General features: G+C 39.1%; 15 protein-coding genes and 1 long non-coding RNA gene across 16 annotated transcripts; 9 read left to right on the top strand and 7 right to left on the bottom strand.

The window, feature by feature from the left end:
- The first annotated feature begins 11,120 nt into the window (after positions 1–11,120).
- On the top strand, positions 11,121–40,022 carry gabrb1 (gamma-aminobutyric acid type A receptor subunit beta1). Its single transcript, XM_036573898.1, has 9 exons — positions 11,121–11,218; positions 11,317–11,408; positions 11,558–11,625; positions 20,710–20,930; positions 29,080–29,162; positions 36,527–36,661; positions 38,004–38,156; positions 38,467–38,720; positions 39,570–40,022. Exons 1-9 carry the CDS (start codon positions 11,127–11,129, stop codon positions 39,915–39,917), a joined length of 1,446 nt encoding a protein of 481 aa, XP_036429791.1. The 5' UTR covers positions 11,121–11,126; the 3' UTR covers positions 39,918–40,022.
- A 7,019-nt stretch (positions 40,023–47,041) lies between these two features.
- On the bottom strand, positions 47,042–51,376 carry commd8 (COMM domain containing 8). The gene is made up of 5 exons (XM_036573901.1): positions 51,281–51,376; positions 49,946–50,101; positions 49,570–49,722; positions 47,657–47,812; positions 47,042–47,553 (listed from the first exon to the last, which is right to left on the bottom strand). The coding sequence occupies exons 1-5, from the start codon at positions 51,374–51,376 to the stop codon at positions 47,533–47,535; spliced, it is 582 nt and encodes a 193-aa protein (XP_036429794.1). The 3' UTR covers positions 47,042–47,532.
- Positions 51,377–62,997: 11,621 nt separating this feature from the next.
- On the top strand, positions 62,998–91,146 carry atp10d (ATPase phospholipid transporting 10D). The gene is given in 22 exon segments (XM_036573902.1): positions 62,998–63,921; positions 67,412–67,616; positions 68,863–68,948; positions 69,092–69,198; positions 70,606–70,737; positions 71,226–71,338; positions 72,463–72,715; positions 74,397–74,596; positions 75,683–75,739; positions 75,741–75,860; positions 77,717–78,392; positions 79,713–79,810; positions 80,039–80,165; positions 80,332–80,516; positions 80,696–80,990; positions 82,188–82,264; positions 84,151–84,276; positions 84,970–85,170; positions 85,387–85,467; positions 85,625–85,729; positions 88,088–88,275; positions 89,328–91,146. Coding segments are annotated over 22 exon segments (4,038 nt in total). The 5' UTR covers positions 62,998–63,544; the 3' UTR covers positions 89,557–91,146.
- Positions 91,147–93,065: 1,919 nt separating this feature from the next.
- Positions 93,066–102,523, top strand: dapp1 (dual adaptor of phosphotyrosine and 3-phosphoinositides). Its single transcript, XM_036573419.1, has 9 exons — positions 93,066–93,195; positions 96,508–96,630; positions 98,516–98,649; positions 98,770–98,900; positions 99,209–99,256; positions 100,299–100,361; positions 100,438–100,523; positions 101,455–101,542; positions 101,866–102,523. Exons 1-9 carry the CDS (start codon positions 93,134–93,136, stop codon positions 101,887–101,889), a joined length of 759 nt encoding a protein of 252 aa, XP_036429312.1. The 5' UTR covers positions 93,066–93,133; the 3' UTR covers positions 101,890–102,523.
- Positions 102,524–103,956: 1,433 nt separating this feature from the next.
- Positions 103,957–107,263, bottom strand: lamtor3 (late endosomal/lysosomal adaptor, MAPK and MTOR activator 3). Its single transcript, XM_036573903.1, has 7 exons — positions 107,159–107,263; positions 106,854–106,909; positions 106,693–106,727; positions 105,291–105,349; positions 105,030–105,163; positions 104,864–104,927; positions 103,957–104,295 (listed from the first exon to the last, which is right to left on the bottom strand). Exons 2-7 carry the CDS (start codon positions 106,860–106,862, stop codon positions 104,222–104,224), a joined length of 375 nt encoding a protein of 124 aa, XP_036429796.1. The 5' UTR covers positions 106,863–106,909; positions 107,159–107,263; the 3' UTR covers positions 103,957–104,221.
- Positions 107,264–109,575: 2,312 nt separating this feature from the next.
- On the top strand, positions 109,576–116,038 carry rrh (retinal pigment epithelium-derived rhodopsin homolog). Its single transcript, XM_036573905.1, has 7 exons — positions 109,576–109,772; positions 110,957–111,147; positions 111,585–111,684; positions 111,803–111,956; positions 114,126–114,294; positions 114,401–114,579; positions 114,700–116,038. Exons 1-7 carry the CDS (start codon positions 109,649–109,651, stop codon positions 114,803–114,805), a joined length of 1,023 nt encoding a protein of 340 aa, XP_036429798.1. The 5' UTR covers positions 109,576–109,648; the 3' UTR covers positions 114,806–116,038.
- A 43-nt stretch (positions 116,039–116,081) lies between these two features.
- Positions 116,082–131,962, bottom strand: LOC118810270 (glutamyl aminopeptidase). Its single transcript, XM_036573904.1, has 20 exons — positions 131,040–131,962; positions 129,061–129,202; positions 128,198–128,329; positions 127,970–128,090; positions 127,595–127,749; positions 125,843–125,956; positions 125,496–125,630; positions 125,230–125,295; positions 125,078–125,143; positions 124,796–124,956; positions 123,697–123,779; positions 123,438–123,574; positions 123,298–123,353; positions 122,151–122,301; positions 119,890–119,963; positions 119,599–119,703; positions 118,094–118,267; positions 117,677–117,817; positions 116,961–117,042; positions 116,082–116,659 (listed from the first exon to the last, which is right to left on the bottom strand). The coding sequence occupies exons 1-20, from the start codon at positions 131,684–131,686 to the stop codon at positions 116,513–116,515; spliced, it is 2,889 nt and encodes a 962-aa protein (XP_036429797.1). The 5' UTR covers positions 131,687–131,962; the 3' UTR covers positions 116,082–116,512.
- Positions 131,963–134,295: 2,333 nt separating this feature from the next.
- On the bottom strand, positions 134,296–140,929 carry lrit3b (leucine-rich repeat, immunoglobulin-like and transmembrane domains 3b). Its single transcript, XM_036573906.1, has 4 exons — positions 140,805–140,929; positions 139,929–140,383; positions 136,091–136,396; positions 134,296–134,741 (listed from the first exon to the last, which is right to left on the bottom strand). The coding sequence occupies exons 1-4, from the start codon at positions 140,927–140,929 to the stop codon at positions 134,365–134,367; spliced, it is 1,263 nt and encodes a 420-aa protein (XP_036429799.1). The 3' UTR covers positions 134,296–134,364.
- Positions 140,930–142,579: 1,650 nt separating this feature from the next.
- Positions 142,580–154,865, top strand: metap1 (methionyl aminopeptidase 1). Its single transcript, XM_036573907.1, has 11 exons — positions 142,580–142,761; positions 143,851–143,902; positions 143,997–144,106; positions 144,205–144,265; positions 149,638–149,729; positions 150,167–150,250; positions 151,139–151,277; positions 151,605–151,736; positions 151,903–152,046; positions 152,230–152,295; positions 153,754–154,865. The coding sequence occupies exons 1-11, from the start codon at positions 142,648–142,650 to the stop codon at positions 153,918–153,920; spliced, it is 1,161 nt and encodes a 386-aa protein (XP_036429800.1). The 5' UTR covers positions 142,580–142,647; the 3' UTR covers positions 153,921–154,865.
- Positions 154,866–155,364: 499 nt separating this feature from the next.
- Positions 155,365–161,418, bottom strand: LOC118810276 (alcohol dehydrogenase 1-like). Its single transcript, XM_036573908.1, has 9 exons — positions 161,216–161,418; positions 160,287–160,388; positions 158,783–158,924; positions 158,578–158,665; positions 157,428–157,647; positions 156,557–156,817; positions 156,338–156,470; positions 156,098–156,236; positions 155,365–156,007 (listed from the first exon to the last, which is right to left on the bottom strand). The coding sequence occupies exons 1-9, from the start codon at positions 161,231–161,233 to the stop codon at positions 155,977–155,979; spliced, it is 1,134 nt and encodes a 377-aa protein (XP_036429801.1). The 5' UTR covers positions 161,234–161,418; the 3' UTR covers positions 155,365–155,976.
- A 6,064-nt stretch (positions 161,419–167,482) lies between these two features.
- LOC118810277 lies at positions 167,483–169,168 on the bottom strand. Its single transcript, XR_005007409.1, has 3 exons — positions 168,975–169,168; positions 168,669–168,822; positions 167,483–167,945 (listed from the first exon to the last, which is right to left on the bottom strand). It is a non-coding gene; the product is annotated as an uncharacterized LOC118810277 (long non-coding RNA).
- A 4,025-nt stretch (positions 169,169–173,193) lies between these two features.
- Positions 173,194–181,271, bottom strand: fam241a (family with sequence similarity 241 member A). Its single transcript, XM_036573911.1, has 2 exons — positions 181,002–181,271; positions 173,194–173,950 (listed from the first exon to the last, which is right to left on the bottom strand). The coding sequence occupies exons 1-2, from the start codon at positions 181,107–181,109 to the stop codon at positions 173,651–173,653; spliced, it is 408 nt and encodes a 135-aa protein (XP_036429804.1). The 5' UTR covers positions 181,110–181,271; the 3' UTR covers positions 173,194–173,650.
- Positions 181,272–181,428: 157 nt separating this feature from the next.
- On the top strand, positions 181,429–185,691 carry eif4eb (eukaryotic translation initiation factor 4eb). Its single transcript, XM_036573909.1, has 7 exons — positions 181,429–181,721; positions 182,752–182,855; positions 183,393–183,488; positions 183,747–183,810; positions 184,005–184,118; positions 184,217–184,356; positions 184,530–185,691. The coding sequence occupies exons 1-7, from the start codon at positions 181,704–181,706 to the stop codon at positions 184,642–184,644; spliced, it is 651 nt and encodes a 216-aa protein (XP_036429802.1). The 5' UTR covers positions 181,429–181,703; the 3' UTR covers positions 184,645–185,691.
- A 15,929-nt stretch (positions 185,692–201,620) lies between these two features.
- On the top strand, positions 201,621–242,507 carry lingo2b (leucine rich repeat and Ig domain containing 2b). Its single transcript, XM_036573912.1, has 2 exons — positions 201,621–201,736; positions 239,843–242,507. Exon 2 carries the CDS (start codon positions 239,849–239,851, stop codon positions 241,670–241,672), a length of 1,824 nt encoding a protein of 607 aa, XP_036429805.1. The 5' UTR covers positions 201,621–201,736; positions 239,843–239,848; the 3' UTR covers positions 241,673–242,507.
- A 9,528-nt stretch (positions 242,508–252,035) lies between these two features.
- Positions 252,036–263,020, top strand: c9orf72 (C9orf72-SMCR8 complex subunit). The gene is made up of 10 exons (XM_036573913.1): positions 252,036–252,143; positions 253,312–253,835; positions 255,196–255,291; positions 255,382–255,446; positions 256,935–257,007; positions 257,124–257,240; positions 258,520–258,755; positions 260,459–260,516; positions 260,738–260,847; positions 261,425–263,020. Exons 2-10 carry the CDS (start codon positions 253,389–253,391, stop codon positions 261,609–261,611), a joined length of 1,389 nt encoding a protein of 462 aa, XP_036429806.1. The 5' UTR covers positions 252,036–252,143; positions 253,312–253,388; the 3' UTR covers positions 261,612–263,020.
- A 2,129-nt stretch (positions 263,021–265,149) lies between these two features.
- Positions 265,150–268,220, top strand: LOC118810282 (phospholipase A and acyltransferase 3-like). Its single transcript, XM_036573914.1, has 4 exons — positions 265,150–265,226; positions 266,262–266,361; positions 267,392–267,660; positions 268,010–268,220. Exons 1-4 carry the CDS (start codon positions 265,212–265,214, stop codon positions 268,130–268,132), a joined length of 507 nt encoding a protein of 168 aa, XP_036429807.1. The 5' UTR covers positions 265,150–265,211; the 3' UTR covers positions 268,133–268,220.
- The last annotated feature ends 2,703 nt before the right edge of the window (positions 268,221–270,923 follow it).

A 270,923-nucleotide genomic window follows, 5' to 3' on the forward strand; every position in this document is an offset into this window, starting at 1 on the left:
TCCTGTGTCTGACTCAAGAGGGAGGCTGTGTATCAGCCTGTTATTCACCAGAACAGACAACATCTAAAAAGAACTTCTAGCAACAGATTTACTAAAAGAGGCACTAATTAACTACAGTCTACAGTTACCAACACTTGGCCAATATGAAATATACTTAAGTAACTTGAGTATAGTACTAATATGTGCTTTTACCAATTCTTTGGTAAAGAAAACTGTCAAATCATTATTTAGACAAAACTTACACTGTAAAGAACTTCTGTAATTTCTGCAATAATGTAATATGTCCAATCATGATACTGAGCAAACAGTACAGACAGTTTATACTGTATCAAACACACACTCACACACACACAATCTAAGCTGCTTATCCTCCTGGGTCGCGGCAGGTGCTGGAGCCTATCTGAGTGGTCATTGGGTGGAAGGGAGGAAACACCCTGGGCAGGTCGCCAGTTCATCACAGCACAGACACACAGACATATACATTCACATCTACGGGCAATTCAGCATCTCCAATTCGCCTGACAGCATGGCTTTGGACTGGAAACCAGAGCACCCTGAGGAAACCCATGCAGACACGGAGAGAACATGCAAAATCCACACCGAAAGGTCTTTGGTCGCCCAGCTGGGGACTCGAACCCAGGCCCTTCTTGCTGTGAGGGGATAAAGTGTATCAAACACCTTAATAATATTAATCTAACAAAATTGTTTTAATGCATTAAAACATACAGTATCATCAGCTTTACTGTAAAAGTATGTGGCTTCTCTCGCAGCAAATGAGCGTCTTCACTGAAATTTTGTTTTTCAGTTTTCATTTATTTAAAAGTTAATACTGCATTAAATGGGTTGCATTAATATCTGTGAACAAGAGTAAATCAGATTTATACCCAACTAGTGGTTAAGTTACTTAATATTATCATAGCTAGCTAATGCTATCTATCTATCTGATAGCATGCTAGCTTAATTAGCCCAACCTATACCAGCATAAAATAATACAAGAGATATTTAGGTGAGTTAATGGATTTTTTGTCATATTTGTCACTGCTGTGTCTGATCCACATGTACTAGCGCAACCACCACGTCAGTGTCACTGCAGTGCGGAGAATGATCCACCGCACAAATAATGCCTTTGGTGGTCCAGTGGGGGTCCTGACCAGTAAAGAACAAGGTGAAAGGGGGCTAACAAAATATGCAGAGAAACAGAAGGACTACATTCTGTAATTGTAGAACTACAAAGTGCACCTACACAGTAAGTGGAGCTGATAAAATGTGGAGCTGACAATGAGCAAAAATACAAAGAGCTTGTTTTGATGTAATGGCTGATCAATGTAAATATAATAATCAGAAGCGATTATTGTTGGTTACAGTAATGTACTGCTATCATCATGCAGTCTTGCACAGATTTCACAAAAATTAACAATGTAAACAATTACAAATAAAAAGCAAAAAATATTTACACTGTAAGGATATTTTACCCAAATTGCACATGAATATTGCATATGGAGTATTGATTAGATTACACATAGGAATGGTGATGAATTAACAATACAACCATTATAAATAGCAAAGCAAAAATGTCTTTACACTATAGAGATATTAGAGGAGCTGTGCAGCTAGTAAGTTACTGTTATACTGTTACTCCTATTTACAACACAAAACTTTAGTGAATCTTCTCTCTAAAGTTCTTCTATAATCAGTCTGAACTTTCTCCAACCAGAAAAAGTGCTGACAGTAACATTCTTATATGGAAAGTTTTCTTCTTAACAAAAGCCTCTCTTTCGTAAGTTCACCACATTGTTCATCATAGTGATGAAACTATTGCAGAATGAAAACTTAATTAATTTGGCACAGCAATCCAAACAAAATGTTTCCTGGTCTCTGAAAGTGTGAATTCTGGCTCCATTCTAGTTCTATTGTTTGTAGGACACATCTTCCACATTTCATTTTCTGGAGCTGATCCAGGCAGGCACTTTGGCAGTGTTCCTATACAGCAAAACATTAACCTCAACAGTGATCCAGGACAGCATGGTCATCATTGTCTTAGCCACCCAATCCAGTAGAGTCCAGTAGAGTTGGGTAATTAGTGCAGAGAGACCACGACAGAGTGACACACGAGCTGTTCGCTAATGAGCAGTGAGTGATTAATCCTGACTAACAGTCTGATTTACTAATTAACCTCATTTAAGGGTCCAGTGCACATTGCCAAGTAGTTTAAATGTGTTGTTATGGGCTTTAAAGTGGTCTAGCAAGGTAAAAACCAAATGTCCAGCCAGAGGACAGTGAGAGAAAGCTGCACAGTGTGGCTTCGCTCACTTTGGTAGTGATGTGTCGTTTGTCAGTGTCATCTTTCGCTACTCAGCTGAATTTTTGGTATGTGTGTGATAATTGCTCCCTTGGAAATAGGGTCAGACAGCTCCTCCGAAGATCACTGGAGCGGTTGTCATAGCAACTGTGATAGCCAGTCTCACCCACTGATTTATCCTTCTCCCATAATCCAGGCTATCAGCCCCCCAGAATGCTTTGGCCTCAGCATGAGGGAAAAGGCCAGTTCAGCACCGCGGACAGTGGCTCTGTCTCTCGACCTCAGTGCGCCCTCATTGGACCTGCAGCGCTTAAGGGGTCCAGCGTACTGCACGAAGAACAGTGTGACTCCATTCAGGCAGGCAGAGGCCCAGAGATCAGAAATAAATCTTTAACCAGTCTAGGCAGCCTGAGTTATGTCCACAAGACCGAGCCTTCTGCTCTTTCGCTGTTTCTTTGTGCATAATTGTGGTAAATTATGGTACATTGTGTCAGCATTTCTTTGTAAGAACTGAATGAGTGTTATTTTGGTAATGACAGCAGACATGGTTTGTGTGTATATGAGGCTGTCTGTGTGTGTGCAAGCGCATGTGTGTGTGTTTAATGAGGAGAATACAAAGGTCTCAATCAATCTCCTGGTGTGTGTGGGTGTGAAGAGGGTAATAACAGATGCCATAGAAGAAAGGAACATGCAAAATGATTGGAAAGATTTGATATGTGTTGTTCTGGAAGAAAATAATAGTGTGTGTGTGCGTCTGTGTGTGTGTGTGTGCCTACAGTCCGGTGCAAAAGTCAGATATCACCCTTCATTTATTTAATTTCCAGTCAAAACATCCATTAAGTACAAGTTGCACTCAGAACAATGGACTGACTACCCCGGAGTCCAGACCTCAACACTGCACTCAGTGAAGACATTAAATAAGAATGGATTTTTTACTGTATACAGTAAAGACAATATATACTGTAAATAAATCTGTAAAAACAGCAAAAAGTCCAGCAACAGGTTTGCCAGACAAAACCTGTTAACAGTAAAAGTTTGTTTCTCAATCAAGATGAAAATATCTAGTCATTTAATTTCTTGTAAATATTGCCTTTTATTGTAATTCTGACATACAGTATTTTACCATAATAACAACATTGACAACAATGACAATAAATGCAAATCTCTGTAAAATAAAGGTGATTGTTTTTGTGTATTCTATTACTGTAAATGAACAGCAGTTGTAAAATACAGTATACATATGGTTTATTTACATGCATCATTCACATTATTTACCTGCATTTAAACTTCTGGATATTGACCACTATATTTTACAGTACTGTGTTAGTGAAAATACTTTTGACAGGGTACCTAAGTAAAAAATCTTTTCTGAAAAATATCAATATTGATCTTGAAACCTTGAGTATCAGCCAATACTAATATTGATGTTTTTTCCCATCCAATATGCAATCCAGCATTTACTGCTGATATCCGATTTCAGTACCTGCATCCGTGCATTTCTTGTCAAAAAAGCAAGTCTGAGTGTCTATTTCAAAAGCACTATGATCAACTTTACTCTATGAGGGAAATCACCAAAACAATATTACAACAAACACAAATATTCACAAAAGTGTAATAAGGACTGACTGAAAAGAAGTGTCAAATGAAGCACAGAGGTGAGAGACTGGCTGCTATAATAGTAGATGAATTGTAGGGAGAAGAAAAAGGACAAAGTAAACAATTCAAACTGAGTTTATATTGAAGTCTGTTTCAGATGTAGTTTGGAGGGAAGACAGATGACAGCTTCCCTAACTTTGTGTAGTAATTAAAGATATAAATAGACTGTATCTGCCACCAAGCCTTCATAACAAATCTCTTCTTTTGAACCCCTGTCTACCCCTTACTGCAATACCAAACATGCACTAATAGACTAGCTATGATTAATTGAATTTGACTGTCTTGTTCTGCTTCTTTACTTTGATAATGCAAACATCTCCTCTGTAATCTCTTTGCTCAGCTACAACGTAAAAAAGAAATCTTTCTAAATCTATAAGTCTCAAACTCTTGACTTTAATGACCTTGGGATGGATCTTGTAAGCTGCTGCTCTGAGAAAACCGCTCAGAATCATAACTCTGCTAGCCTTATCCTGAAGGCCTCAAAATGTGCCAAAACACAGGACAGCCTGCCAGTGCATAATTACTGATATTTATGGATTGGAGGCAGAGATGGACAAAAATACATCAAAACATGGTGCTAACAGGGCTGCACTGACACTGTCCTAAATCAGGGCTGTTCTGACTGTGGCATGTAAACACTTTATGTTTGGCCCAGCAGATGACATCCATCTATTTTGACAGTAACGTGATTAGATGGATGCCCACGGTGTTCTTGGCAATGACACTCATTTGTGATTAAGACTGATCTCAACTGATCTCAACCGTAAAAGACAAAAGCACTGGTTTCACCTTGGTTTTGAAAATCTTTGCATGACTGTTCACAGACATGTCAGACAAAATGAAAAAGTACTGCATGCTTAGAATTAACATAATTCAAATGTGTACATTAGGTATATCAGTTTCACTTGAATAAAATATACTACATCAACCCAAGAACATGAGAGGGAGTGTGCTATCACAAATAAAATCAAGGCTGTGGTTTGTCACAGCTGTGATGTTGCTTACACTAGCACAACACACTTTCTACTGCTTTTTTTGCTTAATAATAAAGAGAAAAAAGAAAAGCAACGAAGTCCACAGACACTGAATCAAATGTGCTTCTATATTGGCAATTTCTTCTGCCAAAACGTAGTTCTCAGGGTTGTTCTTTAAACACCCGCTGAGCCCTGTGCACAGTCCAACACTGATGTTGTAAGACTTGCTGGAGCCCAAACTGTCACAATATCAGGTTCAGCTCAGTTTTCTGAATGCCGTTGAGATTAACTTCAATGCTGTTTTGTTCCAGCCAAGCTGTAAAGAACTTTAAATAGTTTTGATTAATTTCTAGCAAACTCCAGTTTCTTAGTCCTCCATCACAACTGCTGAATGAAAAGTTGACTTAGGGTCAATGACAGGTGTAGAATTCAATGTAGTATTGCTGTCATACTCTTTTTCAGAATCTGTCCAAATGGGCTATAGGTGAAATGTAATCTTGTAAAAGTTATCTGATATGTTCTTTTTCTTTTTTTCATGTGCTACTGGGAAAATTACTTAGCAACCATTGCTTAGCAAAATGATACAGTTGTTGTAAAAAAAAACTGTGCTGTTATCACAAAGAACAACATATAGAACACCTCTCAACCAGTCAAAACTAACTGTTGCATGGTAAAGCAATAAGCCACAAGAGGCTGTGCATTATTGCGATTTTATCACAGGGAAGGGCGTCCTTAAACTACCTTAAAACATTGGCCAACATAAAACATGATAAAATATACAAATTTTCTGAAAATAATTTAAGTTATTATTCGTAAGAATCAACATAAGTAAGTATTCTGCCAAGAAATGTAGTTCCTTTAGAGTATGGTATCAATGTCAATACAGCAGTGCCCCTCTTCTTGTGCTGGGGCTGAATCTCAAATGGCTCCCTGCTCCCTACATAGTGCACTGTGTAGGAATTTAAATACTGTTCTCCTGCACCCCAACAGTGCAAAATACAGCTAAGACATAGTCATTTGGGACACATCCATGCTTGCAGAATGTCTAAACTTTCATAGCTAGCACACTACTTAGGGAATACAGAGCCTTTTATTAATATCGTATTGTAAGTACCTGATATTGTATTGTAAATACTTTAATTCAAGCCTGTGATATTAATGATGGAGTTGTTTAGGCTGTTAGCTAGTTAAGAGCATAAGTTGCCAGACCTTCAGTGGATTCTTACTTCGTCAGCACACTCGGTGGTCCATGTGAGCAGCATTAGAGTCAAAGATTATCCCATTTACAGCACAAGGGTTTTTTCGTGCTGTGGTGTAATAATACACAATTCATAGGTCATAGGTGTGCCTATATCGTGGTTTTTACAAGGCCAATCAGATTTTAGGACTAACTAAAGGGCCTGTATCATGAAAAATTACCTTTTTCTTTCTTCTTTGAAATAAAAGAGCTTGATGTGGTGTGTAAAAAATTCATACTCAGTCTACAGTCCATACATGGAACTATGCTGAAAAAACAGCCTGTTATGCTTTCATTGTTGTGATGTCATAAAAACCAACACATTTATGTATATCTGCCCATTCAGGCTACTGCTATAAGAAGTGTTTTAGCCTGGATTGTTCTGTGAATGAGGCACCATACAGGACAGCCAATCAGAACAGAGGTTATTTACATGTATTGGTCTTAAAGGCACAGTAACAAAAACAGAAATAGCCTAATTTTGAGGCATAAAGAAAGGGTGGAAAGTGAATTATGACTTTTTATGCCACATAAAACCACACAAACATTAGAAGTGGACATCAGGGGGAAAATTATAACTTGTAGAATATGATCTGTGTTGGAATTTGGAAATTAATTCTAATGTTATTTATTTACGGGGTTAATGAAATGAGAAGATGGTAGATGATTCAAATGTGTTGTTGGAAATAAAATGCATTACATAAATATTTTATTTGTTTGCAATCCCTTGACACATTTGAATCATGAAGCATTTTTTTCAATGTAACTGTTAACCCCTTACATGGTTGGGACCTAGTGACAGGCCCAAGTAGTCTAATCTGTATTTACTGAATAATAAGCCTTGGGATATAATAGGCCTGGGATTTTTTAAAATATAATATAGGCATTACTTTGAACTTTAGAGGAGGAGGAAAAAACATACTTTACTTTATACGTAAGTCAGTGTAACCAGACTTTTTTTTTGGGGGGGGGCTTTTCTTTTGGTCCATTCTTTATGAATGTAAAGCCAATAAGCATTTTCAAATCATGTCAAAAACAAAACAAAAATGGAGATACAAGGTTCTGTTCTGACAGCAGTGATATAGTGTGGCAAGAGGAGAAGGTGAATTTATTTCTTTGGCTGAAGAGCCCCCTTGAGATGAAACCATAATATTACACTATATTGTGTGTGTGTGTGTGTGTGTGTGTGTGTGTGTGTGTGTGTGTGTGTATCATTTGACTATCTGTCAATCATTTTGAAATATCTGACCTAAAAACATCATAGTGATGCCAAAGGGACAGTAGAGGCCTACTTGTATTCCCTGCTGAACTGCTATGCTTGTAGAACAGTAGGCCAACAAACCAAACTGTAATGTCCTGCTTATGGCTCTGTAATTATATGGCATCAGATATCTACAACATAGCAAAAACTTTTTGACTTTTTTTTTATCTACAATGGGTTGCAGTAAAATATGTGCAAAGCTCACCTACATCTGTTCTTTCTTGAGCCTGACTGCCACAGTAAACAACAAGTCCTCGATCACGTCCCTGTGAGGGTCCACAGGCTTTGGCTGGGGAGAGACAGCAGGGATGTGATGAACTCTGCTGTGCTCCTCGCAGCTTGAGTGCCGCTTTTTCAGAGAGATGTGACGGAACCATGCAGCGAGACAACGGCTGGCCAAAAGAGCGCAACCTTGATGGTCAAAATGTGTGAGGAGCTGAGCGTTCATGGAGATTGTTTCATTTTCTGATTGCCTATAGTTCAGGGCTGAATTTACCCTGGCAGAGCTAAATTTGATAATTGGAGAAGCAGGAATAAGTGCAATCTAACGAATACTCATACGTCTGGGTTTCTGGATACACCAGAGGATGGCACTCAAGAACTGTAGAAGAACAGAGATGAGTCAACTCCTCAAATTGCAGCACACATATGTATTACTGACCTGTCCAGCAAAACAGCAAAACCCTTTATTGACATTCTGATGACCTTCCATGCCTGGAAATGGTCAGACTGGAGTGTCTACACCATTTAAAGGACAGTATATATCCAAATGTTTGTAGACACTCCTTCTAAGGTGCACCCGTTGCTGACACAGATGTTCAACTGCATGTTAGTATAATCACCAAATTAAAGCACTGCTGACAGAATGGGACACATTAGCCTAAGGTCAATCATGCCCATGCCAATTGGCTAGGGGGGTATAAAGCCCCCCAGCATTGGACTACAGATAAGTGCACACTCTGGAGTGATGGAGGACCATCCAGTACCTTTGGGATGAGTTGGAATGGTTAGTAATCCAGAACTAACCATCCAAAAAGAGTCCTTGACCTCGCTAGTGCTCTTGTGGCTGAATATAATCAAGTCCTCACAGCAATGTTCCAACATCTAGTGCAAACCCTTCCCAGAAGAGTAGGCTGTTACTGCAGCAACTCTTTATTAATACCACTGATTTCAGAAGAAATGACCAGGTGTTTAAACATAAACTATATGGACAAAAGTACTGGAACATCCCTCCTAATTATTGAGTTCAGGTGTTTCAGTCACACCCATTGCTAACAGGTGGATAAAATCCAGCACACAGCTTTGCAGTCTCAGTAGACAAGCACTGGCAGTAGCATGGGTTGTACTGATGAGCTCAGTGACTGTAAACATGGCACAGTCATAGGATGCCACTTCTGCCACAAGTTAGCTTATGAAATCTCTGTTCTGTTAGATCTGCCCCTGTCAACTGTAAGAAATGGAATGGAAATGGACGCATCTAGGAGCAACAACAGCTTAGGCACAAGGCGGGAGACCATGCAAACTCACAGAGTGAGGCGGCCAAGTGTTGAAGTGCACAGTATCTATCCTCTGTTAAATCACTCACTAAACTCATTAATGCTTCTCTATCTGGCAGTTTGATGGACGTCTATCCTGACTGCGTTGTGCTGACTGTAAAGTTTGGTGGAGGAGGGACAATGCTATGGGGTTGTTTTTCAGGGGTTGTCCTAGACTCCTTAGCTCCAGTGAAGGGAAAGCTTAATGCTTCAGCAGACCAAGACATTTTGGACAACATGCATCTAACTGTGGGAACAGTTTGGGGAAGACCTTTTCCGTTCCAGCATGACTGAGCCCCAGTGCACAAAGCAACGTCCATAAACTTGAATGGCCTGCACAAAGCCCTGACCTCAACTCTACTGAACACCTTTGGGATGAACTAGAACGGAGATTGTGAGCCAGGCCCTCTCGTCCAACATCAGTGTCTAGAACGGATGCTCTTCTGGATGAATGGGCAACAGTTCCCACGGACACTCCAAAATCTTGTAGAAAGTCTTCCAGAAGAGTGGAAGCTCTTACAGCTGAAAAGGGGGGACCAACTCTATATTAATGCCTATGGATTTAGAATTGGATGTCATAAAAGCTCCCATAGATGTAATGTGGTTGCTCCCGTAGCTCCCGTAGGTGTAAACGCATTCATGAAGAGTGCCAACAGTTATCCTTCCTCAGAGAGCCAACTGGAACAACTCAGACAACTTACAGTAAATGCCATTTTCCCATCTCACTGGAAAACCAGCAAAATTCCCCATAGTACATAACTGCTGACAGGCTGCTTATCCGCGCTGTCCAGCTGATTGATCCAGGCCTGTCAACCATCATAAGATACATAAAGCTCTCAAGCATGCTTTTGTCTATCAACAAGTGCACACCACAGATCATCATCAGGGTCAAGAAGAGGGTCAGTGTTGTAATGTAGGCAGTAAGGACGTAAAACCAACCTGCCAATATCTGACAGGGCCACAAAGGAGAGTCAATAAGGAGGAAGGAATGTGGGGAGATTTTGCATTGGAAAATGGGAAGTGGTGTCAGATTGCTTTATATGTGTTCTTCCACCTCAGCCAGCCTAATGAGAGGAGCCTCTTCAGGGGTGCCAATGATTATGATGTATTTTTGGGGGGAAATTCTTTTTTTCTTTCTCCAAGTTAAAATCACTGAAAAATAAGGTTTTTTTTTCCAAGAGTGCCAATAATTCTAGAGGGCACTGAACACTTTAAGATGACCCACAGAAGCGGGTTGAGGGTCTGTAAGCTGTTCAGTGACTGACATCCGACCATGGCAAAAAGAACTGTACTCCTCATATTTGATGAAGAACTGAGTATCTCTCGTCTACGGAGCCCTGCTGGTGACATCCCATATAAATAAAAATAATGCGTGGCCACGACTTAGTAAGGCATGGGAATAATGTATAAACGTCTCTGTCTTTTTATCTGCATCCACTATTCGCGATTTTTTCTCCTTTTTTATTCGCCGCGCACTACTTTAGTCAGGTTTCTGACAAATAAATCGCTCGTGTTGGGGCGCGTGACAGCGTTGCGCGGCGGGCTCTCGAGCGGCTCGAACCAAAAAAAAGAAAAAAAAAGAAAAAAAAAGCCACAAAGCCGCGCGCGCATTTGGCGCGGTGAGCGCGTGCTTCTTTGTACATGAGCAACAACACCGGCGCGCACCAAAGCCGCTCCACCGCTCCTACGGTCGTCCGCGTGCTCGCGCAGACCAGGACACGCGCAGTCCCGCCACGAGCCGGAGCGTACGTTGGCCGGGGCGCGAGCGCACGGCGCCGGGGGGAGCGGGGAGGGGAGGGGAGAGGAGGGGGGCGATGGGAGCTGACCGGAATACTGATACTGACACAATCCGCAAGCAGCACCTCCGCGTGCGCATCATCATCCTCATCTTCAGCAGCCGCAGCGGGGGAACCGGCAGCACCGTAGCAGCGCGTTTCGCGCCGCTTTCCCCGCACGGCGTCTCGCGCTCTTTCGCGCGCTTATGCGGGCCGCATCGTCGCGCATGCGCGGCGGCGTGGCTGAAACCGCGGCGGACTAAGTTTCTTGCTCCAGGCTTTTTATTCCTCCCTCTCTCTCTCTCTCTCTCTCTCTCTCTCTCTCTCTCTCTTCTTTTTCTCTCTTATTGTGAGTGTCTCTTTCGCTCTGCGCGCGCGTGGCGGGAGCGATGCGGGCGAGCGGAGACCGGTGGCGCGCGGGGGTCGCGTGCCTCCCGGTGTTGATGGCTTTGGCGCTCGGCCGCAGCCCGGTGGCGCACAGGTAAGGCGCGCCGCGCGGCTCACGCATCTGTCCGCACGCGCTGTGCCAGCACTCCGCCTGCTACAACACTCTCCTCTCTCCTCTCTCCTCTTCTCCAGCGGGAACGAGCCCAGCAACATGTCGTATGTGAAAGTCACGGTGGACAAACTGCTCAAAGGCTACGACATCCGGCTCAGGCCCGATTTTGGAGGTAATGTTGGGCTAAAGCACGCAGGGGTGATAAGGATGAGGGTGAGGATGATGATGCATGTTATCGATGTGGTGGATGGATCGTGTGTGTGTGTGTGTGTGTGTGTGTGTGTGTGTGTGTCCTGAAGCTGTGTCTCTGTCTCTTCGCAGGTCCTCCGGTGGATGTGGGGATGAGTATCGACATCTCCAGCATCGACATGGTGTCCGAAGTGAACATGGTGAGTAACGGGATTTATTGTTTTTAGTTTTGTGTATGAATGGAATGTGCATGCTGGCAGCTGTAGCAGTGCTGCTCATAATCCACAGTGTTAAATGAACACCTACAGGTGCAGTGATCACTGGACTGATAGATCTGCAGTGTTTCAAAACTTACTGCACCTCCTCTCAAGTTCATTCACACACGCTGCAGACTGTGATGCACTGAACGAACTTGATTCAAACCTGTACATAATTTAAAATATGCCACATCAACATTTCATTTTTTTTCAATTCAGGCAATAACTTGATGTAATATGTTTTGTTCATGTGGAAATCATGAATTCATGTGAATAAAGTAAATTCAACCTTTTCAGTTTCTCAAAAAGAGCCTTCACATGGTCTATGGCCAATGGCGATATATATGTATGCATTTATAAAATGTAAAAATTAAGACTAAATCATAATAAAAGTCAGTCATTTTTTATAATAGCCCATTGTAACCTAAATGTTCTGCAAGAAATATGTAATCAAATATTGGTTTTAAATATCAAATCTAAACATCTGTCCAATGCAGACACAATTTTTTAAACATGATATAATCATGCATCCCTATCTATGACTTAATCTTTTTTGATATTTTGTGCTTTTAATACATTATGATTTTGTTATGGTTTTCAGTGTAAAAGTACACTGACGAAAGTGATGCACAGAATTTACTTGATTCAAATGTACACTATATGGCCAAAAGTTTGCATGACATCTGACCATCACACCTATATGAGCTTGTTGGACATCCCATGCCAAAACCATGGGCATTAATATGGAGTTGCCCCCTCTCTCCTTTGCGGCTATAACAACTTCCACTCCTCTGGGAAGACTTTCCACAAGATTTTGGAGTATGTCTGTGGGAATTTGTGTCCATTCGTTCAAAAGAACATTTGTGAGGTCAGGCACTGATGTTAGACAACAAAGCCTGGCTCACAATCAGTGTTTCAAATCATCCCAAAGGTGTTCAGTAGAGTTGAGGTCAGGACTCTGTGCAGGCCACTGGAGTGGAGTGGACAGTGGAGGGGCAGTGTCGTGCTCGGACAGGGAATGGCTACCCAGGGAAGGGCTACCACTTATACCACTCTAGCTGTCGCTTGGTGTTGTGATTTTTGCACTCTATGTGCTTCAGCAATCGATAGCCCTGCTTTATGGTCTTCTGTTTCATGGCTGAGCTGTTGTTGCACTTACAGTTGACTGGGGCAGATCTGGCAAGGCAGAAATATTAAGAACTGACTTGGGGCAGAGGTGGTGTCCCATGACAGAGCCATGTTTAAAGTCACTGAGCTTTTCAGTAGGACTCATTCCACAGCAAGTGTTTGTCTATGGAGATTGCATGGCTATGTGCTTGATTTTGTACATATGTTAGCAATGGGTGCAGCTGAAACACTTTCAATTATCAGGAGTGGTGTCCACTTACTTTTTCATGTTTGATCAGTGCATTATTTTTTTTTCAGTATAGCCTAACACTTAGTCTTTGTGTGTTGCCAATTATACTCCAAAATAAACACACACACACACACACACACACACAGAGGCAGTCAGTATTAATAGATACACTGTAAAAATGGAACAGGGCAGAAGCAGATTTGAAGTGTTTTGACATTTGAACTGATGACAAAATATTGCTTTTGTTCATCTTATTTTGCTTTGCATTGGTACATTTAAAGTGTTTATTTGAGCTGAATAAAAACAGTTAAATTGTTGAACTTACAAACTATTTACAGTGTAAGAGATAATACAGTGTAAGGCAGCTATGTCAATGAAGACTTGTTAAAGAGTGCTTCATGATAATGATAATGATGAAGATGATGGTGATGCTGATTGTGATGGTTTTGGTTCATGATGCTTTGGGACCTATAGTGGTGAGGGGCTGTGTCGTACCTGCTGTTAATATTGTGATTTCCATAATGACTCCACTAACCACATAAATACAGTAGCTATGTTTGATTTCACTTCTGTAATGTCTAATCTTTCCTCTGATTATCTCACCAACCAGCTCCAAAAACACTACAGCATGTGGCACACACTTCTGATTTGACAGTCACATTTTCTGTATTTGTCCTTTGTAACTTTGTACTTTGTAACTGTTTGTTGCAATATAACTGGCATGTCTCACACTTGTCAAGGATTGTGTTTTGTTGCATAAAATGCATAAAACCCCTTCATCATCCTAATATATAAATGACAAACCATCTAAAAGAGCTGGCATTAATAATAAACCTCAGTGATAACAGATGCAATGATGCTAGCAATAATATCCAGAACACTATGCTACACCATGGCCATGAGGAAAGTTGTTTTGTCCCATTGTTGACTTGTTTATGGTTAAGATTATTTTAAAGGTTTTCTTGATCTTGGTGTTGAATAGACTTTAATTAGTGATTATCTCCTCTGACACTGCAGTGCTGCGTGTGGGACTCTGATTTACTCAAGGTCTTGAGCTCAGTTGGCCACAGGTGAACTTTTGTTCTGACAAGGTGTCACATTTCCCATGCTGGAAAAAGGCTTTTTTAGTGAATTATGGATAGTGGTCTGAACAAAGCCATTTCCATGACAGGAGGTCATACATTAGTTATTTTAGTGAGTGGATGCAGGCTTTGCAGGCAAGAACCATGAAGATGAAAAAGAAGAGTAGCCATCAGTAGAGGATACAGCAGTGGACCAAGGTTAGACTGTACATGTTTCTAACAGTCCCCATTTGGAAGCCAGAGTGGGCCTGTTGAAATAAAAACAAAGTTCTTTGTGCTTTTTTATGTGGTAATATAATAACTATATATATATATATATCTATAGTTATCATTATTTCATGCTCAATAAACCAAATGATACATATAGTTGTTCCTTTAGAGGACCAGGCAATAACCGAAAAATGCTTTCAATTATAAAGCTAAAAGAAGACACTTAAAGAAGATACACTTTCATCATGATGATGATCAGACATGGCTGTCAGTGATATATCCTCAAGTTGAGAAGATGAGCAGTGGGCAACAAAGGTTATCGGCAGCGTATTTGATTGTATTTTCATGCACTTTAGGAGATTCAATAAGAACACGGTCTGGCATTACAGTTTAATTGGTTTCTGCAAGTCATACATCTACGACAGCAGCAACAAGTACATTGGAAAACATTGAAAGCTAGACATAGTGTGTGCTCACGCATGATCAGATCCAACACACCTGAATCTAAAACATGCAGTGGGCCACCACTGGCTAATGCTAACTGGCTGTTACTTAACAAAGCTGGGCTTTTGGTTAACGCACAACTTTATATTATAGGAGCTTGTTATTGCACCACTCTGCTTCAGTCACAAGAAAGAAAAATAATTTGTTATCGTCAGGCTAAACCTAATTTACAGAACAGTTGCCAAATGTTAGCTAGCCAGATTGGCTAAACCAACAAGCAGCTAATCAGCTGACATTAACATTAGTAAGTCACGATAAATTTGGGATGAAGTTGGTTATAAAAATGACTTAATTAGAACATATTATAAAGTCTGCCTGTTTCCTAGGATATCATTCTGAGAATAAGAACAAAGTGTCATCATCATGGTCCAGTGTTCTGGCTAGCTATCTGTGGGAAATATTAGACAGTGTTGGACACTGTTCTTCTATGGCTGAACTTAAAATGCCAATATATGTTGCTTTTGGTCCTCTGAAATCAGGGGAAAATGTATACAAAGAGCCGCTATCTATATGGATTACCCAATATAGACGCAAACAGGCCTGACATGGCACTCAGTGTTTCATTTCAAATCCACTGTGCTGGGGTACTGAGCCAAAACAACAAAAAATGTGTCACTGTCCTATTACTGTCCAATTATACCACAGCTGGGCAAAATCCTAAGCCTTTTCACATTGCTTAATAACCCTTAGTTGAGTGCAAAGCATTCAGTGTGGCTGATCATGGAGAAAAGTGGACATAGTCTAAGAACAAATGTCATTTTTTTTGAGCCAATAAAGTAATTAGGCTTGACTAAGACAGAAGAACTCAGAGATGTCTAATTAGTGGGGGTGCCTCAGAGGAGAAGAAAAAGCAGTAGTAGTGAGAAATGGGCTTGGAACATCACAAAATGGTTGGAGAAGATGGCAGAGGATTAAGAGTGGGTAGGTGTAATGTGGGTGAGCTATTCTGTTTTAAGTAAAATGATTGTGTAGCCTGCTTTAGATGTACGACTGGTAACCCAGGTGTACATAGAGGTCATCAATCTAACGGAAAGTGTTGCAGTGATGTGCAGGCGGAGAAACAAAGCAAAAATGCTGTCTCTAAAAAACAAATATACAGATTTAAGAAACTTAAGGAAAGGCTGTTTTCAGCTTTGCACTTTTCCTAACATGGCAAGAGAGTGCAGCAAGGTGTTCAGGTTGCTGTGCACTGAGAAAGAGCTGGGTAAAGGGGGAGTTTGTCTTCAGAATGAAGTCAACCTCATTTAACCAAAGTTTATGCTGACCTGCAGCTTTTTCTTTAGAGTCTTGCATTTCCCACTGCATCTTTCATCACTCATCACATCTCTCTCTCTCTCTCTCTCTCTCAAGGTCTGTCAGTTTAACATTTGATATTGACGGATCCTTACTGTACTGTCAGGTTTGCGCACACTGGCTTCTAAGAGACCATTTGAAAAACAGTAATAATACCTTACACTGAAGATCATGATAACTTTAGAATATGTTCCACAGCTGAAAAAGTAGCACTTCTAATGAAAAGGGTGTAAATAATTCTTGTGTAATCTATTGATTGTAGCTTTGAGTTTACAGCCTCATCTCAGTCATCTCTGAACTTACCTCAAAGAATCCAGCTTTGACTTTAATTGTGCACTGCTTGTTCAGTTCCGGTTTACAGGCTCCTCTCACACAGTCTTCTCTGTGCTCACCTCAAAGTCCCCAGCATTGATTGCGTTTGCTTGCCTCAGTTCCCCTCAGTCATCCCTTATTCTCTGCAATACATGAGTTCATGTGAGGTTTTTTTTAAAAAGAGTGAATGCACAGAATGTTTTTGAAGTCGGACTGGAATATGAAACATGGCGTGACGCTGTTTTTTCAGTTCAACTTAGTATTGCATTCAGAGGGCTGCAGTGGAGAAACACTTTGGCCTTCTCCTTCCACAACACAGCTGAACTTCAAGTACCTTGTTTTTGGTGTTCTTTTTCTCCTTCTCTGTCTGCGCGTGCTCTCTGCGTCTCCACGCTCTCACCCACTCTGTACCCATAGCTCTCTAGCCAGCTCACGTTTCTGGAAGATGATTGCAGTGTCTCGAGTGTGATGGGCCTGGAGAAATGAAGTCATGGCAAAGAGCACTGCAGTGCAGAGGCGATAGGTATTTGCATGGTTGCTACCTTGAGTTTGTGTGTGTGTCAGGGTGCTTTGTAAAGAAGTTGAGGTGCTGGAGTGATGATTTTAAACGGTTGTCAGGGGCAACAGCTGCTTCTAATAATAGACTTTGAGGCATTTGTCCTAAGCGAACCTGAGGCACACCCATCCTCCCTCTCTCTTTTTCTCTTTTTCTCACTCACTCTCTCACTCTACATCTCTGTCTCTCACTCTTTGTCTCATTTCTCCTATTATTATAATTTTTTTCTTGCACTTCTTGTTGTCTGTACAGTGCATCTCACATGTCACTCGAAAACATTTCATTTTAATGCTGAACGGAGAACTCACAAGACGTCTAGGACATGCCCACAAACACACCTTAGCATGCACATACAGTGGAACTCCATGTTTACTCTCACGGCATCACATTGAGTATTATTCCAAGTTCATTTATTACGTATTATGCAGTTTGAGTGTTACTCATTGTGATGTCATAATAGCAAACACAGGGTTCTATCATGTCACCTAAACATTGTTCACCCAGTAAGCTTGTTTTATTTCTCACCTCAACACCCCTGTTTACCATTATGACATCACCATGATTGGGCGACAAATAATGGGACCCTATGTTTACTATTATGACCGCAATGATTATGCTACATGAAATAAATACTTTGTCTTATTTCTCTTATTTACTATTAGGACAACACAATGTTCAGGTGACATAAGATGAAACCCCATGTTTACTGGTATGACATCACAACAAGTGTCATTCCAAATGCATGTAGCATGTATTTGGAGTTCTACTCCCTGTGATGTCATAATAGTAAATATGAGGTGCCGTTATATGTCACCTAAAACATTGTTTACCCAATACATTTCTCCCACTTTTATTCATTTTATTCTTGCTCCTGTTATTATCTGTAGGCTGCATCTCACATCTTACTAAAAGGTTTATTTTAAAGCTTAGTGTTTATTTGCTGAATTTAACATATTGGAAAAAAAAAATAAAACATAAAATCTGGCCTGTGCAAGAGTTTTTTTTTCCCCCAGTGTTTTACACTTACCAAATAAATAGAAACTGGGCTCTAACATTTGAAAAAATGCCGAAAATGCCTCTAGAGGGCATGTTAACTTATTTTCACTTAGACAACCAACAAAATATGAAATTTGTCAGGCGTGTTCACATTATCACATATGAATATGCATGATGAGGTCTGTTTGGGTGCATGTCCTGTGAACCCTGTATACACTATTATGACATCACAATGAGTAACATTCCAAATGCTACTCATTGTGATGTCAAAATAGTAGACATGGGATTCCATTACATGTCATCTAAGTATTGTTCACCCAATAAACAAAATTTTTACTTAAGGCTTTTTTGGCAACACACTGCAACAGTGAATTATTTTAGGTGCCCTACATGTCTTGAGATGTGTCCAGAAACCAGAAAGTTTCCAGAAAGTTTGTTTCCCCAAGGCCTGCTCTAAAGTGCTAACATAAGCATCTTCGTAAACTCCAAACCAGCCTGGTCTGTGTGTGTGTGCTCTGTGAGGGGAATCTTAACCAAAGCATTGCAGCACAGATAAGGCGAATGAGGAGCGAGTGCTGGAGCAGTCCTCTCAGGAGGGCAGCAGCAGTCAATTGAAACGTTTCAAGTGCATTTAAAACCACCCCCCCTTGGGCCATGCTGAGAGACCTGCACGGACGATACAAACGATCTCCATGATCTCCATTCATTTTTAATCCTCTGTTTTTTGGAGGGGTGGAATAAAAAGAAGGCTTTCACATGGGTTCATATTGGCAAAGGAGAATGCTACCGCAGTGCAGAGACTGATTATGAGAGAGCTTTTTTTGAACACTGTGAGTGAATCTTAGAGGAGCAGCATTCTGATAAAACAATAGGATTATACATGGATCCATTTCTATTTAGAAACAGGAACACCCTGAAATAGAATAGTCACACTGTGTATTCCATTACAAGGAGGCCTAAGAGAGACACAACTCAAAACAAAAGCAGAAATGTTCTAACTGGACTTTATCTTTATTTAATTTGAATTAAAGTAAACCGTTTCTTTTCAATCTTTTATTTTTACACACAAGACAGCTAGATAAAAAATATGTAGAGAAATTTGATTTGACTGATTGTCTAAATGTAGCTCAAATGTCCTGGGAACAATTAGCACCAGTCCCAATGGGCTTGGCTTTCCCTCTTTCTCTGTGTGTCGCAGCAATTCTCTCACACTATTAAGCAGCAGATGTGGCTACCTGATATAAGAAGGTCTGAACAGACAGGTTCTCTCATTAAGATATAAAATGTCATGAGACAGCTATGAATTAGCATGCCTTCTGATTACAAGTGTAATTGCCTGATAGGCTGTAAAGCACAGGGAAATTTGTATGGAGAATTGACTCGAATACTTCCACAGAATGTAATTTGTGCCAGTGATCTGAGTTACCTGAGCTTCATGTGCACCATTAATCTGACACAGACCTAAAAGGCTCAGGGGAAATGGAAAAAAAGAATTGATTGTAAAATAATCTATTAAAGTGTTGAATAAAAGTAATGTTTTATGCAGTGTAGTGTAGCCATGATGAACTTTTCATTGGAAATAAATGGAAAATTAAGCTTTTGCCTTTGTCGATGAACGCTTAGAGGTAGTGAATTTGAACATGTGGGTTCTGCCCCTGTAATGTGGCCTATAAGAAACTGATGGTGATTTGAGGCATTAGTTAACGATCCTCTCAGTGCTTGTGTGAGTGCCTGTTTTGCCAGCTGAGCCTGTATGTTTTTCCTACCTTAGCATTAATTATGCTAAGTGTGTCAGGTGAGCATGTCTTATTCATGTAAGAACCATACTGATTAGCATCGGGCCTCGAAGCTCTTCTGTTCATACATTCAGTTACTGTCATAGACGTGTCATCCAGAAATTAAATTAACCATACACTGTCAGTGAACTGTTCAGGTACATTTTCGTACATTTTTAATAATTTTTTTGAACTTGTTGTTTTTTCACTTATTTTGATTTGACTTTCCCCTTCCGTATGCAAATAGGTTAATGAATTATCTTGTATACATAAAAATAAATATATATATATATATATATAGTAACTGATTACGTGGCTTTTCTTCAGTTGACTCAACTTGAGGACACCAGAGTTCACCCATCTCAAACTTCTTAGTTAAGTCAAAAATTCTCCCAGCTACTGTTTCTAGGTCTGCATCTCAGTTAGATAAACAAAACTGAATTTGAGTTGGAATGAATTATTAGACAGTTGTACCACATAAGACTACATCATACTTTAAAGTTAAAACAAATATTTTCTCCAGTATATTAAACATTTGTAGACACAAAATCTGAGTTGTTTCATGTGTTCCTGAGTGGTGCAGTGGACTAAGCCGTCTCCCCAACAGGAGGTTGTGAGTTTGAGCCCTAGCAATGTCGTAAATGCGTATCCAAGAGGAAAAATGTCTAGCAGCATTGTGTAATGGAAAGAGTCCTGGCTAGCAGGGAAGCTGAGTATAAAAAACAAATTTGTTTTATTTACCAAACTGAGATGCAGAACTAAAAAATGAAGAGAACTTTTGACTCAACTAAGACGTTTGAGTTGTGTGAACTCCTCAAGTTGAGTCAACTCAAGAAAAGCCATGAAATCAATTATTGTATCATTTTGAGTTGAGCTGACCTCTCATTTTTTACAGTGTTGGTAAACTAGTTAACTAAAGGTGTGTGCATATGTGTGTTACAGGATTACACCATAACCATGTATTTCCAGCAGTCATGGCGCGATAAGCGTCTGTCCTACACAGGGATTCCTCTCAATTTGACGCTGGACAACCGTGTAGCCGATCAGCTTTGGGTGCCGGACACTTACTTCATAAACGACAAGAAATCCTTTGTTCATGGGGTCACTGTGAAAAACCGCATGATTCGCCTGCATCCAGATGGAACCGTGCTCTATGGCCTCAGGTCAGTGTATGCATGTGTGTAGTGAACCTGCACATGTACTGGGTACTATATGTCTCATGGGCATTCATTTTCAGTTGTAAGTATACTTGCCAGTCTCTCTCTTTCTCTCTCTGTCTGTGTGTGTGTGTGTGTGTGTGTGGACTGAGCAGTATTCCCCTGGCTATTCTAATGTTGCTTTTTTGGAGTTTGAAGCCCAGAGAGAAATGAGCGTCCTGAGTGAGTCAGCGCATGTAGCTCCTGTTTACTGATGAAAGATGAGGCTCTCTCTGCCCTACTTAAGTAACCCCTCTCTGAGCTGCACAAATCAGTATCATTCTCTACCCAGACATGTTCTGCAGCCTCACCAACTACCAAATTAACGAGTTTGTGATCAAACAGGTCTGGGAAAAGGGATTGATATGAATCTGGGAAGGGAACTTGGTTTTGTACTTGTTAAAACTGCATCAAAAAATCTAATTGAAGTATTATGTATATAGGGCTGTTTTATAGGTGTATTCTTAATTTTCCTGCTATGAAAACCTGGCAGAACAGCAGTTCACCTGGGCTGACAAAGGTTAAATGTGTGTGGAAATTTTATGACTTAATCTGACTCCAAAATATTGAAAAAATACAATATAGTGTTAAAATAAAGCTGGTTAGGAATGTATAAAAATATTCTTTAAATGATGTTGTCTGTGATCAGTCAATCTTGATGGTTAGGGTACACTCTGTTGTGTGGCCCAGCACGGATTACATTGTTCTTATTTTGGTAGTTTTTGCCTGAGCTAGAGGCACATGACTGGAGGGCACATGACCAGGAATACTAAGAATGACCACTTACCTATTTTTAATGCAGAGAGTTAGGGCCTTAATTGTAGGAGTAGTACAGCAAATGTGCAGGCTGAAATGGTGACCTAAGCACAGGACTTGTTCATGTGTCTGCGCATTTACCCCCTTGCCTTACTCTAGCTTTCCAGCTATTGTGAAACTTTCATACAACATTAGTTCCACTTGTGTTGCATAATGTAAAGAAGGGGGTTTCCAATCCCAGTCCTGGTGACCCCTCTACATACGTGACCCAGACCACAAAGGGCTTGTTAATTACCCTACCCTGCATCAGTTGGAAATGTCTCAACTTTGTGAAACAAGGCTCATCAAACAGACAATCAAAACTCCATTAATGCGCTGAGTAGCATCACGCTGAGTGATGAGGGAGAAGGAGGCCATCCTACCCACCCAGACAGAGCGAGGCCAATTGTGCTGTCTTGGACTCCTGGCCACGGATGGGGATCAAACTTGTGATCTCCTGATGACAGGGCCAGCGCTTAGACGCATAACTGATTTTAATCAACACATCATGGAAAAAAAATACTGGAATGCTTGAAGCTTAATTGCTGACAGATTAGCTTAACTAACTAGTGATCCAGCATTTACACGACATCTGTTTGAATGACTGATTGTGCCAGCAGTTGTGCTTGTGCCAGTGAATGTATTGTGTTCGAATTTGATTATTAGTCTGAGAGTCTCTGGACGGATTTCATGACTCTAATTGATGCCTCCACGATTCCTCGCTTGTATGTCTTCCAGCTCGTGTGGCCCAGGGTGCATGTCATATCTTTGAGTCTTTTCCTTGCATTCTTTCCTTGTGTCTGAGGACATGTGGAAGAGGTACTAGAACATGATGCAATGATGGAGGAATCACACCCAACAGATTTACCAATCGAGACAGCCCTTACTCAGTTATCACTGTCACCTATTACTGGTCTTAGTGGATCTATATTTACCACTTACAACCTAAACTGCTGCTGCTTGCCATGTGTGCCTGATATAAAAGACTACATCAACTAACACAGAAGGATTTGCCTTTTAGGGATGCCCTGTGTACTGTGGGAAGATAAATCAGCAGAGATTTCCTAAATGGACAGATCTTTGGTGATATGCTGTAATGTAGCTCTTTTGTTTACTTCCTCCTGAATATGTGGCACATTTGGACAGATCTGCTGTGCATTTGTCACCCTATATTTTTCTTAGCTTTTTTGGGGCTGCACACTCCCACCCCCTGCCCGCCCCTCTGTGGTTTTCGAATGCCCCACCCATGATTTGGTTCTGGCGCTGGGCTTGTCTGTACAGCTTTTCCTCCCTTCAAAAGGAGGACCCCAGACATAAAGAAAGATGCAAGAAAAGGAAATGAGAACACACAATTAAAGATATAAGATGCACCCTCTGTCTCTAACTGAGTCACAGATATATCGCTGATTCCCACTGTTGGAATGAGCACAGGGGTCACACAGAACAGCAGTAGATGGTGTTTTTTAAATGAAGCATTGCTGTGTCATTGTCTCCATACCCTGCCTCCCACCTAAAGCTAACAACAATAATGGATCTTACAAAAATAGCAGAGGTTCAATCTAATAAAGGTTACAATAACATCGTTATAGAGCAGCAGTGACTGCTGTATATTTATCTGAGCTTGAGTTATGTCTGACGTCAGTTCTCCTCTGTCTTGTAATGTTAGCAGACCTCCTGCAGTTGCACAGCTCCACACCACTGTTTACTTCATTTATGTTTAATGTGGAAGGTTCCTTCATTGCACATATTAAGTGTCCATTCATTTTTTTTGAACCTGTACAATCAATGAATGCTCAGGTTTTAGGTAATTAAGTTTAACAACACTGCAGGGAAACACTGTTGCTTCCTTGGAAGTGGGTGTACGGTATACTGCTGCCACATAGTTATGACTTAAAGGACAGCTTTTTTGTAAAAATATTTGCCCAGATGTTACCAGTCAAAATGTATTTTATCCACGCAATCTTCCCACGCTTTGGGTATATGTGGGAATTTTGGTATTTCTGTAAAAAGTCCACTGAAATATGGAAGCTCCTGACATAATATATGGAATACTTCTATTTAACTGTCCCTCTATCACTTTATCACATATCACATTGATTTCTTCTCTCTCGCAGGTGATGATAAAGTCACCAAGCACTAGTATTTGACCTGAGAATACCAGAATCTAAGCTAAGGTATTAGTGAGCTTGGTAGCTAATATTAATCTTTTCACCATTCACACTCGAAACCCAGACATCATGGGGATACTTTTACCGGTGATGTTTGGGCTTTGCAGCCCTTAAACCGTATTTTACCACAATAACACGTCAATACATGCCTTGAAAATACAGATAAACAGAATGAATAAACAGGTCCTTAATTTCTGTATCATATATAAATATACACTCCAATGACTTCTGTCTCTCATAAAAACTGAAAACACAAACACTAAAGCAAAAAATTCAACTTTAAATTACCATCACAGAAATGTTAAGTTTTGCATCAGCTTCTGTTCACACATAATCTCCCATGCAGTGTACTTGGTTTTGTGCAGACACATTGTGCAGATAAACAGCTTGTGTTACACACTTAACATTTCATTAATTACTGTTACATTTTGGGACAAAAGTGTATGTGTGAAAGAGGCTCTTATTAGCATATGTAAACTGATTTCTTTTATGTTTTCACACTCCCAAGAGAAAATATGCTGGACTCCACATGTTTCTGAATAATTGCGGAAATTTTTGGAGTGACATATTTTAGCTAATCAGCAATTTTAGCAGCAGCTACATGGGTACAGCAAGTCTATAATTAAAATTAGGTTTCAGGTAGAGGTAGGCAATATAGAAATACAGTATCGGGATACGTCAAGAAATCTTCACAATACACAATATGCCGCAATTTTTCACACGCCTGATTAGTTGGAACAGAGAAAAAAACAGTAGTGCTACGTTAAAAAAAAAAATAAATAAACACTATCAAAAACTGTGAATACATTGATTTTTATTCAATATTTGGCATACTATGTTTCACTAAATCCAGTGAAACGTGACTAATTTTGCTCTCTTTATAATGAAATATGCAGCTGGTCAGTGTTCTACAAGTACTGACGATGCTCAGAAAAGCATACTGTATTGTATTGTGACATAATATAATGTATTAACATAATATAATATAATCAAAATATTGGTTTTCATCACAGGGCTACCAACTGGATTAGAAATTATCTCTCCGATAGACACCAAAGTGTGGCCCTGGGACAAAGTAAATCAGAGCTACTACGGATAACGATGGGGGTCCCTCAAGGTTTGATCCTTGGACCATTATTATTTAATCTTTATATTAATGACATTGCCACCTCAATTGTTGATTGCAAAGTACACTTATATGCCAATGACACCATCTAGTACTGCTCGGCTGACTATATTGGTTCTGTAGTGGATAAACTGCAGCATTGTTTTAATGCCCTTTACAATCATAAGCTTTTTACAATCATAAACTAGTCTTAAAAGTTGAAAAAATAAATTTACACTGTTTTCCAGAGCCTCTAACATTGATTTTAGCACTTTTAAAAACACAACCTTGAAGAGATCTGACATTGAAAGAGTTAGTAAATATAAGTACCCTGGCATATGGTTAGATGACAAATGCACTTTTAAACACCATGTTAACAAGCTTACATGTAAATTGAGGCAAAAACATGGCTTCCTGTATCATAACGAAGTATATTTCCCAATGCACACTGGGAAAAAGATCGTTGAAGCAGTGCTATTGCCTGTCCTGGATTGTTGTGTTGTGATATACAGAAATGCATCTGCAACTACTCTAAAATCTCTAGACTCTGTATCCACTCTGCTTTAAAATTCATTACTGGTGACCCTTACAGACCATCACTGTGTACTATATGACAAGGTTGGCTGGTCATCTCTGGCTGTGCGTCGGGAGACAGATTGGCTTCTTTTTATCTATAAAGCGCCTACAGGCCATATTCCCATACTGGAAAAATCTGCTTTGAGCTACAGAGCACCAGTGAGCTGGAATTTATTAGAGGAAACTCTAAAGCTTCGCTCGCTGGTGTCACATGAACATTTTAAACTTTTAGCCTCTAACCACCTCCACTCAGCCTGCAACTGTTTTACTTGATTTTACCTAACTTTTAATATGGTTTTCGTGTGTTTTAGCTATTGTTTCACTTTTTATTATCCTTTTTATTCTTTTCATTTATTTTATTATTGCCAATTTATTGTCTTACATCTTCTATTCCTTTATTTATTTCATTAATAATGTTTTTTTCTTTATTTTATCCTTATCTGATCTGTTATTTGAAGTTACTACACTGATGTAATTTTAATGGCTTATTTATTTATTTATTTATTTATTGCTATTAAATTTTACTAATATGATTATTGTTACTTTTTTAACATTTGATATGTTTTTACTATCCAACTTCTCAATTCCCTGATTTCTGTGTTGGCTCGGGTACGTTGTAAATGAGGTTCTCTCCCTTCATTCTGAGTTTAAATAAAGGTTGATTGATTGATTGGATTTATCACAATAATTGTATATATTGAAATATTGCCCAGCCCAGTTTTAAGGCTGTGAACATGGTTTATAGCAGTTTTGTTCCATATTTCTTTGCCCTTCTCAATTACTTCCCCACTATATATACATCCATATATAACTAGAAGAAAAATGCCCTAAAATATCTGCACTTAGAGACCACACTGCTTGCTCCCTTCAGGTGTCTCTCTGCTCAGGGCAGACTGCGGCCCTTCCTCCCCCTTTCTCTCTTTCGTCATGCATCTGAGGCAGTTCTCTCTCTTTCCCTCTCTTTCTCTCTATCTCTTTCTCTCTGCTGTATAATTTATGTCTAATGCACTATGCTGGGCTGAGAGGTGTGGACACTGTCTGTCTAATGCAGTGCGTTCGGACGTCTAACAGTAGGTGCGTGTGGGTGGTCCTTTGAGTGCTCTGTCTATAATTGTTTGTGATTACTGATTAGATAACTATCTCTCTGGTTCAGAGTAAATCAATACTGGCGAATACGGTGTGTGTGTCTGTGTGATCGGGTGTATGTGTATGTGTGTGTATATGTGTGTGAGAGACTTTCTGCCAGGATGGACTGCTTTACAGCCAAAACCCATCTGTGGCTGGAAGACAGAAAAAGCTGCTCTCTCATAAGTTGTTGAAAAGTGCAGAAGTCACGCACTGAAAGGACACAGCGTTTGTGCTGCAGTGTTAATTAAAGCACACCATAATTAAGATCCAACTTGAGGCGTTTCTGAGTGCGGTGGCAGCCATGACTGAGACAGTGTGAAGGCAATTACCAGGAGAGAGGGAGGGAGGGGCAGAGAGAGAGAGAGAGAGAGGAGAGAGAGAGAGAGAAAGAGAGAGAGTGAGAGAGAGAAAGAGAGATGGAAAGTTAGAGAACGGGCAGAAAGAGTGGAAGAGATTCAGACAGAGATGTGCAGACATGTGAGGTGTGAGTCTACATTTGTAATTCGGTCTGTGTTATGAAGTAAGTGGTATTTGAGGTGGTATTTATGTCATTTGAATGCACAATGTGCACATATTACCCTGTGTTACCACTTCATTAAATGCCACATCAACTCATCAGTGTTATTTGAGGCATAATTACTGCAGTTTTGTTGGTAGAAAACACAGTGCATGTGTGTACTTATATAAGTCTTGTTGAATAATAATATGAATAAGCAGAGGCCTAATTCTGATGTCAGATGATGTCAGATTTCTTGTCCTGTCCTCCACTTTTGTTCAGTAAAGGAAGGATGTTAAGAAGACCATTTTTACATTGTCTGAAAAAAAAATTAAATTTTATTTGTGCTTTTTTTCCTAACTTCTTCTTAAGGTTGGTGTTGCTAAGCTTGAACTGTGATGCAAATTTAGACAAGCAGCTGTTGTCTGCAGAATTATCACTATAAACAATATAATTCTGATCCAAATTCACTTACAAAGTACCACATTTGAGCATTAGAGAGAATTACCCTGATGAATTTATTAATTAAGCTTCTAATATCACTCAATATAAATTCAGAAAACCACTGGATGTTAACAGTGAGTGTGTTTACATGGTTATAGTCCGATAACTGCAGAAAATCAAATTTTGTCAGTAATCCGATCAGTGCATTTACATGCACTTGAGTAATCAGATAATGGGGAAACTCCGGTCTACGTGAGTCCTGTAATCAGATTTCTGCTTTGCAACCAGCCAATAAACTGACAGAAAGGATGTGACGTAAATGTAATGTAAAACTCAAACTTCATGCCGTGTTTTTTTTAAAAAACATCGTGCCATTTTACCTGAAAATATGAACATACATCATCTAGAAGATGAAGAATATTTAAATCCTTTATTTCGTTAAGCATGTAGTTGGTTTCAGCATCACTCCAAAAGTGTTTTGCTGCCATCTTGCAGCAACGCTGCTTACTCCCGATACTGCGGTCTGGTTTTGCACATGCACACACTGAGAAATCTGAAAGAAATCAGAGTAAGAGTTTACATGCACTGGGAAATCTGATTACTGAGCTAAAATCCAGCTCTTTTAATGAGGATTTCTTAATCGGATTTCTAGACCTCACTTCGATCTAAGAAATCGGAGTGTGCTGGTTACATGACCATTTGAATGATCGGATAACTGCAGAAATTGAGCACATGTAAACACACTGTTATTTGTCTTTGTGCAGAAGCTAGTCTACTATCAGGGGTGGTAATACTGCCAGGTTACATCAGCCAGCTCTGTAAGCTAAACTGGTCTGGTGTATAATGGAGGAGATGATTCAGACTGGCAAAATCAAAAAGCTGGCACTGTTCTTCTAGACAACTTCGTCCATTTTTTTTACATTCTACTGGAAAGTAGATGTCATGCACTACAGTTTTTTTTTGCATATTTCCCAGCATTCTATCTCAAACCAAAAGTTTACATTTCAGTCTTTTCATACAGAGTTTAAAGTAGATAGGTGTGTAGTTAGTTAGCTGGTGATGGAAGTGCAGTCTTTTCTTCTGTTCTTTTTTGGACTAACCATTGATTTGAATGTACAAAGGGAATGGCTAAGTAAATAAATGGTTAAATAAACTGTTTTATTTAAAGGATTAATTAAAAGAAAACATGTGGAATGTGAAAGAGTTTAAAAATTATAATATTGGTTATTTAATTTATTACTACATTTGAAAAATATAAATAACTGCCCAAGCTAATACTTATTGATTAAATAAGTATTGAATTCTGATTGCTAACCTCTTGGACTGTTCTTTTCATTTGAACTGAAGACCACTGCATGTTCAGTTTGGAATTGCGTTTTGATGATCTCCTTGTTTTTTGGCTAGGATAACCACAACCGCAGCCTGCATGATGGACCTGCGCAGATACCCTCTGGATGAACAGAACTGCACCCTGGAGATCGAGAGCTGTAAGTGCTGCTTAACTTTCATCAGAAAGCACTCACATCTGTATGACTGTACAGTATACATGACATCTATGCATCATGAGCTTCACCCTAAAATGCTGGTTACAGAACACTGTGAGCTACAAAGACTGACATCATGAAATCCCTTTGGCCTTTTTTAGTTCTCATGTCTCATCACAGTGTTTTCATTACAAACTTAATAATTTAAATCAGTATCATTTATCATGTTAATAATTTCTGTCATTTCATGCAGTAAACAGATTGAACAGTGCAGATTCAAGCATTTTGAGCATTTTGACACTAAAATGTATTTCAGTTGTTTTATTCAGCTTTTTGTTTTGAATGTTCCGTGTTTTTGGGAACATGACAAAGTTATTTGTAAATAATATAGTGTAATGGTATATTTACAGGAATTCTATGACCTGCTTTGTGATTTAATCACCACTGTTAAAATATGAGGCATTCTGGATGTTCATTTTATAATAACTCACTTAGTAATAACTCAGTGTTAGACAGCTTTCTCATTTATTATAGCATCCTCTGCAGCTCTGTTAATCATTCTAGACACATCTAACATCCCTTTGTTTTTTACAGCTTCCAACAAAGTAGCTGAAACGTGAAAAAAGCTATAAAGTAGCATCGTTAACAAAATTGTATCTTCTACAAAAGTGTCTTAATAGGATTGAAACAGTGATTCCAATCCTTTGATCAGCAGTGTATCCCTGCAAAGAATTAACTTAGAGCCAAAACTGTGGTGTATCTTCACGTTTGCCTGCTTTCTATAGTGGCCCCAAAAAGTGTTTGTGCCATACTTACAGGTACACTATGTGTCCAAAAGTGTCCAGACAGCCTTTCTAATGAGTGACTTTAGCCACTTTAAGGTGTGCTTGTTGTTGACACAGGCATTCAGTTGCGAGCATAAATCTTATATTCCATAGAAAAGCATTGCCATTAGAAAGGGATGCACTAGAGCATCCGGATGTGAGTCTAAGATCACCATGCCCGATGCCAAGCATTGACTAGAGGGGTATAAACTGCACAGCTTCACGTTCTCATTCATTGGGCTGTGCTGGAGTGGCATCCATAACTAATGATCCAACATCAGTACCTGACCTCACTAATGCTCTTTTGGCTGAATGCAATCAAATCCTCACGGCAATGTTCCAGTGTTAAGCCTTCCCAGAAGAGAAGAGGCTGTTACTGCAGCAAAGCGGGACAAACTCTTATTAATACCCTTAGTTTCAGAAGAAACAGTGAAAGAGCAGGCGTCTACAAATGTTTGTACATGTAGAGTATATTAAGATCATCGTGTTGGGAAACAAAATGTCAAACCAAGCAGCATTTATTATAAACAGACCATTCCATGACTGTCAGTTTCTTTCTGTCAGTATTCCTTCAAGAGGTGGCTGTTACTGTTGGAGCAGTTTTTTGCAGACTTCTGCAGGTTTGCATCTGAAATGCCTTTGTGCATTTCTGAGGTTACGATCCCATCAAGCTCAGCCACACTAAAACAGCCCCTTTGACTTCCCACCTCTGTGCTTTACAGCAGCCTTACAATGTTAGAAATAAAGGTACTGTGCAGTACATATTTCGTTCATTAAGGTACAAACAATATAAGTGTATCTCAAAGGTACAACAGTGATTTTAATGTCCAATTGTGAACATTAAATACGTTTTTTCCAGGTGAAAAGTACATATTTGTATCTTTTCATAACCTAATGTTTTAAAACAGAGCAATAAAAAGCAAAAAAAAAAGCCTGAAGAGAGTTTTTTGGCAAAATTGTGTTCCCTGACCAAAGGTACTCAGATGTCCCCTTGAGGGTGCCACCCCAGTGACAAGAAGGGTACTGCCCCAGTCACCCCAGTTTTGTTCCCTTTCTTCTGAGAGTGTAGTGCAGAGGGGTTGGAATTCTTCTTCAGGCTTTCTCCACACCAAGAGTCTATCATCAGTTTGATGTTGAGATAAATGTGTTTTTCTGATACAAATGTCAATTTGTTAAACATTTTATGAAGTAACCTAAAGAACTTCATTAATGTTTACCAATGTTTGAACAGTTAAAGTGTCCAAATACTTTTTTGGGATACTTTTTCCTTTTTCTCTTAAATTTCTTTTAAGATTTTTTTAAAAGAATTCATATTTTTTAAAAACCTCTGCTATTGTCTTAGTAAACAGAATCTTTGTTCAGAAATAAAACTAGCAACAGTGTGTAGAATATTGTGCTTCAGTTCTTTTCTTCTTTACACCATTTGCCAGATATGCCAGCTGCACTTGAATTGTGTGAACATTTCATGACAAGTGAAATCCCATTACATTATCATTGTTGAAGTTAATAATTTTTTTTTATTATTATTTTTTCTCCCATGTAGTTACCATGAGGTTATTTAACACTAATGTCAACTTTCAGTAAGCATATGGACATACCAGTCAGTGCTTTTTTACCTGAAGAAATGGAAACACCTATGTTTTTGGTGAAACATTAAAGCAATAAGCCATGAGAAGCTGTGGGTTCATGTGAGTTTATCACAGGAAGGGTTCTTTGGCATGTGGAGAGGCAGAAACACACAGCCTCAAGTGGCTTATTGTTTTTATAAAATGGTGGCCAATATAAAATATGATAAAATACACAATTTTAATTGTGTAATTTTAATTTAGGTTATTATTAACAATCAACATAAACAAGTATTCCGCCAAGAAATATAGTTCCTTTGTAATATGGTATCATTGCCAAGCAACCATGGACCGCTGAATGAGGAGAACGTTTGGTCGCCCATCGCTGTACGCTGTGGTCATTTCATGACAATGACCATATGATAACACAGCACTGTTTAATGTAAAACCTTTTGCTTTATACATACTTTTTGGTCACCAAATTACCACAGTCTTATTTATCACCATTCACCATACTTGATAAATGATGCACTATTTGGCTGTAGAGGCTAGAATGTCTAAACTTTCATAGCTAGCACACTATTTAGGGAATATGGAGCCATTTGGCATTCAGCCTGGGTTTGACGCAACTTCTGACTGAAACACGAACATTTGAAGCGCGTAATCCATTCAAGTGACATTTTTAGACTTTTACACTACCCTTTAACAGTTAATCATAACGTAGGTACTTTAATTCAAGTCTGTGATATTAATGACAGAGTTGTTTAGGCTGTAGGCTATCTTTAGCCTGATAGCTAGCTGACCAGCCTAGTTCTAGTTCTAGTCCAGCCCCTCATTTTAAATGAAAAACAGGTTCTTACATCATCAATATACTTGGTGGTCCAAGTGAGCAGCATTAGAGTCAAAGATTATTCCATTAACAGCACAAGGGTTTTTTTTTTATTCTGTGGCGTAGTAATATACAATTCAGTTGTTGTGAAGCGGTCATAGGTGTGCGTATATCGTGGATTTTACAACGGCTTTGAACGCGGCTCAGCCACACTTTTATAATAGTTCTTAAGCTCTATTAAACCACATATATCCAAAAAGAGGTAAAGAAGCAGGACGAAAAATCACAAGAGGGAATGAGGTGGTGAAGATGCAATGAGTCCAGTGCAGTGAGTGAGTGTCTAGCTTCTTTCTATTAGACAGCTGGAGCTCAGCAGTGCGGTGGCGCTAATGCAGCACGGCCTCTCCACAGCGCCCCGTTGTTAATAATAGATTCCACCTGCGTGCCAAGCTCCCAGCACTACCCCTGCTCTCCAGCCAGCCATGGAAATGCAGTGCAAAGTGTCCGCTCAATCAGCCTCCATCACCCCGGCCCATATCTAGAGAAGAGCTCAACCTGCACTTCTTATATGCCACTGAACCAAGTGGGCCAAAATGAACTTGGCAGTGGCCATATGCTCTGAATCTGTCTGCTGTCTTTTCAAATCTGCAGAGAACACTAGTCTCTGTCTCCACTCGGGTTTCCTTTATTTGCGTTTTAGACAGCAAAACGCACCATGCCATGTAAGCATCGCGTACCCTCTTGACCCTCTCTGCCCAGAGGAGAACAAGCTGTTGGTTTTGCGTGCGCAAACCCCGCCTTACAGTCGGGGCGCATTAGTATAATGTGTCATTTATCATCTGCGATACCTGGAGAGAGGGCAGCTGTGCTAACTGATGTCTCTTTCTCTACATCACTCGCTCTTTTCTCCACTCCCTCACCTTCTCCGTCTCTCTCTCTCTCTCTCTGGCTGACGGACAGTGGTTGTAATTGGGCGTGCGCTCTGCTGGGTAGACAGCTGTAGCGCTGTGAGGCTACTGTCATGTCAGCAATCAGAGACACAAATCACAACATGCAGGAGAAAACCGCAGCACCAACATCACAGCAGACACTGAGCAGGACATTTTAATCATTCTCCCAGGATTTCATGACACGGACATGAATGTGTGGCTGACTATTTATGCATATGAACTCACACTGCTGATCAGTCTACTTTTCCAAAGGTTTTTTTCTCAAGCTCGCATTCAATCAAAAGGATCCGTGAGCTGCAGCTCAGGGTCCCGACCACATGAGCATGTCTGCAAATGGAATCATAGTAAATGCAACTGAAAAAATGCTTTAGTTGATGAACATTTGTACGTTTAGATTATCCATGATTTTGCAGGAAACCTATTTTATGACTTTGCTCTTTTCAAGCATACAGCACTGTGCAAAAGTCAGAGACCACCAATTCATTTATTTTGTTTCCCATCAAAAGAGCCATTATAGCATTATGTAACCATTTTGATGGTACACAGATTTTTTAAAGGGAAAAAGACCTGCTGTAATATATATACATATATATACACATATATAGCACTGTGTAACTTTGGAGGAGCAGGCACAAGACCTCTTGTATGAACTGCGATTTGTATTTACAACAGTGGTGTAAAACTGAAATACACTCTGCAACTGTAGGGGGACCCCAAGACTAAAAAATACCAATTCCCATGTAATGCTGCTATAGCTATAAGTTATTTGTCGGCTTTCAGCTTTTCAAAGAAATCTGTTTTTCTGTCTTAGAAGTTGAATTTTCAGCTTTTCATGATCCAAGTAATCCCAAACACATTTAATAATATTGTGGTCTGGACTTTTTAGCAGTGTGCTTGGGGTTGTTATCTTGTTGTAGAATTATTTTTTTTCCAATCAAATATTTTCCAGATGGCACTGCATGATTTATTAGAATTTGTTTGTAATTATCAGCATGAGGCCTTCAGTCAAAAAGAAATCACCAAATCCAGATGTTCTTGTACATCCCACGCTTGTACTGCTGCTTCAACAGGCTTTGCTGATGGTTCAAAACGTCTTTCATTGCTTCAGCTGTGTACATACTGCCTTCTGTTACTTCCAAAGATCACAAATTTAGACTCATAAGTCCATAAAACCTTACGCTACATCTCAGATGTCTGGTTTCAGTGTTCTAGTGCAAATACAAAAAATCTTTTTTTCTGTTTTCTTTTCTTAGTAACAGCTTCTTGACATCTACCCTTTAGACCAGGGGTATCAAATCTTGTTTTTGGACAGAAACAACTGTATATTTTTTTACATCTGGCGCAGTGGCAGTTTGGTGGCCTTGCACAGTTGTTAGAAGTCCCGAATTTTTTGAAAATAATTTGTTTTGAAAAGTCCTGTTTTTCACTTTTTTTTTAATGTTAGAATGTGTTTGAAGGGGAACATAATATCAGTGAGAGTTTTGGGAACAGCTGTTGTTGGGAGGACACAGCTTTGACTCATTGGTTGGTAGAATGGAAGCATTGAGGTGGCAGTAGATCCTCTCAATGAAGCACAATGCAGAGCTGCTTTGTCCATCTGTGGTAGCGGTATCAACGTCCACCGGGTACATGTGCGCAGAAATGAAGAGTGGACAAATTAAATATTGATAGGTTGGAGCATTTTATGTAGTTCTATCTTAAAAATTGTTTCCTGCTTTGTTTCTGACACGGAAACATTAATAACTTGTACTTAATGGCCATTTTGACAGGAAATTGAATAAACAAAGGGGTGGTCTCTGACTTTTGCTCAGGGTTGTATATTTATTCTGGACAGTGCCAAACAGAAAAAAAACAATGTTTAACACTGCAGTATCATAAGTGGAAACTTAAGCTGGAAAAGTAAACAAAAAGATTAGTTATCCTGATGCATGTCAATGTTAAATGCATTGATAGGGATGTGGTAGAATTAAATCAATTTGGCCCTACATGGTTTTGGAGCTTCCACACAAACTTGAGATCACCATGAGTAATGACAAGTGTTGCCAATAGTAGTGGAATGATCGCTTGCACTGGGCTGTGGAGCAGTGGAACTGTTCTGGAGTGATGGAGCTCCATCCAGTGCCTATGGAATAAACTGGAGTGCTGTGTGTGACCCAGAACTAATCATCCAAAAGATGACCTGACCTCACTAATGCTCTTGTGACTGAATACAACCAGTTACCAGCAGCATTAGATGTAACGCCAAACCAGAAGATTCTGCTACTGTAGTAAATTAGGGACAAACTCCCCATTAATACCTCTGATTTCAGAAGAAATGTTGGACAAACAAGTGTTTGGATACTTTTGAACATAAAGTGTAGTTGTAGTTATAGTCACTGTCTTTCCTCTGATGTCTCCAAGCTCATGTCTCCTATGACGAAACTGGATGAAGAATTAGGGAAGAGGACTATAATAGAGGACTCTGTTCCATAATTAAGCTGTAATGTGCTGGAGTGCCGTGTTCTTCTTTAGATAAGTAGCGGAACTCTGCGGGGAGGGAAAATCCTGTCAGTTCAGCCTGAGTGAGGAGTTCTCACTGAGCTGTTCCCACTGTTTCAGCACTGTGCAATCACACACTGATTTAGTGCCCAGACAAGAGGAAGTGTGGGAACGGGTGACTGGCACCTCTCTCTCTCTCTCTTTCTGTCTCTTTCCTGGAAGTGTGACAGAAGCACTAAGCATGAGCTTCACAGCCAGGGTTTGGCAGCAGATCTCCATGTCACGGTCTCAAATTCATATTCAGACATTTTACATTTTCTGAAATAGGGCTAATTTATAAAGCTGATAGTATTATAAATAGATTATAGGCCAAATATGTTCATAATATTATATATTGGATGGGAGGGCTAAAAACAATTAGGCAATCTAGAAATCCTTCCTTTACATCTAGCTTGGGTTAGATGTAAATCAGTCCCATCTTAGCCACTTTGTATTTTTCTTGTAACCTTTTGGTGGTGCTGTTTTTAGGTCCTCATAAATACGAATAGTCTGCTTCTAGTCGTTTGTTAAATGCTTTACTAGACCATTTATGCCAGCCACCCCTGCATGTCTCCTATGTATGTTTGTGCAATTTGTCAATCTGTTCTGAATTGAATGTATACTTCTCCCTCTCTCTCTCTCTCTCTCTCTCTCTCTCTCTCTCTCTCTCTCTCTCTCTTAGATGGCTACACCACAGATGACATTGAGTTTTACTGGCAGGAGGGGAGTTCAGTAACAGGAGTGGACAACATTGAGCTGCCACAGTTTTCCATCATCGACTATAAAACTTTATCTAAGAAGGTGGTATTTGCCACAGGTACACTTTCTGTTTATGCTGCGTACTTTAACCCTTTAAAATCACAGACTTATTTCACAGTTATTAATCTTATGACTTGTTATTCTGTAACTACTATGAAGCTGATATGTAAGTTGTGTACCTTTAAGAGTAGGAAATCAAAGTGCAGGCCCACATACAGGACTTGCATACTTGCAAATTTATGTTACTTGAAGTCAACCAGAAGTTCAAAATTGACCTTCTTTACATTCCTTCTATGAAAATATAAATTTTTGCCCCCCTTTAAAATATCTTTTGATTTTTGATTACAACATTGTGCACCTTTGTGCATGTACCACCACATTCAATCATCATCGTGAGAAACCACTCAGCTTGCTCAGGGAGCCTTCTTGACACCACGTTTCACTTTGAAATACGTCACAGTACAGAAGGAAAACGTGTTTAATGTCTGATTCACATTGACGTTAATAATTTCTCTTGAACTGCAAGAGGGAGCCAAAAATTTAAAGAACAAAGAAGGTGAAAAGTGATGAAATAGTGAAAGTTTTTTTTTCTTGCACATTTCCTGCTGGAACACCTGTAGAACAAACTGTTTTTTTTCATAGACACAGCAATGATAGTCAAAGGAAATGCAGCGATGTTACACAAATCTATCCAAAATGAACTTCACTTAATAAAGATGCAAACACTCTTGAATTAAAGCTGACATTCTGCACTTTGACCTCAGTCATTTTTTTGTTTAATATTCAGTGTGCTGGAGCCAATTATACAAAAATGTGTCACCATCCATTTACTTATGGACTGTGTGTATGTATATGCAAGGTGCAAAATACAGGGGGTTCTGGGGGGGTCCAGGACTACCTAATTAACCTCTTCGACCCCCTGAATGTCTCAAAATTCCAGAATTTAACCTGTTTCACCCACAATCAGTGAGCTTCTGTCTTTGGTATTCTTGGCTAACTACACATGTAGCACTGGTCTGCCTTGTTGTATATACACTGTGTATATGTTATTGTATACCTGGATTGGTAGTGGTCAGTCATGACTACAGAAGGATTTAAACATCATTATAGCACTTGGTCAGTAAACATGTGGATGTAAATTGGTGTCTTTTGAATAGTGCTGTGCAGAGGTGGGGGCCATGGGTTCACTGGCCACAGGGGAAATCTGATTGGCTTCTTAGGTGCCAGCATCAATTTCATCATCTGAACTAAATCAGTCTTGACTACAGAAGTAAGATTGTTGCAGCACTTGGTCAGAAGTTGTTTGGATGTAAATCTGTCTGCGCTGTACAAAATGATGTCAGCGCTGTTTGTTGTGAGTGTCCCCCACAGACACGGTCCTCTTCCTCTCTCTCTCTCAGGCTCGTACCCTCGTCTGTCTCTGAGTTTTAAGCTGAAGAGGAACATCGGATATTTCATCCTCCAAACCTACATGCCATCAAACCTGATCACCATCCTGTCCTGGGTCTCCTTCTGGATCAACTATGATGCCTCTGCAGCACGGGTAGCTCTAGGTGTGTGTGTATGTGTGTGTGTGTGTGTGTGTGTGTGTGTGTGTGTGTGTGTGTAGAAACAGAACAAGATTTAACACTTACTGTGAATCTCCCATCACTTAAACCACATTGATGGTGTTAACACTTAGAAGTTGAGATATATTACTATTATATTTGAATGGAATTATGCAATTACGTGCTGGACATAACTGCAACTTCTAAGGGTTAGGTTATAAGATTCACCCCAAAACAACTAGGATTTTTACATGATACAGTAATTACATGACAATTCAACCCATGCTAGCTCTGAGGTTTCACTGTATCTCTGCAGGAATCACCACTGTGCTGACCATGACTACCATCAACACTCATCTGCGGGAGACACTTCCTAAGATCCCCTATGTAAAGGCCATAGATATCTACCTAATGGGCTGCTTCGTCTTTGTCTTCTTGGCCCTGCTTGAATACGCCTTTGTCAACTACATTTTTTTTGGCCGAGGCCCACACCTACAGAAGAAGGTGGCGGAGAAAGCTGCTAAGAGCAACAATGAGAAGAGCAGGCTGGAAAGTAACAAAGTCCAGGTGGTAAGATCTACAGATCCATCTTTAAGCACTTTCTTCAAATTTCAGAATATTCTGAATGCACAGACAGTGCAGTAATTTTAGTTGAGCGTGAGAGGCGAATGGAGAAAAAGAAATTTTTCTTGCATCATGTTGGAACTCATGGACACAGCAGCAGTAATCAAAGAAAATCCAATGGTCATACAGAGGTAAATGACTGAGCTACCATGCAGCCTAATCTGTGTTTTACTAAATACAGATGTAAACACCCTCAAATTAAAGCAAATTAAATTCTGCACTTTAACCTCATAGTTACTGCTTCATTTTATATGTGATATGGTGGAATACAGACCCAATACTGCCCACTTATGGATGTGCAATGGTATTCCTGGTTTGGAAGCAATCAGTCATGATTTCAAAAGAACAATGTTGTCTTAGCACTTAGTCAGCAAAAGTTTGGGCATAAATTGGCATCTCTTAAAAAGAAGACGGGGCCTGGGGCGGGGGACACAGGTGCGCTGAAAATCTGACTGGCCTCTTAAATGCTATGGGAACCAGGTGTGGTTTTGCTCCGGTTCACACACAACTTCTCCATCAACACATCAGCAGTTATCAATTATAGCAATTAGAACGTGTTTAGAGATTAGAAATTATAGCAATTACAATGTGTTTAGAAATTAGAAATTATGTCAATAAAAACATGTTTAGAAATTAGAAATAAATTTAGTTAGAATGTGTTATTTGGCCTCTGAACAGGAATTGTGGCCTCTTTAAAGCCTACCTAAAACCAAAATACAAGAACTGCCAGTTGTTTTCCTCTCTCAACCTTTCTCTCCTAAACCCCATCTCTCTTTCTCTCTTTCCTTCCTAAAGGTCGACGCCCATGGGAACATTCCGCTCACCAATCTCGATCTGCGCCTCACCGGTGCTGAGATGCTGGGCAGTCTTGGAGACCCTCGGAATACCATGTTTTCTTACGACAGCGCGAGCATCCAGTACCGCAAGCCCCTGACAGGTCGTGACCTGTATGGCCGGCCCACTGCTTCCCTCGAGCGGCCGATCACGCACAAGAAAAGCCGCTTGAGGAGGCGAGCCTCTCAGCTTAAGGTGAAAATTCCAGACCTGACGGACGTGAATGCTATTGACAAGTGGTCCCGTGTCATCTTCCCCATCACCTACACCTTCTTCAACCTGGTGTACTGGCTTTACTATGTCCACTAGGGGGCAGCGGTGCACTTGGCTCAGCTTCCACTCATCAGGTCTGGCCAGGCTTTCTCAACAATCATTTGCTTGTGACTTTTTTTGTCACAAACGTGGTCTTTTCCTCTGTAAATATGTTGGAATATAGTGATAAATAAATACATATACACAAATTAGGGAAATATGATTTTAAAGCAGCAATTTACGTAAAATTTTAAATTTTATCCTGCCTTCTATAAGCTATTGAGTCATTTAGATAGTATAGTTAAAATTAGTTTTAAATAGGACACTGGAATCAGCACTTTACGATGGCCCTTGCTCCATGTGACAGTGGATCGCAGGGGCGTAGCAGGTGTGTAAAGGATTTTTTTGTGTAGAGAAGAAACTCACCTCTTCACACACCGTGCATGAACGCACCACAGCTCAAAGACCCCAAAGTGAGAACCAGGCTCAACCCAGCAGCATTTAAAAGTGTTTTCAGACCTTTCAGCTTAAGTCATCTCACAAAGTTAGTTCTTAGTGTGTGTAACAGCCTTTTAAACTTCGCTCTGCTTTGAAACAGAGTGCGTTTTGCAACAAGTACGTTCACAGTGGAATCACGGTCGCAGAGGTATCACTGTGAACAAGGAAAGCAAGACTGGGACAATTCTAGACTTAAAGGACATTACAGCTTTTGAGTCTTGTCAGTGTGCCTGTGTGTGTGTGTGCTAACATTTTTTGTGCACGATGTTCAGTACTTACTAATTCGGTCTTTCACAGTCACGCTTAGCTCTTGTACCCAGTTTGTTACAACAGACAAATCAGCTGACATACAGCATACAGGGATCTATCAGTATACTAATGAAAATATGTTAAAATATTTCTCAAAATTTCGTTTTTTTTTGTCATCAAGAAGTCAGGTATTAAAAGATGATGTCACCATTAGGCCTGGGCGAAAGAATCTGATATCAGTAATGACTGACAATTTTAAGCAGCTTGGTAAATAAGGTTGAGTAATATGTATACATAATGTTTTGTTCCCTTTTACTGTAAAAACCAAACATTACTACAGGGGATTAGTGGGCTGCTGGAGCCCCTAAAGTGCCATTGTGCAAAAAAAAAATTGCAAGAATATTGCGTTCTCATGCAAGATTTTGTGTTCCTTCGCAATGTTTTTTGCATTCGCTTGCATAATTTTTGCATTCTTTCGCAAACGATTTGCATTCTCTTGTAATAGTTTTGCTTTCTTTTGCAAAATCCATTGCATTTGCAAGGAAGTGCAAGGAAATTATTGTGAGGGAACACAATGTCATTTTTTTAGCACAGCCCTTTAGGGGCTCCATAATAACCCATTCAGCTATTGTACAGTTAATTTTTCTGTCACTCTGCTTTGGTTTTCCCAGATTAAAGGGGAATTCCAGCGATTTTTCTTAATTTCTGCCTAATTCAGTTGTAGAGATGCACACAAAGTCATTCAGAGTCGTTTGATTTGAAATGCACCATTCTGTTGAAACCTGACAAATCTGAATTCTTCACAGTGGTGGTGACTGGAAACAAGGTTTGTAATATAGCAATTTTATTTGCTATCCACACTGACTGCTGAATCTACACGTCTTCTGAGATTTTAGATGTAAATCTGAAAAAATATATTTTTTCTCTTAAAAATCTCTGCAGGTAACTCTTTACCATGAGTGTATTATAAAAACAAAAGCATTTGGTGTAAAAACTTTATGTGATGGACCTTTCAGAGGCACTAAACTCTTCCTAACCATTTAAATCTTAACAGGAATTTTGAAGATCGTTGGAATTCCTCTTTAAGTATCCTGGTGTTTTTTATGAGTTGTAAACTAAGAAAATATAATACTTTATGGTTTTCTACTGTCACCTATATGCTTTCCGCTACAACAACAAAAAAGTGTTTTAAAATATGTAAATCATGTCAACATGGCTTTAGTACTCATTCATTTAGATCACGTGTTGCAGACTGATGGTTCTCCAGCAGGAGGCGATATTAGTACACAAATCAGCATGAGCCCACACCAGCAGGAGCTGATAAGTGCAGTAACAACTTTGGTGAAATAGTTTTCAGGAAAAAAAAGGTTTGTTATTTAGCATTAAATTATTAAATATGTGCTTTTCATTAAAGTTTTTCATAAAATTAGTTAATTAAAAAAAATATATAAGCATAAAAAACATAAGCTGAATATAGAATAAAACTTAGGCCTAAGCTGCAGGTAAGGGTGAGGCGATATTATTAATTTTTTAACAACAAAAGTGCTAATTATTTGTAGATATCGCCCAGGCCTTCTCACCACAGTTTTGATGAACAATTCTAGGAGTCATTGGTCATTCTTTGTTGCAACAGGGCATAAGTTTATATTGGCAGAAGCCTTGTGTCAAATCTGATGGCTTAGTCAACAAAATGATACATTTTTACTGTCACTCCTCTTCATAACATCATGCTTTGACAGCGTAAGAAAACCACAAATCCCTGTCCCACACTGGGTACATACCACTGAAATAAACCACCATGACCTCATAGAGGACGCGTCCTCTGCTAGAAATGTATGTTATTGTAGAAGACTTGTGACTTGAGTGTCTATCTATCTTTACATTTAGCTTTAAACACATGCACTGTGACTTATGTGGTACCCAGGCTCACCACAGGAAACAAAAAAAGCAGATAGATCTAATCAACTTGCTGTTACTTCTTCTGGCTCAATTTGTGCCTTCGAATCAAAATTGCGACATTTTACAGGGTTTAACCTACAGCATCAGCATCAGTTAATGAACTTTTCTAAAGGAAAACTCAAGGTTACCATGATAACTTAATGATAATATTACTGTCTTGGGCTTTTTACGATGCTCTGTGTTAACATTATAGATTGCATAGAAGTGTCAAAGAGTAGCTACTAGAGCAACATTCCAGCATTTCAGTGACAATCTATGAAGAGCAGCTTTAGGACTGGCTGTCAGAAGGTCTAACTGGCTCTTTTGCTGGCATCTGGCATTTTCAGAACGAAGACACGATCCAAAATACATACACGTAGGCCTGTCACGATTATGAAATCTTAGCTGATGATTAATCACCATATAATCATCGCAATTAACAATTTGTCTTTTTTTGTTATTGTTTGAATGCAACTATTAGAGTGCAAGATTGAGGTGGCCAAATTAGCTGATTAGCTGTTTTGCTTCAATACTTGGAAGTTCACAAATCAGGACAGAAAAATGGAAGAAAAAAATCATCTTTCTTAGGTCTGCAAAAGGCTGCATACTGGGATTCTAAGGTAAAGGGCTCATCTAGTGAATCAATTAAAAATGCAAAATGTTATTAAGAAAAACCAAAAGAAAAGTTTGGCAAAAAATGAAATGTACATTTTCCTCAAATCTAGTTGAGGTCAAATAATGAAACATTATTTTAAATGCCGTCAACAGCTGCACTGGTAAACATCTTGTAGCACCATTCAGAAGTAGTTGTCAGGTTGTTTGGGGTGTTTCGTGGTCTAATGGTAGAAGTGGTAAGCCAGCAAACAGTCCCAAATGGTGCCCTCTGGTTCCCCTCAAAGGCCACACTTTGGTGGTGTCAACAATGTGCAGATCTATCTCAAGGGTACTTGGTTTAAATGCCAGCTTGGTCCTAGACTTCACAGAGTTAAAAAAGCATTTTCTCTTTGCTTTTATTTACGTGTATTTGCCTCCACCCAACTGACGAAAACACAACCATTTTGTACCCAACCTATTATGTAATAATGGTGACAGGCCTACATACTCAGTCATATACATACTCACAGTTATAGCAGAATATGCATGTCTATACACTCACATTCACCTATTTGAAGCTTATAAACACTCAAATTACACAGAAGATGGAAGACTTGATAGAAAAACATAACCTGCTTTGAAGATAACTGGCCTGGTGTTTTCTACCACAGCAGATGCCAAAAAAAGATGAAACATCCTGAGGGTCTTTAAAACATCATTCAGATGAAGCTGTTTATGTAATATAGCTGTAAATTGAAATACATTATAGCTGAAATACATTCATGCTCTTTATCTCTGTGCTCCCATACTGATGCCAGTGTGAATGAGTGAGACAGTGGAAAGTATGAGTGAAACCGAGAGATGTGTGTGCGTGTATGTGTGTGTACGCCTATGACAGTAAGCACAGTTGTTCTTAAGAATCCTTTGTCTTAAACCATGAGAAATTTTGAAGGATTCTAATAAACTGTTTCACCAAACCAGTGCCACTTGTGATCTGTGAGTTTGTGTAGTTGTGCCTGTAGGTCTGTTGGGAGGAATATTTTAGTTAGTTTTGTTTTGTTTTGTTTTCTTTTTTCTGTTCTGTTCTTGTGTATTTGTTTCTTAACTTCTTTTCTAAGTACAGTTGTATGCAAAAGTTTGAGTGCACCTGGTCAAATCTTGTTAATGTGAAAATAAGTCAACACATCCTCTACAGAGAAAATGAAACATATTAGGGGAAAAATAAAACATAGTATGCAAGCAACCAAACAGAATTTGCAGAAAAATGTTATTTAAATTTGTTCTGTGTAGAGAATGTCAACTTATTTTCACCCAACCACAAAACAAGCAATATGACTGTTCAAACTTTGGCATATGAATGTATATGGAACCACTTTTATTGTTCTTGGTAACCAACTTCATGCTACATTTGTGGCAGATAGAGAAAAATGCAGAAGTATTCCTTTAAAGGCTAATTCCCATTTATTATTTGTTGGAGTGCTTCATAGAACCACTCATAACTAGACACTTATACAGCTGTGACATACCTGCTGGAGAAAGTTATCTTTTTCATCATACCCTCTTTGAGAATAACATCTCACTTTGCCCTGGCCTGGAATGAAGAGTTAGAAGATTCTTTACTTAGATTAGTCTCCTCTGACGGAACAGAACATCTATATCACACAGCCGTGGGCTGAAGCAAAAGGGCTGAGGGGTTTAACGCCAGCCTAAAGAAAAATGCAGCTTATTTAAGAATCGATTCTTGGCCCATCACCCCCATCACACATTCGGATGGCTTGCGTTCTCCTGAGGGCTAGACTAATGGACCGATCTGACACTTAATAGAGAGTAAAGGCTCAGCCAGAGCTGGGAGCAAAGATGATAAAGAAAACTCTAATCAAAATATTATCTCTCGCTCAGAATTGAGAAGCAGTGTATCTGCCAAGAGCATCTATCAGTGCAGTGCGTCGCTTGCATGCATTAAACTTGAATTTACTCACATTCATGCTTCAGAAGCCATAATGAGCCTAAGCTACAATACATCTTATGCTCATTGCCTATATCATTTTAGAAGATAGAGAATTCCCAGTTGTAGTTATAGGCTGGGAACCACTTAAAGGGCCTGAATCCTCCATTTTTTTGTATTTATATTTTTCCTTGATGTCCACTTATGACATTTTTGTGGTTTTATGTATCAAATACAGTAATATTTAAATTTGACATAACCGTTTTTCAACCTTTCTTTATCTCTTAAAATTAAACAAGCTGTTTTTTTTTGTTTTGTTTTTTTTACCCCCGTGACCCAGAAGGATAAGCGGCTTAGAATATGCTTTTGCTTTTCAGAGCTAGATAGAAACAGTCTGAGGATGGAAACAGGCTAGGATATACGCCAGCAAGATACATAATACAGAGAGAGGCTTTGAGTGCAAAACCAGCAGTGAGAAGTGAAGAAAGCATGTTAGCACTGGATTCTGTCCCTATAAATAATGTATTTAGGGAATTCCACTGTACTCTAAGTCATGCTCAGATGAGCAGGAGATACTGGAGTTCTTCCACATCTTTTTGGCCTTCTCTTTTTAAAAAAGTAGCACGCAAACCTGTTGGATGTCTCCATTACTTTTAGGACCTCACAGACACCACAGAGGACATGGAGATCCTCTCAACTGCAAGTATATTAGACTCATAATAATGGATGTGAATGTAACTTTCTTGCTAAACCTCTCGGTTAGACTGGATATTATTACCCATTTTATATTTAACTTTAGATGCTTAATCAAAACAGTTGCATGTTCTCCCAGTCACACTGTTCTCAGTATAAAGACTGTTGATGCTTGTTTCGAATTGTTGGGATATAAGCTTAACACCAAGGAAGGAATTTTGTATTCAAAAAAGGTGTTAATGTTGAGCAAATTTTCATATGCAATATCCCTAGAGTGCCCAATCCTGGTCCTGGAAATCTATCACCCTGGAGAGTTCTATCCATTGTGTCTGGCTTTAATATTCAGATGCTCCTGAGAGCCTTCATTACCCAAAGCAGGTGTGTTAGATTAGGGTTGGAGCTGAAGTCTGCATGGTGATCGAGCTCTAGGAAAAGTATTGGGCACCCATTCACTCACCCATTCACAGCTCAGTTATTTGTACTAAATCACCTGTAACCTCCCTGTATCCTGCACCCGTGATGCCCAATGGACACATACATTTCCAATGTTTCCTTAGCAACTACATGGCTCAGTCAGTTTGGCAAGCCATCTGCACTAGAACAACTGTTTTTCAGATAATTATATTAAATGGGAAAAGTGGGAGGACTGACTGAATAACATAAAACATTAGTACAACACTACTGTATTTTACTCTGCACTATATTTCTTCTCCTTAGGCCTGGGAGTGTGAAATATTCTGCTGTCACTGTCTACATGGCCTGTCTGAAAAATACATTCTTTGACAAATCACACAGAGTCCAGTTGTATCTTACTTTAGACAAATGGCAAAACAAAGTGTAATGCAATATTAGTGACGAAAAATTGGTGTACACTCAAACATTGCCAGTTCAAAACATCTCAGCTAGCATCAGCTCCCAAATTTCCTTGCCAAGGTCAAATTGATATTGCTTTATATCTTTCTTTTTGCTGGATGTCCTTCTCTATGTTTTGGTTATTGGACTGAGGAATCGACTCTTACATGTCATCGATCCTCATCACTTGGAATCGGAATTGGACTCATTTCTAGAATTGAACAGCCCTCGTTACTGTGGTTAACTCTATTTTGAAATCTTGCTTGCCTTCGTCTCCAGAAGCAACATGTGGCACGGAACTGAAAATCCCAATAAAGGGGTAAACATAAAAACATACACAGGGAAGTGATGAAACAGTCTTGTTGAAGTGCTACAGAAAAGAGTCTGGCTCTTGTTTTCAGAACAGTACTTGGTAAATAATCCTTTTTCAGTTTAATAAGGAAAGAGTAGCAATTAACCACATTGTATTAAAAGAAGAGTTGCAGAATTATTGAGGAATATATACAATTGATTGCTATTACATGAGAAAAATCTGTTCTAGAAAAATGAAGAACAAAAATACTTTGATTTAGTCAGAACCCTCCCACTGCTTTTAAATATTCTGAGCTGTTCTCAGAAAGCAAAAACTTACCAAGGTCCTGTGACTCATGGCTATTTACTGTACTGCCAACAGACATCAGTCTTGGGCCAACCCATGCACCAGTTTCAACACGTACATAAATACACATTATCACAGTCATTTTTTTCTAGGTCCAGAAATAAAAGCCAGGTGCTGACTGCTAGTTTCTCATCCTGTTTGCACAGTAGAGGCGTCCCAAAAAAGATCACACTTCCTCGACCCTGAGGCATGCACTTCAGCTCCATCGCAGCAGGGTGAGATCTGCAGCTGGTCATGTGTTGTGTTCATTTCAACTGTAGGACCACCTACAGAATTAGTAGAGAAACAAATGCGTGTATGAACATGTTTGCAGCTCTAAAAATGCTGAGTGAGGTGCATGTAAGTAAAAGTGAAAGAAACCGATGATACCTTATTAGCAGCCTCTAATGCACTGATGAGTGTGTGCAGCTCTTCTTTGTTCATTTCTATATTTACAGCCCTCTGGATTCCATTCTCTTTCAGGTCCAGACTGAGGTTCAATAGAGGAGTGTTTAAAGATGACAGCTTATCACTGGACAATGCAAGCTAGAAAGAAAGGCAGAGGGATTGAACATAGAACAGAAAAACATTGGTCCATAATTATCAAGCATCTAAGAACACTGGGCCTCAGTCACCAATATCTTCCTAAGTTTTTTCTCAAATTTATTCTTGAGAAAGGTTCTAAGAAAAAGTCTACTTCAGATTCATGACGTGTTCTTAAGCTGCAGAACTGTTCACACCTTTATGCTCTTGAGTGTGTGTAGATTCTGTACTTACCTTAGAACAAATAGCAAATAAGAAAGCATTGGTGAATGTCAGAATCTTCATGAAAACTGCGCAAGTGGATTTTAAGAAGAAATTTTTTTGGGGTAAAATATTGCATCAGACACCTGATTGGTTATATTTAAACGGACAAATCAATCATAAAGATATCAAGTAGGTATTATTATTGCTTTGACCGTCATACACATAGATGTTAAGTGTCTCTGTGTTCATGCAAACCATTTTTTTGGCTCAAATGGTGGCAAACGTAAAAGTAACAGAGCACCTGAATCCCTCATAGACTTCTGACCAATAAACAAAAACCCATGTGTAATCAGGGTTTGGCAAAATACAGAAAAACTAAAGATGTCTGAATACCGAATACACTGTCATAAATGTATTCAGTAATGTATTCCACTACAATACATAAAAAGAAAGACATTCAGAACACATTCAGAATACATTTGGAATGCATATATATATATATATATATTAGAATACATGGAAAAAAAACTGTATTGCTTTATTTTTATTTAACTCACACTGTTCCTCATTGTTACTGGTTAGCAGTTTTCTTCATGTAATTCTTCTGTTAATATGTTTCACGAAAAATTTTATTATTTAAATGTTTACAAAAATGATCACAAAATCCTCAACATCATTTTGGCTCTCATGGCCTCTTTCAGTCTACTGCTGCTCCCATAATCCCACTGCCCTTTCATGGCCTAAGCAAACAATTTGCTATTTCCCAATAACAAAATCTTGCTTATTTGACTATAAAGTGGGTAGCTGTGTGAGTTTCAATTAATATTGTAATTGTATGTAACAATTGTATGTAACTTGCCACAAAATACATGTACAAATCCAGTACAACACCAACGCTAAGCTTATCACTTGTGAACATGTCCACTACCGAGGACAATATTCAGTTCAGTAGCAGTTAAGTAACACTAAGATTGATAACTGACTCATTACAGTGATTTATCCGTCTACTCAGGCTTTAGAAGGAAGTTTAGTGTTCGTGAAGAAGCCATTTACTGAGATCTTCTTTAGAGTACGCCTTGCTCACTTTAAAATTGTTAATAAACAAGCATTGGTTGTCTTTCTTTTAAAGACAATATATATTTTTTTTAACTTAAGAGATAAGTATTCTAAAAGAATCCTCTTAAAATTGTCAAAAGTAACTATTTTGAATACTACCTTTACAAACTGTAAATCGGACTGATACTTAATTTCTGTACTCTAAATATATATTCCCAGTACTTGTATTCCGTTACATCCCAACCCTGAGTGTAATTTAGTGCAGTTTAGCTGTTGCAGTGTGAAACCAACTACACCAAACAAAAAAGACACAATGTCACCAAAACTAAACCTCTTTAGGACCTTAGCAAATTAGTTGTGTGTGAAAACAGCATTAATATGAGCCACTGTCCGCAAAACAGCAAGATCCCACTAAAAAGCTAAGAAGGGCATAGATAACTTGAACCCGGTAAACAACAGAGTAATCTGGCACTGTTTTTTAAAATGCATGTAGTGTGTACCTTTATCTGCCAGTTAAAGTCCTGCAGTTGTGTGCTGGAGATTTCATTGGTTCTGTCCACCAAAGCTTGTCTGATCTCCTCCCGTCTGGCATGCACACACTGCAGAGTAGCATCTCTATGTGCAGAGTCTAAATCACCCAGCAGGTCCTGCACCTACAGACAACAATGTTGACCATAAGAGCACATGTCTTAAGAGAATATGTCTTAATTAAACATAACATACAAACATCACATTCTGAATGATGTGGCTCACATCCTAATGACAGAGAGGAAAGATGTTTCTTCTCACTAATGTATACAATGATGCATCCAAGTGTACAGGACAACATATAAAACACAAAACGGTTTGCTCCGAAAAGAATATTGAGACATTAACCTCCTGATCCTTAGACATTCTCCCAACAGCGACTCGGAAAAGTTGGGCGAGTGAGTTCATTAACTCCCCCCACTCTGTCAGACTCCATACTTCACTGTACTCCACTCGTCTTGGGTAACTCCGGCCACACAGTCCATCCACAAACCTGTGCAGGAGCTGGGAAATAGGAATCACAATATTGTGACTGACCACAAACTCAAGAGAATGATGTGAATGATGAACAATAAAACATAATTTACAGTTAAATAATGGCTTTAGTTGAAAAAGTCCATTTTCTCTTTTAAAACAAACTGTGCAAATGGTTTTAATGTAAGGTAACACTGAATGGAAATACAAGACCCTTATGAAAAGGACCTACAGTAATACTAAAGGAAATTCTTCAGGATTCCCAAAAGAACAATACATTCAGACAAGGGTACTACATACGCACTATTAAAAGAGACACAGCTCTCGCACAAGTCATGGTGCTTTATTAACCAGCTGTTGTTGGACACAGCCTCACTGTACACAAGCAGAGTTTTCTTTTTACTCACTACTCTGCTCATGTCTTACTCTCTCAGCTCCCAGCTCAAGCATATCCCCCTGCCCTTCACAATAAGAGTCCTTAGCTCACCATTCCAGTCCTTAGCAGAATAACAAATAACCTAAAATTAACATATAAACATTTTTAGAACATGCTACAGAAGTATAGCCCAATCCTTGTCCTGGACATTTAATTAAAGAGTTTAGATTTAACACCTGGCTCTAATATTCAGACCCCTCTGAAGGACTTAATTACCTGATTCAAGTTGTGTCTGATTAGGGTTATTGCTAAACTCTGCAGGGTGGCAGATCTCCAGGACCTGGATTGGGTATTATTAGAAGTAAGGACAGAACACTTACAGTTTCTTACTGTAACATTACAGATCTTTTTGAAAGGGCATGAATAGCACCAGAAGCACAGGTGTATTCAGTTTTGTTGCTGGAGGGCTAACGTCCAGGAAAGTTTGCTGACTTCCTTCCTCAAACCTGGCTCAACTCATCTGTCAATTGTCAGGTCTAGTAGGCGTGTTTGAGCAGGGAAATCACCAAACTATCCACACTGTGCCGTCCACTTTGGACGCTGGTCCTCCAGGACCGTAACTGAATAACCACATTCTACATCACATCCCACATCAGCTCCACCCAGTCATTACAGCCACAGCTCCACTGACTGAAAGGGTAAAGCAATGTTAATGTGAACTCTGAATCACGTCTGAGTTAACTGGTTAATTCGCGTTTAACTATACTGTTGTCGCTAAATACTGTTTCTAGTATATTTATGGACTTATCCAACAACAGCGCTGTGTTACTCACTTTAGGACACTCTGCCGGAGATAGTTTTTCGAGTAATTTTATCATGATGTTCTCAGCTCCGCTTTCCTCAGTCGTGTCAGCTGACGCGCTGGTCATGTGACCACAGCCCGCTGAGGCACGTTCAAGCGCGAGCCCCGTTTACCTTAACGTTAATTTCTGGTTCAGGAAGTGCAGGAATAGACATGTATGCTTTTATTTATGGAGTTTAAATTAAGCGTTTAAAAAATTAAAACGGTTTGAAGCCTAGGTTTAACAAACCCAGGTCAGTTTTTGCTATTTAAAATCATTAAATCGAAACCCGGAAGGTCACGATTTCAGTCTAAAAGTCTTCTGTTTGTCAGAAAATAAAAGTCCTGTCCTAAGGAAAAAGTCCCCTTGTGACCTGTTTAGAAGTACACCGGCATCGCATTGTCTGTAAACCAGTGGTTCTCAGTCCCTGACCCGTATCCAACACGATTTTCTCTCCTCAAACACACCTAACAGGCTCAAGAAGCACTTAGTGGTTGTCTGGTAGGTTGTCAGTGTTAGAGCAGGGAAGATCTACATTGTATAGATCATGAAGGTCTGGCAGGTGAGTATCACCGCTGTAGGATACGGGATAATAATTTTTATGGCACATTAATAACTCCTTTCCAGGGATACTGTTGCCGTTTTAAACGGACGGCCCTCTATGATTGGTGCACAGACCAAAAATCTGTTAGTAAACATTACTAACAGACTTTTGGTCTGTGCACCAATCATAGAGGGCCTTCTGTTTAATTTTTAAATTAGTTCTGAGTAACTTGTCTTTTTCAATAAGATTGGAGACAAATGGTCATATAAGCTCAAGGGATATTATTTACAAACATTTATATTGTGATAGGAAAGGAAGTTTTAAAGTTTTTTTTTTTCAATCAATAAATCATCTAAAACTGTACAGCATGGGACTAAATAGGCAGGTATATTTTGAGATAGTTAAAGTTTAGCCAGATATTTCTTAGCTGTACCTGATCATATCACCAGATAAGAAGCCATAAGATAAGACTAACAAATGAATGACAAGCACAATCAGGCAGGATGTTAAAAATGCCAAACATCTGTTTTTATGACTGATAGGCCTCTCCTTATTTTCACAACATTTTTAATCCGCTTTGACCATGACAACGGACTCTTCAGTGAACTCACCCTTTTGAATCACATTCAGCAACCACACGGCTCTGAGCATGTCTTGAGGAAATATAATATTCTTTCTTTTGAATATATTTAACAGTAGTTTGTTATTGGTGACCCAGTAACTGTAACTTATGAAGAGTCATTGTGAGCTCAGTAGATGTAAATACTGATGGGCAATGAGTGGCATCATTAGCATATGCTGTTGCTATAGGCATATCATTTGTTTAAAAAAGTTGACGAAAAAAGGAATGAAGGAAGGAAAGTGTGCTAATTAAATGAAAAAACTTAGAAACCATTTGGTAAATGGAGATTTCAGCCTATAACAAAGCAAACTTTTTGACATTAAAAGCTGCTCTGAAGTCCATTCACTCAAATCCCATTCTTGCATTTCCTGTTTCTCTTCCCCAGGTATTGTTCCTCTGTGTCAAGGTAGTGGCTGTCAAGTGCCCTCTTATTTAAGCATGCTGAAAGTCTGTTGTCAGACTGTTATTGCAAAACTAGCAGTCAAACACACTGTTGTCACAAAGAAACACTATATAAATAAAACTTTTATTTCATTTTTTCAATCTTGCAATAAATAAATCAGTAGAGGCAGATTAGGGTATGACTCAATAGTGTGATACCATGTGTAATATAATATGCTTATGTTAAGTATGTCACAACATAATGAGAAGTAGCCTATGAAAAAAGAGTGAGCCTGTACATCATTAAAACATACAACACATATTTTACCTATATATTTCAGTAACGTTAGGTAGTAATTTGAATACAAAAAGGTCTGTGTTTCCTGTGTTTCTCTGAGTAAATGCCCAGCCAATTCATTCAAAATTTCAAATGATAAAGCACCATCACTAAAGAGTATATTCCATTTGTAGGCCTGCTTTATACATTGACTACAGATGTTTGAAATGCTTACAGTTGTATGCCAAAATTTGAACACCCTTGTTCAGATTACATATTTTGTTTTTTTTTTTTGTTTAAGTGAAAATAAGTAAAAATAACACATTGCAAACTGTAGTGCACATTTTATTTATATTCTGAATTTAACAAGCTGGGAAAAGTAAAACATACAGTGAAACAATTAATTTTTTTCTATATGTTAAATTCAACAAATAAACAGTATTGCATGTTAAAATGAGCAGAAGTGTGTTGCCTGTAGAGGATGTGTTAACTTATTTTCCCTTAGACAAACAATAAAACATGTCATTTGACCAGGGTTGCCCAAATTTTGCCTACAACTGTATATAATATATAAGAACTAAATATTTGAATCAAATTTGTATATATATTATATGCACTGACACTTACTTTCTCTTTCACTTGATTTTATTTTGCTTTGAGGTAAATGAAACTGTGTGTGACCATAAGAGGTAATTATTAATGTACAATTACTCACTAGACTAACTTAAATGGGAACTTAAATTCCACATAATTAAATGGTTGAGATGTAAACAAAGTCCTTCAGAGTGGTTTGGTCTGAAAGGCTCTGTTCTAGAGAAACTTGCCGAGTCAGAATTGTTCACAGTGGTGGTGATAGGAACCAGACATCTGCAGAGTTTAATGCTTCTGAAAGCTCCCTCACAGAAAGTTATTACATTAAATGGTTAGCTATATGCTGTCTGATTGTTTTATGATAAGGTTTGTGGTTAAAATGTATTGTAATTGTAATTTATTTTAATCCACTCATGGCGGAGGTGTACATGCAGGGTGTCGTAAGGCAAAACAGTCCCCAAAGAAAACCTTCTAGATTTACCACTATTTTACCTTCATCAACATTACATATAAAAACTCAGGAGACACATGGAGTTTGACCGGTGGTTTTGCGTAGTAAATAAAATGGCTATATGTGTGTTGTAGACATGGTGACCCCTGGTTCCTATCACCACCACAATGAAGAAAACAGAGTCTGTAAGCTACGTTTCTCTACAATGAACCATTTCACATCAAACCACTCTGAATGACCCTGTTTACATCTCAATGACTAAATTATTCAGAAATTTTGAAAAATTCCCCTTTAACTGTGAACAGTGAAAACAAAACAACTATGTTGTAGGCAAACTGGGGGCCAATGTATTTTTCAGGACTGTCGGTGTTACGGAACCACCCTCAAACCGAGAAGGTCCCACTAGGGTGATGCTGCTGCTTTCAGTACTGATGCGCAAAAGCTCAAAGTGAGAAGTTCCGCGCAAGTCTCCGCTGAGGTCGCCTCTGAACTGAATTTTAAGTAACGCTGAGAAAAACGAATAAATGACGGTGGGAGTCACACACACGCCACCCAGCTCAGCACGGCGTGTCAACAGAACATCACCTGGATCATGAGGCAGATCTGATGAAGTAAGCCGGTAAAGTTTGCTGGTGTTTGAGCCGCTCCTTTGTGATTTTGCTGTGCTGTTAACTGTTAGCTGGAGCTAACGTTAGGTTAGCCGGTGGGCTAGTTAATAAGGTTAATGTGTACTAGGGAAAGTCACTGAGGCAGGTGAAGTGAGGAGCCAATAAAACTCTCATTTCACACGTTTTTGCGAAACATTATGAGTTTTCGAGCATCAGGAAGTCTGAATTAAGGAAGAGGATAAACGATATGCTACGCTTACGATACGTTATCTCACTTTTACTTTACATTAGCCGTTTGTTATTATTGATGCTGGCTGTACTGGTTTGGATTACCATCCGTTTACTTGGCGCTCTGCTCCTTAGTGTTAATCAGTAGGCTAATAGTCGACCAACAGGTTAGGAAGACGGTTAAGCTGAAATGGCTCGTCTGTTTCATGGCAGTTTGTCTTATGATTACCGCGTGGTTTCTGTTCGTGCTGTGTTCCTCCTTTAATCATGTATTAAAGTACATTAAGTAGAAGTCTGACAGTGGCCCCATAACTGTAATGTTACTGCTTACAGCTCTTCCAGAGCCTTAGTTTACCACAGAAAAAAACGATGGTAGAGCACGTCCGCGCTAATCTAATCTCTAAACGCTTTATCCTCGGAGGCAGGCTTTTCATAGCGGTTTGTGGGCTTGGCTGAGTGAGGAGCAGTAGACTAAAATGACAGTGGTTCACAAAGATTTTATTCCTCTAATTTTCCTAACAGCGCCCAAAAAGCATATATATATATATATACACACAATAATATATATAATGTAATGTGGAACTGGATGTTTGAAAAGCATACTGGCCTGATTTCTTAAGCAAAGTGTGCCAGTTTAGATCGATGTCTTATACCAGGCATTCCAACCCAAGAGAGCTTCTAAGACACTTAGTTGAACTAATATGCTAATAATCGTTAATAATCTTTCATTATTATAAACCCAGTATTGAACCTCAAAATCAACTCTGTAATAATTACTGAACGGCCTGAAAATACTGTATCAAAGATCCCCTTTTCTTCTGCTGCCAATCTGACCAGACTGACAGCGGCTTTAACCCAGTTGTGGACAAAATTCTCTCTAAATTGTAATTTTCCATTGAGAATTTGTTTTCTGGTTAACCCTGATAGTGTTGGTCATCTACACCGACCAGCCACTTCACTATGCACACCTCTTTGTTTCTATACTCATTGTCCATTCTGTCAGCTCCACTGACCATATAGGTGCACTTTGTAGTTCTACAGTTACAGACTGTAGTCCATCTGTTTTTCTGCATACTTTGCTACCACCTTTTACCCTGTTCTTCAATGGTCAGGACCCCCACAGGACCACCACAGAGCAGGTATTATTCGGGTGGTGAATTGTTCTCAGCACTGCACTGATGCTGACGTGGTAACGGTGTGTTAGTGTGTGTTGAGCTGGTATGAGTGGATCAGACACAGCAGTGCTGCTGGAGTTCACCTTGCAGATGTTAAGTCAGAGAGAAAAGCTCATCTGTTGCTGCACAGTGTATATTAGTCATCCTCTAGTCTTTCATCAGTGGTCACAAGACGCTGCCCACAGGATGCTGTTCGCTGGTTATAGTTTGTTGATGGACTGTTCTTAGACCACTAGCATGGTGAGGTGATAAATAATACCTGCTCTGTGGTGGTCCTGTGGTGGTCCTGACCATTAAAGAACAGGGTAAAAGGGGACTAACAAAGTATACAGAGAAACAGATGGACTTGGTATGTAATTGTATACCTACAAAGTGCTCCTACACTCTCAGAAAAAAGGTACTAAACTGTCACTGGGGTGGTACCCTCAAGGGTATGTCTTCAGTATCTATAGTCAGGGAACATAATTGTACCATAATCCATTGCAGTATTATTTTTCAAGCTGTATTGAGCCTAGACACCCTATCTTCTCCCCAGGCTTTTTATTTTATTGTTCTTTTTTTAAAGAGTTAGGCTTTGAAAGGACACAAATATGTATCCTGTATTGATGAACAAAAAATGTACCACAGTACCTTTTTCTGTCTGTGTATATGGGTAAGTATAGCTGATAAAATGGTGTACTTGACGACATGGTTGGTTGGTGTATACCATATATATATATCATCTATACTGGTGTACCGGTATTGGTGACACATAACAATATTGACTAGGGGTAGGAGTTACAACAGATCACCTGATATTATCACAGTATTTGAGCCACAGTATGATTCTATCACAGTTTTAATGATTGGTGATATGCCAAGTATTGGAATATGATGTATTTTAATATGTTCTCTATAGTATACAACAACCCACTTGTTGAAATTACTTTACAAATATTAGAAATGAGGTGACTCAAAACATCTCAACCTAAGGAATAGTCCAGTTTGTCTACAAACGTTTTATTTTTTGACATATAGTTATGATCATGCTCCTCCTGTACATTTCATTATGTAGCATTTTAATGTAGAAACCTTTGTTTTTTAGCTTTAATATTACCTCTACAGTAATGCTAATCTGTGCAAATCATTTAAACTCTGTATTTAATTGAAAATAGTACAAATATATCAAATGTTGAAACTGAGAAATTTGATTGTTTTTTGAAAAATATATGCCCATTGTGAATTTGATGCCAACAACATGTTGCAAAAAAGTTGGGACGGGGGCAACAAAAGGCTGGTAAAGTTGTGTAATGCCAAAAAAAACTGGTGGTTTATTGGCAACAGGTCAGTAACATGATTGAGCATCCCAGAGAGGCTGAGCCTTTCAGAAGTAAAGATGAGGAGGGGTTCATCCCTCTGTGAAAGACTGCACAAGCAAATAGTGCAACAATTCAAGAATAATGTTTCTCAACATAAAATAGCAATAAATGTTTGCTTTCCGTCAACTACGGTACATAATAACATTAAAAGATTTAGGGAATCTGGAAAAATCTCTATATGCAAGGGACAAGGCCAAAAAACAGTATATGCTGGCCATGATCTTTGGGCCCTCAGATGGCACTGCATTAAAAACAGACATGATTCTGTAGTGGAAATCACTGCGTGGGCTCAGGAACACTTCTGAAAACCATTGTCTGTGAAAACAGTTCATCGCTGCATCCATAAATGCAAGTTAAAACTCTAAAACCGCAAAGATATAACCAAATATAAACAGGATCCAGAAATGCTGCCACCCTCTCTGGGCCTGAGCTCCTTTAAAATGGACTAAGGTGAAATGGAAAAGTGTCCTGTGCAAATCAACATTTGAAATTCTTTTTGGAAATCATGGACACTCCAAGCTAAAGACCACTCAGCTTGTTATAAGTGCACAGTTCAAAAGCCAGTGATGGTATAGTGGTTTATTAGTGCACATGGCATGGGTGATGTGCACATCTGTGAAGGCACCATTAATGCTGAATGATATATACATGTTTTGGCAACATATGCTGCCACCCAGACAACGTCTTTTTGAGGGAAAGCCTTGATTATTTCAGCAAGACAATGTCAAACCACATTCTGCATGTATTACAACAGCATGGCCCTGTATTAAAAGAATCCTGGTGTTAAACTGGCCTGCCTGCAGTCCAGACTTGTCACCCACTGATAACATTTGGCACATTATGAAACTGATGAGCAGCTGAAGTCCTATGTTAAGCAAGAATGGGAAAACATTTTACTTTCAAAAATACAGCAACTGGACTTCTCAGTTTCCAAACGCTTGCAGTTTTTTGGAACGTGTTGTTGGCATCAAATTCAAAATGGGCATATATTTTTCAAAAAACAGTAAAATTTCTCACTTTCAACACTTGATATGTTGTCTTTGTAGTATTTACCTTTAAAAAATATGTTTTACATGATTTGCGTATTGTTTCATTCTATTTTTATTTACATTCTGCACAGTGTTCCAACTTTTTTGGAAATGGGGTTATAATTAAAAATTTCTTATTTTATGTTCTTCACAGAAAATGGGCAAAGGCCCAACAGTAGGAACCTGTTTCTCTGAAATAATCAAGTAAATACACTAACAAACTTCACAAATTTCTTTTTCTCTTTCTGTTGCTGTATGGGGCTTTTTCTGCTTCCTTTTCTGTTAGTTTCAGCTCTGCTATATCAAGAAAAGCCACCAAAGCTACTATGTGAACATCAGTTCATTATAGTCTTTGAAAGTGATACTGACATTTTAGATAAACACTTCTCTTTTCTAGCAGAATGTAGAGGAATTGGGTCAGTTCTGCAATCTGAATTTACATGAGCAGACAACTGATTAAATCATATGTAAGGTTTGTTATCTATTCACTGTCAGTCTGTTGAGCTTTTGACTGCAGAGCAGATGTTATTAATTATTTAGTAGATATAGTTAATTATATTATTTGGTGATTGTATTATATTTTTTTCTACTATGTTGAACTCAGTAAATACATAGAAATGTTGCATTAAAATTTGCAAAGTAATGCCATATTTGAGTTTGTTCCCTGGAAAGAAGTTATTTTCTCTGAGAAAGTCAACAAAACATCATTTGACCAGGGGTAATCAAACTTTTGCATTTGGCCATATAGGTCATTCAGTCAGTTTGACCTAGGTTGAACTTCAGTGACTGTAACTGTACAAATAGATTTGAAATTGTCCAGTGTAATAGAAATGGAATAGTGTAGCTGTTATTTAGTGTAACATGAAGACATACATTAGAATTTTAGAGATTTTGTGATTGCTTTTTAGTGATTTTATTTAATTAGTTTTCATTTGAGTTTCAAGAGTTTTCATTTGCTTCATTCGATACAAAGATTGTATCTAATTTTGCAGGGTTGTAACGTGTCATCATTGTATGCATGATGGTATACATAATTGTAGCTCATTTTCTCTGACTACAGAAGTGAAATTACGTGTATGTAATTTAGTGTCACTTTTCTGACCAGCAAATCTGAAGCGTGTGCAGTAAAATCGACCAGAGATAGAAGACAAAACCTTTCTTACTTATGCAAATAAGATCACATATCATTTCAGAAGTGTATTTCCTGCATTCTCTGCAAGGTGTGAAAACATCTTAACATATTGGTGAATGGTAAAACTAAATGTTGGTGAACCAGCATGTATAGATAAACAGTGGTCACAGCCTGTAAAAACCTCACAGTCAGTAGCAGATAACAATGACACATTATACCTGTAATAAAGCATGATTGAATAGGTGGTCTATCAACATGAATACAAAGATACATTTGAATTAATAGGTGATATGGAACAATTACAGTCTAATTCCTCATGGCCAGTTTTTGTAATAAAAAGCCCTTTCTGTCCAGTCAGTGTTTTGTATTGTCTAATGTTCATTTCTGTGTCCAGGACGATTTCTGGGGGAGGCGGTGGGGGCCTGACCTGGACTGTTTTGCACTAGCCCCTCTGACCTCTTGCCCTCTGATGGAGCGCCTCCGTTGGATCAGGCACCAATGGCAGCAGGTGAGTGCCACAGATTCAAGGCAGGACTGGACCTCTCCTGCTAACTTGCTGCCCTCAAAAAATGACTTGGATCCCCAGGACCACACGGGGCACCGACTTTCTGGGAAACGGAGGACAGTAGTAGCACGATATGGCCCACACCAGGCGGAATACCACAACATCTCTAAGGGGTGTCAAGGCAATGGTATCCGTACCACCAAGTACACCCTTCTCAGCTTCATACCCATGAATCTGTTTCAACAGTTTCACAGGTAAGATATCATGTTCAGGCAAGTTCAGAGCTGTATTAGAGCAAGTGGAGTGAATGTAGTTGTGATAGGTGTTAGGGCCTGACCAACATGAAAGTTTTGTTTTGACTGATTTTAAGGTGCTAATAATGTCAGGCAACATAAACAGACTTTTAAACAGTTTTAGTTTAAAAATGTTTTGCTCATATTTGTCCTTATTTTTCGTTCTCTTCATAGAAAGTTTTGTGGTCTGTACTGAAGTCTACAAGTTCAGTCTGTAGCACAGAATTAGAAGTGAGTAAGTGGTAACTGTCAGCTGTAAGGAAACTCAACAAAGTCATTGATTTTGCTCACATCAGAGATGTATGTTAGTTAAATGGTTATACAGTAAAAAAGAAATCACTTAGTATCATCCATAACATGCATGATTTTCATGCAGAAGTTTTGCCAATAGTAAAAATTCCATGGGACGTGATATTATTGGCCAACTGGTGTAACAGTCTGTCCAAAGGTCCGAAGCATGTAATCTTAGATAATGTGCACAGGAAAACTACATATAAAGGGGAATTTAGGACACGTTTAGCTGAAGTGTGAACAAATTTGGAAAGACCCTTATTAACATGAGTGTTTCTGTAGGGCGGCAAACCTGTACTTCTTGTTCCTGGTGTTGCTGAATTGGGTTCCTGTGGTGGAGGCGTTTCAGAAGGAAATCACCATGATCCCTCTGGCTGTGGTGCTCACTGTCATTGCGTTCAAAGATGCCATGGAGGACTACAGGCGGTACCGCTACGACCAGAAAATAAACAACACCATAACACATGTTTACAGCGGGTCAGTGTGTGGGTGATTTGATATTTTGGTATTTTGATTTGTTTATGTGTGTGTGTGCATGTGTGTTATTATCGTAAATGCTCAGTACCTTGTAGGATCTCTTGTAGAATTGTAGGAGTGGGCTTCTTGGATTTTTTTTTTATGTATTCCCTTTTGTTTTTGGCTTTTTGACAGTTGGCCTCACGTTAGGGCTGAAAGCTAAATTCTTTTTATTTTGAAATCGCAATTGAAAGACTACAGTTTTCAAATCGCAACAGCTGCCATATTAATTATGTCCTATATTATCAACAACATTGTTCTAAGTTTTAAATGGGAAAAATGTGGTGTGTTGCTAACAACACAATAACATCGGGCAGCCCTGCAAACTAAATTTAGCGTTCAAGCCTCAAGCTAGAAAATGTTGATGTGTTAGTGTTTATAGCCAAAAAACACAATTAAAATCGCAATTACAATATTGGTCACAAAAATCACAAACACATATTTATCCCAAATTGTTCAGCCTTACCTCACACTGTGCTGAAGTGTTCTGTGCTGAATGCTGTAACCACGCTCCTTATATTTTGTATGAGACTCTGCAGTTTTGGGCCCTGGCACTTTCATTGATCTCCATGAAGGGCATGAATAGCTTGTTTCTGAAAGTTTATTCATATTCATTGACGTTTCTTATGGCAAACAATACCTTTAGGACTAATACCTGATACTTTCGTGTGGGCATGGGCCGATAACTGAATATATCAAATAAATATAATTTAAATAATCACCAATTATTATGCAATCAATCATTATTTTGTTATGTTTCTCATGCCACATGCTTTTTTTCTTCGTGTCTGGATCTCAATGATACTGTTTATCATGATGGTTCTACAGACAATAATCGTTTGTCTAAATGTACATTATCATCCAAGCTTATTGTGGTGATCCGTAGCCTGAGTTTATATCAAGTTTGTGACTGTACCGTAATATTGCTTTGGAAGAATAACTAAAGAAAGTGAATAGGATAAAAAAAGTGTTTTGATGGCATGATATGTCTATTTATCTTCCATATATAATTCTTTAAATACACACAAAGAAAGCACAACATGATGATATTCCAGTTCACTTGGTAATAAACTATAATAAACTTGCACAATTGCCATGTGAGGAAAATGAAACAGATATTTAAGAAGTACACATGGTGCATGTTTATGTACTAATTTTATTTTCCTTTTTTTATAATTTAATTTAAATTAATTTCTGATTTAAAATGTAGTTCAACAAAGAGAAAATACATAAGTTGCAGACAGTGAAAGTTTTGCTTTATATTTATTTTGAAAATACTTGGAAAAGTGAAGTAAAAACTAAAAATTAAATACGTTAATAAATTTTTCTTATGACAGAACATTTGTCTTAAACTGCTGGTAGACAGAACAAAATTGTTAACCCGTTACAGGAAATACAAAAAATATTGCAAAAGCCTGTTATGGGCTTTGATGTGTGGAAGTCCCTCCCCAGCTCTCAACCTGAACAGGTGGGCTAGTTCCAGAATCTACAAATAAGGTGGGAGTGTTTTTCAGGAAAAGCAGTAAAAGTTATAGGTTGCTGTAAGTGACTGTGACTTCAATGAAGAGTCTCTCCCTCCCTCCCCTGTGCCTTTCTACCCTTGTGTTATATTAACTCACTGATTAATGAGTCTTTTAAATTGGCTGTAGTAGATTACTTACCGCTGTCATTTCGGACAGACAGAGCACACCCTGTTCAGCGTCACTTTTTCGAAGTAATGCTTGTGACTATTGTTCTATGTGTATCATAGCTACTAGTGTTGGGCCTCTGAGCAAGCAACAGACAGCATTCTAAAGAGCGTTAGCTGGGCATTCATTTACCAACCACTTTGTCTTTCTGTCCTATATTTCGAAAGCACCTTCACTCTGATTTTTTATGACTTCTGGGATTGTTTCCTGGATGAGGAGCGGCCCTGTGTGTGTGCTTTAGATTGCCAGGCTTGGCGTCAGATACACCTGCAACATGCGTATGTACACACTGTGCTCTCTCCGCGAGAAGATCCTCGAAAAACACCAAACGCACTGAAGAAGTGGATTCCACCCCAGGGAAGTGCGGGACATTGCTAGGAAGGATGAAGACACTGAAAGCTAATGAGATGCGGATTTAAGACACAGTCAAATTTGTGAAAGCGGCTGGACATGTTGGAGATAAAGGTGTTGTCTGATTTGGACGTCAGGGACGTTTTCAGCCGACATTTCTTACTGAAGTTGAAGGCTCGGTGCCTGTAGGGCTTTTTCGTGGCTTCACCAGCAGATATGCAGGGACCTGGGTTGGGGAGAGACCCCCAGGCAAAGAAGAGGAGAGTGGTGATCCCAAGCTGGACTTATGATGAGGAAGCTGAGAGATTACAGAAGAAGTACAGTGGGAATAAGATCAGGACCACCAAGTACACCTTCCTCTCTTTCATCCCCAAGAACCTGTTTGAGCAGCTTCACCGCTTCTCCAACTTCTATTTTCTTTTTTTAGCTGCGTTAAATTTCGTGCCCATTGTGAACGCGTTTCAGCCAGAGATTGCAGTCATACCCATTGTTCTGGTAATGTCCGTCACAGCTGTAAAAGACCTGTGGGAAGATCAGCGAAGGAGAAAATCTGACCGGCAGGTCAACAACCTGCTTTGTGACACGTATGACAGGTGAACATGCGTTAAACATGAAAACAGATGTACAGAAGTATCATTCAAAGATGTAAAGAGGTGTTTCAGAAGAATTCTACGCAGTCTTTGGGTTTAGAGTCCCTTAGTTCACTTAGCTGCCAGCTGATTAACTGGCATGCTGTTGTAATACAGCTACAGAGGTGACTAATTACAGATCAAAGCAGATGGGAAAGCCCTAAAGCCAAACATGATGCTTAGCTCATATCCATTTGCTGTGTATGATTTGGTCATGCAAGTCTGAAAATCAAACTTTTAGCAGTACAAACACAAAATCTGACACTGTACTGAAAAAGTACACTGAATAGTATTCACATTACATTATATTACAGAATACTATGGAAAAGTGGGAAACTTGCTGTATCCGAAATTCTATATCAGTCTGTAGAACCCTTTCACGATGCAAAGAACACTATAATCATGCAAAGGGTTCTTTGAATGTTCATGGTTCTAGATGGAACCATTTTCTTTAGTGAAGAACCCTTGAAAAAAACATCTTTTTAAAGAGTGTATCATTTCTTATATGCAGCATGTCCAAACTTGTAATCATCACGGCTACGACAGTGGCAAGAAAAAACTCTCTAAGACTTTCCTAAACATTTTCTTTAGTTTTCGTCTTTCTCAGATCTGTGACGTTTAATGAAAAACTGAAACGTGCTCTTTTTGAGCTGTTGCATTACTGTTCTTGTATACTTTTAGTCATTAGTTCAATCCTTTCTTGAAGCTGTTTCTTCAGCCAGCTCTGTTTTTCAGTCGTGCTCAGAACAGCGGAGTAGCTAGTAGCAATTGCCTGTGAGCTGATTACACAGCTCTCAGGGCAGGTGCTGGGGGAAGGGGTGTGTGTTTGTGTGTGTTATGAAGATACTGCAGCTCTTAAGGCCTCCTGACATTACTGTAATGGGAATACACTAAACTTCAGTGCTCACAAAGGCCGGTCTCTCTGGTCTCTTTCTTCCACTCTCTCACCCAGTCCGAGCTGATACATCTCGTTCTCTGTGATGTATGGCAGTGCCAGTGTAAATCTTTGGACAGTCACGTGCTCTGTTTGACCGTAACTGTTTTTCTTTCATCCTTTTGTTAACCTTGCACACTTGTATATCTAAAAGGGGAATTCCACTGATTTTTCAAAATTTCTGAATTGTTGTTGAAATGTAAACAAAGTCATTCAGAGTGGTCTAAAGTGAAATGGTTAATTACAGAGAAGCTTACTGATTTGGATTTTCTTTACAGTGGTTGTGGTAGGAACAAGGGTTTATGATGTTTGCAACACAAATATAGCTATTGTGTTTACTATCTAAAACCATCAGTAAACCTACACATGTCTTCTGAGTTTTATATGTAATGTTGATGATGGTAAAATAGTGGAAATCTGAAAAGAAAAGCTTTATTTGGGTGCTGTTTGGCCTTACAGTGCCATGCATATACCGCTCTGTCACTTTAGTCCAAAACATCTCAAAACTAATAACTTCCTGTAATGTAGCTTTTAGAGGCATTAAACTCATTTACATTCAGTGTCACCACAGCTCTGACTCAATAAGTTTCCCTGCGACTGAGCGTTTCACATCAAACCACTCTCAAAGAAGTTTTTAAAAAAATGGTCAATTCCCCTTTTAATAACAACTTGTTTTCATGTAGTTTCTTAGGATGTGGACACTCAAAGAAGCTTAAGGGGTTAAAGCTGTGCCTAATGTACATTGATAGTAAAGTTCTAAGGTTACCCTTGTAAATAATTAGGCATGTGCTGTTATTTTTCTTAACGCGTCCACTAATTTAACTACACAGAGTTCAGCAGTGCCGTCACTGTAGCGACAACAGATCAAGTAGTCAGACTTTTTCTATAATGTCTACTGAATAAACACCTAAAGCTTGTACTGTGAACTCCTCAGGCTTTTGTCGTTTTACGTAAGGCAGTTTGTTATTTTGCACATTGATAAAGCTACTTATACAGATAAATAGTACAGAAGTTCCTGATAAGTGAAACTACTGGGCTTGAATTAATGGTTAACTTGCACCACACTTATGGTATTGATGATTGTTTTATTAGTACGCATATTTCTGGGTCAGAGGTGCACTAAACAATGGATTACACCCTGCTTGTGTGTGTGTCTGTGTGTGTGTGATTGCTTGTGTACCCATGAGGAATGTCCCACCATATTATCAGTTGCTTTGTGTGCCCAAACTCACTCCAGTCCCTCTAGCAACACATTTGACATATGAAGGCAAGTCTTACAGGTGATTAAAGTGCAGTGTGTCATAAAACCTATAAGGCAGGCTGTATCATATCACAAACTTGCTCAAGATAGACAGCGCATGTACGTTACCAATGTTTCATATTGTAGACTACATAAACTCCGGAGGTTAACCTCTAAAACTTCACAGAACTGCCAGCAGTTCCATTCCTTACTCTTATTAAGCATAACTTGTTTTTCATGTAATTACTGAATAATAATCCTCAGGGTGTTAAAGCAGTTAAATCATTAATAGCATTTGAATTAGGGATTCACCAATACCTCTTTTTCCTTCCGATACCTGTCCATATGTGTTACAGTTAAAACACACTCAGCTTGAAGGAATAGCATTCACTGGTTGGATAACTTCACATTTGAATGGTTTTCAAGCCACTAAACTTTGCTTTTTTCCACTGTTTCTGCACAATGAAGGGGTTCAGGTTTAAACAAAGTGATTGAAAGTGGTTTGATTTGAATGCTCTGTTTTAAAGAGTGAGAATTCTTCACAGTGGTGGTGATGGGAACCAGACATCTGAAGTGTTAAATGCCTCTAAAAGCTGCATCACATAAGGTTTTCACATTTTACCATTATCAACGTTACAATTATAATCTTAGATTTGCATTGTAGATATTGTGACTTCTGGTTCCTGTCACCACCACTGTAAAGAAGATGTGGGTCAGTAAGTTTCTCTACAATGCACCATTTCACATCAAAACCTGAATAACTTTGTTTACATCTCAACCATTTAATTCTGGAGTCATTTCAAAGAAGTGGTCCTACTGGTGTGCATGCAAGCAATGTCTTCATGTTATCGGTATCCTTTTGTTTACAACACTGTCTCTGTTTTTAAGTGCCAGTATGAAGGCCAGTACTGATACTGAGTGTTGGTGCGATACTGATTGAGACTCACAGCATTCTCAGGCTGGTGAAGTTGTTTAGCCTAGTTCAGTATGAATCCCATGTGGTCTTGACATAAAGGGAAGGATTATTGTTACATTTTGTGCTCCTGTGGCCGAGTTTCCGTTTTTTTTCGTTTGTTGTTGACGTCAAAGCAGCGTACATAAAGTAGTGCTTAGTTTTTGTGCGAGTTGCAGTTTTGTGTGTCTGTGGGTGTTGTGTGAGAAGGAAGGAAATACATGGAATAATTGTAGCAATGTTTAAATTGTTTAAACTATTATGCATGCTGCCATAATACAAATCTGACCTAAAAAATGTTTGATATTTTTGTGTATGTGTGTTGTAGGAGGCAGAGGCGATATGTGGAGCGGCGCTGGGCTGAAGTTTGTGTGGGTGATGTAGTGCGTCTGTGCTGTAATGAGATCATTCCTGCTGACATGGTGCTGCTCCACTCATCTGACCCAAATGGAATATGTTACATTGAAACTGCCAATCTGGATGGGGAAACAAACCTCAAACAGAGACAGGTGGTCCGAGACCTTCCTCAACAAGTGAGCTAAAACTATTATCATTAGCTCCTTCTTTTAACTCTAATGACTTAAATCAGGCATACAAATTATTTAAATCATTTAAATCAAGGGATTATACACTGTTGTTACACTTTGTACTGTTAGAGACTATAGCTCTTCTTTGTCCAAAAACCCATTTATATACTCCAAGCAACACCCCCTACTATACCACTACTAAGTTAGTATCACTGCTGTGCTGAGAATGTTCAACCACCTAATTAATATCTGGTCAGTGGTCCCTCTGCATTGATTAATGAGGTAGAGGGGACTGATAAATTGTAAAGCAACAGAGGAGCTACAGTCTGTAACTAGAAACAATAAAGTGGACCTAAATGGAACAAACCTCAATTCCAGAAACATTGTGACAATATGTGAAATGCAAATAAATAGAGAGAGCGCTGATTTGTAAATCCACTTTGACCTGTATTTGAACAAACACAGTATGTGTGTATTACATTTTGAACGTCATTGTTTTTTATAAATATATGCTCATTCTGAAATTGATGCCTGTCATGTTCAGAAAATTCAGGACAGGGGCAATTTAAGAGTAGGAACTATGTGAGGTTTTAAAGAAATATCTTAAAAAGGAGAGACAACAAGACTTATAAGGTATATAAGGAGCATTCAGGAAAGGCCAAGTCCTTTATGAGCAAGGATGGGTAAAGGCCCGCTACTTTGCCAAAAAATGCATCAGTGAATAATCCAGCTGTTTTAGAACAATGTCCCTCCATGAGTGATTGCAAGAATTTTAGGTATTTCACCCTCTTTGGTGCATATTTTCATTAAAAGATTCAGGGAATCTGAAGAAATCTCTGTGCATACAGGCCAAAAACGCAGCTGAATGCCTGTGACCTTCGATCCCTCAGATGGCACCGTGTTAAAAATGGCATGCTTCTGTGATGCATACATATCTCCACATAGGCTCGGGAATGCTTTGACAAACCATTGCCAGAGAACACTGTTTGTCTCTTCATCCACAAATGCAAGTTACGATTGTACTATGCACAGCGAAAGCCATATGACAACAACGTTCAGAAACTCTCCCGACTTCTCTGGGTTTCAGCTTCTCTGAAGTTGACTGATGTGCAGTGGAAACATGGACTGTGATCCCAACTTTTTTGGAATTGAGATTTTTAGATAAACCTCCAAAAATGGATTATGAGTAGCTGCAAGAGTGTTCCTAATAAACTGGCATCTCACTTTATTATCTGTATGCCCTTTGTCTTAGGGATCAGAATTTACTCCAGAAAACTTCAACAGTCGCATCGAGTGTGAAAACCCCAATAATGATCTGAGGCGCTTTAGGGGCTACATGTGAGTCTATATGAGTGAACTGTTGATATTTCAGATTTTTAATTTTTATGCTAATGGTGATGTTGGTTTGTTATGTAAATATATAGAGACAAAGCTTACTTGCTTACTCTATAACATTTGTCTCTGTATGTGTGTGTGTTCAGGGAGCACCCTAATAAAGTAAGAGTGGGATTACATAGTGAAAACCTCCTGTTGAGAAGCTGTACAGTGAGGAACACAGAGACTGTGACTGGCATTGTGGTCTATGCAGGTAACACCAGTTAAAAGTTAAAAGTGTGCATGTATGTGTGTGTGTGTGTGCATGTATGTATACAAATTATTCCAACTAAATACCTGCTTGCACTTTGGTACCTGTCCACTGATTTACCTTTTTATCTGCTGCACGAATGCTCAACATCTGGAGTCAGTAGCATGTGTTCTTAATGGCCACAGCTCCCTGAAAGGTCTGTACATTGCAAGATGTTACAGTCTTGTGGACTTGATAGTTGCACAGGTCCTACACTTACAGGATGAGAAAATCTAAAAGCACTTCAGAGCTAGACCCGACTGGTTTAATACTACAGTTGAAGCTTTCTCAGAAATTACAGATGCACCAGATATTTTTTTTTTTCATTTCCTGGAGTTGCAAGAATGTCACCTTTTTTTTCAAAATATCACATGCTTTTGATTTATTTTAGAAGAGGCATATACTAGAGCTGCACAATAAACCATTTTTGTATTATTATCACTGAATGAGTTTCTGCAATAAATACATCACAAAGAGCTGCTATGACAAAACAGATCAAATTACTTCACACACAGTGCCAAGGTGGTGTTAATAGACTGGCAGGAACAAATAGTTAGGAGAACAATGAGTGGTTGCTGGGGTTAAACAGTGCGCAGTGCAAAACTACTCTGTCCTGAACTACTAGCCTGTACTTAAATTGTGATGACTGTTGTCACTCCCAGTGTTTTGTTTTGTAAAATGTGTCATTCAATAATGGTTGTCACAACAAACCTGCATCACTATAAGGAAGTTATTAAGGAATTAAATGTTTGTTTATTCATTTTTGTAATCCTTTGTAAAATTAAAAAAAATATATAGAGACTTTGTCCTCTTTCATGAAATGCTGACTGATTCTCAGCCTCTGAGTGTATAAAATATGTTTGCAGTTTTCATGTAAATAGCTATCAGTATTTTTTTTATTTTAGCTATTTGCCTGAAGGAGATGCTAGTTCTATTTCTGTTTACACCCTAGAGTCAGAGGCACAGTACTTTAATCATAATTTACTGCTTCTCATATTGTCATTGTGATATCCAACAGCTTTTTATATCCATACTGTGCAGCCCTACTGTATACTATACAAGAGTGAAGAAGTACTCATTTCTTATTACTGCTGTTGAAAACATAGCATTTAAAAGTCTTGGACTTTTGCACAGGCTTGCAGTGCATGGACCTTACATTGGAGAATTAAATAAGACAAAAGCCAAACAGTTGATATATTGTTATATTTCAGCTGTTATATTTGGAAAAGCTATTTCCGCTGCTTTCTTGTTCCTTGACATCCGTATGAACTAATGAGCTGTATTCCATGTTGGATATATTAAGAACATTTGTTTCTTGCTGATACTTTATTTTGTATATGGGAACAAATGAAGTGTCTGAAATTTTAACAGGTCATGAGACAAAAGCAATGCAGAATAACAGCGGGCCGCGCTATAAGCGCAGTAAACTGGAGCGCAGGCTTAATGTAGATGTCCTGTGGAGTGTAGTCCTACTGCTGCTCATGTGCCTTACTGCTGCTGTGGGTATGTATCACTCACTCCTACATGCCATATGCTACTCAGTGCATCCACACCAACAGATCATTGTCAGATTGTGGATATTCTTTAAAGCAGTCCCAAAAGCCAGTCAAGGTGGTGCAGTACAGTAATTTAGCCATGGTTAAGAGCTGATGTTTGGCACATCTGAAACTGAATGCTTATAAACCCCTGTAGTAAAATCACACACAGACTCAGGCTTGTTCTTTTTATAAAACGTCCAAAAAAAGTGACACAGTAGACAGTATGATTGATTAAATACACCAGTGTTCAATAAATCATTGAATTTATTATTAATAATAATCACAAATACAGAATTCAGTTGAGGTGTGTATATTTACTATTTCATGTGACTTGGCCAATCAGATTTTAGAACCAGAACCATCTGTTTTACAGCATTCATTTACTGTAATATTATTTGATGTTATTTGTTTGTGTCTACATTATTAAATCAGGATTCTGCTTTTGTTGATTAGGCCATGGTGTGTGGCTGAGCGGTCTGAAGGATCCTGTCTTCATGATCCCTGATGACACACACCCTGCCCTTGCTGGCTTCTACATGTTCTGGACTATGATTATTGTCCTGCAGGTGTGTGTATATATAGCATCTCTGCAAACACGTCTACTCTGACCCACACTGGCTACCAGCATACTGTCTTCATGGCCTCATAAGGTTGCTTAGTCAGTATTGTGGATATTTATGGTTTCTCAGACTAAACTGCTAAACCTTTCTTTGCTTATACCATTACAGCCATGAATGTAATCAGTGTTCATGGCACTTACATTGTTTTTATACCTGACTTTTTTATTTTATTTTATTAGGTTTTGTCATTCAGTTTTGCTAACTCTTACTGCTGTATATCTGAATATAAAATGTTTGTTGCAATGGATGTTTGCATATGTACAGTCATATGCAAAAGTTTGAACGCCCCTGTTCAAATTGCATGCGAAAACAAAAGTGAATATAAGCGAACACATGTTCTGCAGGGGACAAACTTAAATGTGGCATTTTTCTGCAAATTGTAGTGCACAAGTTTAATGTATCGGAAAAAAGGTAACATAAAATATAAAATGTGCTATAACTTTTGCCTAGGCCACTTTTTGTTTATTTTTCCCTAATATGTTAAATTCAGCAAATAAACATTAACTGTGCATTAAAATGTAACAGAAGTATGTTCTCTGTAGAGGATGTGTGCTTTCTTTCACTTTGGAAATCATAAGCGGAGTGAACTGGAGTGCAGGCTTAAGGTTGATGTGCTGTGGAGTGTAGTCCAAAACCAAGGGTGCTCAAACTTTTGAATATGACTGTATATGGCAGTGTGTGCTACTGTGTATTGTAGGAATTTATAGCAGGCTTAAAGTTATTTTGGTTTCAGCAGATATTTGCTTAAAAAATAAATTATTGGCATCGAGCGGGTTTGAATGGGAATGTTTAGATGCTAATATGTCTGCATTTTACTACATTATAATCTTACATTTTTTAATGAATGTATATTTGTACAAATGTTTATATAACGGCAAGAGCAATTATGCTTGACATGAAAAATATTGGATATCAGATATCTGCATTATATTGTGAGTTACTGTGTAAACAAAGGCAAATTCCTTGTATTTGCAGACTTGCAGTACTTGGCCAATAAAGCCTGATTCTGATTCTCACTTAAACATACACATGTGCTCTTACCCTCTTTTTTATCTCTGTGTTTGTTACAGGTGCTCATTCCAGTCTCCTTGTATGTGTCTATAGAAATAGTGAAGTTGGGACAGATCTATTTTATCCAGAATGATCTGGATCTGTATAATGCCAGGCTGGATTCTAGTGTGCAGTGCAGGGCACTGAACATTACGGAGGATCTAGGACAGATCCAGTACCTGTTCTCTGACAAGACAGGAACCCTTACGGAGAACCGCATGCTGTTCCGCCGGTGCACTGTTGCTGGCACTGAGTACCCTCATCATGAAAACGGTCAGTTTTACCCCACCCCAATGATGACCTGCAGTGGTTTGATAACAAACATGTCTGTGTGTCTCTTCATTTGTTTGAGCTTGCTGAGCCACTTCTATCAGTTTTCCTCAGTGGTTTATTAATGAATGGGTTCTACAAACTGTGTCTTTTATTGTTCGCTTTGAATGTCATGAAAACATTTTCAGTTTGTATTACAGTAACTGTGTTACAGTATTATTTTTCTTGTATATGAACACAAATACTTAAAATATGTTAAAAAAAAAAACTATTCTTTTAGCAGGGTGGACAAACCCCCTTTCTGTTTATATGGCCTGCTGCAGCCTGCAGGATGTTACTGTAGCCATAACACTGTGGGCTGCTTGCCTTGTTTTAGTGCCAAGTGACAGGAGGAACTGTTTGGTCAAGTTGGTCATATACCTTATACACTCACTTCCAATTAGTTTGTTGTGGCTTAGTGAGCTAGCAGAATCACTGCCTGTCAGCATATTCAAAAACAATATAAACCACCCTGTTTGTGGTGACTTCTAAAATCTTTGCTCTTTATGAACTCAGTGACTGTAGGATAGTTAATATATTTGACTAGGTATTAGTATGGCACTGTTTTCATACCTCTACACACTTTATGTAAAATCTCACACTATATATTCCCTTCTGATTAGTTAAATCAGCTACTTTGAGTTGTATCCATTGCTGACACAGGTGTTCATTTGCACAGAGGCAGCTTGAATTGCCTTATAGATTAGCAAAGCACTATAGAAAAGGCACCACCAATAGAATAGGATGCTCTAGAGGAGCCACACATGAGCCTAAAGTCACCATGCCCAACAGTGTTGGGCTGTGGAGCAGAGGAACTGCATTCTCTGGACTGATAATGCTCCATCCAGTACCCTTAGGATAAGTTAGATTGGCATTTGTGATCCAGAAGTAATCATTCAACATCAGTATCTGATCTCAGTAATGCTCTTGTGGCTGATTGCAATCAAGTCCATACAGCAATGTTCCAACATCTAGTGTAAAGATTTCCTAGAAGAGTAGAGGCTGGTGCTGCAGCAAATGAGGGGCAAACTCTCTATTGATGTTCTTGATTTCAGAAGAAAAGTTGGATGAGCAGGTGCCTAGAAGCTTTTGGACATATAATGTATCTTAATGTGATAAGTTTTAATTACAAATTATTTTGGACCTCTGTTGTTCAGTTCATCATGAAATCTTAGTAATCTTAAAGGGCCCATATTGTTTTTTGTCACAAGAAGAGAAGAAGAATTTGATTTTCCATTATATGGGCCATTTAAGTTTCTGTACAGCAGTGGTCATGAACCCTGGCCCTGGAGATCTACCTTCCTGCAGAATCTAGTTCCAAACATAGTCTGCCAAACCTGATTGGCTGGATCGGATGCATTACTGTTAGTGTTTTTGATGCAGGTTGGAACTAAAACTCTGTAGTACAGAGCTATAGTAGCACAGAAGCTAAGCAAGATATTGACCCTGAAAACAGACTGTAAGACCTTATCATTTGTTATCAGCAAATAAAAATGGTCAGTAAAAACATACATGTTGGGTGCATGTTGTGTGGCCTAAAAGACTGTGATATTATTTCAGCTTTCAACTGATGTATCTGCATATGCTTCATGTTGGCATTATGTGATGACTCTGCAGTAATACGTATTTCTATTCCAACTTCCAGCACGTGCCATGGAGCTGTATGAAGAGCAGTGCCACGGGCCGCTGGATAACACACTCTCACTGCGCTCTCGCTCCAGCAGGAAGTCTCTCAACTGCAATCACAGCTCCGTATCTCTCAACACACTTGCTGCAGGCTCTGACATACACTCGCCACATGACACACTCCGGCGACACGCAGCTGGGGCTTTTAGCAGTACCATGGTGAATAAAGGAGAATCCTAATCATAATTAATTTATTTGTATACTATTAGAATAATAAATAATAATAGCAACCACTATAAATTATACTAACATGAATCCCTTAAAATCCCAGGTTTATTACGGGTTTATTATTCAGTAACTATAGGGACAAATTGGCTGAGCTATTCTTAGGTCATAGAAGTGTGTAATAAAACTGGGCCCGCCGGTGGGCACTGGCTATTTAAGAGATTAAACTGATGTGCAAGTTATGTCTTTATGACAGTGAAGCTAATTAACTGTTGGTTCAGTGTGATAAATTGAATGAACAGCAATTTCTTGAAAATTAATGGACAAAACTCAATGAAATTCTACTTACTGGATCTACTGTACATAGATCAAAAATGATAGAACTATGAAGTTTAGCATATATTAAATCTGAAGTGTGAGACCTGGGTTTTATCCTTGATGCTTAATTTAGTTGACATTGACAGTGTAGCCAAAAGAGCATTTTTTCTCTTTTCTTAAGAACATTTCTAAAGTCTTCCTAAGGTTCCTAAGAACAAAGCACAAAAGAAATGGTGAGGCTGCGTTTAGAGTTAATCTCCCATGAGACACAGAGCACGCATATTCAGTTAGCGGTTTTAAAAGGCAGCTTTTCTGTAGTTTAATTTATGTTAGCATTTGACTTTTTATAGGCAAATGTTTATTTTTAATATTATTTAAATTTCCTTTAGATTTTCAATTTTTTTATGTGCTACAATTTATTTTTGTCCATTTCATTATTATATAACCCTTTATTCTTATTTATTTATTGTTACTTCAGAAGTATTTATCTTCAGAATTGATTTTACATTTTTATTTTCCTTTCTTTTTTCAAGGAAGTTTTCTGTTTTTCAGAGAAGGAAGTTTTCAGTTCTTTCTTTTATGCTGGCTTTCATTTGCCTTCCTCATAGTGAGGCACTTTTAGCTGTATTCAATGTATGAAAGGTGCTACACGAATAAAGATGATGACTACATGATGGCAAATACAGTTCAAAGGGTTAATGGTATCTGAACATTAGACAGTGTTGACATTTAGCTTTGTGTATGTGTGTATTTGTTCCTCAGGAGTGCGCAGTGGTTCCAGATGTGCAGCTACAGAGAAAGCTGAGTGCGCTCTCCTCTCCCTATGTGTCCTCCTCTTAGACATGACACTGCAGAACTCTCCCACATCCTGGACTTTTTCCTTGCTCTAACCGTCTGCAACACAGTGGTGGTGTCCTCCCCCAGCCAGCCGCGCCACATGGTACGATTCCTAGGCATTTATGGCCTCTTTTGTTACCTCCTGTTTCACCTCCTCTCATGTTACCTGTAATCACATTTCACACCATTTGCTTCTGCTCTGATCTACAGAAACACACCACTGTTTAGAGGTTTATATTAACTCTCCACATTCTTGATAAAAAGGTGCCACAAAAGGTTTATTTAGGGAACCACTTTTGGTTCCCTAAAGAACCATGTTTGACATGATGTAAAGGTTCTAAACCAATGTAAGGGATCTTCCTAGACCATTTTTATTATGTGGAGGTTCTTTAAACTTTAAAAATGTTCCTCACATTCACTTCTGTTTTACAAAAATAGTTCTGTATAAGGTTATAAGGTTCTTTAGGGAAGCAAAAGTGGTTCTTCTATTGGCATCAGGAAAAATAACCTTTTTGATATGTTTATTTTTAAGAGTGCACATGCCACTGTCTGTTCAGCTCACATATCACAAGCACATGTTGAAGGCTGTAGTAGGCCTCGTCTAACAGTTATTCATTTCAAGCAGTCAGCTTATCAAACTTGGTCTTATGCCAGTTTCTCTGAGCTGTCCCTGTCATAGCTCTGCAAGTTCATCTGTACACCAGTTGATTTCTTCTTGTATGATGCAGCAAAACAGTGGAAGCCATATCGCCCCCAATGCTTTGTGTAGTGTACTGCAGCCTTGCCACATGTATCAAATAAATGGAGAGCAATGTCAGCAAGTTTGCACATATGAGCTCTTTGATGCCTGCAGTATATGTTTGTTATGCATGTGGATTAAAGACAGAACTTAATTTATTAATTTTTATGTTATATGTTTTTAAAAATAATACAATTAAAATATAACACACAAAATGGTCAAAATAAATCTCTGTTTATTAAATGAAAGTTAATTAAAAACTTAATTAATCTACACAGTTGGACCTTAAAACTACGGTTGTACCTTTTTTTTTTCCTGACAGTGTACAATGTGTTCTCGGGAGTCTTAAGGCTAAAGCTTTAGCATTAGCTAGAAAACAGTTGCTAACTTAGCCTAGCTGTTTGTAGTAGCCTTAAGTGATATGTAGTTTTTTACAGTATCAGCATTTTTCAGTACCAGATGTACAGTAATATATAAAGGTTTGAGAGTACACATCCTCTACAGCAAACACACTTTTGCACATTTTAAAGCACAATTACTTATGTCCATGTGCTGAATTTAACATATTTGGGGAAAAAAAAAACACAAAATGTGGCCTGTGCAAAAATGATGGTGCATTTTATATTTTATATATTTTTTCCAATATGTCAGACTCAGCGCATGAATAGAAATTTATTTTAAAATGTGCAGAAAAATGTTATTCAGGTTTGTTCCCTGTAGACAATGTGTTAACTTATTTTTACTTCAAAAGGGACTCAGCGTGTTCAGACTTTTGCATATGATTGTAAATGGTCAGTGACGATTGCTTATAAACAGTAGCAGTGTAGGTTCAATAAAATGTTATATTTAAGGATTATGCTGACAAACATCTGGCCAGGACTTGCAACAGATCATTGCAGATGTTTAAAATACAAATTTTATAGATGATAGGATGCTACAGCTTGTATCAAATAATATTATCCATTAATGATAAAAAAAAACCCAAGGATGAAGTTGCAGTTATACCAATTGCAAAATATCATGTAGACAGTTATATAGTATTGTAGAGTGTTTAAGTACATAATGTGTAATCAACATTCACATAATCAACTTTATTGATGATTAATAAACTTAGGTGACCAATCATAGCATTCCAGAGATTTTGTAACTTCACTAACTGGTCCTCAAAAGCTGTGATGCTAGTTGATCATGTCTGAAATGAGATGTGTTGCTGGTTACAGGTGCAGATGCCGGTGGCTCGCACTCCACTGCGCTCTCTGGAAGAGATGAAGGCTCTGCTGCAGAAACTCAGCCTCCCTCGCTTCTCCCTGTCCCCCTCTCAAAGCGCAGACAGCCCCCCGGGCCTTACCCGCAGACTGTTCTCCCGGGGCCGCTCAGCCACCTATGCCCCAAACACCCCCAACACCCCAAGCGCTCAGCCACACACACCCACTTTCACCACGCCTAGCCACACACCGACACACACTCCATCACCCAGCTCCACCCCCTTGCCCAACCATAGGGGAGCCTGTGGGAAGGATGAGGAGCGGCTGCTGCAGCAGCAGCAGCCTCACATAGAGCTAGCTGACGAAGACTCTGTCGAAGAAGAAGATGGCGATGATGATGATGACGATGAGGAGGAGGAGGAGTTGCTGTATGAGGCGGAGAGCCCAGATGAAGCAGCCCTGGTGCAGGCAGCCAGGGCGTACGGCTTCACTCTGCTGGGCCGGTCCCCGGAGCAGTTGCTAGTAGCCCTGCCTGGCACCGGACCCCTCTCTGTCCCGCTCCTGCATCTGCTGCCCTTTGACTCTGCACGCAAGAGGATGTCAGTGGTGGTGCGGCACCCGCTTACTGGCCAGGTGGTGGCCTACACCAAAGGAGCTGACAATGTCATCATGGAACTGACCACAACATTAGGTGTGCTATTGCTTGACTAGTAAGGCTAATAATAGAATAGTAGCCCAACTGTATTGATGGAGGACTAAACTAATAGAGAACTAGGCCTATTTTAAACAGCATGTCAAATAGTATTACTATCAGAAATCATAACGCAGTTCCTTCCGTACCACGACTGATTTCCAAGTAAAATGCAGTAACAAGGAGGGTCTGTGAGCTAGCTAAGCATTTTCCCTCAGTGACAGGTGGTGGTAATGGGAAGAGGAAGTGATGATATTAATGGTTAATATTATTTTCCTGCCAGCATGGTGACGCAATCCAAAATCAGATGACGTTTTAAGAATTGGGCAAAAGTCATTAGATTTTGATGGAAGATTACAGAAAAATGTCTATTATTATAAGTTTAAGGTAAAAGTAAATAATATTTTATTTGAAACCTTTACATACGACTGTGCGCTTTTAGAAAAATGGTACGAAACCGTCACGGGGGCAGTACCCCTCTTGTCACTGGGGTTGATCCGCTTAAGGGTGCATCTCAGTACCTTTAGTCAGGGAACATAATTGTACCATAATACATTGAAATTATATTTTCTAAGTTGTATTGACTCCACACACCCCGTCTCGTCTCCAGGCTTTTTATTTTATTGCTCTGTTTTAAAACATTAGGTTATGAAAAGATACAAATATGTACTTTTTCACTAGGACAGACTTATTTAAGGTACACAATTGGACCTTAAAACCACTGTTGTACCTTTTGAGGTTGCATTTACATTGTTTGTACCTTTATGAACAAACAATGTACTTGCACAGCACCTTTATTTCTAACAGTGTACATGTAATATTTTCTCTCTTTGGTCAATAACAGTAAAAGATTGTTAATACAATAGATTCTAACAGGACATTAATAAACCATCTGGCTACATGCAAAGAGGCATGACAGAGAGGTACATGCAGAACTTAGTACCTCCACTTTATGACTGTTTTACCAATATCACCATATAAAAATTCAGAAGACGTGTTGACATTGTGGCCCCTGGTTTCCTGTCACCACTGTTCTAGAGAAATCCACGTCAGTAAATTTCTTTACAGTGGAACAACAATAAAAAAAAAAAAGAAAAAAATTAAGGAATCAGTATAGACCAGTTCTAGGTAGTGCAGCAAATGCTTATGTACAATACTTAAATAATGGACTGTGCACATTAATCCGATCTCTATTAGTAAGTTATCTTGTGGTAGCCATTTTGGTAATTTACAGGTAAATGAGATTTGTCATCATTTGTTTTAGGTATTTTATTACCGTAAGCTATGGCCTCTGGGTTGATTTGTCTGTTTGTGCTGCAGCTGATGATAGTTGTTCGAGAGATATCATGGAACGGACACAGCAACACCTGGACGCATACGCCAGAGAGGGCCTACGCACACTATGTGTTGCTAAAAGAGTATGCCTTCTTTTTCACTTCCCTTTTTTTACTACTTTGAATATGTCCTCTCAGCACTTTTATAAAAAAAGAGAGAAATGAAACTGGCATTTGCTCTGTTACAGTTCTCTGGACTTTTGCCACAAATATAATAATAAAAATGTAATTACTGAAAAAAGTTTTAAAGAATTCATGCCCTTCTCTGTGTTCTTATTGTAACTAAAATGGGAATTTTCCGGTGATTGGCAGGTCTTGGATGAGGCAGAGTACGAGGCATGGCTGAAGAGACATGCTTTTGCTGAAACCAGTATTGAAAACAGGGAGGAACTTCTGCTAGATTCTGCCCAGCGACTGGAAAATAACCTTACTTTATTGGGTGAGACATTACTGATGACTGGTATGGGAAAGACTGAAAAAGGAAAAAAAAAGTTTGTCGGTATCTTAAATTAAATAAATGTTAATAACAAAAATGACTTGTTTTCTTTTTCTTTCCTCACTGCTGGCCTTAATGAAGAGCCATAAAAATGTTTCTCTGTTTCCAGGGGCGACCGGTATAGTAGATCGGCTGCAAGAAGAAGTTCCCGAGACTATTGAAGCTTTACAGAGAGCAGGGATCAAAGTATGGGTCCTCACAGGGGACAAACAGGAGACGGCAGTTAACATAGCTTGTGCCTGCAAACTACTGCGACCAACTGACCGGTTACTGACTGCCAACTGTGACAGTAAGGTGAGGAGAGAGGGAGATCATTATTATTAAAAATAAGAAAAAGAAGAAGATTAATAACTGAATGTTAAGCCTGTTGTTTAGGAGTTAATGACAGTCCAGGAAAGACAAAGGAGATTTTATGTCTTTTTCATATACATGGCTCTAGTGTAAATATTCCATGTGTGTAATTTTTTTTCCAGGAAGCTTGTGAAGCTCGGCTCTGTGAGCTCCAGCAAGACATCGGCACCATCACAGAGAGGGGTTTATCTGACAGTGGCATGGGCGTGTCTGAGGGTGGTGCTGTTATTTCTGGCTTTACTCTGGTGATCGATGGCCGGACTTTAGACTTTGCCCTACACGAGGACTTGCAGAAGGCATTTCTGGATCTGACGAGTGGCTGCCGGTCAGTCATATGCTGCAGATCCACACCCCTGCAGAAGAGCCAAGTGGTTCGACTCGTTGGGGACTCCCTAGGGGTCATGACCCTGGCTATAGGTCAGTGACCGTGTTTTAGGAAATCTTAAGATTTAAAATGTAGGTTTAACAGTAGTTTGAAAGTTGTTTTCGGATTACTGCTGCCATTCTGCTATTGTGCAAGCAACATTTTTCTTGGTAGTTTTTGGTCAGTACAATGTTTAGTACATACTTCTGTGAATACTTACAGTATGTCAATCTTCATTTCACTCTCGCAACTACATAACTCACATATCTGATTTATAGAAGTACATGAATAGCTCTTAATAGTTCCTGAATAAGTCTTAAAATTAATAACTGAATAATAAATCTATGGTTCAGTGAATGGTAGGACAGTAATACGTGCTACTTCATTGAATCTGCAACATACAATACTGTGCAAAAGTCAGAGACCACCCTATCACTTAATAATTAATAATAATTAATTTAATTTGACGTCAAAACAGCCAACTGCCAATACAAGCTATCCACCTATCAGAAAAAACAGAACATGTATATTCAGTTGAAAATTACACAGAAGCCTCACCAACTAAATATTATACATAATATAATATATATGATTAGTGTGTTCACCCTTTGCCTTTATTACAGCTTCCATTCTTTTTTGGAGTCTTGCTTTCAGTTTTTCAAAGAGATCACATTCAATTTGAACTTGAACTGCAAGAATGTTTTTCCACACCTCCAAAGTTCAGTCTTAGAAGTTGGTTGCGTTAGCATTGGATCCAAGTAATTCTATTCAATGATGTTGAGGTTTGGGTCTTAACAGATACACATCCATTCGGACCCAGACCATTCAGTTGTCTTCTCACAGTAGAAGGATGGACAGAAACACGTGTAGATTTTTTCAGATCTGAAACAAGCTTGATTATCTTATCTTTAAAAGATGACAGCTTAAGTACTCTAAAGGTGACAGTTTTGGTGGTCTACCAGGTCTTGTATGGTTGTTAAGAGCCCTGTTTTCTCTGTATCTTTCAGTCATTTTTGGAAACCAAAACCAGCTTTGGAAACACCTTTTTTTTCTCTTAGACTTTCCACTTCTTTATGCAAGTGGATGATCTCCACAAAAATATCTCCTGAAAAATAATGTACTTCATAGCCTTTTTGACTGAAAATAAATGAATTAAACAGTGTCAGATTTTTACAAGGTACTGTTTTGCAGGCTGCTTCTGTGTCAGTAGCTATAGTGTACTAACATGCGTGTCTGGGTTTGGATCTCAGGTGACGGAGCAAATGATGTCAGTATGATTCAGGTGGCAGATGTAGGTGTCGGCATCTCAGGCCAGGAAGGCATGCAGGTATGCTCGTTCTTCTCCCCTCTCTTCTTTTTCTCTGCTGTGCCTCACTCCAGTTACATGCGTGTTGTGGTGTCAGATGTCGGCACTGACCCAGTTGTAAAGGCCAATCATGTAACACCTCTGGATTGTTTGTAAACAACTCCTCATCTTTAGGGCCTTGCACTGAATGCATTTATCCTTCACTGTATCTTTCTGTTTTCATCCATCTGCAAATTGAATTAATTTATTTAAGCTTTTCTCTTCATCAAATTATATCAGGATGCTACAATAGTGTCCCTGATTTTATTTAATGACCTTGACCTATTTTTCAAGGTCACACTGCTATTCCACTGCAAAATTCAGATGCCAATATCTCCTGTTAAAAAATACAAGCAACAGAAGCCACAACTATTAAAATACAGGCAACAAAGCTACTTTAATTATAAAAGCAGGTCAGTTACACTGAAGTTGAAAAATCTTCCCTTTCTAGTTTGGAAAGGAGAAATGACGATGAGACGTAAAACCTACATACTTCTGATATTTGCCAACTGAAAAAGTCCATTTTCTCCAACAACAGTGGGGCTACAGAGATGAAAGCACACAAATTTGAAGTGTCTGTAGTACACTTGAAAGATATTAAAGAACAGGCACATGCTCAGACAGACCGCAGTGGGGGATGAGCCCCTTCCTTTCTGTAATCATGAGGAGGGACAAAATAATGGCTAAAGTTTAGTGAAATGGGCAGAATTTCTCTGTCTCTGTTGTCTGCCTGAAGGTGGAATGATTCCCTCGTTCTCTCGCCAAAACCATGTAACTGTGTTTCTGAAAATATGTTTATATGTTGGCTCTCGCTTCACGAATTCTTTGTGGTATCAATGAGGATCATAGAGCTTGTGGATCAGTTTCTGGCTCCATTAGCTTCATCACTCATTGAGCGCCCCCTCTGGTGCAGAACTGATTGCCTGTGGAGATTTCACCTCTGACCTGTGGGACGACTGCACTGCTGGAAATACTGATAATCTCTTTAAGGAAGTGAAACATTGCATAACATGGTTATTTATATATACAACAACCAAACACACTGTAGGCATTGTGTTTTTATATAAGTAAAGAACTTGCTAACCCAAGTTTTTGTCATTTTTTTTAATTGAGTAGTTCATGGAAATTAAATAGAATAGTAGGTAAGGGTACAGCTTTTAAACCCCTAAATTTTGGGCTGGCTTGGAGAAAATGTACACTACGTTTGGTTTTCTCTGAACTGTGACTTGTTTGACAAGCATCTCTGCGATCTGCTGCAAATTAAATTAAGTCTATTTCATGTTCATCTTACCCTTTCCTTTTCCCTTGAGCTCCTGCACCTCAAAATGTCTGCACATGGGCCTGTTAAAGCAAAAGTTGTCACCTGTGCAAGCAAAGTCATGAACCGGAAGTGGTTTATTGTCACATCTTCAAGCAGTTGTGTGGCCAGCACTTATCTATAAATCGATCATAGCAAGGCAGTGCAACATGCTTATTTTGTAATGCCAGAACTTGTACAGAATGTTTGATCACTTTGCTAATTTTTTCACTTGCCAAGAAGTTGCACTTTTACATCTAGATGAGAATATGTTGTTAGTTGTATTGTACTGTTGCACTATGAAATGCTTTTGCCCTAAGTTACTCCTGCACTTGATCAAGCTCAGATAAGACTGTTAGGTTATGCATCCTTCTAGGTTCTCTTACTCACTTTTCATTCTTCCGGTTGCACTCTGGCTGAGGTCATCTGCCAGATGATAAATGTGAAGGTGAAAAAGAAAGGCAGTGCTAAATGAGTAAATTATTGGAATTTGTTGTCATTTCCTTTTTTTTCAAAGATAAAGATAAACAAAATGAATTATTACACATTCCTTCCTGTCTCATCATTCCAGGCGGTGATGTCCAGTGATTTTGCAATCTCTAGATTTAAACACTTGAGAAAACTGTTGCTGGTCCATGGTCATTGGTGCTACACACGACTGGCTAACATGATCTTATACTTCTTTTACAAGAATGTGGTAAGTATCAGATAACATACCTATACACATATACAGTATGCATACGTTACACATGTTGGACCCCGTTTACACCTGGTTGTTTTGTGCATGAATCGTAAGTACTTTAATTCAAAGCCTGTCATATTAATGGAGAAGTAGTTTAGTCTGTAAGCCATGTGTCAGGCTCCAGTCTTCGTGGCCCAAAACACTGCAGACATCAGCCTCATTAAACACCTGATTCAGTTCATCAGCTAATTAGCAAGGACTTCATGAATTGAATTTAGAGCATTAGATAAGGATTAACACTAATCTCTGCCGCACTTGAGCTCAGAAGGTCCCCAGTTCGACATCTTTCAGCATGTTAGCTAACCGATCAGCCTAGTTCTAGTTAAGAAAATAAGTTATCAGGTTCTCAGTTCAAGCAAAACTGGGGCTTACTTCATCAGTTCACTCAGTGGTCCATGTGAGCAGCAAATTACAGTTAAAGAATTCCATTAACAATACAAGGGTTTTTATTGACTTTTACAGTAGCTTCAATTGCAGCTCAGCCAATCAGATTTTAAGACTGAAACTATCCATTTTATAATACACATTATACACATAAGACATAACAGACTTTTTAGCATGACCTGTAAAATTTATAGATGAATTTTACAGATTAACTATCTTTTCTCTCACTCCTCTCTTCTCTCTCTCTCTCTCTCTCTTCTCCAGATGTATGTGAACCTGCTGTTCTGGTTCCAGTTTTTCTGTGGTTTCTCGGGTAGCACTATGACTAATTCATGGGTTCTGATCTTCTTTAACCTGCTGTTTACCTCTGTTCCACCGCTGCTATACGGGGTAATGGATAAGGATGTTTCTGCCAACACGCTGCTCTCCCTGCCTCAACTCTACAAAGCAGGACAGAACTGTGAGGTGGGGAAACTGGTCTGATTACTATCATGTGGTTATATCTACTGCTAGAGCTTATTTTAATGCCTATTGTTAGTTAATGGGAACTGTTGCAAGAGACAGCCTCTGGCTCTGAAGCTTTAGAATCTTTCAATGAATATGTTCTCACTTGTTCTTATTAGTATCTGGACTGGTAATGGTGAGTAAAATCAGTGCCGATATGTTTCTGGTTGATTGCAGGCCTACCTCCCCTCCACCTTTTGGTTGACCATTCTGGATGCTTTTTACCAGAGCCTGATCTGCTTCTTCATTCCATATTGTGTGAGTTCTGCTGTGCTATATAAATCTGTTTTACACTTTACATTAATTCATTTCTTTTTATTTTTCATTAAATGTGACGGAAATCTTAAAACCGTGTTTATCCTGTTACTTTATAATGAGTTGTCTCTTATATATATTTTTTGTATCTATGTTTCAGGCATATGCGGGCTCAGACATTGGGCTGTTCTCTTTTGGTTCCCCTATCAATGGCTCTGCGCTCTTCATCATTCTCCTACAGCAGGTCATAGAGAGCCGCACGCTGGTGAGCAGCACTTGTAAAAATAAAAGCACAGTAGATGTGCTATTACCATATACACAGTGTCACCAGTGTAGAGAAAGTGAAAAGGCTTCTAGACCTCAACTAGCAGCAATGGTTAGTCAACAGAATTGATTAGTTACCAAGTGTCAAGTATGGAGTAGCTTGGCATGCCAATATACTGTTTACTTGAAAGCAAAAGCTTTTTGAAGTGCTTTATAATGTACATATGCTACTAATAACATACTGTAATACGCCACAGCAGTGGTTCCAAATCCTGGTCCTGGAACGCTCCCTCTTCTGCACATTAGGGTCTTCTCTGTTCCCAGCCCATCAGGTCATTAATAAGTCCTTCCTGTTGACATGGGTGTGTTAGAGCTAGAGCAGGAAAAACACTGAAATGTGCAGGATAGCGAGGTTGACTCAACAGGACAGTCCAAAAGAGTCAATTCTTTGATTCTGATGTGTCTGGGAGTTTGGGTCAACTCTTTGGCCAACTTTGAGAGTCGAAATGCTTGGAGTTAACTCTTTTGTCACCATGATTGGCTCAAGGGCATTTTGTTGGATGCATGTGATATGGTGTATAGAGTTTGAGTAGTGTATTAGTTTATTAGATTACTAGGCTACAGATAGACCTTGAATTTGTCTGGCACAACTTGATATAATTACAGATTTTTATCTATCACTATGATCAGTATCAACTCAAAGAAGTAAGTAAACTACATTTAAGATTGTTTCATTTCCACTATATCCCAGTATTAGTGGCTCTGGAGCAGTCCTAAAATTATTATTATTTAAAAAGCTGACTTCATCGACTCCAGCTGCAGTAGTTGAGAGTCTGAGTTGACTGCAGAAAACCTGAAGTTGTGTGTCATTACTGGACAAGGGCTACTTAGGGTTGGGCAGTTGTGCAATACAGAAAGCACTGGACCAATATAGCTTATGTTCTACTGGACCATAAAATAAGAATTCACTTGTCAAACTAATGAAGTTTTGAATGGTGATGGTGCTGTGAAGGGGTAAAGGAAGAGGAGACTGCATAAGGGTTTCATTTATCATTCATTGAATTGAGAGTAACTGATTATAGTAATTACTGTTATTTGGTAGTGTATGTTCAGACTCTCTTATATTTAACTGGTTTATTTGCAGAAAGGCAGTAAAAGGATCATGGCATGATTATTGTATCATATTGGATATGGATGCTACAGTTCATCACCAAGAAGTATTCTCTGCACATACTACACTGTAAACTATGAAAATGAGTTAGATTGTGCTTTACTGAATACATCATTGCTTGATTCTCAGACTAGAATCATTTGTCCAGACTGCATTGCCTCAAGCAGCTACAGTGTTGAGGAGACGCTTATTTCTCCATAATGTGTGTGTATTTAGTTTTTTTTTGAATGAGTGTCTGTTGAGAGCATGCTTTGGTTTCCCCAAAAGACTGATGGTGTGGCAAGTAGTCTAGTGCTAAGAGAGGTGAGCTAGCAACTTAAAGGTTCATATTCAAGGACTGACTTGGGCACTTAAACCCCCACACTGCACTACTCCTAAACTGGGCAGGTTTAGGGAGCAAAATGACCAATCGGCAACTTATCCTAAATAGATAGGACTGGCCTTCACCCTTGATGTTGCTAAACAGGTCAAACTTGGTGCTTGTGTGTGTAAATTAGATTAACAAACGCAACACTAATTATACATGCAAACATTTCCTCATATCAGTAGAATGCTTTAAAGTCTTTGCCTGCCAGTTTGCTGACATATGATCAAGAGAAAGCACCTGTGGTCCTGTCTACTTCCTGCAGATGTAAGCAGGGTTGGTGCCATACCTCTAAAGACGGTGGAGTAAAATGTTTGGGTTCTAAAAAAATAAAAAATAATCATACTAGTCGAACAGCAGCAAGAGAAGGGGGCTAATATTTTATTTTATTATGTTTGTACTCCCCCCTCCTAAAAACAAAAAGTGACATGAACCAAAGATCAGTTAAAAAGTGGTGGAGCAATGTGTTTTGAAAAGTGTGGGGTCAAATGGCAGCTCACTCACATTGTTCTGGCAGCTATGGGTGTAATATATAGTAGTCTGCTCCTCTCATAGTTTACCATGGACAGACAGTACAAGGGCACCAAGTTGGCTAACCATATTGTTAACTTACAGAGTATAAATCTGTCTCTGTATGTTACAAAGGTAACAGAACTTTACTAAACCAAACTACTATAACTGACTCATGGATTCATTTAAAGGCTTTACAGGCTAAATTCCTCTTTCTCAGTGAAGCTGTCTGTCTGTCACCACAGTTACACTGGCAACTCATTTACTCACTGTTTGTTACTTGTACTAACCTTGGTGTATTGTATGATTTGCAGACATGGCTACATGCAGTGGTGTTACTAGGCAGTGCTGCATTCTACTACACCTTTGTCCTTGTGTTCAGTGTCACATGTGTGACGTGTAACTCTCCCACAAATCCCTATGGCGTTGAGACCAAACTCATGTCTGAGCCACTCTACTACTGTGTGTGTGGATTCACTACTGTACTAGCTCTACTGCCCAGGTAAAACACAGATGCACAATACGGCAAAAATATCATGTCACCATACTTAAAAACATATTCATGATAACAACATCATCCTCTAAGACACACACCTACACAAAACAACACATACACAGCATACACATATAGTCGTATGGAAAACTTATACTGATAATAGGTTAACGCATCGTCTACAGGGAATTAACTTAAAGCTGCACTATGTAAGATTTTTTGTTAAAATAGAAAGAAGTAGCATCACTTAGTCAGGAGAAAAAACAGGCTAAAATATGGTGTCAGTGTGCAGCTGTAAATCACTCTGTAAAGCCTGAAATAATAATTTAGAAGTCAGAGCTGTCAGGTTGGGAGTTTTTCGGGCCAGATCATATGTGGCTCAATGTTCAGGTGTCAAATGCAAATCGACTTTATACTGCTGAAGGTATGATGACTAGTAGATAATTCACTCATATCCTCGGAAGACATGAGATGTGATGAGTTTTCTTTAAATACACTTCCAACATATTCGCATTCATAAGAGTAATCTGCTCGGAATAGGGGCACAACCAACCATACACAATGTTTTTCTGGACGTTGCATGCAATTACACAGTTTTACTAGAGAAGCACAGTTCCCCCAATTTTATGTAGTGTAGCTTTAAATGTGTGTTTTTCTGCTAATTTTAGAGTTTAACATGTTTGAAAAAATAAAGCGTAAAATATAAAACATGGCATGTTTTTCCCCAATATGTTAACCCCTTAAATGGCCAGGCCCCGTCGTTGGGCGTAAAGTTTTATTACTCACTTCTAAACTTAAGGAAAGCTCAGCCAGTTTACATTGAATTCCCTGTGGTTACTGAATAATGAGCCTTAGTATGTGTATTTAAGTTGTTAAATTCAGCAGATAAATAGTAATTGTGCATGAAAATGTGCAGAAGTGTGTTCCCCTAGATAAATCTCTCTCAAAAATCAGTGAAACATAATTTGACCAAGGTGCCCAAACCTTTTCATAAAACTCTCTCTCTCTCTCTCTTTCTTTCTTTCTCTCTCTCTCTCTCTCTCTCTCTCTCTCTCTCTCAGGGTGTTGTGCCGCGCTCTCTTGAACTCCATCTGTCCGTCTGACCTGGTGAAAGCTCAGAAACTAGACAAGTCCGTCCTAGAGCAGTACTGGGCCACCATTCATCAGTGGAAAGAAAACAAACCGGACAGTCAAAAAGCCTCCAATCACGTTCCTCAGACCCTCAGTGTGAATGCTGATGTCCCTCATTCTGTAGACTGCAGTCAGGAAGCAGTTTCTGTACTCTCCTGACCAGAGATTTTTTGAGCAAATATTGCTTCAAAACTGAGAAGTCGCTCATTGCACTTTAAAGGCTTGGAGATGCTTGGCAGGTCCAGTCAAATCTCACAGCTAGCTGTGCTCTGACCAATGAGAGTGTTCAGTCCCAACACTGACGTGCCTCCACACTCTTACCTTCTGCTTCTAATCCCACATCAGCACAAGGGGTCTTGATCTGTTCTAGACCTAGACCCAAGCATGGACTACCAAGGTGTTGTTTATACCTAAAAGGCACTACACTGTGTTGCCTTAAATAACACCTACACTCCAGCACTCCACAGGTAGAAAGAAGCTGAAGAGATGTGGTGAGGACCAGTCTGCATGTGGTTTATTTGAACCAGCTTTTTGCAGTTAATTCACTACAAGAGGTGCCATTCAGCTACAGCACCGTCATTCAGAAATGTTACATGGTATATGACCACATAAAAATCCAAACACATGACCCTGAAAGGACTAGTCCAAAGTTTTGACCCTACCAAAAACATTTTTTTTCCTTTTAATGTTTTTCACGAAAAAAAGTTGCCGAAAAAAAAAACATTCAATGCAAACAAACCTCCCAAAGACATGGCCTACATTCACATTATGGTTAGTATTGTTCAGTTCTTGTTTTCTGCTTAGGCACGCTCTTTCTGCCTGGATGGTTAATGTGAAAGATCCACATGCATCATGAAAAACAGGAAGAAAAAACATTTCTTACAAGACAATCCATTACTGCAGTAGCAATGTATTTCATGTTAGCACTGGAAAATGACAGCATTAATGTGAGAAAAGAGGAAAGAACATCTCACTGTTCTCACTATGACTGCATGGCTACGCATTGGATATGTATGCAGTGTGTCACTTTTAGCCAAAAAAATCAGATTTGTGCAATGCATAATTTGAACATAGTCTTAGAAAATCTAATACATTAATCACAATATTTAGTTCGAATATTAACATCTTATGGTAAGACTTCCATAGACATTCCATGCTTATTTGAATGTTGGTAGCAAAGTATTAGTACAAACTGTTTTTTGTTTTTTTTTAACCAAAAACTGGATGAAGTTCTATGTCCTGTGCAAGCCTGTGCTTTTATCTTTTGTCAGCTTTTTCAGCTACAACACACAACACACATAGTTATTTATAGGAATGTACTGTATACCTTCACATTTAACTCTATGCATTGTATGTGGATCTCAGTTGTGATGAATGCGAACAGTAATAGAATAATATCATGTCAGAAGGCTAATGTGCTGTCGATTGACTGAATTATTCATGTTTATTATTTCTGTAAACCAGCACTAATGGTCTCATGCGACTCAGAGACTCTGAACTGTATGTATTATGAAAGGAAGTAAGATACTAATGTGAATATCCGAGTGTGACCTGTGTTGATCCACCATTATGATAAAGAATGATCATGTAAATGCCTGGACAAATGGAGTGAGTTTTTCCTATGTCAGGAGGCCTTTACTTGACCAAAAGATGCATTTGTGTTTAATTAGTTTTTGGAAAATTGTGACATTGAAAATGTCTGTTTTTGTTTGTGTTTTTTTCTATGCAAGGAATAAAAAACTGAACAACCACGAGTCACAACTTTATTCTCTAATTCAGATAAAATTTCCTGTTGTTATTTCTCTGAAATAAATGATTCACAGGATCTTTGCTACTAACAATGAAACAAGCTGTAACTCATAAACTGTAAGTGGTGTTATTGAGAAGTGGAAACTTCAAGGAGCAGCAGCTGTGAAGTGGTGGTCCACACCAGCTCACAGAACAGGACTGCAGAGTGCTGAAGTGCATAGTGCATATGAAGCATGGCATCTGTCCCGTTTCTACATTTGGCGGATGCCAGGAAAAAGCTACCAGTCTGAACAATTGTCTTTCAGAGCAGCAGTGCCCCCCATGCTCAAAGGGAGGTACAAAAAAACATGTTTCGTCAAGTTCTGGTGTGGAAGAACTTGCCTGTCCTGCACAGAGCCCTGACCCCACCCAGAGACCTCAACCCATCCAACACCTTTGATCTGGAACGGGGACTGTGAGTCAGGCCTTATTACCTAAACGTCAGTAGGGATTAACTAATGCTCTTGTGTGTGAACGGGAGCAAATCCCAGCAGCCAGATTACAAAATCTAGTGCATTGGTACCCCACCCTGGTCCTGGAGGACCCCCTGCCCTGCACAGTTTTGTATTTGCCGGCCAAAACACATCCACTTCAACTCAGGAAGGGTTTGTTAATAAGTGGATTGGCTGGATCAGGTGTGTTGGGAGCAGGGTAAACACTAAAATGTGCAGGGCAGTAGTTCTCCGGGACCAGGGTTGGAAACCACCGATCTAGTGTGAAGCCTTCCCAGAACAGTGGAGGCTGTTATAGCAGCAAAGGGGGATTCAATTCTATATTGCTGGAATGTTTCAGAGTCTGTATACGTCTGTCCATGTAATCTATCTATCTATCTATCTATCTATCTATCTATCTATCTATGATGACTCTTAAATGAAGCAGTCAAGATGTGGGTGAAGTGTAGACTTTAAGGTCTAATTCATGGGGTTTAACAAAAATATATTATTTAACTATAACTATTTAGGAATTACAGCCATTTTTCACGTAGTCCTCCGTTTTCACATACTCATAATTGTACAGCAGACTGATTAGTAGTTTCATGGCCAGGTGTGGCCTGTTCGTTGGTAATTTTACACATTTTAAAGACTAACGAGGTAAAAGGTCTGAAGTTGATGCCAGGTGTTAAATACACGTTTGGTAGCTGTTAATAGGAACTCTCCATATACAGTCCGATGCAGGTGAAAGGGGCCACCATTCGGTTGAAAAGGAAAACAAAACAAACCTATCAGAGTGATAAAAGACACTTTGAGTAGCCAAATCAAGTATTAAAATAATCCTTGTATTTATAACTATGTTAGTTGTCCAGTTACTTTTGAGTCTGTGAACATGGAAGATCTATGTAAAAAATAGGTGTAATTCCTAAACGGTTAATGTAATAGTCTACACTTCAATCACATCTTACTTGCTTCATTTCAAATCAATTGAAATGTAGTGGTGCAGAGGCAAAATAACAAGAATATTCCTGACTACATCTCTCTCTCTCTCTCTCTCTCTCTCTCTCATATATATATATATATATAGAGAGAGAGAGAGAGAGAGAGAGAGAGAGAGAGAGAGAGGGAGGGAAAGAGACAGAGACAGAGACAGTCACATTTTGTTTGTTTCAGTCTGTTTTGTATCTATGCATCTGTTTATTCCTTATTTCAGAATTTCATAATCTACAAACCCCCTCATTTCCTGATGGAAATTATAGGCGCTGTTATAAAAATAGGTGCTTTTTCTAAATTTCTAAATATGGAAACAGATCTTAGCCTTTTGTCCATTACGCACTCTACACTTGCAGTGGGGTGTGAAGTGTCAGAGTGCCCCCTCCCGTACAGGGCAGTGCGCCGTCACTCCCCGGTGTCGTGAGCGCGACTGTAACTTCCTCTTGTAAAGGCGTTCAAGTCCAGTCGCGCTTCGGCTTCGCTGTGCTGAGGTGAAAAGGCGCTGATCCTGCAGCTCCTCAGACATGAGCGTGTGCAGCTCCAATCCCAGCTGCGGAGAAGATGTGGACGAGCTGGAGTCTGTGAGGTGAGTCTTAGTCGTGTTTGTGTGACTGTTTATGGTAGTTTGCAATGATTCAGCTCCACCAGTGCAATAGTATATAATACTGTAAGCGCTGTATAGTATTTCTAGGTTAATCTTTAATCTAATATTTTCGCCCCCCTTTAATATTCCTATAGTCCTTGATCAGTCCTGTAGTACACTAGTGTAAATAAATTTACCGAAATTACTGCACGATGCAGTTTACTGTAGTATTACCATTGACACCTCTCATAAGAATTAGTAGTTAGGTGGCCAAAAAAGATGAATATATTCGTTTGTTTTGAAGTTGAAGGCTCGAATCTGCTGAGTCTGCCTAACAATTCGCTAGATTTACCGCCTGTTTTCATGTATCCGTTAACATGACGGGTGTTTGCTGAACTCAGTGACTGGTTAAACCAGCCAGACCGCTCAAATAAAGGTTTCTGTTGCTGCCAGAAACATGCGAAAAAGTGTCAGATCAGCAGTGGATCTTCTCAGTACATCAGCATCTATCACCCTTTAAAGGGGTTCTTCAGAGGTTCTTTAGTAAAGACAGTGATAATGTAGAACAGTAAACGCTCAAAGACCGATCTGACCGTATAAATGGCTCCTTGCCTGGTTGAATGAAGGTTGAAAACGTGTTCAGTCGTCAAAGTACTTGTTTTGTTGCTTTTCTGGGTGAAAATAAGTTCCTCTGACCTCTACAGAGAACATACTTCAGCACATTTTAATACACGATCACTGCTGATTTACTGAATTTTATATATAATAAAAACATAAAATGTAGGCTGTGCAAAAGTTGTCACATTTATACATTTATGCCTATTTGATATTTATCTTTAATATCTGTAATATGTTTAAATCAGCAAATAAATAGAAAGTATGCCCTACAGTTTGCAGAAAAATTAGATATTTAAGTTTGTTCTGTGTAGAGGATGTGTTAACTTATTTCACTTAGAAAATCAACAAAGTTTAATTTGACCGGGGCGCTCAAACTTTGTTTCATGTAGCACCAAAAAGTGTTCTGCTACTGTTACAATCTTTTGGCACTATACAGTGTACACTATACACACAAGGTACTGATGTCACTGGTGTGGGAACCTCAAGGGTACGACTTCAGTACCTTTAGTTAGGAATCATAATTGCACCATATTTCACTGCAGTTATATTTTCTAAGTTGTATTGACTCTACAGACCCTGTCTTGACCCCAGGCTTTTATTTTACTGTTCTGTTTGAAAACCCCAGAGAAAAACTTATTTAAGGTACACAATTGGACTTTAAAACCGTTGTTGTGCCTTTGAGGGTACATTTACACAGTTTATACCTTGATGAACAAAAATTGTACTTGTTCAATACCTTTTTTTCTGACGGTGTTGAGACCCTTTTTTCTTAGACTGTATAGCGGTTATTCTCTTTTTGGGACTTTGATCTCCTAGAGGTGAGAGCAACACAACAAAATACAGTGAATCCTTAAAAGAAGAAATTAGTTTGTTAAATTTTAACCTTGATTTTTTTCAAATCCATCAAACTGTGTGGCTAAAAGGTAAGGTACATGTAACCGATTCGATAAAATTAGTTACTGTCCACCGCTTGCAAGCCACCATCACTGTGTTCAGCTCAAGGCTTCACACCTTGTTACAGTGATATGAAGCAGCATCATCCATAGGAAAATAACTGATTCTTTAGTTTGTTTGGCAACTATAAAGGACCCACATGACAGTTTTGTGTCCAAAGTCCAACTTAGAGGTAGGTGTGGAGGAAATGAGATTTTTTTTAATTAAATAAAATCTGTTTGGCTAAACGTTATAATGAGTTTCATGCTGCTATTTCTGTATGAACAGTTCAAGTGGAAAATCCCTGTGGTAATTATGAGGAAATAGGGCTTTGATTTCGCATGTGCTCCGATAGCCAGAGAGACGTACACGTCGTCAAACCAAAAACAGGCCTCTGTCTAACAAGTGTAAATTTGAGACAACTGGCCTCAGCTAACAGAATTTATAAGAGAGGTGTTGTATTGTTAAAGTGTAGTTCCACAGATTTTTTCAACATTTATGCATAATTAATTCACTGGTGTTAACAGTCACTCAGAGTGGTTAGGTGTGAACTGGGAAGATGTAGAGAAACTTACCATTTTCACATTTTAAATGTAGATTTTCATATACAGACACACAGAACAAAACCTTATAAACTTAAAACTTTCAATGGAGGCTAATGGAACAAGGGCCACTGGCATTTTCAAATTCTGCAGAAAAAAAAGAAAAATGATAAAAGTGGAGATGCAAAGTTTTATTCTGACAGTGACAATGTGTCATCTTTTAAAACAGTAGGAAATCTGGAAAAAAAATTGGGGTACAATTTTGCCTTAGAACACCCTGCATGCACCTGTGAATGAACAAAAATATATTTTAGACCAAAAACATATCTCAAAAATATAGTAAAACCAGGGTGACCATATTTTGTTTTTCAAAAAGGAGGACACTGGAGGGTGACAGGGGACAGGGTTTTTAGGTCCCAAAAGGGGGACATGTCCTGGATAAAGAAGATGCAGTGTATTCATAACTATTTTATATAAAACTTTTAGAAACATAAAACGTTTCAGACGTCTGGTTCCTATCACCATCACTGTGAACAATCCAGACTCAGAAAGTGTCTCTAGAACACAGCATGTCATATCAAGCCGTTTTGAATAATGACATCTTAATAGTTCAATTCTGCAAATTTAGAACAATCAGTGGATTCTCCTTTAGCGTACAGTAGTCTCAGTACTTCTTTATGTTGCTCTGAAGAGAGCAAGTCTGAGTGCTGGACTTGTGGTCTTATCTGAATATTAGCGTTTTATTTCCTGTAGCCTTTACTTGGCTGGGAAGAGACTCACTCCTTCAGTTGTTTCAATGTGTTTTCAGAGTAAAGCCAGCCTTGTATCGACAAATGACCCATTGCTTATCACAGCACTGGCTCTAAAAGACATCTATGACATGTTACCTGTGGACTGCAGTTGTTTAGTGCATCAGCATACTGTATATAAAGCCTCTAGCAACATGTAAGTGAAGTATAAGTATAAGTGAAAAAACAATTACAAATGACTACAGCATGTTTAGAGACATTTGATAGAGGAAAAACATTCTGGATTGTTGCACTTCAAGATTCCCAAGCAGAATCATCAGTGTTTTAGCTTGCCAGACTGAAATTAAATCCCTTGATGTTATCACCTGGAAAAGTTTCCATTACAATAACCAACACCTTACTGTCAAATCTCTCTCTCTCTCTCTCTCTCTCTCTCTCTCTCTCTCTCTCTCTCTTTCTCTCTATCCCTTTAGTTGGTACCATTACGATTTGTCCCGCCATGCCGCTGAGGCCCTGCTCTTGTCCAATGGTGTTGATGGGAGTTTTCTGCTGAGAAACAGCAACAAGGGCCCTGACTGCTTTGCTATTTCTGTAAGGTTAGTTACTCTCCACATGTTTATCATTTGCATGGTATCTTCCTCTGAAAGGCTGTTTACACAGGAGTCTTGCTATGTTTCATTGCACGTTTCGATGATAGTCTCTGTCTTTTATGTGAGGGCAGCGATGATAGCGAGGTTAAGCCAGCTGTTAGAGGATGTAAGTTACTGACTTGTGTTTGCAAGTTTTAATGCTGCTGTCTGACCACTGTCAAACCTTCCTGTCTGAATAGCACTTCTGCTCAGAAAGATATTTGCTCTAGTTTTTCAGTATGAACTCTGAAGTATGAGGCTTTTGAGATTGAGCTACAGTGCTGAACACAAGCACTTTTTATGCCTTATTTTCTTTTTCTTTTTGTCTTCCCTTCATATGTTTCAGTTCCCCTTTTCCTTTTAAAAACCGTGATGTGATAATTTTGCATATAGCTCGCCCCCTCTCCCTTCCTCTAAATGCAGTTTAATTATATATTCAAAAGAACTGTGCTGGACCATTAAGCCTAAACCAGTTTCCACTGATCATGCACTGATAAAGCTTTAGTGCAAACACGGTTTTTGCTCTTACTGTGACAGATATGGATGGTGTAACTCTTAATTTTGTGCCATGAGTATTTTATTTTATGTCAAGTTATTTGATATTTACTCACTGACCACTCTTGTAAGTACAGTCCTTTGTAAGTTTGGGCACCCTGGACAAATTCAGTGTTTTTGTTTTTCTAAGTAAAATAAGTTAACACTCGTTGTACAGATGAAACACTCCTGCATTCTTAAATGAACAATTACTGTTTGTTTATTGAAAGTAATGTTTTGGAAAGAAATCAAGCAAAAAATGTGGCTTGCGCAAAAGTTATGGCACATTTTGTATTTCTGTTTTTTTCCTATAGGTTAAACTCAGCAAATAAAGTGAAATTGTGCACCAGAAATTTCAGAAAAATGCCACATTTATGTTTGTTCCCTGTAGAGGATGTGTTAACTTATTTTCACTGAGAAAATCAACAAAACATGTAATTTGACCAGGGGATCTTTAAACCTTTGCGTACGACTGAATACCTACCTTGTATCTACACTCTTTGTCCATTTTATCAGCTCCACTTACTGTATAGGTGCACTTTGTAGTTCAACAATTACAGACTGTAGTCCATCTGTTTCTCTGCATAATTTTAGCCCCCTTTACCCTTTTCATCTAAGGTCAGAACCCCCACAGGACCTCCACAGAGCAGGTAGTAATTGGGTGGTGGATTATTCTTGGCATTATAGTGACACTGACATGTTAGAAAGTAAAGAGAGTTAGAGACGCTAGTTCATCTGTTGCTGCACTGTGTGCATCTAGTCCTTCATCATTGGTCAGTTTCTGGCCACAGGACGCTGTTGGCTGGATATTTTTGGTTGGTGGACTATTTTCAGTCCATCAGTGACACTGAGGTGTTTAATAACTCCAGCAGCACTGCTGTGTCTGATCCACTCGTACCAGCGCAACACACACTAACACACCACCACCACGTCAGCGTCACTGTAGTGCTGAGAATGATCCACCACCCAAATAATACTTGCTCTGTGAGGGTTCTGTGGAGATCTTGACCATTAATGGGTTGCTAACAAGTTTAGTAGAGAAACAGATGAACTACAGTCTGTCCTTTATTAGAAAAATAAAAATGTTTTCCATTGTATGTCATCTGTTATTCTTTCCAAAACTTGTTATATAAAAAACGTTACATTTTGGAATGAAAGTTGTCAATTGTACAACTACAAAGTGTGCAAATACCTAATAACATTAGTGTAGATACATGTTAAATGTACCTAATAAAGTGGCCAGTGAGTGAACAATGAAGCTGCCAAAGACACATTAAAAGACCCTTCTTGGACTAAAAGTCTTGGCTGTCTCCTCCAGAGCAAAGGACTCAGTGAAGCACTTTCACGTACGCCGGCAGGGTGGCAGGTATTCCTTCGGCTTCAATGAGTTCGCCACTCTTCAGGATTTCACCAGTCATCTGGCCAATCAGCCACTCCTGGGCAGTGAGACAGGTCTGCCAAACGCACACGCACACATGCTGTCACAGCCACACATATCTTTTCTTCTTTCTCTCTCTGGCTCCCCAGCCTCAGTATCGTGACTGTACTCTCTGTATCATTGCCGTTGCCTAGGTAACTTGATAGTGCTGCGGGTCCCTTACCCCCGACAAGTGGAGGAGCCGTCCATCTACGAGTCTGTATGTGTGCACACAGCCATGCAGACAGGACGCCATGAAAGTGACTTGGTCCCCTGCGCCCCATCGGTACGTTAACAACATCTCACATACTCACTCACATACTCACCGCAAAATAATTTCATCAGAGTACTAAAGCTTGATTACCTAAACCAGTACTATTTTTAATGAAAATCTTTGTTCATAACATGAATTAATGTTTCATTTGCTGAATAAAACATTTTACAGTGAAGATACCAAGTTTGTCCTGTTTAAAAAAACATTATACTAACACTGGACACATTCATTCAACAAAAATCTGTTATTCTTAACAGTTATGTCTATCACACATATCTGCACATTAGACTTCCTGTTGTTCACTGTGTATCTTCCTGCAGCTGGGAACAAAAGAGGGCTATCTGGTAAAACAAGGAGCTATCATAAAGGTAAGAAAAGCCAGATGAATTCTCACTTCATACTGTATACATATTAAATACAAAACTGCATTTTTATACTTTGTCGCTTTCAGAACAAAACCTCCTAAATAGTAACTTTACAGGAGAAGGAAAAACCTTCTTAACTTTTAATGAAAGTTAGTCATTTTAGACAAATCATGTTGGTCCATTTATCGTGAAATTCTGACGAAGTGTAAAGGCACACTGGCATTTTCAGATCACGTCAAAAAAAAGAAATGAAAAAAAGGAGATACAAGGTTTTCACCTCACAGCACGAAGGGCCTGGATTCGATTCCCCAGGCCGGGTGACCAGGGTTCTTTCTGTGCGGAGTTTGCATGTTCTACATGTGTCTGTGTGAGTTTCCTCCTGCAGTCCAAAGACATGCAGTCAGGCCAATTGGAGATGCTAAATCACCCCTAGTTGTGAATGTGTACGTCTGTGTGTCTGCCCTGTGATGGACTGGCGACCTGTCCAGGGTGTTTCTGCCTTCCGCCCAGAGAGCACAGGCATAGGCTCCAACACCCCCTGTGACCCAGGAGGATAAACAGCTTAGATTGCGTGTGTGTGTGTGTGTATGAACAACATTATATGTAACATTAACATTTAACACTTTGTCATCACAGTTATAGTGATAACAAAAAGATGTTCCAGTTTCTCATTGAAACAAGCTGCAAAATTCAGTCAAAAGTATAGAAGCTTTCAATTTGGACATGATGTTTTATTATAATTTAAATTTGATGATATGTTGCTGTGTGACCAATATTGTTTTGCAGAAACAAAAAATCATCCTTTACGCAATCAGGAAATAGTAGGAAGACCTCTCAATACAGAAAGTGAATGGAATTCAAGTCATAACTATTTATGAAATTACAGTTAAATAATAATGCAAATTAAACGTCTCAAAATGACTAACAACTCTAGTCTTTTAAGGGTTGATGTGTGATGAACAAATACTATCTGTAATAACATCACAAAGTCATCTGGGTGCTTCGAGTGTATTTATCTGACAGCGTTTCTCTCACTTTGTGTCAGAACTGGAAACAACGATGGTTCACACTGAACAGAAATGAGCTTAAGTACTTCAAAGACAAAATGGTAAGTTTAAAACGTTGCGGTTACTTTAAGCACTCATGAAACAACCATGTGCCAATAATGACTTTTTTCCTGTCAGTTTGTAGAGCCCATTCGGACACTGGATCTGACCGCATGCTCGGCTGTTCAGTTTGATTACAGTCAGGAAAGAGTTAACTGTTTCTGGTGAGAGCCCTGATTCAGTCACTGCCCTTCTATTTCTTCTGACGTGTATGTGTGTGTGGGGGGTGTTTCCTGCCTGCTGAACTCTAAAATGGGGAAGTGCAACAAGAAACACACCTAGGCACAAAGGAGAGCTCAGCACACTCACCCTCTTCACACTGCCCTCACTGTCTTACAAACTCTGCAGCTTATTTTACAGAAAGCCACTCTAAAAACCCACTTTTAGTGACTCCTCTATTTGGAACTTCTAATGCATTCCTTACATACACTGTAAAAAGTGTTTTGTCAGCTCAACCTAAAAAATGACTTATTGAGGTAATAAGCAATAGAATTAGTTTTACTAAACTCAACAAATTACTTTGATTTCAGTGATCTTTCATTCAGAGTTTGTTTAGGTTGAATAAAACTAATTAAGTCACTTGTTCCCACATGAAGTAATTTTTTTAGATTGAACTGATGAAACAATTTTTACAGTGTACAGTTGTATGAAAACATTTGAACACCCCTCATCAAACCTCGTATCTCCAAAATAATAACTTTACAGGAGAAGGAAAAAACCTACTTTATTTGTAATGTAAGTCAATGGAACCAGACTTTTGGGTCATTTCTTTTGGTCTGTTCGTCATGAAATTTACACACAATGTATAGGGAAATAGGCGTTTTCAAATTATGTCAAAATGGAGATAAAAGGTTTTCTTCCGACAGCAGCGAAATGATGTTTTGTTGATTTACGTAAAAAAAAAACCTCTACAGAGAACTTCTGTATGGCATTTTTTGCCAATTTTAGTGTGCCATTTTTATTTTTTTCTTCAAATGTAATGTGCAATTACTTTTGCACAGCTCACATTTTATGTTTTATTCAATTTAATTTAACTTTACTGCTATTACTGCTACTCTTTTCATGTCATGTTATGTGTCATGTGTCTCTTTTCAGTCTAGTGTTCCCTGAAAGGACGTTTTATCTGTGTGCGAAATCTGGCGTGGAGGCTGATGAATGGATCAAGATTCTACGTTGGAAACTGGTGAGGACATCAAAATTGAATTGAATTGAATTGAATTCAGAACCATCAGCCAACTGTGTTTGCACACTGTGGAATTAGACCTCCGCATTTAACCCATCCGTGCAGTGAAACACCCACATACAAAGAGTTAGGAATGACCAGAAGCTGTTAAATTATTATTATAATGCTTATACTGTAGTGTTATATTATAGTATTCTAATATACATGTGTGTAATTTATAATCATGGTCATCCTTCTGGAATATTCGTATTGTTAACAATCAGTGATTAATTACAGGGAAAATCTGGTCTGCTTTGTCTAACAGTAACCTCACCCTTTTTCAGTCGCAGATAAAAAAAGGCCGATGATGATCAGAACAGGATGAAGACATGAGAGTGTGAGCTGTGCGTGCTGTTAAGACTGATACAAGAGGATGTTCTGATAGAAAGGTCAGAGGTCTGTAGATGATTAGGGTCTAGACTCATCCCTATGGCCAGTGTAATCTGATGTCAAGGCATTGTTGCAAAGGAAGTCTATGAATCACACATAATCTGAGTGGAGATACTGTGTCATAATGACACTTTCTTTTCTGTCATGCTGACCACCTCTGAGGATGGGAGATTACGGATATCAGATTAAGAAACAAAGCGGATCTGATGACATTTACAAACGGGGCTTTCAAAGAAGGCTGCTTATCATTCTGACTAATTGAACAGTTGTCTTTTCACTGTGGAGCCACCTGTAGTGCACTGCTGCATGGTGTGGACAAAATAACAGAAACAGCATGAAAAAAATGTTGACTAAATCACTGTTACAAAGGCAGCTACGAAGATGGTCGTCAGTTTTAAAGGAGGTCTGAAAATCAGGCTTATCCTATCATATGCAAAAGTTTTAACACCCCTGGTCAAACTACGCTTTATTAGTGAAAATATGTTAACATGTCCTCTACAGGGAACAACTTATATAGCTTTCTGCAATTTTAGTGCAGTTTTTATTTATTTCTCTTTATTTTCTATTTGCTGGCCACATCTTTTTCCAATATGTTAACAGTAATTGTGCAAAAACAATGGGCAGAAGTGTGTTCCCTGAAGAGGATGTGTAAACTTATTTTCACTTAGAAAATCAACCAAATCTAATTTGATCAGGGCCGCCCAAACTTTTGTATATGACTGTATATGTGAAGCATCATGAGGCCAAATAGACCCCAAAGTACAGGTGCATCAGCCACATATACTGCAAAATTATTTATACGTACAGCACTGGTGAAGATAAGCAGTGGTCTCACACCAAAGCTCACACGCAAGTCAGTAAACACTACACCCTCGAAGGTTGCCGCAAAACCTTTTTCTAATCTTTTCTTACATCCGGACACGGTCATATCTGCAGAAAGCCAACTGTTAGCTGTTAACTGCTGCCAGCTGGCTCCAAAATGGTATAGGCAACCATTTCAGTGCAGTCATTCTGTCAAATCAGTTCAATGCTCTGCACAGTCGTGCAGGAAACATGAGGCCATATAAAAGAATCAGGTGCACTATATTGGTCCCATGTGCGCTGCTAGACAAATTTAAGTGGAGTCTCATAAGGTCCAAACCTTCCACAGCCTCAATCAACAGATCTGCACATTATTGCACCTATATGGAAAGTTCTAGAGTGCAGTGCCAAATAAATGCCTACTTCCTCCATTCCTCAGAGGACTAAAGGCTTTACTACTTGAAGAATGGTAAACAATTCTATTAAACAGATAATGACTTATGTAACAGCTTTCTAAGAAGAAACCAAGTTATGAAGGAAAACTATGGCCTTACTCTCGACTCGGTACTTGATTATTTGGTGATTCCAATATTTTGTCCACACCCTGTATACTTCAGCATTTCTGATGCTTAAGTAGATTTTTATCTGACGTTTTATAATGTGACAGAGAAAACTATTTAATAAGATGTAAAATGGAGCCGAGAGAGAGGGAGATGACTGTACACTGTAAAAACATGGGTTTGTTGGTTCAACCTGAAAAAAATACTCCATGAGGTAACAAGCAGTTTTACTGATTTTATTCCACTCAAATAAATACTGTGCATGAAACAATGCAAAGCAAATTTTTAGTTTAGGTGAACAAAAGCAGTACTTCACATCAGTGGAAACCTAAAAAAACACTTTAAATCAACTTCAGTCCTGTTCCACTTTTTACAGAGTATCAAACAAACAATGTTTATATTTGAGTGGTTTCAGTACTTTATTTCTTTGACTTTTCTTGTGGAGGTGACATACAAAGGCTCTTATCTGACAGAGAAGAGTCTGATTAACTTGTTAGATAATCTGAGCCTGAGTTTGTACTGAGTATGTTTTTCAAATAACCCAGCTGGAGGATGCAGAAAACAGTATCTATTCTCTTTGCATTTACTTCTGTAAAAATGTAAATCTTCAATAAATACACAGTATTTTTGTACATCAAAGTCTTAGACAAATTTATTTATTAGAAGAAAAGAACACAAACAGAGGGGGTTACATTCATAATAGAAACATACAGCATCAAGAGCAACTGACATAAAATTCCATTTCACAGCCAACATCATACCAGTGTGTGTGTGTGTGTGTGTGTGTCAACACAAGAGGGAATTGTAGCGATGTCCAAGGTGCATGTGTGTGGCTCCCATGACCTGATGCAGGTGTATGATGTGCAGTAGTTGTAAATTTACGTGACTCCTAAGCGACCTCTACCACCTGCCTCAGTTCCTCAATCAGCGGAACAAGCTCCTTCTCCAAACTGATGATCAAACCTAAAAATAACAGTTGCAGAAACCCATCAGTAACTGATACTACCCACCTCATGCAATTATCATGATATGTTTCCAAGTATGGCTCTTCTGTATGATATGTTATCTGGTGAAGATAACCAGTGGTTGCAAACCAAAGCTCACAAACAAGACAGTCACTAAACACTACAGCCTCAAAGACAGCCAAAGAACCCTTTTACTTTATCTTTTTTCTTACATCTGGACATGTTTACATCAGCAGTCTTGGCCAGTTGGCTCCAAAATGGTATATATAGGCAGCCATTTCACTGGAGTCATTAGATCAATGAGACAATATTAAAAAAAAACTGGTTGCTCTGTTCCTTGTTATTTTGTGTCTCTCACATCAGTATATGACCAAAAATATACAAAATAAGGAAACAACCACAATGCAGCCTCTCTGTTAAAACACACAAACTTAGCATCAGAATTTCCTTGAATCATCGTGCTAAATTTAAGTTATGAGTTACGAGTGTTCAAGTCTAACTGTAAAGTATTTTAATTCAAGTCCCATCAACTTTGTCACTCATTCGCATTTCTGACAGATACTCACCTGTGTTGGCACTACTGCTTGCAATGAAGCTGATCACTAGGGGTAATCGGTTAAATTGCACAATCTGACAAAGACAAACATCATAAAAACATCACTCAGAAACTTAAACTAATTTCAAGTGCAAATAATCAAGTGAAACTGAAATTGGGTTTGCGAGGTAGAATACCTGATATGTGTTGTAGTAGCAGATGATGCTCTTGTTTTTGGACAGCCCCAGCTTGCTGCCCTGATCTGTGGCCAGTGCAAAGGTGGAGAGAAAGCCTGGCCGCAGAGCGTACTCTGGAGCATTGTCATTGGCAACTTCATGGAACATCATCAACCACAACAGCAAAGATTATTCACAAGCAGTACAAACAGTATGGAACAAAACCAAGCAGCAGTTTTCATACTAAAATCACACTGACTAGAACATGATTAACTGTATTACCTTTGATTACAGGAACTCCATCTCTGTCTGTTACTACTATTGCATGTAGTCCTTCCACCCTGATAGACATTCAAGAAGAGAATTATTACTGTATACATAATGTGAGCATGTAACCACTAGTTGAAATAATGTTGAAAGTCAAAGTGTGCTACACTCTTTCTGACATGTTTGCTCTCATGTAACTTCATTCTTACCTCTTAAAATGTAGTTTATCAATTAATTCTATATAAAATCATTTATAATACATATAATACAGATTTTATTAGACACCTTACAGACAATAGAAATGGGGTCAGATTTCCAATTACGTCACAACCGTCAGTTCTGTTCTGTGCATATCGCTGTTGTCAGAAGAAAACCTTGTATCTCCAAAATGACAACTTTCACAGGAGAAGGAAAAAAAACTACTTATAACGTAAGTCAATGGAACCAGACTTTTTTCCAAGTTATTTTGGGTCATTTCTTTTGGTCCATTCATCATGAAATTTACAAACAATGTAAAGGGCAACATCATTTTCAAATTATGTCAGAAAAATGACAAATGGAGACACAAGGTTTTCTTCCAACAGCAGTGATACATTTTTTACATATGTCCTGGAAATGTGAGCCTATAATAGACTTCTAGAAATGTGTTGACACCGCTATAATGAGAGTGTTAAGTCTTAGTTATATCCAAACCCTCCTCTTTGTTTACTGAGTGACATTTTTACATTTATTCAACTCAGAAAGTGATTCTCTGGGTTTACTACAGTTAAGATGTCAATCACTCAATTCTGCTTTACTCCTAATTTACAGACATTTGGGATTCTTACACTGAAGAATGGTGAATTGTAACCCTTGAAGGTATGACTGCCAATAGGGCTGGGCATTATCACAATAATTATTGTTATTGTGATAATTTATGTCACAATATGCCATCATGGACATGGTCAGAACTTAAAAACACTTCCCAACTGCTTGTTTGATTACAAAGAGTGCATAATTAGTCCTGTTTAACTGGATTTTGAGCAGCTCAGTATGTGAAATGTTGAACACAATTCAATGTATTCAGTTTTTGATAGTATTTTTGTGGAAAAAATGTGCAAGTATGTTGACTGTTCCAACCTACCAGACAGCAGAAAAAAACAAACATTGTGACTTATCATGTATCGTGAAAAAGTATTGTGATATTACATTTTTGCCATATCACCCAGCTCTATCTGCAAGAGTGAATAAGGTCCAGTCAAAGACAACACAAGCCTGGACCAACATGTCATCTGCTACCCGAAATTTTGCACATACATTCTTGTTGTACCATCATCACTGCACGCATGTAACGACCTGACTGACCTGGAAAATGAGAAACGTTTGCTCTCAACACATTCACTGCTCAAGGCGTTCAAGTTGTAAAAATGCTACTTACGTTGGTAACTGTTTGTATAAGTATCTCTTCAAATCCTGCAGTCGGGAAATCAGACATATTACACGGGTTAAATGCTGCGTTGATTTAGTTCACACACAAAAAGCTCAAAACAGAGCATCACGACTTCAGATTCAGACAAGGGACTGAACTAAAACACTCACATCTGCCATGTTGTATTAAGTTACTGTTGGCTACGAGTAGCCCTGTGCGCTGCTCCCTGCAACACAACGGCGAATTAATCAGTTAAAGCGGCTGTAAACCAAGTTAATGAAAGAAACGAGAAGTGAACACGGAACATGTCTGTGTTTCACCACAAGCAGACCTGTGTCTGTATGTCAGCGAGCTTAACTGCTTTAAGAGAAGACTTTGTGAAGCATATTATAAATCTGCGGTGTTATTCGTGCACTTTAAGATATATTTAAGTAAATAAAGAGTAGAGAACTGAATCAGGCATGAGCGTTATTACCTTTATCTACACCGTTTTGATGGGTTCCGTCTCTCGTTTGCTGTGTTTATCACATGACACACAAACATGTACACTTTCCTGAACGTCACTTCCGTTCCCGTTCACCATTTCCCATGTAGCTTCAGAGTCCCTCTAGTGGACCGTTAATGTCTTACTCAGAGCTGGAGGAGCTGTTCATTATTAAAATACACTACGTTTCAGCCCAGCTAGGCTCTTCATTTATTTTAAAGCCGGTTTCTGTTCGTGTGAGTTTGTACGTGTGGTCTGCAGGAGAGAGTGAAAGGTTAGTTCTCTGACTTTAAAGGGCCCATATTGTACAGTTGTCTTGTATTTTATTTAATCTTTTTCCACTTAAGACATTTGTGCAGTTTTATGTACCAAAAAAAAAATATTTTTACTTGACCATTTTCCAGAATTAACCCCTTACATGGCCACGGCCTGACGGCAGGCCCAAAGTTTTATTACACACCTTTATAACCTAAGAACGGCTAAACCAGTTTGCACTGAAGTCCCTGTACTTACTGAATAATAAGCCTTAGTAAGTAATAAGCCTTTGTTACTATGCTTTAATATACAGAACCCTCCACAAATCCTGGCGCCCCTGATTAACATAAGCAAAAAAAGGCTGTAACTGGTTATGCTTTTGAGCTTTCATTTGAAATAATAAAAAATCTCATTTTCATTTGAAGTACAACAATAAAAAAATAAAATAAATCTTACCAGGAAATAAATATTTTTCTCAAATCTGTGTGTGCCACAATTGTCGGCACCCCTTTGTTTAATACTTTGTGCATCCTCCCTCTGCAAAGTTAACAGCTCTGAGTCTTCTTCTATAATGCTTAATGAGACTGGAGAACACATGACAAAGTGAGACCATTCCTCCATACAGAACCTCTCCAGATCCTGTGAGATGAACTGAAGAAGAGAATCCACATGTTGGTTATTGGCTTGAAGTTCTTAATCATTGTCCTGATTGTGGAAATGGGCATTTTCAACTGTTTAGTTATTTTCTTGAGCCCATTTCCTGCTTTCAGCTGCTCTACAACCTTTTGTTGTACATCATTGCTGTATTCTCTGGTCTTCTTCATAGCAATGGATGACTAAAGGAATTGGCTTGTGTTTCATTTCATATATATTCCCCAGTGTTCCTAATCGCTCACGTAAACTTAAAAACATAAAATATGAACGGGAGTACACTTCAGGTAGATTTTACTCATCAAAATTTCTAGGGGTGCCAACAACTGTGGCACACATAGATTTAAGAAAAACACTTTTTTCATGACAAGATTTAGTTTTTTCTTTCAATCATTATATGTTAAATAAAGAAATAAAGATCACCTCTCTGGACTCTGGAGTAATGGAAACATTCTCTGGGGTGATGAATCACGCTTCACTATCTGGCAGTCTGATGGACAAATCTGGATTTGGTGGATCCCAGGAGAACGCCTCCTACCAGAATGCATAGTGGCAACAGTTAAGTTTGGTTTATTTGGTTTGAAGTTTAAGGGGTTTTATTTATTTATTTATTTTTTTAGGGTTTTAGGCTAGGTAATGTTAATGCTACAGCATACAAAGATATTTTAGGCAATTCTTTGCTTCCAACTTTGTGGCAGCAGTCTGGAGAAAGCCTTTTCTTGTTCCAACATGACGGTGCTCCACTGCACAAAGTGAGTTTCATAAAGACATGGTTTGATGAGTTTGGTGTGGAGGATCGCCAGTGGCCTGTACAGAGCTCTAACCTCAACCCCACTGAACACCTTTGGGATGAATTTGGAATGTCGATAGCGAGCCAGGCCTTCCCATCATTACAAATGCTCTTTTGACTGAATGGGCACAAATTCCCACAGACACACTCCAAAATCTTGTGGAAAGCCTTCTCAGAAGAGTGGAAGCTGTTATAGCCACAAAGAATCGCCAATTCCATATTAATGCCCACGTTTGAAATGGGATGTCCAAAAAGCTTATATAGGTGTGACGGTCCGATGTTTACATACTTTTGGCTATATAGTGTATCTTGATATAGTTTTAGAGCTTTGTGTTTGTCATTTTGCCAAAGCTATACTGAAGTTTTCTTTAGGCTGAGATTGTGTTGTTCTCTCTCTTTCTTAGTATGCAGGTCTGGCACTAAGAATGAAAAGCCTTCATGTGAGGATTAGGCCTGAAACAATGAGTTCCTCAGTGTTCACAAACCAGGCAAAGCCTAATCCTCCCCTCAACTTCACCTAGCCGACCACAGTCACACAATCACCCCACCAGCATTTTCAATGCCTAAACCCCCGAAACCCTTTTTCTCCTCAACAACCCCCCCCCTCACACACACTGTTTACTACTCCCTCTTTTTTTGCAAGTATTGGAAGAAAGCACACACGCAGGACTGAACACAGGATAGACTGCTCCATGCAGCTGTGTGCTGTGAGCTTTAGGCTGGATAGAAGTGAATGTCAGAGAGAGACACAGGACTGACATCTGACAAACGTGCTTTGTGAGGATATGTGTGACAAAGAAATGGGACCTGAACTGCAAAATACCTCGGCTGAAGCTGTTAGCCTTGATGGAACAAGTGCCTTCTCGCAAATGGAACACAACATCGTCGCTGGATATCTTATTGCTGCATGTAAAGAGTAACTGTATCTCTGTATGTTTCTGTACATGTGTATTGTATATGTTGTGCTGCAGTATATATCTATGTAGGGTTTTATGTTTGCACTATGTAAAGAACACATAACTGAAAGACCAAAAACTGCAAGAATTATACAAAGATTTACTCAATTTTATAAAGATTCCTCTCATATATTTTAGATTATGTATTATATTACGGTACTTTGCAAAAGCCAGAGACCACCCTTCTTTTAGCTGTATTACAGCTTCCATATCTTTTCAGAAGACTTCCTTTCTGTTTTTTCAAAGAAAACTGCAGGGATATTTTTCCACACCTCCAAAGTTCAGTCTTAGAAGTTGGTTGCATTTTCTGCTTCTCATGATCCAAATAATCTCAAACACATTCAGTGATGTTGAGGTCTGGACTCTGGGGTGGCCAGTCAGCTGTTCTAAGAACACCAGCAGCTTCTTTGTATAATTGCACATTTTCTGCTTTTTTGTCTATTTGCTTTTCTCAGTAAGAGCTTATTGACAGCTATACATCCTTTCAATCTCATAGTGTTGAGTTGTCTTCTCACAGTGGAAGGATGGACAGAAACACCTGTGGATCTGAAGTAAGAGTGGGGCTTGATTTTCTCCTCTGTCTCAAAGATGAAAGCTTTAAGTGCTGTTTATCTGATGACAGTTTTGGTGGTCTACCAGGCCTTGCATATTTTATTTACAGCTTATTATCTATATAAGTTAATCTGTATCTTTTAACAGTTTTTTCAGTTTTGCAAACTCCTGTATTTTCACTTATTTTCATTAGATTTTTCCCTTCATTATGCAAGTACTTAAAAGTCATTTGACTAGATATTAAATAAATGAAGGGTGGTCTTTAAATTTTGCACAGCACTGTATATACCTAAAATATTAAGGGTCTTTATGTTGGTCCACACTTCAGTTTTTTTCACTCCCATAACCACTCAATAGGTAAATCATTCATAATAGTTACTGAACAATAAGTCTTAAAATTAATAACCGAATAATCAGCCAAGGGGTTAAAGTGCAGTGGTGATTTCTTATCTAACCAGCAGAGGGACCCAGTGAGCTGTCATGTGAGAATAGTATGTGTCTGTGTGTATCTGCCTGCATAATTTCCACTTTTTCACTGTCTCTCTCTCTCTCTCTCTCTCTCTCTCTCTCTCTCTCTGTCTGCAGGTGTGATTAGTTTGTCCAGTAACCTTGTGGTGCTGATGATGTTTGTTAAGTTCAAAGAGTTGCGTAATGCCACTAATGCCATCATCATTAATCTGGCATTCACTGATGTTGGCGTGGCGGGCATAGGTTACCCCATGTCTGCTGCCTCTGACCTACATGGCAGCTGGAAATTCGGTTACACTGGTTGCCAGGTTTGTTGTGCACACACACATATACTCACACATGCATACATATTTACATCATTTCCACACAAATTGAACCGTAATGGCCATTATGTTAGCGCAGACTTGTTGAGTGTGTGAACACAAGCTGACCAACAATTAATATCTTCATGGAGCCACCCTGACTTGTGTGCAGGCCTTTCAGACTTGAGTGTGGAATACATGTGTGTTTGTGTGTGCGTGTGAGCGAGTAAGCATAGAACATGGCATGTGTTCCTAATCTACTTGTTGAGAAATTTTCTCACTGTGAAACAAAACAGAGGCTCATGTTAACTAAGTATGCTCAGAAACTGAAAATGGGCCTTTAAGACTTCTCACAGTAATATATCTTTATGTATTGTAAAGCTTGCGCATCCATTTATGAGTGTTACCCACAGCTGACCTATTGACAGACTTCTCTTTTGTAGATATATGCTGCTCTGAATATATTCTTTGGCATGGCCAGCATTGGACTACTTACTGTGGTTGCCATTGACAGATACATTAGCATCTGCAGACCTGACATAGGTATGAATAGAGACTATAGTGGTCAAATATGAATTATTGATATAGTTGTTTTACATGTTTAGACTGTTCTGGCTGCAGTGTATTTGTTGCATGTCTGGTGCTTCTACTGTATGTATAGGGCAAAAGATGACCACACGCTCATATACACTCCTGATTGTGGCTGCATGGCTGAATGCAGTGTTCTGGTCTTCCATGCCAATCGTGGGCTGGGCTGGATACGCTCCTGATCCAACTGGAGCCACCTGCACCATCAACTGGAGGAACAACGATGCGTGAGTCGTCCTCATACAGGCATCAACTTACTACTAACTTGTACCCATATATTCCTTGTACCCCTTTACAGTGATTCACCCTGTGCCAAAGATTCTTTGTCCCCAGACTTGTTTTTTTGTACTCAGTTCATGATTTCCTTGAACTTTCCTGGCTTTCTGAACGTAACTTAGAGGCTAATAATGATGATGAATTGGAACTCTAATTCTATCAGTCACACAGACACACACGCACATTTTCTGAGCTGCTTACCTTGATTGGTCGCTGGGGTTGCTGGAGTCTATTCCAGTACTCGTTGGGCAGAAGACAGAAAACACCCTGGACAGGTCGCCAGTCCATCAAAGGGCAGACACACACACTCACATTTAGGGCCAATTTAGCATCTTCAATTTGCCTGACTGCATGTTTTTGGACAGTGGGAGGAAACCAGAGCACCCGGAGAAAACCCACGCAGACACAGGGAGAACATGCAAACTCCAGGTCGCTCCAAAGGACCCTGGTTGTCCGGCCAGCCAATCAAACCCAGTCAATTTTTCAAAATTTCTCAATGATAAAAGGGTTAAGATGTGAGATGTGTTAAGAATTGTTTGATATGAAATGCTCCATTCTAGGGAAACTCACTGTATCAGAATGTGTTCACACATATGCTGTCTGATATCTGACACATTGTTTTATGATAGTTTTAAGATAATATTTTGGCCTAAAATGTGTTTTTTTTTTTAATCCAATCATGGCAGAGAGGTACATACAGGGTGTCGAAAGGCAAAGTAGCACCCAAAGAAAACTTATTTTTTTTCCAGATTTAGAACTATTTTAACATCATGAAAATTACATATAAAACTCAGGAGATGTGCGTAGATTCACTGGTCATGTTGGATAGTAAATAAAATGCTATATTTGCATTGTAGACATAATGGTTTCTAGTTCCTTTCACCACCACAGTAAAGAAATCTGGCTTTGTAAGTTTCTCTGCAATGGAGCATTTCACATCAAAACACTCTGGATGGCTTTGCTAATAACTGAGATATGCAGAAATTTTGAAAAAGCAGTGGAATCCCCCTTTAAGATCTTATTTGAAGGAATAGTTTAGCAAAAAAGATGAAATATACACAATTTCCCCTTACCTCAAAGTTGGCTTCTTTAGTTTTGCACTGAAGCTATGAGGATAATATAGCCATGGTTGAGATGTTGAATCTGTGTTCAGTCCAGGTTACATTTTACAAAGGCAGTATTCATGATACAGTTACTTTTTTCAGGAAAATACTTTTAGAATACCTCAAATATTTAGCTACTAAAATAAAATAAAATAAATAAATAAATAAAATCTTTAAAAAAAGAAACACTGTCCGTGTTTGGTTAAGAATCAGTCTGGTTAAAATCAGTGCATGGCATGTAGCTAACACAGAAAAAGTAAAGAGCAGCATTCGAGTGTCTATAACGTCCAAAAAAAACCCACAATACGCAGAGCATTTTTAGTATATTTACACTTAGAATGACAACTTATAAAAACACAAACGACATGTGTATATAGCTTTTATGAGGATCCTTTGATACATTTACTGAAAGCGCCCCCCTTTTGCTGAGTTCATGTAACAGTGCTTCTTGGAGGATTATGAAAGCAGGCGATTAGGAAAAAAACGAACAAAAAAATTGATAAGAATTGCAGTACTTCATTCAAATGATAAGCAAATTTTGTTTTATTAAACAAATTATCAGAACAACTAGTAACAGCAAGGAACAATGTGAATAAAGTGTGAGTAAAAAGTACAGCAGGAGAGGTTTTCCCACATACCCTGTCAAGATGTATTCTAAATGTATTCTGAACATATTTGTTTTTTGTGTATTGTAACAGAATAAGTTAGTTTATACATTTAGGACAGCCATCACTATTTTTCAAAGTACTCTGCCCAACTGTAAATATAGCTAACAAGTAATGAATGAATAGACCCCACAAATTAACATAAACTGCATGCTCATATCTTCCCATGTCTCAAACAGCATCCAGTTAGATAATCTCAAACAAATGTGCTTATGTGGTTTCTGACACTATGACAAACTGTATTAAAAACATACCAGTATGGGAAAATTCAGAACACTAACTGGCAGGTTAAAGCTTTCATTATGTGGCTGCTACATTAACCTTTTAATAAATGTGTTCCTCTTCTCTTCAGGTCCTTCATCTCCTACACTATGGCGGTGATTTCTGTTAACTTCATTGTACCACTGTCGGTCATGTTTTACTGCTACTACAATGTTTCAGTCACCATAAGGAGGTACAAGGCCAGCAACTGCCTGGACAGCATCAACATAGATTGGTCAGATCAGATGGATGTCACTAAGGCAAGCAGCACGTATTGTAGTATTTAGTTCTAATTACTGCTTTGTGTATTTGTTCATTCTGTTTGAGGTCATTGCTGTCAGTATAATATGCAACTGTGGCCTGCAGATGTCCATTGTGATGATTGTGATGTTCCTGGTGGCCTGGTCTCCATACTCCATAGTGTGTCTCTGGGCATCGTTTAGTGATCCCAAAAAGATTCCTGCACCAATGGCCATCATCGCCCCGCTTTTCGCAAAGTCTTCCACCTTCTACAATCCCTGCATCTATGTGATCGCAAACAAGAAGTAATGTCACTCTCCTCCTCTCTTCTTCAAGGACATGAACTCAGAAAAAGTATTATGATGCCCTTATTCCGCCCTAATATTTCATGTATGTAATCACTGTGTTTGCTTGGTTTGTTTTAGATTCAGAAGAGCTATAATAGGAATGCTACGATGCCAGACCCGTCAGCGAATCACCATCAGCAACCAAGTCCCCATGACTGCTTCTCAATCACCTCTCAACCAATAGATGATGACCTGTGGTAGTGCCTACGCACAGCTCCTATCATGCCCTCTGCTCAGCGCTGGACGCTGTTCCTGTCCTGCACCATTATGACACCGTAACAGTCTCATTTGGATTTAAAAGGCCCCAATATGGTTGTTTGCTGTGAAACATACCAGCAGCTCAGCAACTACTGGTGTTAAGCTTAATGCAGAAGATTTAATAAAGTCTTGGCTTTATGGTGTAAAGTCTGTTGTTGTTTTTTGGGCCTATTGTATGCAATCATTTGTTGCTCAAGCTGTATTCCTTTACACAGATGGTCACGTACACTGCATAAAATGATATCTTGGGAAGTGAAAACATCTTAAATGTAGTTTAAGTATCTAATCTTTCTAATTATGAGATTGTTGTAAGAATTTTACAATATTACATAACTTATTTCTAGACAATTTTACTTTTTAAGCAATTTTATCTTATGAAAGTGTCTCATTCGCTTGGCAGATCGTTTTACTTGTTTCATGCATTATTTCCTGACATAAGCAAAATTATCTGCAATATTTCTTGAAACAAGTAAAGTGATCTGCTAATGGAATGAGACACTTTAATAAGACAAAATTACTTAAAACAAGTAAAACTGTATAGAAATAGGTTGAATAATCATATATTATTCTCATGACAATCTCATAATGAGAAATTTTAGATATATTGACTACATTTAAGATGTTTTTACTTACTATCATTTATTGCAGTGCAGCAAAGGTTAATTATACCAAATACTCAAAGATTTACTTAAAATTACTTACAACAAGTGAAAAACGTCTAGAAATAAGATAAAGGCCCGATATCATGGAAAACCATGTTTTCTTGCTTTTTAGAAATTTCGAAAGAGATTAATATTATATGTAAACATTTTGAAAGTTTTAAAACAAGCCATTCACTCCTCAGTCCATACAGTTTGTACATGGAAACTTATTTGCAAAAACAGCCTGTTTTCAATTAAACTGAATTCATGAAGTCTTGATAAACTAAAACATGTAACATTACGTATGTCTGCCTATTCAGCCTAAAGCAAATAACCAGAGCATAGCTCATTTACATATATAAGTCTTAAAGTACCATATTCAATTACTATGAAATGATGTATTTTGATGATAAATCTAGTTTATTACAGCTTAACACACTGTGTATACAGTAGTTACCTTGTAATTTAAATTTATACAAGCACAGTTGGCAACTGGCAACTAACTGGCAGTGATATTTTTTACAGTGCATGTAAAACACAGCTATGAATACACTACACAAATTTGTAGTGACATTCTTTAATCTTTGTACACAATCAGTAGGTCAATACTCTGTATATGAAAACTGATGGAGCAATGAAAACGGCAGTCGTCTTCATCATTTTACCATGAACATTCTGAACACTTCATCTATAACATACATTTTTCAGCATCTTAAATAACAAATGTACAGTTCTTTTTGCATAATTTATATATATCAGCATCCAAGTATTCATGTCCAAGTATGCTTCATATGTAATCTCAAAAACTACACAGCTGTACTTCGGTTAGCTCTGTAATGAATGCTTGTTGTGCCATTAGCCCTGATGAATTAAGTGTACGGGTTCATGATTTCAGTTTGTATTCACATTAAGGTAAATGTTGTGGAGAAAAAACGGCATGATGTACGAGGAGACAAAGGGAGTGTTTTGATGAAGCGTGTTTGTTGACGTGTTTAGGACACGTTGGCCTCTAGCCAGACCCGGATCTCTTCTTGGTTACGCTTCACCCACTCAATATTGTTCTTCACTGTCTCCAAAGCCTGTTTTCTGGGCGTCTCTCCCGCTCCAGCGTTCGGGGTCAGGGCAAAGAAATGCTCCATCTGAAAAGAGGTAGAGTTTATTAGTAGAAACTATCAAGGACACAACTCTGCAAAGCAAACTAGATAATGAAACGTAGCCAATTTCTGAGCCAACGTGGCTTCAGAGGTTCAGAACCTTTACTTTTTTTTTCTACACACTGCACATTTTAGTGACAGAAGACCATTCCTAACTGGAGTTGTATACTTTAAACTCCATTAAACAGCTGCTTTTCATAAACACGTGACTGTGATTGTGTTCTGTTACTCCTCTTTATCCCGTTCTCTCTGTGTACACTCAGTTACCCTGGCCTGTGAGGATTACCTTCCACAGCTGCAGCTCTGTGTTGTATGTAGTACTGATTCTGGTAAGCAGACGGCCCAGGTTCCTGTCAGTGATACCAAATCTGCAACAGATAAGTTTTACACAGATAAGCCGCCCATAAAATAACAACACAGCAAACATCTAGTTTTATTGGCCAGCTTATCTGCTCATTGTTAGCTTGTTGTTAATGTGACGCAGTTGGCACCTAATTTATTAGCTCTGTTCAGAGGTGGGTAGCAACTAGTTCCATTTACTCTGTTACATGTACTTATGTAAAACTTTGGAGAGTTTTCTAATTCTAAGTACATTCACACTGAGTTTCTAACTCATTTGTTGTGTTCAGTTTAATTCTCTTCTGTGTGTAACAGCGCTTGGACTTCTTTGCTTTTGCACACTTCTCCTTTCTAAGGCTCCGTATTTTATTTTAGACCTAAAAGATTCTAGAAAAGAAGAATAGCAACCAACAAACTTTGGTTCCTATGCTGATAGATGTTGCACTAAAAAGTCCTACAAACAGACCTTGACATTTTTGTGCACTGATACTTTCTTCTTTCAATGAATGAAACTACTTTAGTGAAAAAAAATCATTCTGATATTTAAGTGTAGGTTAAGGCTACTTTACCCACCTCTGCAGTAACCCACTTAATAGATATACATATATATATATTTTTTGCAAGTAAAAATTCAGAATTCAGGTTGCAAAAGTTTCCACTCACCTGTTCACGAGGTAGTCCCAGTTGAGTGTGACCCACTCCCATGCCATGCTTTGACCATACTTGTTGAAGGACACGTATCGTATAAGAGTGAACACATCCTGACTCCGTATAATGCTCTCATCCTTAGTCGCCTCCAAAAGCCTGTTGGAAAACAAAAATTATCTATGTTGATAATGTTCTAAGGCTGAATCTACACTACATTTGTAGCATTCTGACAAGAAGCTACAGATTAACTACTGCAACCTTGTCAGCATAAACGCCACTCATGTCTGAAAACCCTATAAACCATTTGACAGAATTATTGCCCTCTCTGTTATCCTCATTCAACCTCATTTAATTTTACTGCTGCCTCAGTAATGTTGTAAAATCGCTTATGTAATTTTAGATTACATTGTGTAGGCTGAGAGGTGTTTTTACCTGTTGAGGAGTGTGACGTCTTCTATGGAGGCCAGGCCGTACAGCAGCTTGTCTTTCTCCTGCGCCAGTGGGGCACTGAGGTACCTCTGGAACATAATCTCCCAGCTCTCAGGTGTTCCTGCGTTCTTCATCCCGTATCTATACACCAGCAGCCTCAGGTTCACCGGCACACTGCTGCACTCAGAAACAGGTCATCTTGATTATTAATGATCATTGAATACATTGAATGTAATCATTTTTCATTATTCTCAGTTATTAATCTGAGGAGAATTCCAGCAATTTTTCCAAATGTCTTCATAATTAAATGGTTGAGGTGTAAACAAAGTCCTTCAGAGTGGACTGATGTGAAATATTCAATTCTAGTGAAACTTATCAGAATTGTTGACAATGGAGGTGATAAGAAGCAGATGTCAGAGGAGATTACTGCCAGAGAGTTATCACATTAAATGGTTATGAATATGCTGCCTGATGCTTGAGACTTTGTTTTATGACACGTTTGAGAAGGTTTTGGCCTAAAACGTACTTTTTTAGACACATTAACTGCAGAGTGGTACATGCAGGGTGTTTTCAGATTTACCACAATTTCACCATTATCAACATCACATATAAAAACTCAGAAGGCATGTGTAGGTTCACAGGTCAATAAAATGGTTATATCTGCATTGCAGACCCCTGGTTCCTATCACCACTACTGTAAATAAATCATAGTTGGCGAGTTTCTCTAGAATGAACACAATTTTGAAAAGAAATTTAGAAAAATCAGTGGAATTTCCTTTTTAAGAGATATATTTCAGGAATTATTATGAAATATTCTCTATGTATGAAACTAATATGTAAGTTTTGTAGTTATGAGAGGTAGGACCTGAAGCATGTGCCCACATGTGCCCTTAGGGTTTAACCCTTCAAGAGCAATTACTATTGTTTTGTTATACTATTTAAACGTAATTACACTATTACATGATCAATTACATAGTTAGTTATGCAGTTAGTTCTTCTGTTTATTTTGATGTCCACAAACAACAAACACATAACAAAAATGTATAGGATGGACTTTTCTGTAAGCAATTATTTTTCAATAATTGTATATTTTAAAATTTTATTTTACATTTAAAAATATCTCTTCTTCTACTTGTGAACATAAAGGTATTGATGTAAGGTTTAGAATTTGTATTTTTCACAGAATTAATTTGCTTGTTGTATGAAGTATGAGTGAGAAATAATATCAAATTACACCATGCTTTGATTAAGGGATTAATTACATGTTGATTACATTGTATTATTACATTATATTGATTATATTGTGCTCTGTGTATATGTGCACTGAAAAAATGGTTCAAGGTTTATTAAGTGTCAAGTGAAAGTACACAAAGAAAATACATTACATCACCACAATTGCCTTTTTTTCCATTTACTTGTTTTGGCAATCAGTGTAGTCACGTTATACATTTTGTTCATGTGCATCCACTTGACACACTTGTTCTGTGTGTTTAATTCTCCCACTGTACCTGAGTGTTCCATCAATCCACTGTTTAAAAATAGAGGAGGCATTATCAAGGATCTCTGTATCTTCCATCTGGCAGGCAATGCCCAGAACCGTCTCCCTCAGCAGACTAGCCAAGAAACACACAACGGTTAATGTCTGTTTGCGATTCAGGTACAGTACACACACATGCAAAGCATTCGCTGTCTGTCCATGTCTGACACGTCTGTTTAGTTTTACAAGACTAATGAAAATCAAGAGTGTGAAAGGTGACCTTGGCCGACTTTACCGGACAGGCCAGCCAAACAACACGCACCGTTCTATTTGGTCGCCCGTGTCATCCCAGCCCAGATCTCTGGAGATCCTCTGCACATGGTCACGGAAAAGTTTCTGCACATGATAAATGTTTAGTGATGTTTAGTGTCTTGCATTCACACTGGAGTAATCTTTAGTTAGACTAGCGTTGCTATTCTGCCATTATCTCAGCTAAAACAACACATATAATATTCACATGCATGTTAAAAGGAACTCACTTTGGATTGTCTTAATTATATCATATGTAAATATTCAGCTGAAATTGAGTATGTATTCATCAACCCACAGTGTTGTTTGTCTTCTGAAAATTCAGACCATTTCTATAGTTTTTTCCTAACGCATGTGCACTCTTTTATATTGCTGCTGTGACTCTGCAGTGTCTTTCGAGATTAATAAGGTTTCTGTGTATATATGTATGTAATATACACAGATGAGCCAAAACATGACCACTCACAGATGAAGCGAATAACATTGATTATCCTTGATATATTACACAGTAAGTGCACAGTTGATTCTCATAGCAGATGTGTTGGATGCATGGAGAAATGGGCAGACATGAAGACCTGAGGCTTCACCAAGGGCCAAATCATTATGGCCAGACCACCAAGTCATAGCATATCCCAAATGGCAAGGCTTGTGGGGTGCTCCCAGTCAGCAGTGGTGAGTACCTATCGACAGAGGTACGAGGAGTCAGCGCACCACGAAGTGCCGACAGGGTGTTGGGCACCCAAGGCTCATCGATGAACAAGGGCCACAAAAGCTATCACGTCAGGTCCAAAACGACAGAAAGGCTACAGTGGCATAAGTGACAAAAGCCGAAGACCAGTCAGAGCACCCATGCTAACCCCTGTCCACTGTCGAAAGCACATATAATGGACATGCGAGTGTCAGAACTGGAACTTGGAATGGAATGGAAGAAGTAGTGGAAGAAGGCCGCCAGGTCAGATGCGTCCTGTTTTCTTTTATATTACATGGGTGGCCAGGTGCATATGTGCCGTTTACCTAGGGGAATGATGTCACGAGGATACACTGTGGAAAGAATCTAAGCCAGTGGAGGGAGTGTGATGCTCTGGGCAATGTTCTGCTGGGTTCAGGCATTCATATGGACGTCAGTTTGACATGTGCCACCTACCTAAAAAGCACTGCGGATCAGGTACACCGTTTCATGCGAGTGGTATTCCCTGTTGTCAGTGGCCAGCAGGATAATGTGACCTGCCCCGCTGAACACTTTGTTCAATAGGGAGGAACATAACACAGAGCTTAAGTTCCAAATTCTCCAGTTCTCAATTTGATCAAGTATCTGTGGGAAGAGCTGGGACAACAAGTCTAATCTATGGAGGCTCCACCTCACAACTTACAGGACTTAAGGATAAATTGCCCCAATTTTTCAAAATCTCTAAATAATTCAGTCATTGAGATGCAAACAAAGTCATTCAGGGTGGTTTGATGTGAAATGGTTATGATTGTAGAGAAACCTACAGGATTTCTTTACAGTGGTGGTGATAGGAACCAGGGGTCACAATGTCAACAACACACAAATATTGATTTTACTTACAATTCCAAACCACCAGTGAACTGTACATGCCTTCTGAGTTTTATATGTAATGTTGATGATGGCAAAATAGTCATAAATCTGAAGAAATAAGTTTTCTTTGGGGACTATTTTGCTTTACGATGCCCTACATGTACCCTCCATCCTGAATGGATTAAAATAAATGGATTAAAACACATTTTAGGCCAAAACCTTTTCACAAAACTATCATAAAACAATGTCTCAGACCTCAGGCAGCATATATGTACCTACTTCATGTAATTGCTTTCTGTGAGGGAGCTTTCAGAGGCATTAACCACTTAAGATGTCTGGTTTCTGTCACTACCACTGTGAATAATTTTGACTTGGCAATTTTCTCTAGAATGGAACATTTCACATCAAACCACTCTGAGTAACTGTGTTTACATCTCAACCATTTAATTATGTAGAGTTTTTGAAAAATTGATGGGAGTTCCCATTGCAGGATTTGCTGCTAACGTCCAGGTTCCAGAAACCACAGGGAACCTTCCAAGGTCTCGTAGAGTCCATGCCTCTGTGGCTTGGAGCTGTTTTGGCAGCATGCAGAGGACCAACAGCATATTAAACAGCTGCTTAATGTTTTGGCTCATTGGTGTATATGTATTTATAGTGCAGTTGGGAGTTTCCTTATAATTTACTTTGCCAATCTGTTCAACAGAGAATACATAGTGGCCTCAGAACAGAAGGCTCACCTGAAATTTAGGGTAGAGCTCAGAGTCCGATGCCAACATGTCCCTCACGTAGGCTATAGAGGAAGAGACCCGGGACCACACAATATAGTTTTCCTCATCGGCCAGATATTTGGTTAAGTTGAATGCATTCCCATAATTCACAATGTCAGCCCTGTTGAGACACATTGTTAAAGAAAATTCAGTATACTGGTAGATTACACCTCAAATTGGAATTACACCAATTTTTCCAAATTTCTGCATAATTCTATATTTGAGATGAAAACAAAACCATTAGGAGTAAATTAATGTGAAATGGTGCATTGTAGAGAAACCTATCAACTCCAATTTTCTTTACAGTGGTAGTGACCGGAACCAGGGGTCGCAATGTCTACAACATAAATATAGCTTTTTTATTTGCTATCCAAAATTACAAGTGAATGTACGCATGTCTATATGTAATGCTATAATAACAGTAGAATAGTGATAATCTTTTTTTTATATACTATTTCACCTCACAGCACCTTGTGTGTACCTTCAGTGTATCATTTTAGGCTAAAACCTGTTCTTAAAACTATCGTGAAACACTGTCTCAGGCATCAGGCAGCGTGTTTGAAATAATTTTCTGTAGTAGCTTTCTGTGAGGTAGCTTTTAGGGGCAAACAAGGGCTGCCCAAAGTGTGAGCCACAGGCCAAAGTTGTAACTTCTTCTGAATTTTCTTTTTGTATTTCAGCAACGAAATATAGTGTCATGTTATAAAATATATTTTTTAATTATATTTTATATCTTTATTTGTGTACTGTGTTGTATTTTTGACCCATGGTCCACTATATAAATCACACTTTGGCAAACTGAGAACTATAGTTTGGGCACCTCTGCATTAAACACTTCCAATCACCACCACTGTGAACAATCCAACTCTGTAAGTTTCTCTATAGTGATAATATAAGTAATATTTACATCTCAACAACTGAATTACACAGAAATTTAAAAATCAGTGAAACTGCCCTTCAAAATCTAATTTTACTATTTAAAATGTAAAAACTATTTAAAAATAGTAATATCATGAATTTACTTGATTCAAATTGCCACACAAATAAAATGTATGTAAACATGTGAATCACATTTAATGTACATATTTAAATCATGTTTCTCTTAACATGAATATACCTTGCCAACGCAAATACATCATCAACATAACCGCTTCTATCTGCTGCATCGAACACCTGAAAAAAAGAAAAAGAATTTGGAGAATGCGCATTGGCAGCCATAACCATTAAATATATGCTGTGTAAAACACGAGACAGTACCCTGTAGTCTGTTAGAAGCTGCTGGCTGATGGCATTCCACATGTTGTCATCGTGATTGACACGGTAAAAGCCCATGTGCTCTTTGTTCACTTTGATCAGTCCATCAGTAGAAGGTGAATAGCCATCAATAAGTATCTCTGGACAAAGAGCACAGAGGAAACATTAGACTTCTGCCAATACCCATTAAGGCATTTAGAGCTGCTATCATATAATTAATATGTGTAACAACATTTATGAAGACTGACTGTGTATGACTCACCTGAGTCTGCATTGTTAAACATGATGGTGCTGCTCTTGTTAGAGGTCAGTGAGTGCCACTGTACAGGAATGGTCCATTTGTAGCTGTAAGAAGATCAAGCATTGATAACCTCTAAAGAAAAACACTGCATGAAACACTGCCTCTTTTGAAAATCTAGAGTTTTAGGGCTTAGCTGAATTTAAGGCAGGTCTAGCAAAATGTAGAATATCCATTAGGAAATAGTAATGTTTGCTTTAATTGGTAAACCAGAGATGCATAATAGGGCATAAATTATAAGGATATGGACAAAATTCTAGCATTGCGATTCTATATGCTACATATATTTTGACTAATATTCGCCTTGCAGTATATTTTAAATGCATCAGTGAATTAATAATGTGACATAGTCATAGGCTATATAGGTTTGTGTGTGTGTGTGTATGTGTGAAAACTTTTATACCAAAATGCTGTATATCAATTTGTAACAGTTGAGGATATAATGACTTTTTGAAAAGAATAACAGTTGTTGTATGATGGATTTTTATTTCTCTAATAAATGTGGTCTATATCCCTTCATATATATTATACATTACTGCTTCTTCATTCCAATGGAACAAATAAAGCAGCACAGTTTTGGCTGTTGGACTAACAGCAGAACCCGTTTACAGGCACTGTGATTTGTCCTCTATTGCCTCTGTGAGTGTTTTAATTTCTGCAGTGACCTAAGAATGCATGTTGATTTTGTACGGCAGGACTCTGCGTTTCAATGTGTTGGTCAGGTGTTTTAACAGTTTATGCATTGAGCTTACTTGCCATACTGCAAGTGCTTTATACAGACTCTGTTCAATATCACTGAAGTTACTTTCCCTCTGATAAGGTGATTTAGGCTATCAGAAAAACCTACTTATAGTTTTACTGCAGGTAGCATTTTCTGATAAGGTCATTTAGTCTATCAATATATCCTACCTGCAGTTTTATGTAGAAAGCTACCTATAAATATGTAGGACATTAGGGAGGACAATTAGTCAGAACCCCCGGGCGTTTTCATTTGCGTTCTTTGTGTCGTCTGTATTGATAAATGTCTAATGAATAATCCAGTGAAACAGCAGAGAAGGCTTACCCCAGAGGACTGCTGGGCTGGGAGGGATCAGCATTGGGGTCGAGGAGAAACCTCTGCTGGGTGAGTTTAGACTCTGTGTTTGAGCTGATAAGGTCCAGCACTGGGTAACCCATCTGTTTGGTCCATGTGTCCATGACGTCCGCTACATTTACTCCACTTACCTAGTAATGATACGGATTACAGGCACACATGCTTTTGTATGGTACTTAACTCTTGCAATAAACAACACAAAAAACAACAACATTTGGTTTTCTCATGCTTATCAGTAGAAGATAACTGTACCTCAGCCTGGGCTTTCCAAAAATCAGATGTCTTGGCATTCTGGAAGGTGTGGTCTTTCAGATATTTCTGTTGAAAATAGTAAGGTTATGACATGAGTTTTGGATTAACAAAGGTTATACAGATACAAATAATAAAAAGTGTCCTTTGTTTACCCGGCAGCCGTCTCTAAACATGTCTCGACCAATCCAGCTCTCCAACATCCTCAAAATAGATGCTCCCTAAAAATACAGAGATAGCAGTCTGACACAAATGGCATTTTGTACAACTCATTATCATACAAATAGCATTATCGTACTGTTTTTCCAAGCAATTATGGGTCAACATGTGTGATTAATCATAAGAAACCGTGCTTAATGATGAAAAAGAGAAGAGGTATTTTTTGGATAACAAGAGCAGCGAATTTGTTCCATAAGCCCACCTTGCTGTATGAGATGGCATCAAACACAGAAGTAATCTCAGCTGGCGTAGATACGTCCACGATGATGGGATGAGAAGAGAGGAGAGCATCATCAACCATGACAGGAAATACATCATCAAGGAGCATGATGTCACGCTGGTCAGAGCAAAAGCAATTAAACATTTTTAGAAGCAGTAGCCAGAATCCTATATGATATTCATAAAGTTTACATACAGAAAAGCATTAATGTCTGTTTTGTTCTACATATATTAAGATGCAATCTTAAAAATAACAGTTCCAAAATAAAGATACCCATCTCATTTACAAAAATGCTTCCTTTGAAAGGAGGTTCTCTGGGGGATGCTCACCATTTCCCAGGTGGGCTCAGCCTGCTCCACACCAACATACTCAAAGAAGCTGGCAAACCCTTCATTCAGCCACAAGTCATCCCACCAGTCCATAGTGACAATATTCCCAAACCACTGCAGATGAAACACATCATGTAGCAATGACTAGTAATCCAAATACTATACATTATTTCACATACTGTTCATCACATGTGACAAATCGACTGGGAACAATAGATAAAGGCCTTTCCACAAAATGCTTTTGAACAAACACACAGACTAATGAATTGTGGTTTTGTGACATGCCACTGCTGTCACACTGGCTTTTTTCACTGTGCTGCGGCTATGGTCTCATAAAATATGTGTAATGTCAATTCCAGAATAATCTCTGAAAATTAAACACTTTATGGACACCATTTGTGTCCAACAACCTTTGACTTGTTCATAAAAAATAATCTGCCTAATCAGATCTTTATCAGTGTACTGGTGTGATACAAAGGTCATAACGTTATCTCATGAGACACATCAGGCATTTAATCGTAAAAGGTTTGATGAGTAACTGAGAGTTATGTGAGGCTTCTCCATCTGACTGGCTCATTAAACGGGAATATGAGTGAATCTTAGATAAAGGAACATGCAATTCTGGTATATTATGCAATTCTAATAAAACAAGACATGTTTTTCAGTACAGTGTACACTTTTTATGCAAGTGGAAGCTCCAACAAACAATCAAGTGCACAGTTGCGAATTGATATTTACCACTTAACACCGGTTAGTCAATATCCAGATTGTAGTTGCTGTGTCAGATGTAATGCGGAAGCCACTGGGCTTATAAAATGCTTTGCCGAAAACAAAACAAATTTAGGAGGCACTCTATGATGATGAATAGGATCGAACACTTTAAACATTTCCTAGCCTTCTAAATCATTCTCTCGACGGGTTTTCTGACCCCTTAAGCTGTAAAGGCCGTAGCACGCTCACCCAACATTCCCCAGCAATCACCAACATGTTAATGTTGTCACAAGCCAAATGAACCAGTGTGACTGGGGGAAAGCATTGTAGAACAGGATAATTGGAGGGAAAACACTGTACAACAGTGATTAATGAGGAAGACATTCTAGAACCGTGTGAATAGGGGAGAACATTCTACAACAGTCTGAGTGGAATAGGGGGTTCTAGAAAAATGTGGATGTGAGAGAACATTCCAGAATGGTCTGAATAGAATACAACATTCTAGAACAATATGAATGGGTGTATTACATTGTAGAAGAGTGTGAATGAGTGTTCAACATTCTAGAACAACGTGAACAGTGACACCTGAAAAGGTCTGATTGAGGGCATTTTAAATCAGTGTGAATGGAGAGAACATTCTAGAACAGTATGAATGAGGAGAACATTCTAGAACAGCCTGAATAGAGTAGGAGGTTTTAGAACAATGTGAAAGGAGAGAACATTCCAGAACAGTACAAATGGGGAGAACATTCTAGAACAGTGTGAATGTGAGAAGTATATTCTAAAACAGTGGTTGCCAATGGGTTAGAACATTATAGAACCGTGTGAATAGGGGAGAAGGCTCTACAGTCTCCCAGCAATCACACACAGGTATGGCACACCAACCAAACTTTTGGGTGTGGTTTGAAGGAGAACATTGGCTCAGTAAATTGTATCAGTTTCAATAGCTGGTGAATAATTTATACTAGCTAATGCATAATAATCTCAAGATTAATAACCAAAAAATAAACCTAGGGTTCAAAGGGTTAAACAGTTGCTAACCTGGTGTACAAGCTCATGAGAGATGACACTGGCTACACGCTGCTTGTTGTATGAGGAAGACTCTGCCTCATCATACAGCAGGTTGGTCTCTCTGTAGGTGATCAGCCCCCAGTTCTCCATGGCTCCTGTGCCGAAGTCTGGAATTGCTATCTGGTCTGCAAAGGGAAATGATATTTCTTGCGTGTTTACTTTACTGACGCAGTAGAGATGGATTATATTTGATAGTGCTTCCAAGTATTTGCTCAGAAAATCATGGCTAAAACTAGTCAACATGCTGAATGTAACATTTCCTCTACTAAAGCAGGCCTCTATGATTCAGACCAAGCTAATTAAGGGGAACATGAAAATCATCGTAAGTCTGTGAGACACACTTACCGAGTTTATCAATGGAGTAATTCATGTCAAAGTATTGCTCAAAATAGTCAAAAATGATCTTGGTGGTGTTTGCAGCATATACAGCAGTGTGTTTCTGTGAAGGCTGGACGTAGATCCTCAGCTGCAGGATAAGATGAGAGAATAAACAGATGTTGTGTAGGTTTTTAGTCTTGCCTATAGCAGAAACATGCACTTGTATAAAAAGCTTGGAGAAAAGAGTATGCTTACAGGAACTCCTCTTGCAGACATCCGCTCCTCAAAAGTAAACTGGTGCACTGCAAAACATACTAAGTAGGTGCTCATCTTGACTGAGTTTATGAAAGAGGTTTTTGTCCTCTTATCATCCACATCCTCTATAATCTGTAAGAGGGAATGAGTGAGTACAAAGAGCAATGTTAGTGTTTTTGACAAACCGGTCAAAATCAACTATTAAGCACAAATTATTCAGTTTCTGAGGAGATTAGATATAAGATAATCCACTTGCATGAGAAGAGGGAGTCTAAGCATAATAAGTGAAAAAACAGGAGTTTCTAAAATCAAAGATCAATATATAGATTACTGTGCAACACTAACTGGCAGATTAACAGCACTTAAAGCTTTCATCAAAAGACAACCCAACACTATGAGTCTGAAAGGATGTGTAGCTGTCAAGAAGCTGTAAAGAAAATGTGCAAATCAAACAAAGAAGCTGCTTGAGTTTTTTAGAACAATGGACTGACCACCCCAGAGTCTAGACCTTAACATCATGAATGTTTTTGGGATTATCTGGATTGTGAGAAGCAGAAAACAACTGAACTTTGGAGGAGTGGAAAATAACCCTGCAGAATTCTTTAAAAAACTAAAAGCAAGTCTATCGAAAAGAACTGAAGCTATAATAGAGGCAAATGGTGGACACACTAAATATGGAAAAAAATCATTTTGTATTTAGTTTTTGAGGCTCCTGTTTAATTTTCTGTGATGTATCTTTGCAAAAACTTTTTTGTTGGTCCTGAAAATAAAAACACACACACACAAACTTTTACAACACAAGTTTATAGCTAGAAACTGAAACCGGAGTCTCTAAAAAAGTGTTCTGAGCTTGTGCAGCATACCTCTACTGGCATGTTGGAGAGGGCGTTATAAGTCTTGTCGTGGGTGATGGAGATTTTGTACGTGGCCTTTTTGTTCGGCTCATCAAAACAGGGGAAAGATTTACGAGCGTCGGTGGGTTCGTGGTCCGTGGCTGCAATTTTTCTGTAAGAGATCATTTGGGACTCGTAAAAGCTGAAAGTCAGTTTACATTTCCCTCAAAAGCCTCCCACATGGAGAAAGCTCCACCACAATGGCACCTTTTCATTAAAATCTAATGAAGATCGATTAACATTAGATTAAATCCAGTGCCTGTTTTTCCAGAGTGCAATAGAAGAGATTTCTGGAAACTGCTGGTGAATCTAAGAAGTGTCTTAAACAGTAGGCGTGCGTCTTTTACTTGTCAATTTTAGACATATACTGCACAGTAGTCATACTGCTCTAGTAATTTATCACCACTGCTACACTACTATCAAGCTATGCGCCTATTCACACAACCCAGGAAGGAGAATCCAATGGCAGGCAATTGTAGTGATCCAAGTTGTGCAAACCTGTAAATCAGCATAAGATGAGTGTGCTGACAACGTTCTGGAAATGATCCCTGAGATTTCCCAGCATTGAAGCCTTTTGGAACACTTTATATGTATAAGACCTTCTGTAGCACAGAAAGGTCTAAGAAGTTCCAACATAGCTGAGATATTGCGACTAAATAACATATTTTACCTCAACTCTGTGTACCGTATTTCACTGCGCTGTGGTGGATTTCTCACCCGTTCTTAAATCAGATATTAAGGAGCCAATATCTACATTCCTAACCAAGAAAACACTTCACTATCATGTGCCTTGCATGCTTTTGGGATTTTGCAACCCCTGATGTTGCTCAAGTCACAATGCAGCATAAAAACATTAACCTAACCTCAGTCAATTCAACCATGTGAAAATAACAATTTGCAAAATACAATGTTGATCTAGGACTAAACGCACCATACTGGAGAGATTGGCTGGAACAGCTCACTGTCTGCGGCATTCGTTTTGGAGCCTACAACCCCTGCTGCTACAGAATGCGACCCTCAGCCCGTCTTTCATGTGTGGTCCTCCCTCTGATCTGGGTTATGATCTCTGCTCCTACACACTAATGCTCCTGTAAGGAATGCAGAGTGACCCTACGCAGTTGGTCAGACTCTTTTCTCGTCTGTTTCCATGCTGAGCATTCAGAGATGCTGTTACGTAAGAGAGTACGATGAAAACACTCAGAACTATTTTTAGGAGAGGGTGATTTATGTCCACCTCTAGCACACTCTGTGTTGGAGGATATGGAATAGAGGTGATTATTCATCGAGTCAGCAAGATAACATTAAGGCTGCTGCTATCTAAGTTGCAGGCTCACAGAGTCTCCATATTAATGAGCACCTGACTGACACCATTAGCGAACGGCTCAGAATTAACACCAAATGTCATACTTTGAAATGCTAACAGTGTTGATACAGATTAAGTTCACATTCAGCTCTGCAAGGTTTGCATTACTTTATTCATCAAGATTTTATTTCAAGGCAGCTATTGTTGAATTGTTTTAGTGTCTATTTTCTAGGCTTTTAAACAGCATCTTGTGTCTAGTTCAAAGTCTGAAGTAGTGACAGGGCTTTTAAATGATATTTACTGTTGTTGGCTATTTCTTCCTAAATAAAGGACTGAAAGGACTACTGGGTTTCCCATTGTTCCTGTGTATATTTGTATGGGTTTAGAGAGTAAAGTAGAAGTACTGAGTAGTGAAATTACTGTAATGTATCAACACGGTTGCTATCAAAATGAAAAAAAAAAAACATTGTTAATGTAATATTTTGTTGGCCATTTGCAAATGAGTTTGGAGTGGGTCAGTTTTTTCAGTGTAGGCCTAATCAAGATTTTGGCTTGGATGTACAGTTATACGAAGAATCTTCAATTGGTATAGAACATTTAGATCATATCGAGTTTCTTTAAGCTTTAAAAAAGAAACAGGACTGACCTGATCATGCCATCCTCCTCATAGGTTGTCATATAGAAGCCAACCAGAGAGCCGTTGAGCCATCCCTGGAAGTGCAGTGTGAGGATGTAGTATTCCTCATCAATCGTGGCCTTCAGTTCCTCTGCGGCCTCCACCACCACATACTCCTGTGGAGTGTATTCAAAGCACTCCTTCACTCCAACAGTGCTGGTTCCATCTGCCCTGCTGAGCTGCAGAGTGGGCACCGCTGTGACGAATGTTTCCCGGATGTGCAGCCACAGGTGAGTGCTGGGCTGGGTCAACTTCAAGTGAATAGCCACAGTGCCGGTGTAGATGTCCGTGACCAGGTCAGGCTCCATGTGCAGGTCATAGTGGAACGGTATGATGTGGTCAGGCAGACGAAAGTTGGTCCAGCCACCGTTGGTGTTGTCAGAAGGCTGGCAAGGACCTCTGTCTGGAGACGGGGTGGATGTTGGGATGGCTGTTGGGGCGGCTGTTGGGGATGCTGTCGGCTTGGTCTCCTCTTCTGGAGAGGAAGTGTTCTGGCTCAGTCCCACCCCGAGCCCCACTGCAACACCTGTCACTATGACGACGGCACAGATGATTGCAGCATGTTTCCCCTGGATACAGTAGCGCTTCTCTTTCTTCTCTAAGTCGAAACTTTCCATGGTGGGCAGTCAGAAGCAGATTATTCACGCTCAACTTTCACTCTACTCACTGACTCTTCCCTATGTAGCTATACAGACTCACTCACTCGACTGACATTGAACTCCACTCTCCCTTGAACTTCCTTATCCCTCCCAAGAGAGAAAGCAGCTGCGACTGGCTATATCAGAGCTGTGCACGCTCTCACTCATTCATCAAATTAAACCCTCCGAACTTGCATATCACTACAATTAGGCTTCAAAAATAGTAGATTTACCCTAAACAACCTTTTTAAAATACGCAAGCACACAATACAGTCCAAATGTCCAAATACGGGGATCCACTGGCTGAAGTTAATCTGAAGATTAGTCTTCAGTGGCATTCACACACAGGAGCCCCAGAATTCATACCCTCGTCTTGTTAATCAATCACCTACACAAGTTAATCAGCAATCGAGAAGAGTGATCACGAGACAGGTTTATGAGGGAGAGCAAGAAAAGAAAAGGATGAGAAAAAGAAAGGATAAGAGAGAAGAGTGGAGAAGGAGAAAGTGGAGAAGAAAAAGAATAAGAGGAGGGGGCTTAAAGGAGGGGAGTGGCGAAAGTTGCTGCGCTTTAATATGTGACCACTGGGGTTACCACAGTCCTAAAGGTAGACTTTTGTAGTGCAGCTGAAGTCTCAAAATTCTCAAGGTGTTTTCAGTATGTCTAGACAGAGTTATAAACATGACCCTACGAATACGAATGGACAAATAAAGTCCCACGTCTGTGCAAAACCCTTAATTACAGCAAAGGAAACGAGGTACAAAGCAGTTGCTGTTAGGACCTCTTGTAAATAGTAATCTCTGCTGAACTCCTTCATTATGTCTCAGTCATGATTCCAGTCAATTGCAGGTTGTCTAACTTGTATCATTTACAGGCTCTACCACGCTGCTGGGATTTGAGCGCACTCTGGTCTTGGGTAAGAATAATAATAATAACAATAATAAAAATAATAATGCATCGCTTACTAGGCTAAAAAAGAGAAAACTGATTCAGTTTCATTATATTCACAATAAATAAACACACTACACTAAGGTAAAAGAAATTCAAGTCAAAATGGAATATGTGAAAACTCAATATAAAAGCTAATTTCTCAGATATTTCAAGTCAAAGAACAGTTAATGTGTTTCCAATGAAAATGTAAAAGAACCCAGTTTTATGTCAGCTGAAAGGCAATTCGGCATGAGGGGAAGTTCTGTCACTTTTGTTTTGTGTACTTTAAGGACCCAAGAGACATATTCTGGAATAAGGATAGGGACACTCTGCTATATGAGAGGTGGAGGTTTATTCTCCCCTCACAACAATTTATATGTCAACAATAAAAATTAAAAATAAACTGCAATATTTTACCACATTAAATCACTTTATTCCTCTGAATAATCTTCAACAGAAAATAACTAATTTGTTGCAGATGGTGTGTAACTTTTTTTCATTACAGCACACATAACCTCCACTTTCCCCTCCTGAGTGCCATACTTAATCCCTGAAATCATTTCATATGCCATTTTTTGGCGATGATTGAATAGATGTGTTGTTTGTACTGTCTTTATTCCTGCATTTTTAGAACTGTTTAAAACTTGGACAAGCCTCCACTGAGGAAAAATGACCTTAAAAGGTGGAAAAAAAGTCTAAAAAGATGAATCTGACAACAGTAAGTTTTATCCAACTATAAGCACATGCACACAAATGTGAGCAGCATGAAGACCACGATCTTTAGATCTTGTATTTTATATTGCAGCTTGTAAAAGAACACACACAGCCAACCACCTCAAACACCAAACACACCAATGCAATGTAATTATTTATGATTATTGTTTTCCATAATTGCATGCTGAAATCAATCTGTGGATCTTTATAGCAGGCTGTAGATGTGGAGAAGCGATATCTATCTCAGAAGTGCAATCTCATCTCACCTTTACTCTCTAAGATGTGACAGGGTGAAATAAATGACAGTCAGAGAGACAGAATACTGGCTAGAGTCACTCTAATTCTCCAAGTCTACAGACAGACACAGCATATTTTTCTCACTGCAGCAGTCTAGCTTGTAGTAGTTGTATTCCTCTCATGTACATAGACTGATAATTAAAGGATGGAGAGAGAGGATAAGGTTCAGGGATACCTGTGCATTTAAGCATTTAACATGAATGAAGCTATGATTAGTGGCCAAATGCTGTATAATTTTGTTCATTCTGTATTTGCTCATGAAGAAATTAAGTCATTCGGTCATGTTTTTGAAAAATGCTCGTTAAACTGTTTGTATGTCATTTGCTGAGTGTGAATGCAGTAGCCTGTGTTTTAAACAGAAGCTATACTCAGTGGTAAAAATGCTGTACAATGACATTCTCAGTGTGTTTACATATAAAGAAATTTTGTATTTTTTAATAAGCTCATTAAATGTCTTCTTTCATTCTTCAAAGCAGTAATTCTTTTTGTTTCATCCTATTATCTGACTAAAGGACGCCCTCTAGAGGTCAACGCTGTACATGTGAATGAAAAAAAACAGCAAATACACAGCGTTCATAAACAATTCTGTCCTCAACAGGGATTTATTTTGAGAAAAATCAAATAATTCAGATGATTTTTAAGGTGAAGTCTGGTTTGGCTGTATTGCATTTGATTGGAATTGGATGTGAGCTGCTTGGCCTGTTTGGTTTGGATAATCAGCTTTGAGGCAAGCTCGGCCTTCCAGTCCTGTCTCTCTTCATCTTGTCCCTGCTGGCTTTAAGGGTGGTGAGGATTCTCTTAGGAGGGGAGAGCAGGCCTCCAGTGACGTTTTTAGGGAATAAGCTGGGAGTCATTTTGAGTCGTTGGTTGGGCTTCCTTTCAGAGGGAGGCTTTAAAGGAGATTTAGGTGCAGCTGGTTTTTTGGAATCTGAATTTCCATTGATGACTCCAACCACATTCAGACTGATGATGGCCTCTGACGTGCCAGCCATGTTCTGAGCCCTGCAGCGGTACTCTCCAGCATCCTTATATGATATCCCATTCAGGCTGATCACTGACCAGCGTAATCCTTTACGAGGAGACTCCTGCACAACTGCACGCAGAGGAACGGAAGTTGTCAGATTCCTCTGGGACACTTTGTCATTTGAGTGATAGAGCAGGACAGTGCTTGCAAAATTTGAGGGGTGAGAATAAAACCAAGTTTTGGCATGACATTGACAGTGTTACAGTTTATACATAAGGGTATAAATTACCAAACTATAATTTCTGAAATGGCAAGTCTGAAGGGAAACTAAACACATTCTTAATGTTAATGTACTTTAACAAGATTTTATTGTAAGTAATTGTAGACCATTTCTACTCATCCATTCATCATAAAATGTATAGTACGGACAGTGTTTTTAAATGGTATAAAATAGAAAAAAGGTTTTGACATTACAAACACAAATATCTTTATCCTCCATATACTTTGTATTCTAGGTCTAAAGAATAATATAAATAATAAACAATATTTTGTTGATAATTTCTCACCCTTGGCTGCAGCTTAGACAAAATGTCTATTCTATTTTTAGCTTATATGCTTTTTTAACATTAATTTCATAAAATCTTATGGGCTCCTGCTGGTGTGGGCTTATGGCAACTCAAACACTAACATTACCCCCTGCTGGAGAAACTTCAGACTGCGACACATGCTCTAAATGAGTGAGTTCCAAAGCCACGTTGATATGCTATACACATTAACCTGAGGGCTTATGATTCAGCTATTATGAAAGTGAGGAATGTGGGCCCACAGTCGAGCCCTTGCAGTTTAAGGGATAATAAAAAAACAGAAGGATTTCACCATTGTTATAGTGGAATCATTTTGGAATTCAGCTATAGATGCCTGTAGGAAACTATTAAGTATTATATTTTCATAAGGAACAACTTTACAACCACCAGGACAGGCAAAACGCTTAGCACTTTCCACAGACGTAATTTTCCAGACACAGTGGAAAATTTACTCTGTCATAGTTTACCAGATTAAAATATTATGTGTACAATTTATTTTTGATAAATTATATATTTATCATATATGTTTTATATATAATATATTTAACATCAGTTAGCAAGCTGCTTAAGTTAAATTAGTCTTATGCATCAGTTCTCTCTCTTAATATACCAATTTTACTGTTATATATTGTTTTACTTGTCAGTCATCATAGATATCCAGTTATATCCCCCAACCACCCAGGCCTGCTGCATTCATTATATTTCACATGCTTTCAAATGAGCTATGGAGGAAAGTGAGCTACTCACAGCTTGGCAGTTTCCTTGGTAGTTTCTCGTTTTCCACATTTTCAATCTGCCTGCAACAAGCTGGAAATTAAAAAAAACATGCAGTTAATTAGCAATAAAAAAATAATACACAAAACACATGTGGGTGAGCATGTGTGTGGCAGAGACCTGTGTTGTAGAGGTTAGGTCTAGCTGATTTGATCCAGATGAGAGCAGGGGTAGGGTATCCTCTGGCATCACAGCGCAGCAGGACATTGCTCCCCAGTAAGGTTGTGACCTTTGTGGCAGAGGTCAGCACTGAGGGCCGGCGGCAGCGTGGCAGATCCACACTCTGGAAGGGAACTCCAGCTAGGTCGGGAGGGCCAATACACGTCAGGAACCGATCCAACAGAACTAGAGAAGATTCTGGGGCCTTACTGATGTCCAGTAAAACGGACAGTCTGCAGTCACAAAGCCAGGGGTTATCCTGCAGACCTGAGAGTGGAAACCAAATTACATACCCAGCCAAATTTTTTAATAAGAATAATCAAATTTGGACTAATGCTTTAAATACAGATAATGTTACTCAGAGATTAAACTGGGCAGAGCAAAGCTCTAGCATTTTGGTTTATGTGACTGGAACATGAAGCTATAATTTGTTGGAAACATCAATATTTATGCTAATCTTTGTGAAGTTTATTGAACTATAACCGCACTGACAGGCACTAGACAACTACCCTGGTTTGTAAAGTGGGATGTCATCATCTTTTCACATTTATGCAGTTATGTTTTAAAACCTTCCTGTAATTTTCTTTTGTTTCAACTTGTTATAAATCAGTTAATTATGCCTCAACCTTAAAGTACCCTGTGTTTTTTTTCTGCTGTAGCATTACATCCAAGTAATTACAAAGTGCCCTACTGCATAGGTGGCTAGCCTAGTTTGCACAGCCAGACAAAATTGCTGCAACTGAAGTAGCTGAAGTTGCTACATCAATCATGTTTTGATACAGTAGACCTGTTTCATGAGAGGGTTTTAATTCGGTTTGATAGCCGGTCTGTATAATTATGTTCCACCAATTCTTTTGCCTACTGCTGCTGCTAAATACACTCAAAAGTCAGGCTTGAACCTACACTACATGGCCAAATATATGTGGACACCTCTCCTAATTACTGAGTTCAGGTGTTTCAGCCACACCTATCACTAACAGTTGTATAAAATCAAGCAAACAACTCCATATTTAAGGCCCATTGTTTTGGAATGAGATGTCCAACAAGCTCATATAGGTGTGATAGTCAGGTGTCCACATACTTTTGGCCATATAGTGTACTATTCAAGTTAACATTGTAACAAAGAGTTTAATTTCAAAACTCTATATATCCATTTGTAACAGAATTTTTTGGGAAACAGTTTTTGAACAGAATAACAGTTGATGTATAATGGAAAACACATTTACTTCTCTAATAAGCCTTGACAGCATTGATATTTCTCGCTCCAAATAGCATATCACAAAAATAAATGAATAAATAAACAAATAAATAAAAATCTTGTGTTCTATAAGGTGTTTTGTGACAAAACCTTTCATGTACTAATGTATGTATAAGAACCAAAACTACGTTTACTCACGTCTCAGCATGTTATCAATGCTGAGAACGGCTATAGAAATGCATCAATCTAACTATCGATCCCATTTTGGCTACATTTATGAAAGAAGTGAAAGAAGTATAGTCTTCCTCACCTAAATCACCTCTACCAAAGGACAAGGGTTGTAGGTTACAGACCTAAACATAAATGTTCTTTTATGGTTAAAAAAAGAAAAAGAAAAATATACTGCTGGGAAAAAATGCTGGCTGTTATCTATGGAATCTGATCGGGGCAGCAGTCCTGCTGAGTTCCGGAATTTCCCCATTAAATATTTTATGGGGTCTTTAGCTGGGGTCAGTCTCAGATGATGTTACATTCTGGTAAGTGAAAGGGTGACTGTATGTGATACTCTTAATTTCACTTTACCCAGTTTGTTGAAGTTTTTTAGTGTTTTAACTGAGAAAATAAAAAGCATTGTCCATGTTGATAGTATGACTGAACTATCTGAGAGAGTGCTTCCTTCCCTTTATGGTTGAGATGTCATTTTACATTTATGTTTTTTTTCTGTATATATGACTGATTGTAGATACAGATCTCAATCAAAGGATCGGATTGCATTTGGAATTCTGTATGCCAGAAATGGTTTTAGTGAATTAATCTTTTTCTTATTTGCCTGTGTTCACATATGGAATTAATTTTCGGTGGATGAAAAAACACTTTTACTGGAATTGTTAGTATTAACCTAATACTATGAAAGTTTTATGTTTATGTGACACAGAATCCCATGGAAAATTACAGCAATAAATTATAAAGTTACAGTTTCTAACAGACTTTCTTGTGCAAATAAAGATTATGCATAGATGAATGAATAAATGGACAAAATAAATACATGAATGAAATAAATAATTGATATTTACTTTAAATGGCTTCATTACTTCTTACTCCCTGCTGGAGTCAACATTACTCCACCAAGGGGACAAAATGTCATGTCAGAGTGATCAAAAGGTTTGAGGTGTTCTCAGTTTTTCTAGTCATTTCAACTAACTCCACCTCTCAAGGTCAACCCCTATAATATTCTATCAATATAAGAAACAGTCTTATGGCCACTGATATTAATGATTAATCTATGATGGGATCGTGACGATTGTCGGCCAACTATACATGACATAGACTACTAATAAAAACCTATTGAGCTTGATTAGTTTTACCTAGAGAAGTGCGGTAATTTAAGTAATTACAAACAAAATTTTAATTTTAATCTAGTACATATCTGCAATGTCTGGCAAGTAACAATTCTGAAGCGAATTATCTTCTGGGGTATATTATATATGGCCCTCCTAATTATTGACTTCAGGTGTTTCAGCCACACCCATTGCTAACAGGTGTATAAAATCAAGCACATAGCCATGCAATCTCCACAAACAAACAATGGCAGTAGATGAAAATGAAGAACTCAGTGGCTTTAAACAGGGCACTGTAATAGGAAGCCATGTTTGTCAGTTTGTAAAACTTCTGCCCTTCTTTATCTGCCGCTTTCAACTGTCTGTGCTATTATTATAAGATGGAAGCATCTAGGAGCAAAAACAGAACAGAGTGCTAAAGTGCATAGCACATAAAAATCGACCACCCTCTATTGCATCACTCACTACAGAGTTCCAAACTGCCTCTAGAAACAACATCAGCACAAGAACTGGACATCAGGAATATTATGAAATGGACTTCTATGGCCAAGCAGCTGCACACAAGCCTAAGATCAATATGCGCAATGCCAATTGTCAGGTGGAGTGGTGTAAAGCACACCACCACTGGACTCTGAAGCAGTGGAATTGTGTTGTCTGGCAGTCTGACACATGAATCTGGGTTTGGTGGATGCCAGGAGACACTACCTACAAGAATACACAGCGCCAACAGTAAAGTACGGTGGAGGAGGGATAATGGTCTGGTACTGTTTTTTAGACAATTACATGCTTCCAACTTTGTGGCAACAGTTTGGGAAAGGCCCTTTCCTGTTCTAGCATAATTGTGCCCCCAAGCACAAAGCAAGATCCATAAAAACATGATTTAATGATTTGACAATTTTGCTGTGGAAGAACTTCAATGGCCTGCACTGAGCCCTGACCTCAACCCCTCTGAAAACTTTTGGGATGAACTGGAATGCTAATTTGAGAGCCAGGCTCTCATGGAAGGCCATCCCAGAAGAGTGGAGGCCATAATAACCACCAAATATTTTTGCCCATGGCCTTGATATGAGATGTCAAACAAGCTCATAGATGTGTGATAATCAGGTGTCTATATATTTTGGCCATAGAGTGTAATCTGGGGAGATTACCAAGACATTTCATTTCATAGAAATCCGCCAGTCAAATTTCAAAGACAAATGACATCACTAATCCAGCTCGTGTAGTTCTTAAGATTTACTGTTGATTATCTGCCTCTTTGCCTTACCTAGTACCACTGAGCGCTGGGGTTCACTTTGGGTAGTGAGAGGCCAGAGAGTGGTCAGTTCATTTGGCAGCGTACTCAGCCTGTTGCTTGACAGGTCTAGGTAGGTGATATTGCCAAGGAAACGTGCAGCTTGAGGAGGGACTCGTGACAGGCGGTTGTTGTGCAGCCCGAGTGTTCGGAGGCGGGGTGTGTCCCTGAGAGCCTCCCAGGGGAAGGTGGACAGAAGATTCCCATCCAATCGCAGCTCATGGAGGAACGTGAGGTTTGTGAAGCTTCGGGGATGGACGATGGTGATGGAGTTGTAGGTAAGCCAGAGATATACAAGGTTTGGCAAGGTTGAAAAGGCCCCCCTGAAGACCCGAGAAACAGAAGTGCGCTCCAGACGGAACTTCACTGTGTCAGAGGGCAAGTTGACTGGGATTGCTGTCAAGGAAGGATTCTTACACAGCACAGTCCTGAAGAAAAGAAGAGTGACAGACTAACACTGACTGATGGTCACCGCTGCAGTTAAGCAGGAGCAAATTACCTAATGAGATTAATTTGACTAAATGCTTTATGGACTGTGCCCAACACCTACTGTTATTGGCTGCTGACACCTGATTGCAGCACATAAATAAAAAATACAAATCTTTCTGGTAGATCATGTTCAGAAGTGACAAAACACACACACACATATTGTTCTCTGATGGGAATGTCATATAAGAACATATTGTCATATACACTTCCATATGGACAAAGCAAATATCTGTATGGATAAAACAGGAGGAGGAAGAGGGGAGAAAAGAATGTTGATGGGAGCAATGAAGGTAAAAAGGGAGGTTATGGAAAGGAAGGGATAATGAATGAATGGTTGAACAAAAGCCAATTTAACTGTACCTGAGTCCCTTTCCATTGCTGCGTCCGTGGAAGGCACAGGTGCACAAAGATGGACATGTGTCATTCTGTGCGTGGACAGCAAATGCCAAGCCTAGAAGGAGGTGAACACACAGCAATGTGTGCATAGCTCTGAGACAGGTGTCCTAGGAACGCAGTTGAGTGAGAGTATGGCATTCCCAAACACCATGCCATAGATCACAAGAACGCCTGCAGGGATTAGCTGGGATTACTCTAGCCAAGAGCAGATCAACACTGTCACACTTAGTCGGAGAAGCAGGGGCAGAGCCATGCAAAAGTCAAGGTTCACCTAACTCTCTCCAGATTGTGAAGCTCAGTGCTCGGAGAGATTGCTTTAAATGCCTCAAAGCATTTTTATTATCATTTTATCAGGTACCAGGTTTGCATATTAGGTATATAGCATGCAAAAGTTTGGACAAATAACATGTTTTTTGATTTTCTGAACGAAAACAAGTTAACATATCTTCAACAGGGAACAAACTTAAATATGACATTTTTCTGCAAATTATAGTGCACAATTTCTTTTATTTATTTTGCCCATAATAGACAAATGTGCAATTTGCACAGGCAACATTTTATGTTTCATTTCTTAAATTCAGCAAATAGACAGTATTTGTGTATTAAAATGTGCAGAAGTGTGTCCTCTATGGAGGATACGTCCAAACTACTACTGCACACAGCTGTATAATTACTGATGGTTTCTGCACAATTTATGAGCCACTCACTACCCTATCCATCACTGGAAAGGGATCAACATAGGACCACCGCAGACCAGAAATAATGTGCCTTATGGACCTCTAGCACAACAGTGTTACCAAAACAGTAGTGGCACGGTAGTGGGTGTTGGTAGCGGATACTGCTGGGTACTAGTACTTTCCATTGATAGATGGGATTAAAGATGCAGCAACAGATGAGCTACAGCACTAACAAAGTGCACCTGGTCATTCTACCATAGTGGTGGCAAATAGGGTATGAATATTGTGAGTTTCTAAAATAAAGCCCAGAGCCACTTTAGTTTCAAAGTCATGTTTGCGTGTAGAAAACTGTAAATATTGCATTCAAGTTGAACAAACTTAGATAAGATATTTGTCGGCAAATTTTAGTTCACAATATTATTACCTTATTTGAATGTAACATATTGGGGAAAAAATTATACATATTTAATGTGCCTTAACATTTATGTTTTATTTTTTCCAATATGTTAAATTTATCAAATCTTTAACTTTACCAAAAACTTTACTTATGTCTAGTTTTTTTTGCCTAATTTATGTCTATTTTTATTTATGCCTAATATATGCAAGTTTAATTGCAATTATATGTCTTGCTACTGTAACACTACAATTTCCCTTTGGGATCAATAAAGTTATATCTATCTATCTATCTATCTATCTATCTGAACGCTAATTGTGTATGAAGTGTGCAGAAATGTGTTCTCTGTAGAGGATGTGTTAACTTATTTTCATATGGAAAAATAAACAAAAGCATTTATTTTGACCAGGGCTGAACAAATTATCTGCACATGACTGTATACCTCAAACTGCTCAGTGTAACTCTGTGTAAGAGGGCTGCATCTTGCAGTGGAGTGAGTGAAAAACATTGAAATAATAATGATCTCCGTGATCAAAAAACTGTAAATTCCTTAGTTTTTAACACCCAAAAAAGTGACAAAAAAAGCTCAGACATAGAAAGACACATAAAGCAGCTAAGTGAGGACAAAACAGTGGACATTTAAGGAAGCACATGGTAAAGCAGCAGCAGTCCCTCCCCTCTCGACGTGATCATCGCTGCCTCTGCAGCCCTTCACCGGCCTTCTCCTGCTGAAAGCATGGCGGCGGTGGTCACACGGGAGTGTGAGACGGAGGATTGCAGTAAAGAAGCCAAACTCCAGTGTCCTACCTGTATTAAACTCGGGATACAAGGCTCATATTTCTGCTCTCAGGTAGCATCCCGAAGAAGCTCTGCGGGTTTTGTGGTAACGTTGAGAGAGCTAGCACGCTGCCTCTCTGCTGGCCTGCTAAAATTGGTTTCATCCGCAGCCTCTCAACGAGGCACTTCGCTAAAGTTAGCAGCACAGGCTAGTCTGAAGTTAAACTTCTTGGTCTGATGTTCTGATGCAGATTTTAGCCATGTGGCGGACGGTTCGTCACTTAATGTGCACATTAGATGCTGAAGTGCTCGCTAACGTTTTAGCTGGCTAACGTTAGCTAGCTTAGTAAATGCTAGATTAGCAGCGCCGGCTAGCGCAGCAGCAGCACGATACTGACGGTATTGGCTTCGAGTCAAGCTGTCAAGATAGCCAGCCTGATGCATGTTGGACGAGCAGCCAGAGATATATAGTGGTCCTGATAAATTATTGAAACTTCAGGTACCACACAGGCAGTTTGGTGGTCTGCTCAGTGCTAAACTGAGTAACGGTTAATGGAAAGTAAATTCAAGGACAGCGTTGTGCTGCTGTTGAATGAGTCGTAGCTCAATTGCTAACGTCACTTCTTTTAAAAATATAATCAGTTTTGCTGAGTCGAAAAGCAAAGAGGGCTATAAATTGCTCGAATAGTTGGGCCTCCAGAATCAAGCCGAACAGCTCATTCGTTCTCTGTCTGGTTTCTTGTCTCCGTGTGTTGTGTGTCGACCACCTGTTGCTGAGTCTTGAACTACCAGAAGGGTATTAACTAACCAAACTGGATGATTTCTCTTCTGTTGAACCAAAACGCACCAACAGATCTGCATATCGAACACGTCCTCATCAATATCTAGCTTAACGTACTGTAAATGCCTTCAGGCTTAATAATTAATGAATCTTTTCTCGTGTTCATTTAGAAAGGCGTCATGTGCTTTTAAGAAAGCACTGTGAACGTGAGACTTCAGTATCTGTAAATGTACACAAACACTAGCAGCGAGGTTTGACAGATCCGTTGTGTACTGTAATGATTTCAGCGCATCGTGGTTTCTTTCTTCTGTTGATTTTAAAATCCTAAAAATTGTGATTACTTTCCTAAAATAATGAGCTCTACCCCTGTTTGCGTTTTAGGAGTGTTTCAAAGGCAGCTGGGGTACTCACAAACTGCTCCACAAGAAAGCAAGTATGGGGGAATTTTCCATTGTAACTCTTGTATTTTCCCCCCTTGGGCTCACGTGTAACCGTTTGTCTCACTTCATTATTTTGTGTTTGAACAGAGGAAGACAAAACCAAGGATGAGGGAAAGAACTGTGTAGAGAAGGAAGTCAACACAGACCCCTGGCCTGGGTACCGTTACACTGGCAAACTGCGGCCTCACTACCCTCTGGTATGAACACAACAGGAAAAGCTTTGACTCTAAGACTAAAAGAAACATTCTGCCAAACAGAAACGCTGACTTGAACTGTTCTCTGACTGCCTCCATAGACACCCATGAGACTTGTTCCAGGGACCATCCAGAGACCGGACTATGCTGATCACCCGCTGGGTAAGACTGAAGATGATTATGGGGAGACAAAAACAGCCACACATACATTTAAATAGAGGTATAGCAACAAATGACCCAACAGCTGGACTTGAGACTTCGGTGTTTTCCATAGCACAGCTCATGCCTTGGTGCAGCGGTGTCCAGCACTTGTCCTGGAGAGCAATTTATCTGCTCTAACACACTAAACATGTTAACTTGCAGATGAATCAGGTGTGTTTGAACAGCGAAATAACCCAGTGCTGGACTCTGATAAGAGATTTTCTCTAATTTTGACCCTTTATCTTCTTAGTTTTCCTCTATCAGTTGACTGTAGTGAAAAGTTAGTAGAGAAGTTTTTTCCACTTTTTATTTTCTGATACCAGTATTCAAACCTTATTTGTCGGCCAATGCTGATATGTTTTTTTTCTCTTTTAAAAGTACAGAGCTTTAAAATGAGAAACTTATAATTGATTCATGTAAGATGAGCGGTTGAAACGCGTTCTACCCCACAGGAAGAAACATACAGCTAACAGCCTCACACAGTGCGGGAGTATCTCCAGAGGTGTGGACTTGAATCAGACGACTTGGACTCAAGTCTTGAATTTGATGAGTTGAGACTCGACATGACAAACTCATAAAAGACTTTTGACTCGAATTTGGCCTGAGCACCAAAGACTCAGACTTGGCAAGACTCTATACTCCTTATAATCAGTTGTTTTTCATGAGAATGAATTCATTTCCTTGCGCAGACATGCCAGAACTGTATCAAACGTAGATTTAATGTACAGTAGTGTTGTCAGATGTGTGGTGCTGGTTGTGATCTTTTTTAAATGAGAATTCAAGTTTGCCTTCATAAGCTAGAAACAAGCAAAGCATCAGTAAACACTCATTCCAGTCTTGCAGGAGAAACTTACCAGGCAAACTTGCCATTTTCCTTATGGTAGTTAAACAAAAGAGATCAAGCGTTCTCTGTTTGAATGATTTTAATGGCTTCTGCGGAACAAGCACAACATTCAGCATGAAGCTGAAGTTGACTTTTTGTTTGCCAGCTTTGGATTAGAATTTCCATTCCACCTTAAATGGCGCAGTAACTACATTCTGGCGGTTAACATCGGCACCATTTAAGGTGGGTCAGAAAATTGGGGAAAAAAAAGCCTTCAGCTTCTAACATTGACAGTCATTTTACTTTCTTTTCTGTAATCTATGTACAGCACGACATTTTTTGGTTTCTGTTGTGAAAATTCAGTTCAAGCAAGCAGTTGTTTTTATTTTGCTGTCTAGCTTTAGAGCTAGTTTTTAAAAGTGTTATTTTTTATCCTATGCTTCCAGTGCTCCCAAAAGTGACAAAATATCATCTATTTCTTCTTTATCTTTAATTAAATTGAATAGTACTTGTGAAAATGTAAGTGTAGTGTAGTCTGTCATGGTTATCCGTGTACCATGGGTTTTCCAATTTATTTTGAAGGATTGAAAAAAAAAACTTTAGGGTACAGTCACATACCACAAATATGCTGTCTTTAACAGGCATTACCTTTTTCAGTGTTGAAATGTCATTATGTTTGTTGAAGAATGCGTAATAACTTGTGAAGGACTCTGTACTTGACTTGAGACTTGACGGTACTGTCTCGGGACTTGAATTACGACTTGATTGTCTTGACTCAGGACTCAAGTGACAAGACTTGAGACTGACTTGTTACTTGCAACATAGTGTTGTTCCCACCTCTGGATATTTCAGGCTATTTTCAGGCTTTTTTTTGGCTGATATCAGCCTGATACCTATCCGATATATCAGATCAGTGCCATCTCTAAAAAACAAATTAGTGAGATTAGTAATTATTAACTGTGAGTACCATATTCTAAAGTTACCACCCCCCCGCTGTACTGTCACTTGAGGCAGATACCATACCAGAACAGCTGTTTTCCGCTGACATTCCTAGGGCTGTCTGCAATGTCATGTAGGGTGTTACAATTGGACATGAGAGGAAAAATCAGTTTCACTAACATTCAAAATAACAGTGACAGTATATTGATCGCTTTTGTGCATTGCATAATTCAGATAAGGCAACATTTACTCAGTGTTAAATGCATGCCTGTGTCAAAGATCTGTTTTTTCCCCCCATAAGAAATTGTTGACTTAGATGTAGCATATAAAACGAGATCCATAAGCCATGTCACTGCATGGAATAATGTTTCATTTCCTCCTAAATTGAAGCTGCAGAATCTGCCCGTAAGTAATAGTGAAGCTGATCATTAGCGCCAGGCTTCTAGTTTGTTAGTGCTCTACTGGCAGTTGAGCTTTTAGATGAGCATTTTAATGTAGAGTAGTAAATTCAGAGTATATATTTCCAGCAGGAGAAAGTGGTGTGTGTGTCTGTCTGCCTGGTTCATATAGTATGTGTGCTAATGTCATGCATACATGTGTATGTATGTTTACCAGCTGATTGTGTGTGAGATGGTTCTAATGTTGGAGTGAATTTGCATCGGTGTGTGTGTGGCGTGTGTGTCTGAAGCTTTTCTCTTGCTCACTGCAGCAGCAGAAGTTGGCTTGTTGGCAGGTATGAGGCCCGTCGTCCCATGTGTTCGTCAGGCTGGTGCTGTGTTGTAGGGCTGCAACTAGCAGTTATTTCTTTAATCGGTTACTCTACACTGTTACTTGGTCTAATCCAGAGGTGTCCAGTCTAATCCATAGAGAGCCGCTGTGGCTGCAAGTTTTCATTTCAATAAAGCAGCACACATAGGCAGTTGTTTATAGACTGACAGTCTGAAATGTCTAACACTGGAAATGATAATGAAAAGACCAGTTTTGTTTTCAGTACAGCAACTGAGGTCAATCCATTCTGTACGCTTAACCCCCCCCTTTTAAATTCCCATATTGATCTTGTCTTATTTTCTTAGCTCTCCAATCATTGCTTACAAATTATCAAGCTGTTTAGCAATCCACCATTACCTTGAAACGTATTTCAATATGATGAAATTTCTTTAGCTGGCATTTCTCATTGGCAGATATTTTGGATGGGAAGCTCCAGATAGCCTTACAGAGTAGATTGCTTTTCTCTACTCATTTCAAATGCCAAAAACAACTTTAAAAATGTCAGGGTTTGGATTCGTCTGTGAAGTAAACCTCACAGTCAGGTCAACCCAGACAGCAGAATGTACAAAACCCCCTTATTGTTTGCTGTTTAGTTGGAAGTATATTATAATAGTCTGAATAACAAGCCATGAGGCAAAAATGAAATCTTTTCATGGTAGATGATGACTGCATTGAAGTAAGTATTAACAAGCTCATACAGTTGTAAATAGTGGAAATTACCTGTTGCCGTAAAATACATCTCAAATGGCTGCACCTTTCAACCATATTATGTTGAGGAAAAAAATCATTAGGAAAAGTTCTAATGTGTCTGTCTTACTTTAGACAAAATTCTGGCGGAGACTGTTAAATTTTAGGGACATTCTTGCATTTCTAGTGAACGATTATGTTTATATGCTATTATTTCATGAGTGAGCAAACTAGTAAACAACCTAAATTACTGGAAAAATGAATAAATTTCTTTATAGAGAGTTTATGCGGGATATGTTAGCACTGTTGGGCATGTGGGAATGGTGTGGGTAAGGTGTTGGGTCAGGCAGGCAGATAAACAAGTAAAGTCGGCTGTGCTGAAGTTTGTTTGAAATGAAAACCTGTAGCCACACTGGCCCTTTGTAGATAAGATTGGACACCCACCGTCAAATCGTTATGGCTTCTGCCGTTTCTTCTCACTTTGCCCAAGTCGCATCGCTACTATTACTCAAAAGGCCTGTACCAGATAGTTCCCTTAAACCTCGCCCCCAGGCCAACACCAAAACACCCATCCACTATAATTGATCTTAGTCTGTATCACAAGGAATTTTGGGTAAGAGACCACTGCTGAGTCTGCATCCATGTAGTCCTTGCCAATGGCTGCAATAAGGGCACTTAAAGAACACCAAAATGAGAAATGCCTCACTCAATGGCCTTGTGTCTCTTCTCGGCACACATGAATGACGACCTCATTAATTGTGACGGGCCAAAGTACCATCTATGTGACAAGCAGGGGTTAAATTGGGCCAGCGTGCACTGAAGCAGAGCTCCAGTACCTTGAGTGGCAAATAGAAATGAGTGTTGTAAGTTGATGGAAATGTAAATTGTTTCGAATACAATCTTGGTAAAATCCATTTAGCTATTTCTTGTGATAAACTGACAGACAACCCCCGTACAGTTACAGTCTCACACCTCTCCTTTCCAAGTTTATTTATTTTTTGCTGCTGCATATTTAGGTGCCACGTCCTCCTCTTATCATTTTACATATTGTCGTAATCTTGTAAGTACATACTGACTCCTTCATGCTGTTTTGACGTTTTAAACGTTTTAAATGTAGTCATTATGCCTCAACCTTTAAGTGGCCTGAGTTATTTCCCTCTTATTTATCCTGTTAAAGGCTTTGCAGAACTATATTTGCAACTGATTTGCCAACAAGTGTTCTCAAAGGCACGTATTTGCACCTAGCTGTCTGATAGTGTCTGTAGGTTACTATTGCTAATTGCTGATCTTAGGAAAAAAGGTAGTAGAAGCTTTTTTTTCCAAGTTAATCTTGACTTTAATTAAACCCTAAACAGACTATTTGTTTTAATTGCTGAGAACTCATTCAATACCATGTGAATTATTCAAAAATGGAAGTGTAAATTAAACAGTATTATTCCCACATTGACACCAATGGACAAAAAAGCCCCCCCTATCTCCTAAATCCCAATTTAACACCTGGTCACAAGCAGTTACTTCTTTTATGATGAAGTGAAACAATAGAAGCCATGTCCCCCCAGCGCTTCCTGTAGTGTATTGCAGTCTGTCAGAATGAGCGTGTCCAACTTTTAACCACTTACTTTTTTTTTTGTTTTGTTTTGTTTTTTTGTTTTTTTTTCTTTTTAATTTCAAATAAACAATGCGTCACATTTTCCATAATAAATGATGGCAAATATTAGTTAACTAATTGTTGCAGCCCTACTGTCTTGTCTTACAGACGTTTCTGAAAGAATTGAGGATATCTTGTTGTCTGTGTTTGTGTTTGAAAGAGAGTGCGATTGGACAAGAAAAAGACAGCGTAAATGTGTAGTAGCATGGCTCTGTTGTCTGTTTTTGCATGGCTGGTATCGTTACTCTGCTGGTATCGCCATTGTGAAGTTGTTTCCTATAAGATCCTCGTGGATTACAGGAAAAGTGAGTGACAATAAAGTGGTTGGCTTCTAGTAGCTGATGTGAAGGCTATGATGTTGACAGTCTCAGGTCAGTGTGTATCGCTGGTTCTCTCAGGTGTGTGAGATGGTGTGGTAATGGTAATACTACGTGCTGAACGTTTACTGGTGTTCTTGTTGGTGTTTAGGGATGTCCGAGACGGAGCAGACTCTTAAAGGGACGTCCCAGATTAAGATCCTCAATGCTGAAGAAATCGAGGGCATGAGAGTCGTCTGCAAGGTAAAGCCTGTTGTCTTTTAACTGATTTCAGCTTTACATGTTGTCAGTTGTTTGTGTGAGTAATTGAGTACTCACTGGGTGCAAATGATTAACCAGTGGTATTGCTACACAGGAAGCTGAAGCATTTTGGTCATCCATGTAGCTTCACTATTGCGTTTTAGGTGCGAAGTGCAATGTGCTTCATACCTGTCGCAAGAAAATAAAATTTAAATGCATTGGACCTGGTTCACTAATATAAATTTTACATGGAGTTGATATATTTTGATTTGTAGTTATATATTTAATATTTCAAACATGCGAGACATTTTCCAAGTTGGATTATTAGAATCCCAAAAAGATCAGTATGAGGACATGACAATACAGCAGTGTAGAGATGGCATAAAATTAAGCCTGACTGGATCAGTTCTTAACTCGCCCATTGGGTGATTAATTTTTAGCTGGCTCGAGAGGTGCTCGACATTGCTGCCATGATGGTGAAACCTGGAGTGACGACAGAGGAGATTGATCATGCTGTACATCTGGTAAACTCTTTTTCTTGTCTTCCTCCCTTCCTGCCTCACATCCTCTTTAATATTACTCATACATTAGGCTCTGTCAGAACACTTAGCTTCTTTTTTGAAAACATTAGCAGAAGAGGCAAGCTTATGTAAACCACTTTCATTGCTCATTGCAAACATGTGAAGGAATATACATGTGTAATTACACCAATCAGGTATAACATTATGACCACCTCCTTGCTTCTACGCTCATTGTCCATTTTATCAGCTCCACTTACTATATAGGAGCACTTTGTAGTTCTACAATTACAGACTGTAGTCCATCTGTTTCTCTGCATACTTTGTTAGCCCTTAATGTTATGCCTGATCAGTTTATATTCCATACATTGTACTCTGTGCATGTAAACATGCCTGTTTATCCCCATGCATTCATCATTAGCAAGCCATGTCTGGTTGCTAAGCAGTGACAAAGCTAAGTAAAATCCATGACAAAAGAAGAGCAAGGTGTGAAAATTAAAAAAAAAAACAAAAAAAAATCTCAGTTCCAAGCAAGGTCTGACACAATTTATCAATAAACCTGATTACTTTTTAAAAATAATTAATGAAAAAAATTCTTAATGAATCTACAGCAGTTACCTGGCAGTTTGCTTGATAATGCATATTTTAAATTCTTCCTCTTGTCTCACTTTTTCAGAGGCTTCATGTTTTGTTTTTTAAAAGGGTTTCTGTAAAGCTCTGCATAATTTGTTATTGTTCAGTCAAGTCACTTTTTATTGTCAGGCCTTTTTTTAAAGCCTCTAATTACTCCATCAAAATAATTGGTAGATTACTCAGTTAACATAATTGATAGTTATAGTCCTTCCTCCAGCTCTGTTTACTGAAGTTCTTATGTAACTTGTTTCTTTGCTTAAGGCATGCACAGCACGGAACTGCTACCCATCACCACTGAACTACTACAACTTTCCTAAGTCCTGCTGCACTTCAGTCAATGAGGTCATCTGTCATGGCATACCAGATCGCCGTGCCCTACAAGAGGGTGACATCCTTAACGGTACGGACACACAAAATATTCCCACATCTACCAGTTTTCAAAAATAGACAGTGCCTTTAAGCAAGGTGCTACTCCAGATTTATATTGTAAGAAGGGCACACGCATCATCCAGTCACGTAGTCACTCCATGCCTGTTAGAACACAAATATTGACTTACTTAAGGTTATCTTGTGGCCATATAACATCTTAATTTCATAATTGTACAGTTGTCTCTATACAGTTGTTGCTACACAGCTAACAGTACTGTTCAGAGGTTTCCCTGCACTTTGTCAGTGCAGTAACCATTGTTTTTATACCTGTGTTTTAACCCGAGTTCTCTTATTTCAGTGGACATTACTGTTTACCACAATGGATACCATGGAGACCTAAATGAAACGTTTTTTGTGGGTGAGGTGGACGAGGGGGCAAAGAGGCTGGTGCAGACCACATATGAATGCCTAATGCAAGCTATTGATGCTGGTGAGAACTGACATTTGTGCATACACTGCACATTTTCTCTTGGCACATTTTTTCTGTGTATAACTGCTGTACATGTGCACTGTGGCCTCTAGAGGTCAGAACTGCACTGCAGTAATGCACAGCTGTTCTGTCACTGATGGGATGCGCTGCTGTTGTGTTTCTGCAGTGAAGCCAGGTGTCCGTTATCGAGAGCTGGGCAACATCATCCAGAAACATGCGCAGGCAAATGGATTTTCTGTGGTGCGGAGTTACTGCGGCCATGGCATTCACAAACTCTTTCACACCGCACCCAATGTTCCACACTATGCGAGTGAGAATGCATACATTAATGCAGACATACATATATGATTACTTTTGAGGAGAACAGAAAACAGGTTGTGCATGACAATAAGTGTTACAGGCATATATAGTTATCTGGACATTTCCCATGAAAACGTTTACATGCCTGTCCTGACCTGGTACTCAGCTGTTTTTTGTTTTTTTGTGTGTTTAGAGAATAAAGCTGTGGGGGTGATGAAGCCTGGTCATGTCTTCACTATTGAACCCATGATCTGTGAAGGTAAGAGCCAAATAAAATTACAGTTTATCAGAGGGGTTTTGGAAAGGGTGGTATAAGGGAACCATTTATTTGGACCCCGTCCTTTAATACTCGGATGGAGCTTGTCAATGTTTGCCTGGTGGTTGACCAAGCACAGCACATTTGTGAGAGGAGCGTGTCTTATACAGACTTTTGGCCAAATGAAGTAACACCAGCATTAGCAAACAAGGAGGCTTTCAAATGTCAACATAAAGGAATGAAGTACAACAAAATCAAGCACCATTAATTAACTAGACAGCTGTGTAAAAACATGTTCTTACTTGGCTTGAAATGTTCTTCCATGCCTATAGTAAATTAATATAATATTCAGATAAAGGCAACTGGAAGCTTTTATAGAGCTGTACATGACCTATATTACTTGACCTGTCTGCTCTTTGGAGATTCACTCCTCACACTGAAAAAGTGCTGCTTTTAATTATAATTCTTGTACAAACAAGCAAACTGTGTGTGTGTGTGTGTATGTGTGTGTATGTATATATATATATATATATATATATATTCATATGCAATATTCATCAGGTACACCTCCTTTTATCTATGCTCTTTGTCCATTTTATCAGCTCCACTTGCCATATAGGTGCACTTTGTAGTTCTACAATTACAGACTGTAGTCCATCTGTTTTTCTGGATACTTTTTTAGCCCCCTTTTACCCTGTTCTTCAATGATCAGGACCACCACAGAGCAGGTATTATTTGGGTGATGGATCATTCTCAGCACTACAGTGACTTATGTGGTGGTAGCATGTTATTGTGTGTTGTGCTGGTAAGAGTGGATCAAACACAGCAGTGTTGCTGGAGTTTTTAAATTCTCTGCTGGACTGAGAATAGTCCACCAGCCAAAAATATCCAGTCAACAGCATCCTGTAGGCAGTGTCCTGTGACCGCTGATGGAAGACTAGGCGAGGACTAACACAAACTGTGGGCAACAGATGTGGTATTGTGTCTGACTTAACAACAACATGATGTTTAAAAACTAGTAGTGTGTTCAAAAACTGCAGCAATTGTACCAGTGCAATACATACTTACATGCCACCAGCACATCAGCGTCACTGCAGTGCTGAGAATGATCCACCACCCAAATGATACCTACTTTGTGGTGGTCCTTTGGGGGTCCTGACCATTGCAGAACAGGATAAAAAGGTGCTAACAAAGTAAGAAACCGATAGACTACAGTCTGTAACTGTAGAACTACAAAGTGGACCTGATAAAATGGACAGTGAGTGTAGATACAAGGAGGGTTACAAGATGATGTGGCTGGGCAGTGTATATTTTGTGCACAATTTTATTTATTTACTCAGTTTAGCATATTGGGGGGAAACATAAAATGTAAAGTGTGCCATAACTTATGCAGGCCACTTTTATTTCTTCCCAATGTGCTGGATACTGCTATCTATCTTTAAATTTTCCTTTACCCTGCAGGTGGTTGGCAGGATGAAACATGGCCGGATGGTTGGACAGCGGTTACTCGAGATGGTAAACGCTCTGCCCAGTTCGAACACACACTCTTGGTGACTGAAACAGGTTGTGATATCCTCACACGTCGCCTCGATGACAATGGCCGCGCTCACTTCCTGACGCAGATGTAGAGTGGTGGGGTGAGAACGCAGGCCCTTCCCCCAGTGGAGGACACATCCGCTCCAGCCCTATCACCGATCAGCCAGTCACACTGTGGTTCTCTGTTGGGCAGGAGTTAATTCGCCGTGTGGCCGTGGTAATGGAGTGTCTGATTGGGCGAGAAGTGGAGATTTGTTTATTTATGAATGTGTCATCTGAACAGTCACATGACTCAGCTTGGATCTGATCAGACTGGAAGGCACTGACCTTTGACCTGCTTGCAGTGCTGTCACTCTTTGTCTGCTCGGGGGGCAGAGGTGTGTGTGTGTGTGTGTGTGTGTGTGTGTTTGCATGTGGTCTGGCGTACTCATGTTTAGTTTGTTTCAGTGTGCCGTGCTGGCTGAGTGGTTCTCCTGTGACTTTAGGACACAGCGTGTGTGTGTGTGTGTGTGTGTGTGTGTGTGTGTGTGTGTGTATGGATGGTGCGTGTGTGAGAGAGTGTCATTCCAGATGATACCAAACAGACTGATAAATGAAATCTTTCTGCAGTTTCTTTTCCTTTATGGTTTATCCTGAGCATAATCTTTGGCCACATCCTCCTGTTTACAAAAGAGTGCCTCTAAAGATTATTTCAACATTAGGACAAATAATGTATTTGTGAAGTTCTGCCAGCGTACATCAGACCCTTTCTCTAACGACCATTTGTCTATGATCACATGCGTGAAAAATGTGCTGAAGTTCTATGGAAGGGTCTTGTGACCGTGGGATTGTCAAAAGTTTCCAATTGGTTCTCCTTCACCTTGAAAAGGTTTAATTTGCTTATGATTGGATAATGCACTGCCAGGTACAGAGCTGTTCTGCAGGGTTGATCTAACAGTGGCATGTTTTAGGTTATTGGTGCTCTCTGTCTGAAACACAGTCAAAACCATGTCAGTGGTCTGCATTCAAGCTGAATTAAAGCATATTTTCCTTGTGAATTGTGTCTTTGAATTTTTTTTTATTCAACTGCAAAAATGTTCATGAGCCTGTGTAAGTTTAAGATCTAAGACCCATTCTTTTTAAGGTCTGATCTCAGAGATAGAAGTGACGATACACTTATAATGGCACAGGTAATGCACATTTATGTTTGTACAAATGGCTTATTACGCTTACAAAAATGGTGTGGCGCATTTGTAAAATGTACTTTACTGAAAGTCTTTTTTTCCTTGTCTGACCCTTCATCTCCATTACCTTCATGGCTTGGTCTGGTGCCAAGGGTCATTTAATCGTTTTTAACTGTACCATTTGAACCCTCATCAAAAACAGTTTGCTTGCTAAATCGATAGTGCATATGAGGATATGTTTATTCAGGCATAGATTTAGTTTGGGACTCCATTTAATTACACAATGGATTGCTAGTGGTCAAAAAGGAATGAGGTACAGGTCATTGACTTGGGTTGACTTGCCAACAAACATAAGAGAAAAAAAAACCTTGAATGACTACAAACGCATTTATTTAGTCTGAAGATTGTATTGGTCAAATGACATTTGGCTTCATTTTGTCAGTCGGCTCTAGTGAGGTGGAGGAACACATTACTGGACGTATTTCAACATTTCCTGACTCCTGTTGTGTTATGTATACGGAGTGAAAATGAACAGATGTTTCAAATCATGGCAGTCAGCAGAGCCTAGTCTTTCATTGAGTTGTATTTTAGTTCTGGGGTGAATTTTTGGTCAGTTAAGTAAGATCCACATGCTTATAAAGGGCCTGGGATAAAAAGGTGTTCTTATGAAGGTGTAAAGCAGGAGCTTTTTGCAGTTGGACTTTTACTAAGCATCTTTTATTTTGCTGTTTTACACAAGAGCATCAGTTGCATAGATATCTGTATAAGTCTACGTAAAGCAAGGTCATTGAGCAATGGGCCAGGCATAGTACTTAAAATTGCACACTTATTTCAAGAGTATTGTATAGCTTTAGAGCATTGCCTCTTGTTCAAGACAGAACACATTAGTAATTAGACATGCTGAAAGAATTGCTAGCAGAAGACAGGGCAAAGAGTAATCATTTGGGTTGAATCTAGTTGTGGCAGGTCTCTGGCTGCTGACTTCTCATTTGGACACGTTCACGATAGTTCGAATGCTGTAAAACAGAAAACACTAGTTACTCACCCAGCTTTAAATTTTAAAACCTAATACATTTTAAAAGGGCACAAGAAACCAAAGCACTTACCAGCCCCCAGTCTTCATGAGCTGAATGGCATCATTGATCTGCTCCAGGCTCACTGTGTGTGTCACAAACTCATCAAGCTTTATACGGCCAGCCATGTAGTCCAGGACTAGTTTTGGGAGAGAGTCTTTGCCCTTAAAGCCTGAAAAGCACAAATGGACAATCTGTTACCTTTGGTGCATTGCAAATGTGAATTGTCTTTCACCTGGTGATCTGTGTGACTTTAAATGCTAGATATTTTACCTCCAAACAGGGTTCCTTTCCAGGTTTTTCCAGCAATTAGCTGTATTGGCCGAGCCGAGAAGTCATAAAGATCCGTCCAGCCGACGAGCACGCTCACACCCCAGCCCTTGACACATGACTCCAGCGCACTCCTCTGTAGAGGCACATACAAGAAAGATTCACACCACATGCCTTTTTCTGTGGGAGGTAAAAAGATCAACACACATTAACAGAGCTTACCATAACAGCCACATTGCCCACACACTCCAGTGAGTAATCCACCCCTCCATTGGTCATTTCTATCAGAACCTCGTTGATCGGCTTTTTGTGTGCTTTAGGGTTCACAAAGTCTGTGGCACCAAAGACCTTCGCCTTTTCAAACTTCTGCTCGTTGATGTCCACAGCAATGATCCTAGAGGCTCCGGCGTTCTTGCAGCCCATGACCGCAGCGAGCCCCACTGCACCCATCCCGAACACTGCACACACGGAGCCTGGCTCTACCTGTACACACACGGTTGGGGGGTAAGATGTGTCATGATCGGTATGCATCAGTAGGAAGGTGGTAATTCAAACTGCTTCAAATAAAGGTTGCATTTATTTCTTTGACCAAAATAAAGTTCTCAGACTATTTTTAAATCTAAAAATAGGTATTTTTATTGTCTTTTTATTGTTATTTACTGTGGAAATAGTTCCTTTAGTCACATTTGTGTAGTTTTTTAAAATAATCGAATAGAATTAACAGTGGAATTAGAAATGCCATGTCAGATCATTTCCTAAAGACTGGCAATCAAATCGCATCATTGTGAGGTCAGATAGTGATGTCCATAACATTTAGGGGCCGGTCATTTAGGCCATGAGTTAAGCTTAGTCTTGAACAAAATTGCAATGCCAATGCTGTTTCACTATTAAAAACCCCACTTTTGCATAATCTAGGTCAGGAAACCAGTTTATACCCATATAAACACATTCATTTACAGCACCAAGGCCCTAATCTGGTACACCTACAGCACACAGATGCTGTGTTGGAGTCTACCTAGACATATGTTGCACAGTCCACTTACCCTTAGTGTCACTAGGTTTCACTGTAGGCTTCATGCAGGTTTCCACATACCTTGGCAGTATTGACGGCAGCTCCATAGCCAGTGGAGATGCCACAGCCAAGCAGGCAAACACGGTTAAGCGGGGCATCGTCCTGGATCTTTGCCACAGCAATCTGGTTCAAAACGGTGTACTCGGAGAATGTGCTGGTGCCCATGAACTGCAGGACTGGCTTGCCACGACACGTGAAGCGTGTGTCAGTGTCGGACATCTGAGCATACCGTTCAGTTGACCTGAAAGTCAGAGTAGTTTACAAACTTTAAATTTGCAACCTCTTTCTCAGATTACAGGTTTACCTATGATTTTCTAGGTACATGTATTACATAGACGGATTGGCCAAAAATCAAATTTACACAATTACCCCTAGCACAGTTCAACAGCCAGGACATGCTTGCTTTTTTAGTTTTGTGCTGGAGTTATGAAGCTAATGGACCAAACAAGTAGTGGAAACTTGTACTCATTAAAGTACAGAGTACAGTGCATGCCTAAATCATTACACACTTACCTCAAGCCACATTAAGTTGTTCGATAATCTCAAATAGTCTTGCATATGTGGTTACGAGACACTATATGACATTGTTATCTTTAAAATGGATAACTACATTGCAAAGCTAAAAGCAGCAGTAGCAGCCATCTGAAGCCAACATTTCATCTGCACTACTGTCCATTTTTAAAAACAGTATGTTATCCAGTGTCTATGGAAGTCCAGAGAGGCCATGAGGTAGTTATAATTTTCTGAGATGTTGAGATCACAACTTCGTTGTCTTGTGATCTCATGATAAAAAAAGTTCTACTGATATCACAATTTATTATTTCAGAAGTCAAAGCTTCTCTTGTGACCTCAAGATTATCAAGTTTATCAAGTTATCTCAAGAAAATAACTTATTATCTTGAGATCACAAGAAAGCAATATTTGTTATCTTGAGATCACACAACAAATAAGCTGTGATCTCAAGAAAATCTTGAGACCACAAGATAAATGGATCATGATCTCAAGGTAACAGTCCAGAAAATTGTAACTCCAGTGCAAAACTTAAAAGGCAAACATCTTTGCTGGTCAAAACATTTGATGTAATTTGATTGAGGTTTCTTACCCTCTAGGTTTATATATCTATATATATATAAAACTAGATTATATAAATATATTTATATAAGTTTCTTACCAGCTTTTCTCACACAGGTTAGTCTTAGGACTCTTACAGAACTTGCACTCTTTACACTGAGAGACAAACAGGGGGATGACCTTATCACCTGTAAAGCATTAATGCACACACAGACTGTTAGTTTACTCCGTAGGGGGAAAGAAAGCTCTCACAAAGAAGTAGGAACAATGAGGGAGAGCATAGTGACTGCTCTAGGTGTTCTGACCTGGTTTGAATTCGGTGACTCCAGGTCCAACACTCTCCACCACACCGCCCCCCTCATGGCCCAGGACGGCAGGGAAGCCATCCTTGTGCTTCCCCTCAAACAGATGGTACAGGTCTGAGTGACACACACCTGTAGCTATCACCTACAGCACCGGGCAGATTTATTAGATCATTAACATCAAAGCTGATATTTTGATCTTTGATCTTTGTACTGCAACACTTTTAAAAAAGTTAGTTGAGCATGACTGCTGATTTAGCGCATTTTTTCATGAAAGAAGAGCCATTTTTCCGGCTTTATTGGTTAAAAATGATTAATAAGTGACCATATAAATAGTTGATATTAACTGGTTGTTGTTTTTTTTTTGTTCATTGTAACTATTAAAGCACAAGCATAAAGTGGATGAATTGTGTGTTTAGCTGTGTTGCTTCCTAGCTGTTGATCAGCACGATAAAGATGCTCTCACGGTTCGATTCAAATCACGATACTGCGTTCACGATTTGGTATTGTCACGATATTTGACTAACAATTTTCGAATGAAGAATGAAAAATGGTTACTATGATCATGTTGTTGCATAACTTAGTAATGACACTGGAGCCGAGAGGCAGGAGGAGTGCTGGAGTGTTGACTGGTGCTGATCATGTGTAAACTGGTAATTTGTAAATTGGATGTGTGAGTGTGAAGATCCTTCTAAAGGTATAAAGAATCTTTACATAATGTAAAGGTTGTTTACCAATTTAAGTGTTCTTCCTAGATCTTCTACATCATGTGGAGGTTTTTAACCCTTTTGAACACTTTGCGTTAGCAGCAGTTAGAAGGATGCAGTGGTTCTTCATATATCTCAGTGTAAGCTTGTGCTAGCCTTCACACTCCCAACTTAGTAGCATTGTGTGATGGGGGGTAGGTAGCAGTTGAAAATTGATGATTATATTATAGGGGAAAATTGGTCAAATAAAATTATAGTAAAGATTAAATATGAATAAAAATGGAGCAATAAAGACATATTAGTCAGTAATTTCTGTAAATTGTTCAATAACTACTATAAAAACAGTTGTGTAGTTATCAAAGTGAGAAACTAAAGTGTGGGCCCATATACAGGCACTTAGGGCCTAGACTTTTAAAAGGTTCTTCACACTCACACACCTCATTTTTGTCTTTATAATAGTTTGGAGCTCCCAACTGCCAACAGAACCAGCTCAAGCATAAATAAACATTACTCACTGCTGCCCTCTAAAGATGTTATAGCACCAGTCAGATCTTGGTTGCTTTTATAAGACCCACAACAGATGTCAGTAAATGAGTTTTGTTCTCTCATTTATTTACATGTTTATCTCAACCCAGCCGTGGAAATTGCACCCAATTCACATCCTGTTTGTTACGACATAAACATTATGGCTGAATCTATCTGTGGAAGAAATATTGTGGAAAAAAATTGTGCTCAGTTGCAATCAGCTCAGATAACTGCAGTTATGAATAACTGTTACAGGCCTACAAGAAATGGGTAACCTTGATTCTTATTTCATTCTTTTGAGGCGGGGCCACTTCGATCTCTTCTATCACCAGTGGAACATTGGGCTCCCATGCAACAGCAGCCCGGCATTTAATCACCTAAAACACACACACACACACACACACACACACAATCTGTAACTTTGTATGTGAATAGAGGTTATGTTCTGCTTACAGTGCAGAATATTTGTGAGTTATGCACATGTACAGATCTCTGTCTGCACATGGGGCTTTTCAGCCATCTGTTTTTGCAATTTGAGCAATGTTTGCCTTAAGTGTAGAGAATAAGAGTGATTTCATAACCAGAGTTAATAATAAATCAATAACTGCAAGGTTTTTTTTTTTGGTACGGGAACACATATGTTCATAACAGAAGTGCGTTTCAGCAGCTCCTAATGCATTTCTCTTTTGCATTCATGTCATATTATCAATGAAGTTCTAAGCCAAGTAATAATCTTGGCCTCTGATATTTTAGTGACCTCAACTTTACACATTTTTAAAGCTTAAGTACATAATATACTTTAATTATACTTTTCTTGAGTGCCTTGCTCTACCTTTGCTGCTGTAGCACTGTGAATTTCCCCATCTTATCTTATCTTATCTTAGTATCATATTTGCATCATTAAAAACATACAAGAACTCAGTAACATTCATGTGACTGATTGGAATAATGGCAGGTTCACTTAAATTGCAATTAAGCCTTTTGTGACTGAGAAATAAACTGCTTCATCAGATCAAACACAGTTCCAAAAGCAGTCAAGACATTGTTGCGTAATTGCTAGTTGCAGTCTATTTGATATTTTAAAAGATATAATAGCTTAATTAATGTTTCTTTGATGCTTTGGCAAGTTGATCACTGTCACTTTCCTAATGGAATATAATCATACATGGACAATGATGTAAATACAGTGAAATAAAAGACATACCTTTCCTGCAGTAGCCATGTCTTAGTGCTGTCACAAACAGAGAGAACAAAATACTTGGCAATCATTTATATACCCCAGCGCCAAAGTCTCAATGAACAAGCAAGCTCTTACTCTCTCTCTCTCTTTAGGGAGGGGCTACAGACCGATAAACAGATTCATAAGAAATGCCTCACTGTTCAAACATCATAAATATGTGTACTTCTTTTTTGCTTTAATGTGTAGCTTATGTAAAAGAGTGATTAAGGCCAGGTGGCCGTTGGCTTAAGAAGCACCATATCTGGGGCAGGATATCACACAAACTTATCAAGGAGCTATGTATGTTTTCCCAAACATGAACACCTGCTTCAGTTTCAGCTGGAATCCTGCCACCTACTTAATACAGTTTAAAATCTAATTTGTATGCTGACTATTTCTTTCTTCCTTTCCTCTGTGACAGCTGCAGTCCTGTATCAACACAACAGCCAAGAGCTGTGAGATTTTACAATAATTACTTTCCTATTCTAAGCCAGTTAGTTTGTAGGGTTATATAACCTCTAGCCTCAGTTTCCAGGTAACTATCGCCTGAACTGGCAAAAAAATACAACCTGCAAACATACATGAAAACAAGAGATGGGAGCATAATGGTATCATTCTGCGCTCTAGCTCGAAACTAATACTCTATTTCATTGTTCTGCAATGAAAATGACCTTAGCTAAATGAGCTACCAGTTGTCATAAAGAGAAATACAGCCAAGATATCTTATATCAAAGGGAGTTCAAACTGTGTGTATAATGAAATCCTTAATATGTACACAAAGCCATTCAGAGCAATTTGATCTGAAATGTGTCATTAAACTTAAAACTTACATAGTCGGACTTGTTCACAGTGGCGGTGAGAGGAACCAGACTGTCTGAAGAGTTTAAGGCCTGTAAAAGCTCACTCACAGAACGTTACAAGAACATATAAAGTGGGTAGAGTGAGTAATCAGGAAAGTCATGAGAATATATTCCCTGGTGGGCCAGTAGCTTTTTGGGCTGGTTACTGTGAGCAAATGTTTAAAGTCATGTTCATAAGAACAAGAAAGTTCAGATAAACCATAAATGTTACATTCAAGTATATACCTGTACTAATTTAGGGGTTAAACCAGCAGCCATTACCTCAAGTGCTTCAACACCGGTTTGCTAACTGTTACCGAGTCTCATACAGTCCTGCTAGAAAAACAGCACAGACCAACATCAAAATCAGTTTATGTTGTGGAACATTAACAAGAAGACAAGAATAAAAACTTGAGGACATGTCTGATATAAAAAGGATGAGCAAAGATGAAAATATGCAGATTTTAGAAAAAGTTATTTTTGCACGAAGGCAATGCTGTTTGTGTGTAACAGGAGAAATACAGTTAAAGTTTGGGGTGGGCTGGTCTGCTTCGTGTAACTCCCGGTCTCAAAACATGTCTCATTCCAGCCCTGCATGCAAGTGTGTAGCAACATCCAGGAATTATTAGAATAATGGTAGGTTCACTGAACTTGCAAAATATTTCGTGAACAACAAACAAATTGCTTCACCAGATCAAACATACAGTTCCAGTTCCAAAAACAACATCAATACATTGTTGCATAACTGAATGAATCTGAGTGAAAGGTTAATTAAGGTAAATGTTAATTTGGTGTTTTTCCACCTTACATTCTAAAACTTTCCCACTAGTTTCTAATGTCAGAGTATTTTCATATTGTCACTGTTTGAACTCCAAAATGTTAACTTTACATGAGAGGGAAAAAACATTCCAAACCTTGAAAGTAAGTTAGTGGAACAGGATTTTTTTCAAATTCTGTGAAGAAATAAAATACAACAAAAAAAAGGAGATACAAGGTTTTGTTCCAACAGCCACAATATATACATTTGAGATGAACCAGTTATTTTTAGAGTTAATGCCAAAAATACCAGTTGTTTTCATTTTATGCAATTTTTTGTTCTTGTTTAAAGGCAATCATGCTTTTTTGCATTACATGTCAAATGCCAAGCAACTGCGGTTTCTGTTACATGGTGTGGTTCATGGATTCCTGCAGTAGAAGCTGCTGCACGCTGAGCAGAGGCTGCAGGATTGTGGTGTTGACTGAGTTCAGGTAAGATATTAAACACGTTCTCTTTCAGCAGCTCTTCTGAGCGCTCTCACTCCATCCTAAACAGAGGCAAACAAAGACTCATTAGCTTTCTGTTCATCAGTACTCATTCTCTGTGTTTTACAGTGCTGAAAGAAAACACACATCCCATAGTGGTAGATATTAATGGTAGTAAAAATACCTGAGATAAACTGCAGGCTCTAGAATAGTAAAACAACCTTAATGGCTTTTCAAGCAACTGCCTGGATTACTTTTATATTTGGAAAAGTATCATCTTCATGTTGGTATATGTTGAAAAGTATGTGATTCCTATGTTAAAATTTAAATGAAGGAGCATACATTACAGAAGACACACTGAAAGTCCAAAAGTATCCAGACTCTCCTTCTAATTAGCAAATCCATCTACTTTAAAGCTGCACTGTGTCATGTTGGTTCCCATATGGAAAAAAAATATTTTAAGTGAATTTATCAAATATATTGCTGCAAAGAATGAAAATGGCTGTAAAATACATACATACATACATCATCTAAACCGCTTATCCTTCTGGGTCACGGTGGGGTGCTGGAGCTTATCCCAGCTGTCATTGGGCGGAAGGCAGGATACACCCTGGACAGGTCGCCAGTCCATCGCAGGGCAGACAGACAGACATACACAGTCACACACACACTCACACCTAGGGGCAATTTTAGCACATCCAATCGGCCTGACTGCATGTCTTTGGACTGTGGGAGGAAACCGGAGTACACGGAGGAAACCCACGCAGACACGGGGAGAACATGCAAACTCCACACAGAAATGACCCTGGTCGCCCGGCCAGGAATCGAACCCAGGCCATTCTTGCTGTGAGGCGACAGCGCTACCCACTGCGCCACCATGCCGCCTGGCTGTAAAATGTGTCTGTTAAATATATTTTTAAAATACATTTTAAATGTATTTTCCAAATGTATTTATTAAATATATTTGGCAATGTATGAAAATGGCCAAAATGTATTTGTTAATGGATTTATTTGTATAACAAAGGTTACAGATATAACTAAATATACATTAACTGAATAAATGGTACTGACCTCTGTGTTTTGCATTGTACTTTGCATTAACCATGTGTTTATGCAGTAAGACACTCACACAAAATGTTTTTCAAATATAAACAATATCAAATCATCACTGCATGTTCAAAGTGTATCAATACCTACAACTTTTATTTTTGCCATGTTAAAGGTTCAGTGGCTAACAATACTGGAATACAAATTCATTTTAAAGGGTTTCCAAACAGTAACTAAGTGCATTAGACAGTATTTTGGCTGTACTTGATAAATACATTTACATACATTAATTTTAAGTGTAATGCTTCCCCATACATTTTAAAATAAATATATTTTAAACTATATATTGGTTAATATGGCAATATATTCTAAAATACATTTTATTGTCTGAATGTATTTTGGTATGTTATGCAATGTATTCGCCACGTATTGTAAATATCACTGCTCTCGGAAGAAAACCTTGTATCTCCATTTTTGTCGTTTTTCATTTTTTGGCATAATTTGAAAATGTCTGTTGTCCTTTACATTGTGTGTAAATTTCATGATGAATCAACCAAAAGAAACATCCCAAAATGACTTGGAAAAAATTCTGGTTCCACTGACTTACATTAAACGTAAAGTATGTTATTTCCTCCTCCTGTAAAGTTTCCATTTTGGAAATACGAGGTCTTGTTCAGACAGCAGCGATATACAAAAAAATATATCCATATATTTTTTTTCCATACCGGTTGTGCTTCAGACCCCCACAAGTGGATGAATCTGACATTTGTGAGCAGGTTGAAAAAGCATCAAAAGGGAACTCAGCCAAAACCTGGTGGAGAACTTGTATTCTAAGGATGGGATGTCAGTGAATTATTTACTGTCATCATATCTTCATCAGTATAATGCTGATTTTGCAGTTGAGACCTAAGCATCAAACCAGACCTTCTTTTTGAGCTTGCGGATGTGATGTTAGGATGTAAAAATGTGCAACGTGGTCTAAAAAACTCCTGCGCAATCCGACCTGATACCTCTGACTTTCAAGTTTTATAGGGTGCCACGTAGCAGAGGCACCCTGGCTATAGCTTGTTTTTTCCCACATGACTCAGTAATGTTACTTCTTTCAGTTTAAACAAAAAAAATCTTACATAAGGCTACTTTATGGTGCACCCAGTGCTGACACAGGCATTCAGCTGTGCACACACAGCTTTTATAATCTCTATAGAAAAGCGCTGTCAATAGAATGGGTTGCTCTGGAGCAGCCGAACATATTGTCACCTAGAGGGGTTGATTTTGCAATATACTGCAGCAAAGCTGATACCACCATCACTGTCACCACTGGTAGATACAATACATTTGGCTGATTTTGCTTGTTTGTATATGTACAGTACCTGACTTCACCTCTTTCTGCCTTCGCCTCCAGACTTCAAAATGTTCCTGTAAGGCCTTCACTGCCCCCTGTTCCAAGCTCCACCCTTCAGCAACGTGTCAGCCAATCGCTGCACTCCTTCTGCGTCCTCCTCCATCTCGGACCACAGCTGTCTCATTTTCGCTCGCTGGCTGTGCAGAGCTTTCATCCAGTGCTGTAGAGTTAACTCTAAACAGGCACAGCAATGTGGCCACATCTGCTGCTGTTTGCTATGTGCTTCATTTCGCTCAGTTTTAGCCTTGACCCAGTCACGGTCCTGGGCCTGGTTTTGGTCTTGATTCTAGCCATCACGGTTTTGGAAATGCCTGGTGTAGTCAGCTGTGGACATTTATAGTAGAAGAAGGAAAGCTGTTGCTCTTTAGCTTTACTTGGACTATTAATCTTACTCTTCTTTACAACTTAGTGCATAAGGACAGCATGACTCATCTGACCCTTGAAACAATGGTTTGTCAAAACTGAGGTTTACAATTTTACCCCTATCCTAGGTGTAGTGAAAACACCAGTTTAGTATCTGAAGGTTCTTTCTTTAGTTTTGTGATGAAGCTACAAGCCAATCTAACTAACAACTAATGAAAGTTTATAGCTACCATTTAGCATTGTGATGCGAGGATAACAACTGGTGGCTGTTAGCTTTCAATACATTAGCTACATAAAGGTGGTACCTTATGCTATGCTTGATACAAGCTAATGTGCCCTAAATTAGCCCTTTGGTTATTCCTAATAATAAAAAAAGACATTTATGTATTTCCTTCATCTTAGTTTTAAGGTGTTCAAAATGTTTTTAAAGGGGCTGACAGACCAAGAATAAACAAACAAGGAATGCCAAAATAATACAAAATCAATACAGTTAATGTGTGCAAAAATAAATCAATAAAAATAGAGTGAAACATTAGATTTTTTAAATTGAATTTAACTCCTCTTTAACGATATGTCAAAATCAGAAAATGCGATCAGCATTGAAAAGTACAGGTAGGCTAATTTTATAGCCTAAATCTCCTTATCAGAAAACATTACCAGCATTAAAAGAATAATTAGGATATTTTGATCACCTAAATCACCTTTTCAGTAATAATATTAAGTCATCTGTACTGAAATAACATTAAAAACCCAATAAAACGTACACCAGGTCTTAAAGTCTGCTGTTGTTGCCCCTAGAGACATAAGCCACGTTTACATGCAGCCTGATAATTCATTAATAATCCGAATAACAGCTCAACTGGAATAGAATACATGCATGTATTCAGCTCAGTCGGAATAGACTAGTCTGATTGAGACCAATTTCTTTTAAATTGAATGAGGTGGGTATCCTATACTCAGTGAAACAAAACAATAGCCCTGTAAACGCCTGTATATGATTACATTCTTAATGTAAAGTTTAAATACGTTCTGCGCATGTGCGTCGCGTCATAGCAAAGTTTATAACGTTCAACATGGCGGTAGCAGAAACTGGTCTGCAGAGGAGACTAAGTTTATGCTTTGAACTTTAAAAGGCCCTTCTTTAATAAGTACATGTGAAGGACGTTTTCCTGAGTCTGACATCATTTTAAAGTAATTAAAAACACAAGCGCTGCTCACAGCTGCTCGTCTCACTCTGACTGGACTCACATGATGCTCGTTGTCATGGTAACATCTACACTAAGTGGTTCTCTACGCATGCGTGTAATTTTGGATCGGATTACTTGTAGTGTGCATGCAAACAGATTTTCCATCAGATTGTTCAGGAGAGTGTGCATATAAACACCTTTTAATCAATAATTGGAATGTTTTCAATCGGATTGGCAAAAACCTTTGCATGTAAACACAGCCATAGACAGGAACACTCTTCACCTCATTGACTAAGCATGCACCATCTTACTGATCAACCATGTCTAGATATTAGGGGTAAGAGGAAAATTGTGTAAATCTGATTTTTGGTCAGACTTTCAGATGTTTTAAGGTAATACAGGCCTGTCTGAATGCACACCCAATGTACTTTTTCTCTATCAATTGTCCTTTGTGCGCGCCTGCAAACCTTTTGAATTTTCAGTTTCATGCGCTCCACCACGTTGTCCATTTCCTGCTTAGTCCTAAGGTGCTCCTGGGTGGAGCTCCAGGTTTGCCCCGCCCCCTTTTCCTGCTGCTGTTTCAGAAAGTTTACTTCGTTCTCTGCCTGCTCCAATTTACACTGCAGATCTGAAACCTAGAAGCATAAAGAGCACAGATACCCTTGAATGAGGGATTTATTTTGGGTCCACAAAAACACAAAAAGCAAACAGGACGCGTTACACAGTCTACTAACTTAACATGCACACAAACCTGTTTCCTCTCTTTACACAGCTCCTGCTGTATAGCAGGGATGTTATGAAATGTAGAAATGTATATATATATATATATATATATATATATATATTATATATATATATATATATGTGGAATGTATGTGGATATATGTAAATGTGTTCTCATTGACATCACAGAAATCATGGATTCAAAACGGGCTGTTTTTGCAGCAAAGTTTTCATATATGGATTGGACTGGAGAGTGAATAGTGCGCTTTGAAACTTGAACAATGTTTACATATTACTTCAAACTCTATTTAAAAAGGGAAAAAACAGGGAAATTCAGCTTTCCATGATGGTTTTCTGTTCTTTTCCTAGTACAAGGACATGACTGTCTATCGTAACTGACCACAAGATGCAGCATATTATGCAACATATAGAGATTAGGTTGAAAAGCGCTGGAGTATTCCCTTTAAAAACACTCCACAGAACTACTGACTGTTTTTATCATGTTCTGGAAATTCATTCTTGGTGTGGCTGCATGAGAATAAAAAGCCTATTTACTAAAATCAGTTTTGCTTAATAGTCAGTGCAATTAGTCAAACAGCCCACATTCTGCATCAGTAGTTGCTGTTTTTGCTTACCAAAGCTCTGAGTCGTAAGCGGCCATGCTGTGGTCATGTTGTGTTGGGAGGATTTGCTCACACTTGGTTGCCCTGAACTGCTGTCCTCTGACCGTTTTTATCAGATGATCTTCCATGGTGCACTGCTCGCTCAGCATGCTAGTTAGGGAGGCAACTGTAAGCACACACATTAATCTGGATGGGTGGGGTGGCTTTTGCCTGGAGGTGTGTGTGTGATGTTGTTGTGTATTTGTGTGTGGTGTATTTGTGTGTGGTGTTTGTTGTGTATTTGTGTGTGGTGTTTGTGTTTATGGTGCGTGTGCATACCCTTTTTGTGCATGTCCTCCTGCAGCCTCCAGTGAAGCTGAACGCTTGAGATGGTTTTATATAGCTCGTTCTGGCTTTGACGGTAAGCCTGCAGCTCAGCCTCCAGAACACGCACTGCATCCAGCAACTCGTCCTGCTCTGGCCACTGACCTTTACTGGGCAACTGCTGGTCACCCTACAGCACACACTTGCACTCATGTGCAGTGCCTTGCAAAAGTGTTCAGCCCTTTAAAAGTCATCAGATTTGTCTGGATTTCGGATGACACTTCGTGCTGTGTCATGTTTTAGTTTGGCTGACCCTCAAAATGAATTAATTTAAAGTGATATTGGCTTCAATGTAAGAACATTTTCTGTGAGCAACTAAAAATGCTTTTTGCATAAGTATTCAACCCCTGTGCTGTGGATGTTTTTTACAGCTAAAAAATACTTACCTAATGAGGACACAAGTGGCAACTGGCTTCCACCTGTGAATCATTCAAAAAGTTCAGTTTCTGGAGAAAAGACCCCTTATTTCACATGCCACTGGTCAGAATGTAAATGTGAAGGAAAGCTGTGGAAATGAGGAGTAAACAGAGATTAGAGATAAAGTTAGAGACATGCACAAGACAGGAAAAGGCTACACAATGATATCCAAGTGTTTGGACATTCCAGTGAGCACTGTTCGATCAATTGTGAGGAAATGGAAGCTGCATCATTCTGCCCAGGCACTGATCAGACAAGGCTGTCTGAGTAAGAAGGAGTAGGAAGCCACAGAGAGGCCAACAATCCCTTTGATAGAGTTACAAGGAGCTGCAGAGGTCAGTGGCTGAGACTGGAGTAAAGTTGCACCAGTCAGTGATATCAAAGGCTCTGCATACAACTGGTCTATATATGAGAGGGTGGCTAGAAAGAAGCCATTACTGAAGAAAAAACACATCAAAGCACATCTAGAGTTTGACAGAAAGCAGCAGAGTCAACTAGCTAACATGTGGGATAACATTTTATAGTTGAATGAGACAAAATAGAGTTTTTTTGGCCAAAATGCAGAGCGCTATGTATGGCACCAACATGACACAGCCCATTCTTTACCATCCCAACAGAAGTATGGGGGTGGCAGCATCCTGTTGTGAGGATGTACTGCTATTGGCAGTGTATTATTTTGGCATGGTAGTATGTGGTTTTAGAAGTTAATATTCAGCAAAACCAGTATATGTTGTGTTTTGGATGCTGGTATGCTGGTCACCCAGCATGGTCATTCTGGTTGACCAGCTAAACCAATAATAATCCAGTACCAGACTAACATAAACAAGCTTAGACCAGCATATTCAGCTACTTCTGCAGGCTTTTATTACCGGGATCAGTGTTTTTGATTTGGGTTGAAGTTAAGCACCCCTGCGTTTAACACTGCTGTGTGTTATGCTGAAGATTTATTTTGAGAACACAAAAAGCTGAGAACCCTAACCTGCTCCTGCATGACGTTCTGGTTGGTTTGTAGGGGCTGCTGATGCGTGCACACACCCACACAGCGACACAGTGCAGGTTAAAAGTTCACTCACTCTCAAATAAGCCCTCAGAACAGCACCAGATACACCGGTTACTGTAAAGTGAGACCAGAGACCATTATGACAAAATAGTAGTTCTAGAAGTTTCACTAGGGAGTGACCAAAACGTAACATACTGCTACATCAGATAGACCACACCAAACTAAATATCGTAGTATTTCCTCATATCTACAACTATTTCTGAATCGTAGCCGCAGGGTTATCATTTGTTAATATATCTACACAAAGTTTAATCACAAATACACAGCAGAAGTAAGACAGGCCAAAGTTCACATGGCTCTTATCTTTACTGCTGAATTTCCAGTGCTGCTGGGAGAACACCCAAAGAAAACACAGTGTGCTGCCCATGACCTTGTTCTTTGATGCATGAACCTTTTCGCTTATTTTTGATTATTTTCTACACATTTCACATTAAATATGGTCAAATCACTTTGAGCTAGATGAGAACCATCAGTATAAACTCTAGGTATTCTCTGTCGTTTAAGACTTAATTAAATTTAAAGTGTAAACAGGCCTCGTGCACCAGATCTGTCTGGTCATTTCTCTAACCTATAATACTAATATTCAAATCCAACAGCGCAGATTTTTCGTTAAAAACATATAACCTTTATTTAGATTCCCAGATATTAAGTTTAATTGCAGAGTTACAGAGTAAAATGTTAAACCTTCAAATAAATTTCCAATAAATTTCTCCCAAAAGACTGTAGGAAAATACAGCATGATGGCATAAATGATCATCTAAGTTGTGGCACAAAGCGTGATCGATGAGGTATAAAGGAACAGCGGTAAACTGTGCACGCTTGTACTCAGGAAAGAAATCAGCAAATGTACTCATTATTTTGGAGAATTACAGTGATATCCACACAGTAAATCTGTGCTACAGCTCTAACACAAACAGCCCTGCCTTGAGAGAACAAATCATTACAGAAAATCAAATTTACAGAAGAAAAAGATATTCTCACAGAGATGCATATACTCTGTAATCATATAAAGAGCAGCTTAACCCATTTTCACCTAAAGAGTTGGATTTCCATCCCATTTTTAAAGATAAATATTATGTAAATACTGTACATATCAAGCAAGCATTTTCACTACCTTCATCTAGAGTGGGGATCATAATTCAAAGCACTTAAAGAACAGTATTTACTTGAGCGTGGCCTCTTCACCAGTTTTGGCACTGCCAAAGACAGCTCACTTTATCAATACTAGCATTAAATGCATTTAATATGTCATTTCATAAATATGTCTGAATTTACAATTATTAACACGACATCTTAGGTTTGTTCCAATTTATAGCAGAAAGGAAAATAAGCACTTTGAATGCATAATATTTTTATTACGTAATAAATATCATTTCTTAAGTTGGAGTTGATGTTACTTGTAATGGAGTTAATGTGCACACACATTCTGCACATTTCATGCACTAGATTTTACCCCTGCAGTAGGTTTAGACGGACAGATTAACCTTAAAGTGGAGATTTTCTAGTCAGATGTCCAGATAAAGGGGCAAGGAAAAGGTTGCCCTCTAGTGCACTTGTGTAGAGAATGCAGGAATGACTAGAAGGGCAATGAGGTGGATACATTCAAGATACTATATGCGCCATTCATCTTTCAAAAGAAAATATGACTGATATGTTTCAATCTGTTTGAAAAAGGTATTATAGTACCAATCTTCTTTTTTTTTTTAAAGTGCATTTTCTTTAACATCCATGCTAGTCGTGATTATGCATTCACTCACTAGTCAGTATAAATTGATATTCAAGGAAAGCATGCATATCAAAAGCACCTCACTTAGTGCATACATGACAGTAAAGAGTCCTTTGCTACAGAAGATCTCCGTAATCAAGTTCCATCACACATCATTTACTATAATCCAGCCTTATAGTGCCTTGTAAAAGCATGTTCATGTCCTGTATTATACAATACTATGCAAAATTCAGAGACCACCCCTCGTTTATTTGACTTCCAGTGAAAACGGCCATTAACTACAAGTTATTAATTTTTCAGTGGATAATTTTGAGGAGATTGGATATTAGGACAAAATATTTAATAAGACAAAGGACAAAACAAGAAAAAGAAAAAGAAAAGAGAAAATGACCCAGTAGACCTCCAAAAATATCACCATAAGTTAAACAGTGCTTAAAGCTTTCATCTTTGAGAGAGAGGAGATAATCAAGCTCCACTCTTGCTTCAGGTCTTTCTGTATATCCTTCCACTGTGAGAACACAGCTCAGTGGTATGAATCTGAAAGGATGTCCAGCTGTCAAGAAACCGTTATTGAAAAAAGAAAACAGACAAAAATAGAAAATTTGCAAATCAGTAAGAAGGTGCTGATATTCTCAGGAGAATGAGTCTATCCTCGACATCACTGAATAGGTTGGAGATTATTTGGATTGTGAGAAGCAGAAAACAAAACAAACTTCCAAGAATGAACTTTGAAAGTGTGCAAAAATATCCCTGCAGATTTCTATGAAGAATTGAAAAAAGTCTCCTGAAAAGAGTGGAAGCTGTAATAAAGGCAAAGAGTTCAGTTGTTGAAGCTTCAGTGTAAATTTTCTGTTAAATATATGTTTTTCAAAAAGTGAATAACTTGTACTTAATGGCCGTTTTAACAGAAAATTAAATAAAAGGTAAAGGATGGTCTCTGACTTTTGCACAGCACTGCACTTTTTAAAATCAAAACAAACTTTGTATCTCCTAAACCTTAAAACTTTAATTTTAAGTTAGTGTGAGATTTTATTCCAAATAATTCAATAATTCTACACCTTTTCTTCTGTCCTGAAATGTTCATACAATATAAAAAGAAACTGGCCTTTTGAAATGAGGTAAAAAAATTAAAAACAAAAAATGTAGTAAAGAGGTTTTGATACTACAAAACACTCGCACAGCAAAACACTTCAATACTTTTGCAAGGCACTAAATGTATATGTAGTCATCTTAGGCTGTCAAAGGACAGAGACCCAAAAACACCATTCACAATAATTCTCTCAGGAGACATTCATTGAGCTGATCTGTGTTAGTGTGGGGCAAGACAGAAAGAATGGCTTTCCTTCTCCTTCTCCTTCTCCTTCTCTATTACCCCAAGGCTGGCACTTGGTTAGTCTGTGCATCTGCATGCCTGTCCTGCCTAGGCCTTTACTTCTGGATGTAGATGATGACAATGCAGAGAGTTCCCACAAGCCCAAGGGCCTGGATACCGAGGAACCAAAGGAGCACCCAAAAGAGCAGGACCACCACAGGCTCCACAATCTTCTCTCCAAAGTAGAGCTGCGTGAAACCTATGCTTCGTAGGCACTTATTCAGCTCTCCAAACAGAGTGCCCAGCCTCTCACAGTCATCCACCAGCGCTGCATCCGGTGCAGGATCTGGTGCAGCTTGAGTCTCCAGCCTGGTGCTAGAAGGGCCTGGAGGTCGTGCCCTTGCCCTGAGGTCATTCTGAGAAGGAAAGAGAACATTTGGTAATGTTTTTCATGTTCAAAGAATAGTTGGTTTTCTGCAGTATATAGAATCCAACAAAGCTAGAACACATTGTGAATTGCTCATTAAAAAGAAAACAGTGATTAGTAAATTCTGTTTATTTCTGAGTTGGATTAAATTGAAAAACAGAACAAAACATGACATTTATTGATATTTAAGTTTTAACTTAACCAAATTTTATGCCTGCAACAATTATCAAAAGGAGCCCGTTTCACTGTTATTTCACCTTTTCTTTTAACAGCATTTAATAATTGATCCACATTTAAAAGCAGAATTTTTGTCACTCTTACGTCATACAGGTTTTCAGCTGTGCATCCGTACAGGGCCTTCATTGTTGTTTTATATTTTCAAAGAGCAACAGGTTTGGACTTCAGGCAGGCCAGTGTAGCACCTACACTCTCCGATTGTGCAGCCATGCTGCTGTAACGTGTGAAATGTGGCTTGGTGTTGTCATGTTGAAACAAGTATGGACGTAGCTGAAAAAGACGATGTCTAGAAGGTAGTATGTATTGCTCTGGTGCCTTCATAGAAGACCAAATTACCCATGCCAGGGACACTAATACACCCTATTCCATGACAGAATCTGGCTTTTGAACTGTACACTGGTAAGAATCTGCATGGTTCTTCTTTTCTTTTGCCTGGAGAACACAATGTCCATTATTTCCCAAAAACTGTTCAGATCATGATACACGTTTCCATTGTGCATCAGACCATTTCAGACGAACTCTAGCCCAAAGAAGTCGGCTGCGTTTCTGACGTTGTTTACATGTGACTTCCGCTGTGCACAGTACAGTGTTAACTTGCATTTGTGGATCCAGCGACGAACGGAGTTTATCGACAATGGTTTGTCAAAGTATTCCATAGCACGTGTTGATGGCCTTGCCCTTTACGTACAGAGATTTCTCTGGATTCCCTGAATATTTTAATATTATGCACAATCAAAGGAGAAATATCTAAAATCCTTGCAATCGCTTGTTGTAGAACGTTGTTCGTAAACTGTTGCAGGACCAGATTTACTGTGACAGTAAGAGCAAACAAAGTGGTGGTAATGCGTTTGCTTATTCCTAAACAAGAATTACCAGCTTGCGTGATGCAAGGTGTGGCTTTGTGTTTCCTTAATTTAGACATGGCAGTATCAATTCAAAACATAGCACAATACCGCAAAAAAATAACATGTGAAGCACTCCGACGCTAATTTTCGCAGGAAGAAGCCGATGTGGATTACATTGTCTATGTTTGGTCACACATGAAACAAACTGCATGTACACACACTCAGCTGACTGACTGATATATTTAAGACTCATTTAAAGTGTGTGGACTGAATATCATGGCAAACCTTCTAGCTGTTGTAGGAGTAGAGGAGAAAAATGACTTGCTTGAGCAGGACTTCAGATTAAGAGATTTAACTGGCACTGTACTTAAAACGGCCTCCTCTTCCTGTATCAAATTTCATGTTTCACAAATCCCCTTAATGTAGAAAGTGGAAAGTAAGTTTAGCTTGGAATCCAAATCCATGAAGAGTAATTTGCAATTTTGAAATTCTTCTTAGATGCTCAAACTGATTTTACTGCAAGCAGTTTTAATTTTCAACCCTATTTTTCAATTTACAATAGATTTTACAAAGAATTCATAAGCAAAAAAAAAGACATTTTACTAGTAAAAATGCATTTATTACAAGTAACAACTGCATTTTGACAATATTAAATACTTTTTTCACACATGCAAATCAAGTACCTAATATCAAAAAAATAAATATTTACTATATGAAATTTAATTTCACATGTGTAAATTAAATTCCTATGGTGAAGAAAAAATAGAAAATAAAAGCTATAACAGCTTGCCATAATAAATAAAACTTCAGCTTGTCAATTTAACTTTTTATTAATAAAAAATACCAAATGTTTAACTTTATTAGTCAAATTACTGCAATTGTAATGAATTGTAAACACGCTTGAATTATTATTATTATCATTATTATTTTATTATTATTATTATTATTATTATTATTAATTTATCAGCCCTTTTACCTCTGTCTCTGCGAATTTTGGTATTCTTTGTTTCTTTGTTTCTGTTTCTTTTGGCAGCCAACTGGAGCTTTACTTGGCAGGCCTTTAATATGTATGACTATATTTACATGTGGATTTTGATTAGCTCTTGCCTAGGACATAGGGGAAAGTACTGCAACGTGAAAACGACATTTTGAGTGGCTTAGCTCTGTTATCGCTGAGTTGTCATGTTTCACACCATTACATTTTTGGGTTTAATAACTGGAACAATGCACTAGCAAAACAGTGGTGTTGTCATGAAGTAGAATTATGTTTTTATTCAACATCTGATTCTATTGATGTTTTATTCAACAGACCCATCACTATGTTCAATTAAAGAGGACCAGTTATGCTCTCTTGAACTTTCAGCATTGCCAGGATTTTAATTTCCTGACTGGAAGGTGAAACATTAGACAACTATGTCACTTGGGAGCCAAAATTAAATGTCTTTGCTATGAAACTTGCATTTGACCAGGGTTCTTTAAGTACTGACAAGATCCACATAATGCTCAGAAAAGCGGGATCGGGATGTACTTTAATGTCATATGATAGCGTATCATCGTATCACCCACCCCTTTAGTCCTTAATGTGTCTTGGGCTGGGTAAATGCACAGGGTCAGACAAAGCATCAGAGACAGACTGCTATGTGATCGCTCAGGCCAATTCAGGAGGTTGTTGGAGATGCATGTGCATTCAGATGCCTTTTACAGAGTAAGTGGAGACACTTTCTTCTTTCAGGTCTTAGAAAATGCAAAACTGCATAGAACAAAATTTCTGTGGTGCCCAGCATCACCTCAAAGAGGTTCCCTGGATTTGGAAAATCAACAACTGTATTTCTGTCTAAATAACAGAGATGCATTTATGTGACTAGGTGTAAACAGAATGTGAATAAATTTCAACATATGAGAGCAAGTTTGTCTGGTGTATGTTGACTGTGTGTGTTCTTATATGTCCATGTTTTCTATGTCATATCTCTATAACGGATCATAAAAGGCTTAAAGGCTAATGTTGCAGAGTCAACGTATTGTCCTTTGCAATCCTCACATGAGGTTGTGGTTGTGGTCAGCCTATTGGTTAAGATTAGGCTTAGGGATGTATTGTACATTAAATTTAAGATCAAGTCTTTGGAGTAGAGTGAGGTTAGGGTCAGGATTTATTTTAAGTTTAGACAGGATATGTGAGCCATAGTATACAAATACGTGCAACAACATGCATATTTATATGTATATTTGTATGGATCATCTGAGTTTTGTTAATGTGAACAGAATATATGATGAGGAAGGGAGCTGTATTCTGTTGCTAAGCTATAAACTCAAACAAATACAGGAACAGGGTTCAGAGGTGAAAAAAACAAAGCTAATGTAAACAAGTCTCACTCTGCAGCAGTGAAGCAGAGGGGTATTTCACAAACCAGCATCTCGTATTTAGCCAGATTAATTTAATAGCCCATTAATCTCAACAAAAATATTGCTGTGAGTTTGTAAAACTCAAAGAGTTTTTAATGTGGCTTTTACTGAATGGTGAACTATAAATTGCACTATAGGTTCTGCTGATTTCAAATGAAAAGCTGAATTGGATGGTGTAAATGGTCACATGACCAGAGCTATTTGCTTCATGCAAGAGAAGGATGAGCTCAGTTTCAGAACTCTATAACAGGAAGTCAGGAAAATATGATACAGTTACAACTACCATTTTGGTACATGCAAGGTTGGTTTCCCAGAAAGGGATTAAGACCAGGTTCTGGACTACACAGCAAAACAACAGTGATTCTATATCGAAAAAACACCATAAAGATAAATTTTTTTACACAGTACTTGTTTAGTTTGTCTAAGTTTTAAAAAGTTGGAATAGACAGAATGAATCAGTATTGCCACGTTTAAAAAATTCCATCAAAAACTATGAATGCAATGAATTTCATGCTCTCTTTGTAATGAAACATGCAGTTTTTCAATGTTCTTTAAGTTCCTTACGTACTGGCAATATCCATAATATGCTCAAAAAGCACATTATAGCATGTTGTGGTGTAATTTCTCATGATATGATAAAATATTGTCATATTCCTCACCCCTAACTGCCATATTTATACCATGCTTACAGGAGACAGAAGCATTTGAACAGTGATACTTGTGACAGGTGGGATAACACAGTGGCTCATATGTACTGCTGATAACCCTCACTATCATTTTTTTCTATTTATATAGTTTAAGCATGTCTGACATGTTGGATATGCTAAAACATACCATTATAAATGGTTCTTCAAGGGTTTTGTAGTAAAGGCAATGGTTAAAGAACTCAACACTCAACACTCAAAGAACCATTTGAATGCATACATTCTTCTTTGCACGGTTAAAGGATTCCTCTCTATGATGGAAAACTTGTCCAGTATGGTTCTTCCAAGAACCCTTTAAAAAGCTCCCTTATAGCACCACAAATGTTCCACTATTGTTACAAGTCTTTTGGAACCTTTTTTAAGACTGCAGGATAATCCAATACAGACCACATGCTCTAGCCTTTTCCATCAGTATGCTGCCTCAGTTCTTTCTACATGGTTCACTGGTTACTGATTCAATTATTTTTAATTTATTTTGTGTAACTGGGTCTAATTAATCAACTGATGCAACTTTTGACTCTGTAGTTTCCCACCAGTCACAATACACCAAGAAAGAACACTTTTCACTGACTTTCCCAAAACATTTTCTGAAAGGGTATACAGTTTGTCATGGGGCTGTCCATGGAGTAGACTTCATGTCTTACATAGCTGGGGGAAAAAACGTAATTTAGTGGGTTAATCAAAAAAGTTATCTAGAAAAAAGACTATACAAAAGAATATACAGGACACTGTATCATGTGTCGGTGGTTCTGAAAAATGATTAATCAGGTGAACTTTAACATTAGTATAAGCCAAGAATAGACTACAACTCTGGTGTCCAAAGTCCACCCCCAGGACCAAATGTGGCCCACGGACAGATATGAACTGGCCTGTGGCTTCTGTATTAGAGAGTGTTAAAAGTGGCCCGTCAGCCAATAAATTACAGATTTTCCTCTCACCCGGCAGCAGCACCATACAATTAGAGTGTAATACACCACACTGTGGTTACGAAGTTAGCTAAAGTCAAAGACATTGTAAAGGAGAAGACCGGTCAGTGATTGAAATGCGAGTGGGAAAGCTCGTAATGCTTAACATGACATGTGTTTGCAGAGAACGTCCTACACTTCAAGAAAAAGAGCCAGCTGGAGATCTGTGCAAGCGCAGTAGCCAAAACAACCCCCAAAAACATATTTTTGTGCGGTGCTACATGAGTTTTTTTGTCAGATTTTATCAGTGATTTCAAATATGTTGTTAAAACATTAGGCCTAATCTGACCTTCAGGATTTTGAATGACATAAAGCCAGCCTAAAGCACAAACTTAACATTGAGAACCAGTGATTTTTATGAGATGGAAGTTTGCATAGTTTTCATCGAGAGCCACAGCATATGCATGTGCCTTAAATGTCAAAAGACTGTAACGAATTAATATCAATAGACATGAAACAGGGCATGGTCTTTACAATAAATATCCAGGAGAAAAGAGGACAGAGAAACTTAAGCAACTGCAAGCTACCCAGATCTCACAGCGCCAACTTCTTATCAGAGCAAATTCAGTAGTTATTCAGTAAATATTAACCATTTAAGGTTAAATAAAACATGGCTGTTTAATCTGCTCTTCTCGTTTAATAAAGTGATTTCTGAATTCGGTTGCTGCATTAAGCCTATTTGATTTGTAAAAAAAAATCTAACAAAACCAAAAATATATAGATTTTTGTTTAGTTTGTCCTACATACAAATTATATTTGTCAAGTCAAGTCATTTTTTATATAGCGCTTTTTACAACAAAGCAGCTTTACAGAAAAATCTGGGTCCGGGCCCCCATGAGCAAGCCAATGACAACAGTGGCAAGGAGAAACCCCCCCTGAGTAAGAGGAATAAAACTTGAGAGAAACAAGGACTCAAAAGGGGAACCCATCCTCCTCTGGTCGACACTGCAAAACAGTAGCAAACAATAAAAAAGAGAAACATGAACAGAGACTAAGGGTCTAACATTAGTATAAAATATTAAAATACAGAAAAGGGGAAAAGCAGGTGAAGTAAGGGCTATGATTAAATAGTTCAAGTCTGTGCAGCAGCATCATCATCAGGAGGGTCAGTTCATGCAGGTAAGCTTTGCACAGCGTTGTACAGCGGAAAAATCCAGAGTGGTCAAACTGGCCCAGGAGACGGGCGAGCAGTGGGCACCCGATTGAAGCAGGTGAAGCAACAGCGTCAGGCCGCACAGGATGTTTGTATTATATTTGTGATTTACATTGCTATTGTCTTCTGTAACGTGCGCTGCAGGCCTGTTGTTTTGGCCTAGAAGACCAGAACATGCATTTTCTTCTTGCTTGGGGCTTGAACGTTGAATACAGTGTGCCAGACTGGCAGTTAGTTGTGGTTGTGACGTCACAGCACATGGGTGTTTGGCTGCTTCTGATTGGTCTAACTCATCCACAAGCAGTTAACAGGTTACTGAGTCAAATATGACACCACTCAGTACAAGTGTTGTTGGAAACGTAGGATGAATTTACAGTCTTTCAAATTGCTATTTCTATATAAAAACGATTAATCTTTCAGCCCTACTTTGGACTACGACAACACATGAAAAACACGCCATCTGTGACTGGACTGCCAAAGTCCTGAGGTGTGTATTCAGGCAGCAGATACACAGAGACACACAGAGACACACTGACAGCCACGTTAAGCCATGTTTACATGACAAACTGACAGAAACAGTTCCGGGTAGGTGGGTAAATCTAGTAAAAACGCGTTCAGTTCGACACATAAGTATTTTTTAAATGGTAAACTTGCAGTCGTCTGTGTTTGGACAGACATTATGAGGAGAGGCGGCGTTTCTAACTAACTGCTGTCTAATCAGCACTGAGCTGCTCACCTGCTCGGCTGCACAGCGGTACGGGTACCTGCTCGGACCTCCCGCCTCGAGCAAACTGCGGCGATGGATCACCGTTGCATCATTCACAGTCGGAGGTTCACTGGACATTTTATGTTGTCCACCCAAGTCTAAAACTCTCTGATTAACTCTGATTCCGACACTGAAACCGGGCCGATGGGTTGAGCTGAGTGCCGTTTGAGTCGCTTCCGGTCTTTTCTGTCAAACGCGGCACTCCGTGACGTCACCGGAGTTGTAGCCGAAAGCGAAGTGGCACATTCAACACATTCAGCAAGCCGAAACAGCTTAAAAACAGTAACGTACAGTGTATGGAGCACACAAACAGTGCACATGCTTCATAAACCTTAAATTATGAATTACTCTGCTTCGTGTATTTTTACATTCCGCGTTTAGGTTAAAGCTCTGTGTCCTCCCCCTCTCCTGTTTAGGCGGACGTATCGACAAGTTGCACTACAAATTCAACACTCCTAATCTCTCTGGCTGTTTAAGCACACAGCATCACTTCAGAGGCTGATAGTTGCTATGACATTGAGTTAAGTCGATGTAGGAGGAGTATGTGTAATATTCTGAGTAAAGAGCAGTCACTGTGAGCTGAGGTTTGCCCTACATGTCGTTTAGATATTTCACTCAGTCCATCTGTCTGCTCCATATGAGGCCTGTGTTGTGAATCAGCCAGAATGTAAAATGGCGACTGCGGAGCCGGTGAGTCGAGCTGTTACTCTTAACGCTGTTTTTTTCTGGCTTTTCTAACTACTGTTCAGTGAACACAAGTCCGTCTCGCAGCAGTAATACGTGTATTGCTGGGTTTGGTTCAGAATAACTTTGCAATATCACCTACACGCACACTTTAGTAAAGTTAATCGGATTGTTTGAATGGGATAGCAGCAAGTCTCCCAGTGTTAACTTCACTTATAGCTCTCTAACAAGTTAGGCTGAGTAGTTTGGAGAATAGCCGTAGCTCGTTTGAGTAGCTAGCTAACGCTAACGTTACTTACTATTTCAGATATTTGCCAATACATTCAGCCACCTGTAAATAAATATTAAGTTTTCTAAACATTTCACGTATTATTGCATGCTATTCCAGATAGCGATGTCAACACCTAGCATAAGAGTATTATCCTGCTATAACGTTAGCTAACTTAGCTGGCTGCTCCCTTCTTTTTTCATAGATAAGCAATGTTAACGGTACATGCGCTCTCGGACTCTGCGTTAACTTAAACATATCATCTAGGAAGACCTCGTATTCACTGGGAAAAAGCAGGCTGACAGCTGCCGCCCACACTCGAGTAACCTCGACCGCCACGACATCTGTAGGTTAGTTAGGTTAGCTGACTATCCAGAGGTTCGTCTGTATAGATTCCTGTCATTAACATGTATTTACTGTACTACTACAGGCACAAAACAAGCTCGTGCTAAATTGCAAATAACTCTACTTTCGAATAGGGTGTCAGTTCACAGAGTATGGTGTTGTTAAAGTACCGTTAGTCCTTCATCTCCTTTTGTTTTTGTTCCAGACTTGGTATTGAGTTGAGCGGCCTGTTTAATACAGTGATTCATTTCAACACAAATGTGTCCCAACATATTTTGACATAGCCTTCAGACCACTTTATGCTAGATGCTCGCCTCAAGATGAATGCACAGCTTAATGATGTGTGTGGCTGTATGAACCAGGCAGTTCTGTACACTTCTAATTGCCCTTAACTGTTCGTTTGTTGGTGTTCCTGTTCTGAAGGAAGTCATCTCGAATCCATCTAAGAGTGAGGAGGAGAACTCTGAGGAGCCAAGCCAGGAGATTGTCAGCCCTGAGTGCTATATTAAACATCCTCTACAAAACAGGTGAACCAGAAGTAATATTGCACTCCTCTGGGTTCCATATTAGCATACTTTGAATTTTACACACTGTTAAAATTTTATCTGAGAGTTTGTGGTCTGAAATACTGAGCCCAATTGTTCTCTCTTTGTCTCTGTCTCTGCCATATGTGTGTGTGTGTGTGTGTGTGTGTGTATATATATATATATATATATATATATATATATATATATATATATATATATATATATATATATATATATATATATATACACACACATACACAAAACACCTTGTATCTCCAAAATGGTAACTTTACAGGAGTTGGGAAAAAACATTAAGTAATTTCAGGTCATTTCTTTGGTCTGTTCATTCTGATATGTATGTACAATGTAAAGAACAATAGGCATTTTCGAATTATGCCAAAAGCTAAAAAACGACAAAAATGGAGACACAAGGTTTTGTTCTGACAGCAGCGATGTGTGTGTGTGTGTGTGTGTGTGTGTATGTATGTTGAGTATTGGGTGTATTGAGTAGTTTATCTTACTGTGTGTTTTTCACAGATGGTCTTTATGGTTCTTCAAAAATGACAAGAGCAAAACATGGCAAGCAAACCTGCGGCTGATTTCCAAGTTTGACACTGTAGAGGATTTCTGGGCGTAAGAATTATGCATAATTTTATCATTAAATAACAGTGTCTGTTATATATAACTGTAAATTACAGTGGGTCTTTCTGCAGTGAAGGGATTGCACCCATGAGCCTAGTGCTGTTAGAGGCGTTTTAACTGTTGCTGTTTATTTATACTCTGTGAGAAAGAATATAATCTGTTGTTAAATATTTCATTGTGCCTTATCAAAAAAATCTGAAAAGACATATTTGACTGTTTGGGAGTGATGGCTCTTACTTGTTTTCTTAGGCTTTATAACCACATTCAGCTGTCCAGTAATTTGATGTCAGGTTGTGACTACTCACTGTTCAAGGTGAGCTTAAGTTTGAAATCCTTTACTATCTGTCTCTTTAGAATAAAAGTGGCTTTAGTGTGATATGTGTGAAAGGAATGTACTATTGTTACAGCCTAATGCCTACATTGCTGTGAGTGCGGTCTGAGCTTTTATGTAGACATTGTCAAAATGACTCTTGCTCCCCCCTCCTCCCTCCTCCTCATGTGCTACAGGATGGTATTGAGCCCATGTGGGAGGACGAGAGGAATAAGAAAGGAGGCCGCTGGCTAATCACCCTCAACAAGCAGCAGAGGAAACATGACCTGGACCGTTTTTGGCTGGAAACGGTGAGTGTCCTTGTGGAACTGCTCCTTCAGCCTGCATTTTGCAGGAAGCCATTTGCAACTTTCATGTCACTCTGATATTTTCTTCTTTGTGCTCGCAGCTGCTTTGCCTCATAGGAGAGGCTTTTGATGACTACAGTGATGATGTATGCGGTGCTGTGGTCAATGTCCGAACAAAAGGAGACAAAATAGCTGTCTGGACAACTGACTATGAGAACAGAGAAGCCATAACACACATAGGGTGAGATGAACACAAATGAATAGCAATAACACAGTTTTATGTGGATTTAAAAAAAAAGAAATCACTTAACATGGAGGTATAGTGAAAGAAACAACATATACATACACATTTTCATATACATGCATATGTTTGTATGTGTTTATGAATGTGTGTGTGTGTGGTTGTTTTCACAGGAGGGTGTATAAGGAGCGGTTAGGCATCCCTATGAAAATGACTATTGGCTATCAGTCTCATGCTGACACAGCCACTAAGAGTGGCTCAACTACCAAGAACAAGTTTGTGGTCTGACATCCTGAGCCGGATTGTTTTTTCTCTCTCTCTCTTTCTCTCTCTCTCTCTCTCTCTCTCTCTCTCTCTCTCTCTCTCTCTCTCTCTCTCTCTCTCTTACCTCTCCAACATCTATCTATCTGTCTATCTGTCTATCTATCTATCTGTCTATCTATCTGTCTATCTATCTATCTATCTGTCTATCTGTCTGTCTCTTGTGCTCTTTCTCACTGTCAGATGCTCTTTGACTCTCTCTGTTATTGGGTTTGTGTATCAAATCCTACCCTGAACCAAAGCTACACATTAACAGAGTTGAGCTCAAAATATTATGAACAATTATTACTTGTTCAGAACCCCAATAGGAATCCCTTCACACATAAGGCCACACAAACCTAGAAGGAATTCAGCTTCCAAAGTATTTCCATGGGAACCACCTCAGCGTCTGATACACTACGAATATTAACCCAAGCAAAGCAACAGACGTTCAATGTAATGCCATAGGATGAAACGTTCAAACATAATGATATGTTCAAAGTTAATGACATATTCATAAAAATGACTCAAACCCACTCACATGTGCATTGTTAAACAGGACTTGGAGATTGTAAGATATTTGATGTGTTATTTTTAAAAGAAAACTGTGTTGAATTATTTAACGGCTGAGGAAAGGAAATGCCTGCGTGCTCTTATTCAGCAGCCTTGCTGCAGTAGTGCCTAATGAACATAAACATTTTAATTTATTCAGATTTATCTTAACATTTCATTTAGGTGGTTTAAGGCCACTAAATTGCATGTAAGCAAGCAAATCTTCATAAGGCTGCCTTATTTCTGTCAGTGTTTAACATTAAATTTGGGGTTTTGCAATTCAATATGTGTTTTTTTTTATATTTTGAGTTTTTTGATGCAACTGTGTTTTACATTCCTTGTCAGAATGGAAAAATATGGGACTTGATGATACTGTAATGGAGAAGTTGTTATTTGTCTGAATGTAATTGGCTTTGATTTGATTCTATCTAGGCACAGCAGGATCACTAGTTCCTTAAATAAAATAGTTTTATGTGGATTGAATTTATTTCTCCAAAAAAAAGTGCAAAAACGGTTGTTAAATGTTTTCACTCTGCTGTATTGCATGAACACAAATGAGTTCTGTGACCTGCATATCTAAAAGACATTGGAGTGTTTTATAAGGTATTAGTCATTTGTAGTTGAGTAATGGTGGTAGTTTATTGCAGGAAGAATATGATTATATGAGAGCACCTTATAAAGTCAGGATACAGAACAATCTGCGATTTCAAAACAGTCCAGTTCTAACCCCCTGAGAGGTATTTCACGAAGCAGCCTTTCTCAGTTAGCTAGATAACTTAAGCCTAAAGATGAGGATTGTCCGATAAGAATGTCCCTCAGCTCTTTTCCTATTGGATGGGCTTGACTTTGGGCTTAAGTTATCTGGCTAAACTGAGAAATCCTGCTTTGTGAAATACCCCACAGTACTGAGTGCACAAACACATAGGGATCTTGTTGAGGAGATTTTCTTTACAGGCTAAACTAATAATAAGTGACTTAAAAATAGGCTTTCATTGATTTGTCTGTACTTCAGTGAGGGCAGACTGACATTGGCTCACATTGAGCTTTAGCTACTGCATTCTCCTCAGTAATCGGTACATATACTGTCAATGATGGAACAAAACATTGTATCTCAAAAATGGTAACTTGGAGGAAAAGTTTCTCAACACTGACTGGAAGTTAGTGGGACAAGATTTTTCTCAAAGCACTTGTGGAGAATTTCTGTTGGTCCATGGAGTTGATGAAAAGTGTGTTTTAGCATAAGAATGTATCTGTTGCACAGATTTTTTTTTTCCTGCTGGGGACCTGTAGGAAATTGACCATTTTGTAAGCCGCAGGCCAACAATCATACCTGCAGTGCAGTTAAAACATTGAGTCATGTTAGCAAAGCGCTTAATCCCAACCCACTGTAACTGTAATGTCCTTTTAATGTCTTTCATCTGGCGCTTCTGTAAATGCAGAATGCATGTCCAGAAACAACAATCACATTTTATGTCCAACAGTTTAAAAGGAAGAGAAATCTGTAAAGTGGTGTATATAGTTAAAATGTATTTAAAATGTAGTTTAAAATGTAGATTTTAACTTTACAAGAGGAGAAATCATTTTTAGGTTTGAATGAAACTCTAAAAAAATTGATTTTTTTTGTAATTTCGGAGCATTTCTAATGCCATAGCCATTTTAAAATTCTGAAGAAAATTTAAATATTAGACAAAGATAACACAAGTAAACACCAAATGCAGTTTATAAATGAAGGTCTTTATTATTAAGGGAAAAAGAAATCCAAACCTACAGGGCCCTGTGTGAAAAAGTGATTGCCCCCCCCCTTAAAACATAAATTAACTGTGGTTTATCACATCTTTGGAACTGATTACTGCCACACCTGTTTGGAATTGATTACTGCCACACCTGTTCTCAATCAAGAAAATAATAAATAGGATCTGCCTGACTAAGTGAAGTAGACCAAAAGATCCTCAAAAGCTAGGCATCATGCTGCTATCCAAAGAAATTCAGGAACAAATGAGAAACAAAGTAATTGATATCTATCAGTCTGGAAAAGGTTATAAAGCCATTTCTAAAGCTTTGAGACTCCAGCGACCCACAGTGAGAGCCATTATCCACAAATGGCAAAAACATGGAACAGTGGTGAACCTTTCCAGGAGTAGCCGGCTGACCAAAATTACCCCAAGAGCACAGCAACGACTCATCCAGGATGTCACAAAAGACCCCACAACAACATCCAAAGAACTGCAGGCCTCACTTGCCTCAGTTAAGGTCAGTATTCATGACTCCACCATAAGAAAGAGACTGGGCAAAAATGGCCTGCATGGCAGAGTTCCAAGACGAAAACCACTGCTGAGCAAAAAGAACATAAAGGCTCATCTCAGTTTTGCCAGAAAACATCTTGATGATCCCCAAGACCTTTGGGGGAATACTCTGTGGACTGATGAGACAAAAGTTGAACTTTTTGGAAGGTGTATGTCCCATTACGTCTGGCGTAGAAGTAACACAGCATTTCAGAAAAGGAACATCATACCAACAGTAAAATGTGGTGGTAGTGTGATGGTCTGGGGCTGTTTTGCTGCTTCAGGACTGGAAGACTTGTTGTGGTAAATGGAACCATGAATTCTGCTGTCTGCCAAAAAATCCTGAAGGAGAATGTCTGGCCGTCTGTTCGTGACCTCAAGCTGAAGCACACTTGGGTTCTGCAGCAGGACAATGATCCAAAACACACCAGCAAGTCCACCTCTGAATGGCTTAAGAAAAACAAAATTAAGACATTGGAGTGGCCTAGTCAAAGTCCTGACCTGAATCCGATTGAGATGCTGTGGCATGACCTTAAAAAGGCGGTTCATGCTCAGAAACCCTCCAATGTGGCTGAATTACAACAATTCTGCAAAGCTGAGTGGGCCAAAATTCCTCCACAGCGCTGTAAAAGACTCATTGCCAGTTATCGCAAACACTTGATTGCAGTTGTTGCTGCTAAGGGTGGCCCAACAAGTTGTTAGGTTTAGGGGACAATCACTTTTTCACACAGGGCCCTGTAGGTTTGAATTTCTTTTTCCCTTAATAATAAAGATCTTCATTTATAAACTGCATTTTGTGTTTACGTGTGTTATCTTTGTCTAATATTTAAATTTGTTTGGTGATCTGAAACATTGTGTGACAAACTTGCAAAAGAATAAGAAATCAGGAAGGGGGCAAACACTTTTTCACACCACTGTAAATGACTAAAATTGAGATTCAAGGTTTTGTTCCAGCAACAATATGCTATAACACTTGAGCCAGTCTTCTAATACAAATCAAGACAGTGGGTAGACTTCTCAGTCATTTCGTCTACATGGTATTCCACAAGATTGTGCATTTACTCATGTTTGAGGGTAAATAACTGATTAATATTCATACTGCTGTCCCATTCTTAACAAAGCGTCTAGCTATAACAAGTGAACACTGAGTATGGTGGTTTAAGAGCAGTCTGCCACAGCCAGTGAAGCATGCATTCTGCGAACTGGGCTTCCTTATTTTCAGCCATCCTGCTCTCTAATAAATAAAGTTTGCATGTGATGTATTATATGTACCACTTTTAAATTAGCTCAATGAAGATTGATCATCTTGAACAAATTCACAGTGATTAATCTCAATTCAACCGACTTAAATATTGTAGATATGATAAATTGAGGAAACTTTATCCACTATCTCTTTTCTTGGTGTGGAGGTCGTGCCTGAGAACACATCTACTACTGCCACATCTACTAAACAAATCCAGCAAACCTTGTGCCATGTTCATGACAGCGCTCGATGCAGTTGACAGCTCTGTCTGTATATGACAGTTACAGCTGCGAAAGCTCGATGTAGCATCATGTAACCCATCCGTGCAGGTTTCATGTGACCGCATCTTGGAAATTATCTATTACTATGCATGCAGCGCTTTCAGTGACAGCATAAAGCATATTACTTATGCACACTCATTGTGTTCCATCTGAGTGCCATGTCACCTGCAGTTGTGTTGATTTGGGTCAGCTCAGTTTAATAACACAGCGCATCAACTCATCTGTACTCTCTTTGATTTGATTTAGCTTGCCTCGAAATCTGTGATGTTGCAAATCAGATACATATTAATGAGCACCCGAGTAATTTAGCCCATGGCCTTAGCATGCTGTTCTGTCTGCATCTGCACAGAACAGTCTACCGGATGGGGAGACGTTTTGTAAGAGAGAAAACAGCGGCTGTGTAATAGTTGTACAGATAATGAATACACGTGCATTAATTGTGCAAAACAACTTAAGTAATTGTAAACGTTTCTGAGTAAATTTGTGTCAGAATAAACACCCTCAAAGCCTTGAGTAATCAACATGATGCACTCAAATATCAAATATTACAATTAAGTGTAGTGATAGACCTGATCTGTTTCAGAAATTTCAGCCTGAGGCTCAATCCAGCTCTGAACATGCCCTCAGGAACACATCTCTGTCTTGGCCCAATTTTTAAATCTTGCCCCACATAAGGCACTGGATGTATAATGTGGTTCAAAAGAGGGCGTCTATTTCACTGAAACAGAGGTAAAAACTCTGCATAGAACAGAATTAGAAGAGACTGAATCAGGAAAAACAAGAATATGGTGTCAACACAGGGCACTTCCAGACTTGAGAAGCTATTAAGATGTTCCTGCTGGGTTCAGACCGAGGGCATTGTACTGCTTACTGCATTATCCTCCCCACCCGCTGATGATGACAGTCATTAGAAGCTTTAGCAAAGTCCCTGACCACGGCACTGCCACTTATCGAGTGTTGGAGCACATACTGCCTTTTAGTCTTGTGGAGATTTCAAAAGTTTTTTACTTTTGTTGATTTGATGTAAGATGATTTGAACTCTTTGTAAACTGAGGTTTACATTATAAACTCTAATGCTTGACTAGTTATTGTTTAAAAGCCACCTGGTGTTAGACTAACAGGATTTTTTAGTGTAGAATCAATATAAACTGCAATTTTGATGCCAACAAGAAGCTGCTTCTTAGAAAACTGATAAAAAAATAAAGCTTGATAAATAGAGGTCTTGAAATCACACCTAAAAAAAATCACAGTACAGTGAATTTCCTCCCCAAAAGAGGAATCATACCTCCCCTGATCTTAATTGCATTTATTTTTATATCTTCCAAAGGTAGCCTTGGTTATAGAAATGAACATTACACAGATTAATTTACATATCAACCCATTAATTTACAAGATGTCCAAATGACAGTTTTAGGTGGCAAGTATATCCACTAGAAGTCCAAAAATATCTAAACACCCCATTTAATGAATTAATTCAGCTACTTTATTCTGCACCCATTGCTAACACAGATGTTCAACTGCACACAGCTTGTATAATCTCCATAGAAAAGCATTAACAATAGGATGGGATGCTTACGAGCAGCCACACATGAGCTGAATCTCACCATGATCAGTGCCAAGAGGTCTATAAACTGCCCCCCCCCCAAGCGTTGGTCTGTGGAGCAGTGGAACTGCATTCTCTGGCGTTATGGAGTTCTATTCAGCACCTTTGGGATGAGTTGGTGTGATCCAGAATTAATCATCCAACATCGGTACCTGACCTCAGTAATGCTTTTGTGGCTGAATGCAATCAGATCCTCATAGCATTGATCCAGCATTGAGTGTAAATACTTCCGAGAAGAGTAGAGGCTGTTAGTACAGCAAAGGGGAGACCGACTCCCTGTTAATACCCTCTATTTTAGAAGAAACTTTAGATGAGTAGGTATTGATAAACTCACAGTTTTATGCAAAGTCTGAGCACCCGTAGTCAATTACACGTTTAGTTTGTTTGCTGAGTTTATCATATTGGAAAAAATAAAACATAAAAATAGAAAATTTGCAATAACTTTTGCACAAGCCAGATTTTACGTTTTATTTTTTCCCCAGTATGTTAAATTTAGCAACAAACAGTGTGTTCCCTGTAGGTGTGTTAACATATTTTTACTTAGAAAATGAACAAAACTTGGAATTTAACCAGAGCACCTAAACTTTTACATGCGACTGTATTGTGTATCCCAGCATAAGTGATGTAAGACATTTTTCTATTGTGCAGATTTGATGTTTTTCCTGCTGCGGCCCTAGAGGAGACTGACCATATTGTAAGCTGCAGGTTTCAAGGCCCCAGCCAACAAGCATGCCTTAAAACATTGAGCCATATTAGCAAAGCATTCGATCCCAAACTGCTGTACCTGTTACGCCTTTCTCTCCTTTCATCTGGGACTCCCATAAGCACAGAATGCATGTGTAGCATGTTCTCAGTGCTGTACTCTGTCAAAGGTAGACAACAATCACTGTATTTCCAACATTTTCAAAGGTTGAATATTTTCTGTTTAGTGATCAACATAGTTATGTAGATATAGATATAAATATAGTGAGATTCACTACAGAGTAGAGGCTTACAGTGAAGAGGCATAGTAAGTGCAAAAGCAGCTTGGCTGTTGCTTTGACACCTACCGTAGAAACACAAAGCACAGGATGTTCATTAACCATTCTGCTGAGCAGCGATAAGTGAGGGGGTCCTCTGAAGCGTAATGTTTGTCTGCTCTCCCTCCATAGCTACAGCATCTGTAATGAGAGACCCCCAGTAAACTTGAACATTCTGCTCATTAGTTACTGATACAGATCTGAGAGATAATATACTGTTGGAATCTCATTTGAGTTGCTTATTTTTAACCGTTTAGTAAGAAAATGTGCCAGATTTCTCTCTTTGTTCCATACACATTGTTCTTAGGTGACTCAGTCAAGTCTTGGTAGATGACAGCGTGCCATGGACCTACAAAAATGCTGCAGGAACAGCACGATCCTGCACACTAGGGAGTGATGGGTGGTGGGCGTAAGATGGACACTTGAAAAAGGAAGGCCCATCAGCACAACTCTGAATGTCTCACCACAGTATTCACTACTGACCTTTATTGTGTTCTGTGTGTACAGTGTAGTGTTTCTATACCACTGTTATATATATTTCCATTTTATATTAATTAAATGGATGATAAAGGATTTTATTCTATCCTATTGTAGAGGTGTTCACAAGAAAGAAATATTGTTGTTGAAAGGAAAACACATTTCGAAAATCTTTTCAAACGATTTTAATTGCAGTTTTGCGCACTCCTGGTCAAATTCCATATTTTGTTGATTTTCTAAGTTAAAACAAGTTAACCTCATCCTATACAGGGAGCACACTTGTGCATATTTTAAAGCATAATCAGTGTTAACATATTAGAAATAGTTTAACATATTGGGGGAAAAAAATAAAACATAGAATGTGACCTGTGCAAACGTTATGGCACGTTATAGTTTTAGGTTTTATTTTTTTACAGTGTTTAAAAAAAAAACCGTCATTTTTAAGCTTGTATCCAGTAGAGGATGTGTTGACTCATTATTACTTTGAAAATCAGGAAAATATGTACTCTGACAGGGAATATTCAAACTTTTGCATGCAATTGTACACATAGGTACTGTTAAGGCATTCAATTTACTGATTAACCGTTTCTGTTGTTTTAAGGCACGCAGGCCGAATTCAGGGGGATGCTTTTTGTATGGCCACTAGATGGAGACTTGTTCCAATTTGCCATCGTCTCTCTGGCTCAGAGTCAATGCCCATAGGGGCAGCCTGAGAGAACACTCGCTTGTGAGTGATCTGACATTTTAATGGCTTTTTTAAAAGCTTTCTGGGTAACGTTAGAAGGGCATCCACACTCCTTCATCTTCTGAATAAGTCACCTCCATAACTGACATTCTAAGAAATCTAAGTAGCCACCTAACCCAAATAAGGCTGTCTGTGTTAGGCTATGGGCTATCCATTACTCCAGAGGCAGTTTGTCTAAATATATTCTAGACCATTTGAAAGATCTGTTCATAGAGCACATACATACTGACAGAAGTACAATGAAAGTCTCATTCAGAGTTCAGAGAGTAACTAGGACTTAATGCGCGTTCACTAGTAAACCAGGGCGTTCCCATGGTTTTAACATGATAAATCGTTTTCCGTTTTTATTTTAAAAATTAATGATAACAGGTTGATTAAGCCAAATTGCTTCCTCACAAAGTACCTAAAACCTGTTAAGCATCTCTGCGTCGACTTGCTGCAGGGAGAAGAGTGCACTCTAATACAGAGCAGCTCTCCTTTGGGTCACTTATTTGCACACTGTGGAGTCTAAATGAGGTTTTAAAGTCACACACATACACCCACTAGCCTAATTTGGTGTAATCAGGCCTAATGATGCACACACACGCAGACCAGTGGATAAGGCTCATATCCCAGAGTGTGTTCTCACTCCCAACCGTTTCAAGATCGAAGGTTCTTTATTGCCACGCAGTTACGCTGATGGTATTTGGACTTGGTAGGGGAGAACAGGGTCGGTTGGCACAGTTTTCACTCTCTGCTGTATGTCCGAGGCGTACAATACATTAGGATGACTCAACTTCCACCAAATGAAAAAAACAGACACTTTCAGTGTCAGAAAATATTTCCAGGAATTGGTGCATTTCAGGAAATTAGTACACCCATGTTGGGGTTGGCTGACACAACCTTAAAAGTTCATGGTTTCAAAAAGCAAAAATATCTGAGCCTTTAATGTAAACCAGACCACAAATATTAACATTCAGTAGCAACCAAATCAAGTTTTTGAATCAATTAAACATTAGGACTATTTCATTTATTTTATCATTGGCTTGCACTGAAGACCAATAACAAGAAAAATAAAACCTGGGCTCTTTACCAATTTAAAATTCTTTTTTCCCCTCTTTTATTAGTTTATATTAAAACATCATTATAAACAGCTCATTATAAACAGGTGTTTTACTATTAAGTGAATTAAATATTATCTTGTTGAAATAAAATACAAGTTAAAGTAAAATAAATGTTAATTGTTAAAAAAAATCATGTTTAAAAAGTAAATAGTTTGGGTTTAAAGGTATGTTATTTTCATCTTGAGATTCTTGAGACTCATGCTTCAATAAATAGTCCAAAGCTTAGAGGCAAGAACAACTTTTTACAAAGGCAATGTAATTTAATATAAACTGTGATATAGTACTTTACTGCATTTTGGTTGTGTTGCCAGGCCAGTTTTAGGGGGACTTTACCCAAATATTATTTAGCTCCCAAATAAATATGCCTTGTTAGTTCACATCATCAACAGTATTTTTAATGATTCTTCATTATTTAACTGTACCACTCCTGTCTCCACCTTCACAATATATATATATAGTTGTACTGTCATCATGGCCATGTCACCCAGACTGTTAAACATGTAAGCACAACTACAGAACATACTCACACTTTGTCTGGTTGCCCAAACTGAGACTGTAACAATCATTAATCTGTGTATTTGAATAACATATTAAGGACCTGCAGCTTATCTCAGAGAGAGGAGATAGCATACCTTGGCTTGATCTGTGATCTGCGTAGGTGGACAGATTTAGTATTCAAGTCATAAAACATCTGTGCTTAATACACTAGGAAGAAAAAGCTCTTCTGTGTGCCAACCTAACCAAATAGCTATTTTTGATCAATTTCCCACCTATTGCTACTTTAAAAGTTCATAGTGAGCAGACGTGTTGGGGAGCATGCCCTCAGACCCCTTAATCAAGGCTTAGCTCCCCCATCCAGAAATTTCCAGTGATGCCCTGGAACTACAACTGTCACAGTCACTAAAACTGCACAGGTTTCTAATGTGTATGAAGCTGTAAAAAATTTTGATGTGTCCAGAATGATGTACAGAGGTGTAAATGACTCTATGATTGAGAAAGCTGTAAAACACTGAGAATGAACTTAGAATAAAATTAACAATCCAAATACATTGTATTTGAAACATGATGAGGCATATAATTTATAAAAATTACTATAAATAAGTAATTACAGTATATTATTTATCTTTTTCAACACATTTTGATATTCCCTAAAATATTTAAATACTGAATAAAACATCTTGAAAAACCTCCTGGTGTCTAGCTGAGTGTTGAAATCCACATAAGTTATAATTGAATAAAAGTTGTATATGTTATTATTGAATAGAATAACAACAGTTATTAAGGTGACAAGTGATGGGACAGTAGTGCATGTTTGTGCCAATATCCCCACATTTTGGAAGGCTGATGCATGTGCCAAACAAGGCAACCCACATCAGGACACAAATCTGTATTTATTTCAGGTTAACTAGCCAGCTTTATTTATCTTTGGCTTTTTTTTTTTTTTAATTTTTACCCGATTTTCTCCCCAATTTAGTCGTCTCCAATTCCACCCACTAGTTAGGACTCCCCCAATCACACGATGCTATCAACGCTAGGAGGGCAAAGGCTAACACAGGCTTCCTCCGAGACCTGTGAAGCCAACCACTGCTTCTTTTCGAACTGCCGCTCACGCAACGTCACTGGACAGCCGAACGTCAGCTAACAGACGCCTGCGCTGACTAGCATCGCGCTGAGTGATGGGGGGAGAAGGAGGGGCCATCCTACCCACCCAGAGAGAGCGAGGCCAATTGTGCTCTCTCGGACTCCCGGCTACGGATGGCTGTAGCATCACCAGGGATCGAACTCGCGATCTCCTGATGATAGGGCCAACGCTTAGACGGTTGCGCTTTCTGTTGACTAAAATTAGTAGATTTCAAATCTCTCCGTAAAACATTTCTATAATGTATTTACACATTTTTACACAGAAATGAACACTGTGCGAACCAACCCTGTTCTCCCCTACAGCTCTGTGCATAAAGCCACAATAAAACAAAAAAAACAACATGGCAAACAAAGTGCAAGACTTTGTTGTGCAAAACAGAAAGACATTAGAAACACTGCATAAGTAGTAGGCATATAATAATACACTTATTTATAGGTTCAATACAATTTTGAGGTCAGATTTTTGATATTTAAAATGATTCTTCAGAGCTCAGATTATGTGACATGGATTGGTTTGGCTCAGATAAATAGAAGTTTTTCTAGAGAACCTTTTCAATGCCTGCTTTTAGAAAGCTGTGCTGCCCTCCAATGAAATCAGCCCCAAAATTTCAGAGAAAAGTTCCTAGAATTTAAGTAATATTATTTGACTGTGGGTGTGTCCATAGCATAAGCCCCACCTCTCCAGCCCACTTTCCTCTGATAGGATGCATCTTTATGCCTAGTTTGATCATTGACAGTGTTTTCCATGAAAGACAGCAAATAGGAATCTCTTGGAAGAGACCAATGGAAGAGACCTTACTAAGTATCCTGTTGAAAAAAAAAAACAGCTTGAACAAACTGGTTGAGCAGCATGACCAGCATGAATACCATTACCAAACTGCTCAAATCAAATCAAATACAAATGCATGTATGTAGCTCCTTTTACAACAGATCTTGTCACAAAGCAGCTTTTCACAAAGCAGCACCATTGAGCAAACCGAGGGTGACAGTGGCAAAAACTCTCTAAGAGCAGGAGGAAGAAACTTTGAGAGGAACCAAAACTCAAAAGGGGAAACCATACTCCTCCAGCCATCACTGGATAGCAAAACAAGAACACAACAAGAGCATTATGAAGAGGATAAGCTAACACAAAACTGAATATAGACAACAAGAAAAAAAGAATCTAACCTGTCATTGGACAGAAGTATTTAAATTAACCAATGACAACTGATGACTACTGTTAGAGGTCTATTACAGTAACAGAAAGAAACACACACTCACATTTTCTAAGCCGCTTATCCTTCCGGGTCACAAGGGGAATTGGCGCCTATCCCAGTGGTCAATGGGTGGAAGGCAGGAAACACCCTGGACAGGTCGCCAGCCCATCGCAGGGCAGACAGAGAGACAAACAGACATATACATTCACACACACACTCACACCTAGGGGCAATTTAGCATGTCCAGTTGGCCTGACTGCATGTCTTTGGACTGTGGGAAGAAACCGGAGTACCCGGAGGAAACCCACGCAGACACGGGGAAAACATGCAAACATGCCGCAGAAAAAAACAGATCTATGAAAATCAATCACTGTCACCAGTAAAAACCAGGGACTGCTGGTTCACAGTGAAAATGAGGGTTTAATCCATGAATATCGATGACTGCTGTTAGAAGCCTATCATGATGATGATAGTATGAAGATGAGAAGAGCTCAGTGTATTGTGAGGCAAGTGAAACAATATCTATGATTAAATAGATTGACTAGCTAAACCCCATGTATCAAACACAAGGCCCGCAAAGTTATTTTAGTTTTCTGTTAATATTAGCTTGTTTCTCAATGCACTGCACTACAGTCCCCAGTGTGCACTACAGCGTAATGTGTGCTCCAACACTCCTACCCAGACTACAATCTGTGGGACAGTGGTTACACCTTAGTTCTACATAATTTTACACGGTTCCACACCAGTTGTATCACCAAACACACTAACAGTGCAGTTCAGCACTTAACATTAGCTCAGCAGCTCAGAAATTGAGGCCAAATATTAATGAACTTGCAGCAAAGAAAAAATGCCAGGTATCTAGTTCAAGCAAATAGGTAGGTTTAAAAGACCTAGATCCTGGGGACATTTAAATTTTGAATATTTCAAGTATTCATGTAATATTTAAAGGTTTACTACAAGTGCCTATATTATACTGTTGAGGTTTTTGCATATTTTGAATAAACAATTGTCAGTTTGGTTTATAGCAAAATGTTAATTAAAAATGAAATAAAACAGTTGTTCTCTGGTCCATGGATTTGTTGAGATTTTTTAATATGGCCCTTCTAGTGGTTGAGTTTGACACCCCTGAGCTAAACCATCACACTGAACCATCACCAACTGAAACAAAAACATTTCATATGATGGTCAACCAGCTAAACCATTCAGCGTAAACAGCTGGTTGACCAGCATAGGGAATGTTTGCATCTAGTCCACCTGGATGTCCAGTGTGTCTGCTACCCATGTGTCAAACACAAGGCCCGTGGGCCAGACCAGGCACGCAACACAATCCTATTCGTCCTGCAAAAATATTTTCATTTTCTATTATTATTAGACCGCTGCATTACAGGCCCCAGCATGCACTGCAGTGTAATGTGCGCCTTGACTCTCCTACCCCAACAACAATCTATGGGACAGCAGTTACACTGCAAACACAGTTATGTTGTGACAACGTTATGACAGCCCACTGTTTTGGTGCCCACAACGTTGAAATGTAATTCCTCAGAAAGCTGTGACAACGTTATCTGACAACATTGTGACAGTGTAGTGGCAACATTGTCAGTACGTTGTCACAACCTCCTAGAATCCTCATAAGTTCCAGTATGTTCAGGTTACAGCACAGCATTAATTAAAATTAAAACATTTTTTTCTCTGGCTCATGGATTTAAAGACATTTTTTAATATGGCCCCTTTAGTAGTTGAGTTTGACACCCCTGACCTAGACCATCAAAGACCGGCTTAAACCATCTGAAACCAGCACCAAGCAATAGCTGGTCTTGGCTGGATTTTTCAGCAGGGTAACAAATAATGGCATGAGAGATGTACAAGTGAGAGATGTATCCATGCTGTTGTTACTAAGGCGGTCTCTTTCCCACTGGAAGATTCCTGGTGGTGATGAGATGGTGCCAGTCTCGCGCTCTACAGCGGGCGTTCTGTGCCGCGCGCTGTGGATGGAACGGCTCGTGGCGGGAGTCCCGCGGGGCCCTGTTGGTTTCCCATGGCAACAGAGTGGCGAGTGAGGGTCTGCGTGTGGAGGGTGAGAGAATCGCACTCAAACTTGCACTGACGCTTCGTATCAGCCGTTCTCGCTAGTCAGCCGTTTAGAGAAACTGTGGAAGCCTACAAGAATCCAACATTCAAAATAAAGTCTAACATCTAACATGGCAATGCGTTCCTGTATGTGAATTTAATTTCCCCGCTCATATTTGTGGTTCAAAATGAAAATTCAACTCGACTAATGCCAAATTCCATTTGCCATCCCAGCTGTGTTTTTCATTTTGCAACAAAGGTTGCTTACCTCCCTCCACAGATCCTCAAGCCTTGTGTGAAACATCAAAGAAGCCCTCTGCATAATGAAGTCGGTTCTTTTGAAACTTGTTTACTTAAACTTAAGAATGGCTCATTGTTTATTCATATAGTTTGAGTCTTCAGACCTTGTCTTTTGTTCTTCCTGAAGAAATTGCAGGCGTCTGTGTGTAATTATTTGCCAATGAATTTGCTTTCTGGACATTATTCGGGGCCACAGGCCTTAAGAGGTTCAACTGGAAAGTCCTCACCTCCATCTCCAGTGCCATTTTCACGTTTAATCTAATCCCTCTGTCTCCGTCTCTCTCCGTTCTCGCATTCAGGCCGTCCCCTGGGGCGCTGACCCATCATCAGAGAGCTGAGTGGAACTCATCCATCCAGCAGCTTGAGGCCGGCTGCTGTTCTTTACGGTCCACACACAAGAACATGTGTGCGTTTTACACACGCTGAAATTGTAGTGGCCACAGGGTCGACACCGTGGCTTCCTTTGGCATCCATAACCAGGAGAGTGTGATAGATTTTGGCCTTGGTTTCTTGTGCTGATATTGCTGTGAAGCAGTGCATATACTCACCCGCCTTAGCGGATATGTGAGGAGGAATCCTTTAATGCCAGCTTGTGTGAGTCCTGCGTGTGGCTCAGAGCTATAAGCGCCTGTGTACACTTTAGCTTTCATTTCTCTACCATCAGATCAGCCAGGAAGTGACAGGAGATAGAAATAGCCTATTGCCACTGTCACAAGCTAGAAAAGTCTATCCCCTTTTCGACAATTTTCCCCTTTTTTCGTATATTGACCATCCCTTTTATACCCAGTTAGGCATGTCATAGTTCTGGGAGCTGGATTCTAAACGCACTGAAACTTCATGATCATTTCTTTTCTGCCTTTGAGACGAAGGATTTTCTTTCAGCAGTGATGCTGTTCTGCCTTTGAAGCCATACTGAGAACAAATGCTCTGGCTTTGTGCAACTGCAAACTGCACACACACACGCACACACACACACACACACACACACATACTCGGTACTGTCCTTTATCAGCTGCTGTACTGCTATACAGTACATTGACCAGCCATCCATCCATTCATCTTCGCAAAATTCTCAGTAGAAAAGCCCTTATTGTATAAATGGTGAATTTCATTGCTTTTTATTCCTTTTCGATGCCACCTGAGAGCCATTTATGTCATTCAAGCTGCAGTTTGTGACCGTGTCTGTTATAGAAGGTTATCCATCATCAGTGATGAAGCAACGTGCTAGAGTTAGACAGGCCGTCAGTTACAAGAGTTCAACAGGGGCCTTAGCAGTTGTGGTAGTTTCTTTTGCCGAATTGTCTCAGTACCAGGGTTGAAAGTGTTCAAGTGTATGTTGCATCAGTGCTGGAGATGGTGTTGTAGTCCTTGTAATCTGAGAGAAGGAGGCAGCTTTAGGGTGTTTGGCTGCAGCTATTTTAATCTTAAGGCTGGAGCATTAAGTCAGTGCACTGAGGCAAACAGTAGAGCTGTAGAGAGGCGCTCCCTCAGGGCTCCCCAATAACACTAATAACGTTAAAGAAAAGAGCACATGTGTGTGAAAATGGGAGAGAGACTGAGAGACAGAGCAAGTATCACATTTGCATTTACTTTCTTTGTTTCTGTCTGTGAGTGAGCTCCTCTTTGCTGGCATGTATACGGGCTTCATTTGTTTATATGGTGTGTATGAATCTGGATATATTCACACACACACACAAACATGTGTGTGTGTGTGTGTGTGTGTGTGTGAGAGAGAGAGAGAGAGAGAGAGAGAGAGAGAGAGAGAGAGAGAGAGAGAGAGAGAGCGTTAGTAGGGCTTTCCTTTAGACTCTCCTCTCTGTCATTCACCCTACTTTCCCTTCATGGCTGAATATCTCCATGACGACCCCATCCTCTCCATCTCTCTTTTTTTTCTTTTTTTTCTCTCTCTCTTGCTGTCTATAATTCTCTCTCACCCCAGGTCTCTCACTCTCTCTCTAAATTCTCTATCACTGTCTCTCACTCTGTCCCAATCTCTCTATCTTCCTCTCTCTCTCTCTCTCTCTCTCTCTAAATTCTCTATCACTGTTTCTCACTCTCTCTCACTCTTATCACTCTCTCTCTCTCTCTCTCTCTCTCTCTCTCTCTCTCTCTCTCTCTCTCTCTCTCTCGTGCGTCACACACAGGAAAAGTGCCTTATTCCCCTGTGGAACTCAATCTACCCCCCACTCACAGACGCTCACCTGCAGAATCCCAGCTCCTCTTTGCTCGTCACCTTCTGTGTTTGGAAAAACATCAGATACTCACACTCACGCACGCACGCACACACACATACATACGAGAGCACGTCACACTCTCTGAGTAAGTGCACGCTTCAGAGCCGGTAACGAACGAGAGAGAGAGAGATAGAGAGACAGAGAGAGAAAGAGGGAGGGAGGGGATAAAGTCTTATTGTTCTCGAGCAGCGTGCATTGGAGGTGTGGCATCTTCCGGGCGTTGTCGTGGAGACGGAAGGCTGCCCGGGCGCTGTTCTCTCTCTCCTTCTCTCCGGGCTGATCACTAAGACGCTGACCGCAGGGAGGCTGATCCTTATGGCAAGAGCCGCAGCCACAGGTAACCAGCACGCGCGCACACGTACTGCCTCCTATCAGCACTCGTGTACAGATTCAGCAGACTGTGTCATCTGTGTTGTTAAGTGCTTTGGCTCCGAGTCAAAAAGACGCAGAAAGTGTGTGTCTCTGTGCCGCGGAGTGTGTGCTTGTGACAGAGATAGTGAGTGCGCTACAGACTGTACGTGTATGGCAGGTACAGGAGCAGATCAGAGGTGTGTGTGTGTGTGTTGTGAGTCATAAAGGAGGATGTGGTGATGTATTCTGCCTGTGGCTTCAGAGAGAGATGCAGCAGATTCCCACAGCGCACTCAGTCCTCTCCTGCTGCGCTTTGAGAAATAAGAAAGAGGAGTGGGAAGTGTGTGTGTGTGTGTGTCACTGTGTGTATTGGTGTATACTTGCTTATGCAAGAAAATCTATGGTGTTGAGAAAGTGGATGTTGCATTGAAAAGCTATAAACTTAATGGGGGGGGGAGGGTGATACTGGTGTGTACCTGTGTAAGTAAGTACATGAGACAATCCACAGTGTTGAGAAAGCAGATCTCTCTCTCTCTCTCTCTCTCTCTCTCTCCCTCTCTCTCTCTCTCTCTCTCTCTCTCTCTCTATATATATATATATATATGTATGTATGTATGTGTGTGTGTGTGTGTGTGTGTGTGTGTGTGTATGTGTGTGTGTGTGTGTATGTGTGTGTGTTTGTGCGTGTGTGCAGGGTACAATGTAACAGAATACAAGTATTGGGAATATGTATTCAGATATACAGAAATTAAGTACCTGTAGTTAGTACTTAGTCCAAGTTAGTAAAGTAATTTAGTAAAGTAAGAATTCAGAATACAGTTACTTTTTACAATTTTAAGGAAATATTTTACCCAATAAATAAAAAAAAATATAGTCTTCAAAAGAAACACCATCAATGCTTGGTTATTAACTATTTTTGAAATCAGTGAATGGCATGTAGAAAATATGCTTATTAGACGAACTCTAATAAGGGCCGTAATTAATGGCTTCTTTACAAACACTGAAGTTCCTAAAGCCTGAGTAGACTGATAAACTATTGTGTTAAGACAGTTATTAATCTCAGCATTACAGAGCTTTTTTGAGAGATGATCAAGCTAAGACTGTCCTCAGTAGTGGACATTTTTGTGAGTAAAAAGTTATGCATTGGGAGCTGTGCTGGAGGACTCTTGCCTGGGGCATTATAACAAGATTTTGTTCCTACAGCAGTGATATATATATCAGTTTTGGTGGTATATATATATATATACCCCTCATTTATTTAATTTCCAGTCAAAACAAACTTTAAGTACAAGTTATCCATTTTCAGAGGAGATTAGATATAAAATAATACTTGGGACTCTTGGTAGACCACCAAAACTGTCACCATCAGATAATCGGTACTTCAAGCTTTCATCTTTGAGAGAGAGGAGAAAATCAAGCTCCATTCTTGCTTCAGATCTGAAAAAATCCACAGGTGTTTCTGTCTATCCTTTCGCTGTGAGAAGACAACTCAACACTATGAGACTGAAAGGATGTGTAGTTATCAAGAAGCCCTCACAGAGAAAAGAGATAAAAAAATGAGAAAGATGCTGGTGTTCTCAGAAAGCTGTAATAAAGGCAAAGAGTGGACACACTAAATACAGAAAAAAATTATATTTAGTTGTTGAGGCGTCTGTGTAATTATCTGTTAAATACATGTTTCCTTCTTTTTTATTAATGCTGAAAAATGGAATAAATGAACAGTGGTCTCTGACTTCTCATAATATTCTCTTGCTCTCTCTTTCTCTCTCTCTCTCTCTCTCTCTCTCTCTGTCTCTCTCTCTGTATATATATATATATATAGTGGTTATAACATGGATATTTCTTTAAAAAGCCATTTAGTTTGGGCACTAGTGTGTGTAAGTGTGTCACGGACAAGTGTGTCACGGACTGACCTGATAGTTCCTTCACCTGCCAAGTGCGACGGTTAGGTGTCAGTGTTGATATGGCTGTGTTGGCCAGCTTTCTCTCTGTGAGCGATAGAGGCAGCACAAGCCGTCTCCTCTGAAGCTCAGCCTTCTCCTCTCTTTCTCTCTCTCTCTCTATCTCTGTCTCTGTCTCTCTCTTGTCCGCTCGCTGAGAGACCAGAGGTGGCGGGACAGTGATGGATGCTGTTCCCCCCATAAAGAGCAAAAAGTCTGCTTTTCAGGAGGACGAGGGGGGACAGGTCTGCTCTGTTGGAGAGAAAAGAGAAAAGCAGCCCCTCTGACTGCACTGCCCCAGTCAGAAACAGAGGCTGGAGAGTGAATGAGTAAATGCATTAGAGAATGAATGAGTGTGTAAGCATATTATTCACCCCGGCGCAATTCCTGGTAATGAAGGTGTGTGGGCCGACCGCGCTTATTTGTTTTAAACCTTTATAGGGTGAGTTATGAGCTCAGCAGATCGCCCAGATGTCGAAGAACATAATCAGAGTCAGAGATGGAACGAGAGAAAATGAGAGGAAGGGAAAGGGCAGAGAGGGTGGAGATTTGTAGGAGACAGGAATTTAGATTTTTAGATTTTACAGCTTCTAATGAAGTCAGTTGAGTAACGTTCTGTAACGTAATATTATGTGTGCATATGATTTCCATGTGTATATAAAGCATTTTGTCTCCTTATAGACGATCATGAAGAGTAAAAAGTAGTCTTATAGCACAAAGCACTTAAAAACAAAACATGTATTGTGCACATGTGTACTGTTAAATCACTTCCACACTCAAAAGTGCAGTGTTAATGAACAGCACACTTTTCGTGTCAACACTGGTTTAACACATTTTGCGTCAGAGCACACTGTTAAAGTAGAACACGTGTTAATTAGAACATTGGTGTTAAAACATGTGAACACAGTGTCTGTGTTAAGTAACACCCTGGCCGTGTGAAAAGTAACACAAAATGTGTCGTCCTTTACTTAGGTGTGTTGTTTTTAACTCATCTGTTCTGAGAGTGTAGAAGTAAAGCAAACATGGTTTGACTCTGCTAGAGTGATATTAACTCTGTTAGGGGTTAAAAATGCAACCAACTTCTAAGACTGAACTTTGCAAATGAAATTCAAGTTCAACTTTAAAAAATTCAAAAGTCTTCTAAAAAGAATGGAAGCTGTAATAGAGATGAAGGGTGTTCACACTAAATGCTGAAAAAATGTGATATCATATTCAGTTATAATATAATTCTCATATAATATTTCAATACTTTTTTGATATTTACACAATAACTCTAATAAAGGGCATTTTAATGTGTAGCGTTCAGATAGGGGTGTGTATCAGTCCTGATTTTAGTCCTAATCCTAGGCTCAGCCAAGTCCTTCAATCTCAGAAATATAGGTACTAAACTGTCACTGGGGTGGTGCCCTCAAGGGTACATCTCAGCACCTTTAGTCAGAGAACATAATTGCCCTATAATCCACTGAAATTATATTTTCTAAGTTGTATTGACTCCACACACCCCGTCTCGTCTCCAGGCTTTTTATTTTATTGTTCTGTTTTGAAACATTAGGTTATGAAAAGGTACAAATCCGTACTTTTCACCTGGAAAAAACTTATTTAAGGTATACAATTGGACCTTAAAACCACTGTTGTACCTTTGAAGGATCATTTACATTGTTTGTACCCTGATAAACAAAAAATGTACCTCTAACAGTTTATAGATGTTAATATATACCATAACTACATGGTTCTGTGCTAGCACCTCATGAATATGCTTTATATCAATCTATAATACTCTAATGAGCTTAAGTATTGTGCTATAGTACTCATTATTTGCAATTATGCATCATAATGCTTCATTAAAATCAATTTTAAATTGACCTTTTTTACCTTGTTAGCTCATGGCTGCATTAAGCATGACCCCTTTTCCCAGTAGCCATAAAATGTAATTTCCAGCTGTTTTGGTGGTCCCTCAGTTGAGCTATGCATTTTTTTAGTTGATAATATTGTTGGAATATATTTCGATAAAACTGTTCTATTATTATGGTCATAAACAGTTTTTTTATATGAAGAAAGCAGTGGCCTTTCACCCCTCATTGCTTGCTAGCAGCTCAACACACAAGTCACAACGTTTCACAGAGAGACAACAGTGTCCTAGTTAACCTGATAACAGAGTTATGAGGAACAAATATTTTAATGTGATTATATTAGTTATAAATATCTGTGTTTAGTTTCATTCCGCTGGAGGAATGGCCACTAAAGGACTTGCAGAAAGAGGTTACAAGACAAAAGTCTTGCTTTCCCATAACCTTTGATCAAAATGAAGTGTAGAAAACGTGTTACAGTTTGGATTATGTCACTGTGCACCAGTGGGCCGGGCAAAAATAGTAATACTAACCCCTATTTCACTCAGAAATATATTACGGCGCAGAAGGAAAATTTTAATTTCCGATTCACGTTGGCCTTAAGCGTAAATGAATGTGGTATCTTATGGTAGTGTTACATATGAGAATTTGAGTGGCTGCATGGTTCAGTTCTTCTGAAAACCCTCATCTTGCATTCCCACTTTCTTCTGGTGAGAAAAGCAGTGTATGTGTTGAGAAAATGGAACATAAAAGAGTGAGTGAGAGCTACATGTGTGCGCACATGGATGTGTGAAAGTGCGAGACGGTCTGTGAGAGAGAAGCCATTGTTCCTTGTTTAAAAAAAGGCCCACGGTGTTTTCAAGGAGGCTCTCTTCTAGAGCTCTCATCAACACAGCTCACACTTAGAGGCTCAGCCTGCTTATAAGAGTTCTTGGATCGGAGAGCGAAGCTCGTTGGTCTATCAATCAAGTCTGATCTTCTCGGAGACTCAGTCTGCCTACTACTAATGCGTCTTTAATGTTTATTGCCGAACCCCTTAAGAGGATGATCAATCAATAACATCATGTTAGCTGTAACAGCGTTGACCATCATTTCATCAGAGCTGTTATAATGTTCTAATCACGGAGAGAAGAGAAAAGGTGCTCTTTATGTTCTTTATTAACTACAGTCTCAGCTATGAGCAATCAGATCCATTTTACTATTTGTTGTATGTTAATATGGAAATCAATGATTTTTTAAATATTTGCACAAATTGTAAGAACATGAATCACTGGCTTTATTTAACAGCACAGTACAATGTCAAATTAGCATGAAAATGCAAATGAATTCTGGACACTGCTGTTAGTGGAAAAGAGTTGTTGTTGGACCCAATCAAACAAACTAAAGAACTTGGTATTCACTGTTTGGTATTCACCAGTTTAGCTAATTGCATGCTAGTCCACATATCAATGTAATGGTGGCCACAAACACTGAGTAATGACCCTAGGGGGTTTGTTAAGCACCAGGCTGAGCTCCAGCAGCAAAGCTAATAAGTCTGACAGTTGAACTGACTGGCGTTTGATACGAGAAATCTAACTACAAGTCTAGGCTATTCTCCAAATTACACGCTGCACCGTCAGAAGTGGGATTGTACCTGTCAGTGTGCTATCAGAGCTTTGTGTTTGGTGTGTGTGCGGTGGAGGCTAGGTAGAGGGGTTTGATACGTGAGGCCTTTTACTAACTCCAGTTTGCTGTCAAATTTGATGTTCATTTGGGGTTAGGACAACTTTGTAGTGTGAATTGAGAAATTTTGATATAGTCAAATATTTATCTTTGTAAAAACTGACCTTTACATCTCAAGAATACAGCCACAAGGCCACAAGGAGAACTGAGGTGAAACATCTATGTTTCTCTTTAGCAGTGTGAACCACTCTACTAAATTAGTTCAAACTGCTGTCCAACAAAAAAATAAAATAAAAAAAAAACAATTAAGTATTTAGACATTAGATATTGACAAGGATTATGTTATGATTAATTTAATGCCAAGGCATTAATTGAGATGTAGTAAGCTAAAAAAAAACACAGAATTATCATTTATAGGGACTTTCTATTTAGAGGTGGCTGCCACAAACCCTAACTTTTTGGAGTTTTTTTTTCCAATTTTCCAATTTCCAATTTTTTTAAGATTTTCATTTTGTTTCAAAGTGAAGCTAAAAGATTTCGAATAATTATAGGTTTCATTTTTTTTTAAAAATCCAATAAATGCTGTCTCAAGTTTGTCACTACCGAAACACAAGTTTTAGTCCATAGGCAGAGCCTTATTTTAGCCACACCCCTGCATTTTAGAGCAGGAAATGAGGCTGCATCCCTGTCCCGCATGGCCACATTGGTGAGCAGTCAGATCTCATTGTTTTGAAGTAAATGTGTCCCAAAGTCTGAAAATCAGTGTGTAACATTAAGAACTGTCACTACCAAAACACACATTTTCTTCAATTAAGTAAACTTTTTGATGTTCTAATGAAAAATGTTATGATCTGATGTGTGTACAACTGTTCAAAGGTGTGTTTGCTAATCATGTACTGATTAGAATTTTTGATTCATGCTCAAAATTAGCTCAACTTGTCAGTACTGAAACAATCACTACCAAAACATTTAGTAAAGTTTTGGTAGAATTATGATTGTTCTCAATCATTTGTTTTAACATAGTATTTTATAATTACGATACTGAGTCACTCAAAGCAAAAGAATATTAGTGAAAAGTCCAAGCCCGAAATATGATTTTAACTCGGACTTTGAACCAGTTTGGTAGAATGAGCTTTATACATGTGAGATTTTCTATTGTACTGTGCCGTAGAGGCTTTGTTTCTCTCACAAGGCAGCTAACATCCTCAGTCTTTGAGCACTGCTCTGTCATATGGCATCACGGCTCAGTAAAAAAACAAAACCTTTGAATTGGGTCTGACTGAGCATGTGTTTGTGCCTTTTAATTAGACTTCCTTTCAAAGTACAGACGGCACACGTCCACCTCTGCTGGCCCCGGTGGCCCCCAGGAGCTTCCTGAGTGTTCCCGAGGGGAGGGCATGAGCAGTGACAGGCCTTTTAACAAAATTTATTCGCACTTTCAGTACAATGATTCATCTTTTTAATGGCCAATTTTCAAAACTCTTTATTACTTTCCAATATTTCCCCTCTGATACTTTTCTACCCATGGCAGTCTATGCCAGCACCCCTGTGGCCACGAATAAATTGCAGTTGTGATCTCTCTATGAATGGGCCTCCACGGTTCAGCGGGCCCGGTAACCTTACTTCTGCATGCAGTGCACACTCCCTCACTGCCTCCAAGCACACGAGGAGCTCAGTGTAATCATTAGTGTATTTGTTACTGTGACCGCTGTTTCTTTGCACAGCTCTGCACAGGCATATGAGTGCAGGTATTTGTTATTCCTGCTGGCTTGTTAGTTTGTTTGGGAACAAACTGCTCTCCGAAGAGTCCAGGCCCGATAACTGTCCCACTCGCAATCTGCATTGTGTGCATGTATTAGCATACATCAGCCGACAAACTGAATATGTATGTGAGGATGTGTGCGGGTCTGTCTGTCAGGGCTGGCGTGTGTGAGCGCATGGCAGAATCCGTCCGGGATCCATTCGCTTGAGCTTCTATTAAACTACTTTGTGACGGCTCAGCCAAAGCACATCCGCTACGTGCCAGAAAAGTCTCCAAACATTTAATAGCTTTATTTATTTTGCTCGAGCAGGAGAGGTCTACAGTCAGAGTTTGATTGAACAGCCTATGGACTGTTGGTCCTAGAGTGCTGAAGCATTAGAGCACAAACCACATTTCTTCAGAAGTTTTTTTTTTCTTACTCATACTACCTGTTTTTAGCTGACTTTGAGTTCCACTGATGTAATTTTTGCTATGATTATTTAGGATAGTGGTTAAATAATCACAGAAAAAAATGAGCTTAATGTTGTGGTGGGTCTTAATAGCTTAATTTCTTTTTATTTTGTCACTTTTAATGTTATATTACCCCTTCTTAAATCCCACTGTCCACAATTCACTACATACACATTCATACAGGTACACTGTTAGAAATAAAGGTTCTGTGCAGGCACATGTTTCATTCATTAAGGTGCAAACAACGTAAATGTGCCTTCAAAGGTACAACAGTGGTTTTAAGGTCCAACTGTGTACCTTTTCATAACCTAATGTTTTAAAACAGAATAATAAAATAAAAAGCCTGGAGACGAGACGGGGTGTGTGGAGTCAATACAACTTAGAAAATATAATTTCAATGGTTTATGGTACAGTTATGTTCCTTGACTAAAGGTACTGAGATGTACCCTTGAGGGTACCACCCCAGTGACAAGAGGGGCACTGCCCCAGTGACAGTTTCATACCTTTATTTCTGAGAGTGTATGACAGAAATCTGTATGTTTCATACAAATTCTCTTGTCCAAGGGTCAGATTTACTAAAAGAGGCACTATGTCAGGCTCTCAGAACAAATCAGATGCTTGCAGATTAAGCTTTACTTGAGGCTAAGGGATTCATACAACAATCGTGGTCAAAACGGTCTGAGGTCAGAATCAGAACCATGCACAAAAATGCAAAACAACAATGACGGAGCAAAATGGAAAAGGCAAAAAACAGGTCAGGAAAAGGCCAAGGTCATACATGGGTAATCAGCAATAACAAGAACACTTGGTAACTGGAGATGTTGGCAGTACTTCGCAATTGACTAAACTAAAGCACAGGCTTATACACCACCTACCTGATTACATGTAATGACAAACAGGTGAGACATTAGAACTCAGGGATGTGGAGCAAAGAAAAGACAAACTTTTGGCCGACGGAGATGAAGGCAGAGACATAGGTTCCTCCAGAGACTTGTGGGAGTTGTAGTTCTCTTTGCAATCCATGTGTACTACAGAATCCGCTGGTTGCAAGGAACAGACAGAAGGAGCGCCCTCGGCAGTAGGCGTGACACAGTAATTACTGACAGTATACCGACGCTTTGTGCTGGTGGGGATGGTTAATTTAGCAACTTAGCTACTATAACTACCATGTAAATGAACACAGGCACAACTTTGTAAATAAAGACTAGATAAAAAAATTAGTTATTACTCATCGAGAAAGTATGTGATTATTTCAACATAATAAGTCAGCTGCACAGTTTGTGTTGGTCATCCTCTAGTCCTTCATCGGTGGTCACAGGACGCTGCCCACAGGACGCTGTTGGCTGGATATTTTTGGTTGGTGGACTATTCTCAGTCCAGCAGTGACACTGAGGTTTTTAAAAACTCCAGCAGCACTGCTGTCTCTGATCTATTCGTACCAGCACAACACACACTAACATACCAACACGTCAGTGTTACTGCAGTGCTGAGAATGATCACCACTCAAATAGTACCTGCTCTATGAGGGTCCATGGGGGTCCTGACCACTGAAGAGCTGGGTAAAAGGGGGCTAACAAAGTATGCAAAGAAACAGATGGACTACAGTCTGTAACTGTAGAACTACAAAGTGCACCTATATATTAGGTGGAGCTGATAAAATGGACAATGAGTGCAGAAACAAGGTCATAATGTTATGCCTGATCCGTGTATATCCACCTATTCACTTGTGATTGCTGTTGAAAGAGGCACGATACAGGGCAGCCAATCTTAGTGTTAAAGGCACAGTAACAAAAACAGCCTGTTTAATTTTAAGGGATAAAGATAGGTTTGAAAATGGTCATGTAAAAAATGAATTATGACCATTTTACTACATAAAACCACACACGTGTTAATAAATGGACCTCAAGGGAAAAAAATAGAGTTTGCAGTGCTAAACATTAGTTAATCTTTTCAAACCTCTATTTGTCTCCCCTATGACCCTTATTTGTGAAACTTCTCAGAGTAAGAACTCGGATTTGTTTTAAAGCTCAATAAAACTGATCCATTGTTAAATCAGTGTTCTTACTCTAAGACTTGAGAAATATGGGCCCTGGTTGGTTGCAGTTGGCATAAAAAAATACCTTGAGCTTCATGCCTTACAAAAACTGATATCATTTAGCAGAGACATTTTGAATTTGTAGAGGAGGCAGAGTCATTTAACTCCATATCCACATCAGCACCATGTCTGAGTCACAGGACCAGAAGGTAGGGGTGTCCATGTGTCAGCCAGTGTCAACATGAGCTTTCAACTGGAGTGGCTTCTGGGATATGGACATCCTTAATTGTTACAGTCAAATGCAAAAGTTTAAACACTCCCAGTCCCAGTTTTGCTGATTTTCTAAGTGAAAATAACACAATTTGTATTTATTTGCTGACTTTAACATTGTTAACCTTATTGAAAAAAATAAAACATAGAATATAAAATATGCCATAACTTTTGCACAGGCCACATTTTCTGATTTTTTCCTTTAATATATTCAGCAAATAAACATTGATTGTGCATTAAAATATGCAAAGGTGTTCTCTGTAGAGGATGTGTTAACTTATATGTAATTTGGCCAGGAGGGCCCAAACTTTTGCATACGCCTGTACTTCATTAGAGCTTTTTGAAAAAATGGTAAGGTGACACGTCGGTAGCTCCAAATTAAAAAATATGTCAGTTTTGATCTTGAACACTTGATCATTAATATGGCAAAATAGCATTGACGTTTGCATTCAACACTGAGCCGTCACATACACATCCACAGAGCTACTATGTGTTGTGTTTAATTCTTCGGTTCGTTTGATGACTCTGTACTGAGGGCTGGAGGGCTGCAGCAGGTGTGTGTGTTTTATCTGTGTGTGATGTGCTGTGCATGTACAGTGTCACTGAGCTTCCTTCATCAGGAATTTCAAAGGCAGTATTTGCTCTTGTCTAGGGTCTGTGCCAAAGCCACTTTAGGCCCATAATAGTAATGCACTGTGTGGCAGCCAATCCCAACTGCCCTTAACAGCATGGCCTCGCTCAAAGGCTGCTGTCATCTTAAGTTAATGCCCTCAATATGCCGAACAGGGGAAAAGGGAACGCCTTGCCAGGAGGCCTGTGTTATTGGATAGTGTGGAAAAGAGAGCAAGCATGAACAGAAATAGGAAAACAGACTGGTGACTGATGTGAACATGTGAGATATGGAAGCACAGAATACATAGAATGATGTGTTATAATTATCATATTTACTGCTAGTATTATTGTGTTTTTTATCTGTTAAAACCAATTAAAATGTAATTGGAACCATTTCAAGGCTAAATTTGTGTGTGCCATGTTGATGAGTACACCCTGATTTACTGTCACATTGTATATAGGAGGTGTTGTATCTCTGAAATGGTAACTTTAAAGGAGAAAAAATTCAGAACGTGAAGGTACGTTAGTATAGTGAGATTTTTGGTTTTGCCTTTGAACCATACACAGTTCCAACCTGAAGCCCAGCTGCTCATATTGTTTGGTATATTCTAGTGGGTAACATCTCTGCCTTCTGCAGTGTAGACTGGGGTTCAATCCCCTGCCTAGGCAAGCACTGAGTCCTTGGGCAAGACTCCTAACACCACCTTTGCCTACCTGTGTAAAATGAACAAATTGTAAGTCACTCTGGAGTGTCTGCCGAATGCCATGAATGTAAATATTAGGAGCTCTGGATCTAAGCTGGTCCCCTCTGTGACAAAAATGAATGCCATTTCAAAAAGTGCCACTGTCATGTCCCATGGTTGACTAAAATGTTCCAAAGATGGTGCATTTTGCTGTATGGAGATTTTTCCTTTGGACGTTGCTGGATCCTCCTGAATCCTGAACTACGAGGTCAATGAGGAGCCAAAATACGACTATTGCTACATGCAAGCTAACACTGCTATGCACCTCACCAAAATACACTACACAAACCAATAAGCTTTGTTAAATATGGTAGTTAAGTTGCTTTGGCATTAATAGTCTGAGTTTGAGCAGCTGGTGTTGTTATATAACAGTGTTAATAGCAGACTTCCTTTCAAGTGAATATCAATTCAGTGCACAGGAGCTTTAGCTTGACGGTAATACAGGGGTAATATCTGTAACGTTAGCACCAGAAGACACTTTCGGCAGACTATGCTGGATCAATGAGCAGCAAACTAACAAAAGCAACAGCAAAGTGGAAAGCTCCAATTCTCTTCAAAATAACATAACATAGCAGTTAGTTAACCAGTTAGTTTTTCCAATATGTTAAATTTAGCAAATAAACAGTTATTGTGCATTAAAATGTACAGAAGTGTGTTCTCTGTAGAGGGTGTGTTAACTTATTCTCACTTTAACAAATAAACAAAATGTCATTTGACCAGAGTACCCAAACATTTGCATGCAGCTGTATACATATATATATATATGTGCATGTGTGTGTGGGTGAGTGAGTGGGTGTTCATGTGTGATGAGGTGAGGGCTACTGCCTCTCCGTTGAGTTTTGCCTGCAGGGTTAATTAGCATTGCAGAGTTGATGTCTGGAGGCAGTCGGCGGCTCATCAAACCCTGCCTTTGCATCTCTCTCTCTCTCTATTTCTCTCCCTCCCTGTCTCTGTCTGCCTCTCTCTCTCTCGTTGTCTGTCTCTTTCTCTCTCTGTGTGTATGTGAGTGCTGTTTGACTGGAGGCATCTTCTGTAAACGCAGTAGAGAAAACAACAAGAAAGCTCAAATCTGAACAAGACTGCCCCCCCCTCCTCCCCCACCATGCACACACCCCACACAAACCCACAAGTTGATCACTGATGTACAGCGAGAGGGGAGAGTAAACCTGTTGGCCAAACATCAGTGTGTGACTGCACACACATCAGTGTTATTAGTTGAGGCGGGCGGGCAGGTGGAGAGATGAATGAATCAGTGCGCCTGATTTTTTTGTGTCATCATTTCGCCTTCGTCTTATTTTAGATTCAAAGAAACATTTAGCATTTTCCTTCTCTCCTTTGTTCTGTTTCTTAGCTTTGTTTCTTTATATGTTAAATAATTTACCTTCTGCTTCTTTTGCCGCTCACCTGCTTTCCATCGTTCCATATTTTCTTGCTTTTAATATTTTTGAATAATATATGGAAACGTTCCACCTGGTTTAGACTTTGTTTGATTAGAGTGGCAGTGTTTGCTCAGACTAATGGATGATGAATGGTTGACTCAGGGATGTTCTTCAGGGCTAAATTACATGGAAAATAATCAGCGTCAACATGCACAACCTACATGCATCAATATAAAGCAGGCCTACAAATAACAATCAGCTCCTGGATTAGTAATGAACGCGTCAGAAACGGCCCAGAATGAGCCAGTCTGAGTTGGTGTTTCTGCCGTTACTAATCCGCAATGACAAATGTGAAAAGTGTTGCTGAGCCTGCAGCAACTTCAAGAACCAAGAAATAAAAAAAAAGAATCACTAGACTGCTCCGGAAAAAAAATCAAATCATCCTGACTGGGGATTTAAGTATCTTCTGTGCAATCCGATGCGTGTATATGTACATGGTTTTTGGATTTTATGTCTGTACGTCAGTGTGTGTGATTGTTAGTGTTTTTAATCCCTGTGAGATGAAGAGCAGATGCTGACAGGCTGAACAAACGTACCCTGAATTAAGGCATTAGCAGCTGAGCTCAGATTCCTTATTGAAGCCCATTAAACGTTTGTATGTTCCATCAGGCCATTATCACAAACTCCCAGAGAGACAGAGGTAGAACAGCAGTGAAAGCAGAGCATTATATACATGGAGGAACACACACAAATATTAGAGTCAAAACATTAATATATAATCACATCTATTTATTTGTCTGTCTGTCTTTCTGTCTGTCTGTCATGGTACAGTCACTAAAGCAGACACCATCTTGCTCCAGACACCACAAAAACTGCATAGCAATACATACAAAATGATGTACCCTTATACTTTTATACATATATTACAGTCAAACCTTTAAGGGGCCCATATCTTACTGTTTTCTTGCATTTTATTTCTTCCCCTAAAATCTTACAGACAGTGGCCATTTGAAGTTTATTTTAATTGACCATCATCCAATCTCTCTTTATGCCTTAGAATTAAACAGGCTATTTTATTGCTGTTTGCCTTTAAGATATTATCGAAGTAAATTATTCTGAATGGCTGCCCTGAGTTGTGCCTCACTCAAAAGCAGAACAGCCTAGAAAGGTGAAGCTAAACAGCTGTAGGCTGAACAGGTAGATATATGTAAATGCTTTTGGCATCACAAAAACATTGAATTCAAAATAGACTGTTTTTGCAGATTAGTTTCCATATATGACTGTGTGGACTGAGCAGTGAATCATATGTTTTGAAACATTAACAGTGTTTACATACATTGGCATAATTTCCAGGGGAGTAATTATAAGGATAAAGGAAAGAGACTCCTGTGGCAGAGGGTGACAGACATTAGGTGTGAGTAGAGCTCTATTATAGGCAAGGGAAGGAGCAACAGAGCTGTGCTCTTTAGCTTTACCTTGTTTCACTTCTATTATGTAGTGTTCATATAATTGCAAGGGTGCATAGCTTTTTAATAAATGTAATATTTAGATGAACATTCATGAATATTTATGTATTTCAGGGAAGTAAAAACATCTAAGAAATCTGGATATTTCTAATAATTTATACATGAAAGCATTAATATCTGTATTAATATAACCCAACATGTCACTAATTAAACCCAATAGAAATAGCTGACCATGATAGTGTTAGTATGCCTTACTGTATCCCTTTTGAAGTTAGTTTGATCTGTAAACATGTTAGACCAACCATTGCATGTTCAGGTTTGGAATTCATATGATGAGATTAGATTGTTTCTGATTCCTTTCGGACCCTCAAATTCAACTTTCAACTCATAGCTAGGTCAGTAGTGTCAAAATATTGAATTTACAAGATGAGCACACCTGAACGCAGCCACAGTGTCATCCACATGCGATAACTACGGATAAGAGCATATACTTTGTGATGCTTCTCACTGCATGAAAACCATCATGTGCATCATCTGCTCTTTAGTTTGTTACAGTAACGCAAAAAAATGTAAGGTGCCTATACACTACAGGTTGACACAGTGTCAAAAACACAGCTCATTTAGAGTAATTTAATTTAATTAAGGCCCAGGGTTAATTCTGTCAGACTAGAAAACGTGCCTGTGCTGAGAAAAGATGCTCAGTTGATCCATCAAGGGTCTAAAAGTTCAAAACATTTTATCTTTTGCTGCAGATTCTGACGTCAGTGAAAACGTGCGTGGGCGGGTAAACACATAAGTCTTATTTGCTCCTTTGAATTCAAACCATACCAACCCCATCCCTGCTCCAGCCGTGCACACGCCTCTTAGACCAGCATGTATTTGTGTCTACCGCTCCGGTCTTGCTTTGTATAGTGTGTAAGCATCCTCGCTCTCTTTGACGACAGAAAAACAAAAGTAAACAAAAACATTATTCCCAGCACGTCCGTCTTGTTTTCGACCGAAACCACTTGAACACATATCACGTCATACTTGCGACCTCCAAAGTCATAAGTAGGAATTTCTGAGGGGGGCTTGAAAGCAGCATTATGCCCTTGTTTACATACTACATCAAACTCTTTCATTTTAAGGAAGTAAAAAGAAAAAAAATCAGTTTTCCATGATGTAGGCCCTTTAATATAAACACACTCAGAGTTAAGAAACAAAAAAGCCTCTTGCTTCCTCTCTCTCTATATTAGATGACGCACTGTATTTCACTGAACTGACTCAGTTTCAGTCACAACATCCATTTGTTAAAGCTGCACTATATAAGTTTTGTTGTTAAAATCGAAAGAAGTAGCATTATTGAGTCAGGAGGAGAAAAACACCCTAAAATCTGGTGTGCGTGTGCTGCTTCTGAGTCACCTTGTAATGCTTGAAGTTTTTCAGAGTCTGAGTTTTTTCAGGCCACGCCATATATAGGCTATTAATGTCACATATACAGGCATAAAAAGACAGTCCGACTCAATGTTTAGGTGTTTAGCAAAATCAACATTAAGACTTATGAAGAAATGCTGACAGTAGTAGATAATTCACTTACATCCTTGAAAGACACGTCCTTTGTCGAGTTTTGACAGTTCTCTTTGGATACTCTTTCAACATGCTTGCAATCATCAGATTCATCCCCTCGGGAAAGGGGTCTGAAGCACAACCGATGCCACAAAATTTCTTCTGCACATTGATTGCAATTACTCTTTTCCACCAATGAGGTCTAAATCCCCAGAACGTACGAAGTGTAGCTATAAAAACTGAAGCCAACAACAGAGCACTCGTTTTCTGTGAAAAAAAGGCCTCAGAGCCCACCCACATGCGGTACTTCTAGAACACTCTATAACACCATAGAGAACACAGCACATACAACGCAACGATATATTATTAAAGCATTCACGGGACGTCTCACCTGATCTCTTGGGATATATGAAACGTACAGAGATGGGGAGCGGGGGGCTTGACTGACAGCCGGGTTGCTATCGGTGCGTAGCACCACAGGGTTTCTGTGTTTTGTGTGTGTGTGTGTGTGTGTGTGTGTGTGTGTGTGTGTGTGTGTGTGTGTGTGTGGTGAGGGACGCACGAGGAAGCGAATGTGTAATAACACAGAGATCAATAGCCGGAGTCAATAGCGCTCCAGTGGGCTGGATCAGGCTCCCATAGAGATCCTACAGCAGCCTGTCAGAAAGCATTACAGCCAGAGCACATGGGGCTCGTGGGCGCCACCTAAACTGGGATAGGTCTGTACGAAACGATCACCGAATGTAGTTCAGGATGTATCTCTGAATTAAACATGATGTGCCAAGACCCAGCAGGATCAAGGTCACGCCTGCGTGCGCACCCGTCACGCGCACATACACACGAAAATACACACAGCATACGTTATTAATGTATACGCATACTTTTGACTCTCACGAGCGCCGTTCTTACTTTCTCTCCACCTTGCTAACAGTCACACAAAGGCACGCACACGCTGACACATGCACGCGCAAACGCCCTGTGGGAGATGGGTGTTTGGCTCTCAGTGACTGTGGTGGTTTCACTCAATGAAAAATGGATGAGACTAAAATTAGATCAACTAAAATTAGACAAAGTAAGAAAAACCACAGGCTTCAAAAATCGAGCTCTTAGTAAGTGAGACTCTGTCACACACAGAGGTGATAAACACAGAGATGGAGCACAGATAAAGATATCTAGGTTTTTTTTTTCATCCATCTGCAACAAGATGAAGAAAACCCTCCAATTTGGCTCCTAAAGCCCCAGCAGTGAGCAGAGAGAGAATCTTTTGATGCTTCTGTGAGTATTCTGACATCTCTGTAAGAGTGATCTTGATGGAGGAGTATGGGAGAGAGTAGGAGTCATGGAATATGCAAACATATATGCTATCTACTCTGCTCAAATGTTGCACAAATTGCCTACCATTTACCTATTCAGCAGCACATTATATCCCACCAGTCACCATTGTGGTGGTTCCTCACATTTGTGATAAGAGAAACATGTAGTCATACAACTACCATATCGCTGTTGTTGAAAGAAAACCTTGTGTCTCCAAAATGGTAACTTTACAGGAGAAGGAAAAAACCTACTTTACTTTTAATGTAAGTCAATGGAACCAGATTCTTTTCCACGTCATTTTAAGATGTTTCTTTCAGTCCATTCCTCATTAAATTTAAACACAATGTAAAGACCAACAGGCATTTTCAAATTATGTCAAAAACTGAAAAATGACAAAAATATGAATTTTTCTTTTATATGGTACATCTAATCTTATAAGGATCAAGTGTTGATATTTGAAATGACTATACTGCCATATTTACACAATGCTCACAGGAGATGTGGGTTACACTTTCTTTTACTGTCCCATATGTTTCAGCCACACCCATTGCTAACAGGTGTATAAAATCAAGCACAGTAATGCGATCTCCATAGACAAATGCAGGCAGTAGAATGGATCATACTGGGCTCAGAGATATTAAACATGGCACTGTCGTAGGATGGCACCTTTGCCGCAAGTCAGTACATGAAATTTCTGCTCTGCTAGATCTGCACTTTAAGAGCTATTATTGTAAAATAGAAGCGGCAGTGGCTCAGCCACCAAAATGGTAGACCACGCAAACTCACAGAGCGGTGCTGCTGACTGCTGAAATTCACGACACTTCAAATCATCTATCCTTTGTTACATCACTCACTGTAGAGTTGCACCAGCAAACTGTGCATCAGGAGCTTCATGAAATTCCATGGCTGGGCAGCCGCACACAAGTCTAAGATCCATATGCACAATGCCAAGCATCAGCTGGAGTGATGTAAAGCACGCCACCACTGGACTCTGGAGCAATGAAAATGTGTTCACTGGAGTGATGAATCATGCCTCACTATCTGGCAGTCTGATGGACAAATCTGGGTTTGGCGGATAGCAAGAGAACGCTGCCTACTGGAATGCATCAACAGTAAGGTTTGGTCGAGGAGGGATAATGGTCTGGGCCTGTTGTTCAGGATTCGGGCTTGGCCCCTTAGGTCTAGTGAAGGGTCATGTTAATGCTACATCATACAAAGATGTTTTAGGCAAATATATGCTTCCAACTTTGTGGCAGCAGTTTGCGGAAGACCCTTTCCTGTTCCAGCATGACTGTGCCGCAGCGCATGAAGCAAAGCCCATAAAGACATGGTTTGACGAGTTTGGTGTGGAGGACTTCCAGTGACCTGCACAGAGCCCTGACCTCAACTCCACTGAACATCTTTAGGATGAATTGGACAGCTGATTGCGAGCCAGGCCCTCTCCTTCAACATCAGTGCCTAACACCACAAATGCTCCTTTGACTGATTGGGCACAAATTCCCACAGACACTCCAAAATCCTGTGGAAAGCTTTCTCAGACGAGTGTAGGCTGTTATAGCAGTACAGTGGGAAAGGGATGTCCAGCAAGCTCGGTGTGATGATCCTATGTTCACATACTGTTGGTCATATAGTGTGGTAGATAGTTATTTGGGGGTAACATAATTGTAAGTTTAACTAACGTATCATAGGTCTTCTAAATCTAGAAGACAGTTTAACCAAATTACAATGATATGCCCAAAAGAGTAAGGCTATGTTCAGACTGCAGGCAATATCAGATTTGTTTCTAAAAATAAGATCCTTTGAAAGTTTTCTCACATGTAGCTTAACTTTTTCTGAAGCTTGAACAAGATAACCCAATAGAGACTATTTCCAGCATAATTATGCCCAAAGTTTTGTTTTAAGTTTATAAAGCTCTAAAAGATTTGATAATGTGTTTCCTACTGAATGGTAAGCGATAAATTTAATTATAGGTTGTGTTCCTTTCATACTAAATAAACCAGAGCCATTTACTTCCAGCATGCACCTGAGAAAGATTATATCTGCCATATTTGGTATATATGTTTTTTAAATGGTCTATTGTTGATGTTCTCATAAAATTGTACAGATGTGAATGATGGGATAACACAGTGATTCAGATTTTAAGCCTTTTAGTGACCTTATATATTCTTATGCCCCCCTTTCATTTGTTAAGTGGGACAGAGGTCAATTCACTTTGCTGAAATGTAAGAAGTGCACATTAAATCATTTAGAAGTCTCAGTAAGATGAAGAAAAACCCTCCAATTTGCTTCCTAAAGCTCCAGCAGCGAGCAGGGAGAAGCTTTAGATTGACACTTCTGTCAGTATTTGACATCTCTGTAGGAGTGATTTTGATGGAGGAGTATAGGAGATGGCATTGAAATGTACAAATGCACCTGATGCTGTGGATTTTGCTCAAAAGCAGATAACTAGCTGCTCACATAGCCTACAGTTATTCTGCATTATTTGGCAAATATGTTTTTAAAGAGTTTATTATTGAAGTTCTAATAAAATTGTATATTTGTGACCGGTGGGATAACACAGTGGCACATATTTACACACACACACATTTTCTAAACTGCTTGTACTTTTGGGTCTGGAGGGTGCTGAAGCCTATCCAAGCGGTCATCAGGTGGAAGGCAGGATACACCCTGAACAGGTCGCCAGTCTATCGCAGGGCAGACAAACAGACATAGACATCCACACACACATTTATACCTAGGGGCAATTTAGCGTGTCCAATTGGCCTGACTGCATGTCTTTGGACTGTGAAAGGAATCCAGAGCACCCAGAGGAAACCCACGCAGACACAAGGAGAACATGCAAACTCCACACAGAAAGGACCCTGGTCACCCGGCCAGGGAACCGAACCCAGGCCATTTCCATCATTGTACCAGTATGGTACCCCAGTTTTTTTTACATGGTGCATAATTCAGTTATTATTATCATTGTTATGCATTTTTATACTTCTTGTGTAATTGAGTGTAATTGAATAATTGATGCAACTTTCAGCTCTGTTGTGTCCTACAAGTTACAGCTATGACCCAACTTATATTTTCATTCACACCCCCCCAAAAAATCTGAAGTTCTGATTTCTGAAGCTTTTCTATGACTTAATGATGTCCCATGTGTCGTTACGCCCTCCTTTCATATTGTTGCTGTAAAAAAAATACCATGCTTCTCCATTTTTGTTGATTTTTATTTGACTTCATGATTTGAACAGAGCAGTTGTCCTTTAGATTGTGTGAAAATTGATTGATTATTGGACCAATAGAAATGCTACAAAATCACTTAGAAAGCACCCTTTACAGTAACGTAATATACAAGTTAAGACTACGGCCTTCTGTAATGTTGCCCTTGTTTTGTTTTGGTTTTTTTGGACAGTGACTACATGTTACGTGGGACAGAGGTCATTTTTTCGTTTTCTATGTGTAAGACGTGTACATGAAACCTTTTGGAAGTCTCAGCGTGATGAAGAAAAACCCTCCAATTTGCCTGCTAAAGCTCCAGCAGCAAGCAGAGAGAAGCATTAGACTGACTGTCAGTATTTGATGTCTCTGTAAGAGTGATCTTGATGGAGGAGCATAGGAGTTCTGGAATATGTGAAAATGGATTTTTCTGTGTGTATGAGAGAAAGAGAGTAAGATAAAGAGCGAGGGAACCTGTGTGCCTAGGTATTCTCTGATATAATGGAGCTGATCCCTGCTCTCTATGAGTGTGCCGTGTATGATGATTTATTGATTAACTTCGACGTCTAAAGCGCCTCTTCTTGATCCAGTCAACTTTGGGCTGAATTACATCAGCGCTCATTCGCTCTCCAGCTGAGGCTGCTGTCGTCAGAGCGGCCTTAAGCTTCCAGTGGATTGAATTGAATTATTAACTCATTAAAACTTAATAAACTCCTCCGGTGAGGAGGGCTGCTCACTCTAACGAACCGCAGCCCCCCCGTCCATATACTCCCCCAACCCCCACCCCCCCCACACACTATCACTAGACATGCTCTCTCAGTCTTCATTCTGACACCAACACTGGCAGGCAGGCTTCAGACACACAGCAGGCGAAGCGGCCAGAACCGTGAATGAGACCGAACTGTGTGAAGCCTCACCAATGCTTTTCTGTGTCTCACACACACATACACACACACATAAGGCCAATCTCACTCTCCCTCAGAAGCCGATATGGTGACAAATGCCGTGGCGTCCGCTGATATTGATTTGAAAGGAAAGCCCACTACTGCGCTTACTAATCGCTCAGAGTTGTCGAATGGAAAGCCAGCTAAGTTCATGTCGGAGCACAGTCTCTACCGTCTGGATTAAAGATGTGAAATAGTCTTCACAATCCATGCTGCTGTATGAACAGTTCTCTACTGTATGGACATTTTAAATAGACTGCTGGTATCTGCTGCTTGCACCAGATAAATGCACACAATGCTGTGTATACTGTTCAAAAACATAGAACAGATTGCCTGCAATTTACCCCTCTTTATCTGATTGTTATGCAGATGATGAGTTTTACACTTAGCACAGCTATTTAACCCCTTTAACCAGAAAGAGCCTGTGTGTGGGCCAAGCTTCAGTTCCTCACTCTCATAACTTACATTTAAAGCTGCACTATGGTTTTGATAACACTTTATTTGTATGGTGTACCACTGTAGGTGCTTTTTTAGATGCTCAGCATGCCTTTAAATAACAATCAACTAAATATCTATTAAATGCAACTGAACTTGAAGTTGAGTGTGTAAGATTCTATCAAATCTACCTCAAAACCTCAAGGCAAAACCTACACCTACTCCTAAACCTAACCCTAACCATATTGTTGTTGATAATCAACTGGGTATCACCAGAAATATTGCTAATGATTTAAGTATCTGTAGATCATCTATAGGGGAACATCCAAATAAACTGTGACCAGAGTCTTCTGTTAAAATTGAAATGAGTTGTGTTACTGAGTCATGTGGAAAAAAAACATGCTAAAATATGGTGTGCATGCACTGCTGCAAGTGTCCATGTAAAGCATGAAAAAATTAAAAATTCATATCATTACGTAATATTATACAACAGTTAGTTCTGGTCACGCAAGCTGATTGGTTGAGAGGCATTCTAATCGTACTGTTATTTCGCCATAACATCACAGGCTTTTCACAAACACTGTATCACTCTGCTAAGACGCTGTTGCTAAGCAACGAGTTTGACAGCTGTACGAGACGCTCGAGCCATTTGAACGTTTTTACTTCTTACTTTGCCACAAACAGAAAATGGATACTTTTAAGATCACATTTGACCGACAGCCAATTTGGTCAGACTCTAAAGATGAGATTACACTAAATTCCCAAACTGAGCAGCTTTTCAGTCGGCAGCTGTGACAGAAGAACACCTAAACAACCTGGAATTAGCCTGAAATTAACCGAATACCATTCGCCAAACATGTAGTCTGATCTTCAGAGTCTGACCAAATCGGACTGAGCCATAAAACTGCCGCAATAAAAAACAAAAAAGCTGCTCAGCGGTGATGACAGTTTGGGAATTTAGTGTAAGGAGCTGGAGAAAGAACTGCCGGCTGAGGTCGTATCATGGCTGTGATGTTATTTCACGATAACACACTCCCTCTCGTGTTCTATTGCTTAAACGTCACACACACTGATTACACATTTACACAAGGGAGGTCTCCAGATCCCCAAAACTTACACAGTGTAGCTTTACATTTTATAGTAGTTACTGAATAATAATTAAAAGTGTAACAATACAATAATCTCCTGCTACTTGGCCATGAAGAGTACAGCATTTTCATTATTTATTTTTGTGCTTAAAATTTTTCATTTTGCATTACACACTCTACAATACAGTTCCTTAATGAATAAATATTGATTAACTTAGCAGTAAGTAGGTAATTATTACTGGAGTTTTTCATTACTCCTCACTATAATAAATAACATTGTGTAATACTCTAGTAACTGGTCTTGAACCACTGTGGTTACCACATGTTTAATGACTCCTTGAAAGATTAAATGAGTTTAAAAATTCCTGTCTGTACTATTAATAACGTGGGGAAAAGTGTGCCATTTAGTAGCTGTACTATGTAAGATTATTTTGTTCGAATTGAGGGAAGTAGTAATAAAATATTATTTTCTCTGTGTTGCTGTGGGTCACCCTGTAAAGCCTGAAACAATAATTTAAAAGTCAGAGGTCTTGGGTTGGATTTCATGGGAGCTTTTCAGAAAAAGAAGGTCCGCATGATATTTAGTCTTAAATGCAAAATCTGCATCATACTGATGAAGATATGATAACCATAATAGGTAATTCACTTACATCCTCAGACAACACATCTCTCATCCAGTTTTGAGTTCTCTTTCAATACTCTTTTAACACACTCACTGTTATCAGATTCATCTGCTCAGGGAAGAAGTCTGAAGCATAACCGCTGTTACAAAGTGTTCTTCAAAATGTTGCATGCAATTACACATTTCCACCAGAGAGGTCTCCAAATCCCCAAACTTACATAGTGCAGCTTTAAGCTAGTTAGTTCAAACTCACTGCTTGATTATTACATACTTAAGTCTTAAGTCAATTAAGGGAACCATAAACATGTGGATAACACAGTGGTCGATGATTGGTTACTAAATTATTACGTTTTAACCAACATAATATTTTAACTCCTTACTACAGCAAGGAGTAAATAATGATGATCCACTATGGTAACACTTGATTACTTACTGCTTAATTAATATGTACATAAGTGTTACCTTGTATTATGTCTGTGTGTGAGTACTCTCCAGACCAATGTGCAAACTTAGCTGGCTAATTAAGGATTCTGAATCTGATTCCAGTTCTGAATTGAAAGCTTTTTAGTGGCTTAATGGATTCCAATGTGTCATCATGCCCCCTTTTTCACAAATGTGACAAATGATAATTACTTCACTTACTTCGATATACAATACCAAATAGCATATTAGATCATTCATCATCCATTAAGGAAAAAGTGAATAAGCTACAATTGGTTCAAGACTATTCAAGAGGCTGATGGGGTGAAAAATTATTCTAATATTTCAAAACTGATACAATGGGCTGTGATATTTTTCTGCATGGTTTGCACCCTGTTGTCTGTATTTCAGCTGTAGATCCTCCTCATAGATTTTTGCAGCCTTGTACAATGGCGCTGGATCGCACTCACTCACAGATAAGTGCCTCATTCTTTAATCACTGTTATGATCACTGAGGTCTGCCATTCCTCTTTATGGCCATTCAGAAGCAATAAAGAGAGTGTAATGCTGTGCAAGTCCTCCAAGCGAATGCAGCACTCTGCAAAAACAGGCCTATTTTTGAGGCACTGAAAGTTCCCCGTCACACCTGAAATTTCTTTTGACATGCCCAAATTGACTAATACTTGCACTGTATTGGATAGAAATTTCAAAGAAATAGATAATCTTGCAGTGGACGTGTTTTTCCCACCTCATAATTAATGAAAAACGTGAAAACACTCTAAATCTGTGGGTGTTATTAGTGCTAACTGTGTATAAAAGAAGGGGGGTGTGATTAAGAGCAGCTCTGATGTTAGAATTACCCCCTGAGATGGGAATGGAGTGGTAGCGAGAGTGAATAGAGCCCTTCAGGAACGGCAAGGCTGTGAAGACGCTGCGAGAGGGTGAGGCTGAGAGGTGAGAGATTCCATGCTCCTCTCCAGGGAGCCGCCGAGCCTGCCGTGAGCCTTTTGATATGGGGGGAAAGTCATTCATTTTTAATGGCATTAATGAACGACCCTGTAGTTTCAGCTTCAGCGCATACAACCACATGATCTGAAGAGCCGGCGGAAAACACTTAGCCCTTTCATTTCTGCTGGATGATGAATTGATCAACATAAGTACACTACACATAGTGTTACTGTCAATAAAGCGAGGTTTAAATGAAGGCCTTATGAGGCTGGATGTCATGAAGTATGAGTGTCTTTGTGGTGTGAGTCTCAGGGACCTGTGGAATGCCTGCGCTTCCCTTTTTTCTGATTCTGATCAGCAAAGCAGGACTAGCGCCGAGGGAGCGTGGGGTTTCCATGGTAATCGCATGTTTGGAGAGGTCTGCCTGAAAAGAGGGCTTGCGTGGGTGTGAATGTATATGTGTATGTGTGTATGTGTGTGTTCCGATCAATACGCCACAGAGCTCATCTCTGTCAAGAGGAGGAGATATCCTGGTTAGGACGCAGGGTGATGCCCCGGTGGTCTGTGTTTTTGTGGCTACAAAGCATGTGAACGTACTTGTGTGCTTGTTGGTGTTTGTATGTTTGTGCATTTAACTGCGTGGATTTAATGTGCTCTTTTTATTTCATGAAAATGAGATGTTAATTAAAATCACACGCTTTGTGTTATTGCTATGCTTTTTGTGCCATATTGTGTTAAATGTGTTAAAGAAAAATACTACAGAAGGGCATCATGTGTTATGTTGGAATGTTTAATTTTGCTATAGTACAGCTGTTCTGAGAATGATACTAGTTCAAATGTTTGGCTACAGCATCCAGTTGGACATAAAGGGGTGAAATTATTGTCCAATCACACTGTCAACTGCTGGTTACATTATTAACAAGCCTTTAACTTACCTCCACGTCTAAATTATAGCTAAATTCTGGGACATTAGATCAGAAACAAACCCTGTGCCAGTACTCAAAGATAAATGACAATGCCTCACTAACATGTTGCATCGTATTGTACATACCCAACATGCATTTTTATGTTACTGCTGCAACAGAGCACAAAGCTAGTTCACATTTGTGTTTATAATTGTGAATGCGCTTCCAAGCAATGATGGGAAACATACTGTTGCAGTAGGGTTGGTTCTAGCCTTTTGGGGGCCTTATATTTTCTGGGGGGCCTCCAACTTGCTAGCTGACACAAATTGAAGGCTAACTAATAACAATGATGACCACAAGATGTGTTAATTATATACATTTAGAACTTGCTAATTTGTCAGCATTGCTTTTTATCATTTGAAATGCTTTACTTTTGATACATTTATGTAGTGTGATTATTTTTTGTTGGTGACCCCTCCTCATGTTTTACCCAATTGGCTGTTTGTCATAAATGCCATACTTTCATATCAAGGATTAATAACAGTCTGAGTATCTAAACCTGGATTAATCATGGTCTGAGTATCTAAACCTGCATTAATCACAGGCTGAGTATCTAAACCTGCATTAATCACAGGCAGAGTATCTAAACCTGGATTAATCACAGTCTGAGTATCTAAACCTGGATTAATCATGGTCTGAGTATCTAAACCTGCATTAATCACAGGCTGAGTATCTAAACCTGCATTAATCACAGGCAGAGTATCTAAACCTGGATTAATCACAGTCTGAGTATCTAAACCTGGATTAATCACAGTCTGAGTATCTAAACCTGCATTAATCACAGGCAGAGTATCTAAACCTGGATTAATCACAGTCTGAGTATACAAACCTGCATTAATCACAGGCTGAGTATCTAAACCTGGATTAACCACAGTCTGAGTATCTAAACCTGAATTAATCACAGTCTGAGTATCTAAACCTGGATTAATCACAGCCTGAGTGCCTGAACAGGAATTTACTGCAGTTAACTGTGACTTAACTGCATCTGTGTATGTTTGGTTTTGTGAAGCTGAAACTCAGTCGGAAAGTCAGTCTAAGTTGAATCTGCATTATACATTACATTAGAGAGACCCCAGATCCACTACATCTTCTTGTCCAACTTCAAGCAAAAACAAAGGCATAACGTAAACACCACATAAAAACCAACCAACACCTCTGCCCTAAAATGACCCTCATGGGTTTAATAATGCTGCCAGAGCTGGGAAGTAGTGAAGTTTTTGTTTCACTTATGTGTTTTGCTTTTGACTCACTACATTTCAAATAAATAGGCAAATAAATCCCTTGATGTATATATATATATATATATATATATATATATATAAATTTCTCCGTTTCACTTGAAATGGGTATATCTGTACACCTACATACAAATACAGAGTTATACACCAAGAAGGGCAGAAAGGGATAAAGGAAACAACAGAGTAAAATTGCAAGAGAAGTGAGTTCAACCAATTGTAATGCAGCCAATGTTATGCAAAGAATTGTATCACATTTCTGATATCTGATATTTGTGATCTTGTTCAGATTAATGTCACACAGAGACCCCATTAAAAAAAAAGTGTATTCATGTAGTAAATGTGTATACTTGTAAAGCGGTAAATTCAGGAGTACAGTCTTTTGTACTTTAATATTTTTGTACTTTAAAAAGTCCTTGTGGGTGTGAAAATTGACCTTTGCTGTCTTTACATTATGAACAGATGCCAGCTAACTAACATCAGTTTGACGCTGTCAGTGTGGGTAATATAGCTGAGTTATTCCACAGGATCAGTGTAAGATGTGTTTTTGTGGCTGGTGAACGTATTTGAGTGTGTGTTGGTGTTTGTATGTCTGTGCATTTAACTAAGTGGATTTAATGTGCTCTTTTTTATTTCATGAAAATGAGATGTTAAATAAAATCACACTCTTTGTGTTATTGCTATGCTTTTTGTGCCGTATTGTGTTAAATGTGTTAAAAATACAATATAAGTGCATCATGTGTTATACTTTATACCTACTATTTTTAAGTCCTCGCAGGTGTGATAATTGACCTTTGCTGTCTTTATATTACGAACACTAATCTTAGCGAACAGATGCCAGCTAACTAACATCAGTTTGATGCTGTCAATGTGGGTAATATAGCTGAGTCATTCCACAGGATCAGTGTAAAATGGACATGCTAATTTGAAATTTTGTATGTCAAGAAATCACCCTTTTTCATCCATGTTTTCAGTGATATTTTACTCTTTAAATAAGATTTTCCTGCCTCACTCAGTTTTTTTATTTTAAGCTTTTTCATTTTAAGTCCAAAATCATGCTGAACTTATGACAGAGGGGAATATGACAGGGTGGAATATTTCAGCCAAAACTGGCTGCCACACTCAGCAGTAAATGAAATGTGACTTTTCTCCAAATATTGCAAAATAAAATCATAAAAAAAACTGTCCACTCTGTCTGTCTTGTACAGGAGGTTGGATGTGTTATGCCAAAATACAGTAAATTATTAATATTGAATAAACACAAAATTTAACAGTTTTAAACTGGTATGGGCAAAATAATTAAATTATGGCGTTTACTGTTAGTCGTGTCATTTAGTGTAGCAATATGTGAAATAGCTTAATATGACAGAGTGGAAAGCAAAACTCAAGGATAGAAAAAATCTGTCTAAAAATAAATATCTTTTGTGTTAATGAGGAAACAGACATGCAACTGAGAATTGCAAAGGTTAATCCAACTTTTATTTAATATTTTTTTGAGATGATGAGTGGATGAGCTTCAGTGGCTGTCTATGTGAATTAATAAAATTATACATGAATAATCTTCCAGTAAACATTTTCATACACCACATTAATGATACTTTGAATTACTATATTTAAGCTTTAAAAAACCCTAAAAGCTGATTTTTTTCCTTACACGTTGCATCAGAAGTGGCAAACTTCTCATGGAGTGACTACAGAGAAAGAAAGCTATACATCGCTTAAATGCACCAAACCTAGACTAATGTTACACATACACCACATGCAAATATAGGGATCATCCATATGTTCCCAGGGTCTTATGTTCCTCAGGCCCTTTATTTTCTCACTGAAATTTCTAGGAAACAGCACTATATTCCCAGGGCCCTATATTCCCAGAATCCAATGTTCCCTTGTTGAAATTTTCACTGGAAATAGCTCTCTGTTCCCATGTTGCCTCAATGATATTGCCTCAACGTGAAAATAACTGATATCCCGATGTGAGTATGTGATGTCCATACATCTGGTATATTTACAAATGTTCATGTTGCACAAAACCTTGTCTTTCCATTTTTCTTTTCTTTTCTGCGTAATTTGAAAGCTCATTTTGAGAACATTTTATCGTTTTGGAGATACAAGATTTTGTTGTGACAGCAATGTATGGAGTACATGTTGTATATGGTTATATATCGAACCTTTTTGAAACTGGTTCTGTATAGCACCAAAAGGGTTCTTCTATTGTTACGATGCCAACATATTCTGCATCAATCTGAAGAGCGACTTCACCATGCAGATAACTGTTTAAGCATACAAATCATTCTTTGAGTGTTCGTAGTACTATACAGAACCATTGTCTTTACTAAAGAACTCTTAAAGAACCATTTTTGTAAGAGTGTAGCCTAATTAGCTGAGGCTAGCCTAGCTGAAGCAAAGTGCATTCCTATGGGAAAATCTGCTTCTCTTCGTTCCCTCTGTGACCTCTGATGAACCTATAATGTTAACCATGACCTTAGGAACCCTTTCGAAAGTTTCATTAATGTGATGTTTCATATAAAGAGCTGAACATGAGACCCAGGAAACACAGAACCCTGGGAACACAGAACCCTGGGAACATAGGACATTGGGAACATCAGGCCCTGGGTACACAGGTACGCACATATGAGGCTAGCGCTAGCTTGCTTTCACCTAATAGGAAATGGTGCTTTTTATTTGCTTTCTTTCAGCTTTTCAAATGGAAGAGGCTCCCAAAACACTGGTGACACTACTTCTAGATGGCAGGGAGATATGCAAGAAGATACATCATCTCAACAGCGCTGCAGAAATAATTGATGCCTGCAAGCGTTTTTTGCCTTGTACTGCAGAATATCATAGAATTCTAAAATTCAGTGCTGATTTTCATGAATATGTTGACACAGACCTTAATGACAGCGTCCAAAACTTTGACAAGTTTCAAGTTTTGTTCAGCTCAATCAAGCCAGGTGGAACACTGCAATGGGTATGTATGATTTAGTCCTTATGTCATTCTGTTCAGTGAGGAGCTCGCATTCACAAACAGGTGGAAGCACTAACAAGCTGGTGGATGACCTGACTGCTAACATTTTTAGACTACTTTAATTACAGGTTTCAAAACTGACAATTGTTCATGTAAGCAAATGTTTATTGATGTGTATTATACAAAGTAATAGTGTACAGTGTTTGGTTAAAGACAGGTAGAGGTTGATAAAAGGACAGAGACAGACACATACAGACACATAGGTAGGTACGTAGATCACCATCAGCCTCTCAGACTTAAGGAACTGAAATTACAGCTGTGTAATAGCCGTGTAGAATGTCAGCCAATTAAAAAAAAACAATTTTGAGACAGCTTGGCTTGTTGGTACTCTCACCTTTTATGAATGTGAGCTTTTCATTAGACATTTTTAATAACGTTGGTTTGGAGTTATGCACCCTATTTTTTATACTCCAGGCTCAGCAGCCATAAACAAGCTGCTGGCTGTTTGGATTTTGTTAATGTTCCCAAGAACATAATATACATGTGGTGATTTATATTGTTAATGATCAAGTAGTCAAGTTTTTATTAGCCACTAATATTGAAACACTACTGTAATGATATAATTACAGTACAGGTTACATTGCTCCAAGTAATCAACTGGATGTAGGCCTATGTGTCTTAGAGATGCCAGTACACTACATTTCTGTGTAAGCTATCAGAGTGTAATGCTAGATTCAGTGAAAAGAGCTGCAATGCACAGATATACACTGACCGTCCACTGATATAGGTGGACTTTGTAGTTCAGATTGTGGTCCATCTATTTCTCTGAATAATTTATTAACCTTTTACCCTGTCCTTCAATGGTCATGACCCCCACAGGACCACCAGAGAGCAGGTATTATTTGGCTGGTGGATCATTCTCAGCACTGCAGTAACACTGACGTGGTGGTGGTGTGTTAGTGTGTGTTGTGCTGGTCAGAGTGGATCAGACACAGCAGTGCTGCTGGAGTTTTTAAACACCTCAGTGTCACTGCTGGACTGAAAATAGTCCACCAACCAAAAATATCCAGCCAACAGCGTCCTGGGGGCAGCGTCCTGTGACCACTGATGAAGGACTAGAGGATGACCAACACAAACTGTGCAGCAACAGATGAGCTATCATCTCTGACTTTAAATCTATAAGTTGGACCAACAAGGTGCATCTAATAGAGTGGACAGTGTTTAAAAACTCCAGCAGCACTGCTATCTGATGATCCACTCATACCAGCACAACACACACTGCTCTGTGGGGGTCCTGTGGGGGAAAGGGTGGAACAGGGGCTCATAAAAAATGCAGAGAAATAAGATGGACTACAGTAACTGTAGAACTACCTGTATGGTTCACCAATATGGTAAGTGGAGCTGATAAAATAGACAAAGAATGTAGATACAAGGAGGTGACCTTAACGGTCAGTCAATGTAGTTCCTACAATTTTAGGATTCATTCTGTAATAACCTGGGTTATCCTGGTAGGATAAACATACAGAGAACGCTATGCTGTGAGATTTTGAGATACTAAAACAAGGTTTCTCAAATGTTAGGTTGATTTATTATTTCTTTCTTATTTGTTTTTAATTATTTCTAGTACTAATGTTCTTTTCCTTTTAAGGCTGGACAACTGAATACAGTCGCAGCTGGTCCAAGTAATCAACTGAAGGTATTTATCCTTGGAGACCTACATGTGTTCCTATTATGCTAAAACTAAAGTTGGATGTTTCTGACAAATTGATCCAGCTTTACAATAGAGACACTGGCATTGTGCACTGCTGCTGTTCCAGTAGTGACACTGTCTCTCTTTTAAAGGCTGGACCTTTCAGCACAGATCTGGCTGGTACAAGTAATCAACTAAAGGTATGTTTACTGAAGACCTATGTGTGCTGATATAAAGTTGCATTAGAATTGAATGGTATCAGTTTTGAATCAGAATTGTCAAACAAAACATTATATGCCTGAACATATTGAACAGAATACTTCAAATTTAGATGAAAGAGGAGAAACTATTGCAAAGTATATGATACTTTCAAGAGCCAAACCCAGGACTGCAGTGCTGGGACAAACTAAAAGTAATTAAGCAGTTCTACTAATTGATCTTTGTAAGCAATTGTTTTGTGCACGCTCTAACTGCTCCCAACAGTATAGATTTTGACATAAATAGAATAGGCCCTCGCAGGTTTAATGGATGTGTTGTTTCTGTATTTTGGTTTTCCAGCATGGCCAGGGTCCAGCTGATGCAGACAGACTGAGAATGCTCATTCAGATCAAAGGTCCAAGTATACTGTCAGATTATGAAGCTTCAGGAACGCTATCTGAGACATCAAGAAAACTTCTTGTGAAGATAGGAGTCAGTGACCTGGTGGAGCGAAGGGGATTGTGAGTTTTAAAATATTTTTATAACTTTACTTTTAAAACTTTAAAACATTCGTGGCTGTATAATGTATTGTGAAAGATCTCTGAGACATTTATAGATATATGGTGTAGGTATACATACATACTCTGTATAAGATATAGAAAACCTTCAGTTAACCTTTGATTAATGTATTTGTTGTAATGCAATTTTAATGCAGTCTCTGATAGCTAATTTGGTGACTTGCAAGTAGAATATAAGAATTAATTTCGCTTTTAAAATTTTGCCCACAGTTACCCATCAAGTGATGATAAACTGACGTTAGCCAAAAGTGTGATAACCCTGTTCCCATCAATGAAGATGAAGATGGGAGAAGAGAATGAAGGATTTGTAAGTAGTGTTTACTCAACATTTACCAGCAGCTGGAATGAAATACTGATTAAATTTTATAACATTTCAGAGGGCTAGCATTGCAGCTTGTCAACTGGGCAGTTCACTTAGTTGGGTTTATCACATCTTTTCATTAAAAAATCTCAAAAAATATCCACTGTGCAAGGATGTGTGTATTTGAGTATCTGGAGGACAAGTTCATTACAGAATTGGAATCAATGGTACAGTGTCAATGTTACAGCTAGAAAAGAATACAATTACAGAGATGTTATCCTTTCACCCAGGAGCACTTCTATGACCCAGTGTCCCACAATGGATTCATTGAAATTAAACTGAGAAATCTACGGAGGAACCTTCATGATAGTCAGCGACGCTACCGCCGCAAGCGGGCCACGACCAGTGATCCATGTTTCCATCCAGTTTCCATCACACTGCGAATGCCGGCAGGAAGGGAAGAGGAGTCCTCCATGGAGTGGATGACTGTGATCAAAAGGATGAAACCGTCTGAGGAGAACTTCTCTACCATCAGATTGGGCATGGAGAAAACCTACACCAGCCGCAGGTTCTGGATTGCAAACAACTCACCAACAGTAGAAGAGATTTTTCAACAGTACCCTCATTTTATAGACATGCCATACTTCGTAAGTACGTTTTGAGTCATACATTGACACAGCCATCTGTAGCACAGTTGACTGGTGTATTTAGTTATCAAATATAATCGGAACCACTCTATTCTGGCCTATTTCTCAGCTTGACTTTGAGTTTGAGAAGATGTATCCAGGGAAAGCTGACCTCTTCCTTCAAAAGTGGGAAGGAAGTGTTGTCCCGAAATTACTGAGGATGGCCACAGTGAAAGAGAATCCCACTGTTCTGGCATCTGCCAGTGAGAGTGATGGTAGGCTGCTTTTCATTAATATAAGATATGACAATCTTTCAAGCTGTTATGTTACTTTAAATGGATACATCATTTTGGTGGTGATTTGGTGGGGTGTCAACATTTCAAAGCTTTGATGTCTGGCCATTCAAAATGTCTGGTGATAGTCTAGTTGTGATTTTGAAGTGACTTTAAATTGAAGTTTGTGAAATAATGGCAGAAATAAAAGGTTCTACATATGTGTGTGTGTGCTTCATCAAGGCTGTTAAATAACCAGTGGAATTACTGTTATTGCACACTGTATACTCTGTACCACTCTGCACTGTCAGTCCTCACATGCTTAGACTCGAGTCTGATGTCTGAAGGCAAAGTCTGAGAAGCGGTACAGAATTTGATAAATGCAATTTATTTTATGTTTATTATTTTGCAGAACCATGCTTTAGAGCTCTTCAGATGCTCACATACCTTTTGCCTCCTACTGCATCTGGCAGGGGCAAAGGCTGGACCAAATGCAGTGTGAAATCAGCCATATCTTATATCTTGGACATTAAGTCGGTAGGCAAGTTGCTTGTGTCTCGTGTTAATATGTCTGTATGTGTCATAAACCTTATACACAGTGTTCGATTACACTCTTGCTTTCGAGGGGCACATGCAGTACAAATCCATTTAACTGAGCAATAAGTGTCTCTTTTGTTTGCAAAGACACTGTGTAACATTCGGATAAATGCAAACAAACGTTAGTGCAGCAAAAAGTAATAAGAACTTCTTGTTTTCAAAAAAGTAGTTTGGTTCCTGACTTATGCTCAATGCCCCAGCCATCGCATAGATTTACTCAAATCCATTACAGCACACCTGATTTAATTTAATGAAGTATTGATTAGCCAAACCAGGCGTTGGATGATACAAACAAAAAATACTGGGTTTGACTTCAAACTGGAAAATAAATGTCAAAACTCTGTCAAAACCTGAGTAAAAAACCTCTAGGATTATAGCGTTCCTAAGGGATTCTTCTAGTCTGCTAGTGCTAAGCTAATGGCGTTTCGCGTAAACATGTTTTGGCAGTTCTAGATTAAAGACAGACATTTGAAGCTTTTAATAGACATTCCATGTTTTACTTGAAGCTTGTGACATATTAGCATATATTTCACCTTGTAGCAGTTTCAGTTTAGAGGGCTGGCATAGAACTGTCATTGATTTCCATTTGTAACAACCATTTGATTAGGTTGCGGGTCATATTCACAGTCAGTGATGTATCCATGACTTCCAGAAGGCCTAGAGTGGCATTTTTATCTCACCAAATTGCTCCTGCCTATTGGAAATCAAAATGTGATTGGTTGATTCCTCTGTCACTTCATAATTATTCTGATGGTTAATGCAATGCATTAGGCCTTCCCTTCAGCGCTTGATGTCCTAACCAATAAAAGAGCTCACTTAGCTATATCGACCTAATAAAAATTACAGATATTTATTTTTTAGTTTCCTGAAATCATTAGGCCTTCAGAGAAGCCCCTGAGGGTTCACATCTGATAAAATTGCCACTTACTTTGTTAATGTTATTTGTATGTATTCTAATATTAAAGTTCTTCTGAGCAAATAAATGGTTACTAATCAAATGAATAGCTCTTTAAATTAACATTTCTCAGTTGCCTAAAACTTTGGCAGAGTACTGTGTTTTACTGAAATATCCTACAGAACAATACAACATAATCTCAACATAATACAATGCAAGACTGTGCTGACAATTGCTGTGACCAACTCACACAAGTCTACTCAAAACAGATACTTTCGAACAATAAAATAGGCTATAATACGAAATGTCCAATATGCAGACACAGAACTCAGAACTCCAGACATATCCACACCCATTAGTGCATTTATTCCATTATAAAATTCAAAGGTAACAACCAATATGACTGACAGTATAACAAACAGTACAAAATATGCCAACTAACACACCCGTACGCTTACTTTTACAAAACTTATGTACATTTGTTTTATGTTGTGACTTGTTGGAGAAGAGCCAAAAGAAAAGAGACACAGGAGAGATGAGCTCTTTGGAGAATGATTTGATTTCATTTTTACTGCAAGAGTAGAAACTTCCCTCTAACTTCAGAGTTTATTGTCTTCAAGAGAGCTGAAGTCTTTATTGGGGTGGCTGAGCTCCCACTGGCTCCCCCTTAATTGGAGCACTGCCTATACATCTTGTTCAAAGTTATCTCTGAAATATATGTTAACGTGGATTTTGTTTGTACTTGTATTTTTTCAGACTGAAACAGGCAGTTCCAGCCTCCTGGGTAGTTCTCCTGACAGAGTGGTGGAAAATCATCAACCTCACCTCATATGTTTAGGCCAGCCCAGTTCTACAGCTCAGTATATCATCGTGGCAGAGAAGGACAAAGTCGCCATTCCACTTGAGGATAATAGTTTGACATGCGCCATTGACAAACTGTTTAAGATGTACTGCATTTGCAACCTGGCGTATCCTGCCCAGCTCACATCAGTCTTTAATTTCTTTGAGCATCTCTATGACATGCCTATCTCTGGTGGAAAGAGATCCAAAGTTGTGGAGCTTATTGCGAGGCTTCAAGCAATGTTGTAAGCCATACTACCATGAATATTTGTCCCAAGTGCAAAAAACTGTAAGAAAATTGGAGTGATCATCTGTAATTGTGCAATAAAGTAAAATATGAAGAACATGTGCTTAGCAGTCCAACTTTAAGTGGTATTAAGAAGGATACCTGTCTTAGCTGTTACATTCATTTTTCTGAAAATGTCTGTGTAGAGACAGTGCACGACATTTCAGCAGGTGTTGTGGTTCCATTTGAAATAAAACAGATGCTGCATTTCACTTGTGCAGAAAAAAAACTTTTGTGTTGTTAAATGACAGAGTGGTAAGCTTTATGTCTACTACAGTAAATGAGAAAAACAAGCCAAGGGCCATTCTTAATCCAAAAGCCTCAGAGAATCCCATAAAGCAAACGTCCAGTCAGGTCTGGTGCCTGGTTACTCTTTCTTCTCTTAAGTGAAAGATGTAGCATATTATTTGCCGCCGTTCTTGCCAAAGCAGATCATCGTGGATCACTATAACTTATTCAAGAGGATTAAAAATATCATTTATGCTGGCATATGACATTAAAATTTAAAAACAGACAAGCTTGTGTGTAATATTTTTAAAATACTGAATAAAATTAATTGCTGTTGATTGAAAACATGAAAGCCCTTGGCACTAACATTGATGCTTACAGCTCTATTATAATGTGGCTCATACTGTCAGTGTTTCTTGGTAAGATAAATCAAAATATATCACATGTGGCTCTTTTTATTATGTCAATGTTTGGTTTAAATATATCATCACTATCAAAACAAAACCTTGTATCTCCATTTCTGTTGTTTTTTTTTATTTATTTATTTATTTATTTATTTTTACAGAATTTAAAAATCATTAGTTTTTTACTTTTTTAAAATTATGTTTTTTAACATAATGTTGTACATTATGTTAAAATTACATGATGAATGGAGGGAAAGAAATGATCCAAAAATACTTATCACAAATCTTGTTTCCATCAACTTACATTTCCAAACATTACCAGTGTTTTTTCTTCTCCTGTTACCATTTTAGAGATGCGAGGTTTTGTTGCGACAGCTGTTCACGTGCTTTTAACTGCTCATGTGCTCATGTTCTGAAAACTTCTCATGTGCTGAAACCGTGACTGGAGACAATCATGTCTCTTTGGTGGAGTTGTACATGTGAAGGGTTTTGTTCCAAAATGCCTTACAGACCACTTTCAAGAATTTCCTTTTTCATACATTGTTGGGAGTGGGCCCTGTGATGGACTGGCAACATGTCCAGGGTGTTTCCTGCCTTCCACCCAAAGGAATAGCCTCCAGCACACCCCGCGACCCTGAGGGATAAGCAGCTTAGATCATGTGTGTGTGTGTGTGTTGGGAGTGGACTTTACAAATTCAAATAATATCAACGTTTTCTCATTATATCCAAAATTGTTACAAAAGGACATGCAGCATTTTGGAATTAAACTCTTTCTATTTTACCTGAATGTCAAAAGGAAGTAGATCTGTTTTTTCTAAGAATCTTATTCTCATAATCACATGTATGTGGTAGACCACTTAAAGTAAGCTCTTTTAAGGATTACCAACTGTATATAAATCCAAGGTACAAACTTGTTCTACTTTCAGTGAATGAATTATGAATCTTGATGTTTGACTTTTGTATTTGTGAACATGATAAGATATTAGATAAACTGATAATAAATTCAACTGAAATGCACACGAGTTTGTCTAGTTTTTGAGTATGTTATGGTGGCCGAAAGCACACTGCATGTTTCTGTATAATTAGAACCCATCTTTGTGTTAACAATCTGATCACACTGCCTGTGTTAAATAAGATAACACATTGGTCGTGTTAGAAGTAACACAAAATGTGTTATCCTTAACTGGATGGCAAGATGTGTTAAAATTAACACATAACGTGTTGTTTTTAACACAGCTGTGTCGAAAGCTTTAACATGCCTAATTATATCTGCATCTCTGTTCTTCTCCCTCCATGTCTGTTCCCCCTCCCCCTCCCTTGCAGGTGGTCATGCTGTTCTCTTTGTTCTCCTGCGCCGTGGGGTTCTCCCTCCTGCCGCTCGTCCTGTTTCCGTGCCCTGCCCAGGCCTGCCCCGCCCGTTGTGAGTGCTCCGTGCCAACGCGCTCCGTCTCGTGCCACCGCAAGCGGCTGGCACAGGTGCCCGAGGGCATCCCCATTGAGACGAGGGTGCTGGATCTGAGCAAGAACCGCCTACGCATCGTCACTCCGCAGAACTTCTCCTCGCTGCTGCTGCTGGAGGAGCTGGATCTGAGTAACAACTTGCTGTCGTCAGTGGAACCTGGCAGCTTCCGGGCGCAGCCTCGCCTTCGCACGCTGCGCCTGCGTGCTAACCAGCTGACTCTGCTGCCACGGGGTGCTCTGGCCGGCCTGGGTGAGTTGACCCTGCTGGACGTGAGCCAGAACCGGCTAGTCATCCTACTGGACTACGGCTTTGAAGAGCAGCGGCGGCTGCGTGTGCTAGAGCTAGCTGACAACGAGCTGGTGTTCATCGCGCCACGGGCCTTCAGCGGCCTTCCAGCCCTGCGCTCGCTCACCCTGCAACGCTGCAACCTGAGTGCTGTACCTGGCCATGCCTTGGCCCACCTGCATGGTCTGACCAGTCTGCGCTTGCGAGAGCTGAACATCAGTGAGTTGCCACCGCATGCCTTCAAGGGTCTAGGCCGCCTGCGCTACCTGGAGGTTGATCACTGGCCATCCCTGGAGGGGGTACCCAGCCCGGCCTTGCAGGGGCTCAACCTGAGCTCACTTTTCATCACTCACACCAACCTGTTGGCAGCACCATCCCTGAGCCACCTGCCCTACCTAACCCACCTCAACCTGTCGTACAGCCGCCTGAGGGTGCTACCAGCCGGGTGGCTCCGTGGGATGGACCGGCTGGAGGTGGTGCGCGTGCGCCAGGCACAGTTAAATCGTGTGGAGCCTCAGGCCTTCCAGGGGGCGCTGTCCTTGCGTCTTCTTGACCTCTGCCACAACCGCCTGGCAACACTGGAACGGGCTGTCCTGCCCACTTCTATGGCCTTGCAGAGTCTCCTGATTGGTCAGAACCCCTTGGTGTGTGACTGCCGTCTTCGCTGGTTGCTGCAAAGGACTCCACCCCTTCTGTATGGAGATGTGGAGCCTCAGTGCAGTGCCCCCACTGCCCTGGCTGGTAAACCCTTCGGCAGCATAATGGAACCACTGCTTTCTCGCTACGTCATCTGCACCAAGCCAAGGGTCATTTCCATGTCCACACACCCAACCCAGGCTGAGGAGGGCCAGAGGGCCTGGCTGTACTGTGCAGCAGAAGGAGCCCCATCCCCTTCTGTCTCTTGGCTGACGCCACACAGGCGCCACATCACCACTAAGAGCACAGGCAGGGTAGTCGCCCATGGCAACGGCTCACTGGAGTTCCGGGTGGCTGAGCCCCAGGACAGCGGCGTTTATGTATGTGTGGCATCCAACCCAGCAGGTAACGCCACTCTATCTATAACGTTGGCTGTCAAAAGCCTGGGCATCAGGGACGGCGCCCTCTATGCCAACCGCAGCTTCCTTTTTGACCCCGATTACAACAGCTCCCTCATCAACGGCACAGAGCGCTACACCATCCGGATGGTGCTGGACTTCACCACCATCCTGGTCTCCACAGCCATGGGCTGCCTCAGCTTCCTAGGCGTGGTCCTCTTCTGCTTTTTGCTGCTGTTTGCCTGGAGCCGGGGCAAAGGCAAGCACAGAGGCAGCGTGGACATTCAGTATGTCCCCCGCAAGAGGAAAGGAGCCAACAGCGAGCTCACAGAGACCAGTGGCCCCAGACGGGTCAACATGAAGATGATCTAAAAGCTGAACGGTTCTGAAAAAAGGGGAAAAGTCAAATGACATGTGAGCGCGCGCGCGCGAGAGAGAGAGAGAGACTTGTGACAGTGATACTGTAGCTAGTAGATGTTGGGAAGATAAGCACATAACATTTCGGTTAGAGTTGTGTGCTTTAGTGTGAATGTATGTATGCGTGTGTATAGAAATATACTATATGAGTTCATGGGCATGTGTGTGTGTGCCTGTATTACAAGGATGTATTCAATTGTGAGAGTTTACACATGCTATACAAACAGAATCACTTATCCAAAAAAAGTATTTGCGCGTCTTCTGCGATGCTTTGTCTCTGGACAGCATTGTTTGGACAGTGCAGACGTGTGCAGAGGTCAAGTCGTTGTATAAAGCTCATATTTGTGAGGGAAAAAGTAGTCTATTTATATACATATATTTTAAGTTCCATTATTATTAACCTTCAAACCGCTGCAAAAACTCAAGTCGTCTTCCCCAGCAAGCAAAGTATCTACTGGAAAAAGCCTCAGCAGTGCTGTGTTGTGAAGTGTTTGGTTTTCGCTCCGAATCGCTGTTCTCTCCTGGGAGATCCTCTAGTTAGCAGAGCCTCTGGGGGAAGCAGAGAGTCGTCTGCCATTTCGTCGTGAAGATGTTACAATGTGAGGGCTTATTTGACATGGTGGGTTCCGGGGGCTGTGTTTGTGACTCAGTGGAAATCTGTGAAAATGTTTCTTTTTTTTTTTTGATGGTCTGTCAAATGCTGCTCAAATGTTTTTACATAATAAATATCTCGGTATATTTTCCAAAGAAAATAAATATGAATCATATAGCTTGATTGTTGTTAACATTACATTTCAGTATCTGATTCTTGTTACTGGTGTGTAATAGTCCAATGTTTTGTATTACTCTGTGGTCTACTACCCAAGTGTATTTCAGGCCAATGTCATCACAACCCAAAAACAAAATAATGACTTCAAAAAAGACTTTATTTATTTTATAAAAACTTTAATCTCACCAGATATTCAACTTGAAAAGTGGTTTACCCAGTTCTGATACACATTACTTGTCAGCTTATTAAGTATAGTGTAGAAGGTACCTTGTAACTACACTGATTGGTTATTTTACCAGCTACACCTACTATATAAGTGCATTTTTGCAAGTAGACAATTACTGACTGTGGTCATCTGTAGCTATGCTGCCCCTCACCTCTTCCAACAGAAGAAATCACTATAAGACCACCACTGAACCATTATTATTTAAGTGGTAGACCATTTTCAGTACAACATTGACACCAACCTAGAAGTGTGTTTATCAGGCCAAGCAGTGTTGCTTAGATTTTTAAAAACACCTAAATGTCACTGCTGTCTTGAAAAATATGCAGCCAACAATAGTCCTTTGGTCAGGAATTGGCCACTGTTGGGGGGCTAGGTGAACACAAATTGTGCATAGAAAAACATGAGCTTCAGTCTATAACTGTACCAATAAGTGTACATAGTGTAGAAACCCAACCAAAGCAGGCCGGACAACACCCATTTACATGCCGCTAGCCCACCACCATGTTGATGTCACTGCTTTGCTGAGAATGGTCCACCGCCTAAATAACATCTGGCTGGGGTGGTTGGTCAGGGGCACTTTAACCTGCTCGTGGGCCCTGGGGCTACAGGTGGTCGTGGGCCTTATGGGTCTAGTTCCAGCATCCAAACCTCCAGCACCGCCAGTCAGCAGCTTCAGCACTGCTGTTCATCATCCCTCTATTACTGCATGAATTTAAACCCAGAGCCATACTACGAAAAGCCGTAGTCGGTCAAGGTTTGAAATTTCCACTTAGTAGGCAGTCAGTTCCCAATCAAAGCTGAAGTCAGCTCCTTATTCGCCAGGTTTTTTTTCGAATTTTCCACTCCACCTTAAATGGTGCCGCAGTTACATTCTGGCTCCTGTAACTGCTGCACAATTACTGTTCATTGCTAAGGTGGAACAGAAAATTTGAATAAGAAGCTGGCGATTAGAAAGCCAGTTTCAACTTCACTGGTACTTTTTAGCAAATTTGAGAACAGTTTGTTAGCTGATACCAAACGGGATCCACTAAATTGATTAAAACCGATGTTTGAAAAAGTTTTGTTCCATTAAAATCATGCAAGTAAGAACAGTTGGAACATAAAAATGTGAAGATGTCCTTGTGTGTGGTGGAGTTTACTCAGTAAAACCATTAACATCACCAACAGCCAAAGTCTATGACAAGCTAAAGTTTGTCATTTGATCTAGTGGCATAGAAAATTTTTTTTTGGGTAGACCAACTTGGTAGATACAATTTCTAAACACATTAATGTCTCACCGTGTCATAATTTCAGGCTACAGCCTATTCCTTTCAGCCATGCAGTCATCACCCTACCTATTCCAACACTTGGGCCCTATGGTGATACAGAAAAATAGCAATCAACCAGAATATTGGATTCACATAAACACAACCAACACAGCAACACCCTTCACCATGAAGTATGAATCCACTCACCACGGTCTGCCCAAAAAAGATGGCATAACTAAGGTGGGAAAACAACACAGTAAACTTAAAAAAACTACACCTACAGAGCCTCTAAGATGGTTTTAATAAGCCAAGGTCACTAATTAATACACTGAGGCCACTAGTCAATATAATGGGGATAAGTTAAGTTTCTCATGGCCACGAATTAATACATTAAATCCATGTGTTAAGTTTCTTGTGGCCATGTAGCCTCAATATATTTATTCATGGCCATAAAAAAACGTGGCCTCATAATATTAATTTGTGGGCATGTCTTTTTAAAAATAATCACACTGTCAATTTAGGGGCTCCGTATAAACCTAATTATTGAAGACAACAACATATTGCTGTGGCAGACATGAATAATGTTTATAGTCCATTCATGTGTTACCTTTGATTCATTGAAGAAACCTTAGATGTTTGTGTTGACATTGTCACAAAGCCTATTTCAGCCTTTGTAGTAAAAGAGCATTGCAATACCAAATTTGCAGAAAACTGACTTTCTGACTTTGGATGGATAGAAATTGCCACAGTCTATGGGGCTAAATTTCATTATTAAATGCCCAGTATCATCTTATAACTGCAACTGGAGCTTAAAATTCAAACACTGGCATGCTAAAAAAGACCTGAAGGCTTGAGGCAATGGCTCCTGTGCAGTGATTGGAGGGCTGAGAAAAATAAGGCAGAGCTGGGCAGAGATTGTTATGATTTTATTGTCCATATTACAATGACAGCACTCGTAGAAAACAAATTAAATTTCATTATCTTACAAAATTGCCTTAATAAACATTTTTTCCTATTTAAGGGAAGGTCTGGGTAGGCCTGATCAATCTGAGTGGACCCAGGCATACATACATACATACATCATCTAAACTGCTTATCCTTCTGGGCCACGGTGGGGTGCTGGAGCCTATCCCAGCTGTGGACCCAGGCAGTGGAGGTGAAATAAATAAGTAAAAAAAAAAGGTCAATCAGAAGCTCTGGATTACTCTGGGCTCCTGGGCTTAAGCCCAGGTAAGCCTGTGCATTAAAACACCTGACTATTGCAGTTCTTTCTATTAATGGAAGAGGTAGAAGGTAGCTGACACATTGTGCAACAACACATGGGTTACAGTCAATTATTTACTTACAAAGTGCATCCACAGTACTGACACCACCCTCTATGTATTTAGAACAGTCATGGAAATCGGTTGCATTTTCTGCTCCTCACGATCCAAATAATCTCAAACACATACAGCAATGTTGAGGTCTGTTTGTTTCCTTTTCTCAGTAATGTCTTCTTGACAGCTACACATTTCAGACTCATAGTGTTGTCTTCTCAGAGTGGAAGGATGGACAGAAACATCTGTGAATTTTTTCAGATGTGAAGCATGAATGGATCTTGATGTTATCCTCTCTCTTAAAGACGAAAGCTTTAAGTACTGTTTATCTGATGGGGACAGATTTGGTGATTTAACAGGTCTTGCACGCTTGTTAGGATGCTCATTTTTTCTGTATCTTCAAATCATTATTTGAACTCTAGTTATGGAAGCTTCAGTTTTTCACTTACTTTCCTTTTATTTTTCCCTTCCTATAAGTGAATTATCTTGTATCTAATCTCTTTAGAAATATCTCCTGACAAATGAATAACGTGTACTTAACAGCCATTTTAACTGATATTTGCACATTACTCTATGTGGTAGTATATGGTAGGTGAAACTGATAAAATGACGAGTGAGCACAGATACAAGTTAAGTGTATCTAATAAACTGGCAACTCTGTGTACTTTACAAGGGGACAGTGGCAGTGCTGTGCATCCAGACGATGAGCCTGAAGGCTTTATTGTTAATGTCATGCTTCTGTAGTGCAGAGGTGAGCTTCATTTCAGATCCCAGTGGTGCCATACGCTGTCCTTGGCCAGGTGTCCATGAGACTACAACTGGCCCTCCTCTCTTTGGAGGGAAGGATGACAGGGGTCTCTCTGCCTTTTGATGTAGGCAGTGTACATATGGCATATGCTGGGCCACACAAAGTCAGACAAGTCTCTGTTCTGCTCCAGCACACTAAAGGTGCTATGTGGTCAGTAGGGTTGGGCAAAGTACTTTGAAAAAGTAGTGATGGCTGAATACTGAGTACAATCGGGGATAATTTATTCAGTAATGTATTCCATTACAACACATAAAAAGTAACATATGTAGAATACATTTAGAATACATTTAGAACACAGCTTTCCCATGAGGCACATGGGAAATACTTTTTTTTTTAACTTTCACACTGTTTATCGCTGTTACTCGTCGGCAGTTTTCTTCCTGTAATTCTTCTGTTAATGTGTTTCATTAAACATTCACTCCTTATTTAAATTAAGTTCTAAAATTCAAAACATTTTTTTCTCTCTTACCATCTGCTTCTGTTCTATCTGCAGCTCCAATCATCGCCCTAGCAGGAGTTTGATCATCCCTCAAAAGAGCTCTGTAATGCTGAGATAAATAACTGGCTTACATTGATTTATCAGTCTACTCAGGCTTTAGCAGAGCTCAGTAACACTGAGATTAATAACTGATCATTACATTGATTTATCAGTCTACTCAGACTTTAGCAGAGCTCAGTGACACTGAGATTAATAACTGATCATCACATTGATTTATCAGTCTACTCAGGCTTTAGCAGAGCTCAGTAACACTGAGATTAATAACTGATCATTACATTGATTTATCAGTCTACTCAGGCTTTAGCAGAGCTCAGTAACACTGAGATTAATAACTGATCATTACATTGATTTATCAGTCTACTCAGGCTTTAGCAGAGCTCAGTAACACTGAGGTTAATAACTGATCATCATATTGATTTATCAGTCTACTCAGACTTTAGCAGAGCTCAGTAACACTGAGGTTAATAACTGATCATCATATTGATTTATCAGTCTACTCAGGCTTTAGCAGAGCTCAGTAACACTGAGGTTAATAACTGATCATCATATTGATTTATCAGTCTACTCAGGCTTTAGCAGAGCTCAGTAACACAGATTAATAACTGATCATTACATTGATTTATCAGTCTACTCAGACTTTAGCAGAGCTCAGTAACACTGAGATTAATAACTGATCATCACATTGATTTATCAGTCTACTCAGACTTTAGCAGAGCTCAGTAACACTGAGATTAATAACACTCATCACATTGATTTATCAGTCTACTCAGGCTTTAGCAGAGCTCAGTAACACTGAGATTAATAACACTCATCACATTGATTTATCAGTCTTCTCAGGCTTTAGCAGAGCTCAGTAACACTGAGATTAATAACACTCATCACATTGATTTATCAGTCTTCTCAGGCTTTAGCAGAGCTCAGTAACACTGAGATTAATAACACTCATCACATTGATTTATCAGTCTACTCAGGCTTTAGCAGAGCTCAGTAACACAGATTAATAAGTGATCATCACATTGATCTATCAGTCCACTCATGCTTTAGCAATAAATTTAGTGTTTGTAAAGAAGCCATTATTTGAGGCCCTCTTTAGAGTTTTATTTTAGTAGGTAAGTATTCTGAAAGTAGTCTCCTAAAATGTAAAAAGTAACTGAATATAGATACCTTGTTTCTGTATTCTGAATACTTGTATTACGTTACATCCCAACCCTGGTGGTCAGCAATGTGAGAAGCTGCGCTAAGTAAGACACTGAGACAACAGTGACGATAAAAGGGAGTTGCTGTGTCTAAAACTGAGAGAAAACTGTCAAAAAATGGATTTAAAAAGAGGATCACAAAGAGTTAGTGGTTTATACAACCAGCAGTTTATCTAACCCAACATGCCCACGGTAATTTTAGCCCTTCACTGTTATGACTTTTGTGTGTGTCTGTGTACGTGTGTGTAGGTGTATCACTGGGATGCGTCATCCACACAACAGTATGTAGTGCCGCGAGTGTCCGCAGCTTGACCTTGCTGCGTTCTGTCAGTACGAGTTGAGGACAAGGGCCCGAGCGGGCGTAGCTTTTCTGTGTGAATGAGTCTCCCTCAGAGACACATCACAGCATGAACTGATGCATGAGCTTAGCCTTCAGCTGGACCTGAGGACCCGCCCGCTGCCAGAGAGAAAGAGACAGACAGAAAGAGAGAGTGTGTCTGAGGGGAGCTAACAAATAGCTCTAATGAGAGAGCCTGATGAGCAATCTTGAGAGTGAAGCATGAAGCAATCAAGCAGTTATTTATAAAGCCAAGCGATACATGGCTTGGTACATGTCAGCTGGGGTGAAGAGCTCATCATTTTCCAAGGTTACAAAATGGACCATCACACTGTGCTGGTCTTAACCTGAAAACATGAAAACAATACTTTAGAGGATAAACACCCACCAACTGCTTTATTAGAAACACCTACGTTGTGCTTTGAGTCACTGGCCAATTTATGAGGTCCACTTACCTTGTAGGTCATTATCTAGGTGTACAGACTGTAGCCCATCTGTTGACATGCATAACTTATCAGCCACCCTCTTATCTGACTCATTTATCATTGGTCAGTTTCTGACTATAGGGCTGTGCAGATACTATTTGGGTGGCGGACTATGCTGAACACAGTGGTGATACTGACATGAAAGTTGTACAGTGTGTGTGGTGCTAGTGTAACAGCCACAGCAGCTTTGCTGGAGCTTTTACTAATCGCCAAGTTGAGAGTGGTCCACCACGCAAAAATATACAACAAAAATTGACTCTGTGGGCAAAACCTGACCACTCATAAACGGACACAATATATCACAAATATCGCTACATCAGGGGTGTCCAATCTTATCCACAAAGGGCCGGAGTGGCTGCAGGTTTTCACTCAAAACAAGCTGGAGCACACCAGATTCCCCTTTTTTGATCAGTTGGTTTCAGTCTTCAAACTGCTGATCAGGTCATCTCCTGCTTCGTTGGAATAAAAACCTGTAACCACATCGGCTCTTTGTGGATACGATTGGACACCCTTGCTCTACTTTCTTAAAAGAGATGGTTCTTTAAGGGCTCTTTAATAAAGAAATTGGTTCTATATAGAACCATGAACACTCAAACCACCCTTTGCATGATTAAAGGGTTCTTTGCATCATAAAGCATTCTTCAGAATGATGGAGAGTATGTTGTATATGGTTCTATATAGAATATTCCTGAAAAGGGTTCTATATAGCAACAAAAAAGGATCTTCTATTGCTACTATTATAGCTTGACATTGTAACAATAGAAGAGCCCTTTGTGGTGCTACATAGAAACTTTTTCAAAAAGGTTCTATATAGAACCATATACAGTACATTCTCCATCAATCTGAAGAACCCTTTCATGATGCAAAGAACCCTTCAAACCTTCTTTGAGTGTTCATGGGTCTATACAGAACCATTTTTGCTAAAGAACCCGTGAAGGACCATCTTTTTACAGAGTGTACAGGGAACAAACTTCTACATATTTTGATGCACAATTTCTGTTTATTTGATGAATTTAACATATTGGGATGAAACTTGCACATATTATGTGGCCTGTGCCCAGAAAAAGACATTGTGCACTAAATTTTGCAGAAAAATCCACATTTAAGTTTGCGTGTTGTGTTACCTTTTTACTCTCATTCCTTTCTGCGTCTGTTGTTTTGCTGTATTCTTTATATCGAACGTGGTGTCATGTTTTCAAGTTGTATCAAATCAGTAGTGAAGAAGTTCAAGATGAACAGAGATTATAAATCGCTTGTCTAACGCCCCTCGTGGAAACCAAAAGTACTATTTTTGACCGTTTTAGGCCAACATTTCAGTGCATCTCTAGTTTCAGTGGCCAAAATTTCAGTGCATCTCTAGCTTCTAACAAAGTGGCCAGTGGTCTCCCCTCATTTTGAGAAACACCCTCAATCCTCTTACAGAAGCCTTTCTCTCCATTCAACATTTTTGACTTAGACATTCAGGCTGAGTTATGCTAATCATCAAGGTGTGGTTCACCACTTGACTCTCCTTCAGATCACTGTGTCCTGAGAACAAAGGAAGTTCAGAGCTTTCAGTCTGACACCCAGTGTTCGCCAGCGCTGCCCATCAGCCTGCCAAATAAGAACAAAGAGTGCTGGAGGATCAACATGTCACCAGCTGAACCCCAGTCATAAATCTCACAGCTTCTCTCATATCTTCCAAAGCCATCAGATACACAGTCACCCTCTATCCAGTCCCAGACCGCAGACGGCTCAAGCGACTCACCACTGCAGGTCTGCTCACCAGGCTTGCGCCGAGATGCCCGCAGTTGAGTCCTGGGCTGACTCTGCTGAAATGAATGTGTTGCTTTTAGCCTTGGTACACTAATGCGCCAGTCACATTGTATATGTGCTGTAAACAGACCGTCGGCATTAGGAGGGCTGATACAGAAATAATAGCCTCCTTCATTTCCCTGTGAGAAAGGGTGGCACAGGGCGCATGCATCTCCACTCTTCCACACCAGCGAATGCTAAAAGGATGAGTGGGGTGGAGCGGAATCATTCAGGCAGACATAATGGCTCAGTAAAGAGCAAACATGACAACGGCTAATCAGTGCAATGAGTCCTGATCAAGGAGGGGATATGTGTGCGGGAATGTATAGGCACACACCAAATTTCCTTCAATTACACAAATGCACACATGTATGTACACACACACACACACACACACACACACACACACACACACACATGTACATACATATGTATGCATGTATCTATATATATATATATATATATATATATCCTCACAGTCAAAATCAGGCAACTCTGGAAGTGCTGTTGCTGTGTATTTCTCACACATTGTCAGATGAAGCAATCTGGAGGCAACGCCCATTAAGAGAGAGAGAGCCAATAGAGCCGGATGCTTCTTCGTGGTGCTGTCTAGTAACCTGGCCATTAGATGCATGGAGACGGTTGCTAGGCGCTGCCTAAAAGTGTTGCTAACGGTGCTGCACACTATTGTTACCATGACAACTCGAATGCCTATACCTCTTTCTCTGTCAGCCTGTTAAATCACGGAGGAATCATCTGAGCAGAGGAGACTCATTGCGCACAAATGACCTGTTGCCCACCAACTCAGACATGCTGCCTTCAGACATCTTATATGATCTGGGAGAATCTACTGAGAGCATCCTTTAAACTCACATAACCACAGCTGGTTTATGTGATAGATCTCACAGTAAAACATAATGGACTAGTGAATTATACAGTGCTGGGGGACATTTTCTTTATGTTCTAAAGGGTCAGAGATAAATATGTCTGACATTAGGCCAATTTCAATGTGTGTGTGTGTGGTGTGAGTGTGTGTGGGTGGGTGTGTGTGATGGAGAAAACATTTACCTTTATTTTAAAAAATGCAGCTTATTTGAAAAGTAAAAAGCTTTATTTCCGTTTGGGTCCCGAAGTTAGTGTTAGGATTAGATTAGGTGTAGCACAGCTGCATTTATCCACAGTAATAAAGTATCATGCAAATGTCCATGAAAATACATTAGATAGGAATGCAGATTTACTTGTCTGGTGGTGTGTGTGTGTGTGTGTGTGTGTGTGTGTGTGTGTGTGTGTGTGTCTGTGTGTGTGTGTGTGTGTGTGTGTGTGTGTGTGTATTACCGTAGTGAGCCGATTGCAGTCCTATTGCAATAAAGAGCCAGGATTGGTCAGTATACCAAAATAAGAAAACAGCTCCATCTAGTGTCAAACAGAGTAACATGCAACAATCCACCTGCAAGTGCAAAGAATGGCCTCATAATGTACACCAGAGTATACAGTACATGAATAACTGGAAAGAAACATACAAATAAACATATTAAAAAATCAGCTTACTTAATATATGGATAAAAATAAAATAAATTTAGGGACAAAATAAATAAAAACACAAGAAGAAAAAATAAGACATGCCCCCAGAGGGCAGTGTGATGTTGGACGACTACTTCAACACCGCGCTACTCTTCTTCTCAAATGTCAACAAACAACACAGGAAGGGCCCGACATTAGATTTTCTTCGAGTATCGTTATAAAAAACGGGTAAGCTGAGCTTAAATCTGGTATTTAGAATACATGACACCAAAGTAAAACATCAGTAAGCAGACTGTAAGTTACTAAACCGAAACTGACTGATATGCACGTGATGATGCGGGTGCGACCAGAGCCGCTCATTGAAATCAGTGGTAATGTTGATGGCGCTCAGGTTCATGTTCTCGTTTTAGCTTTCATGCTTCCTGTAAACGTCAAGGTTAAATCTAAGGTTTCTTTCATCGCTTCAGTCGTGCTAAATGATGTTTTGTCTCCTAAAAATCCTCAAACTGTATCCTCAAAGTCTGTAGCCGGGAAAGGCGAGGAGGGGCTCGCGCACGGAAATGTGTAGAACGGGATAAGAAGATAGGGATGCGCCGATGCCGGAATTCTGGGACGATATTCGATATTTTTTCATGTACGTCCTGTACATTTTCCGATTTCGATACAAAGACACTTATTAAATATAGAAACTACCTGGATTAGCATTACAGATAAATAGACCTTTCATTTCTGTATGGTTATAAAAGCAGTAAATTGAATAAAATGCAGATATTTTAGCCCAGCAGCCCAGTGTCAGCTAAACAATCTGTTCTTCCAGGGTGGCGTCATCAAATATCGATTTGAAGTATCAACCAAATCTAAATGCTGATGATTATTTTTTAAGCAACTATTTGATGATACTAATATGATTCTGATATCATTGTGCATCCCTAATAAGTGTTGTGATTTTTAAAATTAATTAATTAATTAATCAAAAAATCAATCAATTAATTAATTAAATGGATTTGAAATGCTTGACATGGATTTTTCCATGATGGGCAGTCGTCTTCCCACAATGCTAAATTGAAAATCATATGTACATTCTACTACTGCTGCTACTAATAATGATGATAATAATAATAATAACGACAATAATAATAACTCTTGTTGGTAGAGGTCTTTTCATACTGGTGGCAGCACAAAGTACAGACAGGTGATAAAGTTTAAGCGTAATAGAAGAAATTCAAGCTGAGTTTGATTTTCTTCTGTTATTTTTTACTGTTCAGTAACAGCAATATAAGAAAAAAAGGAGCTCTAAATAAAATTAAACTCCAAGTTAATGTTCTTAGTGGTGATGTACTTCAGTGAGCTGCTGAGCAGTTTAATGCCTCTGTCTGTCCTGTCCTAATTCACACAGGTTGAATCAGCGTGCCACCACTGTGTGTGACTGCCTGCACTGTGAAAGTGGAAGACAAGTGGAGTGAGTGAGGCACTATGTCTGCTGCCTGCCCGCCACAGTCTCCGGCCGTGGCTAAGACAGAGGTGCTTTTGGAAGGATGGTGCCCTCTTCTAGCAGCTACCTTTGCCTACTGGGACAACATTCTGGGGCCTCGTGTACGACACATCTGGGCCCCCAAAGGTCAGGGGTCATTACTGCTCAGTGATGGGGAGGTGACTTTTCTGGCCAACCACACACTGAATGGCGAGATTCTGCGGAGTGCCGAGAGCGGCGCCGTGGACGTCAAGTTCTTCGTCTTGTCAGAGAAAGGAGTGATCATCGTCTCTCTTATATTTGATGGAGAACTGAAGGGCGATAAAAACACCTGCGCCCTGTCCATCATTCTGCCTCAGTCAGAGCTGAACTTCTACCTGCCCCTGCACAGCGTGTGTGTGGAGAGGCTCAAGCACATTGTCCGCAAAGGGCGCATCTGCATGCAGAAGGTCTGTAGCTCAAGCATTCTTTATTTTCACTCTAAGCACAGTTTGCACTCACCAGATGAGTTAAGACGAAATGGTATTACAATGTTTTAGGGTGAATATTGGTAAAGTGGGACATTTAAGTATGATCCTGTTTCTAAATGGGTTTATACTTCAGTGATCAAAAAATTTCAAATAAATTTTATGTTTTTTTCTGTAAGCAATTTTTCCTTTGCCCCATTTTACCAATAAAATATTGGCATATATTGGGGCAGGTTGCCTCTGCTAAAGTGGGACAGCTACTCGGGAGACTACGGGGTGGATACTGTCTTGTTGTGTTCCATATTTATTTACATGTCAACAGTAATAATTACAGTTATCAGTAATAAGCACTTGCCAATAGAGGTTCTCCATATTTTTGCAAGTAGATCCGGAGGCTTTTATATTTTATTTTTCTGAAACAAATAATCTGTTAAGCTTTTCGAAAACCATAAAACAGGCTGGACAGTTTTAGTTTGAAAAATTATTCCAAAAACACAGTCATACGGTCACACAAGTGTATCAGTCATAAATATATTTTTTGCACATTACAGACATTGCAATATTTTCTTTAAAGTATCACACTCTGTCCGTTTCTTTGGATTGAAGAAATTAAAGCACCGATATAATGGTAAACTAAATTCCCCTCCCTTTTTTCTTATTTTATGATTTGAGGATCATGATGAAAAGTGACAAAGACAGTAATATTTCTGAAAGTGTCCCACATTTCTCCCTAAATGGCAGTTTCGGCAGTGTGAAGTTAAAAAGATGAACATTGTCTATTTTAGACTCTAGTTTTAGTGTTACTTTTAGCATTATTTGCTTGACGAACCAACATGCTTGAAAAATCAACATGCTTGACCAGTCAAGCCTACAATGTGCTTGAAAAACTGGTTGAATTTAGAACAGAGGAGAGAGAGACGCTCCTTCCAGTAATTTAAAAATCTTCTATTAATAATTGACTGCAATACTAAATGTTACATTAATATAATGAGAGTGTGAACTCTCTCCAGGAGATTGCTGGTATAATTAGATTATGAGGTTAGAAATTACGAGGATTGAAAACATCAAGCAGTGACTAAGATTATGTCAACAGTTTTGACCAATACCAAATTATTTGATGAGTGTGATTGATTAAAAGGATGGACACCCAATCAACATAGCTGAAAACCTTCGATCACTGAGTGACTTTGAGGTTGTAGTCACGTGAATTGTCGTTTCAGTGTAAGTACTCAGTTTTAGTGATAACATTCTAGACCTCTGTTGTCTAATCTCAGGTGTAAACTGGGCCTTCAAACTTTTTGAATTCTGATTTGTCTGATCTGGGTGTTGTCTGTATTTGCAGGGTTACAGCATTATCTCTATGTTAACGTCTGAGATCGTTCCCATCATGGAGCTTCTCTCCTCCATGAAGACCCACAGTGTACCGGAAGAAGTTGATGTGAGTCTTTCTTTTCTCATTACCTTTCTTTTATGTTCTTTTTCTCCTAACAAAATGTATATATTTTTATGTAATCTTCTTTTGTCATAGATCAAAGACACATTATTGAATGATGATGACATTGGAGACAGCTGTCATGAGGACTTCCTGCACAAGTAAGTGCTAAGAGCAGGAACTGCTCAAAGGTTGTGAAATGGAAGAATATCCTTTAGGGTCAGAGATGTGGTGCAATTGGTCTGTGAAGTTATTAGAATCAGTAAATGCTTGGTTATGCCTTGTTAGTTTGAAAGTGTTGTAAAGGTAGCATGTAAGGCTACAGCCAAGGGCTCTCTTTCAAAGTACAGTTGAAGTCATAATTTGACATGCACTTAGGTTGAATCATTAAAACTCATATTTATCCACTCCACAGATTCCATGTCGACAAACTATAGTTTTAGCAAGTTGTTTAGGAAATCTACTTTCTACATGACACAAGCAATTCTTCCAACAAATGTTTACAAACAAATTATTTCTCTTATAATTCACTATATCAAAATTCCAGTGGGTCTGAAGTTTACATACACCAAGTTGACTGTGCCTTTAAATGGCTTGAAAAAGTCCAGAAAATTATATAACGGCTTTAGAAGCTTCTGATAGGCTAATTGACATAATTTGAGTTGGCATACCTTCATGGTCTACTTACCTTTTTGCTTGACATCATGGGAAATCAGCCAAGACATCAGAAAAAGAATTATGGACCTCCACAAGTCTGGTGCGTCCTTGGAAGCAGTGTCCAAATGCCTGAAGGTACGACGTTCATCTGGTCAAACGACAATATGCAAGTTTAAACACCATGGGACCACACAACCGTCATACCGTTCAGGAAGGAGATGCATTCTGTCTCCTAGATGAGCGTACTTTGGTGTGAAAAATACAAATCAATCCAAGAACAACAGCAAACAATCTTGTGAAGATACTGGAGGAAACAGGTACAAGTGTCCATATCAACAGTAAAGCCAACAGGTGCAACTGGGTCTTCCAAATGGACAATGACCCCAAGCAAACTTCCAAGGTTGCAGCAGAATAGCTTAAGGTAAACAAAGTGAAGGTGATGGAGTGGCCATCACACAGCCCTGACCTCAATCCCATAGAAAATTTATGGGCAGAACTGTAAAAGCGTGTGTGAGCATGGAGGCCTAAAAACCTGACTCAGTTATATCAATTGTGAATTTCCCCACTGTGGGACTAATAAAAGATTATCTGATCTCTTGTCTTACCAGTTCTGTCAGGGGAAATGGGCCAAAATTCCAGCAACTTATTGTGAAAAGCTTGTGAAAGGCTACCTGAAATGTTTGACCCTAGTTAGACAATTTAAAGGCAATAATACCAATACTAACCAATTCTGAGCCATTGGGAATGTGATGAAAGAAATAAAAGCTGAAATAAATAATCGTCTCTAGTATTATTCGGACATTTCACATTCCTAAAGTACAGTAGTGATCCTAACTGACCTAAGAGAAGAAATGTGTTCTAGGAATAAGTGTCAGGAATTGTGAAAAACTTGAGTTTAAATGAATGTGGCTAAGGTGTATGTAAACGTATGACTTCAATTATATTTGTGTGTATAAAAAGCATTATAAATAGTTTCTGTTTTTATGTTTCAGAGCCATCAGCTCTCATCTACAGACCTGCGGCTGCTCCATCGTTGTTGGCAGCAATCCAGACAAAGTCAACAAGGTCCACTTGCATGCTCGATATTACAACACCACTCATGTAAAATGTGTTAATGTGTTAATTGTTGTTTGCTGACACGAGCACAGTGTGTTTACTGGTTGGGTTGTTTTGTGCTGTAGATCGTGTTCACGCTGTGTCTCTTCCTCACTCCCGCTGAGAGGAAGTGCTCTCGACTGTGCCGAGCTGACGACTCCTTCAAATATGACACGGGGCTATTCGTTCAGGGCCTGCTCAAGGTATGCTGCCCACAACAGTACACCCGGTTCTCCACACACCAGCAAACACAAACTCTTAAAGGACCCACATGCAACATTTTTCTTTTCTTTTGTTCTTTCCCCCGAGATCCACTTATGATGTTTGCAAGGGTTTGTGTACCAAAAACAGTGATTATTAATCGTTACATAACCATTTTTCAGCCTCTCTTTATTCCTTAGAATTAACCAGCCTGTTTTTGTTACTGTACTATTAAGACTGAAATATGTAAATGAGCTCTGTTCTGATTGGCTGCCCTGTTTTGTACCTCATCCAAACATAGGTGCAAAGGTGCAAAATGAAACTAAAACCCTTTTTTTGAGTAATGCTATAGAACAGGTGTGTCCAGTCTTATCCACAAAGGTTCTGTGTGGCACACCCGATTGTACTTGTACTAATTGTTAAACCTACTACTTAAATCAGTTGGTCTCAGTCTACTAACACTTAGTCATGTGTACTCCTGCTTTGTTGCAATGAAAACTTGCAGCCGCACCGGCCCTTTGCAGATAAGATTGAACAGCTCTGCCACAGAGAAACTACTTTTGTTTCCCTGAAGAAACCTTCAGTGGATGGTTCTTTAATGAATTGTTTTTGAAATGAGATGTGAGAGTGTGAAAACCCTTGTTAAAGTTTAACATACCTCCACATAATATAAAAGTTCTGTACCAGTTAAAGGATTTTCCTAAAAAACCAAATGTCCAAACCAAGAACCGTTTAGGAACTTTTGTTTTAAGAGCGAAAAGAGCAGAAGTACTTTAGGATGGAGATACATGAAAAAGTTTATCATTTTAATTGGGTGCCATGAGGGCGACTTTGTAAAGAAATTAACTGAAATTGGTGGGGAGTTTCGGGAGTTAAGACGCTTTAAAGTAGAGTTGTTACTTTAAATAACAGTTTTAATAATTTGCTTTGCCAAATGAAAGAACATATTTCAAACTGCAGTCAAAGCAAATGAAAACAGAAACTAAATATGAGTATAAATGCATTCAAGTTTGTTAATGTTCTGCAATGTTACACTTACTCTGAATAAAGTAAAGATTATTATTTGGGTAATGAGTGTTTTGAAAAAGAAGTCTGAAACTGAATCATGACATTAAGATCAAAAGGCAAATCAAACATTTTTTGACTTGTCACATCCCTGCATTTCATGAACTGCAGTCACTAGGAAAGGTTGAAGTGGAGTTTAATTACTTTGTGTGACTGTGCAGTGATTATTGAGTGCCTTCTGTAGAGTGTAAAAGGATCTCCTCTTTCTCTACACAGGACTCTACAGGGAGTTTTGTTCTGCCTTACCGGCAGGTGCTGTACTCTCCTTACCCAACCACTCACATAGACGTGGACATTAACACGGTGAAGCAGATGCCTCCATGCCATGAGCACACGTACCACCAGCGCCGCTACATGAGGGCTGAGCTCAGCGCGCTCTGGAGGGCCGCCAGCGAGGACGACATTAGCCCTGACAACCTCATCAATGCCCAAGATTTCTTCACCCCTGACTTGTATGATCTTTTAAACACCACTGCTGCCACCATATACACATAATCAGACAATTCTTTGTCCATCGGGTTTTGAACCTACTGTTAGGACGGGACAGGTTAATTAAGAGAGGCCCGAAAATAAGGAGTAATTAGAAAGAAATTTTGCCACTCTGTTAAATTTGTTTGTCTGTATTGTCCTTATGATGGTTGTATTAATGAAGAGCAGCAAGAGAGCTATATTTATCAGCACAGCCTCCTGCCAAGATACTTCAGTGCTTAATGATGATAAAAACTGCTGGCCGACCGCCAGAAAAAAATGATAATTGCACTAAGAAATTTGCCCTGGTTTCAATCAATGCAGACTGCTGCTGCTGCTGCTGCTTTGAAGGCATTGAAAAGAGACATTAGATTTATGAACACCCTTATGCTACACTTTCAAACCCACTCAGAGGCTTAGTAGACCTGCTCTTTAGTCTCTTACTGTATGACTAATACTGTGGCTTAAAATCTTACAGTTGCTAAGCCACTGATTTGCCATGGCCTACATACTATAGTCCCATTCACCCACAGTGACTCACCTATTCACTACTAAAGAAATGCATGGGCTGTTTCATGCATGGATGGTACAGTTGTGTATGTGTTTCCATATACTGTACGTTCAGTTTATTAGGTACACCTTGTACCTGGCCATTTTTTCACAAGCACCTACCATACACATTTTTGTAGGTATACAGTTACAGTCTGTAGCCTGTACATCAAAGAAATGTACCAGCGCAGTTCCCAATAACATGCCATGAATATGTTGATATCACTTTGTGCTCAGAATGGTCCACAACCCAAATAATATCTGGTCTTGATGGTCCTATGGTTATCCTTTCCATTGATGGATCGGGTAGAGGGTAACTGATGAATTGTGCAAAAATAGATGGGCTACAGTCAGTAATTCTAAACCTACAAAATGAAAATATATGGTAAGTGTAGGTCAGTAAGTGTACAGTACTGTGGAAAAAAAGTCAAGAGTCCACCGTTTATTTATTTTATGGCCATTGAGTACAAGTTGGCCATTTTTCAGGAGATATTTTTGGGGAGATTAAATAAAAGACATTTGGATAAGGAAAGGGAATAGCAAAGGAAATAAGTGGAAAAAGTTTAAAAAACTGGACCTGGTGGACCACCAAAAATATCACCATCAGATAAACAGCTTTCATCTATGAGAGATGCTATGATTTGCTGCTATGGCTGAAAGGATGTGTAGCTGTCAAGAGGCCATTTCTGAGAACAGGAAAGAGACCAAAAAAAGAAGTAAACTTGCAAATCAAACAAAAAAGCTGCTGGTGTTCTTAGAACAACTGACCAGAGCCCAGACCTCAACATCATTGAATGTGTTTGGGATCACGTGCATTGTGAAAAGCAGAAATGCAACCAACTTCCAGACTGAACTTTGAAAGAGTGTAAAAATATCCCTGCTATTTTTCGTTAACTTGAAAACAGGTCTTCTGAAAAGAATTGAAGCTGTAATAAAGGCAAAGAGTGGCCAAACTAAATCATGAAAAAATATAATTAGTTGTTGAGGCTTCGGTGTAATTTTCTTTTAAATACATGTGTACTTATTGTCAGTTTTGACTGGAATAAAGGGTGGTCTCTGACTTTTGCACAGTACTGTACAGTAAAAATTCTACTCCTTTCTATGACCATGCAGTAATGAGGCTTTTCTCCTCGTCTAGGAATATATTTCAGGACGTGATGCACAAGGACACACTGGTGAAGTCTTTCATAGATGAGGTAAGAGCTGTTCTCACCTTCATCTCTTCCAAGCAGTACTTTCTGGTTTGCCTGGATACAGGAATAATAATATGGGTCAATACAGTAGCCATTTCATCTAAGCTGCCTCTCACAGTGAAGAGTATGCGGCAGTTTCTCTTGGGTGCTGAAGACTTAACAATAAATATGCATCATGAGCTCTGATACTTCTGTCTTGTGTGTGGATGTGTATGTGTGTGTAGGTTTTCCTCTTGAAGCCAGGCCTGTCTTTGCGGAGTGTCTACTTGTCCCATTTTCTCCTACTGCTGCACAGGAAGGCTCTGACACTGCTCCGATATATTGAGGACGAGACGTATGTACCATAGTGCTCTACAGATCTAACCAACACATTTACCAGGCAAACTCATACTGTATGTGTACATTGACCTCGTCTTATCGGTTATAGTGATACATACTCAGATAGGCATCACTACACCCATTAATCAAACTGAATTACTGCGTGTTGGCTCTTTCAGTGTCGCTGAGTGCCAGATCTGGAGAAGGTAATTCCTTGGCAAAGTGCCAAGCTGCATATTAATTTAAGGTTTTTCAAGGTTATCAAGTGCAGATTTGCATGTAATCAATGCAATCTGGGAGATCTACAGAGCATAGGCTACACATAACAATGTGAGAAAATCTGAAAAAACAAAAAACCAAGGAACGTGTAGTCAGTAGGGAGGTCAACCCAAAGATACTGGTATAAAGGAATTAGAACAGCTATCAGTATCCTCTTTAAGATCATCACATTTTTTACTCACAGAGAATAAAAAGCTTTGCTCTGTTGTTATTATTGATCATGGTGCTGCTAGTGATTTGGGGTCAGCTGGGGCAGGAAGTCTTCATTGTCTGATGTTGTATTGAACACTATGGTGGTGATAATGTTGTTGTAGCCAGAAGGGGAGGAAGCCGTTCCGGTCACTGCGCAATCTGAAGACTGACCTGGACTTGACTGTGGAAGGTGACCTGAACATAGTTATGGCAATGGCGGAGAAGCTGCGGGCGGGTCTTCACTCCTTTGTCTTCGGGAAGCCATTCTTCACCAGTGTGCAGGAGCGTGACCTACTCATGAGTTTCTGACCTTTCACCTCTAAACTCACCTCTAAAATGGACACTGTGCCAAGATACTGTCAAGAATCCACAAGACCGTCTGGAGTGCTGTCAACTCGTGTTCAAAGTATGGTCCTGTGTCAAGTATTGTATATGTATAGTGTATTTCTGAGGATAATCTGTAGACCTTGCATGACCTATAAATGTTCTCAGACAAAACAGCATAATGTTCTGTGGATGTGTAACTTTTTGCATCGTGGATTATTTTGCTTTTAAATATTGAGAACTCCTCCAGATAAACGCTGTGCAAACTACAACTGTGTTGTAGTTTATTTAAACTATTATGAAGCTGCCATACAGCCCCCCGATGGTACAACTTTGCTCTTAATTCCCTTTATGCTGCAAGCAAAAATGGTTTGTTTTATAACACATTACAATGACTTCTCAATATAAATGAAATAAATATACTTTCAGACATAATAAGAAGGCACGGCCTTGCTGTGGAATGTTGTCAAACCTTAAAGGAAAAGTTTTCACTTACTCCAGATCAGCCAAGACATGTTTGGTGTCCAAATTGTTCTTCTTTAGAACTGGACCTATGAGGATAACATTGCTAACAAACACTAGAACTAAGTAGTCGCCCAAATCCATTCTGTAAAAAAAAACATATCTCCAAACCACATCCACATCTTTCTTAAGGTTGTGCGGACTTGTTGATGTGGCTTACAGCACAGTATGACTTACTGTGAACTACAGAAATAAACAAAACTTCACTGCTACAGGCAGCTATTTCAGCCAACACCAAGGCAAGTATTATTCACAAGCTTGTCTTGTATCAGATTCCTCCATAATTCAATGGTCTTCATAACAAAAACTGATTCTAGATCAGTACCCTTACTCCTGAGGTGTACTGATCAACCAGTGCTATTGTCTGAAGTGGCTGCTTGACGTTTTGTTAATTTGTATAGTTCACAGTAAGTCATACTGTATCCTAAACAACATTATCAAATCTACACAACCTTAATGAAGGCCTGGATGTGGTTTGAGTTGGATGAAAGAAGTTGATTTTTGGTTTTGGTATTTTTACAGAAATTATTTGGGCTACTTGGGTGACTGTTGAATACTAGCATTTGTAGCAATGATAGCTTCACTGCTCCAGTTCTAAACTAATTTGGCAACATTTGGACTCCAAATGTGTCTTGGCTGATCAACAACATCTGTGGTAAGTGGAAAACTGTGTAAATTTGATTTTTTAATTTTTTTTAATTATTATTATTTTTTTTGTTTGCTGAAGCTGTCAATTAAGAGAGATCATAAAGTTGACTACTCATTTAGAACTGTAGGCCAGAGATGTTGTTTTTGTTTTTCTTTTAGAAATTCAAGCTAGTTGTAAATGCAACGTTTGAAAATAAAAGCAGAGATATACATACTTAAAGATACTTCAAGTCAATAAATCATCATTGGTGTAAAGAGTGTATGTAAAAACGAATACAAGAAGTCCAGACAATTTTGGGTAGAGTTTTAATAAAATGCTTTCACATACTAGTAATTGAACATGCTTCTTCTAAAGCAGCAATACCAATAAATGCAACATTTTTTTTAACTGTAGAAAGTATACTGAGTATACTAACTTACCTAGGAACAGCTGTTTGGCTTTAACATAGTATGCAGCTGGGGAGTGTCATTCTTTCCAAATATAAATAGAATGGTAAGGCGTGGGGCAAAACCTATTTTTATACCTTAATGACACCTGAAATAATTTGAAGACTGTCAACACACCACCCAGGCTAAACAGGAGAACTCAGCTATGATTTACGCACATGGAAAGGTAAACACTTTCAACCAAACTCATTGGAGTTGAAAAAGTAATCTGAATGTCTATGTTTTATTTTTTATGGATAATGTGCAGTATCCGTTAGTAAACTATGGTAACTTTCTGAATTTACAAACCTTAATTCCAAAAGGTTGGAACAGTATTGGGACAATATTGTATTGAAAACCATACAAACAAACAACACTTAGTAATCATTAAGGGACTGAAGGCACCAACTGATCCAAATTTAAAAGTGCGATTTCCTAACTTTTTTCTGTTACAGCAGAGCGACCGTACAGTGCCTTTGTTATTGTATTTTGGGCCTTATTCAACACATGTTTATCCACCACACATTTAAAGAGGGAGACGAATCTGGACTGTTGGCGGGCCAGTCTAGCATCCAAACTATCTGATTACACAGGCGTGCTGTTGTAATGTGAATGCGGCTTAGTGTTGTCATGTTGAATTAAGCAGGGACTTCTCTGAAAAAGACAATGTCCAGAGGCATATGTTGCTCCAAAATGTTAATGGAATTTTTCTGCATTTATGGTGCTTTCACAGATGTTTCACAACCAGCACTAATGCACTAACTTACCACGTCAGATTCTGGCTTTTTAACTTTATGCTGGTAACAATCTAAATGGCCCTTTTCTGTTTTGGTCTGGATAACTCAATGTCCATTTAGTCTGTAGACAATCTGAAAAGTTGACTCTTCAGACGGCAGCATTTCTAGACACTATTGTCATACAGGTTCCGCTGTGCATAGTACAGTCCTAACTTGCATTTGTACATGCAGCGACAAATTGTGCTTACCAACGATGGTTTGTCAAAAATAGCCCCAAGCCCATGCGGCAATATCCATCAGAGAAACTTGCTAAATTGTAATCCAGTGCCATCTGAGAGGTCAAAGATCACCATCAATCAGTTGTGGTTTTTGGCCTTGCACTTTATACATAGAGATTTCTTTGGATTCCCTGAAAGTTTTGAATTCTTGTAAAATTCTTGTAATTGCTTATTGCTGAAAAAGAGGCTTAACTCACCAAAGTTTCTTATGAAGAAATTTCTTCTCAAAACCCACTTATGCAGTTTTCACGAAGATTCTGAGATTCACCATTGTTTTCTTATTTGGAACTTGTTCTCAGGTAAGAACAGAATCTACACACATTCAAGAGCGAAACGTTTTGAACAGTTCTGCAGTTTAAGAACACGTCATGAATGTGACGTAGACTTTCTTAGGACCCTTCTCAAAAACAAATTAAGAAAAAACTTATGAAAACTTATGAGGCCCATTTTTCTTAAACTGTTAAATTGTTCTCTGATGCAGTTTTTGGCAAAGCAGTGGGCCACCCTGGACCATAAAGAACGGGCCAGGATGCACCCAGGCATTGCATCACCTGTCTAAGGTGGTTTTTGAAAATTTTGATGTTTCTAGTCTTAAAGCCCCCCTCACCCCACCCAACACACTAGTTTCTTCACATACTGTGCCAGCTTTTCTGGCACTGAGGTTCGTATATATCTTAGGTATATAGGTCTGTTTCAGAAGGGATGAAACTGAAAGTGAACTTGATGGTAAATAAAGTGAAACTAATATATTGTAGCCACAAACAGAAAAAACCGCGTAATAGAGAAACTGCTTACCACATTTGTCCTCATCATAAGTAATTACGTTTTAAGATGCAGGCGCTTGTTTATTTACCGATAAGGAGAGGCGGGTCGTTACTAGGGCACACCCTATAAGCGTCACTCAGCAGCTGTGAGGCTTTAAAAACGGTGACGATAGTGTAATCGTTCTTGCTCTGCCTTTCTAACCTCCACTCATGTCAGGAACAAAGGTAATACCATTTGTAATTTGCTAATGCAAGGAATTTAGAAGTTTAATTATCTGCCTTTTCACAATTGCAAAAAAAAGTATGTATATGTGTGTGTGTGTATATATATATATATGTATATATATATGTATACACACGTGTGTGTGTGTGTGTCTCTCTCTCTCTCTCTCTCTCTCTCTCTCTATATATATATATATATATATATATATATATATATATATGGTAAATTACATTACTTGTTCTTGCGCGGTGCTACAGCAGGTTCACGATGTGTTATTGCAGGCTTACTTTTGTGGTATGGATTATTAACTACATAAATGTTGAATGAGTAGCCTTTTACACAGGCGCTAAAAAAGCACCTCATCTGAGTCTGATTTGTAAGTTATCATGCTGTGTTGGGTTAGGCACTGGTTTCACGAGTGAACATGTGAAAAAATACAAGTTCAGAGGTTTACGTTGACATTTACAGGATTAAAAAGAGACTGCCTATATTTATACCCAGGCCAAGGCCGGGCGTTCTCATAGATGTGAAGCAACCAAAACAGCTCTGGTTCAGCTACCCAGCAAATCATCACACCTTCAGTCAGATAAAGCTGCCAAATCTGTTTATGTAGCCTTTCCTAATGCTTCATGTAAATATTGTACAGGGCAGTATTAATCTGGAGGCTTCTGTAAATTGGTGCGCTTTCAGTGTTTCAATGTTTCAGTCCGGTTTATTTTCGAACCCACTGAACTTAAACGGGAAATAGCAGGAATAACGCAGCAGGTCAGTGATTATCAGTAACAACCAGGCGACGTCGACGTGCTTCGTGGTCACCTGACTCGATAAACTATCTGTCAGATTAAAAAGTAACTTGAATTTGTAGACAAAGCAAAAATATATCCAGTGGATGACAGCCAGAAAAAAACTAACTTTCCTAACGAGGTAAAGTTGAGATGGTACTGAACTTTGTAATTTTTCTAACAAACACCGTGAAGCCTGACTCCTTCATGCAGTTTAAATCTTAATATAAAAATCATTTCTTTCACTTCTTCCAGAAACCAGAAGTTGGGGATCTCATAGAAATCTTTCGTGTTGGGTACGAACACTGGGCCATATATGTAGGTGATGGCTATGTCATTCATCTTGCTCCACCATGTGAGTAAACAAAATCAGGAGAAAACTGGGTGTTTGCTTCCTTGTGTACGATCTATGGGAGTACGTTTATCATTTGGCCCTTATGAGTTTTATCTTAAATATGTGTAGTTCTGTGTAATCCCTGTCAAGGTCATCTCTATATTCCCATAGCCCCATGTTTCAGCCCTGTGTTGCCTCAACGCAAATGTAAAACCAACAACTATACCTCTGGTATATTTAAGAACATACCTACTGTATCTTACACTGTTAGAAATAAAGATTCTCTGCATGTACATTTTTCACTCTTCAAGGTACAATGTAAATCTACCCTCGAAGGTACAGCAGTGGTTTTAAGGTCCAAGTGTGAACCTTAAATATGTTTTTCCCAGGTAAAAAGTGTGTATTTGTACATTTTCATAACGTAATGTTTTAAAAAAGAGCAACAAAATAAAAAGCCTGGAGACGAGACAGGGTGTGTGGAGTCACTACAACTTAGAAAATGTAATTTTTATGGATTATGGTACAATTATGTTCCCTGACTAAAGGTGCTGAGATGTACCCGTAAGGGTGGCGCATAGGTCTCATTTGAACCTTTTGAGGTAGAAATACGTATGTTTTACTGGGAAAAACTTATTTAAGGTGCACAATTGGGCCTTAAAACCACTGTACCTTTGAGGGTACATTTTCCATTGTTGATGCCTTGATGAATGAAAAATGTACCTGCGCAGAACCTTTCCAACAGTGAACTTTATGTATGATGCACTATGACTTCAAAAATGGATTGCATAACAAAGTTTGCTTATCTGATATAACCAGCTGATTGAAGACAATTGTGTTCCTGTGGAAAGATTTACTCCTCTAGTCTATTATGACCTTGGGAGACCATGACCATGACCTTAAGACCACAGGCTCCCATAATGTATTATATTGCAGTCTTAGTCTGAAGTCCCACTGCTTCTCTTCTTATCCCTTCCCTATTTACCTCTGTAGCACTTGAATATTGCTAGAGCTCAATTGTACCAATTTAAAACACATGATCCTTATCCTTTAGCTGAGGTGGCGTATGCTGGAGCCAGCAGCGTGATGTCGGTGTTCCATGACAAAGCAGTTGTGAAGAAGGAGAAGCTCTCAGTTGTGGTGGGGGATGATAAATATATAGTTAACAACCTTTTGGATGATGAGTATGAGCCCCAAGACATCTGTCTGGTTGTCAAACATGCTCACCGTCATGTAGGCAACATGCTGTCTTACAGCCTATTCAGCCACAACTGTGAGCACTTTGTCACAGAATTAAGATATGGGAAGCCAAGGTCACGTCAGGTGAGCTACGCAATGTTCCATGTATGGTCGGTTTTGTTACAGGTCAAGCCAGTGTTAAATCACTGAATGTGTCCAATGTCATATACGTGTGTGTGTGTGTGTGTGTGTGTGTGTATGTATGTATGTGTGTGTATATATATATATATATATATATATATATATATATATATATATATATATATATATATATATATATATATATTTATTTATCTATCTCATGGTAACCTTTTTGTTACTTTACATAATGATAAGTGGTGAAATATACATTTTTCAAAAACAGTCAGTCTAAACTACTTTATTTTCAATTATTAATATTTGTTCCCCATCTTTTCCCTTTCTTGTATTGTAGGTGCGAAAAGCTGTTGGTATTGGTGTAGCTACTATTGGAGCAGTTGGTATTATTGCTGCGGTGGTAGCAGCAGCAGCAGCGCTGTTGTCTGATTCTGAAAAAGAGGAAAAAAACAAATACTGATCTTTCTTTTAGACTAGACACTTGTACTGTCAGACTTTTGTATGTGCCTAGTAAAATGAATAAATAAAACCTCTAACTGAATTAGAAAGCTGCTTGAAAGAAGTGTTTTAAAATTTGACGTGTGGTGTGTGTGTGTGTGTGTGTGTGTGTGTGTGTGTGTTTTTTTTTTTTATGTGATGTTTTGGCCAACTTAGTCCCATTTCCTACATTTTACTTTAACAGCCACAGAGACAAGGGGCTGAGCCTGTTTAGTAATGGTTGCTATACGCTTTTCTGTGTTGAGTACACCATCCTAGTATCTCTGGTGTACTGGATAAATTCATGTTGGTGGCATACTGCTTATTACTTGCTACTTTTGGACATCAGTGCACAAGCAGTATATGATAGGCTATTTCAGACAATACAACTAACAACAACTCTGGCAAGACTGCAACATACTTGTATGCTGACAAGATTGCAGTGATTGATCAAGGAAACAACTGTGCATGTTCATGTCACATGTACCTTTGTGTGGCCAGGCCACAAGCAACAGCCTCCACCTACCCAGCTGACGCACCACCAATACACACTGTGCAGCAGGTTTCCGTTGCCATGCTGTATGTTTAGATGGGAAGCACCACATGGACCTGGCCTGACTCACCTCACTCTCAGACATTCTCACTCACTCATGTATAACAAAATTGTCCACAAGGGGGAACAAGTGAAAACAAACTTCTGTTAGTTGAGGCTAGACCATTGTGGACATGCAAGAAGTTGTGATTTTTGTAGGACTTTTGGGGTACTGGAGCTTTGCCAGGTCCATTTTTTTTTCCATAAAAAGGCCCTTTGTGGATGCCCACTCTGCTAGCCACTGCAATCAGTGTAGTCAGCAACACTGCCTCCTTAATAACCTCCGTGCCAGTTTCCCTACCGGACACGCTAAATAGTCAGGCACTTCTCTGGTAACGTCAACCTAGCGACCATGGTGGTGGCTGTTCCAGGCCCAAAGGGACCCTATGCAGCAGTGGGGCTGGACCATGAGGAGTATAATACTTCAGAGGGTTTCTTAAACGTTTCTTAAACTAAAGTGTGGTTTTCTTTACTGAATCCTTTTTTGGTCTGTAAAGGAGAGAACCTTATTTTACTTTTTTCTGTTTATTTGTTTGCATGTTCAGCGTGCATATTACTAAGCTTAAACAAATGTCACAAACAGCTTTAGGGTTCTCCAGGATTATTAACATGGCCAGTTATACTCAGTAGACTTGTAAATTAATTTGTCCTGTCAGGGAACACACTAAACCTTGGCCAAGGTCTTACAGCCTTGGTTTAAATTCAAGCTACCTACAGCAGACTCTGGCTTGGCCTGTATCCTACAGTCTTCTTGCATTGTGTGTGTTTGTGTGTTTTTTTTTTTTTTAATTACTCAGAGGTCCACCTCTAATGTTTGAGGTTTTATCTTCCAAAGATTGTAATATTTCTTTGTACATGGCTGTTTTATCCATTAGAATTTTCCAGGCTGCTTTTGTTGCTATTTTGGTATTTTTTCATGATCTAGGGTTAGGACCCTTTAAGTTATGCTAGAAGACCGGTTAATAAGAAGAGTGTGCTGTGAATACCTTTTACTATCAAGTGTCGCTTCGTATGGCCTGATTAAAGACTTTTATATAGAATGTAACAAAAATGCTTTGTTTGCCTGAACACTGTATGCATGATAAAAATGTTTAGTCAGATGTGTCCAGCTCAGTTTTGTGATTTCCCTACTCAGAATTTGGTGATTAAGTAGATTAAGGTTTCAGGATCAGGTTTACCCTATAGACGATCTTTGATTTAATCAAACTGTTTGAACACACCCTATATCTAACCACGTGTGTGCAATAAATATGTCTTAATAAAATTTATTTGAGCTTGTAGCCGTATTGCAGATACATACAAATTCCAACCTTATTGATTGCATGACTTGTAAGTATATTTTGCAATCCACTTGATCTATTGGCAGAGTTCGGCAAAATACTTTGAAAAAGTAGTGATGGCTGAATACTGAATGAACTGTTGAAAATGTATTCAGTTACATATTCCATTACAATTTATGAAGTAACGTATTCAGAACATGTTTAGAATGCATCTGTAATACATCTTGGGAATGTATCAGAAATCTTTTTTTTTTTTTTATTTCACACTCTTCTTTATTGTTACTGATTGGCAGTTTCAGTTATGTAATTATTCTGTTAATACATTTCATTAAAAATTTTGCTTATAATTTAAATGTCTGAAAATTATCAACTTATTTTTGTCTCTCACCACCTGCTTCAGTCCACTGCTGCTACCACAATCTCCAGACTACAGTACAATACCAAGGCTAGGCTTATCACTCACAAACATGTCTACTACTGAGAAGATTTTTAGTTTGATCATCTCTCAAAAGAGCTCATTAACACTGAAATGAATGGCTCTTCGCAGTGATTTAACAGCCTACTGAGGCTTTAGCCGAGCTCAGTAACACTGAAATGAATAACTGGCTCATCATAGAGTTTTATCAGTCTACTCAGGCTTTAGCAGAGCTCAGTAACACTGAAATTAATAACTGACTCATCACATTGATTCATCAGTCTACTCAGGCTTTAGCAGAACTCAGTAACACTGAAATGAATAACTGGCTCATCATAGAGTTTTATCAGTCTACTCAGGCTTTAGCAGAACTCAGTAACACTGAAATGAATGTCTCATTACATTAATTTGTCTGTCTACTTTAGCAGGAATTTTTTGTCAGTGTTTGTAAAGAAGTTTTCTCTAACAAGCATGTTTGGTGCATGTT

Source organism: Colossoma macropomum, unplaced genomic scaffold (assembly GCF_904425465.1).
Source record: "Colossoma macropomum unplaced genomic scaffold, Colossoma_macropomum, whole genome shotgun sequence".
Classification (NCBI taxonomy): domain Eukaryota; kingdom Metazoa; phylum Chordata; class Actinopteri; order Characiformes; family Serrasalmidae; genus Colossoma; species Colossoma macropomum.

What these genes read in the sequence shown, in the direction of transcription:
- gabrb1 (XM_036573898.1), top strand. Translation starts at nt 11,127, where the DNA reads ATGCGGGCGAGCGGAGACCGGTGGCGCGCGGGGGTCGCGTGCCTCCCG. An exon ending in GCTCAGGCCCGATTTTGGAG is followed by an intron (nt 11,409 to 11,557) that starts GTAATGTTGGGC and finishes GTCTCTTCGCAG; the next exon opens with GTCCTCCGGTGGATGTGGGG. An exon ending in TGCAGCACGGGTAGCTCTAG is followed by an intron (nt 38,157 to 38,466) that starts GTGTGTGTGTAT and finishes GTATCTCTGCAG; the next exon opens with GAATCACCACTGTGCTGACC.
- commd8 (XM_036573901.1), bottom strand. Translation starts at nt 51,376, where the DNA reads ATGACCAGCGCGTCAGCTGACACGACTGAGGAAAGCGGAGCTGAGAAC. An exon ending in CTCCGGCAGAGTGTCCTAAA is followed by an intron (nt 50,102 to 51,280) that starts GTGAGTAACACA and finishes CCTATTTCCCAG; the next exon opens with CTCCTGCACAGGTTTGTGGA. An exon ending in ACTTTAACTGGCAGATAAAG is followed by an intron (nt 47,813 to 49,569) that starts GTACACACTACA and finishes CTTTCTTTCTAG; the next exon opens with CTTGCATTGTCCAGTGATAA.
- dapp1 (XM_036573419.1), top strand. Translation starts at nt 93,134, where the DNA reads ATGAGCGTGTGCAGCTCCAATCCCAGCTGCGGAGAAGATGTGGACGAG. An exon ending in TGGTCCCCTGCGCCCCATCG is followed by an intron (nt 98,901 to 99,208) that starts GTACGTTAACAA and finishes ATCTTCCTGCAG; the next exon opens with CTGGGAACAAAAGAGGGCTA. An exon ending in AGTACTTCAAAGACAAAATG is followed by an intron (nt 100,362 to 100,437) that starts GTAAGTTTAAAA and finishes TTTTCCTGTCAG; the next exon opens with TTTGTAGAGCCCATTCGGAC.
- lamtor3 (XM_036573903.1), bottom strand. An exon ending in GCTACTACAACACATATCAG is followed by an intron (nt 104,928 to 105,029) that starts GTATTCTACCTC and finishes TGTCTTTGTCAG; the next exon opens with ATTGTGCAATTTAACCGATT. An exon ending in AAGCAGTAGTGCCAACACAG is followed by an intron (nt 104,296 to 104,863) that starts GTGAGTATCTGT and finishes TGTTATTTTTAG; the next exon opens with GTTTGATCATCAGTTTGGAG.
- rrh (XM_036573905.1), top strand. Translation starts at nt 109,649, where the DNA reads ATGTGTGACAAAGAAATGGGACCTGAACTGCAAAATACCTCGGCTGAA. An exon ending in CATCTGCAGACCTGACATAG is followed by an intron (nt 111,685 to 111,802) that starts GTATGAATAGAG and finishes CTGTATGTATAG; the next exon opens with GGCAAAAGATGACCACACGC. An exon ending in AACTGGAGGAACAACGATGC is followed by an intron (nt 111,957 to 114,125) that starts GTGAGTCGTCCT and finishes TCTTCTCTTCAG; the next exon opens with GTCCTTCATCTCCTACACTA.
- LOC118810270 (XM_036573904.1), bottom strand. Translation starts at nt 131,686, where the DNA reads ATGGAAAGTTTCGACTTAGAGAAGAAAGAGAAGCGCTACTGTATCCAG. An exon ending in TTTGGAAAGCCCAGGCTGAG is followed by an intron (nt 124,957 to 125,077) that starts GTACAGTTATCT and finishes TATCATTACTAG; the next exon opens with GTAAGTGGAGTAAATGTAGC. An exon ending in AGCTTCTAACAGACTACAGG is followed by an intron (nt 123,354 to 123,437) that starts GTACTGTCTCGT and finishes TCTTTTTTTCAG; the next exon opens with GTGTTCGATGCAGCAGATAG.
- lrit3b (XM_036573906.1), bottom strand. Translation starts at nt 140,929, where the DNA reads ATGCACACATTGCTGTGTGTTCACCTCCTTCTAGGCTTGGCATTTGCT. An exon ending in AGCAATGGAAAGGGACTCAG is followed by an intron (nt 140,384 to 140,804) that starts GTACAGTTAAAT and finishes TCTTTTCTTCAG; the next exon opens with GACTGTGCTGTGTAAGAATC. An exon ending in ACCTAACCTCTACAACACAG is followed by an intron (nt 134,742 to 136,090) that starts GTCTCTGCCACA and finishes CTCTGCGTGCAG; the next exon opens with TTGTGCAGGAGTCTCCTCGT.
- metap1 (XM_036573907.1), top strand. Translation starts at nt 142,648, where the DNA reads ATGGCGGCGGTGGTCACACGGGAGTGTGAGACGGAGGATTGCAGTAAA. An exon ending in ACTGCTCCACAAGAAAGCAA is followed by an intron (nt 143,903 to 143,996) that starts GTATGGGGGAAT and finishes GTGTTTGAACAG; the next exon opens with AGGAAGACAAAACCAAGGAT. An exon ending in CTATGCTGATCACCCGCTGG is followed by an intron (nt 144,266 to 149,637) that starts GTAAGACTGAAG and finishes GTTGGTGTTTAG; the next exon opens with GGATGTCCGAGACGGAGCAG.
- LOC118810276 (XM_036573908.1), bottom strand. An exon ending in AGAATGAAATAAGAATCAAG is followed by an intron (nt 158,925 to 160,286) that starts GTTACCCATTTC and finishes CCGGTGCTGTAG; the next exon opens with GTGATAGCTACAGGTGTGTG. An exon ending in AACCTGTGTGAGAAAAGCTG is followed by an intron (nt 157,648 to 158,577) that starts GTAAGAAACTTA and finishes TCTGACTTTCAG; the next exon opens with GTCAACTGAACGGTATGCTC.
- fam241a (XM_036573911.1), bottom strand. Translation starts at nt 181,109, where the DNA reads ATGTCCAGTGAACCTCCGACTGTGAATGATGCAACGGTGATCCATCGC. An exon ending in ACCGCTGTGCAGCCGAGCAG is followed by an intron (nt 173,951 to 181,001) that starts GTGAGCAGCTCA and finishes TTTCCTTCTCAG; the next exon opens with AATGACCTCAGGGCAAGGGC.
- eif4eb (XM_036573909.1), top strand. An exon ending in ACTGTAGAGGATTTCTGGGC is followed by an intron (nt 183,489 to 183,746) that starts GTAAGAATTATG and finishes TTGTTTTCTTAG; the next exon opens with GCTTTATAACCACATTCAGC. An exon ending in GAAGCCATAACACACATAGG is followed by an intron (nt 184,357 to 184,529) that starts GTGAGATGAACA and finishes TTGTTTTCACAG; the next exon opens with GAGGGTGTATAAGGAGCGGT.
- lingo2b (XM_036573912.1), top strand. Translation starts at nt 239,849, where the DNA reads ATGCTGTTCTCTTTGTTCTCCTGCGCCGTGGGGTTCTCCCTCCTGCCG.
- c9orf72 (XM_036573913.1), top strand. Translation starts at nt 253,389, where the DNA reads ATGTCTGCTGCCTGCCCGCCACAGTCTCCGGCCGTGGCTAAGACAGAG. An exon ending in TCGTTCAGGGCCTGCTCAAG is followed by an intron (nt 257,241 to 258,519) that starts GTATGCTGCCCA and finishes TTCTCTACACAG; the next exon opens with GACTCTACAGGGAGTTTTGT. An exon ending in TGAAGTCTTTCATAGATGAG is followed by an intron (nt 260,517 to 260,737) that starts GTAAGAGCTGTT and finishes ATGTGTGTGTAG; the next exon opens with GTTTTCCTCTTGAAGCCAGG.
- LOC118810282 (XM_036573914.1), top strand. An exon ending in CATTCATCTTGCTCCACCAT is followed by an intron (nt 266,362 to 267,391) that starts GTGAGTAAACAA and finishes CTTATCCTTTAG; the next exon opens with CTGAGGTGGCGTATGCTGGA. An exon ending in GGAAGCCAAGGTCACGTCAG is followed by an intron (nt 267,661 to 268,009) that starts GTGAGCTACGCA and finishes CTTGTATTGTAG; the next exon opens with GTGCGAAAAGCTGTTGGTAT.